Source organism: Lepidochelys kempii, chromosome 5 (genome assembly GCF_965140265.1).
Source record: "Lepidochelys kempii isolate rLepKem1 chromosome 5, rLepKem1.hap2, whole genome shotgun sequence".
NCBI classification, from domain to species: Eukaryota; Metazoa; Chordata; order Testudines; family Cheloniidae; genus Lepidochelys; species Lepidochelys kempii.
The window spans coordinates 16682762-16920384 of NC_133260.1; the positions used below are offsets into that span (position 1 = coordinate 16682762).

At 45.2% G+C, this 237623-nt stretch overlaps 1 protein-coding gene across 11 annotated transcripts; it reads left to right on the plus strand.

The window, feature by feature from the left end:
- Positions 1 to 62025: 62025 nt before the first annotated feature.
- MAPK4 (mitogen-activated protein kinase 4) lies at positions 62026 to 220652 on the plus strand. 11 transcript variants are annotated; one of them, XM_073343540.1, is made up of 9 exons: positions 62087 to 62176; positions 116180 to 116356; positions 123229 to 123266; positions 124708 to 124867; positions 146333 to 147848; positions 188118 to 188262; positions 209523 to 209684; positions 212630 to 212831; positions 216597 to 220652. In XM_073343540.1, the coding sequence occupies exons 5-9, from the start codon at positions 147303 to 147305 to the stop codon at positions 217282 to 217284; spliced, it is 1743 nt and encodes a 580-aa protein (XP_073199641.1). In that variant the 5' UTR covers positions 62087 to 62176; positions 116180 to 116356; positions 123229 to 123266; positions 124708 to 124867; positions 146333 to 147302; the 3' UTR covers positions 217285 to 220652. The 11 variants fall into 11 exon arrangements, with proteins under 11 accessions (XP_073199647.1, XP_073199641.1, XP_073199639.1 ...); XM_073343541.1 differs by lacking the exons at positions 116180 to 116356; positions 123229 to 123266; positions 124708 to 124867 and adding exons at positions 81129 to 81205; positions 90688 to 91048 and having other exon boundaries at positions 62092 to 62176; XM_073343539.1 differs by lacking the exons at positions 123229 to 123266; positions 124708 to 124867 and adding an exon at positions 81129 to 81205 and having other exon boundaries at positions 62092 to 62176.
- Positions 220653 to 237623: the final 16971 nt, after the last annotated feature.

Consider the following 237623-nt stretch of genomic DNA (forward strand, 5'->3'; position numbering starts at 1 on the left):
GATGCACTGGCTTCCCCAGGAGCCCCGCTTGTGTGGACTTGCTGTGGGAAGCGCACGGTGTGGACGGGGATGCTGAATGCTCCATAACCAGCCCCAGGAAGGTCGAAGTTGTGTACGCTTCTTGCCCTGGGGAGAGTCCTGACTGGCTTTGTATGGAGTAGTTCCAGAGCATCGAGAGCTGCCTGGTGACTCTGTGACAATGTGTCACACATCATTTCCATATTGGTGCACATAACAAAACTCATTCCACACATGAACATAAAAAGTTAGAGGGAACACTGGTCAGCAGACCAGTTCTTAAGCTCTGCAGCAGTTCAGTGGTTCCTCAAAGCGTTCACCCACAGTTGTGTTAGCTCCTGTGTCTGCTTGTTCCTAGCCCTGCTCCTGCCTTGCTTCATTCCAGGTAACCCAGTCCTGACCCTCAGCTCCATTTCCTGGCTACAGACTCTTGCTCCAACCACTGCGCCAGATTGCCCATGTCCTGGTCACTGACACTGAGGACTGAATAGCAGACTGGAACTTCTATTAATTGTAACAACCCAAAAAAAAAAGCCTTCCTGTTTTTCCTCTTCTGTTTTCCAGTGTGTCCCATCTTGCCAATGCCTACTTTTTCCACTGTAAGCTCTTTGGAGCTAGGGCTGCCTTTGCTTTATTTTTCTTGTGCAGAGCTGAGCCTGTTAGTGATGCGTAACAAATAGCCTTAATGGCTTCATCGAAAATCTTCCAGATTTAAACTGAGGTCATGATTTCTTCCACAGTCTGCTGACCGCATCAGTGATTCACAAGGATACTGAACACACATGGGAGTAAGTAATAACTAAAAGTTCAGTAACTACATAAAACCCAGATTCTACCCTGGATATTTATGCAAATCCCCCCTTGACATCAGTGGGAGTTGTACTATGGATTGAGGGGGATTTGAAGTCCTAAATTTGTACTGCAGCCCACAGAACGTCATTAAAATAGAATTTGGCCCTTTCCACTGTGTGTGTTAGGAGCCCCTGCTTTAGTCACTCCTGTGACTCACCCAGTGTGTAATTCTGAGACAATCGTCCTCTGGGTTGTGGAGAAGAGGGAAGACCTAAAACAATGACTTTCAAGTAAGCATTGGGAAACTGGCCTATTTTGTCTCTTAAAGCTGGAATGAGTTAGGTCAGTGAGACTATCCTGCTAATACCTGAAGAAACCTATTATGTGTTCAGTAGAACTCCTTGTGAGTTGATCAATGTTCGAGTTTAATTTTTTGTAACAAACAAAATTCTCTAGCAACCCAAAAATGAAGGCAACATCATGATTACTCTACATCTGTTTACAATGGCTGTCTCAGTCTGACTCATCATTGCTGGTGAAGTGTCTCTCACTGTGTTGAACAGCTGCATTACAATTACAGACTAATATTTTATATTTGATATCTGTGCAGCAACTGAGAGACCTAAATAATTACATTTCCCTGTGGTCTAAACAGAACAAGTAGGTGTCAGATGGGATGCTTTGTAAACATGAGCTGTTCCAGTTTCAAAGATTTGTTGGCATGGCGTTGCGAGCTGTGCATTTCCATAATAGAAACCACAGTGCTACTCATTAATAGTTCAGCTGAGGCTCAGCAAATCAGATTAACCTTTGGAAATGCACTGACTTTTTTATCCTACAAAGCCTTTAGTTTCAAAGGAGTGAAATGACACTAAGATGCTGGTACTAGTGAAACAGACCTCTGTATTTCATGTTAGGTGGCACTTTAAAGGGACACTGTCACGTTTAAGCATGATTTTAAAACCAATTTCCTTACCCATGTTACTAATAGTCTTAGCTCAGTAAAACAAAATTGAAAAGATCTGATTTACTTTTCAGTACCAATGCTCAGTGGAAAGCAGAGACTAAACATTCATTTCTGAACAATGAAAATAAGTGAGTTTCATTTTCTGGCTCTCCTGCACCAGCATAATGCTGCAATGTTTGGGTTCCAAATGCTTTAAGAGGGAGTATTCAAATCCAGACAGGATGTCTGCAACTCAGCCAAGGTACCTTGAGACCTGGAGAGATTACTGCTAGGTGTGAAAGGGGAGTTTTATTTCTGTGTCTGTGACCCAGAGACCTCTTGGTGCCCAATGGCAGAGGGCATAAGGAGTGCATAGGGATTTAGAGGGATCCCTTGGGTCTGATGTCTACATAAGAGTGCACCAAAGGGTGACGCGAGGTCTCTACCAACAGTCAGTAATGCACTGGTTGTCCTAATCAGTGCAAGATGTATGTACAGATGATATTTAAGGATGAATTTATACTAAAGCTATGTTCTTAAGGTATTTAAATTAAGACAGGTCACCAGAAGGTGATAAACAGATTTTGTTCAGACTGGGGTAAGAGATGCTTGCCTCCTTGGCTGACTATTGCATACTGTGTGTCTTACTATAAGTCTCTTTTGATACAGAGCTGCCAGATAGGGAAGATTGTGAAGTTAACAAGAGATCACAAAATTTACAGGAGGAAACACACAGTGTGGGACAGGGAAGATGCATGCACGTCCCTACAGGCCCTTCCCGCAGCCCCCATTGGCCAGGAACAGCAAACCGCAGCCACTGGGAGCTGCGGGGGGGCATGCCTGTGGATGGTCAACATAAACAAAATGTCTCGCGGCCCGCTAGCGGATTACCCTGATGGACCGCATGCCGAAGGTTGCCAGCTCCTGCTCTAGAAGGCGTATTATGATTTTGTTTCAGATGTAACCAACAATTTACAATACTTCTACCTACTTGCTATTATTTGAATCTCTGTTCTTTGTTAAATAACCGTATGGCTTTCACTATAAACAAATCTCACTGCTGTGAGCTGAGTGGAGAGGTCACCTGATGGGAAATGGGTAAGCTGAGATGTACTGTTCACAGATTTGCTATTCTTAAAGGAATGTCCAATTGATCAGGGACTGGACACTCCAGGGAGACATTCAGGTGTCTTGGAAGTTGGAGAGTGCCTACTGCTTACCTGCAGAGGGACAGCGGAGCCTGTGTAGGGGAGCGCTTGTGTTGCCTGTGCCTGGTGCAATCAGGAAGCTGGCCCCTGGCAGGCACAGATAAGGGCAGTGGTAGTGAGGTGCCTCCCAACCCTGGGTATGCCTAGGAACCGTCACAGCGTCCTACAGCACTTTGCAGCTATGCTGAGACTCCCAGTAAGGATGCCTGGTGGGGTGGTTTTGTGGTGTGTCCACTAGACAATGGATTTAGAACACCAGCTCATTTCATCCAGGCTCCTGAGCAGCCATCAAGCTGAAACGACTTTTGGTGAACGCCAACCAGGAGCCCTGTTCTCCATACACTCAGGATACAATTGGCTCCCTTTGACTACAAAAGCAGGGGGTTACTCTTATGTTGTGGTGGCAGCAGGAGAATTAGGCTCCCTCTGAAAGATTTGATTGATTTTATATCTGAAGTTGCATCCAAATTCCAGCCACATCGATCAGTGACTGTGTGTCTCCCTTACTCCCAGAATAGAGAAAGCATCTGATTTGTATTCCTGATCTGCTTTTGTTCTCAATTACAGCTGGGCGAAGTGTACTACGTAAACCTCCTCAGCGCTCAGACTGAGAATTTTTTTTGTTACAGTTAGAACCTAAGGTGCTCCTGATTTCCTCGACCTAGTCTCTAATCAGTACATCGTGCTTCCTTAACTCAGCTCAGTCTGGCATGCGGATGTCCAGTTTCTAGTGCTGTTATATTAACTTTCAAATGTCGTCCTCTTCACCTCAAGAGCACTCCCAAAATAACAGCAAAGAAGAGATCCCTTTAGCCTTTATCATCTGCCTCTCCTTCTCTGTAGGATCCTGTTGGTGAGTGTCTTGGCGGTGATAAATACTATTATCCAGAAGTTTATACAGCTATAAGATAAATATTGAAGTAAGAGCCTTTAGTTGGTAACTAATCTGCTTCCTGCAGGAAAGAATGTGATTGACTTTGTAGTACCAGAAACCTGGCGGAATATAGATCAAAGATTTGAGAACCATTTGAAAAAGTATAATACAAGAATGAAAGAAATATGATTTTCCATTTCCAAACTGTCCCACTAGCTCCTCCATTGAGTCAGCATCCAGTATAAAAGGCTATGTCTATACAGTATTATTTTTTCCCCTCCTAACTATTTGAATAGAGACGGGACTGAGACTTGGAATATAAGTCCTCAACTATGTCCTTTTCATTTCAGTCATTTTCCCCAGATGCCTATCAAATCCAGCCCAGTGCAGTCATGACAGTGCTGGCTGGCTGGTGGCCTATATATGTTGTCTAGTAGCCTCAGCTTGTGTGCTGGTGGGCAGCCTATGGCTGAGATTGTGAGCTCAGTTCAGTTTCTAATGAACAGGATTTTAAGATCACCACCTTTAATTGGAATATTTGCTGGCAGCCTCAGCAACCAGGACTGAATGGCAGGATAGCTTCAAAAATATCTTCTACCCCCTACTGGAGATCCCTCTGTGCTAGTGTTGAGGTAAGCTGGGGGCTAGCCTGGAGAAAGACTTGGTAAATGCAGTGCAAGCTATCTACAACACACTGTATCGGCACCTTCATCCTGGGTATTTATTGGGAGGAAAATTACTCCAGTTCTCCTCTGTCAGAATTTTATATCACAGGATAATAGCAAAAACAGACTTATTGTTCATGCATCTCATTCAAAATCCCTTTGAAATTCATCCCAAAGCGAAGAAGTGACTTGATCACAGTCTGAGTATCTAAATAGGGGATAAATATTTAATAATGGACTCTTCAACCTAGCAGAGAAAGCTATAACATGATCCAATGCCTGGAAGATGAAGCTAGATAAAATCAGACTGGAAATAAGGTGTACATTTTTAACAGTGAGAGTAATTAACCATTGGAACAATTTACCAAGGGCCACCATGGTGGATTCTCTGTCACTGACATGATTTAAATCAACACTGGATGTTTTTCTAAAAGATCTACTCGGAATTATTTTGGGGAAGTTCTATGGCTTGTGCTATACAGGAGGTCAGACTAGATGATCACAATGGCCCCTTCTGGACTTGGAATCTATGAATCTCAAAGCAAACTGAAGATGTGGGTCACTTCTAAGTACCACCTTTTGGCAATGATCAATAATAATTTGCACTCATGTGAAGCCTTCATCCATAGACCTCAAAGTGCAAGACAAAGTTGACATGCATTGTCTCCATTGTACAGAGGGAGGGAGTAAGGTATAGTGAGGCTAAACGGCTTTTCCGAGGTCACAGCAAATCACTGGCAGAGTTGTGAAAAGACAGGTCTACCGACTCCAAGATCAGTCCACTAGACCAGGGGTTCTCAAACTGGGGGTCAGGACCCCTCAGGGGGTTGTGAAGTTATTACCTGGGGGTTTACAAGCTGTCAGCCTCTACCCCAAACCCTGCTTTGCCTCCAGCATTTATAATGGTGTAAATATATAAAAAAGTGTTTTAAATTTATTAGGGGGGGTCGCACTCAGAGGCTTGCTATGTGAAAGGGGTCACCAGTACAAAAGTTTGAGAACCACTGCACTAGACTATCTGTTCCAATTATAGGTAAGCACATGTCTCTCCAGGCAGCATCAACCCAAGACAACCTCAGCCACAGATCTCTGTGCTAAGTAATAGATTTTTCTTTCCTTATAATGAAGTAAGAAATGCAGGTTATAAAACCAACAGAAGAGGAACGCAATGGAGTTTTTAATTCAAACTTGAGTAGTTACCTTATTTTCATAGCTTTTATAAACTCATTCCCTTGTGTCCCATGCATCTTTGAGAAATAGAATGAATAAGGATAGATATTAAATTTAACCACGTATATGAAATCACAATGCATATTTTCATTCTAGCATTACATAGCATCAGACATAATTAAAATCAAATTGTTTTTATAATTTGCTCACTCAATTTTCTAGATTTATGCAATACTTCATTTTCTCTCTCTCTCTCTTCCACCCCCTCCCCCGTAAATGTGTTGCTGGGGCTAGTTATTTAAACATTTCTGAGTAAATAGGCTATAGACCGTGAAATTCTTCAGCCTGTTCGGATAATTAAATGCCGTGAATGTGATCTAGATTGCTTGGTGACCCCGTAAGCTGGCTTCATGGGAGGAGTATCATAAAGAAATATTAATCCTATCATTACTCTCAATTGATCTCAGTGCCTGGGACAGAACTTGTTTGTTGGATTATAGTAGCTGCTGCAAAGTGTAAGCTGCTTAACCAATTTAAATATTCCCCCCCCTGGGAAATTGCAGTGATCTTAATAGGGTTTTTTTAATTAAATAATATGCTGAGTCTATTACAGGTTGGAAATATATTTATTGTCGAATGTTTAGTCTCTCGTTCTAGCATGGTTTTCTTCCACATGCTCCCTTATTCCCTTTGAGTAATTGTGGGGTAAGGGGTTTAAGGAGTAAAGTCCCCACCATTCCCATCGTTGAATAGCATAATTTTGGACACTGCGACTTGACTTTAAAGTTGTGTTATTAAATGTCAGGATAGTTGCTCTGTATCTGCTTTGTAGAATGCATTAACCCGTAAGAAACTCTGTACAGCTGGACTTACGTTAACGAAATAAAACAACTGGCTTTTCAGATGGAGGGATGCAAAAATAGTCCCAGTAAAAATATTTTCAAACTCTCTCTTAAATAATCCTAAAATAGAATCTCTGTACAATATATGGCATGTACTGACTATAACGTGGGGCAGCGTGGCATGGTTTTATCGGTGCTCTGGGTGGCAGTGGTGAATGATGTGGGCATCTCACCACCCTTGGGGAGCATTCAGGACTGATGTGACCATCAAATAAAATAACAATTATAGCACTTTTTACCAATAGGGCTCAAAGTGCTTTACAAAGGAGGTCAGCATCATTAGCTCCATTCAACACACTGGGAAACTGAGGCACATAATGGTGAAATGACTCGCCCAGTGCCCAAGCTGGAAATAGAAGCTAGATCTTCTGAGTCCCAGTTCAGTGTTCTATCCAGTAGGCTGCACTGCCTCAACCTTTTGCCTCAGTGCCACACCACCTCATCCACGTAAGCCCTACAGGCAGCACCAATGGGATTTTAAAGTTCCTATTAATTGGAAAATATTGCAGTAAAAATGTGTGTATGTTGCATGACGGCATCATTATTGCAATGACGCAAATCCTCTTGCACCTAATGAGAACACATGGCTTCAGGCAGGTTAGATTGCAGCATGCGTGCTAAGCCTCCAGAACAGGTGGGGGAAGTGCAAAATATCCAGTGCACATGGCATAAATGTTTGTAACAGTGTATATGTGTTCCCTACATCTGTCAACAATTCAGTGCGCCTCCATGTTTGCTTTCCCCTAGTCAGGTAAAATTTAGGAATCGCTAGACACATTCCAGGATTTCCTCTCCCAACTTGATAAATGGATAACAAATGAGAAGAATAGCAATGTCACTGAGTCATTAAAATCCTATGAATGAAAAAATATGCCCGTTTTTTCCCTTTCATGACTTTGGACTATTAACTGGCGGTGTTATGTGGAGTGTGAATAACATGCTCGTTAAATGCTCGCGCTTTGGGGCTGACATTTACGCAGACCCTGCTAGTGGCCGTGGAACTGCTGATAGAACAATTACCTTCCGAGCGAATCTTTCTTATTGCTGAAGAAAGACCACGGCAGCACGGCAGCTAGGAGCTTTGTGTGCGTAAATGTGTATGTATACACTCTAATTAAAATTTAAACAGGCTCCTGAGCTAAGAGAGCAGCAGCAGCGAGCTGGGGCATCCAGGCTGATGCTAGAGACTGCAGAGGGGCCTGCAGTAGATTAATCAAGTGTAAGAAAAACCTGTTCAGGGAGTGTGAGCTTGTACCCGGTACTGTGGGCCCTGCCTAAGGGCCCCAGACACCATTTGACCCTTCCTCTCGCCACTGTGTAATAACAGAGCTATTTAGCCTCAATTGAGTGTCTTGCTCCACGCTGTAGAGCTGAAATCACTGATACCTAGGTCTAAGTATTAGACCTGCTTTGGGACGGTGTCTCTGATGCAAGAGACTGCCCAGTGTGCACCAGCAGTGAGGCTCCCGCACTAACAACTGAAATCACTGAGAGCTGTGTTAAGTGGTGGGCACTGAAGGCGCAAGCGAGCGGCCAGCAGGGCGACTGGTGGAGAGGCGCGGTGAGCGGCCAGCCAGGCGGCTGGTGGAGAGAGGCAGAGTTGAGCCCCGCAGATGGGGGCGGTGAGTGAGTGCCCGAGCAGCGGAGCGAGTAAGGTGCCTCCTTACCTCTCCCACCCCACCCAGGGTGGGAGGTGAACTCTGCAGGTGCACCTCTGAACTCTGGGTCTGCACTGTCCAAGGACAGCAACTGGGAGTGGGGTGCAGAGAAGGGACAGGCACATTAAAGGGACTTTTAGGTCGCTGGACTTAAGAACCAGAGGGGAAAAGGACACTGCCCAACTTACTTAGGGGTGAGTCTTTTGCTCATGGTTTATGTTTATGAGCCCTGTTTGTGGTGTTTCCCCAAATTAATGCTGAGTTACTTCCCTCTTTTTATTAAAAGTTTTTTTGCTGCACTCAGACTGTGTGGCTGTAAGAGGGGCAGTATTGCCTCTTAGAGGTGCCCAGGGGGTGGTGTGTAATTGTCCCAGGTCACTGGGTTGGGGCTCAAGATGGTTTTGTGTTGCATTGTTGAAAGGGAGCCCCTAGATACCAAACCCATCCCTTGTTGCTGCCAATTCTGACTGGCAGTAAGGGTTACAGAAGCTTAAATAATTATATGGCAAAAGGAAGACGGCAGCCACCCAGAGTGGTGAAAGAATAGTCCATTGATTAGGGTACTAGCTTCCGTCTTGGGAGACCAGGGTTCAAGCCCTTCTCTGCCTTAGACTTCCTGTATGACCTTCAGTAAGTCACTTAGCCTCTCCAGGCCTCAATTCCTCGTCTGTAAATGGGGATAACAGCACTGCCCTATCTCACACGGGTGTGGTGAGGCTAAATACAATGAAAATCTGGAGGTGCTCAGATAGTGTGGTAATGGGGCCACATGCATATCTCCAACTGTAAGCTCCTTCGGGAAAGGGTGGTGCTATCCTTTGTACAGGCTGAGCACTCTGAGCATAGCCTAGAAATATCAAATATTGTCACAAGAGACCTTGGAATTATTAATAATACTTCACACTCCTGCAGCAGCCACCTAGTTTAGCGAGGGTCTTAGAAGGAGTCTGTCATTCTGCTATTTTTATGTGAAGATTTCAAACTGTTTTATAAAAGTGGATAATTGTTGTTGTTATCTCTGCTTTACAGATGGGAAACTGAATCACAGGGAGGTTAAATTACTTGCCTAATGCCACCCAGGGAGTTAGTGTTCAAGCTGGCAATAGAAACCATGGCTCCTGACTGCCAGGCATGTGCTCTAACCCTTAGACATCTTGCCTCCAAAAATGTGTTCATGCTGACAATACTGCATTTACTCCCATGAGCCTTTGCCTCCGAATGAATGTTTCTACCCAGGTTTCGAGGCTGCTTTGATATTTTGGCCCCGCATTTCCCATCACAGCTCTCCTTTTCCTCACTAAGCCACTCACCAGCAGGCATTCATGTTTCGAATCCACCCAGCTCTGCCCCTCGATGAAATCACTGGACAGTGATGAAAAACAGCAGCCCCAAGACCTCCTGACATCATGGATAGAATTTTCCTTCATATTGTCACATAACAGGAATAGTGGATGCTTCATAATGCTGACTTTCTCTGTATAGTTAAGAAACCTCATTTTCTTTTCCAAATGCAAGGAGCATGTCTTTGACCTACCGTTTCTAACACAAAGGAGTCATATACCGCAAAAAAAAAAAAAAAAAAAAAAAGCTCCCTCCCAAGTCCCTACCAAAACACTCCATTGGAGAGAGGATGAACCACATGTGACAGGAATCAGTCTCTTCCCTTAATGCTCTGCAGGAAGGCACTCAGATACCATGGTGATACAGTTGCGATAAAAACCTGTATAGAATAGAACTATTTCACTTGGGAACTTTCCTTCTCAAAAAAATTGTAACGTCTAGCTTTAGCCAGAAACAGGTCTAAAAATGACACTTTTCAACTCCTCAACTCCTACTTTTCCTGCAAAAGCTTTCTCCTCTGCAGTTCATCTCATCTTGAACAGCAACAAACACATTTTATCTTCCTTGCCCGCCCCTGCTCTATTTCTAATTTCTTCCCACTGCTCTATCATTTCTTAGTTCAGCATGTAACCACTTTATTTATTAGCTTTATAAAGCACATTCTGGAATACTGTTTGCATGAAAGTGCTCTGCAAAATGAAGCTATTTTTTACTGGGGGAACTATAAAAGAGTGTGACTGTTAGCACTGGAGAGCCAATACAGCTACAGAAGAGCGAACTGGGTTCAACTCTGCCTTGTGCATCAACAACAAAGGATTGCAAGATCTTTGCTACCAATGATGGGGTAAAGGGCAGAAAGAACTCTGCTAGATTTTTCGGGTCCTAGGTGGAGTTTGGAGCCCTGACAGTTAGAAAGAATATCACGTTTTGGCTTATAAACTGAGCGAATTTGATTTGGAGTCATTGAGAGAATGCAAATACGTCATGTACAGAGAGCCACTTTTCAGAATACTTCAAAGTAAAATGAATGTAGTACTTGCAGGTTGGACAGCCAGGGAAGTGAAAGGGCTTTGTTTGTTCCTAGCACAAGTACAGTAAAGGCAGCAGAAGCTGTATCTATTTCTATACCTTGCCCTCCCCTTGTCATCCGCTTCTAGTTGTGAGGGTTTTGTTTGTTTCCAAAGTGGAGAGCTCTGGCTTTCTGATGCAGAGAGGTACTGATTTCCTCTCAAGAGAAGATTGAGGTTGGTTTGGGTCAAAAAGAAGAGTTAAAATGGTTGGAGTGGACAATTGCCCCTTTATTTCTTTGATGGTCTGTGAAGACAATTTTTGGGGGGTATTTTGAAAATACCACTCAAAAGTAATGGGGAGGAGAGAGAGGTGACCAAGTGAGGGAGGGTAGCATAGCTGATCAGGCTTGTGTGCGCTTCGTCCTTTTCTTGCCAGTGGCTTTATCTTTGGGAGTTTCTTTACATCGGTGGCTCTCAACCAGGAGCACATGTATCCTTGGCAGTACACAGAGGTCTTCCAGGGGGTACATCAACTTTCCTAGATATTGGCCTAGTTTTGCAACAGGCTACTTAAAAAGCACTAGTGAAGTCAGTACAAACTAAAATTTCATATAGACAAAATGAGAAAGTAAACAATTTTCCAGTAATAGTGTGCTGTGACATTTTTGTATTTTTATGTCTGATTTTGTAAGCAAGCAGTTTTTAAATGAGGTGAAACTTGGGGGTCTGCAAGACAAATCAAACCCCTGAAAGGGGTACAGGAGTCTGAAAAGGTTGAGAACCACTGCTTTACACAATTCAAAAACATTTTAAAAAAATCTACCAACTGTTCATTTTAATCCTACCAGCAGGGAAAGAAGACAAGCAGATTGTTTGTTCCTTTTTTAACGCTTGGGAAGTTCTCAGATGGGACACTATGGTGGTAAATACCTCCGTAGATATTGTGGACAGATTGCTTATTTTGAACAATAGAGGTATTGACCACCCATCCCAATCAAGTGATGTTATGCTCACTGAACTGTCATTATTACAGGAGCTAGTGATGAAATTCCCTACCCCTTTAGCCCCCGCTCCAGCCCCTTTACACCAGGTAAAGGGGTCAGAGCAGCAGAAAGAGGCCCTACAAATCCCAGTGCTGGCTGAGGGAGGAACTGGCGTAGGCACTGTTTGAAGATACCCATAAGGCTGGCTTCCAAGGAGCCCCTTGCAAGTCCTGATGTAGGAGATGTGCAAGGGTGGGTGTGTCATGGGCAGGGCTGCAGCAGGCAGCACTGGAGATTGTGGACCACGCTGCAGCACACAGGGCAGCCCAGGCAGGCTGTTGTGATATATACAGGCCTCTCAGGTCTGGAAATCATGCCAGGGGCTTCTCCACCCCACACAGTAGCCCAGGATTGGGAGGGCACAAAGGTGGTGTACAGGCACCTGAGCCTTTCTTCCCTCTCCTTGGGCTGTGAGCTCTCAGAGGCACAGCACAGAATCTTACCCTAGTGCCATACTATTTTCAAAGGCGCGACACCAGTTTACACCATTTGAAGATCTGGCCCACAGGCTTTACATCAGCGAGAAAGCACATGAGATTAAGGGCTGCAGGATCAGGCTCTTTAAGTCTTTTATTCCATACATTTACAAGCTCTGAATTCATTTAGGTGTGAGGGGAAAAGGAAATGTCACTAACAAAAGCTGAACTAATTAGGAAGTCTCCTTTCTCCCACTCTATCTATTTTTAAGCATTAATATCATCAGACTAACCTTCGTGTTGACCTGAAATAAAAGCAATCTGTTTTTGAAAGAGAGGAGCTATTACATGTACCGACAAAGCACTCCTAGCCCTAAAGGGGAATTTGGATTGCTGGTTTGATGCTACCACTCCAGTGGCAATGCAGACTGTGACTGCATAGCACAAAGGGGCTTGTGACAAAAGAACTTAGCTGGTGAGTCGTAACTTATTCATGTTTTCTGAACTTGGATACAGCCATGTAAGGCCCAAAAGGCTAGAGCGCGGGTACTTAAAAGTCTATCCTTCAATTTGCAGGAAAGCATTTGTCATAAATATAAAGGGAAGGGTAAACCCCTTTGAAATCCCTCCTGGCCAGGGGAAAGCTCCTCTCACCTGTAAAGGGTTAAGAAGCTAAAGGTAACCTCACTGGCACCTGACCAAAATGACCAATGAGGAGACAAGATACTTTCAAAAGCTGGGAGGAGGGAGAGAAACAAAGGGTCTGTGTCTGTCTATATGCTGGTTTCTGCCAGGGATAGACCAGGAATGGAGCCTTAGAACTTTCAGTAAGTAATCTAGCTAGGTATGTGTTAGATTATTTCTTTAAATGGCTGAGAAAAGAATTATGCTGAATAGAATAACTATTTCTGTCTGTGTATCTTTTTTGTAACTTAAGGTTTTGCCTAGAGGGGTTCTCTATGTTTTTGAATCTAATTACCCTGTAAGATATCTACCATCCTGATTTTACAGGGGGGATTTCTTTATTTCTATTTACTTCTATTTTTATTAAAAGTCTTCTTGTAAGAAACTGAATGTTTTTTTCATTGTTCTCAGATCCAAGGGTTTGGGTCTGTGGTCACCTATGCAATTTGGTGAGGCTTTTTATCCAACATTTCCCAGGAAAGGGGGGGTGCAAGTGTTAGGAGGATTGTTTATTGTTCTTAAGATCCAAGGGTCTGGGTCTGTAGTCACCTAGGCAAATTGGTGAGGCTTTTTACCAAACCTTGTCCAGGAAGTGGGGTGCAAGGTTTTGGGAAGTATTTTGGGGGGAAGGACGCGTCCAAACAGCTCTTCCCCAGTAACCAGTATTAGTTTGGTGGTGGTAGCGGCCAGTCCAAGGACAACGGGTGGAATATTTTGTACCTTGGGGAAGTTTTGACCTAAGCTGGTAAAGATAAGCTTAGGAGGTTTTTCATGCAGGTCCCCACATCTGTACCCTAGAGTTCAGAGTCGGGGAGGAACCTTGACAGCATTCTTATTTGAAGCAGCCTGATTCTGAAAACCTCTGTCAGCAGGGAAGCTCTGGGATTTTGGCATTTCTTCAGCAACACATGGAAGTTCGTTTAGAAATTCATAGGTTGGGCTTGTTGGTAGCAAGTTGACTTAATGCAACAAACTGCCACCAACAGAGCACCGGTTTAAGTCACAAGTGAAAGTGCTTTTGTCTCAGGCTAACGTACAAATATCCATATCACAATACCGTCATGCAATGGTGGGGCCTGGCCTAATGGGGAAGAGCAATAGACTGGGACTTGGCTGCTCCGGGTTTTGTTCCTAGCTCAGCCACTGACCTGCTCTCTGAATGTGGGCAAGTCGCTTTGCCTCTGTTTCTCCTCCCACCCTTGTCTGTCTTCTCTATTTACATTGTCAGCTCCTTGGGACACAGACTGTATCAATATGTGGGTGTACAACACCCGGCACAACTGTGCTCTGTCTTGGATGAGGTTTATAATATATATAGCGACCACAATGCTCCTTCCCCCTAGAGCGTAAAGACAGGGCTGAATAGACCCAGCTGAGAGACTTTTCTCTCTCCCCAGTGATCACTGTAGTAGAAGTTACTAACAGCTAGTCTAGGGTAGAGCCCTAGACCTGGGGTGAAGATGGTGTTGTGGTGCTAGGCAAAGCAGAGGAGGTGGCAGCAGTGAATTAGAGTTGTAATCCCTAAGAGCAGGGCTAGATGCTCATGAAACTGCATGACTGGCCCAGACCGGCTGAGCAATGGCGTATTATCGCCTAGGCCGAGAAATCTGCAGGGGCGGCAAATTTATAATCGCAGCATTTTTGTAATCATGGGATTTTTGCACAAGCCCACGGTCTGTTGGAGGCCTGTGTTGTTGTTTGTTCATATTGTAACTGCGCACCAAACTGAAGCATCAGTGGCGCCGCGATTCGACCAATCATAGCGCGTTTTGAAACTACCAATGATGATGCAATGCCATTTAGTCAACATACTCGCGACAATCCTAATAATATGACCGGAAGGAAGAAATTAAGCAGCTCTCAGTTCAAAAAAAATGCAACACAAAAGAAAGAAAGGGAAAATGAAAAGGGTGAAAAACTATTTGAGGGCTAATCTCAGTGAAGAAAAATTAAACTCCCTTTCTCTCCTGACAATTGAAAAGGATCTAACAACTTTTCTGGATTATACAGAATTAATAAATTTGCCGCTCAAAAGTATAGGCGTAAACAAATGTAACTACTTACTACTCACATACTTTTATTTCTTTTATTGTATCTACATAAAATAAAACATAAATATTTGATATACTTGTAATTTTATTTATAATAAAACTTGTAAATGTTCAATTATTTTAATGATATTTAGGTTCATTTTAGTTCAAACGAATTTGTAAAAAAACTAAAACAAGTTCAGATGGGGGCGGCAATTATTTCAGGGCCTAGGGGCGGCAAAATCATTAATCCGCCACTGAGGCTGAGCTGTGAATGACACAGCAACCCGGTACCTCGTACCCAGCAGTCGTAGAAGTATGACTAGAGCTATGCTGCTCCAGGCAGTCATGGTTCTATGTGACCAGAGTGGTGAGACGAGAGATGCCAAAGCAGGATCAGAGGCATTGTGGCTAGCAGCAGCAAGAGGTAGCACCACATCTGCAGGTGAGACATAGTGAGAGCAGGGGCAATGCTAGAATAATTAGCTCGGGGAAACGAAGGGGTGATGAAGACCTTATTGAAGCTGGCTACGCCTGCTGTTGTGAGCAGCCGCAAATTATCTGTTGACAACTCTCTTTCAATCAAGAGACTTAAACAACTTTTTTTTCAATAGCCATGAGAGCCAAGTCCCTTAACCGGTCCCTTGTCATGCAGTTCCTCGGGTACTCTTTCGCCTGTCCAAGGCATAAGAATGTTCTTTTACATGCAGCACTTGACAGAGGAATACGCACACCAATCACACATAAGGTATGCAGTTTATAGAAGGCAAGTTTGTATTTATCCAAGAAAATTAGCAGCTGCAGCAAACTGTCAGTCTTGGATTTCTTCTGTTCTTCACAGTGTTCAATTACTTTTGGCAAGAGTTTTATCTCGGTCTCCATACTGTCTATATTGCAGCCATAGTGTTCTGTGAGTGGCTTTAATTTTAGAAAGTCAAGAAAGTTCTCATCCTTTGGGTTGAGGCAGTTGAGACCAATAAAAAGATTTATTTTCAGAAAATCTTTTGAAGTTCTCCAGTTATCTGATTAAGCACTAGCAAAAAGGCATGTTTCCTGAAGTCTCCTTTGTCTAAAAGGGGATGTTCTTCGCTTGACACTATTTCAGTCAAAATGCTTTCCTGAAGTTTTTTAGGCAACTTTTGTACACACCTGTGAACTCCCCAAACTTCAGGTGGCTTCAAATCATTTTCTGAAGCTATGGTAATGGCTTCACTTGATATTTCATCAAACACCTCTTCTGAATCTCTCCTGTTCAGAAATTTGCTGATTAGTGTCCACAGACAAGTCTGGCTGAGACAAGTCATATTCAACTGCTTGCAAGTAATCAGATACAACTTTAAGAAGTTGAATTTTTGTGAACATGCAAAGGAGGACAATAGAATCAAAGTCTAATACTGAACGAAGACATCATGCACCCACTGCTCTGTCACCGCTTGGTATATCTTGAGATAGTACAGTAGGTGTTACAAGAATGGATGAAATTGTCTTTTTCACAGCATTACAAGCAGAAACTTGGCATGCCCATCAAGAGTCACAGAGCTTTTTCAATTCCAAGACTTTATTTCTGGGTTGTACTTTTAGCATGTATAGCTGATTGAGAGAAAATTGTACAGTTTCTCTAGGATAGTGAAAAAATTCAGTGCATGTTTTTTTTCCTTTGCATATATCAATAATAACTAAATTGAGCCTGTGGATGAAACAGCAAACGTATCATGCTTGAGATACTTCTTCCCGTAAGAGAGCTAGAACACCATTAATATTTCCACTCGTAATGCTGGCACCATCATTGTCTGGGCAATACAGTTCTGTATATCCATACCACACTGTGACACTCTGTTCTTCATGTACTTAAAGAGAGATTTTGCATTAAGTGACTCGGCAGGATGGAAACCAAGAAATCTTTCATATACTAATTTCATGCTAATAATATCTCAATATAACTGACACTTGTTCTACTTTGCTAATGTCTTTAGTTTTATCAACCAGTATAGAGAAAATATTTGCCTCTTTCACTTCTTGGCTTATGCATTCAAGTACCATTTCTGACATCATGTGAATTATTTCATTTTGTATTGACAAATGGGTGTGTTTTGCATTGCGTGGTCCACTTTAAATTGTCTTTCGTACCTGATCGTTGTATTTTGCTATTAGAGTCAGAAGCTCTAATGGCAGTTTCCCTTGTTGCTGCTTTCACTGTTTTCTTTTTCTCTTTGAGCAATGACCCGGACTACAGTGAGTTGCAGGACATGGGCCACCACTTCGATATTCATGAAGTTCTCATGCACTAAAGCAAAATATGCATCAGTAACTTGACTGAACTGAAACACCATTGCCTTTTGACTGACAATCTTTGACTAAAGCCTGTAACACTGGACAGTTCTTGTGATTCTGACTATTTTCATGCTGTCAAACCACTCTCTTCTGAAACTTTTCCACTCACTCTTGTATTTTGTTTAAGGATAAGACCTTACCTGTGGTTGTTTTGGGCAATGCGATTCAATTTGGTCCTGGTGGACTCTTACTTCCTGGGCTTACTTTATTATCCGGTGGGTTCTCTTCCAGTTTCCATTCATGGTACCATATCAGCCAGTCATATCCTTCCATCTCTTCTTCATCTGATGAAGAATGTGATGCTGAATGTGTCACTTCTATATAGGCTACAATCTTCTTTGTCATTATCTAAGGTACAGAGTTTGGCAGGTAATCCTGGTAGAGCACTCTTACTGATTTTTCCCAAAGTAAGCCTATTTCTGAAGTGGAGGGTAAGTCTTGGCAATTTTCAGAGTACTTGTTTTACTTTGATGCACTTTGTTTGTTGAAAAGATCAGAAATTGTTATTGATCATTTGCTTGACTTTTTTTTTTAACAAAGAATTTAGCTACTTGTATTCAGAAACGGGGGCCTCACAGGTAGGGGCCCAGGCCCAACCCCCTTTTGCAGGCTACTGCATTGGACTAGTCTAGGCCAGACCTCCTAGGCCAGCTTCCTCTTCCTGGCCGAGTCCATGCAGCAGGAAGGAGTTGCAGGGGAGGTGGTGCCAGCCCACAGCCCAAGCCTGCAAGGGCAGATCACCTGGAAAAGAAAAGGATCCATGTATTGCACCTCCTGCCATGGGCGGTGGGTGGACCCCCCGCCCTCTTCGGTGAGGCTATTTCTGTCCCCTCTGCATGAGGCCCCACCACCTGAAACCAGAGCCCTGAACCCCCTCCACCCCATGACCAGAGAAGCCCTGGGCTGGCCCCAGCCAGCTGACCGACCTGAGCCCTGGCCTGAGCAGCCCTGGCTGCGCCTGCAGGTCCAGGGCCAGAGCAGCTCCAGCTCAGCATCCCGCAGCAGCAGCTGCAGTGGTCTATTATACCCACCGCCCATGCCCCCTGCTTATGGACTTGCTTAGGGTGACCAGATGTCACAATTTTAGAGGGACAGTCCCAATTTTTGGGTCTTTTTCTTATATAGGCTCCTATTACCTCCCACCTCCATCGTGATTTTTCACACTTGCTGTCTGGTCATCCTAATTTGCTGGCTATTGGCCCTGGCCAGGCAGCTAGGGGGTCTGGCCTGGCCAGAAGCAGCATCCCTCCCAGCTACCTTCTCTGGCTCCTGCTTGCTGGGGTGTGGAGAGGAAGACAGAGAGCGTGGGCGTGGGTGTGTCTGTCTTTGAAGTGCAGCCACATAGCCTTTGGGGATATTCCCCAAGCAAGCAGGGACACAGGATGGTCAGCAGTCTGCATCTCACTTCTGCTGGTGTGTGTCCTGTAGGCTGCACGTTTCAGCAGCAACCTCCCTGCTCTCTGAGGTATGGAACTACCCGCTTGTATTTCACTGATCACTCCCACTGTCACAGTATTGCCAGCTTCAGGAGACCAAAAATTATGAGATTGGCTCCCCCAAATCATGAGATTTTAATACAAGATTATATTGGGCTTTGTAGGTCAGTCTCTTGGTTGTTTAACTCCCCCACCCATCCACAGGGTGTGTGCATGTCACAGCATTGCCCACTCTCCCTTGTGAACTGGATAAGGTGACTGTTGGCCCCTGCTCACCCTCAACCATCTCTTTTCCAGCAATTAATCCTGTCCTGCAGCCCCCATCAGTTCTGTCCCCACTCAACCCCCCTCAACTCAGCCTCCCTTCAGTTCAGTTCCCACCATCCCATCAGTTCAGCCCCACTACCCCATTGGCCCCCACCACCCTCCCTTCACCCTCCCAGCGCTCACCCCACCTGCTCAGAACCCACCATCAATATAGCCCCCTCATTCTATCAGCCCTCACCCTACTCATTTTGGCCCCCCTGAAACTCCCAGGCCATAGTTCAGCCCTCCCAGCCTGACCTCTGCTCCTCTTAAGGTTCTTCACCCTCCCCAGGCTAGGGGGACTGCAGTGGGATCCCCTCTTCCACTTCCCAGGCTGGCAGGGAAGGCCTGGCAGCCCAGGACTAACAGCAGGAGCCCCGGGGCTGGGGCTGACAGTGAGGGTCCCGGCCACCCAGAGGAGAGGCTCCTGCTGTCAGCCCAGTGTGGCTGTGGCTCCTGCTGTCCGTCCCAGGGCAAGCTGCCAATGGGAGCCCCGGGGGTGATCTGGCAGCGGGAGCCCTGCATGCACAGCGATTTCTAAGTAAAATTCATCCTGACTCATGGTGTGGGGATAGAACTCTCAAATGTCTGAGAGTTCTATCACGAGTCAGGCTTCATTTTAGTTAGAAATTGTATCTCTTGTGAATAATTCACGAGAGTTGGCAAGTCTGCAGCCACAGCTCACATACTATAGTAAGGGAACAAACCACCAGTGCTGCTCTTTTACTTCTCCAGTTGGCTGGAATAGCTGGAGCAGCAGCAGGAAATATTGAGGGGGATGGGGGAAAAACGCGCTTCCCCTTGTTGTCATCCCTAAGTGAGAGGCAGCGAAGCGTCAGCAGTGAAACGAGGGACTAGGAACAAGTCATCTCTTCCGAGCAGCCAGGGCACACCGTGAACTGGGTGCAATGAAGTGAAGGGGGAAGTGGCATGTTGAAGGGATATTTGTCCATTAGACAAACTACAACACGGGAAAACTGAGGTAAGGGACTACTGCTCAAGGTGGTATGGGGCAGGAGCGACGGAAGCTCCCCAAAAGCGGGGGAACCACTAGTGCCCAAACTAAGGCCCTGCCCCCCGAGGCTCCTCCCCACACTGCCCCTTCGCTCCTCACCCCCGCTCTGGCACCACACCTTCTCCCAGAGCCTCCACCCTTGCACCGCCCATTCCCCCCAGGGCCCCACCCCCACACTGCCATTTCCCTGGAGGCCCTGTTCCTGTGCTGCCTCTTCCCCCAAGACCCCACTTGCTCCTCTCCACCCCCTTTCCCCCGCCGCTCACCCTTACAGCTGGTAAAAAGTGATGGGGCTGTGGCCCCCAGTCTCCCCGTTCCGGTGCCCCTGGCATGGGGTGGGTATTTTATTTATTATTTGCACATATTTGAGTCATTGCTGCATTTCCTCAAATTAGTGCTGCGTTCCCTCTTCCCTTAATGAAAGTTTTCTTTGTGTTTACACAAAGACTTGGTGCTTGCAAGTGAGGAAGTGTTGCTCATTGCCCAGGGGAGTATTTCGTTGTCCAGGTTTCTGGGTGGAGTCTCTAGCTGCTTTTGTCTTGTAATTTTAAGAGGAACCCCATGATATTGAACCTAGCCCTTCTTGCTACCCACAACAGCTGGCAGAAGGGCTGCATTTCCTAAATCTGCTCTAGTGCCTGGCTACCACTTAAGCAACACCATTTTTAAAGCTCAAGCACAGAATTTTAGTACAAAAAACTGCGGTGGATGCTGCTGTGTTTTGCTAGATGCGATGGGGGAACAGAAACTGGCTTATAAAACTGTCTCTTTTATGATAAGTAAGAATAAGATTATGTCATGGAGGTCATGGATTCCATGACTTTCAAAGACCTCTGTGACATTTTCCGCTACAGCCCTTGGGCGGTGGGGCTGGAGCTATCAGCCAGCAGGGGCCCTGAAGCTGCCGTGGGAGGCAGGTACTGGATCCCTTGCCCCAAACAATGGGGCTCTGGCTCTCATCCCTCATCCCACCCCATCTAGCTTCAGTTGTCCCCCCATCAGCACCCCCTCCCCATTATTTTTAGTAAAAATCACAGACATGTCAGGGGCTTCCGTGAACTTTTTGTTTATTGACTGCGACCTGTCTGTGACTTTTACTAAAAATAACCGTGACAAAATCTTAATCTTAGTGATAAGTAGTGTCCTTGGTTTTTAGCCCTGCCCTAATAGGGATGGATGTTGATTTTGCTCTACCAAGCAGTCTGTTCAGGAATTGATCTACAATGGAGCAAGCTGATTTAGATGAACAGATTTCCAGCAGCAGCAAGGACTGTAATTTGGTCAGCATATTCATCTTCCCTCAGAGGTGCCATTGTTGCTAGGCTAAAGTGGCTCACACCTCAAAATGCAGAGCAGGGTGTGGAATTAATATTTTGCCCATTAGCAAATCTAAATGCAGACTAAAGGGCATCTTTCTTTGAAAACCAATTACTGTAGTAAGATTTTATTTTGTCTTTATACCTGCCCAAATTAAGTTGACTAGCATGTAAATGAGTCATGAGTTGATGAAGTCTGGATTCTCCAGCACGATGGCTGTGCATGAAATAATTTTTTTTTATGTTATAGGTATTTTATGTCATCCTCTCCTCCCTTTCAAATGTTACTGATTTATCTGCAGTTCTCCTCTTAAAGATTTTCCTCAGGACCTAAGGCAACAAAGAAATAGTTTAATTACTCCTTGCCAGCTCTGCAGGCTGCTTATAAAACAAAGCATAGTACTGCAAACTTGTATATTGACGTTCTGGCAGTCAGAACTCATGTACAAATCAGCTTGCTTCCAGCTTAGTTTTGCAAACTCAAGAGGCTTGAATAGCTCAGATAAGAGGTGGATAAGCTCAGAACACTAGAGTGTTAGGCCATGTCTACACTGGCACTTATTTTTCAAAACTTTTGTCACTTGGGGGTGGAGGGGGGAACACCCCCTCAGCAACATATGTTTTGCCGGCATAAGTGGTAGCGTGCACAGCACTATGTTGGCGGTAGAGCTTCTCCCGACATAGCCACCACTGCTCACTGAGGTGGTTTTATTAGGTTGCTAGGAGAGCTGGCATAGAGCGACTACACGCGCGATCTTGCCCGGGCGCAGCTGCATTGGAACAGCCATGCAGCTGTAAGCTCACTAGTGTAGACAAGGTCTTCGTTGGAGATGGGTGAACCAGTTGAGATAAGAGACCCTGAGAGACACTGCTTGAGACTCCCTTGAACGGTGCAAGCTCATTAATTAGTTCACCACTTCTTCAAAGGAAAATGGACATGCACGAGCCTTCATAATCTGAGGTGAGATTCCGCAAGCACTTCAACCAAAACCACACTGTTTTAGGTAAAATATAAAACAGAAATATTAACTACAGAAAGATGGATTTTAAGTGATTATCAGTAGCTGGCATAGAGATCAAAATTGGTTACCTAAGAAATAAAAATAGAAACACAGTCTAAATTCTAACTTTAACAGACTAAGCAAGATTTAAATCAAGCGGTCTCTCAGCCCATAATGATTTACAGAAATATACTTATGAGTGTAAATATGACATAACTGGAATATGTTTTATGCTACATATGCCATGTAACATATCTCTGTAAAGGTTATGATCTACTGAATCTATTCATCCTATTTGTACGCATGTATCATGTTTGTATTTGAAGTTATGAATATTGGCTGTGTACTTGCTTGATTTTTAACTAGCCTTAATAAAGCATTTGGTCAGCTTCTTGAGAAAGGAATGGGCAAATTAAGTGCCCTGTCAAGAAACAGTTAGCGAACAGTGGATGTTGGAAGGCTCCATCCACATAAGAAGTCTTCCTGGAGACATTCAAGATACCATAAAAAAAAGAACAGGAGTACTTGTGGCACCTTAGAGACTAACAAATTTATTAGAGATACCATGATACCAAGATACCATGTGGGCAATGGCTGCTGCCTGTAAAAACTGAGTCATGCATGGACATGTGACTTACCAATGTGACTCCAAAACTCCAACTTGGAGCTGGACTTTGCATAGGAGAGAGGAGGGGGTCTCCACCCACAAGAGAAAGTCTATTTAAGCCCCTGGGAGACAGCCTCTCCACCCCAAAGGATACCTGAAAGAAACTGGAACAAAGGACAGTAACTACAGGGGGTGTGAGTGATTGCTGGACCCAGACTAGAAGGAGACTAGTCTGTAAAAGGAAGCTAACTGGAATTCCTCTGAGGGTGAGGTTTTTATCTGTATTCAGTTTTCTTACTGTATTAGACATAGACTTGCGTGTTTTATTTTATTTTGCTTGGTAATTCACTTTGTTCTGTCTGTTACTACTTGGAACCACTTAAATCCTACTTTCTGTATTTAATAAAATCACTTTTTATTTATTAATTAACCCATAGTTGTATTAATACCTGGGGGCCCAAACAGCTGTACATATCTCAGTGTTATAGAGGGCGAACAATTTGAGTTTACCCTGCAAAAGCTTTATACAGGGTAAAACATTAACATTATTTAAATAAACATGTATGTTATTTATATTATTTATATTTTAATAACATTTATTTGGGGTTATTTGGGGACGGGGTTCGGACCTGGGTCTGGGTTTGCAGTAGGCTAGTGGGTCTGGCTCAAACCAGGCAGGGCACTGAAGTCTCAAGCTGGGAGGGCAGGGAAAGCAGGGGCAGAAGTAGTCTTGGCACATCAGTTGGCAGCCCCAAGGGGGTTTCTGTGATCCAACCCATCACATCCACAATGCCCTGTTGCTTAATAGAATGCTAGTAAAAATGATTGGCTCTCCCTTTAGTGCCATTATCACTGTGGAGAGCAGGGTGGGTGAGACACATCCATCAAGATGGTACCTGTCACCTAAATCCTGCAAGGAATTAGGAAAGAGGTACCACGTACACTCATCTTTTGTGAGACAGAAGAGTGTATTGCAGCATCCTCTATTTCACAGTCACTCTGGGGTCAGGAGAAGCAGCATGTGGGACTGAGCTCATTTTTTCTCCCTCTCGTTTCTTACCAGAGCAATAAAACAAGGAGGCTGTATTCCACTTTCATGTCCTGCCACCAAATCCATTTGTTAAAGCTCTGGTTAGGTGAGCCCTGTGGTTTTCACAGTAACACGAGGCAACATGAGTGTATTCAACCCCTCCCTTGGTGGGAGACCCTCCAGGGCAATGTGCAGACATGTGCCAGCAGAACTGAGCATCTTCATCAATTATTGGCACCACAATGAGGGGAAGCTGAGATAAATTCAAGCCTTGCCTTGCCTGTCTTTCAGGCTCTTTGCTAAATGAAGATGGACTGGTGTGATGTTATTGACTTGAACTGGAACCATATAGATCATTGTGCAACCAATGTCCTGTAGTAGCACCAAATTTTATATAAAGGGGCTCAAATGAGGTGTCTAAGACAAGGTTATGGTTTGCTGGTTATGATTATTCTATCTGTATATGTGTATCATTTTTATAGTTGAAGTTATGAATATTGGCTCTATATTCTCTGTATTTCACACTTATGCTATGCTTCTGGGTGACACCCCAGACAAGTTGGTGTCAGCTCCGCCTGGCCTGCTTGATGGCCCATTAAGGACCATCAGCTATACAACTGACCCACTGAGAGAAGGCAGACATGCCTTGTGACTCAGCAAGGTATGCAGGGACATGCCTATGGACAGAACTCTGAGGTTTTTCCAGGCCATGTGATGGACAGCTTGTCTTTGGAACAAAGAAAGAAAGACCACACGGCAAGAGAATATAAAAAGCTGCTGCAGCTCCTCCATCTTGTCTTCAATCCTGCTTCTTACCTCTGGACGGACTTTGCTACACTGAAGCTTTGAATCAAGGACTGAAAGACCCACCCCAGCTGTGGATATACTCCAGAGACTTGATTTGAACCTGCAGTTTATTCTACCACTGCTGCAAACCTGAACCAAGAACTTTGCCATTACTGTATGTAATTGATTCCATTTAACCAATTCTAGCTCTCATCTATATCTTTTTCCTTCTATGAATAAACCTTTAGATTTTAGATTCTAAAGGATTGGCAACAGCGTGATTTGTGGGTAAGATCTAACTTGTATATTGACCTGCGTCTGGGGCTTTGTCCTCTGGGATCGAGAGAACCTTTTTTCTTTTACTGGGGTACTGGTTTTCATAACCATCTGTCCCTATAACGAGTGGCACTGGTGGTGATACTGGGAAACTGGAGTGCCTAAGGGAATTGCTTGTGTGACTTGTGGTTAACCAGTGGGGTAAAACCAAAGTCTTCTCTATTTGGCTGGTTTGGGTTGGCTTGGTGTGCATAGAAACCCCAGCCTTGGGCTGCAACTGCCCTGCTTTAAGCAATTTGTCCTGAATTGGCAATCTCAGTTGGGTCCCACCAGAACCAGCATTGTTACAACTGGCTTTCCTTTTATTCCTTAAATAAAAGGCTCTGTTCATGATTGAGGCATGCGTGAGTGTGGTATTGATCTCATGCGAAGGGTGAACAGCTGTAATTGCCACACGTTTTCCAGATACTTGCATGGCTTTTTATTTCTTTTCATCAGTTATTTTGTGCCCTGTGCTTGAAACTGAGATTTCTGTTACACAGCAGAAGCTGAAGGCAGTGAATTCCATGCAGGCATATTTGAGGCACTTGTGTAGGATGAGAAAAGGTGGTAGACAGCTGGTGAAAGACAAGAACATTATGAAAAATGCATGAAATGAACAGATTGCTAGAGTCTGAGCTATGCGGGACCCTCCTTCCCAAGAAGATTTTTTTGATCTTTCCATCCCAGAGCTGGACTAACAGAAATCATCTGCAATGTACAGCGCACGCAACCCCTCTTCTCTCAAGGGCTCCTTCCTCTTTCCCATTCCCAAGAAGTGTAAATATTAATGGCTGAATTTCTTTTTCTCTGATTTCTGTCATTTGCAGTCAGCTAGCAGAGACAGGATTCTGAGACTGAGGCAGATCAATGTACATTTGAATCTTTGTGGAGGAGGGGAAGAAATATCACAAGTGTCCTAGCCCACGTAATAGCACCGTGCATGGATTTCAAACCACAATACAGGGTTCCTGGGTACCCAAGAGTTTGCTTGGAGTTCCAGGTTTGCATGAACCCATAAACTCAAATGAATTCAAGTGAAACTCACTGGCTTCATGTGGCAGGGCTGACTTGTTCCTGTCTAGTTCCTAGCCCACAAATGGCTCAGAGGCCTTCTCGTAAAACACCTCACGTTCTTAGTGTTCTTTCCTGCCACCTACATAGACTATGCCACAGCATATTGCACCATGGAGTCCTCAGCTCCTGAGTCAAGGAGGGGAGAGATCACACATACTCTACCCATCCCCTGTGCCTTTTGTACCCTCTGGGCTACGGAGTTAGCTAGCTCTTTAACTTGCTCCATCCCATCCCAATCTAGCAATGGGGCACAGTTCCCATAATCAGGGGTGCTCTGGGGCAACTCATTGGAGGTACGGTGGTCAGAGTGCTGGCTCCGCTGCTGTTGCCCAGCCCTCTGTTACACTTCATGATGATATCGGAAAAGGCAGAAACTTGCCCATACTCCCAGCAGTCATGAATGTGTCCCTTTAGTTGTCTCTGGGACAGAGGAGGGGAAGTGACCTCCTACCCCTCCAGACATCTTCTGGGGATGGGCAGTAGCCTCTCTCCCCTTTGCCTTCCTGCTTCTGCTGGAGGCCTGCTCCCCCAGAAATCCCAATGTAGGGGGCCTGCCTGCTCCTACACCGATAGCTCTGCTGCTGATGCTGTTTCAGTAGTTCTTGCCTCTCTTGGGTTGTGAGGGAGGCCCCAGGATACACCATGGCATTAATTTCAGAGTGGCAGCCGTGTTAGTCTGTATCTGCAAAAAGAACGAGGAGGACTTGTGGCACCTTAGAGACTAACAAATGTATTTGGGCATAAGCTTTCATGGGCTAAATCCACTTCATCAGATGCATGCAGTGGAAAATACAGTAGGAAGATAGAGATATATATACAGAATTTTTTTAGCCACTTGCTAGCTGGATTGCTCCCTGCTTCTGTCTCTTCAGGGAGCAGCTGGTAGGTTGGCACCCCCAGGTATTATTGCACATGTCTTGAAGGAACCTGAGGAATTAAGGAGAGGGACAAGTAGGACACTCATTCCCTCAAGTACCCTTAACAGTAAGCTTTGGGGCTCCACAGGCCCACCCAATGATACCTTGAATAGCCATGCAGGGAGAGTAGATCAACTGGAGACTCCTACCTGCACTCGCCATTCCAGATTTCTGGAATGAAGAGTGCAGGTAGGAGGCCACCAGATTCTGGATTTAAGAGGGGTGCTGTTTGGGTGGGTCAGGGTCCTAAGCTATCCTGCCCTACCTTAAGTTCTGTTCCAGGTTTGGATTTTGGGGCAAAAGGCTCATGCACACACCTCTAGCGACAGTCCATGACACAAATTATGTGGCATTTGTACAGTGTCATATGGTAGTGGGCAGCCTATCTGGCGTGTCAGAGCAAACCCATGCTCCTTTTATTGTTATTGCTTTGTCAGCTGCAAAATGTTCTGTGCTGCCTGTGAACTGGACTGTATTCCCATGTGCGGAGTGCACTGCATTACAGGTGAGCTGAATGAAATGCTGTTCAGAAAGGGAAGGTACAAGTCAAAGCACATAGAATATCAGGGTTGGAAGGGACCTCAGGAGGTCATCTAGTCCAACCCCCTGCTCAAAGCAGGACTGTGACAGGTGTTGGTCGGTCCTCCGAGCCCCGAGGGGCGATGGAGAGCTATGGTCTCCGTGGCAGGCCTCAGCCACACCTTCTGGGCGTTGGGGAATTATCAGGGAAGGTATGCCGGCCGGAGTCAGTCGCGCGCCCCTCTGGCAGGGGAGCGCCGGCCCACCCAACTCCACTGCGTTCCAGCCCAGGGCCCTGACAGTGGCGGGAGGCGAAAGTCCCGCCGCTGGGTCAGCGGGGCCGTCTGCGCCCGCTGACCAAACACACCCACCCCGCGGTGTAGTTCGGCCCCTGGGCTACTTCCTACCTGGTCTCAGGCGGGCCGCTCCGGTCCCTCCATCTCCTCCGGGTATTCCGCTGCGGGCCGCTCCGGTCCCTCCATCTCGTCCGGGGATTCCGCTGCGGGCCGCTCCCGCTCCCCCTCGGTATCAGACTCCCGCTGGCCCGGGCTGCAGTCAGGCCCCTCCAGGTCCTCTGGGTATTCAGCAGCTGGCAGCCCGGGTTGCCACAGACCTTCCTCCCAGTCAGGTTCCTCCTTGCCCAGGGCTTCGCCTGGGTCAGCAGCAGGATCACGAGGGAGCAGCCTGTGTCTGTCTCCCTCCCTGGTGCTCTCTTCACTGCACTGCCCTTTGTACTTCCTGGCCCACCCTTCCCCTTCCGGGAATTGGTGGAAGCTTGGCCTGGCCCCGCCCACTCAGGCTGAAAGGGTGGCTCTGGTTCGGAGGGGAGCCACCTTGGCTTCCTACAGGGACCAATCCCCAATTTTTGCCCCAGATCCCTAAGTGGCCCCCTCAAGGATTGAACTCACAACCCTGGGTTTAGCAGGCCAATGCTCAAACCACTGAGCTACGCCCTGCCCCCCCAGAGACCGAGGAGCAGTTCAAGGACAGCCAACTGAGCAGAGGAGCCAGATGCCAGCCCTTAGAAGAATTTAGGATGGCTGAATGCAGAGCCAGCTACCCAGAATTAGCTGCAAATGGAGCGGAGCAGTGATTTCTATGACGTGAAAAACAACAAAATACGTTCAGACCCTTGTTCTGCCAGATCATACAAAACAAACATGTTAAATCAATAATTACATGGGCAATCTGCAAGGAACTTCTAGGTGCAGCAGGAAGTGGTGTTGATGACTCAGCAGAGGGCTTGTTTCCTCTGGCTCAGGACTGAATTACATACCTTACCATGGTGTTAGCAAGCTCTGTGCTACGGGAAGCACCTCTGGGGTGTGATATCTCTGGTAACTGCTTAGGGCTAAGTCTGTTCTTGGTCACACCAATGTAACAGTTCTACTCTAGAGAAACACCACTGCTTTCATTTACACAGGGAGCAGAATTTCCTAACTTAAGTCAAAAAGAAAAGGAGTACTTGTGACACCTTAGAGACTAACAAATTTATTTGAGCATAAGCTTTCGTGAGCTATGACTCACTTCATCGGATGCATTCAGTGGAAAATACAGATTTATATACACAGAGAACATGAAACAATGGGTGTTACCATACACACTGTAATGACAGTGATCAGGTAAGGTGAGCTATTACCAGCAGGAGAGTGGGGGGCGGGGGGAACCTTTTGTAGTGATAATCAAGGTGGGCCATTTCCAGCAGTTGACAAGAACGTCTGAGGAACAGTAGTGGGGAGGGGGTGGTGGAATAAACATGGGGAAATAGTTTTACTTGTGTAATGACACATCCACTCCCAGTCTTTATTCAAGCCTAAGTTAATTGTATCCAGTTTGCAAATTAATTCCAATTCAGCAGTCTCTCGTTGGAGTCTGTTTTTGAAGTTTTTTTTGTTGAAGAATTGCCACTTTTAGGTCTGTAATCGAGTGACCAAAGAGATTGAAGTGTTCTCCGACTGGTTTTTGAATGTTATAATTCTTGACGTCTGATTTGTCAACCTCAAATGATCAAAAACCACAAGGCAGGCCCCAAGAAATCATGAGATTTAAAATAATAATACAAGTTGGGTTCTTTTTATTTGCCTTCTGTTCTCTGAGCCATTCGGGAATACCATGTGAAATCCAAGTTTCCCTCCCTTCCTCTGCTGGATGGTTGCAATCCTGACCTTTAAGTCTTCTCCTAAACCAGAACCACCATCTAGCGAAAGGCAACTGACTCTACTACCAGTGGTGGCTGAGAAAGCAATTACGCTTCATTTCCTCTAGCTGCCCAATGCTGAAGACAGGAACGTTGTCGAGTTTGTATTAAAACTTGTTTGTCATGTGGTGTGGGTTCCAGGGAACCTTGCATCAGTGGCTACATTGTAAGGTCTGAGGCCTTCTTCTGCAGTAAAAACGGCAGTCTGAGTAAGAGACAGCAGCCATGAGCTAAGTTGCAGAGTCAGGTCCTCAGGTTCCATCTCAATTGCACAAAAACAATGTAATATTGGGCTGTTAAGAAGGCGCTCCTGTCCTAATAGTACCCACCATCACCAGATTAAGAGACAGATCTTAAGATGTTTAAGGAAAGCATTGTTTGATAGCATTCCGTCTGGCAAGAAACCCACTTATCAACATCTGTGGTTGTGAAATCCATACTTCTCTATTGTTTTGCTTTTATGGCCCTTACTTCCCTATTGTTTATCTATGTGGTCTCTGTCTGATTCTTTAATTGTTTCTGTCTGTGGCATAACTAATTTTGCAAGATTTAAATCAACTAAGGTGGTGGGGTCTGTTGGTTAAAGAATTGTTTCGTAATGGGCTAGGATTGGTGGAAAATACCATTTTGTAGCACGTTAGTGTAGAATGATTGGTTAAGGTAGAGCAAAGTAGGATCCAAGTTTTAACAATAGAAACTGGGGTCCAAAAGGAAGTTCTTTGGAACCTGATTCCAGAACACAGCCCAAGATCAGAGCTGCCAAAAGCATCACACCCTGCCAACCATACTGTGCAGAAGTTGGAGTCACAGACAACCTCATCCTGACCGGCCACCTGAAAAAGTTTGTCTGTCTTATTGGAAGTTGGGAACATTGTATGCTTACCGTGTTTATTCTGTTTTGGTGACTGTTAATAAATAGAGGTTAAGAATATTACTGTGTAAGGCTCTTTCACTGGGAAAAGGCCCTGCAGAGCCCTGAGTGCACCGGGAATAGGTGTTAGCCTTGAGCCCAGGGAGAGGTAAAACTGGGTCCCTTATTTCCTGAGTACTCAAAAGACAGGGTGGTGGCGGGGGGAAGAGTGTGCAGGTAACATCTGGAGTACTGTGTCCAGTTTTGGGCCCCACACTACAAGAAGGATGTGGAAAAATTGGAGAGAGTCCAGCGAAGGGCAACAAAAATGATTAGGGGTCTAGAACACATGACTTATGAGGAGAGGCTGAGGGAGCTGGGATTGTTTAGTCTGCAGAAGAGAAGAATGAGGGGGGATTTGATAGCTGCTTTCAACTACCTGAAAGGGGGTTCCAAAGAGGATGGCTCTAGACTGTTCTCAATGGTAGCAGATGACAGAACGAGGAGTAATGGTCTCAAGTTGCAGTGGGGGAGGTTTAGATTGGATATTAGGAAAAACTTTTTCACTATGAGGGTGGTGAAACACTGGAATGCGTTACCTAGGGAGGTGGTAGAATCTCCTTCCTTAGAGGTTTTTAAGATCAGGCTTGACAAAGCTCTGGCTGGGATGATTTAACTGGGAATTGGTCCTGCTTCGAGCAGGGGGTTGGACTAGATGACCTTCTGGGGTCCCTTCCAACCCTGATATTCTATGATTCTATGATTAACATCATGGGACCCCATGCTATTCTATTGCAGGATATTCTAAAAATGGCAATAGTACTGTTTTATGGAGCTGTGAGCACAGTAATATGGGCTCTCAAGAAAGCTGAGTTAGAGAGACCATCTTTTCACCACCTTCCCAGGTAGGTGGACCAGCACCCAACTGTTCACTTACCAATGTCTGTCTCAGGATATCAGTTTTGCCTTGCTGAGCTCCAAATTAAGATACATTAACATACCTCCAGAAGATGCATAGCACTACCAATTAAAAACTTTTGTAAGGGAAAAGACTATGTTGGATCAGGACTATTGCATGAGCTCTCAGAGCCCCAGATTAATTCCATCTGCCAATATGAACCCACTGCATACTCTGGGGTGCGTGGTTGACTTTAGACACTTCTGTTGCTTATCGCACTGCTTGAATTTTCTCATGAAAGCAAGTGGCTGCAAAGTATTATGTAAGAATTGCAAGTAAAATCTGTCTGTACTTAATTTGTCAAGCTCTGCAGAAATCATGTTCCAGCTATGGTAAGTTAGTCAGTTGCCCAGGCATTACTTTAGCAAAATGACCTACCTGTTTGGAACTCCTGCCGCAGGTTCGGTATGACTGATGTGCCTGAATATGGGGTGAGAGACATGAGCAGCAGGACAGGATTCTCAAGGTGACTGGTAATAGAAGGTGTAAACTTTCACCTCAAAGCAAGCCCAGGACTATGCGATTGGTCAGATCAGAACAGACAATTGGGAGCTGCTGGAGCCTTTCCCAGCTGCGCTGAGGAGGCAGCCGGATGTGACACTACTGAAAATAGCCATGTAGATATGGGAGGCACTGTTTGGTACGTAGAAAGCTGTGAAAGGTGTATAATTCAAACCTGGAACAGAACTTAAGGTAGGGCAGGATAGCTTAGGACCCTAACCCACTCAAACAGCACCCCTCTTAAATCCAGAATCTGGTGGCCTCCTACCTGCACTCTTCATTCCAGAAATCTGGAATGGGGAGTGCAGGTAGGAGTCTCCAGTTGATCTACTCTCCCTGCATGGCTATTCAAGGTATCATTGGGTGGGTCTGTAGAGCCCCAAAGCTTACTGTTAAGGGTACTTGAGGGAATGAGTGCCCTACTTGTCCCTCCCCTTAATTAAAGTCAGATAAAGCCAGTGCTTGGCATAAGCAGACTATGCAATTGCTTAGGGCCTCAAGCAGCTCAAGGGGGCCCCCTATTCACTTTTTATTATAAGAATTTGCCTGTTTTAGTACGGAGGGGGGGATTTTCCTGCTTAGGGTCCCCCAAGGGGCTAGCACCGGCTCTGGTTCAGATGTGTCTTTACTCTATTTGCCTAAGCAGTGCCTCACAGTCTGCATGCTATTTATACCTGTGCTAGGTGGGCATGCAGTCTCTGTACTAGTCTACACACAGCCGCAAACACAGACCTAGCCTTGGTTGCTTTCTCCCCACACGCCCACAGTGCACCTCTCTAGACCTAACAGGAACAAAATAGAGTCTACAGGACAGAGCAGTCCCGGCTTACAAACTCTCACAGCATTAGCCCTGCTTTTTCTCTCTCATCCCATAAGAGAAATAATTTCACTCCAGGGAAACAACCCTAGGAAGCAAAAGGCTTCCAATTACAGGGTTCCTTCTGTGTTTCTTATTAGCATGACAGTGGCCTAGTTTCCAGCTCCTATTGCGCCAATGGAATGAGATCCCCCCACGATTAGTTTCAGAGGGTTGAGTCGCTGAGGTCGGATATAATGTGCTGTGGGTTCCAGGAATTTAGCATCAGTAGCTTCATGTGACCTCATGCTGGTTAGGTTTCCATAAGATGCAATATTTAAACAATAACTTGTTTGAAAATAAAAGAGGTGTAATTGAAATTGGGGAGGAGAACTCACCAGAACTGCAGGATGTTGGGTCACTACATTTTGATAACTTCATCTGCCCTCCTCTGTCCCCCTCCTAAATGAAGTACAGGAGGAAAAAAACTCAAATTAAAGGTTGACTGACTTTCCATGCCATTCCACCTTGAAACAACCGGTCTCCTATCCTGTTGGTCTCAGGCATTATTTCTAATTCACCCCTCTTTGTAATACATAGACACTGTAAGTAACAAGAACAGGAGTATTTGTGACACTCCTGTTCTTTTTTGCTGATACAGACTAACACGGCTGCTACTCTGAAACCTGTCATTGTAAGTAACAGTGCACCAGACTGGGAGGTTTTGCTTCAGAGGGATTGGTGCAAATGTTTTCTTTCATTTGGATCCACTTGGGTTCACAGTTTCTGAGTTTTGGTTTGAATTATAGGTTCAAATGACACAACATTTCAAAGCCAAGCTTAGTCAGAGCTGCTGAGTTCTGCCTGGTTTTACTCCATCATGGAATGTAAAACAGGAATGTTTAGAGATGTAGGAATTGCCACCGTAGATCAGACCAGGGATCCAGCTAGTTCAGTATTCTGCCTCTGACAGTGGCCAGCACCAGCCAAAGGTGCAAAAACTCTGCAGTTTTGGGATAACCTATCCAAGCAAAGTTTCTTCCTAACCCCTATTAGTTAGAGGTCAGTTTATGCCCTGAAACAGAACGATTTGCAACCTTTCCACAACTCTCTCTTTAGTCTTGAAAAGAATATTAGAATTATAATGGTAATCCATGTAAATTTCCAGTCCTTTACAAGAAAATCCTGCTAAGCACTTGGCCTCAATGCTATCTTATGGCAAGGAGTTCGTGTGTATGCATGTATGAAAAGCAAGGGAGGGGACAGAACTTCTGTTTTACACCTCCTCTGAAAGTAACCAACTCCCATAGCTGACGCTACAGCACTCTGACACGACAGAGTTGAGGACCATGTAAGTATTTAAATAGCTTGGTAGCTCTATGACAGAAGTGGGAATTTTCTGTAATATTTTTATGAATGATATGCATGGGAGTGATCCATTTGGCTTAGTATTGCTCTCCAATAGGTACAGAAAGGGACTGCTTCTCCTTGGGCAGACCAGGAGGCATTTGTTTCCTGTAGCTCTCTGGGGTAATATGAATAACCCATCACAAGGCTAGATAGAATCAACACATATCAATGCAGGATCCGGGAAAGACCGTGGGAACCCCAATGACTGAACAATTGACTCTTAATAGCAGGAGGATCAGGCAGGCATAGTTTTGCAGCAGAAGAACAATGGACTGGAGGTGACAGGAAACTTTGATCAGAAGTGAGGTCATAGGGACACAGCAGATCTGGATTGGGACTAGCGGGGGAATGGTCTGACTATTCTGGGGAACTTTCCTGACTTATACACAACACCAGTGGAATTGGCGAGCGAAAGGATCTGAGTCCTCGCTCCCACTCCCTTTACTTGGAGGCCTGCCTGACCTTGAGGACTCCCCTTCCACTCTCCTGTGTGGCAGAATCCTTGTAACCCCAACAAAACTTGGCCCATGATTCCTGGGAGGATCGACCCCACAGTCTTGTTGTGGTCACTTAGGACAGGGGTTAGGGTTAGGGTCTTTTTGCATCGGATGTTTTCCTGACCCACTGATCATTACATATAGTTCAAAGCAAATACAATTTATTAAACAACTAATAAAAAAATAAGGAAAAAATGGGAATCCAAAATCATATGGTTAGAAGGAACCACAAGGGTCATCATTCTAATCTAGCCCCCTGCCAAGATGCAGGATTTGTTGTGTCTAAATCATCCAAGACAGATGGCTCTCCAGCCTCCTTTTGAAAACCTCCAGTGAAGGAGATTCCACAGTCCCTGGGCTCTTTGTTCCATTGTCCTACTGTTCTTGCAGTTAGGAAGTTTTTCCTGAGATTAAATCAAAATCTGCTATGCCGTAGTTGGAACCCATTGCCTCTTGTCCTGACCTCTGTGGCAAGAGAGAACAACTTTTCTCCATCTTTCTTATGGCAGCCTTTCAAGTATCTGAAGACTGCTATCATCTCCTCTTTTCCAAACTAAACATACCCAGTTCCTTCAGCCTTTGCTCATATAGCTTTCATTCCATCCCCTTGATCATCTCTGTCGCTCGCCTCTGGATCCTTGCCAGTTTCTCTACATCCCTTCTATACTTCGGTGACCAAAACTGGACACACTACTCCAGTTGAGGCCTAAACAGCATTGAGTAGAGCAATATAATCACCTCCCATGATTTGCATGCATCCGAAGAAGTGAGCTGTAGCTCGCAAAAGCTTATGCTCAAATAAATTGGTTAGTCTCTAAGGTGCCACAAGTACTCCTTTTCTTTTTGCAAATACAGACTAACACGGCTGTTACTCTGAATCCTCTGTTAATGCAACCTCAAATTGCATTTGCTTTTTTTTGCAACAGCATTGCATTATTGACTGCTGATGAGGCTGTGATCCACCACAACTCCCAAATACTTCTCAGCAGTGCTGCTGCCAAGCCAGTTTCCCCCCATTCTGTATTTTGTGCATTTGTTCTTTCTTCCCTAAGTGCAGCACCTTACATTGGTCTTTGTTGTATTTCATTTTGTTGTCTATAGCCTCTAAGATCCCTCTGAATTTTCGCTCTTTCCTCCAAAGTATTGGAAACTCCCTCCCCCCAGCTTTCTGTCATCTGCAGACTTGATCAGTATGCTCCGTATTTCTACATCCAGGTCATTCATAAAGATGTTAAATTACACTGGACCCAGAACAGAGCTCTGTGGAACCCCACTTGAGACCTTCCTCCAATCCAACATCATTCCATTAATAGTTATTCTTCGTTAGCAGTTGTTTAACCAATTATGTATCCACTTAATGGTAGTTCTGTCAAGCCTGCATTTCTCCAGATTACTTATCAGAATGTCATATGGGACTGTGTCAGAAGCCTTGCTGAAGTCCAGTTATATTATGTCTATCACATTTCTCCCTATCCACCAAATCAGTTACCCTGTCGAAGGAGGAAATCAAGCTGGTTTGGCATGATTTGTTCTTGGTAAATCCATGCTGGATGCTAGTGATCACCCCTTCATCCTCCAGGTATTCGCTTATTGAATGTTTTATACATTACTCTAATAGCTTTCCAGGTATTGAAGCCAGGCTGACTGGTCTATAGTTCCCCGGCTCCTCCTTTTCCACCTTTTTAAAGACGGGCACTACGCTAGCCCTTCTCCAGTCTTCTGGGACCTCTTCTGTCATCAATGAGTTTGTAAATATTATTGCCAGTGGCTCTGAGATTTCTTCAGCTAATTCCTTCAATACCCTCGGGTGAATAGCATCCGGCCCCACTGATCTGAATTAATTCACATTGGTCAGAAGATCTCTGACATGTTCTTTATTTATCCCTGATCTGCATATTTTCCCCTTTGTCTACGGTAACTTTGCTAGTCATCCGGTCACGTTATTTTTTGTGAGAAGACTGAAGCAAAGTAGGCATTCAGCAGCTCTGCATTCCTATCGTCTTCCATTACCAGCTCACCTTCTCCATTAAGTAGCGGACTCACACTGTCCTTGATTTTTCTTTTTTGTCTGATATATTTGAAGAACTCCTTCTTGTTGTCTCTAACATTTCTTGCCAGCTGTAACTCATTCTTTGCCTAGGGAAAGGTTAAAGTAACCCCACTCTATGGGCATGGGGAAACCACAAACAGCTGTCTCTGGAATGTAAGGAAAGTTCACAGTCTGTTCCTCACATTAGGGTTGCCAGGCATCTTGTTTTCAACTGGAACGCCCGGTCGAAAAGGGACCCTAGTGGCTCTAGTCAGCACCGCTGACCAGGCTGCTAAAAGTCTGATCAGCGGCGCAGCAGGGCTAAGGCAGGCTGGTTGGAGTTTGCAGTGAGAATCAGGAGTGCTGGAGCCTGAAGGCTGTCTCAGAGGCAATGAGGCTGCATGGCCTATGCTTGAGGAAAAGAGTGATCCCTTGGGGGTCTGGCACACTAAAGGGGTACGGCCAGGAGACTGTCTAAAGGCTGGGTGTCATAGGGTGGCTGGCCCCTGTAAATGAAGTAGGTCCAGCAACCATGTGCCAGAAGAAGTGCTTCCAGTTTGGCCAGTTAAGAGGTTGGGGCAGCAGCTGGGGCTATAAATGATCAGAGACCTGAGAGTCAGAAGACTGGAGGAAGTCCCTGGGGAAAGCTCCTCCAGGCCCTTTGGAATTGTCAGGAAGCCAGTGCAGGGACTAGCCTGCTGACCTTCAGAGAGCCATGGCTGGAAAAGGTGGTTCCTGGGGGAAGACTGAAGGCAAGAAAGCCTATTCTGGCTAGTCCAGATTTTGACAAGATATTTGAACTATGCAATGATGCATCTGACACAGGCCTAGGAGCGGTATGGATGCAAGCAGGGGAAAATAACAAAAAGCATCCCATTGCTTTCTGAAGTAAAAAACTAACACTCACTGAACACAATTATTCTGACATCGAAAGAGAATGTTATGCAATTAAGTGGGCAGTCAAGCAATTAAGGCCTTACCAGTTTAACAGGTCCTGTTCAGGGTCCTAACAGACCATTCTCCATTAGTATGACTACACAGAACAAAAGGTATGAGCTCCAGACTATGATGCTGGAGTATAGCATGCCAAGAGTATGATATGGAAACTGTACATATTCAGGGAAAATAAAATGTGGTAGCAGATGCCCTGTCCAGACAAGAAGGACCTGAGCTGATGTCTACAGATGAGCCAGTGGCTGACTCTAAGTTAGAGGAATGGTGTGATCGAGGGACCCCTTGGTGCCAACTAGCAGAGAGTGTAAGGGGTACATAGGGGTTTACAGAGAGCCTTTGGATCAGGTACACTCATTATAATTCATCAAAGGATGGCATGTAAGTTTTCTACCGCTAGCCAATAGCTTACATCATAGTCCTTGGGAAATGTATGTATGGGTAATATTTAAGAAGTTATGTATCTATATGGGATAGTATGTTCTTAAAGCCTTGATGTTAAAAGTAGGGCATGAGACAGTGACAGGCCTTGGACAGGTTCTGTTCAGGCAGCAGGTAGGAGACGCTTATCGCTGTCTGCCTGGTCAGGTGTGTATTATTATACCTTGTATATATCACAATGGAGGCATATTTGCCTTACTGAGCCTGATGCTAATGAAGAGATTGTGAATTCACATGAGAGAAGATCTGCAGGAAAAAACAAAAACAGCAGCGGGGGGCAGGACCTGCATATGAGTAAAGACAAGGGATTTTGGGGTAAAACTGGGGCTGCTAAAGTACACCTGGGATCCTTCACTGAGGAGACAAGCTGAGAGCATGGATTGTTCCATGAAAAAGGGACCACAGCCTATCTGGCTGAAAACCACTGGTGAGCAATAGTACAAGCCATGACAGGAACTAGTTAAGGAAGTCTAGGCTCTGGAATGCCCATTATTTCATTTATACATAACCATTTGTCTCCAGTAGTTCTAGTTGCTGTCATTTAAATCTCTCCTCTTTGTTAAATAGACTTTTACTTGTTTTCACTACAACCATATCTAAGTTCTGTGTGTTAAGTGGAGTAGTGATCTGAAGGGAAACCGGTAAGCTGGTGTGTATGGCTTCCTTGGAAGCAGCTGAGCTGTGAGTATCCAGTGAACCAGGGGCCGGACACTCCAGGGGGACACTTGGAGGGCTCAAGGGTTGGAGTGTACCTGTTGCAAACCTAGAGAGAGAGAGAGAGGCCTGCATAGGCCTGGAAGGGAGGGCTTGTGTTGCCCTTGGCCAGTGGAGTTGGGGAGGTGACCCCTGCTAGGTACAGATGAGGTTTCCTCATGCGAAGGACAGGTGGTAGTGAGGTGCCCCACAACCCTGGGAAACTCTGGGAAGCATCACACTGGCTGCTGCCTTGGTGAGGATGATCTCCCAGCAGAGAGGCCATGGGGGTTCCTGCTGGAAAAAGTGGGATTCCACTCCAGCTGGAAGGGCTGGGGTGGCTGTTCTGGCAGAGGGACAGAGGAAGGCAGAAGATGCTGGAATGTGGTATGTGTTAACACCAATGGCCCAGAGGATGTATGATTTTAAGGACTATTTGCACCAGAGTGATAAATGTACTGTGCTTTGGGACTTATGTTTTGGGCTATTTGAACTATGTTTGTATAATACACCAGCCAAGGAGGGGTGTTACTGCGGCAAGAGAGTCTGGTGTAGAGTTACTGGGGACTCAGAAAAGAGAAACTGAGGCAGATGTGCCTGTTGCATTGTGGCCTGCTGCAGGAGGGTGCTCAGTGTAGGGTTGCCCTATGAAAACTGGGGCACAGCACAGATCTTGTCCATCCATGACAGGCCCTTACCCCTCTTTTGGAGCACTGGTTAAACTATGATGGAGGAGTCACCTAGTGAACCACCAACAGCACGTTTTGTAAAACCTACAACTTCCCTGGTGGTCTCCTGCCCAAGTTCTGCTAGCCTCCACCCTGTTTTAGCTTGCAAAGGCTGAAAGCTCCTCAGCTCAAGGTGGCAAGGAAACACAACATAAAGCTGAGTGCCCAAACAACTGTCTCATATTACTGACAAATCCTCCTGCCCTCATCTATTCCTTCAAATGTACATTAAGGCTGGTACAAAGCCACCCAGCTTACTTGGGGTCTTAGGGAAACCGCACCCATTCTGAAGCAGCCTATGGTATGTTATGCTTTAATTAATGAATAAAATAATCTATTAAAAATGAGAGATTTTTGTATTTCTTCCCCCTGGATTTTCCATACATCTCCCATGTGAGCAACATATCTAAATGGCCAGGAAAACAACACACTCCCCTGCTTTCTGTGCGGGGCTTCGGGCTTCAGCTCTGTCTCCCTGATCTAGCAAAGCACTTACACACATGTGTAACTTTAAGCATGTGAGTATCCCCTTTTACTTCCCTGGAACTATATGCGTGCTTAAAGCTAAGCATGTGCTTAGTGCTTTGCTGAACCAGGGCCAGAATGTTCAGCACTTTGCAGGACTAAATCCATAATAATGAGCCCAGTTATTTTTTTAAACCAGACTGATGCAAGGCACAGTTGCAAAAGAATATATTATTTTTAATATATTTTATATATTTATATTTATATATTTAATATATATTTTTTCCAATATAACTTCAGCCTGGACTGTAAAATACCAGTTTTAAAAGAATCCTATTGATTGTCTTCCTGTGGCCTGATTTTTTATTATTGATGTGATTGCTTAGGGTAATCCATAATGTGTCTGACACAGGGGATTGACTTCTAAAATCCTCTTCTTCCAACTCTTCTCTCCCATATGCTTTCCCTTTCCTTCTTCCCTGTTCCTCCCTGTTCTTGTGTTGCTTACATATGATTAAATAAATAGGCCCTGTCAAGTGAGATTGTAGTGAAAACTGGTTTATGGAATAGAAGCAACGAATAGTTTAAAGTAGTAATATTGTCTGACACAGAGGTAGGTGGCGATATCAGATATTGGTGGTTAGCCTTGGTTCTATTTAACATCTTTTAATGGACAGGAAGCAGGGATAAGCAGCACATCTACAGTCACAACTGATGGTAAATTGGGAAGTGTTGTGGTTGACGGTGAGGGCAGTGAAATAATCTCAAAGGAACTAGAGAGGGTAGAAATGTCTTCAGGAAACCAAATGAGTTCTGACCTGAACAAATAGAGCCTAATACATCTGTGGGAAGCAGAAACCTGCAGTGCAGAGAAAAGCCTAGGGATGGAAATAGGCAGAAAATTGGATATAATTTTGCTGAGCAATATGACAGCATTAAAATAATGCTGTTTGGGGAACTACACTGAGGCATGAGCAAGTCTGTGATAAGCCCCTCTGAATAAGACTCTAGTGAGACCACACCTACAACACTGCAATCATTTCTGGGCACTTCAGTGCCAGAAAATGGGTGACAAATCAGAGAGAATTCAGCCAAAACTAAGAAAAATTATAAAAAGATTTGAGGGATTGATCCACGAGGAAAGGTCACTGGAGCTAACTCTGTATAATTTCCTAACAACTAAAGCGAGGATATGGCAACGATCCACAGGTATTTGAAGGTACCAATATTAGTCACAACAATCTTGTGTCTATTCATAGGATACTTTAACCAATAGAAGCATAACTCCTCATGTTAATTCCAGCTTGAGCCATGTGCCGTACACTATCAGAGAGCTAACCTTCTATTATTGGATTAATATACTTTACAAAGCACATATATAACACTTTCACATCTCAAACTCCGATGGAAAAAGTAGTACATGCAACATGGCTTTTCCTTTGCTTGGACTCTCTATTTTCTGGCTCCTGAAGCTGTTTATTTGTACTGCAAACAGCAAATTGAAACCAATGTGAGTCTTTCTGTTGACTTCAAAGTGGTCTGAAGAACGCCCTGAATGATTTGCCCAGGGTCACACAGGAAGTCTGTGGACACAGAGCTAAGTCCCAACATGCTTTCTCTCCACTAGCTCTTCTTACGTGACAGTTTATGTAGGCATCATGATAGATGTGAGTCTGGCAGAGGAATTTATGTGAGCCATGTCCTTCTTGTGTGTTTCTACTTGTTCGAAGCTGGAAGCATGAAAGGCTACCCAAAGCCTGCCTGTGCCTGGCAATTGCCGAATAACCCGATTTCTGTAATGGCAGTTGAGAAAACAGATGCACCACAGCAAAAATTCCTGCATAATGAGACACTCTCCTTTTTGTATCTCCCCAGCTTGCCTACAGAAGTGGTATGAAGCAGAGAACAGCTGCTCTGCTGGTGGTTTTCTCTTTCAGGCACATGCACACAAATTCACAGTAATTACCTGTAAGATTAATGATCTTAAAGGCCAGTTACAGAATATTTTTTAAAAATTAATATCAGCATCGGGAAAATGATTGTAATCTAATCATACAAAGTGATTGCTCCAGGCTGGCAAACTCCCTCTGGACAAATTGTAAAAAGAAAAGGAGGACTTGTGTCACCTTAGAGACTAACAAATTTATTTGAGCATAAGCTTTCGTGAGCTATAGCTCACTTCATCGGATGCTTCCTTTTCTTTTTACAGACTAACACGGCTGCTACTCTGAAACCTGGACAAATTGTGGCAATCTGATTCTCATGGACTTGCAAAGATGCCTGTGTGAAGTGCAAGGTTTTTTGATGTCTGTGAAAATGGAGTCTCCTGAACTGTGGTAGACAGAAAGCTTTTTGCTTTGGCAGTTTTAGATCAGGTTAATAAGGGAAAGAAGTCTCCTGAGGAAGTTGATGAAAAGGTGCTGATGGCTTTGGAAATCAAAGCCTTGCTAGAACCCTCTCCTTTCAAATTAATTTTTACTTTGAATTGGGAAAAAAATCTAAAAATCTCTAAATGCCGCTGAATCCTGTAAACGTCACAGTGCTTCTGCTCTCTGCATCCACTTGGCTGGCTGCTCATGATCGTTAGTTAGTTACTTCGGCATCAGCATTACATTGAAATGGGAGGCAAGAAGAAAAGAGAAAAATAAACAACCCCACCTAAACATGCAGTCTGGGGGTGAGGCTAGGCATATCATTATTTATTATTTTGCAGGAGTGTCTGGGGCAGTTCATGGACAAGGTCCACATTGTGCTTGGTGCTGTAAAAACAAAGAACAAAAAGACAGCCCCTGCCTCAAAGAGCTTAAAATCAGAGAGATGGGGGAGCAAAGGAAGTAATGAGCCAATAATGGTCAGCATGATAGACAGCAATCTCAGCACTCCAGCTTCTGAACCACTGCCAAGTTGGTAGCTATCATGGCAAAGGGATATTACCATTTCGGGCATACTTGCTGCTGCCTTTAAATGTTGTTTGGTGGATGGGAAGCAAAACTGAAATGTAGCGCTATTCTCTCTCTGGCATTCCTGGGTTTTGGTTGAAATTGTCCTTCAGGTCCTAGGATACATGCATCCTTGTCCCCGTGTGTTCCTTTGGGATCACAGCTTGAGCACAGTCTAGCTCGTACCCCTCATCTGCCATTCTCCTTTCTTTGTTACGGAATTTATACCTTCTGATCATTCTTATATAGAAATAGTGGGCTCCCGGGATTGAATTTCCTTCTCCCTGTTTTGTTTTCATGAGACAAAAAGAAGGGACGTAGGAGAATATTTATTAATTTCCAAGTTGTTCCATGGGTTGCACAGCTGCATGTCCCCACTGAAGGGTAGGGTCTGCACAAGGTTCAGAACTGGATGGTACTTCATAATGTTGGTCCTTTTCAATATTGTGGACTGAGTTGTTCACCTGGCTTCATTCTTGCTTTCTTGTGTGCTCATGTGGATTTTGAGGAGCTTTGTTAATTGTATGTAGTTGGGATAAATCCCGCCCTCTTCAGAGGTGAAAAGTCTGAAAAGGAGTGTGCAATCATCATGACTGCACTGCCGGGGCTGGGAATAGGAGACAGGTTGACGACAGGCTGTGCAGGGAGGGGCTTTGCTTTCTCCTTGGCAGAGGAGGTGCATGGCCAATCGGCTTGCAACCTATAGGTGAGAGCCTCACCTCCACTTTTATTCAGGATAAAAGGCACTAACTGTAAAGCCCCTCAGGTCCAAAAGCCAGGCCTGTAGAGCTGCTGTGCAGCTGACATCTCCATGCTGCCACTCGGCAGCAGCTATAACTAGCTTGTGCACCACTGCCTATAACCCACTGTGGACACTGACCATGGGAAGTCCCCAAGGGGTCTGACAGGCAGCAGCCTCATGACTCCTGATTGATTCCCAGCCCTATATAAACCTAAGGGGCGCTCCAGGAAGTGTCCAGGTAACAGTGCAGACTTCCTATAGCTGCAATGACTGTGCCTTGCCCTGACTTGATTTGGACTTTGCCTCCTGAAACCTGACTCAGACTCTGGCTCTTGGTATTGACTCTGGCCTGGAACTTGACTACGCACTCTTCTGCTACTCAGGTTTGCCCTGCTCTGACCCTTGGTCCTGACTGCCCTGGTTGGGATCCTAACACTAAAAGCCATCCAAGGGAGGATTCCTCCAGGTGGGCACTGCGGATGGTCGCCATAAGGCTGCCTTCTGAGGACCCTGTAAACCATGGCATGCGCTAAAGGCTGGGCTTAGGGTGGAAGGGGAGTGTCAGGCAAGGCTGTAGCTTGATGGAGATTCCACGCAGCTCTGTGGCCTGTATGGTAGCCCAGAGAGGCTACCATAATTTAGAGTGGACCCCCAGTGCTGTCTAAGGTACACCAGGGTCCTCTCTAGCTCTTAGAATGGCCCAGGACCAGGAGAGCACACAGGTGGCTTAAAGCCACCATAGCCCCTTCACACCCTGGTCTGCAAGTTCTGCCTTTCATGTACTTCATTCATGAGTAACATGAAAGGATGCTATACTTCTAAAACTAAACTGCCTCTTTGTTAAGAGAACTATTTACAGAGATGCTGCAACTGCAGCTAGCATTATAACCAGGTGCACACAGACTTCCTGGTGCTTCCTCCAAACTCTTCTATCCTGCCGCCTTTGCTGCTCCCTCCACATTCCATTCACGTTTCAATGGTGCACGTTGCTACACGAAACTGCACCTCTGGGAAGCACAGGACAGCATCTCAGTCTGTGGTGTGTGTCTACTTGCTCTGTGCATAGGGGGTCACTGACCAATAACCATGGTGGAGTGGCTGCACAGTTGTTCCGGGCCCCCTCCATGTAGGCTGGGGAAGAAAGATTATTAGGCCTTCTGTGCAAAGCCCACATGCTCAGGCTTTGTGCAGGGACTGAGTATGGGCCACTTTATTTGCAATGGTAGCATATATAAAACAAATAAATTGGCTGCTGACACCAATTTCATTGCATTTAGTCATCCCTGTGAACTTGATTTCCAGGTGCCACATCTATTTAGATCCTCAATTATTCTTTGAATCAATTGCACCTAGTTGTCCGCTATCACATTATCTAGTCCTGGATTCACTATAGCTCCTAGATATCTCAGACCCTTCTTTATCCATTTAATTTTCCATTCTTTAAAGAGCACTGAGGGATATAGCATAGATGGTGGTAATAGATTTTATATCTTGACACTTTTCACCTTGCATCATTTAAATTTAGAAGAGACATGGTATGCTTTGGATCTGTAGGTAAGAACAGGAAATGATTTCCATATACTTATATTTGTTCTTGCTCACCTATTCTTCTTCCGATGTCCTCCCTTACAGTCTTGTAGTGCTATAGACGGAAGTTATACTACAATTGGGATGGATAAGTGTGCTAAATGCACACTGGCAACTTTGTACAGATCTAATGACACTAATACCTGCGTGTGAATAAAGATAAAAAGGTTCTGAGAGTGGATCACATCATACAGGGGGACTAAATTCACTCAACACTGAAACACAGCTATGCTTGCTTTTTTTCCCCCAGCACACCAAACTACAAAAGAAAGAGACGTGGCCCCCGTGCCAATCAGCTTAATTGTAAATTTTAGACATGATACTATGAATGTAGTAGGAAGGGGCTAGGTTGGGAAGAACAAGGGTTAGAGCAATATGCTCGTGTGGTTGTTTAAACAATTGTGTTGTCTGGGTGAAACAATCATGACATGCATGTGCCTAAACTGAAGAATCAGAGCAATTTCTTCCATTCAAGCTCAAAACCTTTGAAAAGTAACTATTCACTTGGAGGCCCTGGTAAACTAACAGGGCTCACCAATGAGTAGAAAGCAGACTGTTCTCCAGGGCTATCTGATAAGATCACATCCTTTGAGAGACTTCTCTCTGGTAGATGCAGAGTCGCTGTTGGAAAGCCTTAATGCTATGCTAGATGTACAACTGCTTTATGTAACAACCTATACACACTATATCCAGCATTGATTATTTAGGGCCAAGAATGTGCTCACCTCCGTAAAAGACACAAAATAACAATCTCTGGCCAGATTAGCTTGCAATCTGAAAGAAAAATACACAGAACATAGGCTGTGCTGGGAATCCTCCTACCCCCGTGAGTCTTTTCTTGGTAACACCAGTGCAAACTGAAAGTAACTCCAATGACATCAGAGGTTTAATACCAGTGTAAATGCAATCAGATTGAGGCCTTGAGTGGTGAGTTACGTCATCATTTATGTCACTGCTGAATTTGATCCAGAGAATTGTCTGGGAGTTACACCCTCTTACGTTTCGCTGGAGTTTGGCCTATATTACCTACAATAAACCCTGATTAATCAAACAAGAATGAAATGGATACCATCTATTTTGTGCTACATACCATCACAAAGAACCTGGCAAGTTCCCATGTTTAGCTGAATCCCATTCAAATTCCATCTCTTAGTCTAAGGCACCCCAGTAACAGATACTAAACATTTAAAGTGTGTCTACAGTTGTCTTGCTGAACTTTCTCTCTTCGCAGAAAATATTGCATCTAATATTGCTTTGTCTCTCATTTCACTTCCCTTAGGTGAAAGTCTTTAATAAGTGAGTCTCCCAGGTAGTGCACTTTTCAATAATAAAAAAGTATATGCTTTATTAAACAGTATGTTTTTGTTCCCCACGCCAAACCAATGTGTGCTATGCTGTGTCTAGAAATATAAATGAACCTTTACAGTGGCAAATTTAGTTAGAATAGGAAGCATGGACTTGGGGAATAGTCCTGGATTAAGAGCAATCAGTTTTATTGGTTTAAAAAATATTTATTTTCCTTTAATAAAGTTTAGGAATTTGAGGCGATCTTTAAATATTTAATACTATTTCTTTTTTTCCAAGCCTTGATTTAGATAACCAGTTATTTGGCAAATTAAAAGCAAATGAGAGACTTTTTAAAAGTAGACTAGGTAAGGCTACCACAATACAGCGATCTCTGTGCAACTCTCTGTATAGGATGTCAGCAGGGTCTGAGCTTCCCGGTTGGTTAGAGTACATGCTCTCCAGTTCTATGTGCTTGATTGCACCATGCCCCTTTACTCAGGTTTTGTAGCAGTTCATGTGTGCAAACATCACCCTTGCAAAGCTGATAGAGAACTAAAAGCTAATGTACTCAATGCTTTCTTTGCCTCTGTCTTCACGAACAAGGTCAGCTCCCAGACTGCTGCGCTGGGCAACACAGCATGGGGAGTAGGTGGCCAGCCCTCTGTGGAGAAAGAGGTGGTTAGGGACTATTTAGAAAAGCTGGACGTGCACAAGTCCATGGGGCTGGACGAGTTGCATCCGAGAGTGCTAAAGGAATTGGCGGCTGTGATTGCAGAGCCATTGGCCATTATCTTTGAAAACTCGTGGCGAACGGGGGAAGTCGGGGATGACTGGAAAAAGGCTAATGTAGTGCCAATCTTTAAAAAAGGGAAGAAGGAGGATCCTGGGAACTACACGCCAGTCAGCCTCACCTCAGTCCCCGGAAAAATCATGGAGCAGGTCCTCAAGGAATCTATCCTGAAGCACTTACAGGAGAGGAAAGTGATCAGGAACAGTCAGCATGGATTCACCAAGGGAAGGTCATGCCTGACTAATCTAATCGCCTTCTATGATGAGATTACTGGTTCTGTGGATGAAGGGAAAGCAGTGGATGTATTGTTTCTTGACTTTAGCAAAGCTTTCGACACGGTCTCCCACAGTATTCTTGTCAGCAAATTAAAGAAATATGGGCTGGATGAATGCACTATAAGGTGGGTAGAAAGTTGTCTAGATTGTCGGGCTCAACGGGTAGTGATCAATGGTTCCATGTCTAGTTGGCAGCCGGTATCAAGTGGAGTGCCCCAGGGGTCGGTCCTGGGACCGATTTTGTTCAATATTTTCATAAATGATCTGGAGGATGGTGTGGATTGCACTCTCAGCAAATTTGCAGATGATACTAAACTAGGAGGAGTGGTAGATATGGTGACAGGTAGGGATAGGATACAGAGGGACCTAGACAAATTGGAGGATTGGGCCAAAAGAAATCTGATGAGGTTCAACAAGGATAAGTGCAGGGTCCTGCACTTAGGACGGAAGAATCCAATGCACCGCTACAGACTAGGGACCGAATGGCTAGGCAGGAGTTCTGCGGAAAAGGACCTAGGGGTGACAGTGGACGAGAAGCTGGATATGAGTCAAAAGTGTGCCCTTGTTGCCAAGAAGGCCAATGGCATTTTGGGCTGTATAAGTAGGGGCATAGCAAGCAGATCGAGGGACGTGATCGTTCCCCTCTATTCGACATTGGTGAGGCCTCATCTGGAGTACTGTGTCCAATTTTGGGCCCCACACTACAAGAAGGATGTGGATAAATTGGAGAGAGTCCAGCGAAGGGCAACAAAAATGATTAGGGGTCTAGAACACATGACTTATGAGGAGAGGCTGAGGGAGCTGGGATTGTTTAGTCTGCAGAAGAGAAGAATGAGGGGGGATTTGATAGCTGCTTTCAACTACCTGAGAGGTGGTTCCAAAGAGGATGGCTCTAGACTGTTCTCAATGGTAGCAGATGACAGAACGAGGAGTAATGGTCTCAAGTTGCAGTGGGGGAGGTTTAGATTGGATATTAGGAAAAACTTTTTCACGATGAGGGTGGTGAAACACTGGAATGCGTTACCTAGGGAGGTGGTAGAATCTCCTTTCTTACGGTATGTCTACACTACGAAATTAGGTCGAATTTATAGAAGTCGTTTTTTTTGAAATCGGTTTTATATATTCGAGTGTGTGTGTCCCCACAGAAAATGCTCTAAGTGCATTAAGTGCATTAACTCGGCGGAGCGCTTCCACAGTACCGAGGCAAGCGTCGACTTCCGGAGCGTTTCACTGTGGGTAGCTATCCCACAGTTCCCGCAGTCTCCGCTGCCCATTGGAATTCTGGGTTGATATCCCAATGCCTGATGGGGCTAAAACATTGTCGTGGGTGGTTCTGGGTACATATCGTCAGGACCCCGTTCCCACCCTCCCTCCCCCCGTGAAAGCAAGGGCAGACAATCATTTCGCGCCTTTTTTGTCTGCTGCCAGCCAAAGATGTAAAGGATAGATGGAGTGGGTCAGAACAAGAAATAGACCAGATTTGTTTTGTACTCATTTTCCTCCTCCCCTGTCTAGATCACACTGCAGTCAGTCACAGAGAAGGCGCAGCGAGGTTAATCTAGCCATGTATCAATCAGAGGCCAGGCTAACCTCCTTGTTCCAATAACAACGATAACTTTGGTGCACCATTTCTTATTGGAACCCTCCGTGCAGTCCTGCCTGAAATACTCCTTGATGTACAGGCACACCCTTTGTTGATTTTAGCTCCCTGAAGCCAACCCTGTAAGCCGTGTCGTCAGTCGCCCCTCCCTCCGTCAGAGCAACGGCAGACAATCGTTCCGCGCCTTTTTTCTGTGCGGACGCCATACCAAGGCAAGCATGGAGGCCGCTGAGCTCATTTTGGCAATTAGGAGCACATCAACCACCACACGCATTATCCAGCAGTATATGCAGCACCAGAACATGGCAACGCGATACCGGGCGAGGAGGCGACGTCAGCGCGGTCCCGTGAGTGATCAGGACATGGACACAGATTTCTCTGAAAGCATGGGCCCTGCCAATGCATGCATCATGGTGCTAATGGGGCAGGTTCATGCTGTGGAACGCCGATTCTGGGCTCGGGAAACAAGCACAGACTGGTGGGACCGCATAGTGTTGCAGGTCTGGGACGATTCCCAGTGGCTGCGAAACTTTCGCATGCGTAAGGGCACTTTCATGGAACTTTGTGACTTGCTTTCCCCTGCCCTGAAGCGCATGAATACCAGGATGAGAGCAGCCCTCACAGTTGAGAAGCGAGTGGCGATAGCCCTGTGGAAGCTTGCAACGCCAGACAGCTACCGGTCAGTTGGGAATCAATTTGGAGTGGGCAAATCTACTGTGGGGGCTGCTGTGATGCAAGTAGCTCATGCAATCAAAGATCTGCTGATATCAAGGGTAGTGACCCTGGGAAATGTGCAGGTCATAGTGGATGGCTTTGCTGCAATGGGATTCCCTAACTGTGGTGGGGCTATAGACGGAACCCATATCCCTATCTTGGCACCGGAGCACCAAGCCGGCGAGTACATAAACCACAAGGGGTACTTTTCGATAGTGCTGCAAGCTCTGGTGGATCACAAGGGACGTTTCACCAACATCAACGTGGGATGGCCGGGAAAGGGACATGATGCTTGCATCTTCAGGAACTCTGGTCTGTTTCAAAAGCTGCAGGAAGGGACTTTGTTCCCAGACCAGAAAATAACTGTTGGGGATGTTGAAATGCCTATATGTATCCTTGGGGACCCAGCCTACCCCTTAATGCCATGGCTCATGAAGCCGTACACAGGCAGCCTGGACAGTGGTCAGGAGCTGTTCAACTACAGGCTGAGCAAGTGCAGAATGGTGGTAGAATGTGCATTTGGACGTTTAAAGGCGCGCTGGCGCAGTTTACTGACTCGCTTAGACCTCAGCGAAACCAATATTCCCACTGTTATTACTGCTTGCTGTGTGCTCCACAATATCTGTGAGAGTAAGGGGGAGACGTTTATGGCGGGGTGGGAGGCTGAGGCAAATCGCCTAGCTGCTGGTTACGCGCAGCCAGACACCAGGGCGGTTAGAAGAGCTCAGGAGGGCGCGGTACGCATCAGAGAAGCTTTGAAAACCAGTTTCATGACTGGCCAGGCTACAGTGTGAAAGTTCTGTTTGTTTCTCCTTGATGAAACCCCCCGCCCCTTGGTTCACTCTACTTCCCTGTAAGCTAACCACCCTCCCCTCCTCCCTTTAATCACCGCTTGCAGAGGCAATAAAGTCATTGCTGCTTCACAGTCATGCATTCGTTATTCATTCATCACACAAATAGGGAGATGACTACCAAGGTATCCCAGGAGGGGTGGTGGAGGAGGGAAGGAAAATGCCACACAGCACTTTAAGCACAGCACTTTAAAAGTTTACAACTTTAAAATTTATTGAATGACAGCCTTCTTTTTTTGGGGCAATCCTCTGTTGTGGAGTGGCTGGTTGGCTGGAGGCCCCCCCACCGCGTTCTTGGGTGTCTGGGTGTGGAGGCTATGGAACTTGGGGAGGAGGGCGGTTGGTTACAGAGGGGCAGCAGTGGCAGTCTGTGCTCCAGCTGCCTTTGCTGCAGCTCAACCATACACTGGAGCATTCTGGTTTGGTCCTGCAGCAGCCTCAGCATTGAATCCTGCCTCCTCTCATCACGCTGCCGCCACATTTGAGCTTCAGCCCTGTCTTCAGCCCGCCACTTACTCTCTTCAGCCCGCCACTTACTCTCTTCAGCCCTCCACCTCTCCTCCCGGTCATTTTGTGCTTTCCTGCACTCTGACATTATTTGCCTCCACGCATTCGTCTGTGGTCTGTCAGTGTGGGAGGACAGCATGAGCTCGGAGAACATTTCATCGCGAGTGCGTTTTTTTTTCTTTCTAAGCTTCACTAGCCTCTGGGAAGGAGAAGATCCTGTGATCATTGAAACACATGCAGCTGGTGGAGAAAAAAAAAGGGACAGCGGTATTTAAAAAGACACATTTTATAAAACAGTCGCTACACTCTTTCAGGGTAAACCTTGCTGTTAACATTACATACATAGCACATGTGCTTTCGTTACAAGGTCGCATTTTGCCTCCTCCCACCGCGTGACTACCCCCTCAACCTTCCCCCCTCCCTGTGGCTAACAGCGGGGAACATTTCTGTTAAGCCACAGGCAAACAGCCCAGCAGGAATGGGCTATACTGAGTGTCCCTGAAGAAAAGCATCCTATTTCAACCAGGTGACCATGAATTATATCTCACTCTCCTGAGGATAACACAGAGAGAGAAAGAACGGATTTTGGTTGAATGCCAGCAAACATACACTGCAATGCTTTGTTCTACAGTGATTCCCGAGTATGTGTTACTGGCCTGGAGTGATAAAGTGTCCTACCATGAAGGACGAAATAAGGCTGCCCTCCCCAGAAACCTTTTGCAAAGGCTTTAGGACTACATCTAGGAGAACCGCAAATGCCAGGGCAAAGTAATCCTTTCACATGCTTGCTTTTAAACCATGTATAGCATTTTAAAAGGTACACTCACCAGAGGTCCCTTCTCCGCCTGTTGGGTCCAGGAGGCAGCCTTGGGTGGGTTCGGGGGGTACTGGCTCCAGGTCTAGGGTGAGAAACAGTTCCTGGCTGTCGGGAAAACCGGTTTCTCCGCTTGCTTGCTGTGAGCTATCTACAACCTCCTCCTCCTCCTCATCTTCTTCGTCCCCAAAACCTGCTTCCGTATTGCCTCCATCTCCATTGAAGGAGTCAAACAACACGGCTGGGGTAGTGGTGGCTGAACCCCCTAAAATGGCATGCAGCTCATCATAGAAGCGGCATGTTTGGGGCTCTGACCCAGAGCGGCTGTTCGCCTCTCTGGTTTTCTGGTAGGCTTGCCTCAGCTCCTTCAGTTTCACGCGGCACTGCTTCGGGTCCCTGTTATGGCCTCTGTCCTTCATGCCCTGGGAGATTTTCACAAAGGTTTTGGCATTTCGAAAACTGGAACGGAGTTCTGATAGCACGGATTCCTCTCCCCAAACAGCGATCAGATCCCGTACCTCCCGTTCGGTCCATGCTGGAGCTCTTTTGCGATTCTGGGACTCCATCATGGTCACCTGTGCTGATGAGCTCTGCATGGTCACCTGCAGCTTGCCACGCTGGCCAAACAGGAAATGAGATTCAAAAGTTCGCGGTTCTTTTCCTGTCTACCTGGCCAGTGCATCTGAGTTGAGAGTGCTGTCCAGAGCGGTCAGAATGGAGCACTCTGGGATAGCTCCCGGAGGCCAATACCATCGAATTGTGTCCACAGTACCCCAAATTCGAGCTGGGAACGTCGATTTAAGCGCTAATCCACTTGTCAGGGGTGGAGTAAGGAAATCGATTTTAAGAGCCCTTTAAGTCGAAATAAAGGGCTTCACTGTGTGGACGGGTGCAGGTTTAAATCGATTTGACGTTGCTAAATTCGACCTAAAGTCCTAGTGTAGACCAGGGCTTAGAGGTTTTTAAGGTCAGGCTTGACAAAGCTCTGGCTGGGATGATTTAACTGGGAATTGGTCCTGCTTCGAGCAGGGGGTTGGACTCGATGACCTCCTGAGGTCCCTTCCAACCCTGATATTCTATGATTTTATGAACTACTAAAATATCAAGAAGTTAGCCTATGGCCTCACTCTAGTTACCCTGTGGGGCTGGCACTGCTCCCCACTGAAGGCTATGGAAGTATTGCCACTCACACTTATGGAACAGAAGCAAGACCTTAGGTGGCAAAGCTTAATTCTCAAAATCCTGAGACTGGCCAGCAGCCTAACCCTGATCTCAAACATACATCCATGGAAGGCAGCATTTTCTCCTGGGACAGCTAGTCCCTTTGAATGTAAATTCCATTCAGTGTCAAGGAGGGGGAGGAATTGTGTAGGGTAGTGAAAGGGGTATATCTAGGAGTGACAGATGAAACTAACAAGGAAAACTGCAGGTATTATCAGGGCAATCATCCTGGTGGTTCCATCCACTGGGCACTAGAATAGTCTCCAAAGGGAAGCTCCATAGTTTGGAACATCCGAACCCAAACTTTATGACACACTCTGAAACATATGTTAGGGAACCAACCTTCACTGGCAGGAGAATGGAACCATAGATCAAGGGTTCTCAGACTTCTGTGGGGCACGGCTTAATGAATGGTTGTATGGGTCACTTTTCCTTCCACTTTTGATCACATGGACCAAATCCTTCCCACACCTATTTTGATCACATAATACCCCTGTGGCAGCTGCAGTGGTTATGGAAAAGCCATGTTAGGAAGGTAAGTAGGTATTGTTAGCTGTCTGCAATGGGACAAGAGTTGTATCCTTTCTGTAAAAAGTTAATTGAACTGCATCCATTTGCTTGTCTCTTTTAATCTCTCACCCTCCCAACTCGTTTCCCTCTCCCTTTTTCTGTCACATGGTTCTCTTCTCTCCCTCTGCACATATTCCCTTGTTGCTTGAACCCCTTCTGCCCATGTACATGTACTTTACCATTAGAGTCTCTTCTCCACTTATCTGCTGGCCATTCTACCTAGCCAACTACTCGTCTTCTCTATCTCCTGCTTAGGCAGGGTTCTGCCCACGCTGAGTTCACCCCAAGATCAAGGCCTAAGTTTTATCGGGCAAGGCTTTCACAAGTGACTAGTGAGTTTTGTGCCTACCTTGAGGCTCCTTAAGTTTTCTGGGTGGTTGGTGTTTTCAGGGGGTTTCACTTCCTGAAAATTGGACCTCTTCTTATGCGCAGAAAACTAAAGCACCCCTATCACTAGCCACTCCTATAAAAACGTGCATATGGGTCCGTCTCCTTGGACAGGAGAAGATTCAAGTTCATATCTGGCATGTGTTGTTCTTGATCAGCCGCCCCAAAACTCCAGGGTCAAAAGTTTGTGGATTGATCGTAATATTTTTTATGCTGATTCCTGGAATGTTTTTCTGAGCAAAATGTATTGTGCTGCTTTTTTATGAATACATTCTTATCAATTTCCGGAGTCTGTGATCTATGTCTGTGGCAAATCAATGTTTCAGGAGTCTGTGACTAAACTCGAAGGAACTGCCACTACTTCCAACTCAAAGTCTAACACAAAGCTAAAGTTGACCAGAGGGGCGGGATTAACCTCTCACATCTTGGTGATAGTCTTGGATATTCTCAGAGATTCTCTTTCTCATGAAGGTCCTGAGTCTCCAAAGCACTTAAGTACATGTTAAAATCCCATGTTTAAGTGCTTTACTGAATGGGGCCTAAAAATCATGCAGACAGCTGAAGGGGAAGCTAAATCAAATTACTGCAAGAAACCCAGGAGTTTTAGATTTGTTACAGCCTAGGTAGCAGAGGCTTTTTCCATCTCTGATTTATAGGATTCTGTGATCCATTGAGGAGTCTTAATGGAAAAGTGCACAATACAGTATATTTACAATGTGAAAGAATAATTAAAGGGAGATACTTTCCCCAACAGCCTAAGTGAAAGAAGCATCATCGTTCAATAGTTATTGATCCCTCTCCACCAATTGTATGGCTTTTTTAGAGGTTAAACAGAACCTGTTTAATCTTCTGTATGGAAAGCAGTGAGGGAAAAAAGGGAAATGGTCCAATAAACTGAAACCCATGGCAAATTACACAGCAGGAAATGAAGGAGTCTAAACTACTTTTTGAGGTACAGCAATGCATGAAGGACTACTCTTATGTTTCACTGGGCTAAGACTAAAAATATTGTCCCCAGCTTGTTCATCTAAGAGCAGGAAGTTATTAAAGTGGTGCTTAAGCCCCCGCACATAATCGCTAAGCAGGCAGGTGTAAAAATAATCAGAGGTAATATCATGCAATGGGAGTATTTAAAACGATGAATAAAAAAACCTAAGACAACTATTTTGTGTGCACTGAACCACCTGAACAAGCCACTTTGGCAATGGAGGGTGAGAAAGGAGGTTGGGTGGCTATTTGTACGAACTTATTAACTTCTGGGATCACAGTTTGGAGCCCACTTGAGGCATCATTTGATCGGTGAGTTGGTTATTGTGATTGGTCAATAGCTGCTTATTTACAAACTGCTGTAGGGAAATGAAGCAGTGAATCTATTCCTGCCGGATGTTGATTGCTCTCAGCTCCCCTGGAGCTGAAGAAGATGCTCAGAATCTCACAGGAACCAGGCTATTACCAGTTACCACTCAGAAGGTGCTGCATAAGGGCAGTATTCTGCAGATATTTATTGCCACGCAGAAGGCTTAGAGAGCAGTCCCATGGGTTCTCACAGTAGCAAGTGCTACACATGACAGTGTTTGCTGGACTGAATCCTGATGTTATCAAAATAAAGAGGCTTCCTTTTGAACAGCATGGTTAAATGGCAGTAACTTAGAACAACTGTAATTAGCTCACTAATCATTAAACAAGCAGGTGTAATTAATGAATGTACAGTATTTACAGTACAGTCTGCTGATGAATCTCAAACTGACAGCTGAGACTGCTGCATATCCAGGCTTTGGCACCTGCAGCAATTAGTGGTATCATTACGCATACTGCTTCTATATATTTCACATGGCAAGCTGAGAACCCCAAAGGGACCTACAGCCAATATTGCAGGGAAGAGGACTTCACTGGGGATCTGCAGCCTACAGAGTGTCACAGGCTGGAAGCAGAATACCAGTGGAGCATATTTCAGTCACAAGCTGGGGAGGAGAGGTGATGACACCATAAGTGACTTAATTAAATACTATCTAGCCTGAATTGATAATGGCTGGTCTGTGCTGCATATTAATGTCAGAGGAATGGTGCCTCTTTTAAACCAGAGAAAATCGAAGCTCTTGAAAGGTGCTTGACTGTTTACACAGGATTTGTGGTGATTGGTGAGAAAGGAGCCAGACTACTTGATCAAAGCACCTACATTAACATAATTTCCAGAAGCATATGCCAATAATGGAGGCTACAACAAGCCATTTTTCCCCCATCCTGCCACAAACGTGTCTCATCATCTACTCTCCCTCTTCATTTTGCCCAGGAACTGAAAACAGCAGAAAACAGGCAAGTCAAAGACAAAAGGGCTTGCCCTAGCCTGGCTTCAAACCCAACAAATGAACCCTTTTAAAGAAATAAGCACTGTAACTGAACAATTGTGGAAAAATTACAGAAAGAGAGGCTGTTTCTTCTGTGTGTCCTTTAGATTTGTTCCCACTTCTCTGCCAGTTTCAAGGTTTACTGGCTTTTATTTGGGTCCTAAATTTGTTTTGTTGTCTCTAACAGTTGTGCCTACAGTATTTTATTCAGAGGATGAAACTTCACCCTCGTGCCAAGGGTGAACACAAGTTTCAGTGGGACTTAAGTATACAGACCTGGTCTTTGGTGTGGGAACAAATTTCATCCTCATTGTATAATGTCATTGCTACTGCTACGCCTACTACAAATCATATGTATTGGACCATATTCTGCCTTCAGTTACACCCATATGACCCCACCGATGTGGCACAGATCATATGCATTTTCCATTGACTATGTCAGGCAGTGTTTGGCCCATTGTGTTTGTATGAGTAATTATAGTACGTTTTTTATTCAGAGGGATTCCCGAGTACTTTACCAGCTGTATTGAACTTGTAAGCTGCCATTTAAAATGCTCAGAGGTTTTTTCCTGTGCCTATTTGCAGGCTGGGGGCTCTGTATGTGAACTGGGCCTAGCAGCAGCCAACCTGCCTAAAGTAAAGTGGGTGAGTTGTGCCTTTCTGTTTCAGGGAGCAGTCTGCTTTGTTTCTCTCTGTTTTGAGGTTTGTGAGCATTATCATTCTGCATTACGAATGTACCCTTCTGCCAGGTGTTATTGGCAGCAGAAAGGGGTGGGTTCTATTTTCTAGGGGTTTCCTTAAAGACTATATTAACACCGGCTCAAGCCCCCCCCCCCACCCACCCAGAAACCTGGGAAACTGTATCTACCAGCCTAGGTGCCCCGATGGGCAATACATCCCTACTTGCAAGCATGCAGTCCACTGCTTAAAACAGAGAGAACTTGACTAAGGGGGAAAACTGGGTGGTGGTGGTGGGGGGGGGAAAGACAACAGAATAAATGTAAGAAAAACAGATATTAATAAATCAACAAATTCTGTACGGTAAGACTCCTGCTTCCTGGGTTCCTTAACCATCATCCCAACCTCAAGCCTCCTGGCAACTGTCTGCTGGTGCATTCTAGCCACTTCCTCATCACCAGCTCAGTGCTGCTTGGGGGACTCCACCCTCTGACCCAGCTGAGGTGAGTTCAGCTTTAACTGGTGGGTAGAGAGGCCCACACCACAGTCCCTGTGGCTTTCTCTGTGGTGTCTGCTCAAGCTGTCCCAGTTCTGCTCCAGTTATCGCTGCTCTGTGCTGTCACCATCACTCTGTGCTGTCCATTGCCTCAAATCTGCCACTTGTACTATCTATTTTCCCCAAACCACCCTTAGCTCTGCCCATCTACTCTTCTGCAGCAATCTGAGTGCTTTATAGTTGAATCAGGAATATACTTCAGGGGCCTCATCACCTGAAAGCCACTCCAACTGGACAATAAACCCCCTTTTCTCTGCTCTGTCCACGCTCCCTTGCCCAACTGTGCCTGATCACAGTCTCTGCCAAGTCCCAGGCACATATGATGTCAATGTCTTGTCCGTGTATTTTCCAACAAGGTCAAAAGCACTTTATTGCCCACAAACTCAAATGAACTGTATTGTAACCACACTGTCCCCAAACTGTCTCCTAAATGAAAATGCAAACGAGGCCTGGCTCATTCAGTCAATTCCCCTGACCCTCCAACAGACACCAGCAGAGAGCTTCCTCCCCACAGGAGCCCCTGCTCATCTGCATTTCTTAAGCAAGTCTGGGCTGTTCTTCTCCCATTTCACCAACAGATGAGAATAGAGAGCTCTTTACTCTCTAAGGCTTTGGGCCACAGGGCTTACATAAGGAATAACAGTGTCGGAGAAAAACAAAGCATTCTTTTGAACTTCTCTGTGTGTCTGCTGTGAACATAACAGTTACAAGTCACAATGTGTAAGAATTCCTGTCTTCTCCCTCTACTGAAATACAGCCAGGGTTGGGGGCGACTCATCAACTGGTTTACAGACCCCCACAAACACTACACGACCGGCAGGGAGCAAAGACTTCCCTTCCACGTTAAGGACACTTGGAAAAAAATCCAAACTAGATTGCTGGAAGTGAGGCACCTAAATGAAAGTGTCCTGATTTTCAGAGATCATAACTTTTCGCACTCAAGTTTGAAATTCTAAGCCACTATTTCAACTGTGAACTCCTGCTAGGTTCCAGAGACTTGTCTTCTATGTAAATGTAACATATTGTTAACCACTGGGACAAGACGTCCCCAAGCAGATCCCCATGGGCAAATCCCTCAGCTTGTGTGGAGTCACGGGAAGGTTTTGACTAGAGGGACCTAGCTGCAGGATGGGGGTTTAAGTGCTTGGTGGGTGGAGGGGGAAATAGATTCTTTCCTAGACTTCCCTATTCCACATATGTACCAACCACATGCTACGCATAAAATGTTAGCCCTCACACAGTATTTTTAGCTTGCGACCCAATGTTTAATTCGTCAAGTGTCCTATTTATCTGCAAATTAAAAATTACATGACTATATAATCCATACTTCTTAAAAACTAAAAATAAAACAAACTGAACCACATTAAGAGGATCTCAGGAAATATCTCCCCTACCTGAGGCGGATCCCCTGAGTTCTCCATGCATGGACTTCCCATTGAGGTGAATGGGGAGTTTCATGTGAAGTGTTTGCAGGATTTGAGCCGAGGTAACTACAAACTGGTAAACTGCAGCCAGTTTACACTCCATGGCTGAAACTGTGCTGTGGTTCTGAGATTTTTATCATGAGCCTTGCAATATTTTTTTGTAAAGGCCCAGCAGCTGGAATCAAGAGGTTGCATCAGAAAGTCAGCTTTCATTTAACCAAACAAATTTAGCCCTCAGAGAAAAGCTTGAATGTGACCCGAGAGCACCCTACAGGCACAAAACTCCAGGGCAAATAAAGATCTTCAAATTTATTTATTTATTTTTAAATCTCATGATTTTCTGAGGTTGAACTCATGGTGTTTCAACATTTGGGGTTGGCAATAGTGTGCATGTGAGAGAGACAGAAGATCACAGTCCCCTGACCACATGCAGAAGGGGTAGAGAAAAGCTGGTCTTAGTGCTGCTACCTGATCATCTAAAAGCAGCTGGATTTCTAATTAGATCTTCAATCTGTGCAAGCAAGGGCACATGCCCTCAGTCAAAGGGGCTGATCTAGACTTTGCCATGTCCATTGGTCATTTCCTCTGAACTTGAGTACTGTCACCACCTCACTCTTGAGCTTTAACCACCATAATTTTCTCCACGTCCTAATGATGGTTCAATAGTTAGGGCACAAGTCTAGAAAATGGGCCGTGTAGATTCAAGTCCTTGCTCTACTATAACCTTCCTGTATGACCTTGGGCAAGTCATTTAACCTCTCTGTGCTTCAGCTCTCAGCTATGAAAGGGGGTAATAGCACTTCCCTACCTCATAGGGGTGATATGAAGATAAATACATTAAATATTGTGAAATGCTTTGAGATTTACTGATGGAAAAAGTACATCATCAACTACAGTTCCTGGACTGGAAATGCAGGGATATAAAGGGGGGTATCATCAGCGGAGGTGTTTAACTGTTATCTCCTCACTGATCTTCCTCCCAGCTCATATCTTGTGCACAGCATTGCCAAGCCCAGCCATTCAAAACACCATGAGATTACCTTAAAAGTAATAAATGTGAGGTCCTTTTTTGTTTGTCTCCTGGTTTCTGAGCCTTTAGGGTTCGTAATTCAAGCTTTACTCCATAACCAAACGCCTAGAAACTTTTATTTTAGAGTAAGTTATTTTCTCATAATCATGATTCCAGGAGGTGCGACTTTAATGGAAGCACCAACCACTGTGAGACTAGTGATAAAGTCAGAAGAGGTGGAGATACTGGGGATGTGTTGAACAGAAGGGATATTGGAACTGGATTCTGCTGTGCCTACATCAGGGAGCTTGCTTGGGTTGCTTCTCCGAGAAAGAAGAACGAAGCTACCAGAGGGCAACTGCTTTGTCTTCCTCCACCCCCACATCATCTGCCAGTGAGTAAGCATCACCTCATGATCCCTGGACTGAAAGGTGGCTGATAGACCTCATAAATTAAGCCTGGGTCTTTATCCAGCACCAGGAGAGGATCCTGGACCAGTGCAGCAATGGCTGTCTCTGCGACATAACCAGGTTACAGAGTAGCAGCTGTGTTAGTCTGTATCCACAAAAAGAATCCGATCGTCAGGTGTGGGAGATGCGTGGCACTATGAGAACATGAGAGTTTTCTTGCCACAACCTTTACTATGATCTGAACCAGCATTAGGGCCCCCTTCTCACCTTGCCTCTCTGCTCCCCGTCCCTCCCCTTTGGGGAAGTTAATCCATGCCTGTGCTTCATTGCGATATTGTAGCTGGCTTCTGAGCAGAGCAGAGAAACATCCTTATACAGGGCTATTGCTCCACGCCCCCATGTGCCTGTTCAGAATGAAGGGTCTGACTCAATAAAAGGGGAAGGGAAAAGTACACTACCAGGGGCTGAGACAGCTACTGAACAGCTACAGCCAGAGAACAGAGAGTTTAGGGACTGGGATGTGGGAATTCCTGACTTCCCCAGTCCCACCCCAAAAGGGGAGGAGGATCTTGTAGTTAAAGGACAGGACTGGGAGTCAGGACAGCTGGGATCTTCCTAACTATGCCAGAGACTTCCTGTGAGACTCTGGCAAATTACCTACTCTCCCTCTGTTTCATTTTCCCCTAATCTAACATAAAACCTCTCCAGTTGGCTAGAGGGATCCATATACTAATAGCATCAGAACACCTTACACCTCCAACATGGGGCTAAGGCTACTTCCCTGTGTCCACTCATTGCCAAGTGTCTCAAGGCCCTTGACTGGAAGGCTCCGTGGAGAGCAAAACCAGCTCCTGTCACCAAGTCCCTTTGGCCAGTCACACCGGTGGAATCAACACCCACATCTGGCTGAGTCGTTTATTACTGGGGCTGTGAATTTTCGGGCTTTTATTCTTCCCTACAACCGCGGGATGCGTTATTTCTCCGGGGGCGGGCTAGCTGGTGGCCCTGCCCTTGGTGCGAGGGAAGTCCAAGGAGCTGGTGTAAATGAGAGCAGAATCCGGCCCAGCCGATCCGAATAGGGTGACCAGATGTCCCAATTTTACAGGGACAGTCCCGATTTTGGGGTCTTTTTCTTATATAGGCTCCTATTTACCCCCCCCCTCCTGATTTTTCATACTTGCTGTCTGGTCACCCTAGATCCGAAGGCGGGGGCGCTGAAAACCCACCTATGGTGGCTGCCCTGGAGCGGGGCTCAGGCTGGGGAAGACCGAGCCGGGCAGCGCGGACACCGCCTGCAGGGCGCTCGGCGCGGCTCCCGCGGGGGAGCTGCAGCGGCAGGTGGCCGCCGCGTGACGGACAGGCCTGCCCTGACGTCAGGCGGTGGGCGGGGCCCCGGGAGGCAGAGCTGCGGGGGCCGAGCGGGGCAGATGTGCCGGGTTGCTCGGGCTCGCTCTGCGGACGGAGGGGCAGGAGCGAGGCGAGCCCCGTCCGAGGAGGCGCGCTCCCGGCTGGGCTCGCGGCGGGTGCTTCTCTCTCCATGGGTAAGTGCCTGTGCCAGGGATGTGCTTCCCCAGGTAGCGGAAGGCACCGGGCGGGCTCGGGCTGAGGGGCTGCCCCTCCCGCAGTAATGAAAGAGGCGACCACAGGCAGCCCCTCCGGCCGCGGGAGGGGGGGAATCCGCAGGAGCTCGCGCTGTTCCCCAGCAGTTCGCGCTGTTCCCCAGCACCTGAGTCTAGCTCGCTTGCTCCTGGAGCCCTTTGATTCTAGCCCTCTTCGGGGTTCACTGCTAGGTGGGAAGCGGACCTTCTCTGGCTTTCATGCCTCTGGCCTGGCCCACCTATCCCTCCCCCCCCCCCCCCCAGGACAGGAGTGGAGATGGGGAGAGAGCTAAGCAAGGATGATGACATGAGTTTCCCTGGCGGGGTCTCTACAATGCAGCGCTGTAGTCCCTCCTCTGCCCCAGTGCGATGGTGGGGTGATGGGGCTGCTGTATTTATCACTTTGTGGGGGCAAATAGTCCAGTCGGTCCTCCCCCCCCCCCGTGCTACACTGGAGACGTGCTATCTGGCTGTGTGGACAGTGGTCTCTGTGGAGAGGTGGTATTTCCCATTCCCCAGGGAGAAAGGACTCAGAGCCCACTCCTTGGTCTGTGGGGTGCAGCACAGGAGAGGCTGGATGGAGGGAGTGTGTGCTGGGGGCATGGCCTGGCATGTTAGGGGAAAAGGGCCCCATCACTTTCACAAGCTCTGTTTGTTCCATGGAAATCCTAAATACATTTCTCGTGTTCCTGCTCTAGTTACAAATGCTGCTGCTAACAGAAGGCAAAAATAGCATCAGAGCACCTGTAGGATGTGCTGTAGTGGCTAAGGGAGGTGATAACTGGTGTCTTTAAGCATGCTATCTTGTGAGAGGCATTGACATGAGGATGGCTTTTAAAAGGCTTGTTGGGGAATGATGAGGATGAGTTCTACTGGCACCACATCCCTCTATTATAATATTTCTTATACTCTGCTTCCAATTCTTCTGTGGGCTGTCATCCCCTTCTGTGGGCTGTCATCCCCTTGATTCCTCTCTTCCATAACTCAGTTAACTCCACTGAATTCAGTGGAGTTACTCCTGACTTACACTGCTGTAAGTGTGTAGAGAATCAGGCCTTTTGTGGTTCCTCGCATACACTAAAGAGTATGAATACTTCTGTTTGCTTGACTGGCAAATGTCTAAATGGTGTGTGCATGAATGAACGGTGACTTTATGAGTGTAGCATTACCTCGGACATTTCATTTGCAGGCGCTTTAGTACTTCTCTGGCTGTGTAGGAAAGGCACATTTTTAGAGTAACGAATGCTGAACTATGATGTGGTGTAAGTGATCCACCAGTTCGTAGCTGTACACGGTTACTATTATGGCTCTTAATTGCCCCAGTGAAGGACTCAAACTGTCAGCCATCTGCACCTGAAAGCTGTTGGGTGTCAAGTATTCTCTGTACTTCTGGGAACAACCGTGCACTGATGGGATGGACGAGATGACCTACTATGATGGATCGATCTATCTAACTAATAAATTCCAGTGGTGGTTCTGGGCTCTGGAGCAAAACATGATTATAGCTAAGGCATACTTTTGGTCAATTTGGGTGCTTAAAATTAGATACTGAAATAAAGTGGGTGATTTGTTTTTTACAGGGAGTTACAGGTGCCTGACAGTCAGATAAGTGACCTAACCGTAGTGTTGTTTGATAATACTAGGCTTAGTCTTTTACACCTCCTCCTCTTTGCCGTGTCTCTGGATGTGTAAAACTAATGATTGGATCCTCTTAAATAAATCCTCATCAGTGACTTACAACATGGAGCTGATTTCTGCTGCTGCCCTTCATGAAAGATCCTGGCCGCTTATTAATTATGAGCAGCACTTCACACTTTCAAAGCATTGTATGAATATCAGTTAAATGACAAGACCCTGTGACAGGTCAGTATGACAAACCTCATTCATGCGGCGGGGAAGCTGTGGCTTTGGAGAGACGAAGAAGCTTGTTTGAGGCTACGTGGTAAGTCATTGGCAGGGTTGGGATTAGAGCTCCTAGAACATAGTTTTTCAAACTGGAGGGCACCTCCCCACTCCAGGAGTGGCAATGAGTTTATCAGGGGGGCGTGAGGACCTGATGTGAAGTAGCACATTCTCACAGTTTATCAGGGGGGAGATGGTGGAGACAGTGCCCCTGCCTGTGGGGAGGCAATGCCAGCAGCCAGCATGCACGTGGAGGTCCCAGGGGGAAGGGGTTGGAGAGCAAGCCCGCCCCCTGCAGTGCCTGTTACTGGTCTGGTGTGGAAGTAAGGCCCTGGAGGGGAGGGGTTGGAGAGTTAGGCCACTCCCTCCGAGAGCCTGTTACTGCCCAACCCCTCCCACTTCACACCCTGCTCTGCCTGAGCCCCGGGTACTGGGCTGGTGGTATCAGGCAGCAGGATCTGGGCCGCAGCAGCAGAGTGGAGTCAGCAGGCACACCCTGGTAGGCATCGTGGCCCACCACAGGGAGGGAGGGGGTGCAGCAGGCTGGGTGTATCCCCCGTAGCCCACATGTTGGTTATAAGGGGAAAGAAAAGAATAAGAATGCAGAAACGCAAGATACCTATAGGTCCAGGCCTATAAGACAGAGGTGGGCAAACTATGGCCCGCAGGCCACATCCAGTCTGTGGGACTGTCCTGCCTGGCTCCTGAACTCCCTGCTGCGGAGGCTACCCCTGGCCCTCCTGCCCCGCTGTCCCCCCTCCCCTGCAGTCACGCCGCTGCCATGCTGCCAGCGCTCTGGGTGGCGGGGCTGCACGCTCCTGCAGGGCAGAACAGCGGCATGTCTAGCTCTGGCTGGGCGGCACGGCTGCCAGACATGCTTTGAGCAGCATGGTAAGGGGGCTGGGAATTGGTTAAGGAGCAGTTGGGACAGGGAGCAGGGGGCGGTTGGATGGGACAGAGGTTCTGGGGGGGTAAGGGATGGGGAGCAGGGGGGGTTTAGATAGGGGGTGGTGTCCCGGGGTGTGGTGAGGGGGTGGGGGTCCCGGGAGGGGGCGGTCAGGGGACAAGGTGTGTGGGGGGGAGGGGGTTGGATGGGTGGGGAGTTCTGAGGGGGGCAGTCAGGGGCAGGAAGTGGGAGTGGTCAGATGGGGGGGCAGGCTGTTTGGGGACATGTGTACAGCCTTCCCTACCCAGTCCTCCATACAGTTTTGCACCCCGATGTGGTCCTCGGGCCAAAAAGTTTGCCCACCCTGCTATAAGAACTAGTTTAAGTGTTTAGCATAAGAGTAAGCCCCTGCAGCCTTAGAGGAAGTAAGTTGCTCTATAGTGTTAGCATAAGTAAGTAAACTAGTAGTGACCTTAAGTCACAAGATGACATAAGACTTTGTTTTGCTTGTTTTGCAATATTGGAAAAAGCTGAAACTAAGCATAAAACTACTGACAGGTAACCGCAAGATATTTTGTGGGTAAATATCAGCAGATGCCTAACAGCAGGTAGCTATGGTAACTAACTTTTATGTATATGCTAATGAGTTTAAACTAATTAATATACTAATCTGAAGGATAAGGGCACCCCAATGTTATGAGGGTGAAATATGGTGAAGAAGGGAGGAGTCACTCATGAATTTGGATGATGGTCTATAAAGGATCTGTCTCAACCCTTCTAGTCCTCCCTAAGGATAGAGTGAGCATACACATGTAATGGTGCTGGACATAACTACAGGATTGTATTACTTCGTCTTACTTGTTTGGATTGTTTATTTATAGGACTAATCATAGTAATAATACAAATTCTGCAACCTCAAATGTTTTTTTCCTGAGTGTGAGTGTTGTGGTCACTGCTGTGTACATTGGGGCTCCCACCTGAACAGTAATTCTGACAATACTCTGCCCAATCTTGGGACAAAAACCTGCCAAATATTGGAGTGTTAATTGGGAATTTTAAATGTTTTAAATGGCCCGTGTAATTGATACCTAATCAATAGATCAGGCAACATGGGAGAGTGGGAGCAAGGGAGTTTGGGGGGAGCAGAGCAGGGGGCTTGGGCAAGGGTCTGATGGGGAGAGGAGGAGAAAAAGAGTGGGTTGTGCACATGGGGCATGAATCTCTGAAGGGGGTGGTGGTGGTGCAACAAAGAAGTTTGAGAACCTCTGTCCTAGAACTTCTGGTATCTAGTCCCATGCTTGTTTGACTAGACTGGGCCTTTTCTGAGTGTATTTGAGTAGAGTTCTGAAGTCTCCACAGTACATGTATGATTTATATAGTGAGAGGGCATGTCTTTCTGGAGGCTGTGGGATGGATGTTATGAAGAGAGATATCTGAAGCAGGGTGATTTCAGATAACAGGAGGTTCAACAGTCCTTTCCTTCTTCCTGGTATTCACTCTGAGTTTCCTCATTTAACAAATCTGGAAACTCAAAGCAAAATTCAGCCTAAAGTGACAAATTTTCAGTGGATTTTGGGTGGAAACCACTGAGCTTTGTATGGCTCCTACCCTGAAACCATTCCTGAAACCCAGGCTTGTTTGTAATATGGCTGAGGATTGAACTGGTTGAAACTATAATAAAGAACAAAATTGTCAGTCACGTAGATGAACATAATTTGTTGGGGAATACTCAATATGTTTTTTGTAAAGGGAAATCATACTTCGCCAATCTACAAGAATTCTTTGAGGGGGTCAACAAGCATGTTGTCAAGGGGGATCCAGTGGATAAAATGTATTTAGATTTTCAAAAGCGTTTGACAAGGTCCCTCACCAAAGGCTCTTAAGGAAAGTAAGCAGTCATGGGATAAGAGGGAAGGTTCTCTCATGGATCGGTAACTGGTTAAAAGATAGGAAACGAAGGGTAGGAATAAATGGTCAGTTTTCAGAATGGAGAGAGGTAAATAGTGGTGTCCCCAAGGAGTACTGGGACCAGTCCTATTCAACATATTCATAAATGATCTGGAAAAAGGGATAAACAGTGAGGTGGCAAAATTTGCAGATGATACAAAACTACTCAAGATAGTTAGGTCCCAGGCAGACTGTGAAGAGCTACAAAAAGATCTCTCAAAACAGGGTGACTGGGCAACAAAGTGGCAGATGAAATTCAGTGTTGACAAATGCAGAGTAATACACACTGGAAAACATAATCCCAACTATACGTATAAAATGATGGGGTCTAAATTAGCTGTTACCATTCAAGAAAGAGATCTTGGAGTCATTGTGGATAGATCTCTGAAAACATCCACCCAATGTGCAGTGGCAGTCAAAAAAGCAAACAGAATGTTGGGAACCATTAGGAAAGGGATAGATAATAAGACAGAAAATATCATATTGCCTCTATATAAATCTATGGTGTGCCCACACCTTGAATACTGTGTGCAGATGTGCCCATCCCATCTCAAAAAAGATATACTGAACTTGGAAAAGGTTCAGAAAAGGGCAACAAAAATGATTAGGGGTATGGAACGGCTGCCTTATGAGGAGAGATTAGTAAGGCTGGGACTTTTCATCTTGGAAAAGAGCCGACTAATGGGGGATATGATAGAGGTCTATAAAATCATGATTGGTGTGGAGAAATAAATAAAGAAATGTTATTTACTCCTCCTAACACAAGGACTAGGGGCCACCAAATGAAATTAATAGGCAGCAGGTTTAAAACAAACAAAAGGAAATATTTTTTTCACACAACGCATAGTCAGTCTCGTGGAACTCCTTGTTGTGAAGGCCAAGACTATAACAGGGTTCAAAAAAGAACTAGCTAAATTCATGGGGGATAGGTCCATCAGTGGCTATTAGCCAGGATGGGCAGGGATGGTGTCCCTAGCCTCAGTTTGCCAGAAGTTGGGAATGAGCAACAGGTGATGGATCACTTGATGATTACCTGTTCTGTTCATTCCCTCTGGGGCACCTGGCATTGGCCACTTTTGGAAGATAAGATACTGGGCTAGGTGTACCTTTGGTCTGAACCAGTATGGCCGTTCTTTTGAGGATTGTTGACAAGTCAGAGAGAGCCTGGTGAGCATGGCCTGCCTGTTGGGTTTGTAATAAACCCAGGTAAATTTTGTCTGGTTTCACGTTTTGGACAGTTTTTGTTACGAACCTATGTCCTTCTGCACCTAAACACCTGCAGACACAATGCACTGCAATAATATAGAGTCCTAAGCCAGAAGGGCCCATTGTGAGCATGTCTGATCTCCTATATAACACAGGCCATAGAACGTCCCAAAAATATTTCCTAGCGCAGATCTTTTAGAAACACATCCAATCTTGATTAAACCATTGACAGTGATGGAGAATCCACCACAACCTTTGTTAAATTGTTCCAATAGTTAATTACTCTCACCATTAAAAATTTGCACCTTATTTCTAACCTGAATTTGTCTAGCTTCAATTTCTAATCATTGGATTGTGTTAAACCTTTCTCTGTTTGATTGAAGAGCTCATTATTAGATATTTGTTCCTCATGTACTTATAGACTGTAATCAAATCACCCCTTAACCTTTTCTTTCTCATTAGGCTTGGAAGGATGCTAAATTGTTAGTCGTTGGTAAGCGTCAATTTCACGTGATACGCAGCCATTGACAAAAAAAAAAAATCCTTGGATAGTAGTAGGTAAGCACAGCCTCCCCCTGACCTAGTGCCTGCAGGAATCTGGTATCCTGGCCCCTCAGCTGTGCAGGGAGCCCTCTGCAGCCCAGCTGCCATGTCCCCGTTCACTCATTCATCAGCCTGAAGTACTGGGGTCCATCTGCTGCTCCAGGGCCAGAGCTGTTCAGAAACGGAGTGGCCTCCCCCATAGCCAGGGACTCATCCTCCTTGTAGTGGTCCCAGCATGCACCTTCCTGGCTGGGATAGGAGCACTTAGCGGGACTGGAACAGTGGCAACCAAGTAACAAAGGGCAACAGTGGCTGCCAAACAGTATTGGAGCTGCAGATCCGATTGATGAACACAACAGTGCTCTGGGATCGAAGTTCAGAAAGAGTACGAATGCAATTACATTTGTCATGTGGCCTCAATTGGACTAGTATAGTAGGGGAGGCCAAATTTGTTGTTTTATATTAGTAACGAGTCACAAAAGGAAAACCCTAGAGCAGCGGTTCCCAGACTTGTTCCACCGCTTGTGCAGGGAAAGCCCCTGGTGGGCCGGGCCGGTTTGTTTATCTGCTGCGTCCGCAGGTTCGGCTGATCGCAGCTCCCAGTGGCTGCGGTTCGCTGCTCCAGGCCCATGGGAGCTGCTGGAAGCGGCGCAGGCCAAGGGACGTACTGGCTGCCACTTCCAGCAGCTCCCATTGGCCTGGAGCAGCGAACCGCGGCCACTGGGAGCCGTGATCGGCCGAACCTGCGGATGCGGCAGGTAAACAAACCGGCCTGGCCCGCCAGGGACTTTCCCTGTACAGGTGGCAGAACACGTTTGGGAACCACTGCCCTAGAGGAATATTTTAGTGAATAGCCTGACCTCCAATTTAAAACTGTGAATAAGTCTGGAAAGGGAGATAAGGACATTTTGTGCTGCAAAGTTGGTAAAACAGAAATCTCTGGAAAGATCAATAGTATTGCTGATCATCTAAACAGTAGATCTCATTTGACAATAAAAGAGGGTCAAGCAAAGGTAAGCCAGGCTTTGATAGAATCGTATTTAGGAAGAATGAGAGAAGGAAGAAGCTGCAGATTTTCCACACGATCTGGTACGTGTATTGTGCTTTGAGCCAATTCCAATGAATACTGCCCATGGGGTTGGAGCTTTTTATTAGCTCTGCTTCACAAGTATGCACTAGCAACGTGCACTTGCCCGGAACATCAATAGCTGGAAGAAAAATACCCACCTGAAGTTTTTTGCTCACCACCGAGCTACAATAAAGGATCTTTTGAATGGTCGGAAATTCTCTTTAGTAATTGATTAAACCCAGAGTTTTCCAGACCGCCAGCAATTAACATCCTTGCAGTGTTCTACAGTGACAAAAATAAATCCATGAATACGATTCTATTGAAATGTTCTGTTGTTGTTTAGTGCAATGCAGGGGTCATGTCAATTTGGATTCAATTTGTGTTGTGAGAATACAGCCAAGCGTGGGAATACTGTGTATCAGTCAACAGTGACTCCACAATATACATGCCATGCTTAGTAAAGGACTCGAAAGAAATATATCCACATCCACTGCACATTCCATGGATTGCTTATCTTCTGTGTATAGCCATTGATCATGCGATCAACCCTGATGCATTCTACAACATGAACAAATTTGCGGTACATTTTCTGGTGAAATTTAAACATGCCAACAGGCAAGGGGTCTTTTAAAGTTACCTTTCAACAACGTGAGCATGCGCCCTATCATGTTGTGCTGTTGTGTTAGTTTTCCTGGGTCAAGGCAACAAAATCATTCATGTGCATTGGGACAGTGTGATGGACTTTCTTATTGAAGAAGCGGTAGGATTCACCTCAAAGAAGGCAATGAAACTATATTAGGTGGTCGAGGATGATGGAAATCAGCAAGAACAGTACTGCAAGTTACCTTGTCTTTGTGTATTTTTGGGGGGGAGGGAATCTACAGTGTTCATTTGCAAATGAAAACAAATACACCTTTCATACATTGCCTTGATACGCTGCTTACCTATGACTTACAAGTTCCTGCTGATGTACCTTAATGCCTAAAAGAAGTGGAACTCAGGTCAGTGGGCTCCAAAAGGCAATTCCTTTCATCTGCAACACATACTTTCTCATCAGAATTTCAAAGCAAACTGAAGGCAGCCATAACCTGGAATGTATCAGACAGACTCTAAGGAGCTGGATCTCTTTTTGCGAACTGTCAAGTGTTTGATCCATTTGTCACACCTCAGATTTCTCATAACTTTAGCGACTATGAAAATAGTCTGCATATTTTCCCTTGCAAGGCAGAAGAGTTCAAGCACGATTTTGATTTGTGCATAGAGTATGAAGTGCCTTGTGATGACAGCCTAACTGGAGAGGTTGAAACCCTGTCATTGCCTGTCATATCCAGTGTGGCATTGCGTGCACTTGCAGTGCCCGTAACTTCAGTGCCTATGGCAAAATCATTTAGTGTGTTCAGAAAAGGTCAAGACAAATATCGCATGCACCTCTCAAAGGCTGACTTCGGCAGCTCAACATTTTGTACTACAAAAAGGATATAAGCTTAAATTTGGAGAGCTTCATGGGCAGCAGGTGGTATAGGCCAGGGGAGGCTCAACCTCCTCTGGCACTGCCGTGGCCTCTGCACCCCTGATTGGGGGGTTTTGGAGGGAAGTTTTTGATTTATTGTGCCCCATGCAGGTTCCGGGGTGGCTGAGGAGGCGGTATGTGCTACCACCTCTTCAGCCACCCTGGAACCTGCATGGGGCACAGCAAAAGCATCTTCCGGAGAAAAGAAACGCACACTTTTCTCTGGGCAGCTTGGAGTCTGGGGAGGGGAGGCGAGGCCTGGAACTCTGTGCAGGGGAGCTTGGGACTCTGGCCTGCTTGGGGCTCCTCTGGCCGAGGGGAAGGGTGGGCAGAAGGGGCAGCGCCGGGGCTAGTCTCCCCGCAAGGGGGCTCCACCTGCCGCCCCTGGAGAGCTTTTGAAATCTGAAAACATCTGCTGGTTCTAGCAAATAATTACTAATTCCAGTACCTGCAATAAAAGACCCGAGATATTTTATTTATTTATTAGCTCGAACCTCCTAGCGGTGGGAACTGAAGACGTTATGGACAAAGTTATGTGATTTAGGTGTGTTACAAATAACACTTAAACTTTCTGATTCTTAGTATCTACTGTCATTAAATAATTGTCTGCCACTCACCCCTTAATTTCCTGCAGTTGTGAAAGGTCTAATTGATAAAAATAAAAAGCTTAAAACTAGGGCTGTCGATTAGTTGCAGTTAACTCATGTGATTAACTAAAAAAAATTAATCACGATTAATCGCACTGTTAAACAATAGAATACCAATTGAAATTTATTTAATATTTTTGGATGTTTTTCTGAATTGAAAAATACTTCTATCATTTTACAGTGCAAATATTTGTAATAAAAAATAAATATAAAGGGAGCACTCTTTGTATTCTGTGTTGTAATTGAAATCAAGATATTTGAAAATGTAGAAAACATCCACAAATATTTAAATAAATGGTCTTCTATTATTGTTTAACAGCACAGTTAATTTTTTTAATCGCTTGACAGCCCTACTTAAAACCCATAATTTTGCATAATTGAGGAAATCAAAATAAATAAAAAATGCTTACAATAAAAATTGATCTGAAATTATGAAGAAAAAAAGACAAATCTAATTCTGCCAAGCAAAGTATCGTATTGGCACATCAGTCTCTAATGTGCAAGTATTGCCAAAGAGGAAAAAAATAGATGGGACCCAAGGATATCTGCTGGAAGTAGGCACAGCCAGCCTAACACAGAACTTAGTGTGCCTGCACTATGTAACCTCTGTCCATCGCTCATTAGAGAGACAAGGTGGATGAGGTAATACCTCTTACTGGACCAACTTCTGAGAGAAGGTAAAATATATTACCTCACCTACCTTGTCTCATGAATCCTGGGACCCACATTGTTACAACACTGCAGACAACCATGGAAGATATCCATTTGTCATTGTCTGTTCCTGTTTTGGTGGCAGATTAATCTGTACCATGATACTATCCCTGCCATCTTTCTCTTTTCTCCTGGGGCTATATACAGTTTTCCTCATTGCTTTTTGGTTCAATCTCCTTATCAGCTTTGAGCATTCTGAAGAAATGTCATTCCTGCACTCTCTGATTTTGAGTACAAACAGAAAATGTCTGAGGAGATGGGGAAACTTTTCTAGTGAGCCATGGAGTCATAAGCATCACGCACCTTTCACACGGAAATGTGGGCTGTTGATTTTTTTTGCCTTCTGCCCTCCCACAATACAGCAGCAGGCAACATATTATTTTAGGGCCAATCCATTGTCCCTGTATGCAGGTCTATCTAATCTGTGTATCTGAAAAAACGTTCCTCACTATTGGTAAAGAATTTATCCTCAAAACACCACTGCAAGACGTGGAGGTAGCATCTTCTTCATTTTGCAGGCAGGGAACTGAGCCACAGAATGAGATATCCATGGGAGTTTATAGACAAATTGGGAACTGAACTCGGGTCTCCAGAGTCCCATTTTAGTGCCTTAATCATAAGACAATCCTCCTCCTAGGATGCTAGCTAATGGGAGTTCCTATGGAATGTCATGTTTTAATCACGCCCTATTTATATTCTAATGACATGAATATGACCCCTCAAAGATGCAGAAGGAAATTAAGACATGAGCAACAATCCCACCCTGATTCTGCTAACCCCCAGGGCCGCAGTGATAGATACACCTGACTATTGGACTTTATAGGTAGAGGCTGAGGTCAGAGGACGTGCACAAAAGCCACAGCTGAAAATGAAATAAGCTTCTCAGTATATGGGACTGTGATGTTCAAGGCTGGGTATTGTTCGGGGCTTTTTTCATTAAGGCAGTCACTGCTTCGTTGCACTGCTATATGAAGTGGCAGCATATGAGACAATGTGACATCAATCAGCACTCTCCAGCTGTTCTTTAGATTCCTCACTCCTTCCACACCTAATCTTTTGCCAATTTCTCATTTATTTTAAAGATTTGCTTGGGGGAAATGGTACAGTTCCAAGGATGCTGTGAAGCTGCATGTTTACCAGACAAACGAGAAAACGTTTTCATCAGGCTGTTTTTGGAAGAGTTCCTCCAAATTGCTCCTCCTTCCCCATTCATTTCTAGTTAGGAGTTGGCACTCCCCATTTAAAAAAAAAATGTAAAAATTCAGTTTTCCAGGTGAAACTGACAAAATCCACTGTTCCGGGCATAGGCACCGACTCCGTGGGTGCTTCGGGGCTGAAGTACCTTTGGGGAAAAAAATATGGGGTGCTCAGCACCCACTAGCCACAGCTGGCCACCAGTCAGCTGTTTGGGGGCTGGTGGGATGCACGCAGAGGAGGATAGAGAGGAGCCAGCTGAAGGTGGGCTGGGGGGCCTTAGGGGAGGGAGCTGAGAGGAGTGAGCAAGGGGTGGGAAGAGGCAGAGCGAGGGCGGGGCCTCTGGGGAAGGGGCAGAGTGGAGATGTGGCCTCGGGGTGGAGCGCCCACCTGGAAAAATAAGTCAGTGCCTATAGTTCCAGGTGAAGGTCACTGATGTTATAGGGGATGAGCTGACCCAGTAACTTTCATCCCACAGATCTTTTCAATGCTATCTGTAGAGAAACCAGAGATAAGTCCTATTCAGTCATCTAGCAGAATTGTTCCCTACAGTCTGTATTCTACAGTGCTTTGTCCAGCGTAGCTTTAAAGGACTCAAATGATGGGATTTCCACTTCTTTCCTGGGAAGATGGCTGCACAGACTATTAAGAATTTTTTCTGATATTGACCCTTTGCCATATTCCTTCAAATTGCTCCCGGTTATGTCCGTTGGGACCAACTAAAATGATTCCTCTTCCCCTGCCTTCTCCTTGGTGCTTATTCGCTTCAGAGTGTCCTATGTCTATTGCTTAAATCCATGGTATTTTTATAGTTTGAATGGCTGTACTAGTCTCTGGGCAGAGTACTATGCCTTCTCTGGCACTGCTGAGCCAAGATGGGCTAGATCTAGCACTGGTTTATGCTGGTTGCTGGTGCTGTAAGACCATGTGTAGGGCCTTGAGGTGGAAAGCCCACCAGTGAGGGTTTGTGGAGGGGCCCACACAGCTGGGAAAGGAGGGATGGGCAGTGATTGGAAAGGGCATGGATCCAGTGTATTCCCTCAACTGGCAGAGCTCTTATGGTGTTCCAGATGCATACTAAAGCTTCCACTCTATCAAAAATCCTGAGTGAGATCAGAGGCATCAACTCCTCCTGCCCTCCCCTCGGGTAGCTCCCTAGCCACACACAATGGCATCATTGTCCTGGTCCTGTCCTAAAGGATTACAATCTAGGTTACATTTGGGTCCTGTAGGAGTACCTGAGTTTCAGGTTTGGACTCCATTATAACTGTCTATGGTGTTTTGTGTTGTTTATTTATTTAATTAATTTATTCTTGCTCTCTTTCAATTCTAGGGGTTTGTCCAGAGCAGTTTCTCTGTTTTATTTCATGTTGTCTTGCCCAGGTATTTTGCTGTCTTCACCCTTCCAGGATGCTGCTAAACTCATCTGGGTTTCTTTGTGGGAAAGAGGTGACTGCATTGGCAGTGGGTTTGTAGACCCTAGGAAGGCACAGCTGGAGTCTTGAGCTTTGATTATCTTGTGGGCAGTATAATAACTGCAGAATGGTGTAGGTGGGTACCTGAAAGTCTGAATTACTTTTACTGGAGACTATAATTTTTGTCATTGTGTGAGTATTTTTTAAAAGATACGAGTGGGCTAGGAAGGATTAGATTTTTTTTTTTGTTGATAAATGTCAGTTGACATCGATTTCACCATACACACACACAGACAGATGACAACATATTTCCATTGATAAGAATTGAAATTTACAGCTAGGCAAAGTAAGAAAAATGCTGTTTGATAACTTATTAGAATTTGATTTAAGGCTATTTACTTTGTATATTTTGGATGCGACGATAACAATTTGTATCTTAATGGTTTTAAGACTTCAACTTTTTGAATCTCAATGACCATTCATTAAATAAATTGTCTGATTTTCCCCCATCCCCATAAAATTGAATGAAAATGTAAATAAATTAAAAAATGCTTAAAACCCGTAATTTTGCTCAACTGTGAAAATTTAAATAGATAAAAATTAGAATATTTTAAAAATAACCATTGATATTATTCTTTGAAACTATTAAAAAAATTGAATTTTGCCAAGTCTAGATATGTGGTGCCTACATCTTGGGATTGGTGCCAGAGAAGCCATGATAAACAAACATTCTCTGTCATTGTATCTCTCTGGTTTTGTAAATAGCTTTGACATATACGGCCAAGCCCACGTAGAACCAAATTGAGTTCAGTTTGCCTTACTCCATGACCCCTCTTCTTGTTCCTGCTCTGTCTGTCAGTTTTTCTCTGACAGTATTCTCAATGCAGTGAAACGCTATTATCCAGCTCAGTGTGGTATAGAGGGTGATATTTAAAAAAAGTGGATACACCACCATATGTGGGTTGCTATTACCTTTTATTGTGATGTTTCCTATAACTAGAATGGGAAATATTGCAAATAGCTCTGTAAGCCAACTGCTATTACATGAGGCATATACAGCTATGTGACTGAATGGGAGGTGTTATGATTCTGTTTCTTATGCACTATACCATCACATATGATTCTTTCGGTCTGCTGAGGGAGTCGACAAGGTTGTTTTATAGAGGGAGCACACTCTCTCTCTCAGAAACAGTTCTGTTAGTTCTAGGTTTTATTTGTTTTGTTTTTAGTCATAAATCATTCTGACTTGAGAGTATGTGATTTGCTCTGTTTAATGCTGCATGTGGCAAATGCCCAGCTTTTACTGACCTCCACTGAAGTGAATATGATGTAAACACATGATATAGTTTAAGTCAGCACTTAGGCACCTACCAGTGTATTATCTATCTTAAATTTAAGTTAGACAGACGTAGCTTGAATAAATAGAAATGTTAAAAATAATCGTTTTCCTGTCTGTCTATCTAGATACTATAAGACCCTCCTCCCCAGAGTATCTGGGTGACAACCCTTTAGCTGGCTGGATCTTCCAATAGTGAATGCTTTGGCAATATATCATATTATGTCCTTCACTTACCTTTTGTGGGCCTCTATGTTTGCTCCTGCCTATCCACCGCTAACTACAGTCTTCAGGTGTGTCTCCCACTGCAGTTAAAAACCCATGGCTGGCCTGCTGGCTGACTCGGGCTTGTGGGGCTTGGGCCACGGGGCTGTTTAATTGCAATGTGGACGTTTGAGCTTAGAAGGAGCCCGGGCTCCAGGAATCTGCGAGGTGGGAGGGTCCCAGAGCTCAGGCTGCAGCCCGAACTGCAACATCTACACGGCAATTAAACAGCCCCTTAGCCCGAGCCTCATGAGCCTGAGCCAGCCGTGGGTGTCTAATTGCAGCGTCGTCACACCATGTATTATGCTCCCATTGCCACTGGCACTTGACAGCACTCGTAACAGTGGCTCAGATCCTGAAAGGTGTTTAGGTTCCTAATTCCCATTTTGAGTTAGGCACCTAAATATCTTTCAGGATCTGGGCCAAAGTCCTTGAAGTCAGTAGCCCTAGAGTTGGGTAAACCAGTTCTAACCCCTCCCATCCCCTTACCTCCCCCAGCGGTCTCCTGTTTGGAGCCACAGTCCATTTTTAGAACCAAACCTTTTTTTGAGGCTCTGAAATGCTTGGGTGTATCTCTCACATATCCATCTAGTTTATCATAGGTCTGTGCTATTCAGAGTTCCCACAGGATAAGTAGCCAGAAATACCAGGCGTCTCATGAGAAAGCCTTTTCTTATGAGGTCTCCAGCTTGTTTTTGGAGACCAGCGATATGGATACATCTGAGAAGGATCCAGACTCAAATTCTCCACTCTTTGTGGTTTACTCATCACGACTAACAATGACCTAGTCCTACATGGCGTTGAGAGCCTTCTAAGAGATGCTGAACACGCTCCCCTCCTGTTGTCCTCAGCGGGAACTCAACCTCTTGGAGATTGGGCCCAATGTTCTTGATAATGAAAAACAGCCTTTTGTGAAGTTTCATCCCTATATACCTTTCCCTTGTCCTGATATTCAGCCTGGCTGTGAGTCAGGCCTTAGATGGAGACTGAACTCCCAGTCAAATGCCCTTCACCACTGGTCAGACTACAGGAAACTGGCCTGGTCTACGCTGGGGGAAGGGATCAATCTAAGATCTAGAGTAGACGCGATAAATTCCCCCCTCCCCCCCGGCTTGATCGATCGCTGCCTGCTGATCCAGCAGGTAGTATAGACATACCCGTAATGAGTGTATCAACCAACCTCAAACTGTTCAGTTCCCTTGGGGCATTGAAGTGCCCCTCACTCTGAGGCAGAGATCTCCCCCAATGCATTCCTATTCAAAGATGTGTTTATGCAGAGGAACCTTAATGCTTAAGGAGAATATTTAAATCATTACACCATACAAGTCACTTTACCTTATTTAATGTATAAAAATAAATCACATATTGAGCCAGAGGTGCAGACTGTAGAATGGTAGGAATCCCTTGCAAATGGCCAGAGACTCTGTGTTTAAAAATACAACTGTGATCTCATTTTAACTTCCTTTTAAGAAATATTTAAAACAAACAAAGAAAAGGAATTGTGACCTTGTTAAAGCAGGGAGCTAGGATTTCAGAGTTAGGATTATGGTTCTATTCTTGTGCTGTGGGCAATTTACATAAGGCAAAACTTCCAAACTTGGGTGCCCCAGATGAGCAACTGAAATCCATATTTAGACACCTAAATAAAAGTGCCCTGACTTTCAGAGGGGCTGAAACACCTTCCATTAACATTTGTAATTCAGAGTACTTTTGTTTCGGCATCTACAGTGTGCCAACTTTGGCCTTAACCTGTGTTTCTCTTAATCCATCTTTGAAACGAACACGCTATTTTCCTACTGCACAGGGCTGTTGTGAGAATCAGTTAATGTTTGTAAAGTGTTTTTGAGATCTCTGGATGGAAGGTGTTATAGATATACAACTCACTGAATGTGTTTGCCTGATTAGGAATATGTTTATTTCTTCAGGTGAAACTCACCTTGTGCAAAGGGCCATGCTCCATTTAAGTCCTCCAAGTGTCGGGTTAAGTGGAATTTAAGTAGGGCATAGACCTGTATGAGGCTTGAGCAGAGAAATAAATCAGGGTTCTTGGCTGATGGCTTGGGAGCCAAAATTGGGTTGCTCGAATGTTTCAAAGGGTTGCATGGCAGCTCTTGTGGCTCCTGTCCCATAGGACTGGCTGGGCTCACCTCCCTGCTCCAGACACTGCAAACTCTGAGGTCCCAGCACCACTCAGGTTTAGCCCTGCCATCATGATGACAGGAGTCCAGGTAAGCTGAATTTGCTTTCTTGGGGCCAGATTTCATCCAGGATCTCCAAGGAACCTTCAAGCTACATACCATAGAGAACAATCCTCCACTGGTCCCCTGGGGGAATGGATTAGATGGTTTTAAATTATTTTTTCCACCTCTAACATCAATTAATTTTAAAATGCTGTTATCTTTGGAAAGGGGAGAGTGTATTCCTACCCCCCCAAACTGCTCGTGAGCCTCCAGCAGTTCTTGTGGTTTAGAATATCCACGTGCCTCATCTTTCATCTTGCATATAAAAAAGCCGGGGGGGGGGGACGGGGACAGGGAAGCCAAAGCACAGGTCAGATCATGCTTGCAAGCCATATGCAAATCCAGCTCATTGCTCTAGCTTAAGCTCTATTGATTCAAGGAGGAATCTATTAGTTCTACTCACTAGTGCTGTTTCGGGAAGATCATACGAGCCGCAGGAAAGGCGGGTTCATTGTGAGGTGAGACAACGGAAGCAGAGTTCCAGTAATAGCTTTCAACAATTAATCTCTGCTTCCGGAGTCTTTCTGGAATTGGCAGGTGCAAAGTGCCACGCTTAGCACAGTTTGCGTCACAGCAAGACTGCGGGTAGAGGGAAGTAGGAGTGCAAGATTCATACGCTGCTCGTCTATTTGGTCAGTTCTCCAGGTTTGCCGCGCCTAAGCTGCGGGAGAAGAATGTTCTGCGGGTCCCATAAAATTCACGACCAAGCTGCTTGTGGTGGAAATTCCTGCTGCTTGTTGTCTGAACACATCCGTTATGGGCTCCACCACTAAATCAACTCTTTCTGTGCCTGAAGGGCCTGTAGGGAAATACCATGCTCCAGGTTTTGGGACTCTAGCACTAGTCTGTGATAAAAGATCCTTCTTTCTCCTATGGTGTAAGTGAATTTAATGCTGGTGAGAGGTGCTAGCTCACCAAAAAGGCACAGCATATGCCATCTGTACCCTAGCCAGTAGCCTGACTTGCAGCAAATGCTTGTAGGTGTGATTTGGTAGTTCAGTCTCTCCATATCTGATCAGGCCCAGGCCTAATGTAACTGACAACTGGGGTGATGTTCTTGTGTGATGTATCCATGGGGAACTAGTCTGAGACAACCAAGCCCACCTTGCACGGGCCAGTCGACAGCCATCCCCGGGTAAAGACTTTCACTTATCGCTGAGCTGAATTGGAGCCAGTGGCCTGCAGATGAAAGGCCATGTAGTCCATTAACTCACCCCCTGGGTCATCCAGGCCAGTGGAAGATAGAAAGTTTGAAATGTTGAATAGTTATGTTTCGAGTAAAGGCTTCAATAAAACCCTTTCATGCTGTGAGAAGGCCAGAGCTAAAATGCAAATGTAAAACTTAGCCCAGTCTAAAATGAGAATGTATTCCTAGGGGGACGTTAAGGATGGCTGGCAGGATGGCTGTCAGAATCTCCACCTCCACCAAGGAACTGGGAGTGCTGCTTTCTCATTGTCCAAGCCAAGCTCTTCTGAACCTGCCTCAAGTGAGGCTGATCCCAATGTTCATGTGAGAGTGATGGGCAGGGAGGAAGTGCTCTGTTGCAGGCCTATCTGCCTTCCTGGAGGGAATTTTGTGTCTTCCTTGAGCGCTTGTGTTTGTGTATGTGTGTGTGTGTGCCCTATGGTCCTGTGTAGAATAAAGTGTATGACCCTGTCACAGATGTCTGTACAAGTGCTGAAACTGGCCCTACTGTCCTTTGGGGAGTTTGTGACAGATATTGCAGCCACATGCAGTATCTGTGAGAACCATGTTGTATTACATTTTATGTATTCTCTCTATTGTTGTGGATTTGGGATTGAATTCAGCTCCATCAAGGAGGGTTACAGTTCCTCCAGGAACTAAAAACTGTGTGTCTGTCTGTCTGTCCATCTCACTGGGACCATAAACAGCTCCAGAAAAGTACCACCTGTGGGGTAGTTTGTGTATACTGGTTCAAACAGGAACGTGACTTCTGGCATGAAAAGGCTGAGTTTAATCTGACATTTGTTTGATTCAATAAACAGACATGATCTTTTTCCCAGGAGGACCCCCACACTGCTGAACTATTGGAAAGACTGGAACCTGCCAGGTCCCCCATAGGTCTGATGGGTGGCTTCTGGTATGTTTATACTCTGTTATGGTTTTCTGTGTGTGCCTTTGTCCTTAAGGAAAGGTCCTTTGCTTTGGAAGAGCTGTTTGGGTCACTTGTAACCGTTGAGACACATTGGTCATAGCCCTTGGAGAAAAAAAAAAAGAGATGTTAGTCAGACATGCTCAAAAAGAATCACAGTGAGTGCAAGGGGACTGCCACCTAAATCCCAGGTCTGGAGGGAGAGGAACACTGATCTTTTCCCAGAGAAAGTTGGCAACTAACAGCCTGAGACCTTGAGCGGGCATTCCTGAAGCAGACCACAGGGGTGGTAGGTGGGGGGAGGGGGTTTAAAGGTGCAGTTACGCTGAAACTTTGACTGTTTCTTTAATGCTTATGACAGGTTTCAGAGTAGCAGCCGTGTTAGTCTGTATCCGCAAAAAGAAAAGGAGTACTTGTGGCACCTTAGAGACTAATGAAAGCTTATGCTCAAATAAATTTGTTAGTCTCTAAGGTGCCACAAGTACTCCTGTTCTTTTGAATGCTTATGACGCTGCTGCCACCTTTCCTGCTTCCTGCCATTCAGGGAAGCCCCTGTGGCTTTGATTTTATGATTCTAGAGTGTACCAGCCTTAGAAAACATTTCCTCTTTTGTATCATTTGCTAATATTGTAATGAACTGGTTTGTGCATTTGCACATCTGTCCCCTGCTACATGAGGTGAGAAGTACTCAACTGTACATTGTAGATCATATACTGCTAATAGCTTTGGAGATGTGCCAAGAGGTGGAGCCTATATTGATAGAGCAGGAGGATCTCAGTTCTCCTGATGATGGTTCTGTTCAGTTCTGAGTGGCCATGGTGTATAGCATAGTGAAAACCATGAAACCATGGGTGGCTACGGATTTGTTACAATCAGTAACGTCCCAACGGAGACGGGTGAAAGAAAAGTTGGATTTATTTGCACACAACAGCAATAACATCAAAAAACCAGGAATGTGATAAAATAAGCCAGGAACAATAGGTACAGGAAACATAAAGCCAGTATCAGATAGTATTAAGATATCGTCTGTTTTTTAGATTCACTGCAGGAGAGAACAAATTCTTTCCCCCAAAGCTTCCCCACTTACAGAGAACAATTTATGTCAAAGCAATTTGATCCTACTGGCTGTTACTTGATTCACAGACCTTCCGTACGAGTCTACTCTAAGGTGAAGGTCACCTCACTGTGATTCTGCAAGATTTATGGATTACAGAATTTCCACTTCCACCTGGGCACTGGGAGTGCTGCTTTCTCATTGTCCAAGCCAGTCCGGGAGATGGGGAGTGGGCCTAGGCTATGCTGGGCTGTTACAAGATCACTGGAATGTCAGCCCTGGGTTCTGAAGCTGTGCCCACTTGGTTGGAAGAGATTGCACAGCTACATGCTAAATATGCCTGCATTTGCAGGTGACAAAAGGCTCTGGGAACAGTGAATGAGCAAGGGCAGAGGGAAGAATGGAACAGATGGAAGTGGGAGAGGAATTACAGAGCAAAAGCCAAGAGTGTGATCAATCTTTTATCACATTAAAGATGGGTAAAAAATGGTAATCAGAATGACAGAACTTCAAAGCAGTGGTGTCACCTAATTAAACTGCTGATCCCAGTATTTATTGCTGGTGGATGTGAATTCCATAAAACTTCTCAGTAGTTTGAACACTTTTCCCTTGCTGCGAATCCCTCTCCCAACAGAGCCTCAGAGTCCAATCTAGTCATAGACTGCTGTTAACCCCAGAAGAAGCCTTTCCTGTTTTCATACTTATGTGGAGATACAACTGCCCAGTGAAGTTGAGTGAAGAAAATGTCAAGTGCAGGATGGAAAACAAAAGAACTCTGTTTTCTCCTCTGAACTAACTTTGCCCATGTAGCTCTTAGCAATCCTGGAAACCTGAACTGCCTGTGATAGCAGCAGCAGCCTGCTGAAGCAACCAAGGGACAAATATGAATTTTGTGTTGTTAATTAGTACATTTCAATAGTTTATCATGCAAGAATAACAAATTGGGGGATTGGAGGGCAGCGGGAGGGAGAAATCCTGTAATGACTTTAGAGACACTTACGCTTTGGAGTCCAGTGTTCCATGACTTGCCAGAGCAGTGAAACATTTTGTTCACAAAATATCTTACCGGTTCTAAGTATCAGAGAGGTAGCTGTGTTAGTCTGTATCCACAAAAACAATGAGGAGTTAATTTGGGCTTGAATAGGGACTGGCTCACTGCAAAAGCAATTTTCCCTCTCTTTGTATCTTCACCTCCTCTTCAATTATTGGGAGTGGACCACATCCACCCTGACTGAATTGGCCTTGTCAGCACTGGTTCTTCACTTGTAAGGTAACTCCCTTCTCTTCATGTGCCAGTATATTTATGCCTGTATCTGTAATTTTCTCTCCATGCATCTGAAGAAGTGGGTTTTTTACCCACGAAAGCTTATGCCCAAATGAATCTATTAGTCTTTAAGGTGCCATCAGACTCCTCATTGTTTTTACTGGTTCTGAAACTCTTCTAAACGCTGATTCTTCACAAACCATTCGAGAAGGGAGCTTTTGATATGTGAGTGCCAGTAACAACAAGCAAATTCATTGGCACTCAACCACCAGCACCACCCACACACCTGCTGCAGCCTCAACCTCCTTCAGTGCATTGGAGGACCACTCGCCAGCATCCAGGGACACCTCTCAATGCATGTGTTTGGCCTGCACTGGGGAGGAGTTCTGTGCACTAGACTGGTGCTTGCAGCATAGTGTAATATATTGGGTGAGGAATTTATATGGTCTTCCTCTTGTGGGTGGCCTGAGCAACGATAGCAGCCTACTACTTCCTCTACGCTAAAGGAGCTCTCTTGACTCGGCGTCTAGAGGCTGGTGGGTTTGGCAGTTAAGATCTGAGTACTATCACTGCTGATGGCCATGGTGTCTGTGCATGTCCACCTGTGCGTCGTCACAGTAGTGTTCTGCCCCAAACACATGCGATCCAGTGGATAGCCGAGATAGCAATTCGCTGTTCAAGCAGTCTGTTGTCTTTGCTCTCTACATAACGTTACTAATATGAGGAAACCACACGGAGCCAGTTGGATTCCAAATACCCACCTTTATTAACCATACGCAAGGCCTAGCTACATATGTAAACTGCTGCTCTAAGAGGGTTCTAGTGGCTACTGAAGCAGAAGACAGGGAGGCCCACTAGAAGGCTGCTAACTATTTAAAGAGCTATTACCCAATTCCTATCCACTACACACCTCTAATTTATACAACATCGTCGTACGAACCTGACAACAAAGAGATGGTGACAGGTTAAGTGACTTAGAATCTGCGTTTGCAGTGTTGTTGTAGCCATGCTGGTCCCAACATATGGGAGAGAGAAGGTGGGTGAGGTTATATCTTTTATTGGACCAACTTCTGGTGGTGAAAAAGACAAGCTTTCAAGCTACACAGAGCTCTTCTTCAGATCTGGAAGCAGTGTGTCTGAGCTAAATACAAGTGGGGACAATGTTAAGCAGAAGGGGTAATGCATGTTAGAGCGGTCACTTGAAATGAAGTGGGCAATTGGAGGTTCGATTGTTAAGCAGGGTTTGAAGTGGGTAATTAAGTGTAGCAGGCGGTGTGGTGTGTTACAAATTGTTGTAATGAACTATAGAGTCAGCATCCTGGTTAAGCCAATGGTTTTTGGTGTCTAGCAGAATTATGAATTTAAGTTCCCTAGTGCTCTCGCTTTCCACCCCACATTGGACCCCATCTGAGGTATCATCAAACAGTTATAACCCACATTTGGGAGGGACCACATCCTGAAAGAAATCTTTCCCAAATGCCCACTTCTGGCCTTCAAACACCCCCTCACCCCAACCTCACCAAACTCATCCTCAGAAGCAATACCAGGACATACCAACTCAAAACAGCACCAGGTCCTGTTGGAATAACAGAGATGCAAAACCTGCAGCTATATCTCCACTGCTACGATGGTCAAAATGCCCTACAACGCACCTTTCAAGATCCCTGGGTCTATACCTGCTTATCACAGCATATGGTGTACCTCATCCATTGCATCTAATATCCCAATAACTGTCTGGGTGAAACCAGACAATCATTACACTCTTGAATGAACTCTTACAGAAAAATGATAGACAAAAACATCATATCACCTGTGAGTGAAACGTCTCATAAAACGTTCACACCATTATCCATATCTAATCTTTCAGTACTTGTCCTCAAAGTCTTTCCAAAGGTGAGCCTGGGAACTTGAACCCTTTATGCGTAACAAATTAACCCCCAGTTGTCCACTTCATATCAACTGACTGCCTCCAGCATACATTACACCTTCTGCTTAACAATCTGTCCCAATTTGTATTGAGCTCAGACATTCTGCTTCCTTCACCATACCTGAAGAAGAGCTCAGTGTGGTTCGAAAGCCTTCCACCACCAGAAGTTTGTCCAATAAAAGATACTTCCTCATTTTCTTTGTCTCCACTATATGATAAATGCTAGCTCATTAGCAAAATGCAAATGCCATAATGACCACTCTGCTAAACTTTGTCATGATAGCAGAGATGAATGTGCATCAGCAGTGTTAATCAAATTGGTAGGAATGTTCACAGTGCTTGAAAGTCCTCATTATATATGTATCAATAAAGTGAAAAGATGATTCCACACTCAGGAAAGGCTTAAGGTCTTTGTCTCATTAAATCATTAGAAATGCCACGATGCTTATGTGAAAAAGAGGTTCTAATGATTTAGAAAAAACACAAACTTGAAAGTTAATCAACAGTCTGCTCTTCAAATGAAGTGGAGTGGGCTGAACCCAATTTAAAAAGAGAGAAGACTTTTAAAGTAAATGACACTTTGTAATGCTTGCAACATCTTTTCATTATCCAAAAATGTCATATGTTTTTTGCTAATTTCAAAGGCAGGGCAGAGATTCATGCAGGAAAAGAGCAGCCGGGGGAAAAAAATCTGAGTTTGAAGTTTGGAAAATTTGTCTTTTTTCCCCTTTTGAATAATATGGGCTATTTTAGCTTATTTTATCTAAACTAAGTGTTTAACAGACTGAAAGGGGGAAAGCAGCCCGTAAACTGAAATCAAGGACATTTGTCTATGTGTTATTTCATAGAGCACCAATCCCTATGTATTAAGGCTGTTTGCTCACTATAAAGGTTGGCAGGTGGTCTATTCGAGTGCTTAGGGTTTGAGCCTGGAAGTCTGGATTTCCCATCCCTGGGTTCTGCTTCTGGCTCTGTTGCTCCTTCACTGTGATGTTGAACAGTGCTCCTATGTACTGATCTATGAAAAGAGGATGCAGTCAAACTCCTCTTAGCTAAACCCCCCAGTATCTGAGTTTAGGGTTATGTTCTGTAATGTGCAGGGGTGCTGGAACAATTTGTTTAGTGGGGGTGGTGAGAGCTGTTGAACCACAATGTAAACCCTGTATATGATGGAAACCTCTTGAAGCCAGGGGGTGCAGCAGCATCCCCAATTCCCCGAGTTCCAGCACCTATAGTAATGTGCATTGATTACATGGCAAAATTTATCCTCTGTCTGAGCCTCTTAATAATAACAAATACATGGAATTTATTGTGATAAAGAAAAGCAGGTTTCCTTTGCCATAATACCGACTCTGTAGCCTTCCTTGATCCCTGTAATGTACTGTGAGATCTGCAGATGAAAGGTGGTGTGGAAATCCAAGGTATCCTCATAAAATAATAATAAAGACACAGACACAGAGAGAGAGAGTGAATCTTCAACTTGGATTTTATAAAGCAAACAACTAAGCTAGGTTTTCTTGGCAAGATTCCTCTGCCAGCAATGGATATGCCACCTCCCACTGGGGCCAGAGGTTGAGTGAGATTATGCGTGCCTTAATTGCTCCGTTCAGATCGCCATGTTATTACTGTACATTGAGGCAGCAGGGATACTATTAAGCTGTATTCAGCTAAATATAAAACATTTGCAGGTCAGATCCCTGCTGCTGTAAATGGGGAAAAACTCCACCGACTTCAGTGGAGCTGCTGCCCTTTACGCCAGCTGAGGACCTGGTCCGGTATCTACAGGGTCTAATAAAAAATTAAAAGCAATTAAAAAACAAACACAGAAACTTAGACCACACCAGAATTCTGACTTCAGGCTGCCGTGTCATTCCCCACCCCGCTCTGGCTGACAAAGGGACCAGGGTTGCTCGCTGTTCAGAGGATCCCCTTAGGGAGGATCATATCTGCTGCAATAACCAGGAGTCTCACGACACACCAATTCCTTACTTCTGTGAATTGCCGTCTGGCCCTTTGAGGTATATGCTCTTCCCCACTTGCGTCCTTTGCAGTGAGACCAAGCTTGTGCGGTGAACTATTGTGCTCTCTGTTATCAGAGAACTTTCCGCAGAAGATGTGCTGTGGTGCAACTTGCTGAGGGCCTTTGGAGAACAACAGCCCCTTTGTGGGATGAGTGGGTCTGCAGAGGTGGGAAGGAGCCATTGTGCTAGAAGCAGGTATAGTTACTCCCAGGGCTCCTGGGCAGCTATGGCTCACACTGCCATTGCTATCACCTCTCCCAGGGTGCAGCATATGCTTCTCTATCCCATTAGGGCCACATCTAAGAGCTGGTATGGAGGAGGGCTGGGCCGTGGGCTGTTGACACTAGCCCATAGCTATTCCCTGAGTGCAAGGGTTGGGATTGCATCTGGCCCCTCTGCAGGGTGCTAAAGGGATGTCTGCAGGGTGCTAAAGGGATGTCTCTGGGTCCCGAGCTTGTTGGCTCACTATTTCCAACCCTGCAGTGAGGATCCATGCAGCATGGCTAACCTGGGTTTACAGTTGCATGACCCTGGTCTCACAGCTATGCAAACGTGTCTGTACTGTGCTATGCAGATGTTCTGAGTCAGGTCTGCAGCTTGAGCTGTGTCCACCCTGCAAAATGACAGGACTTGGACCTGAGCCTCAGCTGGACTCAGGCTCTGATCCAGCCCACTAGCAGGGTCCTAGGACCTGGCTCCCAAGTGCTTTCTGAACCGAGTCAGACTGATTTTCTGTGTGGACAGAATGGGGGCTGTGGCTCAAAGCTGACTCAGAGCTCAGGTTTCGCATGCAGTGTAGACATACTCCAAGGGGAAGGGGGAATGCTCTTCTACACTCATTGCCCCCTTCACACCCAGGCACAGTCTAGCCATATGACAGTTAATGCTCCCTAAACATGGCTCTTGAGGCCCATTGTGATAAGGTCCCTTCAGGACAGGGCAGGCTGAGGTCCCTTTCCAGTGTATAAAATAAAGAGTTAGCTCAGGAAATCAGCCTGGGGCAGGATCTGATGAAGGTCATTCGAGCAGCCCCTTCAGTAGCGACCCTAGTAAAGGAACACAGATCAGAAGTATAATTGGGCCTGATTAGGCCTCAGCTGGAGTACTGTGTCTGGTTCTGGGTGCCATATTTCAGGAAGGATGTGAACAAATTATAGAAAGTCCAGAGAAGAGCAACAAAAATTATTAAGGGTCTAGAAAACATGACCTGTGAGGGAAGATTGAAAAAATTGGGTTTGGTTAGTCTGGAGAACAGAAGATTGAGGGGACATGATGGTTTTCAAGTACATAACAGGTTGTTAAAGGGAGGAGGGGGAAATTATTCTCCTTCACCTCTGAGGATAGAACAAGAAGCAATGGGCTTAAATTGCAGTAAGGGCCATTTACATTGGACATTATGAAAAACTTGTGAACTGTCAGGGTGGCTGAACACCGGAATAAATTGCCAAGTGAGGTTGTGGAATCTCCATATTGGAGATTTTTAAGAGTAGGTTAGACAAACACCTGTCAGGGATGGTCTAGTTAATACTCAGTCCTGCCAGGAGTGCAGGGGACTGGAGTAGATGGCCTCTTGAGGTCCCTTCCAGTCCTATGAGTCTATGATTGTGTCTGATTTTCTTGGTCCTTGTTTTTCTCGTGGCCAGTAACCTGAGAGTTGACCTTGTATCCTTTGAGTCTTTGCAATAGTTAAACTGTGGGATCCAGATGAACGTGAGTCTCTTCCACTCCTGTGTCCAAGGCTGAGCCCTGACCTGTCCTCTCTGACCCCGCAGCCCACTCTTAATGTCACAATTACCTCAAAGAAGCACAGTCCTTTCCCTCCCTCTCCCCGTGGCAGGCTTACCCCAGAATAATACCCAAGGGCATTTGCGTCATTCATTTCTCTAGGAATCTAGGGGCACTGAGGTGGTGCTCCCCATTTTAGGTGCAGAGGGGACTGGTGCCTCTGCTTAGCTATTATGAAGATTAATGGGACTTACAAACATGCATCAAGGACAGAATGAGTATACCTCTCAATATGTTAATGCATCTTTTTTTGCTATTAGATACCCTTGTGTTTTTAATGACCTTTTATTGGTACAACCATGTCAACCTTTTCTGTGGAACACAAGCTGTGTTTTCTCCACTATTCAGTATTCAGCAAATGCAGTAACCTCAGGGTCACACAAACTTGTACCCTGTGTTTCTCAAAGGCAAAATGTAGCCTCGTTCAGAGAGGTGGGCACAATCCCTCTGCATTACCAAAGCCTCACTTAAGTCTTTTATGCAAAAACTGAGCTGAATCTCAGCCCAAAGAAATCCTTTTGTCCCAGCTCAAAAGAAGGTCCTTTGATACAGTCTAGTCTCCTTTTTATTAATTATTCTGTTAACAGCTGAAATGAAGCAAGACAATTCATGAATTAAATCTTTAATATAAAGTTCTATAAGGCACCCCTTATTGAAAAGTCCTGTGACATTAGTAGAAAATAAGAACTTGATTATACTTTTTGGTCAACGTGTGGAAGTTAACAGAGAATTGTATCCCTGCTTTAAAATTAGCTAGAGTGATTAAAACACCTATAGAATGAGATCCTAGCTCTGTTTTAAAGTTATTTGTGTAGAATCCTAACACATTTCTGTAGAATCCTATTACATTCTAAAGGAATTTTTCCATAAGGGACCTGACTGACACACATTCTATGCCCTGGTCTACACTAGGAGTTGAGGTCGAATTTAGCAGCGTTAAATCGATTTAACCCTGCACCCGTTCACATGACAAAGCCCTTTTTTTCCTCGACTTAAAGGGCTCTTAAAATCGATTTCCTTACTCCACCCCTGACAAGGGGATTAGCGCTGAAATCGGCCTTGCCGGGTCGAATTTGGGATACTGTGGACGCAATTAGACGGTATTGACCTCCGAGAGCTATCCCAGAGCGCTCCATTGTGACTGCTCTGGACAGCACTCTCAACTCAGATGCACTGGGTAGGTAGACAGGAAAAGGCCCGCGAACTTTTGAATTTCAATTTCCTGTTTGGCAAGCTGCAGGTGACAATGCAGAGCTCATCAGCAGAGGTGACCATGATGGAGTCCCAGAATTGCAAAAGAGCTCCAGCATAGACGGAATGGGAGGTACGGGATCTGATCACTGTATGGGGAGAGGAATCCGTGCATCAGAACTATGTTCCAGTTTTTGAAATGCCAAAACCTTTGTCAAAATCTCCCAGGGCATGAAGGACAGAGGCCATAACAGGGACCCGAAGCAGTGCCGCATGAAACTTAAGGAGCTGAGGCAAGCCTACCAGAAAACCAGAGAGGCAAATGGCCGCTCCGGGTCAGAGCCCAAAACATGCCACTTCTATGATGAGCTGCATGCCATTTTAGGGGGTTCAGCCACCACTACCCCAGCAGTGTTGTTTGACTCCTTCAATGGAGATGGAGGCAACACGGAAGCAGGTTTTGGGGACGAGGAAGATAGCTCACAGCAAGCAAGCGGAGAAACCGGTTTTCCCGACAGCCAGGAACTGTTTCTCACCCTGAACCTGGAGCCAGTACCCCCCAACCCACCAGACAGAGAAGGGACCTCTGGTGAGTGTACCTTTTAAAATAGTATACATGGTTTAAAAGCAAGCATGTTTAATGATTAATTTGCCCTGGCATTCGCGGCTCTCCTAGATGTACTCCCAAAGCCTTTGCAAAAGGTTTCTGGGGAGGGCAGCCTTATTCCGTCCACCATGGTAGGACACTTTACCACTCCAGGCCAGTAGCATGTACTCGGGAATCATTGTAGAACAAAGCATTGCAGTGTATGTTTGCTGGCATTCAAACAACATCTGTTCTTTATCTCTCGGTGTTATCCCAGGAGAGTGATATCATTCATGGTCACCTGGTTGAAATAGGGTGCTTTTCTTAAGGGGACATTCAGAGGTGCCCATTCCTGCTGGGCTGTTTGCCTGTGGCTGAACGGAAATGTTCCCCACTGTTAGCCACGGGGAGGGGGGGAGGGTTGAGGGGGTAGCCACGTGGTGGGTGGAGGCAAAATGTGACCTTGGAACGAAAGCACATGTGCTATGTATGTAATGTTAACAGCAAGGATTACCGTGAAAGAGAACCTATTGTTCTATAAAATGTCTTTTTAAAGACCACTGTCCCTTTTTTTTCCTCCGCCATCTGCATGTGTTTCAAGGATCACAGGATCTTCTCCTTCTCAGAGGCTAGTGAAGATTAGAAGGTGAAAAAAAATGCACTCGTGATGAAATGTTCTCTGAGCTCATGCTGTCCTCCCACACTGACAGAGCACAGACGAATGAGTGGAGGCAGACAATGTCAGAGTGCAGGAAAGCACAAAATGACCAGGAGGAAAGGTGGTGGGCTGAAGAGAGGGCTGATGCTGAAAGGTGGTGGCAGCATGATGAGAGGAGGCAGGATTCAATGCTGAGGCTGCTGGAGGATCAAAGTAATATGCTCCAGCGTATGTCTGAGCTGCAGGAAAGACAGCTGGAGCACAGACCGCCGCTACAGCCCCGTGTAACCAACCGCCCTCCTCCCCACATTCCATAGCCTCCTCACCCAGATGCCCAAGAACGCGATGGGAGGGGCCTCCGGCCACCCAGCCACTCCACCCCAGAGGATTGCCCATGCAGCAGAAGGCTGGTATTCAATAAGTTTTAAAGTGCTGTGTGGCCTTGTCCTTCCCTCCACCACCACCACCCCTCCCAGTGCTTCTTTCCTCCACCAGCCCTCCTGGGCTACCTTGGTAGTTATCCCCCTATATGTGTGATGAATTAATAAAGAATGCATGAATGTGAAGCAACAATGACTTTATTGCCTCTGCAAGCAGTGATCGAAGGGAGGAGGGGAGGGTGGTTAGCTTACAGGGAAGTAGAGTGTACCAAGGGGCGGGGGGTTTCATCAAGGAGAAACAAAACAGAACTTTCACACTTTAGCCTGGCTAGTCATGAAACTGGTTTTCAAAGCTTCTCTGATGCACACTGCACCCTCCTGTGCTCTTCTAACTGCTGTGCGTAACCAGTGGCCAGGCGATTTGCCTCAACCTCCCACCCTGCCATAAACGTCTCCCCCTTACTCTCACAGATATTGTGAAGCACACAGCAAGCAGTAATAACAGTGGGAATATTGATTTTGCTGAGGTCTAACCGAGTCAGTAAACTGCGCCAGCGTGCTTTTAAACGTTCTACCACCATTCTGCACTTGCTCAGCCTGTAGTTGAACAGCTCCTGACTACTGTCCAGGCTGCCTGTGTACGGCTTCATGAGCCATGGCATTAAGGGGTAGGCTGGGTCCCCAAGGATACATATAGGCATTTCAACATCCCCAATGGTTATTTTCTGGGCTGGGAATAAAGTCCCTTCTTGCAGCTTTTGAAACAGACCAGAGTTCCTGAAGATGCGAGCATCATGTCCCTTTCCCGGCCATCCCACGTTGATGTTGGTGAAACATCCCTTGTGATCCACCAGAGCTTGCAGCACTATCGAAAAGTACCCCTTGCGGTTTATGTACTCGCCGGCTTGGTGCTCCGGTGCCAAGATAGGGATATGGGTTCCGTCTATGGCCCCACCACAGTTAGGGAATCCCATTGCAGCCAAGCCATCCACTATGACCTGCACATTTCCCAGGGTCACTATCCTTGATTTCAGCAGATCTTTGATTGCGTTGGCTACTTGCATCACAGCAGCCCCCACAGTAGATTTGCCACTCCAAATTGATTCCCGACTGACCGGTAGCTGTCTGGCGTTGCAAGCTTCCACAGGGCTATCGCCACTCGCTTCTCAACTGTGAGGGCTGCTCTCATCTTGGTATTCATGTGCTTCAGGACAGGTGAAGGCAAGTCACAAAGTTCCATGAAAGTGCCCTTATGCCTGCGAAAGTTTCGCAGCCACTGGGAATCGTCCCAGACCCGCAACACTATGCGGTCCCACCAGTCTGTGCTTGTTTCCCGGGCCCAGAATCGGCGTTCCACTGCATGAACCTGCCCCATTAGCAGCATGATGCCCGCATTGCCAGGGCCCATTCTTTGAGAGAAGTCTGTGTCCATGTCCTCATCACTCTTGTCACCACACTGACGTCACCTACTCACCCGGTTTCGCTTTGCCAGGTTCTGGTGCTGCATATACTGCTGGATAATGCGCGTGGTGTTTAATGTGCTCCTAATTGCCAAAGTGATCTGAGCGGGCTCCATGCTTGCCATGGTATGGCGTCTGCACAGAAAAAAGGCACGGAATGATTGTCTGCTGTTGCTCTGACAGAGGGAGGGGCGACTGATGACATGGCTTACAGGGTTGGCTTACAGGGAATTAAAATCAACAAAGGGGGTGGCTATACATGAAGAAGAAATAAGAACAACTGTCACACAGAATGGCCCCCTCAAGGATTGAACTCAAAACCCTGGGTTTAGCAGGCCAATGCTCAACCCACTAATCTATCCCTCCCTCTGGTATTTCAGGTAGGACTGAATCTCCATTAAAGTTTTCAAGGTGCCCCTGATAGACCTCACCAAAATGATTGTCGGCCGTTGATTTCACGGAGGGAGGGAAGGAAGGAGGGGGGAGCAAATGAATACAAAACAAATCTGGTCTATTTCTTGTTTTGATCCACTCCATCTATCTTTTACATCTTTGGCTAGCAGCAGATGGTGCAGTAGGACTGCAAGCCATCCCCATCTCCTGGCTGCTCAGCAGAAGATGGTACAAAAGGACTGCCTGCAGGACTAAAGAGAATGACCTGGTCGAGTCACTCCTAATTTAGTCCCTGCGCCCATGTCTACCCAGGTGCTCCTGACCGACCTTACCGAGGCGGCCAGGAGCATCTCAGACATGACCTCAGATGGTTTTCAGGCCTATTGCACCGTCTGCTGCCACAAGGCAATGGGTTGCTGCTGCTGTGTAGCAATGCAGTACCGTGTCTGCCAGCACTCAGGAGACATACGGTGACAGTGAGCTGAGCGGGCTCCATGCTTGCCGTGGTATGGCGTCTGCACAGGTAACTCAGGAAAAAAAGATGCAAAATGATTGTCTGCCGTTGCTTTCACAGAGGAAGGGAGGACCTGACGACATGTACCCAGTACCACCCGCGACAATGTTTTTTGCCCCATCAGGCATTGGGATCTGAACCCAGAATTCCAATGGGCGGCAGAGACTGCGGGAACTGTGGGATAGCTACCCACAGTGCAACACTCCGGAAGTAGACGCTAGCCTCGGTACTCCTCCAAGTTAATGCACTTAGAGCATTTTGTGTGGGGACGCACACAATTGACTATATAAAAATGATTTCTAAAAAAACCGACTTCTGTAAATTCAACCTAATTTTGTAGTGTAGACATAGCCTACATAACTCCACACAACAGGTTTACAATCTAAGTAACTGCTGCCTTCTGTAAACTGTTTGGGGCATGGAATGTCTTTTTGTTCTGTGTTTATCCTGCACCTAGCACATTGGGGTTCTGGTCCATGACAGGTGCTCCTAGACACTACAGTAATAAAAATGATAATAATAAATAGGCTTCCCACCTCGCTATCCCAGCACGTCTCAGTACTGACCTGGAGGGACAACCTATCAGTCTATTTCAATGTACATGTCCATTTATCAGCTGACACACATGGGTGCCAGTTTGTGCTGGTTTTTGTAATATTTTGTAAACAGCCATCAGCTAGTGGTAACCTGTCATCACTATTGGCTTGAGCTTGATTTGAACTGGTAACCTAGAGTTAAAAGGCTATCCGTTCCTTCAAGTTCAAAATTTCTTTTTGGCTTGACTCCTTATTGCTGGTTCTCTCTTATTTATTTGGCTTTTTAGCTTAGCTTTTGGATGCAGCTGCCCATCCTGGTTTCCTAAAAGACTACTTTGAGAAAATGCAGCCAGAAATATAGCGTAGTGCAATGAGAATATTAAATGCCAAATGACCACTGCCTATCCTGCTGATCAATAGTGTTTCTTTGTTTACTTGTAGTCCCCAGTCTGTATTTATCAGTTGTCTCTAGCCTTGTACTTAGATTATAAACTCTTTGGGGCAGGGACCATCTTTTTGTTCTGTGTTTGTACCATGCCTAGCACAGTGGGGTCCTCTAGGCGCTATACTAATACAAATAATAAATCATAATAATAGATGTAGTGGACCAGTTTACTGCTCATGTTGGTCCTGTTCTGCAGCTAAACAGAGAACCTTTTTCTAAGGCTATTTGTTGATCTAGCACTTTTCACAATCTCATTCTCTATGTGAAAGAGAGAGAGCTGGACAAACTCTTTCAGTGAACAGTAAATTAGCATTTTTTAGGGCACCCAAACTATTTGTGAATTTGAGTCAAATTAGGCAAATATTTTAGCTGAAAAAAGTTAATTTTCCACCTTCCAAAATGTTTTGACATTTTGGTGTGAAAAACTGAAAAATAAATAGTTTTGGTTCAGAATGAACCAATTTTTTTTTTCAGCCACCAAACTGAAAAAAATCAATAACTTGACATATAAAACAAACTAACTTTCTTAATTACATCCAGCTAACAACTTTTATGTTAAATCTCAGCACAGTCTGGATACTAGGGTGATGGGTATAACAAACAAAACAGAATGTGACTCTAAAGGAACCAATTATAGAGGCTGGAAAACTGGTTTTATTGTAACAATATAGGCAGATCCCATAGTTGTAGAGTCCCTGCCAGATCCCACTCAAAAACAAGGGGTCCCAGAATGTATCACTGTCTGCATTTAAATCCCAGTGTCATAAGTTGTTTGCTCTTTTTTTTAATGTTGCAAATGTGTCATAATTAATATGTGATGCAGTACCACTAAGTAGAACTCAGAAAAGGATTTTTTTTCTTGAAACTTCTTTCAGCAGCATTTCAAATGTAATTGTTTTTTGCAATTAAAATTTAAGACTAGAAGGGGGAGAAGCAGATGGGAACTCACTGCTTAAGGCTTTAATTCATTTTGACCTCCCAAGTGTCTTGTGCAAAGTACTGACTGGGCATCTGAACTCCTATTTGAATGAGTTATTTTAGTCATTGGACTTGTGGGATAGTTGTAGAACCTAGACTGTGAGCTTCTGGGGGCAGTGACTGTCTTTTTGCTGTATGTCTGCATGGGCCGTGTACAATAGGGCTCTGATGCCTGCTAGGGGCCCTAAGGTCCAGTACAACTGAACAACAACATGGAAATGTCCCCCCACAAAGATGAAGTTGAACTAAACACACAATACCAAAATATCTGAACGCTCAAAATCCAAATCAAAATTTCACAGATTGAGCCTCTCTTCAGTGAAATAGTCAAAGACAACTGACTGTGTGCAAAGCACTTAGGTTCTGGGAGGGTGCCTGATCCCACTTACAATGAAATCAGAGGGAGTTTTGCTTGATGGGGCTCCAGGGACCTAACAAACAGGCAATGAAAGAACAGTTGTTTTGGCAGTTCTTGTTAGACCCTGAAACCACCTGAGCTACAAAAAAACAAAACAAAACAAAAAAAACACTAAAAACCCACCACACCCATGAAATTGATTTCCTAAACCAAATGGCAGATGCCTAAATGTTGCTGCCCCTTTAAACTCTGAACAAACCCAACCTTCTGATCTTTCCCAGTACAGTTTGCAAGGACAGCACCTAAAATGACTCCATCTCTGCTTTGCAAATAGCTGCCCCATTTCAGAACTCAAAGTATGTTTCCATGTGGCAAGATCTAATTCCAGACCTATTGAGTTATCTAGTTGCCTCTTTAAACCCTCTAAGAGAATCTCTACCCAGTAAACAGAACAAGCAATAAGAAGATGGTTAAGGGGGCAAGGAAGGGAAGAGGCCTGAATTCTAGCTTTTGTGGGGAGCAGGTGTGATGGGTTGGGTCACAGAAACCCCTTTGGGACTGCCACCTGATGTGCCTTGACTACCTCTGAGCCTGTTTTCCTTGCCAGCTTGGGACTTCAATGCCTTGCCTTGTTTGAGCCAGACACGCTTGCCTGCTGCAAACACAGATCCAAGTCTGAACCACATCCCCCCAAGTTGCAGGCTTAACTGAAAACAGCTTAAGAAGTGCTCCTGTCTCCAGCACTCAGATACCCAGTTCCCAATGGGATTGTGACAGATCCTCTGCCCGGGAAGCTCCGTCCCCTCCTTCTGGGGCCCACCGACTTCCTCAATAAAGCTCAGAGAGGCTTCCAGTTATGCAGCACCTGTGGCTTTATTTACACACACAGTTTTCCCACCACCAGCATTGAGCTGCTTACAGGGTTAGGTCTCTCTTTAGCTAGCAGTCAGCCTGCAGCCAGGTGCCTCACCTTTCCCTCTAGCTGCCCCCTTTATCCTGGCTCCCAGCCCTTATAGCTGCTGGCTTGTCAGGCCCGCAGCTGGGGCCAATCCCCAGACCAGGCATCTATTTCTCTTGATTGGAGCTGGCTGAGCAGGGGCTAATTAGGTGCTTTTGCACCAGCACTCTGCTACAGGGATCTAAACCCCAAATAAATATGTTTTACCCTGTATAAAGCTTGTACAGGATAAACTCATAAAGTGTTCGCCCTCTATAACACTGATAGAGAGATATGCACAGCTATTTCCCCCCGCCCCCCCCCCGGTATTAATGCTTATTATGGGTTAATTAATAAGTAAAAAGTAATTTTATTAAATACAAAAAGTAAGATTTAAGTGGTTCCAAGTAATAACAGACAGAACAAAGTAAATTACTAAACAAAATAAAACACACAAGTCGATGCCTAATCCAGTAGGAAACTAAATGCAGGTAAATCTTACCCTCAGAGATGTTCCAATAAGCTCCTTTGACAGACTAGCCTCCTTCTAGTCTGGGTCCAGCAATCACTCACACCCCTGTAGTTACTATCCTTTGTTCCAGTTTCTTTCAGGTATCCTTTGGGGTGGAGAGGCTATCTCTTGAGCCAGCTGAAGACAAAATGGAGGAATTTCCCTAAGAGCTTATATAGTCTCTCTCTTGTGGGTGAAAACCCCCTCACCTCTCCTATGCGGAATCCAGCTCAAGATGGAGTTTTGGAGTCACATGAGCAAGTCACATGTCCATGCACGACTCAGTTCTTTACAGGCTGGTGCCACATTCCCAGGAAAGCTCAGATGTGGATTGGCATCTCTCAAAGTTCATTGTCAGCTTAAGTGTTTCTTGATTGGGCACTTACTGAGAATAGTCTTTTTTCAAGAAGCTGACCAAATGCTTCACTGAGGCTACTTAAATTCAAACAAGTACATAGCCAATATTCATAACTTCGAATACAAAAATGATACATGCATACAAATAGGATGAATATATCCAGTAGATCATAACCTTTGCAGAGATATGTTACATGGCATATCTAGCAGAAAACATATTCCAGTTATGTCATATTAACACTCATAAGCACATTTCTATAAAGTATTATGGGGTGCAACATCAGAGCAGGCTTCATTATTACTAGCTGGAGAGGAAGGGAAAGAGGCCCATGTCACCCCTGGTGTAACTCTATGGAAGCCAGTGTAACAAGACCAGAGGTGAATTTGGGCCAAGAATTTCGGCGACTCCTGCCTATCTTCTTGGTGTGTTCACAGTGTCTATATCATCAGGGAGAGATTCCAGGTAACGCTGGCCTGGATCAAATGAAAATACAGGGCCCCAAGCCCATTTGTGTGCTCTGGTGATTCGGAGGCAGGAGTGGAAATAACCTCCAGAGAATGCTGGCACCTTCTTAGTGGCTGGATTGGCTGATCTGTGTGGTCCTGCTTTGATCCACCTTGGAGGTACCTCAGACCACAGGACAAGCTCAGTCATTGGGAATGGATGATAAACCTAACACACTTCTATAGAGATCAGCACCAGTCTAATCTTTGGTCTGAGCTATTTGAATCTTTCCAGCTAGCTCTACTGAACAGCCTGGGCTTTCAGCATGTTCAGAATCTAAAATCAGATGGGCCTGTTGCAGACATTCCTTATTTTCATAATGGGCACCCTACCATGCAAAAAAAAAGCCCACTGTAAATTAGCATTATCCTATGGGTCTCTCAGTGCATTCTGGTGTGATCTTCCTACTTAGGCCTTTTTCCTGCAATGGGATTTGTGTGGGTGTGAACATGGCTGTGTGGCATCCCCTCGAACATTGAACTCGGTGGGATGTTGCTCAAGGGTAAAGGTCTGCCAGTGCAGGTCACATGGCAGGATTGGGCCTTGGACTGTAATCTCCCCAGAGCAGGGCTTATGTCTTCCTTTTGTGTCTTGCTGTTAAGGCATGCTCAGAGCTCTGCTTCCCAAATACCAATAATCAGATCCCCAAACACCCCTGAACTTCGGGGTGTTTAACATTTGAATCCGAATGTTGCAGCTTTATCTTTTATTAGAACATCCCCCCAGATTTTTAATTTCCCCCAAAGCAAACTTCGTTCATCTATTTAACATCAAAACAGTAAAGAACTGCAGGTTAGATGCATCCCTAGTGCAACTCCATTGACTTCAGACAAGGAACACCAGGGATGAATTTGGCCCAGTATTTCTGTGCAATGCTCTGGCTGCTGTGGCTCTTACAGGGCACTCCTCTATTTCTTTGCCATATCTCTGCATGGTAGGTTATTTACAGAAGTGGTTTCTAAAAATAGCCAGCTGGATTGAGCTGTGTCTTCTCTATCACCCCACATAGCTGCCAAACTCTGCACAGATGGGCTGCTCCGTTCAGAGATGCTCTTTTACAGAAGGTTATTCCACATAATCTCATTATTCCTGTAGGTGATTGTGCTGAGCTGCTGCTGAAGCTTGTTCCCAGCATAACTTTTTATTCTCCACATGTCAGGTCGATAGTTAAGTCGCTTGGTATGTGCTTTGTCCTGGTTCATGCTATTTTGGGATCTGGACTTGTAATACTTTTATTTTGAATTCTCTGAAGAAAATTCTCCCACATTATTCCTGACACGGACAAGCTGCTACCAGCATGTTATTTTCATTGCCCTTGGCATTCAGGACTGCCAGCCCCACACATTCAAGAGTCATGTGTCAGGCCCCAAAAAATCATGAGATTGGCTTAAAAGTCGTGAGAATTTAAAAAAAAATAATATGGTCATTGTTTTCTTGGTTTTGAACCTTTAATTTAGGGTTCATGTTTTCCAGTGCCTCTCTCTAACCACGAGGGATAGAAATGTAGGGGTTTTTTTTTTTAAAAAAAATGAAAGCTGAGACTCTCTCCTATTCATTTGACTCCAAGAGCTGAAGTTCCAGGAAAAGCACCAAATAGTGCCATTTAAATTGCAAAAGTCAGCAAAACTACTGATCTGTGTTTAATTCTCATATAGGACCAGACGGCCACCTTTATTCATAGTGAGTAGTACTGGACTCCTCCAATAAATCCCATTTAAAATGCATGGAACTATTTGTGGAGTAAGACCTTACTCGCGCTGAACAGCGGTACACAGTCTGGCCCGTAACGCCTTTGTAAGCTTCAATATGGATGGCAGCCTGGAGCTGCAATGCTCTGAGGAGCTGATGTGCTCAGCCAACAGGTAAAGCTTAAATCTCTTTCATTTGCAAGAAGACAAATGACTGGGAAGCTGGAGCAGGCTGGTGAAGTGCCCGTTTAGCCATGTCTCCTAAGTGACTTCAGGGTTGCCCAAAGCTGTTGGCTGGAAAGCCCTGGAAGCCTGTTTGTACAGCACAGGTGACATGTCAGTACAAACCTCCCTGTTCTACCCAGCTCGTGTTCCTCACTTGTGCCAAGGATGAGAAGCTTGTTCATGGAAGGAAGTCTCTAGGGTCATTCATTCCTTGACCTCTCTCCTGAGCCCACAGGCAATGGTATCAAATGAAGGTTATCTATAAATCCACCCCAGAGAAATATTTTATTTCTATAGCTCTTAAGTGGTACATGGTACTGGACAAACACATTAAAAAGGACAGGTCCTTGCCTCCAGAATGGGAGTCAGAAAAGGGATGGCGAGCAATGCCAAGCAAAGCTGGAGGAGTAGGGACTGATATGGGAGGTAAGAGCATACATATTGCATTGTTTCCTGTTCTTTCTTTTGTTTTTTATCATCGTGTTTGCTTGTTGAAATATATTATATTTGTATAGAGGGAGGAAAGTTGGACAAGTGGGTGACAGTTTGGGCTAGCAGATGGAGCACTTGGACTGAGAATCAGATAACCTGGGTTCTATTCCTGGTTCCTTCACTGACCTGCTATGTGACCTTGGGCATGTCACTTCACCTCTCTGGGATTCTGTTTCCCCTCCCATCTGTTGTCTCATCTATTTAGATGTAAATTCTTTGGGGCAGCAACTGTCTCTTGCTTGGTTTGTACAGTGTCTAGCACAAAGAGGCCCCATTATTTGTTGGGCCTCTAGGAAATACTGTGATACTGCTAAGTTTCAGAGTAACAGCCGTGTTAGTCTGTATTCGCAAAAAGAAAAGGAGTACTTGTGGCACCTTAGAGACTAACCAATTTATTTGAGCATAAGCTTTCGTGAGCTACAGCTCAATAAATTGGTTAGTCTCTAAGGTGCCACAAGTACTCCTTTTCTTTTTGTGATACTGCTAAGGAAAGCGAGGAGTTGAAGAGTTAAGGTATTGGCATTTTGTGAAATGGATTGTGCAGACAAATGAAATTTCCTCTTTTTTTTTTTAAGGCATATCTTTATTGTGATGTTTATAAGATGAGCATGCAGATCTGCGAGCCATAAAGCGCAGCGCCCCAAAATATAATGCAGTACAGCATGAGCTTTGTCAGTGAGTAACAGGATAAAGGGTGTGATTACAGACATTGCTTTCAGAGACACAAATGCAAGCACTTAGTGTTTCTAATGATATCAGGCGCTCATCTTGCAGAGATTGCTTGTAGTTTATAACACGTTTCTGTTTGTTGGAAGGTAGGAGTCAGTAGACAGAATTGCTGTATTCCATTTCTCTACCTGCTGGGGTAATAGGGAGAAAGCAGCAAATGCTGCTTTTATTTCCTTTGGCATTAGTTCTCTGTCACAGGCTGCATGGTCACTGTGAAAAGCCTCTGGGGCTGTTTCTACATTACACTTTACCCCCCTAAGTGAAAGACAGAGAGAGTTTCTAATTAAGGTCCTGGGGAGTGTTCAGTCTTTTAGGCTACTGCACCTGAGGTTAAGAAATTGTCCTTGTACGTTCCTTAGATGCTAAGGATGGATATTTGGATTGGTATTGTCACCATTTTAACAATAATCTTTCTATTCTGTATCTAGTGATGATGAGTCTGTTCTACTGGAGGAACATTGCCCCAGTTTAGTAACCTGGAAGGAGTGCATAGGAAAAGAGATCTAGATGGCACAGTAGTTTCACACAGTAGCCTTTCTTGTATGACGATGTATGTTGTGTTCCTTCAATGTGTTGTTATACGGGTTACAAGTAAAATGAACTGTGTAGTCTCAGTTCTAGTATGAATGGTTTTAGCCTATGTTAAAGGGCCAGATCCTGATACTGTTGCTCATATTGAGTAGTATCTTATTCTGGGAGTAGTCCCATTGAAATCAATGCTTGTGCAGTAAGGGACTACTTGTTGTGAGTAAGGCTATGAAATTCTGGCCCTAAGGGAGCCTGATGTGTTCGTCTCTGCATAGGAGCGCTCTAGGAGGGATGGTCTGGCAGTAGTGGGCTGGCAGAGCTGTTTCTTTGGAGAAGCTTATGTAACCCACATGCTTACATGGCAGCATTTAGTGGTGCAAAGAAGGGAAGAAACAGGGGGGAGAATACTTAGTCCCTTGTTTTGGGGGGCTCTGAGTGCTTGCAGACTTGCCAGAGCCATGCAGGATGACTCTGCTGGATGGACCTGAATTATCTAGAAATTGGGTGTGGTGGGCACTCAGTGTGTTCATTAGCTGTTTGAAGTATTTGGGTGACTTCCATTGTGGGCAAGCAACCTGGTAGTGTAACCCACACACCTCCTGGGTGGGGTGTTCTGTCCCATCTAGTGGCACCGAGACCACTTAGAGAGAGAAAAGGAGTCTGCTCTACAGCCTTAGCTAAGAGTCAGTTGGCTTTTAGCTCATGTGGTAGAAGCTCATGCACTAAGCTCCAGAGGCCCCAGGTCTGAGGACAACCGGGGTCTGTTGGTGTTACAATAGCACACCCAGAGTCACTCTCCGGGAAGGGAACAAACAGGAACTCAAGGGGACAGGGAGGAGTTTATAAACAGGAAGAGTGGGAGCCAGACTGAAGGGCTGAATGATGTAACAGTGCAAGGACTAGAAGGGTCTGCTGTAAGGATCGTGCTCCAGGGACTTTGCCAGGCTTGTTGGATTAGACTGCAGGCTCCCTCGCTCCATTGGAGAAGAGGACTAGAACTGCAACAGGCTGTGCAAATTGCAGATTTCTGTTGCAAAAAATCAATGGGGATTTGAAGGAGATTGTGGGACGAGCACTTGGTTCCCAACTTGAAGGAGCTGGTGTGCTCAACATTCCACAGAGACTGAGAAGGGTAAATCTTCCTAGGAAAGAGCCTTGTGAGTGGGGTTGGAGGGGAAGAGGAGGGGAGGGGAGGGGAGATATATGTATATATGTGTGTGCGCACACATAATTCTATTTTGCATGTGAAGATGTGATAATCACAAGTACCCAAACTGGGGGAAAATCCCCTCAAAGTGGTGTGATTAAGGGTTGTTACTGACAGTATTCACAGTTGCTGTAAAGGTTTAGAAGAACAGAATATATGAATGGCCATACTGGTCAGACCAATGGTCCATCTAGCCCAGTATCCTGTCTTCTGACCATGGTTCCTGATGCTTCAGAGGGAATGAACAGAACAGGGCAATTCCGAGTGATCTATCTGCTGTCGTCCAGTCTCAGGGCTTGTCTACAATTCAAATGCTACAGCGGCACAGCTACCTACCTCCCATCCCCAAGAGGCGGTAATGAGGTTGAAGGAAGAATTTTTCTGATGAACTGTCGCTGTCTACATGGGGATGTAGGTCAGCGTAACTACGCCTCTCATGGGTATGGATTTTTCACATCCCTGATCAACGTAGTTAAACAGACCTAATTTTCTAGCGTAGATCAGGCCCCAGCTTCTGACAGCTGGAGATTTAGGGACATCTGGAGCATGGGGTTGTGTCCCCTTACCATCTTGGCTCTAAGGAAGATGTGGACAAATTGGAGAGTCAACAAAAATGATAAAAGGTTTTAAGAACCTGACCTATGAGGAAAGGTAAAAAAAAAACAACAACAACTGGGCATATTTAGTCTTGAAAAAAAGAAGTCTGAGGGAGGGCCTGATAAGTCTTCAAATATGTCAAAGAGGTGGTGATCATTTGGTCTGCATGTCCACTGAAGGTACAAAAAAGAAGTAATCGGCTTAATCTGCAGCAAGGGAGGTTTAGGTTAGCTATTCGGATAAAATATCTAACTATAAGGGTAGCTGAGCACTGGAATAGGCTTCCAAGGGAGGTCATGGAATTCCCATCATTAGAGGTTTTTAAGAACAGGGTAGGCAAACACCTGTCAGGGATTGTCTAGGTATACTTGGTCCTGCCTCAGTGTAGCAGGCTGGACCAGATGAGCTCTCAAGGTCCCTTCAAGCCCTACATTCTGTGACTCAGTGATTAGCGTAGTGCTTTTCCCAAGCCTCTTACACTTACACCCAGCCTGCCTACTAAGTGCCTGGCTCTCAGTTTCCCATTATCACATGCTCCTAAAATTTTATCAGATTAATGTCTGAAAAAAAATAATTTGAAAGGACTTGCATCCCCCATTTCTGTATTTAGAAGAGAATGTTGCTCTGAAAGGAGGAGGAATGTCTCCTCTTGGTACATTTGAGCTTGGTGGTGTTTGGTGTTAATGCATATTTTGGACAGAATAAAGCTGTCTAGTGTTAACTTATTTAAATAAATTTTTCTATTATTTTCTATATTAAGCATGTTTAAACTAGTGATGGGTGAACGAGTTCCAGACATTATAAAAAACAACTAGAACCAGTGCCCCTAGAGGTGAGGCCTAAACTAAGATTCTAGATCTGACCACTTTCAACACTGGGAAAGTTCAGATCTAAACTGCATCATAAAAGCATCCAAATGGAATCCCTGAATTTTGCTCATCATTATTTACAACCTTTACATGCAGCATCTTTGATATTCCTGGAATTTGAATTTGTGCAAGTTCTTGATGGTATCTCAGAGGAGTAGCAGAAACAGTGCTTGATCCTCCTCTTGATGTACACCAGTGTTTCTCAGGAAGAACTTTACTGAAGTCAGCTGAGTTGCACTGGTGTGAGATCAGAAGTAAGCCCACAGTATCTTTTATGTTAGTCTGCTCCTTCTTGAGTGTGCACAGTATACAAATACACACACACTGTTGGTGGCACATTTCTTTTTTGTACTAAAAAGCTGTAGATACCAATCCAAGATAGCAAAGTGATTTGCCATGATTAGGCATCATGTTTTCACTCATACTAATTCATAAGGAGGAGATTCCCAAATAATCCATTAGTTAATAAAAGAATTCCACCACTTCAATAAATTTACTCTTTTTAGAAAAAAAATGAGTGTATCAAACCAAAAAAACTTATGGTTGGTAGAATTAAACCCAGCTGCAAATGGAGAATTATAACACGTGTAACAAAAGATTGTAGCTATAATACCAAACTGTTTAGGGATAGATCATGTCTAGTTTTCTGTGAAGTACTTGGGAATGCTATAAAATAATAAAAGTGAGGACTAGGACAATGAGTGTAAGAATTAGCTTGCTAAAATGACCAGGTAAGAGAAATGTATGGATCTCAATGGATGATTGTGAATACATCACTAGGTTGGGAACTGGGGTTTCCCAGTTTAACATCCCATGCAAATATTTTATTTGGGCTGATTGCAGAAGGCACATTGGATAGCAAGGTCATGTAATGAATAATTTTTTCAAGGCATTATCTGGTTTTCCTTTTGGAATCTATGATTTTAGACCAGCATTTCATCTTCTTACATTATCTCCCAGTGGAAAAGTGATCCTGTCCCATTTCTGCTTTGTATTCAGGTGATCTGACAAGTCACACCATGGTTGAATTGTTAAGATTGTCTGACTGTGGGTCTGCTGAGTGACTATCACTTCTACACTATTTCAGGTCTCTTTAAGTCTCCGTGTGCCTTGCATTGCTTTCCATTCATTCCATGATCAAATTAGTGTTGTCTAATTCCCTCAGTGTAATTTGGCCTGACCATAAGCACAATAATTTAAAAAGAAAAGTCCTTCCCCCATATAAGCAAGTGTTAGGAGAATATCCAGTTGGACCATACTGAATGGTATCGCTGTGCTTTTTGTTGGAGTGTTCATTTTCTGTATTTGTGCTTAAATTGAAATAAATTGTAAATATTCTACCAACATTCAGGCCATGATACTGGACTGCTATGCATGCATCCACTTTTAGGTGGAGGGTATCTTGTCTTGCAGACGTTAGTGGGTGGGGCATTTTGATGCTGGATACCTGGCGGAAAAACCCTCCTACATATTATTCCATGGCATCTTTTAAATTTCACACAGAGCAAATAGGACTGCTTATTTTTAAGATCTCATCTAAAGGAACTACAAACATTAAACTGCATAGAATTCAACTTCCCTGTCACAGAAGGGTAAAGGTCTGGATTGACCTTGTGGGCAACGATCTGTTACAAACCCGACTTCTAGGCTATTAGCCCTTATCCAAGATTATCTTTCCCTGAATGCCTTGTGATCTTTGGGGACTGCCAGTTACAAGGATTAAAAACGTAAGACCTCACACCTGGTGATGCTGACCAGAATAGCTGTTGCTTCTCCCAAGAATCCTAGTATGAGAGAATGAAGAAAACCTCCATGCTGGCAAAACTAATATGATCTGGTCCTGGATAGCTTGCATGTTACTGAAGATGCAGCTCTTGCTTACATAGCATCCTGCAAAGCAGAATTGTCAAGGCATGAAGGATCCCAGAGGAACAAACTGTTTTGCTGATTAATTAAAAAGCAGGTTACACTAGTGCACCTGTGACACCTAAGAACATAAGAATGGCCATGCTGGATCAGATCAAAGGTCCCTTTAGCCCAGTATCCTGTCTTCTCACAGTGGCCAAAGCCAGGTGCCCCAGAGGGAATGAACAGAATAGGTAACCATCAGTGATTCATCCCCTGTCATCCAGTCCCCGCTTCTGGCAAACAGAGTTTAATCATTGATGGACCTATCCTCCATGAACTTATCTTGTTCCTTTTTTGAACCCAAGTGTATTTTGAATCTGGTGTATTGTGCTTTGCTAGCACACCAATACCCAGGAAAAAACTGAAGCAGAATGGTTCCCTGTGCTGCTATTTCTCTGCCTGTTTAGGAAGATGAAAAGATGAAGGTTAAAAACAAGCCAAAACCCAAACCTGCAAAACCCTGTGGGAGCTCATTGATTTGAGCCAGTAATGAAAAATACTTCATCACTGCCTAGCTGTAGTTTAATAACAGAACCATTATTATACCAGTAATTTCTCTCAGGTCTCCTACCCCCTCCGTAAAGGCAATTCACATTAGAACATGTGGGGTAGAAGAAGCTGGAGCATTATGCCGGTGTTAGTATCTATACTGTGGCAAAGTGCCTTGTTCTCCTCAGCAGATTCAGTCCTTTTTAGCCTTGGAAACACCAGCTTGGGCAAGACAAATACTTACAGGTAGCACAGGGTCTGGTTATTCCTTTCCCTGATCGTGCATGGTTTGGCTTCCCTTTCGGGGAGGGAGTACAGCCTCCCTTCCTAGAAGGGTTCTATGTCTTGCTGCCCTTAGCCTACTAACAGCTTCCTTCCCTTCCACTGGGGGGGAGGGTTTAAAAAGGTCTCCAGCAGTTGGAGCCAGCTGAACCTAATTAGCTCCCTAGCAACCCCTTTTCCAGCTGAACCTTATTTCCCCCGGTTCTCCTCAGTGGACAGGGAGAGGCCTTTTAATCTCCTGGGACTAATTACTATCCCTCCCTTTTTTGTAGCTGTTTATCCTGGGTTTACCACAATAGCCTCTGATTGTTCTGCTTTAAACAATCCCTGCATAATAGGAGATGATTCTGAATGGGGGGTGGCTTTGCTTGTCACAATAAGAAAGAACTTAACTCAGTGAGGAGTTCAGCACAATAACCCTCTAATTATGCAACTTCCTTTTGTATGGATCCAAGTGCCATTCATTGCCAGTGCCTTAGTGCACAGTCTTGTGATTCTTTAAGGGGCCTCGGGACAGGACGTCTATGATGGGAAACAGTGGTGCAGAGGTAAATGAGGACAAGCTGCACAAGAACAAGACTTGTTCTTCAGCAACATTTGGAAAACTAAGTTGTCTGCATCACTGATTGCATTCATGGTATGATGTGGGGAGGCGCTACCTCTCCCCTGAAACTTGACCCAGTCCTGGGGAGTGGATTGTTGTCTGGGGCTAAGTTTTCCCCTTCCACTGAAACCCAGTCCTTCTGCTGGTCTCCCAGTGTGACCTCATCTGTAGCCCAGTTGTACAGCCCCAGAGTATTCTGCAGAGCAGCAGTAAGTGCTAGGCTGATGCAGCTCTTCCTCCTCACCTCGAGGTGGCATAATTTAGGTGGTGGAATTTCCTTCCTTAGAGGGTTTTAAGGCCTGTCTTGACAAAGCCCTGGCTGGGATGATTTAGTTGGTGTTGGTCCTGCTTTGAGTAGAAGTGGGACTAGATGACCTCCTGAAGTCTCTTCCAACCCTAATCTTCTATGATAACGTGCAGCTCGTCTACCATACTGCTGTGTGAGGAGATGGGAGACGCTAAGGAGCATGGCAGAGTAAATGCAGACAGGCTACTCTGGTGGGAAGGGCGGCAGAGGAGAGTAGTAGAGTTAGGAAAGAGGCAAGGTGGCTGCATTTAAGTAGGGCTAGATTCAGGCCAAGGCCCTGAGCTCCTTGATTCATACGAATGTCAGAATCTCAGATTTCATTTGAATAAGGGGAATGCTCTAGTCCTTGTGGTTGTGGGGAAAAGCTTTAAAATGTGAATCAAGTGCAAACCAATGCTCTGATGTCTGCATACAGCCTGATAGCTGTGAGATAGGGAAACTGCCCAGTTCTTCGCAATGGGGCATTATTGCCAAGACCTGGGGAAGCCAATTCAGGAGTTGGTAGGGGGCAGGGGTTGAGTGACTCCGGTAGTGGGAATTCCATAGGAAAACCTTCTGCTGGTTCCTACTAGTTCTTGTTGGTAAGTAGGTTTTGGAATAGAGAATCAGGCCCGTTAGGCGACAATTCCTGGAACTGCTGGATTTGCTGTTTGCTCCTATGGAGCCATCTTGTAGGGAACAGGAGAAAGGAAAAGCTGCAGGGAATTTGCCCACCTCTCATCTGCCACTAGCACCTGCATCATCGGAAACAGAAAACTGTTGAAATCTCTGAATCATGCACACAGCCAGTCTACTAGAACACCCATTTGTTATTATTTCATTCACCTTCCCTCACGCTGCTTGCCTCTCTCACCAGTCGTCATGAATATAGGGGGAAGGGTAGCAACCTTTATGTATCCTTAGCAGCTGTACTGGATTGCCTTACCTGTAAAGGGTTAAGCAGTTCAAATAACCTAGTTGGCACCTGACCAGAAGGACCACGGAGGGAAAAAAATACTTTCAAATCTGCGGGGGAAGGATTTGTTTGTGGTTCTGTGTGTTGTTCCTTCTCCGGATGGAGGGAGAAGCCAAGCAGGTACAATATCTCCTGAAAAATATACCTGGAATAATCCATTTAAAACCACAGAAACTGTGAGTAGGGCAAGGAAATGCATTAGGTTATCTTTTGTTTTGGCTTGTTAATTTTCCTATGCTACAGTGGTAGTCTCATTCCTGTTTTTGTAACTGAGCTGAGCCCAGAGGGGAATCCTCTGTGTTTTAAATCTTTCTATTATTCTATAAAGTTACCTTCCATCCTGATTTTGCAGGTGTGATTCTTTTACTTTTTTCTTTATAAATAAAATTCTTCTTTTAAAAACCTGATTAATTTCAGTGTCCTGAAGACAAAGGGTCTGGTCTGTGCTCACATTGCTAAGGCAACTGGTTGGTATTTTTATTCTCAAGCCTCCCCAGGAAAGGGGGTGAAGGGGCTTGGGGGATATTTTGGGGGGGGATAGGGATTCCAAGTGACCCGTCCCTGAATATTTTGTGTAAATCACTTGGTGGTGGCAGCAATATCAGTCTAAGGAATTTGTGCCTTAGAGAAGTTTTAACCTAAGCTAGTAAAATATAAGCTTAGGGGGGTCTTTCATGCGGGTCCCCCATCTGTACCCCAGAATTCAGAGTCTGTGTGGGGGAACCCTGACATATGTTCTGTCTTTTCTAGTCAGACTGCAAGCTCTTTGGGGCAGGGAAAGTCATCTATTGTGTTTGTACAGCCCCAGCTGGTGGAAGCTACCACAGTACAACTAAGCAGGCAAGGTGATGGGGCAGGAAGGAAGGCTGTTCTAAAGGCCTTTGGTTAGGAGAAGGAGAGGACAATTAAGTGCTGCTGGGGAAGTGGAGAAAAGGGGGAATTAAATCTTGTTACGCTCCTGCCAAGATCAACCCAGGCTGTTTTTTTAATATAGCAGTTTATAAAGAAGCTAATAAGCTGAGAGCATACAACAAGCATACCTCATAGTCTTTCCCAGAATACCCTCTTTGCTGCCCCAGCCCCATTTTGCAGCACATTAGTTAGTTTAGGGCCCAGTCTTCTTGTCTATTCAGGAGTAAGGGTTTGCAGGATCAGGACCTTTTAGAATACAAGGTCCCCAGGCAAGGGATAGGCCTTTTGTTCTTTAATTGGCTCCTGTGGTGCTGTGTTAATAATAACCATCATGTGGCAACACTCACAGTTTAATTATCCATCCAACTAGGGAGAACTCCAGACTTCCAACAATTCCAGCAAAAATAAAAGGCTTATTTGTTAAATAGTATTTATCTGAGAGTGCCTTTGGATCCTGTACCTTATATAGGAAGGAACCCTAGCAATTCACCAGGCATAAATAAACCACATGGAAATTTTTGTTGAAGGTTGTCTAATAGCATAAAAAAAACCCCCATATCAAAGAAGAAAAAAATAGAAAACATCACAGACTCCCTAAATACCGTAGACTGGCACAAGAGTCTAAGTAAGCCAAAGAGACAAACGTGTCACTAAAGAACACAGCAGGGTGAATTTAAAGTGATTCTGTAAAAGAGTCTGAACAGCAACATGGGAGCAAATCCTGAGTGCTTTGCTTGAACACTGTACTCAGTGGGATTGTGTGTGTCTATAAAGTGAGCAGGATCTGGCCAGCTTGCATGACTATATTCATGGATATTTTATTTTAAACAAAAATTGAAAGTCATTTCCATGCACTGTTGAAACCCAGATATAATTGCTCATGCATTAGACCCATAAAGTGAAACCAACCAACATCCAAACAGTGTGAAGGACACAAAGTAAATCAACAGAACAAGTAGCTGCTAGTATTCTTTATTTGTGGTAATATGGTAGGACCAAATGGCCCCAGTTGTAGGCTCTTGCCATGCTAAGTTCTGTGTAAACAGAAATTACACATAGTCCCTACCCTTAACAGCACTAAAATACAGAAAGTCAGTGAAAAGTATGTTAAAATGTTAATATCTTTTCGGTTTTGATAATGTGATTAAACCCATGCAAAGAAATTTCTTAGGTTATTTTTGTCCTCACAGTGCTCCTTTAAATATTCCTGGTAAATTTGACTGTATAGTTCCCATTGTCATTTTCTTCTTTTTATTGAAAAAGATGCAGTACCCTCTTCTAATGGTCTGAACACTGGATTGGGAGCCAGTGTGCCACAAAATTGATGTCTGTCCTTGGGCAGGTAGAAGACCAAGATTCTCCAAATCAGGTGTTTAAATCCACACGTGGGCACCCAAGTAAAAATGGCCTGATTTTCGAGGTACTGAGCACTCACCACTCCTACTGACTTCAGTGGGAGCTGTGGGTACACAGCAGCTCTGTCAGCAAGCCTTATGTTTAGATGCCTACACTGAAGCACCATGTTTTGAAAACTACTTATGGCCTTAAAAAGAACAGGAGGACTTGTGGCACCTTAGAGACTAACACATTTATTTGAGCATAAGCTTCCGTGAGCTACAGCTCATTTCATCGTAGCTCACAAAAGCTTATGCGCAAATAAATTTGTTAGTCTCTAAGGTGCCACAAGTCCTCCTGTTCTTTTTGCGGATACAGACCAACAGGGCTGCTACTCTGAAACCTGCTTATGGCCTTAACTCCTTTGCACATCCATTTCCCCATGTGCAAAGACGGTATAAGGATGCTGACTGTTGTGTTGCTGAATTAGTTTGTCTGTAGAGTACTTTGAAGGTGACGAGTGCTTTATCAATATTCCGTATCATTATTATCCAGTGTGTACTGTTTATGTTGTGGGGTATTTTTTTTTTTTTTAAGATTCTCAAAGGCTGTTGCAAGGCAACGAGACTGCTTGTGACAGCCAATGGTCAGACTCTGGATGTCTCACACAGCAATTTAAAATCAACCCATTCCCCAAACAATTAGGAAGAACCAACTGGGGGGAGTGCAAGTGGGCTGTGGTACAAACCTGCCCTCCTTTCAGCTCTGACAATTAGGACATTATGCAGCTAAATCCCGTGCTATTCCACAAATGCAAGAGATTGAAATATAACTATGTTCCTGGGTGACAAAATACCCTTAGAATCTATGACTCCTGCGCCGTTTTTACAGGTCCTGGAGAAAGTTACAGGGAACCATGCTGCGATAACACTGGCAATGAACTAATAGATCTAGTAGGTCTCTTCTGTCTCTAATTTCTGATTCTGTGATCATGCTGGGAGCCTGAAGCTGAGCTAGGAACTACAGTGATGTTCTGTAAGTCATGTGTATTTATAATTTATATAATAGCTAAGATTTATGGTCTGCAGATATCAAAGCTCTTTCTAAAGGAGGGTATCCTTATCCTTATTTTATAGATATGGAAACGGAGGCATAGGCAGATTAAGTGACTTGCCCAAGTTCCCCCATCGTGTCAGTGGCAGATTTAAGAATAGAACCCATCCGTCCTGCCTCTGAAGCCTTTGCCCTACCCTAGGCCCTGTTGTTTTCTGTATTTCTGCTCTCCCGTTCTTGCCTACTTTTTAAAGCATCACCAGTTTAAATGGGAGGTTGCCTCACTTTAGATAAGCTATTACCAGCAGGAGAGTGGGGTGGGAGGAGGTATTTTTTCATGCTTTTTGTGTATATAAAAAGATCTTTTACAATTTCCACAGTATGCATCCGATGAAGTGAGCTCTAGCTCACGAAAGCTTATGCTCAAATAAATTGGTTAGTCTCTAAGGTGCCACAAGTACTCCTTTTCTTTTTGCGAATACAGACTAACATGGCTGTTACTCTGAAACCTGTCATTAATCTGTCAGTAATCTTTCCGGGCATCCAGGTGCCATTTATCATAGGAGCCTTTCCTGTGCACACTGCGGAAGGAAACCAGCTCTCAGCACCTATCCCACTGATCTGGAAGATGACAAGACCTTTTCATGTAGACTTGTAACTGGTCACAATAATGACAGAATCACTTGTCCTGACATGGTGAGGTGGTTCTCCTCCTGCCAGGGTTGGTTATATCCCCTTCATCCTCGACGTGGTGCTTCTCCTGCATGTGATCTCTGTCATATCTGGAATTTCATAAAGTCTGAATGCAGCAAAATATGGATGGGTGACGTCTTCCCAGCGAAGGGCCATAGTGACAACTGGCCACGTGTCCTCCTGAATCTGAGGGGCCTTTCTACTGCACTCCCCCCTCACCAACCCACCAGCCACAAGCTTGCTTCCTCATCATGTCCACCTGCTGGATAGATTGACTGTTCAAAACAGATAGCCCTACTGTGGAACTGCATTTTCCCTAACGCTCCCCCAGAGTGCTTTAAAATGGGTGGCAGTTGTATGGCCCAGTCACTCTTTAATATCTGATCATAATCTCACATCAGTTGGACTCCAATTCCTAGTTCAATTTAAATGGACTAAGTATTCCATCATCCACAGCTAAATGGCATCTCTGCTGCTTTGATGATCATTGTAGGTTTGCTACAGCGACTTTCATAAGGCCACTGAAATGATGCTTTTTCCTTACAATGGGCTTTGGGAATCAAGAAGAGGGAAAGTAGATGTGCCATTACTGTTATGCTCATGGACCCTGACAGAGCTGGCCTCCTGAAACTCCCATTGTATTAGGCGAGGCACCTCCTAGGATCAGGCCCTGCATTAGTTATTGGACTGGGTAGGCAGAATGAGATGGTTGTTGCCTACTGTGGTAGCTGTGCCTTAACCTTCTGGGTGGAATTGTCACATCTTTTACTGCCTGGTCCTGGACTTCCTCACCTCTGGGGTTTCCTCCTGTATTAAAGGGCAGCCATATGAAAATCACAGATGGCCACATCCCTCAGGCCGCTGGTGCTGCTAAGATAGAGAACCTGTTGTGTGTTTGCCTTCCTGCTGTAGTGCATTATTCTGTCCGCTGTTGGCACTCTGCCCTAAGGGCCAAATCCTGATCTCCATAGGCCAGGGAAAGGGGACATGCTGTGGCAGTGAGGAGGGGAGCATTGCATGCCACCCCGTCTCCCCCCCACAACCCACAAGGCTGCTGTGCGGGTGTCACTGCTTCCTCCAGGCTGTAATAGCCTCTGCCCCTGCTGCAGCCCCACCACCATCCATAGGATTGAAAAATGGAATCAAATAAGCAGGGGTCCATCAAGCGTGTCCTGGCCGGCCATAGTGCCATGTTGTCCTCTGTCATGGCAGAAGGTGCTTCCATGCACCCTCTGTCTGGGCTGTCCTATTCCAATCCCACTGTGCAGTCGAACCACAGTATTTCCACTACCTGTCAGGCATTCTTTTATTGTGGTGGGCAGGGTAGGATTTTCCCCTAGGTCCATGGTGTTCACCTCATAGTAGATTCTCCTTGCTCAATCTATAGATAAAAAGTGCTACATAAGAGCTAGCTGGTAGTATTATTATTACTCTTTACCATTTTCCTTACCAAGCCGGCTTCCTGAAGGAGTAGAGTTGTATTTATACAGCCCTTTCTGATCCAAAACCCAGCCAGCTGCTGAACAGATCTGTTCACGTCAAACCCAACAGGTTTACGGTACCCAATAGTACCTGACAGTTCCAATATACTCTCTAAACTTTCAGAACACATGTTCACACTGAATCTTTGTGCATTGTTCTCACAGGCGTTGATGCATCTGGGGCAGATGTACAACTACTGCAGTATATCCATGGACTGAAATTAAACGGTTTCTTTTTTTCATAATGCACACTGCATTTGACTGTGCCAATTATTAACAATTACGCTGACAAGGAAAATGTTGATCTCCTTCCATTTTACATAAAATATTCCGATGGGCTCAGGATGGTGACTCTTTCTTCTGATTACGCTTTTGACTCTCTCCCCTCTTGATTTATTTGGTGGTGGTTCTCTTAGCACAGTGTCTCATCCACTCACACCTGGCCACAGCTTCCTTGCTTTAGTTAGCACCGTTCACCATGGGTTCAAAGCTCAAAAGTGGCCTCAAACATGAGTGGCGTAAACCCTACCCATGGAGTGGGAGGGAAATACAGAGAAGAGAATCTAAACTCTAACTTGTCTTATTGGCTAGTTACTGCAAATTATGGGTCCAAATTCTGGCTTTAGATTTGTACACAATTCCCCCTGAAATCTGGAGTTGTCCTAGCTCACATTCAGTTCCCATGCCTCTTTGCTGAAACTGCCAGCAAAGGTACATGCGAGTTTGGATGACTGTTTTTGTTATGCAGGCACGCATGCATAGGACACTAGACTAAGGCCTTGTCTACACTTACCGGGGGTTCGACGTGCGGCAATCGATGCAGCGGAGGTCTCCTGCCGACTCCTGTACTCTACCTGAATGAGAAGCACAAGGGGAGTCGAAGGGAGAGTGTCTCCAGTCGACATCGCGTAGCGTGGACCCCGCGGTAAGTAGATCTAAGTATGTTGACTTCAGCTACGTTATTTAGATCAATCTCCCCCATAGTGTAGACAAGGCCTTAGACTAGGAATTCACTGTTTTTCGTAGGTCACTGACCCTTCTGTGGCACTAGGTCAACTGGCCTGGATTTGAACCAGAAGCCTAGGCTTCATCTCTCTTTGCCAATCCTGTGAACCACCAAATCTTTCCCCTCAGGTTTTAAGCTACTGAAGCCTCCTTTTTGCAACCTTCACAGCTAAAACTCTGATACATGTGTAATTTCTTTGCCACATGGGCTTGTGAATTGTCCTCTTCCTTGTTCACCTTCAGCATCAAGGTGCCATCTTTTCAGGACCTTGGGACTTGATTTTTTTCCCTCTCCCTTTTCCTTCTTGTTCAGGTTTTCCCCATGTGACTTTACCATGCAAGTTTGCAGTGTTGTTATATATAGTGTTGAGATATTACATCACCCACCTTGTTTTTCTCTTTACCGTGCAAAGCATCCTATTTGCTTTGGATTATCCATTTAGTTGCAATATTTGATTTCCATGCTGAGGGCTTGACATTAAAACATCCACATTTAGTAGTAGCCACACCGTGGCATCTGAGATGCTGCATTTTGTACTCTAAATAAAGGGGAAAGAAGTGGAAGCCAAATTACCAGTCTGGTGACTGTTGGAAAATGTTTTTTAGTGGCTACCAGGATCCTGCTTGCACCTGTTTGCACCTTGCATCCTAACTTTGGTTTGTTTTAGTGCTGTGTATCTTTCTTTATCCATTCACTAAATCTCTATTTAAATACTGACTCCACAGTGTCCTGGCTTGGTACAATTCTCTTCTTCCAGGAGGTCTGTGTTGACTATTCATTGTAGTAATTTAAAACAGAGCTTAATGTTTTGTATTTGTCTTATTATTACTTTTTAATTTCTGCTAAAGGACAGAAAAGAAAAACAGTATCATGTACCATGCCCTGGTGTTTGCAGAAAACCCACTGTTAAACCCACAATGAAGTAAAAGGACCATCCTGCTGTTAAATTAATGGGACAATTCTTGTGATTAAGGGCTGCGAGACTAGACCTAAAGCTTGCATACAGAGTGCAACAGGAGCATATCCCATGATGCTAAAGCCTCTTCTAAACTTCACCCAGTTTAATTTTTCTCTCTCCTTTTTGGGTCATTATAAACACTGAATGAAATCTAGTCAGTCACAGCTTATGATCCCAACTTTCTCACTGTGATTTCACGCCTGCATGTACTGCTTCACTTCAAAGAGCCTGTGAAACCCCAAAACATTAGGATGTAACTTGTCAGTTAATAAAGGGACTACTACTGGTACATACAGCGCTAACCAGCTGAAGGTAGAGTCAGTGCAGGGTTGGTTAGACAGACCTGAATGTTGCTTTCAGGACATGTGTTGCTGCTGTGTTGTAAACAGAGCATGGTGGGAAACTGGTTTTTCTGACCCATGAGAATTTTCTGAGATTTTGAAAAAATTTCCCATCACAAATGGGTTGAACGGCCAAAAATCTCAATTTTTTCCGCAAACCGGTTATCCAAATAAAAAAAATTCTGATCTAGTCATTTTATTTTGATGATTTTGCAACTTCTTTTTAAAAATGTTAACCTTTTTAATTTTTACCTTTAAAAATAACTAAAATTTCAAAACAAAAAGTTTCAAACCAAAAAACCCAAAACATTCTGGGTAAAAAAAAAAGACAAGTGGAAATGGGAGGTTGTCAATTTTTTCCAGTTTTTTTTTCTAATTGGGAGATCCCTTTCCCATGAACAGTTTCTGTTTTGACAAATTGGCATTTTCCAATCAAAAAGAGGTTTGTGGAAAATTCCCAGACTGCTCTAATTGTCACTGGACACTTATATGGCACTCGCCAACTGTTCATCTCAAAGTGCTTTACAGATGCTGAATAAATCCATGACGAAAGCAGCTGGTGATTATTACATAGAAGAAAATAATCCTAGTTAATGACTGACTCAGCAAAAGAGCCATGTGATGAGTTAGCAAGTGCTCATCCGCAATCCCCTAATAACCCAACATATTGTTGTTGGGGGAAGGGAGGGGTTATATGGTTTCAGCACTGTTGGCCTATAGTTGGCCACATGTAGATGGTACCTAACCCTATTTTAAGCAAACTAAAATCTTGGATGGAGCAAGGCTGCAAAACTGTTTGAGAAGTTGGGTATTTGGTATAGAGGACTGGTGGCCTAGTGGGTGAGGCATGAAAGTAGGAAGCAGGGGTGCTGGATTCAATTTCCCAGCTCTTCCCATGTGATCTTGAGGGCCTCACTTCTGCACCTCAGCTTCCCCACCTGCAAAATATGGATGATAATACCCACCATTGTAAAGCATGCTACAATATATATAGTACGTGATGAAGCTGTGGGGCTCCCTACACAGACTCTACTCTGAATAAGACATTGTTTTGCTTGGGCTGTATTATTTGTTTATAGGACTGGTGCCACTTTCTTCCTGTTGCATAGATCTGTACTGGGATCTGTGCTGTTCAACATACTCAGAAATTATCTGGAAAAGGGGTGAACAACGAAGTGGCAAAATTTGCAGACAATACAAAATTACTCAAGATAGTTAAGGCTAAAGCAGACTGCGAAGAGTTACAAAGGGATCTCACAAAACTGGGTGACCAGGCGACAAAATGGCAGATGAAATTCAACGTTGATAAATGCAAAGTAATGCACATTGGAAAAAAATATTCCCAACTATGCATACAAAATGATGGGGTCTAAATTAGCTTTTATCACTCAAGAAAGATCTTGAAGTCATTATGGATAGTTCTCTGAAAACATTGACTCAGTGTGTAGCAGCAGTCAAAAAAGCTAGCAGGGGTTGATAATCCTACAGTGTAATGGGGCTGCCACTTACTGAGTGCCCCTCATTTCCAGAGGTCCCTCTGCAGCATCCACCTGTTCTCCCTCTTTAGGGCCCCTTCTGAGCTCTACTCAGTCTCTTGTATGAGTAGACCCATTCTCCACGTGGAGCTGGTTTATCGACCACCAACTGTCCTGCATAGTTCTTAATATCTCAAAAATCAAGTGCAGCAAGGTAATCCAAGAGTTCGTACTTATCTCTGGCTCTTCTGGCACCCACATGGAGCTCTTTTTCGGCCAGCATCTGTTCTTCACAGGGTCACCACTCCTAGCCATTTCTAACTGGTGCTCAGCCTTCCAGCTCCAGCTTCCTTCTCCTCCCAGCATCTCCCCTATTCTGAGGAAGAAAGCAGTTTATATATTGCCCTCCACCAGAGAGCTCTCTTGACTGGCTGGAAGTGAAGGGAGCATTGCCTTCACCCTACACTACAGGGCTTTTGGTTTCAGGCCCTTAAAGGGACAGTGTCCTGGGTTTTTTCCCCCTCCATCCAACTACTAATTCCTGAATACCATTTCTTCGGCTTTTGTTCGTTCTAGCTTCCTGGAATGGGATCTTCTGGCCACATCTACTCTTAAAGGGCCAGTGTACTCCATTACATGCAGTGTAGAACAGTGCTGATCAATCTGATTATACCTGTGTATTCACTGGCTCAGCACAGGTAGGGAGTGTTACCTTCCCCCTCCCGTTCCCCCCCCCCCCACTTCACCTTCTGCTTGAGAATATTAGTTTGAAAGCCCTGGAGGTAGTTTGTGCAGTTAGATGAAATCCTAGCCTTGTCTAAAAGACTGCTACACTCATTTGGTGTTCCAGTCCTTGTGATATTGACTCCTTTCAGTGGATTTCAAGACTTATTGTGCCTCCAGGTAAATCTGCATCTCCGCCTCCAATAGAAGCCAATATTTATTCACACTTATTATATTTACAGGGGCAGGAATTGGAGTCCCATAGTACCCAAAAAGTGACCTACCTATGTTCACACAGCAGCCCAGGTGGTGGTTTATAATAAGAAGACTGAAGGAACCATACTCCCTGCTCCTTGCTCTAACCACTAGTTTATCCTGCTTCTCTGGAGTATAATTTCTAGAAGGAACTACTGCACTAACATGTAATTCTTAAGGTAGAACTGTTCCGCTTGAGACCTACCAGCTGAACATGGCCAACAAGTTGCTTATCATTTCAGCAGATGTTTCTCTGTTTTTCCTTTTAAAAGCCAGTGGAAGTTATTAAGAGATTCTCCCCACCTCTCCTGGGAGTGTATGTTAGCACAGCTGAAACCCAGAAGCTCAAGTAGGCTTCCGAAATACAATTTTATGCTTTTGAGACCCCACATTAGGCTGTCTTTGCTCACCTTATTTGCATTGGATTCTGGCAATGAGGTGGGAGCTCTCTACTAAGTGAGACAAAGGAACAACTGGGTATTCTGCGCCTGTCAGGAATAAATAAACAGAACTGGAGGGCCACCAGGTGACCTTTTGTCATGCATTAAGAGGGCTTGAATCCTAGGCTCATGCTCATATCAGTTTGTTTTAGCTTGTTAATGTCAAGGGAGTTTGAACATCCTCCGCAGGGTAATGCTGCATCTGTGTAACAAGGATTCTAAATGCTACATCAAAGAGATTCTCTGATTGTCATCTGCAGCCCCCAGAGGGGACCATGCAGACATCTGAGAGGATTCTAAATAGCACCTGAACTGTTCTGTAGTGTGTGCATTGATTGGGGTGGGTGGTCTCTTGGCTTTTAATAAAACCAGCAGCCACAGGTCAGAAAATAACAAGAAGTCTTATCATGAGGATAGGCAGTACCACGGATCCAGTGAACTATTTTAATAGTAGACACCCCTTCAAAAGATATAGGGCTGACCTGCTTTAGAGTCATTCTGTGGTGTCACGTCAAACAATAAGATTTTATTTCACATACTGGCTCTCTAGCTAGTACTATTATAAAAATATCCTTTGGTATGGGGGGAGGGGAGGTGGGGATGTTATATTCTTTCATCTAGTACACAAGTTTGCAGAGAGAGCAAACCCAATTTATTATGAGAAAAATAAATGAGCCAGACACTGACAATACAAGAAACTAATTGGCCTCTCTGCAAGAAAATGGAACGAGAGAAAGCAATTCCAGCAGCACTGCAGAAATGACACCTGTTTTGTCAGTTCTGTTTGCCTGTATGTCAGAGGCTTTGCATGCTTTTCTGTTTGCATTGAAGCAGAATGAGTTTGAGTTCTCATTAAATATACAAGGAAATGCCACAAACATAGAAAGTCTCTTGTCCGTATACAGAAACCTGCACTGGTTGGTTTTGAAAGGCATCGGGTGACTAGGGGTGGGGGGTGGGATCTATTTTCCTGGAATAGAGCAAAAACTAGATTCTGTTGTTACATCTGTTGTGCTAGATGGTCTGTTTTTAACGTGGGTCATAGGAAACAAGGCTGCCTGACAGCTACTGGCTACAGACAGCTTATTTTATCTAATGCTGTAATTGATAATGCTGTATCTGATGCAATCACTCTCATTAGTTGGTAATATTATTGCTGGTAGCACAGGGGAAGGGTAGATGCATTGGTTTGGTATTCCTACCCCCAAAAAAGTGTGGGGTTTCCCATTGCCCCTTGTTTTGAAGTTTGCAATTCTCTGGTAGTCGCCTCTTGATGTTTTCCTTAGATGCCAAATCTCACTGGTTACAGATGCATCATTCTGGGTTGTATTTCTCAGTCTGTATTATGTTAAGGAATGTGGAAGGATGTATCCCATCACTGCTGCTGTAGAAACATGGGAGAATTTTGATGCCAGGGTCTAGAATTCAGACCTGACCTTGGACATCATGTCAAGAAGGGCAGTTTGAAAGTGTTTGCATGCTGGAAATTCCCATAAATGAGTTATTGATTAGCTCTCCCTTTCTTAAGGTCATTACATAACTAAGTGATCTTATCCTATCAGTGCAAAACTCGGACAGTTACCTTATGGAATCTATATTCCTACTACTTTTAAGGTTTTTTTAATTGTCATTTATGACATTAATAATAGTACATTGCATTTACATCATACTTTTCATTCTAAAATGCTTTCTAGTCGACCTAACTCTTACCCACCTCAATAACATTACTCACATGAGTAAGTCTGCAGTATCAGTCTCTTATTTAGGACCTTTTCTCATGTTGAATAGTACCTTAGGCCATGATTGATTGTACTGAACTCAGTGACACTACTTGTGAAGTAAGGTACTGATCAATATAAGTAAAAGTTTCAGAATCTGGCCAATAGTATATATCATCTTTGTCAGTTTAGGGAATATTTAACCTTCCACTAAAATACATCCATTCTGGGGTGAAACATGGCAGCTGTTTAAGGGCAGACAGCAAGACTGCACTATCTGTCTAGGTATTGTTATGAGCTGCGTTGCTGTAATATCTGAACACTTACACAAGAGTCTGTTATCCATCTGAAACTGAAAGGGAGGATTTTAGGTTTGGGTTTCCTGATTTGAATGGGCTAGGACACCTAGATTAAGACTCTTGATTTATAAAAATGGTGCCCGGGGATCCGAAAAGACCTGATGTTTGGTTTCAATAAAAATTAGTAATAAAGATTTATCAAATATGCAAGACCATTCGTGTTTTTCCTCAGGGTTCGGCCTAATCACTGAGGAACTTCTGAGGAGACAGAAATTCTGCAGTACACTTGCTAAACTAAACTTTCTCAAACAGAATATTAGAAAGGAAAATGCTAATTATTCTGTAGGTATTGCAAAAGAAATGTACAGCTACACGACAAGTGCTTTTGTACTTAGTCTAATGGTGGAAAGTACTTTAGAAGAATCAAAGCAGTTTTTGGAAGGTCTATTTTGGGAAATCTAATCATCTGAAATTAAATCTGTGATGCTACTATTTCAAAGATCAGCTAAACATGCCTCTAGAATTTACATCAGTACAATGAATTTAAACCTAACCACTTATTCTTTTCCCCCCTTTTAACAGAGGAAATTCTAGAGCTTCTTGAGCCATCATTTCTCCAGGTAAATTGTGTGGGGTAAATGGTATGGTGACTGACTCTTCAAACAATGTTATATAGACAGAAGGGGGAAGTGCATATAGGACAGAAGGGCGCTTGAAGATTCTTATTAGAGATGGGCTCCAAGCAAAGCCCCAGATCCATATAACGTCTAAAAAAGGAGGAAGTTCCTATCTGGATCCAGATCTAAACACTTGGGCCTATCTCTAATTATTAAAGTTCAGGATGAACCATAGACTGTCCCGTAGGACACAGACTAATTAGCTGGTCAGTTTAGGGATGTTGTGGACCTTGTGGGAGTGCTGAGAAGGGGACATTTCAGACTTGGAGGAAGAACAGGTAAGGAATCATTGGAAGAACCAGTCCTGCCCTGTTGGGAATAACACCATCTATGGCCTGTTGAACCTGAGCCACTGCTTCTTGCAGTTGGTTTCCAGTCTCCGCCTTGTGCCAGGAACCTGCAATGGGAAGATGGGTCACATTGGGAGATCGGGTGAGTAAGAATTGGCAAGGAGGCAGTAGGGAGGCAGAGGCAGAGGGAGGCATGGGTACATGGGTTCCTAGGAGACAGAAGAGATGGGAAGGAGGGAAGCAGGGATCCTTCTGTCTAGGAATGAGAAGATAAGTTTATTGGGACAGAACAGAACACTGTCAGTGCCTTAAGGGATAAAATACTACAGAGCTAAGCAGCAGTAGTATCCCCATTTTACAGAAGCACATTGTCCAAGGTTACATGCCCAAGTGAGTCCATGGGAGGCCTGGGAAGAGAATTCAAGACTTCCTGGCTCTGTCTGTGTTGAGACAAGCAGATCATGCCTCTCCCGTTAACTTCTGCCTTCCATGCTTGCATGAATGTTCTGAGTATTTTGTTCCATGTTGCAGTATGAGATTCCAGTTGAGAAAAAGATTTGCATAAACTCCCTGTGCAGTGCTGTGGCCAAAAGAATTAATGCAATCCCTGGATGCATAACCGGGAGTCTAGAGTGGGAGTAGAGAGGTTATTTTATTTGGCACTGGTGTGACCGCTGCTGGAATACTGTGTCCAGTTCTGGTGTCCACAATTCAAGAAGGATGTTGATAAAATGGAGTGAGCTCAGAGAAGGGCCATGAGAATGAGTTAGGGATTAGAAAACATGCCACAGAGCAATAAACTAAGGACCTTAATCTATTTATCTTAACAGAGAGAAGGTTAAGGGGTGACTTGATTACAGTCTACAAGTACCCACATGAGGAACAAATATTTAACAATTGGCTTTTCAGTCTAGTAGAGAAAGGTATAACATGATCCAAAGGCTGGAAGTTGAAGCTAGATGAATTCAGACTAGAAATAAGGCATGAATTTTTAACAGTGAGAGAAATTAACCATTGGAACAACTTATGGAGGGTGGAGGTGGATTCTCCATCACTGACAATTTTTAAATCCAGACTGGATGTTTTTCTAAAAGATCTGCTTTAGGAATTACCTGGGGAAGGTCTGTGGCCTGTGTTATCCAGGAGCTCAGACTAGATGATCACAATGGTCCCTTCTGGCCTTGGAATCTATGAGTATTGAAAGGATGACCACTGACACTTCGTTTCCAAGGAGACTAAAGGACTTCATTCAGGGTATGTCATCCAAACAACATCTATTAAATCAAAAGGCTCATTTAACATATAAATAAGCATACACATATGAATAGTCAGATTTCTGTCTCAATGTATTTTCAGTATAGATCCCTGTCTGAGTGTCGTAGGATTTCAGGGGTGGGGGTGGTGGGGTGTGTTGGTTTTTTTTTTGTGCTTTTATTATATTTTCTTATTTGAGGATTTTTTAAAGGGCTAGATGATCTCCATGCAACACAGTGGCAGGGAAAACTTCTTGGCTCTGTCAGAGTAGCCTCATAAGGCTTCATTAATAGAGGCCTTGTGAGCAGCAATGTGATGATTAGCAGAATGTTAGGCCCCATCGACTTAAATCCCATCACTGACCTTGATCCTGATGCGGCGGGAGAGGGGTGAGTCTGTTGGTCAGGTTCTCTAACAGTCCAGTTATTTTATTATTGGTTGTTTTCTCTGAACTTTTTTCCAATCTTTGTTATACCAAAGTATGAAATAGGAAGATAAAACAGAGGTGTATAGGAAAAAGAAAATATCAGAACAGCTTAAGTAAGTATTCAACACATTCTAGCCATTCACTAACATTGGGGTAAGCCATGTGAAGTCAGGGAAGGCCTTCTGACAAATCTGCATGAGATAAGCAACCGTTCAGGTGGTGTGCAGGACTTCCAGCTGCACTGTGACTACACAGAGGTCCTGAGTGCCCAGGTGTGGTCATTCACTCCACACCTGGCCACCCCACATCTGAAATGGTTGAGCTTGCTCCAGCGAGAACATGGCAGCTTGAAGCCAGGCAGTCTCTCATCAGGCTGAGTGATGAGGAAGGAGTTTTTTACAGAGGATGCAGCTTGTTCCCCACAACGTGGCAGCATCCCAAATAGAGCTGGTCAGTAACATAGCCCAGGTTGGTCTTTTGCTGATGAGTCAGTGGCAAGGTGCCTCTCATATATCTTTGAAAAGTGGGAATTGTGGTATCTTTTGATTTTGTCAAGGAGGTTCTTTGCTGCGATTTAACACCTGATGTTAGGAGGCAGGATATTGGAGAGAGCTGGTAGCCGTTTGTTGGTTTCATAGTCCTTGTTATTATTCTCCTAATATGATTCAATTATACATCAACGAGTTTTGTGTGGGAAGAATTGAACACAGTGTTCTCCAGCAGAGTAGCAGAGAGCTCGTGCCAGGCTGTGCAGTGTTTGTGCATTAGCTCCCCAAATTGAGCCCACAAGCTTATTTAGGCGTCTGTTTCTGCTCTTAATCATCTGAGCTAACTTCCTGAGGTAGGTGAATGTGTGAGTTAGAGTTACTCCTAGATCATAGAATCATAGAATCTCAGGGTTGGAAGGGACCTCAGGAGGTCATCTAGTCCAACCCCCTGCTCAAAGCAGAACCAGTCCCCAACTAAATCATCCCAGCCAGGGCTTTGTCAAGCCTGACCTTGAAAACTTCTAAGGAAGGAGATTCCACCACCTCCCTAGGTAACATTCCAGTGTTTCACCACCCTCCTAGTGAAAAAGTTCCTAATATCCAACCTAAACCTCCCCCACTGCAACTTGATATACCAGCTTTGGATCATGTACTAGTCATTCTCTATTCAAGAAGATGTTGAGCTCTTGTGAAGCTTTGGTGGGGTTGAGATGGAAGCATTACGACACTGTCTTTGGCACATTGAGCTTAAGTCTATACTTCTTGCGATAGCCACTGATGGCTGCCATGTCTTGGTTCAGGTTGTCCTCAGTCTTTTTTAGAGTCTCTCTCTCTTGAAACAAGGTAGATGTCATCTTCATACTTGAATGGCCTTGAAATTTTTGAGGGCAGATTCAACAGCTGAAAGATCATGTGGGAGAGCCCATTAGCAGGGTACCCTACCACCGCTGACATTATGCCTGAGTCGGGCATCCGTCAGGTCGCCCACAGGGATGATGGGGCAACCAAGAGCCCTGACTCCTGTTATCCCAACTCAGTCCCAGTTCTGGATTTTCCTCCCTCCTGCCTTTTCTCCCTCCCTGGGCAGAGTCCTGTTCTCCCACCCACCCCTTGCCCTATTTTAAATACGTAAGTGTCAATGGAAGGCAGGGACCAGATGTCATGTGAGTGCTTGATGGTAAGCACTGTCTCTCGTTTTGTGTCTAGCTAACAAAGACCAAGACGGGGAATGGGGTTGGGGGAAGGTGTTCCTCTCAAAAAACTATGAGAAATAAGTTAAAAAGAAAAGCACTTTTTAAAAAACGGACAAACATTATGAGGCCTTTAGAAGTCAAAAGTGTCCATCAATTAAGGGTATGGCTACACTACGCAGTTTTTAGTGACACAGCTGCACCGCTACAGCCGTGCCGTTAAAAGCCACTCAGTGTAGCAGCTGTTTGTCGGCAGGAGAGAACTCTCCGGCCAACAAGAAACTTTCACCCACCATGAGCGGCTGTGGCTTTGTTGGCAAGAGAGAGCTCCTGTCAAAAAAGTTTGCTGTTCGCACTGGCGCTTTTCATCGGTAAAACTTTTGTCGTTCAGGGTGTGTGTGTATGTTTTTTTAACACCCCTGAATGACAAAAGTTTTGCTGACAAAGTGCCAGTGTAGACAAACTCTAAGGGTATGTCTACACTACGAAATTAGGTCGAATTTATAGAAGTCGGTTTTTTTGAAATCGGTTTTATATATTCGAGTGTGTGTGTCCCCACAGAAAATGCTCTAAGTGCATTAAGTGCATTAACTCGGCGGAGCGCTTCCACAGTACCGAGGCAAGCGTCGACTTCCGGAGCGTTGCACTGTGGGTAGCTATCCCACAGTTCCCGCAGTCTCCGCTGCCCATTGGAATTCTGTGTTGATATCCCAATGCCTGATGGGGCTAAAACATTGTCGCGGGTGGTTCTGGGTACATATCGTCAGGACCCCGTTCCCACCCTCCCTCCCCCCGTGAAAGCAAGGGCAGACAATCATTTCACGCCTTTTTTGTCTGCTGCCAGCCAAAGATGTAAAGGATAGATGGAGTGGGTCAGAACAAGAAATAGACCAGATTTGTTTTGTACTCATTTTCCTCCTCCCCTGTCTAGATCACACTGCAGTCAGTCACAGAGAAGGCGCAGCGAGGTTAATCTAGCCATGTATCAATCAGAGGCCAGGCTAACCTCCTTGTTCCAATAACAACGATAACTTTGGTGCACCATTTCTTATTGGAACCCTCCGTGCAGTCCTGCCTGAAATACTCCTTGATGTACAGGCACACCCTTTGTTGATTTTAGCTCCCTGAAGCCAACCCTGTAAGCCGTGTCGTCAGTCGCCCCTCCCTCCGTCAGAGCAATGGCAGACAATCGTTCCGCGCCTTTTTTCTGTGCGGACGCCATACCAAGGCAAGCATGGAGGCCGCTGAGCTCATTTTGGCAATTAGGAGCACATCAACCACCACACGCATTATCCAGCAGTATATGCAGCACCAGAACATGGCAACGCGATACCGGGCGAGGAGGCGACGTCAGCGCGGTCCCGTGAGTGATCAGGACATGGACACAGATTTCTCTGAAAGCATGGGCCCTGCCAATGCATGCATCATGGTGCTAATGGGGCAGGTTCATGCTGTGGAACGCCGATTCTGGGCTCGGGAAACAAGCACAGACTGGTGGGACCGCATAGTGTTGCAGGTCTGGGACGATTCCCAGTGGCTGCGAAACTTTCGCATGCGTAAGGGCACTTTCATGGAACTTTGTGACTTGCTTTCCCCTGCCCTGAAGCGCATGAATACCAGGATGAGAGCAGCCCTCACAGTTGAGAAGCGAGTGGTGATAGCCCTGTGGAAGCTTGCAACGCCAGACAGCTACCGGTCAGTTGGGAATCAATTTGGAGTGGGCAAATCTACTGTGGGGGCTGCTGTGATGCAAGTAGCTCACGCAATCAAAGATCTGCTGATATCAAGGGTAGTGACCCTGGGAAATGTGCAGGTCATAGTGGATGGCTTTGCTGCAATGGGATTCCCTAACTGTGGTGGGGCTATAGACGGAACCCATATCCCTATCTTGGCACCAGAGCACCAAGCCGGCGAGTACATAAACCGCAAGGGGTACTTTTCGATAGTGCTGCAAGCTCTGGTGGATCACAAGGGACGTTTCACCAACATCAACGTGGGATGGCCGGGAAAGGTGCATGATGCTCGCATCTTCAGGAACTCTGGTCTGTTTCAAAAGCTGCAGGAAGGGACTTTCTTCCCAGACCAGAAAATAACTGTTGGGGATGTTGAAATGCCTATATGTATCCTTGGGGACCCAGCCTACCCCTTAATGCCATGGCTCATGAAGCCGTACACAGGCAGCCTGGACAGTGGTCAGGAGCTGTTCAACTACAGGCTGAGCAAGTGCAGAATGGTGGTAGAATGTGCATTTGGACGTTTAAAGGCGCGCTGGCGCAGTTTACTGACTCGCTTAGACCTCAGCGAAACCAATATTCCCGCTGTTATTACTGCTTGCTGTGTGCTCCACAATATCTGTGACAGTAAGGGGGAGACGTTTATGGCGGGGTGGGAGGCTGAGGCAAATCGCCTAGCTGCTGGTTATGCGCAGCCAGACACCAGGGCGGTTAGAAGAGCTCAGGAGGGCGCGGTACGCATCAGAGAAGCTTTGAAAACCAGTTTCATGACTGGCCAGGCTACAGTGTGAAAGTTCTGTTTGTTTCTCCTTGATGAAACCCCCCGCCCCTTGGTTCACTCTACTTCCCTGTAAGCTAACCACCCTCCCCTCCTCCCTTTAATCACCGCTTGCAGAGGCAATAAAGTCATTGCTGCTTCACAGTCATGCATTCGTTATTCATTCATCACACAAATAGGGAGATGACTACCAAGGTATCCCAGGAGGGGTGGTGGAGGAGGGAAGGAAAATGCCACACAGCACTTTAAGCACAGCACTTTAAAAGTTTACAACTTTAAAATTTATTGAATGACAGCCTTCTTTTTTTTGGGCAATCCTCTGTTGTGGAGTGGCTGGTTGGCCGGAGGCCCCCCCACCGCGTTCTTGGGCGTCTGGGTGTGGAGGCTATGGAACTTGGGGAGGAGGGCGGTTGGTTACAGAGGGGCTACAGTGGCAGTCTGTGCTCCAGCTGCCTTTGCTGCAGCTCAACCATACACTGGAGCATTCTGGTTTGGTCCTGCAGCAGCCTCAGCATTGAATCCTGCCTCCTCTCATCACGCTGCCGCCACATTTGAGCTTCAGCCCTGTCTTCAGCCCGCCACTTACTCTCTTTAGCCCGCCACTTACTCTCTTCAGCCCTCCACCTCTCCTCCCGGTCATTTTGTGCTTTCCTGCACTCTGACATTATTTGCCTCCACGCATTCGTCTGTGCTCTGTCAGTGTGGGAGGACAGCATGAGCTCGGAGAACATTTCATCGCGAGTGCGTTTTTTTTTCTTTCTAAGCTTCACTAGCCTCTGGGAAGGAGAAGATCCTGTGATCATTGAAACACATGCAGCTGGTGGAGAAAAAAAAAGGGACAGCGGTATTTAAAAAGACACATTTTATAAAACAGTCGCTACACTCTTTCAGGGTAAACCGTGCTGTTAACATTACATACATAGCACATGTGCTTTCGTTACAAGGTCGCATTTTGCCTCCTCCCACCGCGTGACTACCCCCTCAACCTTCCCCCCTCCCTGTGGCTAACAGCGGGGAACATTTCTGTTAAGCCACAGGCAAACAGCCCAGCAGGAATGGGCTATACTGAGTGTCCCTGAAGAAAAGCACCCTATTTCAACCAGGTGACCATGAATTATATCTCACTCTCCTGAGGATAACACAGAGAGAGAAAGAACGGATTTTGGTTGAATGCCAGCAAACATACACTGCAATGCTTTGTTCTACAGTGATTCCCGAGTATGTGTTACTGGCCTGGAGTGATAAAGTGTCCTACCATGAAGGACGAAATAAGGCTGCCCTCCCCAGAAACCTTTTGCAAAGGCTTTAGGACTACATCTAGGAGAACCGCAAATGCCAGGGCAAAGTAATCCTTTCACATGCTTGCTTTTAAACCATGTATAGCATTTTAAAAGGTACACTCACCAGAGGTCCCTTCTCCGCCTGCTGGGTCCAGGAGGCAGCCTTGGGTGGGTTCGGGGGGTACTGGCTCCAGGTCTAGGGTGAGAAACAGTTCCTGGCTGTCGGGAAAACCGGTTTCTCCGCTTGCTTGCTGTGAGCTATCTACAACCTCCTCCTCATCATCATCTTCTTCGTCCCCAAAACCTGCTTCCGTATTGCCTCCATCTCCATTGAAGGAGTCAAACAACACGGCTGGGGTAGTGGTGGCTGAACCCCCTAAAATGGCATGCAGCTCATCATAGAAGCGGCATGTTTGGGGCTCTGACCCAGAGCGGCTGTTCGCCTCTCTGGTTTTCTGGTAGGCTTGCCTCAGCTCCTTCAGTTTCACGCGGCACTGCTTCGGGTCCCTGTTATGGCCTCTGTCCTTCATGCCCTGGGAGATTTTCACAAAGGTTTTGGCATTTCGAAAACTGGAACGGAGTTCTGATAGCACGGATTCCTCTCCCCAAACAGCGATCAGATCCCGTACCTCCCGTTCGGTCCATGCTGGAGCTCTTTTGCGATTCTGGGACTCCATCATGGTCACCTGTGCTGATGAGCTCTGCATGGTCACCTGCAGCTTGCCACGCTGGCCAAACAGGAAATGAGATTCAAAAGTTCGCGGTTCTTTTCCTGTCTACCTGGCCAGTGCATCTGAGTTGAGAGTGCTGTCCAGAGCGGTCAGAATGGAGCACTCTGGGATAGCTCCCGGAGGCCAATACCATCGAATTGTGTCCACAGTACCCCAAATTCGAGCTGGGAACGTCGATTTAAGTGCTAATCCACTTGTAAGGGGTGGAGTAAGGAAATCGATTTTAAGAGCCCTTTAAGTCGAAATAAAGGGCTTCACTGTGTGGACGGGTGCAGGTTTAAATCGATTTAACGTTGCTAAATTCGACCTAAAGTCCTAGTGTAGACCAGGGCTAAGAGTCTGGTAACCCCTATTTCACATTGCTTGTGATGTAGTGTATGAAAGGGTTAATTATAAAGCCAGCTGTTCTTAGAAGTTACTTCTTAAGTGTCCTGCCCTCAGAGTAAGTTCAGCCAATAGGACTTGCACTGATCATGTGATGGGACGTAAGCTTTTTTCAGGCCGGTGGAGTTACTCCCAATTTCATAGAATCATAGAATATCAGGGTTGGAAGGGAGCCCAGAAGGTCATCTAGTCCAACCCCCTGCTCGAAGCAGGACCAATTCCCAGTTAAATCATCCCAGCCAGGGCTTTGTCAAGCCTGACCTTAAAAACCTCTAAGGAAGGAGATTCTACCACCTCCCTAGGTAACGCATTCCAGTGTTTCACCACCCTCATAGTGAAAAAGTTTTTCCTAATATCCAATCTAAACCTCCCCCACTGCAACTTGAGACCATTACTCCTCGTTCTGTCATCTGCTACCATTGAGAACAGTCTAGAGCCATCCTCTTTGGAACCCCCTTTCAGGTAGCTGAAAGCAGCTATCAAATCCCCCCTCATTCTTCTCTTCTGCAGACTAAACAATCCCAGCTTCCTCAGCCTCTCCTCATAAGTCATGTGTTCTAGACCCCTAATCATTTTTGTTGCCCTTCGCTGGACTCTCTCCAGTTTATCCACATCCTTCTTGTAGTGTGGGGCCCAAAACTGGACACAGTACTCCAGATGAGGCCTCACCAATGTCGAATAGAGGGGAACGATCACGTCCCTCAATCTGCTCGCTATGCCCCTACTTATACATCCCAAAATGCCATTGGCCTTCTTGGCCACAAGGGCACACTGCTGACTCATATCCAGCTTCTCATCCACTGTCACCCCTAGGTCCTTTTCCGCAGAACTGCTGTCTAGCCATTCGTCCCCTAGTCTGTAGCGGTGCATTGGATTCTTCCGTCCTAAGTGCAGGACCCTGCACTTATCCTTATTGAACCTCATCAGATTTCTTTTGGCCCAATCCTCCAATTTGTCTAGGTCCTTCTGTATCCTATCCCTGCCCTCCAGCGTATCTACCACTCCTCCCAGTTTAGTATCATCCGCAAATTTGCTAAGAGTGCAATCCACACCATCCTCCAGATCATTTATGAAGATATTGAACAAAACCGGCCCCAGGACCGACCCCTGGGGCACTCCACGTGACACCGGCTGCCAACTAGACATGGAGCCATTGATCACTACCCGTTGAGCCCGACAATCTAGCCAGCTTTCTACCCACCTTATAGTGCATTCATCCAGCCTATACTTCCTTAACTTGCTGACAAGAATACTGTGGGAGACCGTGTCAAAAGCTTTGCTAAAGTCAAGAAACAAAAAGTCAAGAAACATCCACTGCTTTCCCTTCATCCACAGAACCAGTAATCTCATCATAAAAGGCGATTAGATTAGTCAGGCATGACCTTCCCTTGGTGAATCCATGCTGGCTGTTCCTGATCACTTTCCTCTCATGCAAGTGCTTCAGGATTGATTCTTTGAGGACCTGCTCCATGATTTTTCCAGGGACTGAGGTGAGGCTGACTGGCCTGTAGTTCCCAGGATCCTCCTTCTTCCCTTTTTTAAAGATTGGCACTACATTAGCCTTTTTCCAGTCATCCGGGACTTCCCCCGTTCGCCACGAGTTTTCAAAGATAATGGCCAATGGCTCTGCAATCACAGCCGCCAATTCCTTCAGCGCTCTTGGATGCAACTCGTCCGGCCCCATGGACTTGTGCACGTCCAGCTTTTCTAAATAGTCCCTAACCACCTCTATCTCCACAGAGGGCTGGCCATCTCTTCCCCATTTTGTGATGCCCAGAGCATCAGTCTGGGAGCTGTCCTTGTTAGTGAAGACAGAGGCAAAAAAAGCATTGAGTACATTAGCTTTTTCCACATCCTCTGTCACTAGGTTGCCTCCCTCATTCAGTAAGGGGCCCACACTTTCCTTGGCTTTCTTCTTGTTGCCAACATACCTGAAGAAATCCTTCTTGTTACTCTTGACATCTCTTGCTAGCTGCAGCTCCAGGTGCGATTTGGCCCTCCTGATATCATTCCTACATGCCCGAGCAATATTTTTATACTCTTCCCTGGTCATATGTCCAACCTTCCACTTCTTGTAAGCTTCTTTTTTATGTTTAAGATCCGCTAGGATTTCACCATTAAGCCAAGCTGGTCGCCTGCCATATTTACTATTCTTTCGACTCATCGGGATGGTTTGTCCCTGTAACCTCAACAGGGATTCCTTGAAATACAGCCAGCTCTCCTGGACTCCTTTCCCCTTCATGTTAGTCCCCCAGGGGATCCTGGCCATCCGTTCCCTGAGGGAGTCGAAGTCTGCTTTTCTGAAGTCCAGGGTCCGTATCCTGCTGCTTACCTTTCTTCCCTGCATCAGGATCCTGAACTCAACCAACTCATGGTCACTGCCTCCCAGATTCCCATCCACTTTTGCTTCCCCCACTAATTCTACCCGGTTTGTGAGCAGCAGGTCAAGAAAAGCGCCCCCCCTAGTTGGCTCCTCTAGCACTTGCGCCAGGAAATTGTCCCCTACGCTTTCCAAAAACTTCCTGGATTGTCTATGCACCACTGTATTGCTCTCCCAGCAGATATCAGGAAAATTAAAGTCACCCATGAGAATCAGGGCATGCGATCTAGGGATTTATACTGGGGTAAGGAGAATCAGGCCAGTGTCTCTGTGCGTTTTACTTGCTGTATGTTAACACTATGTATCATGCAGTCGGAGTGGTGTGGGAGCAGCCCTGGGATAATTCTCTGTTCCATTTTACTTTTGGAGGCAGTGTGGTTTAGTGGACTGATCACTGACCTGGAAACCAAGAACTCTTCTGAATTTTAATGACATGTCTGCCATAGACGCACTGTGCAGCCTTGAACAAACCCCTTGAGACACACAGAGCCTGGCTTTCAAAGGTGCTGAGCGCTTACAGCTCCCGTTGCCTTCAGTTACCTTTGAAATTCACGCTGCAGGTGTGCCACATTGGGCACCTAAAAGCTGAAGCTCTTTTGAAAAATGACCTCTAATCTCTCTGTGCTTTGAGTTCCCCATGTGTAGAATGTGGGATACATCCTAACCTACAAACACAGGGCACTATATATTATACAGAATTGGCAACGAGACCTTTTACCTTTAAGTTTTCCTATGATGGTTTGAACAACCCCAGTACTTAGTTGCCATAGAAACACGTCCCTGAGCAGTGATAGGGAATAGCTTGGGGGAGGTGGGGAAGGGAAGAGGGAGAAGAAATGGAATAAGCAAAGAGGCACATTGGCAGCTGGGAACCGTGGAGGATTTGAATGCGTGGAGAGATCACCGGATTGGAACCACACAGGGACAAGAAGAGTTTGGAAAGGAGGAACCTCCTGCCCTACTTGGGATTGGCAGGAGTGATGCCCCCAACTTTTGTATGGGGCAGTGGCTGCTCAGGCTGTGATTTGTAACAAAGGAGCAGATCTCGAAGTTGAGCTACCGAGGAAGGATGGAGGGGGAGTTACTCTGAGGCAGCTGAAGCTGTGATGTGCCTGGAATTCCTGCTGAACCACCAAGAATGCAGGAGCTGAAGTGATGAAAACTTTCAGAGTGTCACACGCACTGCTTCAGGAAATTTCTGTGGGTTTCAGCAGTTGGCGCTAACAATCTTCTGCATCAGAGCAGAGAGGGACTGGTATGTAGGAATCCAAGAGGGATTCGACTGTTGAGAGTATTTTGTGCTTATCTGCAGGGTATTTGGCTAGACAGTTGCAGGAGAGATATAGTTCATGTGTGGATCTGAATTCATACTATTAGCGAAAAGAAAAGGAGGACTTGTGGCACCTTAGAGACTAACCAATTTATTTGAGCATAAGCTTTCGTGAGCTTCATCAACTGGTTAAAATCGTCCTTGAGATGTGGAAAATATTGTTAGTCTTTATGTACTTGGTAGTATATTTAGAGATGCATGTGATGAAGTGAGCTGTAGCTCACGAAAGCTTATGCTCAAATAAATTGGTTAGTCTCTAAGGTGCCACAAGTCCTCCTTTTCTTTTTGCGAATACAGACTAACACGGCTGTTACTCTGAAACCTACTATTAGCTAAGCCATTCTAGAAGAGCTGGGGCGAGATGCTGATGTGTATTATTGACTTGCCAAATAAATGACTCCATACATAGTGCATTGCACTTAAAGTTTACTGCGTTGAAAGGTTCTGCTGTCTTCAGAGACACCTTACAGAGTACCACATTGTCACAGACTCGCAGGTCTTGCCCACTCTTGGCCCCATGCAGTCCGTGGGGGGAACCCCCTTCAGTGAGACAGCCCTTCTTGGGGGTCCACTCTCTCTCGGGGGTTAAGCCCCTCCACCTCCTGGAGCCACACCTCTCTGAGCCTTAGCACCCTGTTTCTCACCATGGGCCCCCTCACGGAGTCCACTCGCTCTGGACCCCGAGGGCCTCCACTCCCAAAGGGAATAATGCCTGTTCTCTAGATCAGAGTGACTCTCAGCCAGCATAAAACAGGAAGGTTTATTGAGCATTTGAACACAGCATAGGAAACTCTCAGGGACCTCAGGCCTGGCCTTCCTCAGCTCAGCATATCCAAGTCTCCCCTGCATCCAGGTGGGCTCTGCCTGAGAGGGATAGTGGGTAGAGTTTTTCCGAAGTACTCTGCACTCGCCTAACTCTGCTCCCATCGAAGTCAGTGGTGGCAAAACTCCCACTGAGGTCAGTGTGAGGGGGGTTCGCCCACTTACAAGTGCTTTTGAAAAAATCCCATCCTTAGCTACTGTGGTGACAAGGACCATACCAATCCATGAGTAGAGACAGAGAGCTCTATAATGGGGAATTCTTCTAGAAATGACAGAGTCAGTTTTTAAGGGCACCCAGTGTATGGCAGACAGTCTATGGTATAGCTGGAGAAGGTGACCAGTTCATGAAACTGTCTGCTTTTGCAGTATTGATGGTGAGTTGGTGATGCTGCTGCTCAGAAGTTATATGTGCAAAGTGCTTTTCACCCATAGATTTCAAAATGCTTAGATGTTGGTAATAGTTTGGGAGTCCAACAGGTCTGTATCTTGTCATCCACTATGCTTAGCACTGGAACTGACCAGCTCATGCACAAAGAAGAAAGCTTGTTTTCCAGACCTAGGTTTGGCATCTGATGTCCCAATGATTCGTGAGCTGGGCATCATGGGAGGGAAGATGAGAGCCAGACTTATACTAAAGCAAAGGTGTTTCTCTTTCAGCCCTATATAAAATGAACTAATAATTTATCCATGTCAAATCCTGCTTGCCTTTAACTCTTGTGAGTGACCTTATTGACTCTACTGCACAGAAGGGCCACGCCTAATTTGTATATGCATTTACTTATTCTAAATCAGAAATAACTGCACATGATCATAAAAACTATAACTTCCTTGGCAGAAGAACTGAAATGGCTCCTGATCAGCGTTCACCAGAGATAATAGCCTGTTAGTTCTCCTTCCCTTGCTCTCTCACCCTGTGGTTTTGAATGGAGCAGCACTCCCACTAAATTAACAGAGATATCAGGAGCTTTGCTCAATGAAGGGCTGCAAAATTTGACTCTGTGAAGGGGCAGTCACCTCTTCAGCATTTCTGAGTGGCCCGGTGCAGTGCCACAGTCCTCACCCTAGTGTCCCCTGCAGGCTGCCAGCTGACCTTGGCAGGTCTTCAGTGGCTTGGACCTCTGGTTGAATCATGGAGTCCTAATGAACCCCTTCTGGAATATTAAAGACTCCCACAAATAAGACAGTCTATTTGCCCTCACTAGGGTCTCCAGCCCTGGCTCTGGGCTCTTTAAATTCAGCCTGTTGTTCGGTGTCTCATATAAGCCCTTCCCCCTTCCTGTGGTGGTAGGGGAACCAGGGCTACCCACTACTCCGGTTCCAACCCAGGGACTTTACACACAGCAGCCATGTACTGCTTGATTCAGTCTGCCACTGCTGTTTCTCTGGGCCTCTTCCTACTGGATGCTTTTATCTCCAGCCCTATATCAGAGTCAACGTCCCCAGGTCCTTTTCCCTCTGAAATCACAGCTGTGTAAGTTCAGCCAGCCATAAACTCTCTGTGACTGTTGAACTCCTTTGGCCAGAGAGGAGTACCTATCTTCACTCCTCTGGTTCCAGCCAGGGACTGACCTGCTAATGCCAAGCAGCTCCTTTTATCTGGGCCAGCAGGGCCCTGATTGGCTGTGGCTAGCTCCTCTAGCCCTTGGAGGACCAGGTCTCTATGGTTTCCAAAATGGCTGCTTTGGAGAGTCCTACCTAGGCAAGCTTGGAGGACCCACCTTCCCTGCTCCTTCTTTTCCCAGCTCACTGCTTCTTGGGGTGGGGTGCAGTAGGACCAAAGGGCCCCAGCAGGGAGCTGCAATGGCTGAATATACCCCATCACAGGCTTCTTTTAATTTACACACAAAAATGGTACTGTCCACACTTCTTGTCAGAGGTTTAATATCAGATGCTGTAGCCTGTCTCATGTAACTGAGGCTTCATTATTTTTTTTAGTGAAGAACATTTGTAAATAGAGCTAAACTGCAATTGCAAAGTAAATCGAGAGAGAACACTGTAATGCATTAGCTTTGCTTTGTTAGTATTTGGGCACTCATATAGCCCACAGTGGGTTACTCAGGTGTCTGTGTGATTAGCAAGGTTCTGCTTCATCCCCTCTGTACAGATGGGGAAACTGAGATCCAGTTGTTGACTTTCCCAAGCAAAGCTGTGACAAAACCAGGATTTGGGAAAAATAGTGGAGAAGCTGTGTGTTAAAGCAGTGGCTCTCAATCTTTCCAGACTACTGTACCCCTTTCTGGACTCTGATTTGTCTTGCATAACCCCCAAGTTTCACCTCTGTTAAAAACTACTTGATTACAAAATCATACATAAAAGTACAAATGTGTCATAGCACACTATTACTGAAAATTAGCTTGCTTTCTCATTTTTACTATATAATAAAATCAATTGGAATATAAATATTGTACTTCCATTTCAGTGTATAGTCTAGAGAGCAGTATAAATAAGTCATTGTCTGTATGAAATTTTAGTTTGTACTGATTTTGTTAGTGCTTTTCATGTAGCCTGTTGTAAAACTAGGCAAGTATCTAGGTGAGTTGACATACTGCCTGGAAGACCTCCGCGTACCTTCAGGGGTACACGTACCCCTGGTTGAGAACCACTGCGTCAAAGTGTGTGAGATGGGAGAGCAGATGGAGCAGTTAAACATGCTCTTCTTTTACACTTTGGTCTCTTTGGCATGTAAACTGCACCAATTTAGACTCACTTATGCATCTGTTGAGTGGGAGTCAGGAGGTCTAAGAGAATGTGAGCGGACAGGGAATTTAAATCGGTGTGAGATAGTCTAAGTTGCATCTTCTATAAATTTGGTCTGATATCTATGGGCCTGTTGAGACAAACAGTTAGTGTGCGGCAAGCTGGGGTATAAGTCTATAGTGCACTAGTCTGTTGCTCAATATATGTCAATGTGGATCCTGATACCATGCAGTAACAGTTTCTGGTGCACATTGAACTACTCCTGTTTCAAAGTGGGGTAGATCGAAGTCCAGTAAGGGACCTTTAGTGTGTGGCAGCAGGTTTCACATGGAGACTGTATGCACGTCTACACTGCACACTAAGACTGGACTCTAACTCAAGTTTGAGCCAAAGTCCCCCTTCCATCTATATATAATTCAGTCAGACTCAGGTCAGCAAGTGCACAGGACTTGCTATAGGAGCAGGTCAGAGCCCGAGTCCCACTGTGAGTCTGCTCCCAGCCCTGTCATTGTGCAGTGTGGACATAGACCAAGCTGCAGACCCAAGTCAGAAGGTCTTCATTATGCAGCATGGACAAGTTAACAGGGCTGTGAGTACCAGGTCAAGCAATTGTAAATCCAGATTTACAGTGCAGTGTGGACACTCAAGCACAGGCTTGGAAACCTCAAGCCCACAAGCCAGGCTACTGCAGTGTAGGTTTACACCCCAGCTTGCTGCACACGAACTGTTTGTCTAGACGAGCCCTCAGACTCTCTCTTATTCTACGACGACATGGAAATCCCCCTGATCGTTACAGTCGGAAAGAGCCCATGGCACATTTGTTTTGCACGACTGACCTGAATTCTGAAGAGCTATTCTAACCAAAAATGTACCTTTACAAAATCGCGTTGCATTTACAGCTCTATTCTCTGTCAGATATTTAATGTTTTTTTTCATAAGCTGAAAACCACACAGACCGTAGCTAGCTGCCACCCCAGCTTGGGAACCAAATCTGCGTTTTCAAGGCCATACGGAAGAGAATGACATCTGCTGTCACTGTGTATGCTGTACCTCAAAGATCTTCTGGGGTCTTGGATGCTTGTAGAATTATACTTTATTAGACTGACAAATGTGTTGGTTTTGCCAGCTGCGGCTGTTGCCACCAGATACTGCACTTCCTCAAACTGCACACTCTCTCTGGTGGGTGTGTGTTATATACACACACCCCACTAGCTGTGCGAAACCTCAACCAAAATTGTTAAATAGAAACAAACAGGTTTGTTCACTGTTCAAGGAAAACTTGGCTTCTCTCTCTTGAGACCTGATCCAGAAAAGATACAGCCCATTTCTGTGAAATTCCCCTGCAGATGACATGAGAGAGAAAATAACAAAATGTCCTTTATTTATTCATTCTCTTTGCTACATGTGAAAGGGGAGTAGATTCACTTTGGCCCGCATCTGTGTGGTGCCTGAAAAGGGAGCCTTCTCCTCTAAGGATGTGCAACTACCCACAGCAAATAGAACAAAATAAATTTTCCATGTAGGTGCTTATGTTATGGAGCCAAACAGCTGTGGTAGCAAACACACAACAAGAATCCCATATGTTTTGCTTGCCTTTAACGCTGTGTATTTAATTACAACAAATAATATACACATGAAATAGAGACAAGGTTCTGGCCGAAGACAGCACAGTGCATTTCAGAAGTGGGCAGGGAATTCTGTTCTAATTTATGCTGTCTTCCTGTGGCCCAGTGCAGGGAGAAACCTGGCCATGTCCCTTCTGCCATAGCCCATACACTAGCTGCAAGGAAAAAAAGTGGAGTAGGAGCCAGTGTGCTGTTGCTATGCCATCTGAACTTTCATAATTGCCATGAAGTATAATGCTATTTTAAATGCCATTCAGGTTGAACATCATATGTGTTTCATATACTGACGGCTTGGTAATAATATGAAAGCACTCCAAACTAAATTTGTTTCTAACATGAAATTGGCTTTCTATCAAGAGAACGGTCTACAAAGATGCTGTAACTATAGCTAGCATTCAAGCCATGTGCACACAAACTAACTTTCTGGTGCCATCTCCAAATTCTTCCCTCCTGCAATCTATACTACTCCCTCCAAGTTCTATGCAGGTTGTCACAGTATGAAGAGTAAACCATTTGAGGTGGATATTTTTTTTAATAGAAGGAAAACAATCTGATGTATATGACACATTTTGATTGCAACCCTTCAGTTCAGATTCTTTAGGGCAGTCTTATTTAAACATGGATTTCAAAAGATGTTAGTGTCTCATTCACTGCTGACTGGTGCTGGGGTTAACAATGTGTATGTAAACTGCTTGTATAAGTAAACTAGCAATAGGTGTTACGTGCAGCCACACAAAATGAGAGTCTGGATAGGGGAAACACTAATTCAAGAGAAGCAGTGGGGTATAATTGTTAGAACAAGGCACTAGGAGTCATGGCTTCTGGGATCTATTCCCAATTCTGCCAATTACTCCTTCTATGGCTTGTGCAAGTCATGTAATGTCTCTGTCTCTCTTTACCAACGTATAAAGTGGAAATAAAACATACCTACCACATGGGAGAGTTGTGTTTATGAATGATTTGATTTGATACTCTGGGATAAAGAGCCCCAGAGAGAGCAAAGTATTACTTTTTGAGGCAGAGAAAGAAGCAAGTATTCCCCATTACCCTCCGCAAAATAGATTTATAAGGGTTGCTACACGAGCTCTGTAAAGATGGACAGACTCAGGAGCAGTGGACGCAAGGAACCAGAGAATGGGCAAGTCCAGGCTTAATTTCAGTTCTGGAATCGGAAATTGGCCTTTTTCAGTTCCCAAAGCCCAAATATAGATCCAGACTTCTAGATTTGAAGCCCTTCCAATCTGGGTGTGTGTGGTAGCAGAATGTTACTATTAAGCGTATCTTCATGAGAGAAACAGTGAAAAGTAAAGCCAACTTTTATCTTCATTTTCCACTCACATATTTGTCACTCACAAAGTTGACAAAGGAATGAAGGAATTCCTTCCATGCTTACCCTTACAGATCAGTACCTAAATACAACTGAACACGTTATTCTTCCATCTCAGACTCTGCCAATCAATGACACATCCCCCCATTTGGAATGACACAAAGCATGAGTCTTACTAAAGATGTTCTCCTCCTCCCTCTGGAACACACCGGCGTATTAGCATTTCTGGAGGAGAAATGAGCTGCAGTGTTAGCTGACTACCCTACTCTTGATGATACTCTTGTTCTCCTTGGTAAAGGTCCCAGCTCCTGTCTGTCTTTATAAATGTTCTAAACCTAATGGTTTGTCTACATGATGGAAGATTTTGGCATCCACCAAAGTGCACAGGCATCTGGCCAACAACCTACCAAGTCTAATATTTAGAATATTTACCACTGGACCTTGAATTCAAAGGGAGTTGCACCTGCTTATGCCAGATTTGAATTTAGCCTCATGTCTTTAAGGTCTGGAGGAAAGCAGCTCAGCCTATAGAAACCATGCTCTCAAACCCTGAAGGAGCAATTTGTTTGGGTAACAGAGGTTCCAGGCTGCGTGGGACTGGTCTTTCACAACAATAGCATGTGGCAGGGCTGGAGTTGTGTGTGCACATCTCGCTGAGCAATTCAGATGTTGAATGTAGCCCTCTTTTTGTTTGCTAAGACTAAGGGTAGGACTACACTGCAATTACAAACCCATGGCTGGCCTGTGACAGCTGACTTGGGCTCATGGGGCTCGGGCTGCAGGGCAGTAGAACTGCAGTGTAGATGTCCAGGCTGCGGGCTTGGGCTGGATCCCAGGCTCTGGAACCTTCCCCCATTGCGGGGTCCCAAAGCCCAGGTTGCAGCTCAAGCCTGGATGTTTACACTGTAGCTTTATAGCCACGCAGCCTTAGCACCGCGAGCCTGAGTCAGCTGACACAGGCCGGCTGCCCATGTTTTATTGCAGTGTAGAACATAACTTCAGAGGTCTCTGGGAAACCCTTAGGTGCTGATAACTCAGTAGCTGTCACTCTCTTCTCCAGCACAAAGTTAAGCTGTCCTGTATGGTTACCTTAGGCGCATCTGTGACCCCACTACCATAGCATCTGAGCATCTCACAGTCATTAATGTATTTATCCTCACTGCACCCCTGTGCCTTACGGAAATCCTGTTATCCTTTCCCATATGGGGAACAGAGGCACAGAAAAATGAAGGGCTAGATTCACAACAGAACTTAGGCACCTACCTGCTACTTTAGGCACCAAAATCAGGCCCCTCTGGGATCCACAAAGCCCCTGCTCAATTGCCTCTGAGTCTATAGGTGCCCAAACTCACTTGGCATCTAAATTTTTGCAGTAAAAATTTCCTGTGTTTCTGTCTCTGAGCGTGTGCACTGCAGCCCCATGCCAAGGGTCCAGACTTCTAAATCTCAGAGGGATGCACAAACCAGGGGAATATAGGTGTTCCTCTGCCTCACTCACCTGTGGGGCCTGAGCCTGCAAGCGTGCTCAGACCTCACCATGTGGATTGGGCCCCATTGGTGAGCTTGAGTGCGATGGGGGGGAAGAGGGGGAAGAGGAGGCGTTCCCTCATACCTGTTAGCCCAGTGGTTAGGGTGCTCACTTGGGACACCCCCAATTCAAGTCCCCCTTCAGGTAAAGGGATTTGAACTGGGATCTGCTACCTCTCAGGTGAGTGCCCTAATCCCTGGGCTGTGGGAAACGCTGCTGTGGGTGCTCTCAGTCCCTCCTGCTGAAGCAGTTCCACTGTGGATAAATAATTGTGAAAAGATCCCTGGAGGAGGGGAGCGGATCCTGGGTCTCCTATGTCTGGGTTCTAACCACCAGGCTACAGAGTCATTCTCGTGCTTGTTTTCTCTCTCGCTCTCTCTCTCTCTGGCCCAGTGGTTCTTTCATTATTAAGCCCACAGTGGAACAGCTTCAGCAACCGATGCTGAGGGAGCCCCCATGAGACTGTCCCATAGCCCAGCAGTTAGTGCGCTCACCTGAGAGGTGGCAGGTCCCTGTACAAATCCCTTAACCCCCTCAGGGGTTTCCCTATCCCAAGTGAGTACCTCAACCCCTTGGGCTAAAAAGTTACAAGGGAGCTGCTGCTGCTCCTCTGCTCCTTGGGCTTCTTGACAAAACGGCCTAGGTGCCTAACCTCAAGGGAGGGTTTACAACTGAGAGTCCCAGGCAGAGGCAAGCGCCTCCCTGCAGCCTGGACTCTAGGCACTTATCTCTGGCAGAGGGGTGGGTCTTATAGGGTTGCCAACTTTCTACTCAGACAAAACCGAACACCCTTGCCCTGCCTCTCCTCTGAGGCCCTGCCCCTGCTCACTTCACCCCTTCCCCCCCTGTTGCTCACTCTCCCCACCCTCACTCGCTCATTTTCACCGGGCTGGCTCAGGAGTGGGGTGCGGGAGGGGGTGAGGGCTCCGACTGGGGGTGTGGGCTCTGGGGTGGGGCCACAGATAAGGGGTTTGGGGTGCTCCAGGCTGGGATCAAGGGGTTTGGAGGCGGGAGGGGGATCAGGGCTGGGGTTGGGGTGTCGGGGGTGGGGTCAGGGGTGCAGGCTCCCGGTGGCGCTTAGCTCAGGCAGCTCCTGGAAACAATGGCATGTCCCCTCTCCAGCTCCTATGCGGAGGCGTGGCCAGGCAGCTTTGCACTCTGCCCTGTCTGCAGGCACTGCCCCCTCAGCTCCCATTGTTGCGGGCCAATGGGAGCTGCAGAGCTGGCATTTGGGGCAGAGGCAGCATGCGGAGCCCCCTGGTTGCCCCTATGCCTAGGAACCAGAGTGGGGACATGCCATTGCTTCTGGGAGCCGCACGGAACCACGGCAGGTAGAGAGACTTTTAATGGCCCAGTCAGTGGCGCTGATCAGAGCCACCAAGGTCTCTTTTTGACCAGGCATTCCGGTTGAAAACCGGACACTTGGCAACCCTAGGGTCTGAGCACACAGCCCTGGGCTTGGCATCACCCACTGGCTCGCTTAGGCGAGGAGCCGCCTGGTGTGCTGCTGGCTTTGTGAATCCCATGCTGAGGTGCCTACCTCTCCCCATGCTCAGGCCCCAAATTCAGGCTTTGTGAATCCCAGTGTTTTTTCTAGGTGCCTAAAAGTTAAGGATGGGGATGCTCAGTGTCACATACCTATGTTTTTTTTGTGAACCTAGTTCTAAGTGACTGGCCCAAGGTCACACAGAGCAGGGACTTTAAGCCAGGTCTCCAAAGCCTTAGGGTAGTGGGTTAAGGGCTGAACCATCCTTTCTGTCTACTGCTGTTAGAGGTACCACCTTTATTTCACATGGATAATGCAGCAGTACCCTGTAAGGCCCGGTCAGGAATCCTGATCCTATTGGGCTGAGCCCTGTTCAAACACGTATAAAGTCAGTCCTCACCTTGAAGAATTTAGTCTAAGAATGGCATAAGGCATGCCTGTTATTTAAGGCTGCTTTATAAAGTTAAACGGTAGTTCGGTTCCATCCTAGAGGAGGCTCCGCTTCAGTGGTGGGTGATGGTATTCCTGTGTATAGTTTGCATGTCAGTTGGTAAAGTTTATAAAGCATGTTAAGGTCCTTCTGAATGAAAGGCGCTACTGAAATGTAAGATCATTATCATAGCTTGTGCTGAGGCAGCTTTTCAATTACCTTGGCTTGTGCAGAGCACGAATGCAAGCCAGGTATTTGTTTCTGTACTGGTGGGAGTACCTCCTCTCCCTCCTCCTCTCCCCCCCCAGTGCAGCATGTACGTACAAAAGAGGGAAAAAACCCCAAAAGACCAGCTTTTAAACAAAAAGAACGTAAATTACAAACTGAAGAAAAACGTGACAAATTCTTTACTCTGGGTTGCTTAGCACCTAATGCCTTGTGCGTGTCATGCACTGTTAATACAGGTTTCTTGCAATTCAGTTAAGCCTGTCTGTGCTGTCTAACTGGAAAGTTGGAGACATAAGTGTTATTAAATCTTAGACGTTTGCATAAAATATTCAAACATTAAAAAAGAAAACCCAGCAAAACACAAAGTATGTATTATTGGCCCTTTATGTTTTCAGTTTAAAAAGAAAGAATTAAGCATTTGAAAAAAGCTGCTAATGATTTGTGCATTTGGAGAGCATAACTAATTAATTTCCTAACGGTCATAACTGATATTTCCCACCTACTGCTTTGCTCATGTTTAACCTTCAAGGAGAAAGAATTTACATAAGAGGCGCATATTTGATGTTCTTATCAAATCAATCAATCTCTTCTTTTTTTCCAGGAGGAGGGCTGAGAACCACTGAGGGATAGCCAGGCAGTATGATGCAGGAAACTCCACTAGCAATAAACGTTACAACCGGCTATAAAGATCAAATGACACTTGGGTTGGTTAACAAAAGATATACAAGGGGAAAGTGTTGGAATATTGAGCATGGAAATTTACTGCGCTGAGCTCAGCTGATGAAAAGCAAGTTTCAGTCAGAAAAGCGGTTTACTTCTGTCAACCCTTCTGCCTATCAAATGGAAAATGGGGCCTGTATATAGAGAGAGAGTGGCAGAAAGAATAACAAAGTCTCGCTGAACTACTGGCTTCAGAGAAAGAAAACTGGCATTCGAATTCACCTCTGGAAAGTGTAGCTCTCCAGTTTGAAGGTTATTTGAGGAATTTGGGGGCTGAAGGTCACGGTTGGAAACTAGCAGGATCCGAAGCAATTCTAGGTTCCCACATTAAATGCTGAAATCTGCTAGTTTCTCTCCGCTGTGAAGCAACACCTGAAGTAAGTGAGAATACAGAGACCTAGGAGAAAGGCTAATTACAACACCAGTTAGCCTATTATTTCAGCAATATATTGTACACTTCAGAGAGAAAAAAGCGAGAGAGGCTGAAGAACTTAACAGAGTGGATGGATCTTGGATCTTTTAATAGCCTCAAGAAAAATAAACTAACTGTGTTTTGATAGGAAGAACTATTTTTTCATTGTTTTTTCTGCATTCCAAATTTCAAAGCTCTTTAGAAAGTATCCTCCCCTCCCCCCATCTGTTTTGAAATATATCATTTTGCTCAGACATCTATTTTCACTGTTTCTACGTATCTGGAAGTCTCTTGTTTTGAAACTATGGGCTCAGAACAAGCAACCCAGAAGGTATCTGTGGGTAATAATGACTTGCTTGATTTCAAGATACATTTGTGAGCTGGAAGTTCTTTGCCTTGCTCAGTTTTTCAAGTGGTAAAGAAAGAACGGAGCCCAACGATGGCAGAGAAGTGCGATTGTATCGCCAGCATGTATGGCTACGATCTGGGTTGCCGCTTTGTTGATTTCAGGCCCCTGGGCGTTGGCGCAAATGGACTGGTTCTGTCTGCAGTTGACAGCAAAAGCTGCCGCAAAGTGGCTGTGAAGAAGATCACCATCAGTGATGCGCGGAGCATGAAGCATGCCTTCCGAGAGATTAAGATCATCCGCCGGCTGGACCACGATAACGTTGTGAAAGTGTATGAGGTGTTGGGACCTAAGGGAGCCGATCTGCAAGGGGAACTTTTCAAGTTTAACACGGTGTACATAGTCCAGGAGTACATGGAGACTGACCTGGCTCGACTGCTGGAGCAAGGAACACTGACTGAGGAACATGCCAAACTCTTCATGTACCAGCTGCTGAGAGGGCTGAAGTACATCCACTCAGCTAATATACTGCACAGAGACCTCAAGCCTGCCAACATTTTCATCAGCACAGAGGACCTGGTGTTGAAGATTGGCGACTTTGGGCTGGCAAGGATTGTAGATCAACATTACTCTCATAAGGTATGTGAAACGAAACCAGTACTCCTTCTGTGTCAATCAGATTGCTGTCCGAGGGAGAGATGGGCTCAAACCAAATCCCCAGAATTGATCAGCCCTTGCAAATTTTGGAAGAGCTCAGCTCTGGAGTCGTGTTCAGTTCTGGGCAGCGGACCTGATTCTGACTTTGCTTTCACTAGTTTTGCATCCACAGAATTCTATAGACTTCATTTGAGTTACTCCTAACTTAACACTGGTCTTAGAGGAGAACCTGCATCTTAGGCCCACTCTCATCCAATCTTCCATTGCTGCTTCTTTAGCCTCTTGGCATCTACATATTTGTGATGGCAAGCAATAGGACCACAGCTCTTCTCCTAAGGGGAAAGCACTTATTGTTCCTATTCTGGGCACCTGTTGCAGCTGCGCAGGATGCCTTCTGTTAGTATTAGGTTCTATTTCTGGGAAGTATTTCTAGGTGTCAGTGCATATAACTTCCTCAACCTCTGGCTCACTGCAGAATCATAGCAATCCGTCTCTAGTGTATCGTTTCTCAAATGCAGTCACCATGGTCGTATGCAGCCATCAGGGGCTTGTTTTTTGCAGCCACAGCCTCCTGGGCAGTGATTTGGGGAGGGGGGTGGGGAAGGGACTGCCTGCTGAATTTTGCTGTTGTAATTAGAGCACCTCAAACTTTTTGAGGTTTCTCCTATGTCAGGTTCTAATTCTGTCTTCCTGTTCCAGGGTGAATGGCTGCTGTAGCTATGCCATGGAACCTTATCTCTCGTGCACTATTTTTAGTGGCTGTTCAACAGAAATTTGAACAGTGATTAGCATGAGCCCAAACTAATTCCCCAGACCTAACTACTCTTGGAGTACTTGAAATCTGGGGATGGATCTGCGTGCTTCAGGCTGCATACCAAGGAGCTGATTCTCCACTCTCTTGTGTTCCGTACCAGCTCATCAGTCAGACTTGAACTTGAGCACTGCAGCACCAAAGCTCACATGAGCTGGAGGAGGTAGCAGCTAGCAGCAGCAGGCTGTTAAATTCTACGTGGCCCAGCTACTTGGGGAATGGCAACTGTAACACACATTTCACAGTCATGTGGAGCTTTCACCTTACGTAGCCCTTCACACCTATGCAAAAGTGTGGCCACATATGACTTTTCAATTCATGCTCACACCCACTTTGCCTAGTGTAAGTGGCAGTGGAGAACCAGGCCTCGGCCTTCTCGTCAGCAGGGTGCATTTACATCACTTTTCATTCTTCAAGGTCAAATCCTGCAGGCCTGACTCAAACTGCGCTCCCCTCGGTTTCCTCTGTGTTACTCCTGTCACAGCCCTGTGTTTCCTCTGTGTTACTCCCTGTGGCCTGTCACAGCCCTGCTCTTCTGGTCTGGGCCATCTTGCCGGAACAGACTGTGTATGAGCATCCACTAGGACTTAGCTGAAGCTACCAAACACGTTACTCTAGTGCACTCAACCTAGTCTTTAGAGGCGAAATGGTGATAAGAACTTATGAACGGCCACACTGGGCCAGACCAATGGTCCCTCTAGCCCAGTATCCTGTCTTCTGACAGTGGCTGATGCCAGGTTCTTCAGAGGGAATGAACAGAGCAGGGAATCATCAAGTGATCCATCCTCTGTCGCTCATTTCCAGCTTCTGGCAAACAGAGGCTAACATGTTTTTGCATCCCTGCCCATCCTGGTTAACAGCCATTGATGGACCTATCCTCCATGAACGTATCCAGTTCTTTTTTTAACCCTAGAAAACATACTGCACTTGGTCACTATGCAATGCTCTAGCTCAGTGGTTCTCAACCACGGGCATAAATACCCCTTGGGGCACGCAGAGGTCTTCCAGGGGGTACATCAGCTCAGCCAGGTATTTTCCTAGGTTTACAACAGGCTACATAAAAAGCACTAGCAAAGTCCGTACAAACTAAAAGTTTCATATAGACAATTACTTGTTTATATTATACCCTGAAATGTAAGTAAATATTTATATTCCAATTGATTTATTTTATAATCATATGGTAAAAATGAGAAAATAAGCAATTTTTCAGTAATAGCGTGCTGTGACACTTGTATTTTTATGTCTGCTTTTGTAAGCAAGTGGTTTTTAAGTGAGGTGAAAGTTGGGGATACCCAAGATAAATCAGACTCCTGAAAGGGGTACAGTAGTCTGGGAAGGTTGAGAGCCACTGCTCTAGCTGACCTCATCTGGGATTTTTGTATGTGGAACATGTGTAGAATATATCATAAACTGATGTATCTCACCACTCTGCAATGCAGCCCCTTTTCTGAATCACTGACCAATGCACAGTGCATGTTCTGGTGCTGTTGGTAAACTAGGTCTATTCTCCCTTGATTATCACTACAAAAGGTTCCCCCCCTCCCCAGCTCTCGTTAATAGCTCACTCTTGTTACAGTGTGTGTGGTAACACCCATTGTTTCATGTTCTCTATGTATATAAATCTCCCCACTGTATTTTCCACTGAATGCATCCGATGAAGTGAGCTGTAGCCCACGAAAGCTTATGCTCAGATAAATTTGTTAGTCTCTAAGGTGCCACAAGTCCTCCATTTCTTTATTCTCCCTTAGTTTTTCTTATGTCAAAAACATCCCATCCTTCATTCATCATTATATATTTATATTCAACTAAAGATACATATTTGCCAATCTGTTTGCCCCTTATCACAAAATCAGTCAGATCTTGATTCTTGTTGTATGTATGTTCTGCTCTGGTTAGCCTGCAAGTCCCACCAATTAGTTCCTCTTGCTTGTTTCTGAGACGAGGCATCTAAATAATAAGACTGTGTTCTCTTTAGACTCCAGCCTATTAGGAAACAGAAAATCTGTCATTTAAGGCTTCTATTTAAAGCACTATGTAAACTCCAGAAAACATCACAAATCCAACTGAGTAGATTGTAGTGCATGACTTGCATTTTAAGTGCCCGATTAATGGCATATAACAGTTTAAGATTCTTACATAACTCCCTAAACAGGAGAAGCTGCAGCTATATAAAACACAACACCACCAAGTGTGTGGTCCAGCCGGCATGCTCCTATCTTTTGACTTTGTGCAGCGTGATCCATGTGCACCACTCATTCTGTAATGGTATGATTAGTATGTGTATGTGCACCGCTGCTCTCTACTGGAAGGACTTAGGATGGCTCAGCTGTGTGTCATAGGCCTTATACAACTTATAGCTAATGGAGATTCTTCTTTAGTTCAGTTGGAGCAAAAGGCTCAAAGATCTGTTTGTCACTGTGAAGTTCAGCTGTACTGTGGTATTCAGCACATTAACAAGTATGAAGTCCTAGGTGGCCACAGATTTACAATAGCTAATGCTTACTAGAAAAGTATTTTGCATGGAGTTTAGGGAGAAATACCTTCGTATAGTTAAACCAGGATTAGATTGGAAGCTGTGCTGCTGCAGTATTTTCACAGTCCCTTCATGTTTGCTACTGAAGGGGGTTTTGTTGGGGGGGGGGAGGGTTGGGGGTTTTTTTGTACTGGACTGGACCAGTTCAAACAGCTCACTGTTGAGAGCAGGATAAATGATCAACTTGTCTTAACATAGGAAATTGCAGTGCAATGCTTATGCAAAGGGAATATCCTGTTACTGAGAACTATGCCCATGGTACCTTGTTAAATGGCACTTTGTGCCCTTGCTGTACACTTTTACTGCTCAGCAGGAGCTGATCGTAACTGCCTGATTAATCCAGATGAAAGAGAGAGATGCATAGAATGAGGAATGTGAAATATGTTCTGTGCGGGAGGGGGGAATGCAGGTGATGATTTCCATGGGGTTTTATCTAACCTCCCTTGCCTTCAGCAATGAATAATAAAAGCAAATCCCTCCTGACATTGCATGATGCAAACCTCTGCTTGGGTAAGACAATGAGGAAACAATATGCAGCCTAGGACTTGAAAAAGCCTAAAGTTTAAGGCAGAGCTAGGATTTAATGCATCAAAGAACTGTCACTAGGGAGATTATTTCTTGTACTGTGGAGGATTGTGATTTGCCATAGAATGAAGCCAGTAGTAATGACATGGTTGCTCTTACAGAGTAGATTTTATCTCTAGATTGCACAGTGCTTTACGAAGGAGATCAGTATCATTATCCGCATTTTACAGGTGGGGAAATGGAGACTCAGAGATGGAACTTGACCATAGTCAACCAGCAAACCAGTGGCAGAGCCAGGGACATATTTTCTGAGTCGTTGTCTAATCTCCCTTCACTTGTCCACACTGCCTCCCCCCACATGAAGACAATGTGTCCTGTCTAGTCTGTTCAGCTTATACAGTAATGGCTTCTTATGTCTCTCCCGCCCGGGATAGGTTCTGCCATTTTCATTCCCATTGGGCTGGATTGGCATCTTGCAATTCAGGAAGTAAGTAATGCAAATAAGGGGCATTGTATAGCTGTACTGACCCATGAGCAGGCCTGGGATGGGTTATGACTTCTGATTGAACCCATTGAGTGACACTTCACTCTGTGAGTCATACCATTGAAATCAATGGGGCTACTCATGAAGTCTGCTGTCACTGAACCCAAGGGTAGCAGAATCAGCCTGTCTAAGGTAGCAGAGCGTGAATCATAGAATATCAGGATTGGAAGGGACCTCAGGAGGTCATCTAGTCCAACCCCCTGCTCAAAACAGGACCAAACCCAACTAAATCATCCCAGCCAGGGCTTTGTCAAGCCTGACCTTAAAACCCTCTAAGGAAGGAGATTCCACCACCTCCCTAGGTAACTTATTCCCAGGGGTGAAAGTAAGTCTAGGGATTTACAGGTACGAGGCTGGACTGGGGCCGGTTCTGGCCCCCGGAAGGGGCGGGGCCTCGGTGGAAGGGGCGGGCTGGGGGGGTCAGAGCCAGGGGTAACAGCAGCAGCCAGGGGCTCTGGCAGTGGTTTAAATGGCCCAGGGCGGTAGCGGCGGCTGGAACCCTGGGCCCTTTAAATTGTCCCCAGAGCCCCACCGCCGCTTCTCCAGGGCTCCAGCAGCAGGGCTCCGGGGACGAGGCTCCGGCCGCCACTACCGCCTGGGGCCCTTTAAATCATCCCCGGAGCCTGCCGGAGCCCTGGGAAAGCGGCGGCGGGGCTCCGGGGACGATTTAAAGGGCCCAGGGCTCGGCCGCCGCTACAGCCCCGAGCACTTTAAATCACCGCCCAAGCCCCGCCACTGCTACCCCAGGGCTCTGGCAGCAATTTAAAGGGCAAGGCGCTCCAGCTGTGGCTGGGAGCCGCAGGCCCTTTATATTGCACCTGGGGAAGCCGATCCACCCCGGTACGGCGCACTGGCTCTTGCTGGTATGCCGTACTGGGGCGTACAGGCTTACTTTCACCTCTGCCTATTCCAGTGCTTCACCACCCTCCCAGTGAAAAAGTTTTTCCTAATATCCAACCTAAACCTCCCTCACTGCAACTTGAGACCATTGCTCCTTGTTCTGTCATCTGCTACCATTGAGAACAGTCTAGATCAGGGGTGGGCAAACTTTTTGGCCTGAGGGCCGCATCGGGTTTTGGAAATTGTATGGAGGGCCAGTTAGGGGAGAGGGTCGTGGCCTGGCCCCCACCCCCTATTGCCCCCCCAGGACCTCTGTCCCATCCAACCCCCCATCTCCTTCCTGATGCCCCCCTCAGGACCTCTGCCCCATCCAACCACCCCTTCTCCCTGTCCCCTGACTGCCCCCTGCCGCCCCATCCAACCCCCGCTTCCTTCCTGACTGCCCCCCCCGGGACCCCTGCCCCCATTGAACCCTCTGTTCCCGCCCCGCCCCCTATTCACACCCCCACCCTCTGACCACCACCCCGAATTCCCCTGCCCTCTACCCAACCTCCCCTGCTCCCTGCCCCCTTACCACGCTGTCTGGAGCCAGGCCACACTGCTGCCGCCATCACCACGCAGCCCAGAGCACCGGGTCAGGCCGGGCTCTACAGCTGTGCTGCCCCAGGAGCTCACAGCCCCACCGCCCAGAGCGTGGCACCGGTGGTGAGGTGAGGCTGCGGGGGAAGGGGGATAGTGTGGGAGGGTCTGGGGGCTAGCCTCCCCAGTCAGGAGCTTAGGGGCCAGACAGGAGGGTCCTGTGGGCCGTAGTTTGCCCACCTCTGGTCTAGATCCATCCTCTTTGGAACCCCCTTTCAGGTAGCTGAAAGCAGCTATCAAATCCCCCCTCATTCTTCTCTTCTGGAGACTAAACAATCCCAGTTCCCACAGCCTCTCCTCATAAATCATGTGCTCCAGCCCCCTAATCATTTTTGTTGCCTCCACTGGACTCTTTCCACATCCTTCTTGTAGTGTGGGGCCCAAAACTGGACACAGTACTCCAGATGAGGCCTCACCAATGCCGGATAGAGGAGAATGATCACGTCCCTCGATCTGCTGGCAATGCTCCTGCTTATACAGCCCAAAATGTCGTTAGCCCTCTTGGCGACAAGGGCACACTGTTGACTCATATCCAGCTTCTCGTCCACTGTAACCCCTAAGTCCTTTTCTGCAGAATTGCTGCCTAACCACTCGGTCCCTAGACTTTAGCAGTGCATGGGATTCTTCCATCCTAAGTGCAGGACCCTGCACTCGTCCTTGTTGAACCTCATCAGATTTCTTTTGGCCCAATCCTCATGGCCTCCGGCTTTGTAGACCTTTATCAAAACTCCATCCTTCTGTCATTGAGAAATTAAAAAATATTGCAAAAAATGCAAAGGCTGCTGTTTATACAGGGCCTGTCCGCGCACAATGGGTGAAATCCTGACGTCAGTGGGAGTTTTGCCATTGATTTAAATGGGGCTAGGATTTCACCCCATCTCGCACTCCTGTTGGTTCTGCGGTGGGGGTTTGTCAAGTAATATTTTACACAGAGCTGAGCTAAAAGGGTGGTATCATAGAAACGTAGCTTTGAAAGCCCCCCTCCTCACTCCCCCATGTTAAGGCATGATTAACTATGCCTGTATGATGAATGCTGCTGGCACAAAAGGAAACAGATGAAAAAGGATTCAAGGCAGTAAATGTGGCTGTGGATCAGGATTTGAATTTTAAATACCTTTGGGGTGTTGGGGGAGGTGGGTGTTCAGATCTTGTATTTCAGTTTGGATCCCTCTTTCGAAAGGCCATGGTAATTTCAATCTCTATTAGAAACATATGGTAGAGAAAACACTGCCTTCTCTATGGAGGGTAAAACTGAGAGGGAAAGAAATGTTATTGTCTAACTTCAGAATGTGCCAAAAGGGGGGAGTGATGCCAGACGCTGTACCTTATAAGGGAGAAAGCAGCAAAGATTAGAATGGAGCTCACTGAACATGAGCAACCTGTTTAAAAACCATTATTTTTAATGTACCACCTCTATCTGGATTATACTTATTCCTTCTTACGTAACCAGGAGCAAACCTTTGAGATGCAATTATCTTCTTTCATTGAGGTCAAGGACTGAATAACGTATAAAGCCTCCCACTCCTTAGCACCTTGCATAGTACATTATAATGCAAAACTGTACATTGCATATGGGGAGACTCAGATAACAGCACAAAGGTGAATTGCACAAATCTAGCATTAAAAAGATTTCATGAGAAATCCTGTACTGTAGTGTCTATAGGTTAGTGAGGTAGGAGACTGTCTGTATGAATGGAACCTATCCTCATTGCACTGATTTCTGTTGTACTGTGCTGTACGTACCCAAACTGTCTGTTCTCTTATAACTAGATTAAAGTTGAATGAAACCAGGAGAAGAATCATGGAATAACAGGGTTGGAAGGGACCTCAGGAGGTCATCTAGTCCAACCACCTAGTTCAAATCGGCATGGTCTGTGTGTGATCAACTCTGAAAGGTGGAAGGTCAAATGCCCTTTTTGTTCCAGCAGTAGAGTAGAGTTAGCCACTCATAGTAATAGAATAGAACTGTACGTCCATTAAATATTACTTAGGAGGACAAAGGGCAAGTACTATGCCATGGCCAGCAGGGGCCACACCCAGAAGTCCTTACTCAGAGCAACCTCTTATTTATGTCATTGGGGGTATTGCCTAAGTCAGGACAGTTTAAATGGGAGGCCAGCCAGAGTCTGTCACCTTTACTCCCATTGAGGAAGCGCCTTACTCCACCAGATCGAAAACACTGCCCGGGGCATGAGACTCTAATACATTGTTACAAGGAAGGCAGGTTTGGGGACGAGGAAAGAGTTCAGGAGATGGACTGGGATATTTTAGGCCCTGCTTACCTGGGAAGCTTTACCGGTTATACAGATATATTTATACCCGTTTAACCCCGTGTAGGGACACTCTTCTACCAGAATGTCCACACAGTGGTTAAACTAGTGTAACTATATCTGTTTAAATTCACAGCTTAGCTTAGACCAAGAAAATGTCCCTGTACAGAAAAGGCCTTCGAAGCAGAAATCAAGGGAGGATGCAGCATGGGAGGGGTTTCAAAGCCAAATCTTCCCCTTAGAATCTATACATGGTTCTCGCCATACACTGGCAGAAGGGTTTCAGAGTGGTAGTCGTGTTAGTCTGTATCAGCAAAAAAACAAAACAAAAAAAGCCAAACAAGTAGTACAAGTACAGTACTCCTTGGGGTTTTTTTTACTGGCAGAAAATGTGGTTCACAACTGCCTCTGTAGCACCATCCCCTATCCCTGGAGAGCTCGCTGTGATGTGTTAGATCTGTATACAGGAAGGGGGTGGTCTGGTGGCAGGACTGAAGAGCTGGTAGGAGGAATATACCACACAGACCTTCCTTCCCAGAGGTGAGCCCAATGGCAAGAACCTGAACCTGTATTAACTTTTCTGGGAAAACCTTCTTTGGTTTGAATCTTCCCTGACCTTATAGGATGGAAGGTCCCAAAATGGTGGCAGATGGATAGTCTTTGGGAGCAGGGCTGGTGGTAGGGTACCATTATTGTGGGGGCAAGTGGGTATTTTGTGGTCCCTGGATGTTGCTATTTTAAAAAACAAACAACCTTCCAGGCATTTGGGAGCTAGTCAGAACCCTGGACAATCTTCAAAAAAAGGAGGACTTGTGGCACCTTAGAGTCTAACAAATTTATTTGATCATAAGCTTTCGTGAGCTACAGCTCACTTCATCAGCTGATGAAAGCTTATGCTCAAATAAATTTGTTAGTCTCTAAGGTGCCACAAGTCCTCCTTTTCTTTTTGCGGATACAGACTAACATGGCTGCTACTCTGAAATCTGGACAATCTTGGAGTTTAAGAGTTTAAAAAAGTAAAATTTGGCTATTTTGTCAGTATTTTGCTGTGGTTTATAATTTTGGTCTTTCTGACCAGAATTTGGGTCCCCTTGAAGATTGTTTGGTGGGGCAAATGTCCCGCCGGTGGCACCAGGCCTGCTTGGGAGCAGTGTGAATGTGCAGGAAGGGGAGCCCCAGGGTCCATGCAGGGTGAGCAGTGTCTGACGTGCAGAATGCTGTGTCCTTCAGCTGATCCGAGAGATCTGAGCTCTGATGCCTGTTTGTTTCATCGGGGTGGGGGAACAAAGCTACCCCCCCCCAATGGAATAATCTGGAAAGCTCAATAATGGTTACTTTACAGTTTCCCTTTCCCACTCTGGCAGACCCTGGGTTTGCATGGGAGGAGTGACCCATGTCCAAAAGTGGAACTTTCTCCAAAGCAATTACTGAGTTATATACTGTAGCCTCCTCTGTGCAGCAATAAATTGACAGGCAGCGACAGCATCCCATGAAGTAATCTTTTTAAGGGGCTGAAGTCAATTCCACCCTCAGTTATTAAAACAGCACGTGCTGTATTTTTGCTACAAACATACTTTGATCAGCATGGCAGTGTCTTGGCAGTTAAGCCATCCCACTGGGTAGTAATCCTATATGCTGCTCTCCACTGATGATATCATGTTTTATCTGCTACTGATCACCCATCTTTCAAGGCCCTGCTGTTTTCTGGCAGCCCCTCTCGCTGAGTTTTCTATGGGAAGCTGTAGGAGAGAAGGAGCTGTGTCGTATTCATCTGTGGTGACCGCTTGCTAGATTTCCTCTGGCTCTTGCAGCATCGTCTGCATTAGAGCTGACTGGGAATTTTTCATTGGAACCCCCTCCCCCTTTTTTTTTAAAATACCAATTTGCTGAAACTGAATATTTTCGTGGGTGCTGTTGAACATTTCATTGTGGGAGGATCTCGCAACAGGATGGAATTTTTGGTCAAAACTAGAGTGAGAGAGACAAGCTGGGGGCTTAGAAGAGTTCACATCTTTGCTTCTGCCTGATTTAGAGCACGGGCTCACACCCATGTGTCCCACGTCCCAGGTGAGTTCTCTAATCATCACGCTGTTCTTAGATCTTTCTGGTTTTTCATGGAAAATATTTCTGTTTCTGTCCTGATGCAGGAAAAAAAAATTAAATCTCAAAACTTTTCCAAGGATGGGAAAATAGCTTCCCACCCAGCTGTTGTCAGCTATCCCTTGCAAGACTTCTGAATCCAGGCCAGGCCAGTGGTCACAGCAGCAGCACAGGCTGGGTTTAGTTAGATTGGCAGCGATTGAGCCAGAGAGAACTACAGGGTCCTGTCTGTGTCCATCAGCCTCAGTAAAGAATCCCTTTTCTGTACATTACAATGGAGTCCTCTCTCTTCTCTATCACTACATTGGCAACAAGGATGGTGTGCTAGACAGGTGGCTGCTCTGGAATAAGTTAGGGGTACTATAGGTTGACCTGCTTATGGGGCTGTTTACTGTATGAATATGTTGGTTTAGTTTAATAATAATCATAGAATCTCAGGGTTGGAAGGGACCTCTGAAGGTCATCAAGTCCAACCCCCTGCTCAAAGCAGGACCAATCCCCAATTTTTGCCCCAGATTCCTCAAGGATTGAACTCACAACCCTGGGTTTAGCAGGCCAATGCTCAAAACACTGAGCTGTCCCTCCCCACAAGTTGTTGGGCAAAACAGCAACAAGTGAAACAATAGCTTGAGATAAGCTACCTTCCTGGTAACACTTCAAGGTGGTTAAGAGACCATGTCTGAGCTATTAACAGTAAAGATCCTATATCTTGGCTCCAGCCGTGTTAGAGCTTGCTTTGCCAATGCTGGGAACCAACAGATCAAAGAAACTATAGACAGTTAAAGACACACACTGTCCAGAAGTCAGGGGCAGTTGTGGTGGAGAAGCTATTCAGACTGACACACACAGACTGGGGATGTCACATGAAGCTCGGCCTGCATAAGCCATGATCATGAAGTGGTACATCTTAAGATAAGGTAGACTTGTATATAGACTTTGTCTGTTGTTTTAAAATCCTTTTTCTTTTATGTTATGCTTTATTTCTACTGTCAAGACTAAACACTGTTTTGGTTTAAGAAGGCTGTCTGGGCACTCTGTTCCCCACTGGTCTCAGACTCCTGAAGGGAAGAACCATGGGTGCTGAACCTAGTTGGATTGCAAGGTAAGCACGGCTGGTCCACAGGTTACTGTAGCCCAGGGACAGGTCTGAGAGCAGGAGAAGTGGGTGATTCCGCTCCGCGAGAGGTGAAGGCACAAGGGCAGACACCTTAGGAAGGTGTTCTCAGAGAGCGGGCGGGCAGGGGGTCGGGACACAGATGAGTGCACCCCACCCTCTGGAAGTGGGTAGTCACACTCTGGAGGGAGTGGTGGCTCTATACTGACCCACCAAAGAGTGACCATAGAGATTTGAGGTGTCTTATGTGTTAGGGAACAGGGCACATGTGGGCAAACTGTCAGGGATCATGGTGCATGGGGCTGCAATGTGCCCCAGCAGGTGAACATACTAGCTCAGGTGCAATCACATGGCGGCCAGACTCGGTAGCCAGAAAGGCAAGTCCACATCTTTGCTGCCTCCTCCTTATTGTTGAAACTGGTGTATTGCCATAGGGGATCCCAGTTCCTGACCCACAAGGAGCTGGAGGCAAAGAGAGGAATTTGGCTCTGTGGATAGATCAAGAAATTGTCCCCAAGGAGGGAAATGGTTTCCTCCTATACATGCAACTTGAGATGGGGACAGACACCTTGGGAAAGCCATGCCTGAGCTGGAGGGTAGGGGACCAGAATCCCTTCTATATGTCCCACTGGGTAACCAAGAGTTACTGCTTGAGTCCAACCAGCTTTGAGAGATTCTACATCGGCAATGAGGATGGCATTGAAACACACTTGTGAAAGTTATGACATTAAGGTTCTCAAGGTTCCAAGCCCTGGTAATATTGTCCAATTGCTGCAGGGCTTAGAGCTTCCAGTGACCAATCAAATTCCTCCTTTCCTACCGCCAGTCTTACTTTGTGCGAAGAGTTAAGGCTTCCCCCAGAGTAATGGAAATACAAGAGACTTAAGAACTTGCTGAATTAAAGGTCTGATACTCACTGATTTCAATGGGAGCTAGGGACGCTTAATGCCTCGTGGCCTCAGTCTGTAGCTTTGCAGCATTAGTGAAGCCTGGTTGAAGTTTAATGAACATTCTCCATTAGGAATAGATGCTACCATGCTGCAAAACTTTGTTATCTGTGCTGCTGGGATATTGCAAACCCTACAGCACATGCTCCTCGCTCTAGCTGTCCTGCTGCTAGATCCTGCTGTTTCCTTCCGTATTTATCCTTCCATTATCTGACCTGCCAAGACATGCAGTTCTTCTCCATATGATCACAGATTTCTGTGATCAAACTGAGAGCAAAATATCACATGTCTGCTGATGCTGACAAGAAAATAACCCCAACTAGTTTCTGGTACAATGACTAGTTAATTGTGCAGTAGGTCAATAAAGTAGGATGTTGTTTGTTGGTCTGTAACTGGTCTCTTTCTTTGCAGCTGCTGATTTCATCCCTGTGGCAAGGTGTAAATGCGCTCCAGCCTGCATGGAATTACTCCATTCCAGCCTATCACAGAGCTGATCTGGGTGGGGTTATAAAAGAAAAAGGGGAAATGATGTAAGGTGGCTATTGCAGAGGAAGGCTGTGCCTTCTCCTTTCCTGCTGGCTGTACCTGGAAAGACCTTGGGTGGTTATTTACCCAGTGGTTGGAGTTGATTTGTTCTGGTTTTGAGTCTTGGTTTTGGAAATAAAGCAAGCCCAGAAATAAGGGATGTGCAGTGACCTGTAGCTGGGACTCTTCTTTTTCCTTCCCCAACTGGCCAGTCTGTATGCTGCCGTAAAGACCCTTCCTCAGATAGCACATTATTGGCAGAAGAAGGAATAGAAGCCAAGAATGCAGACTACAAATCCCTTGGTTCAATCATTGCACACTACCACCTCCCAGCCCAACAAGAGGCTCCTACCTTTAGAAATAGGTGTCTTGGCCAGACGTGTACAAAGCAAATGCCTTTCCTAAGGAAGGGTAATTTCTAAAGAAATGTATTCCAAATAACACTGTGCTGCGTGAATATGTAAAGTAACTGACTTAAAGAGTATCATCTTCCTGTCAGAGTACAAGATAATGATGGTTGACTAACAACTTTTGGAGCAGAATTACCGTTATTCCCAAGCAGTTGTCCGTTGGATTAATAACAACCAGTGCTGGCGGAAAGAGAGATGCCAGGAGTAAATGCTTCTTCCTGGGATACACCTTTGGAAAATGACATCACATTAACACCTTCTGATTCCCGCCTGGTGTCAAGAGATTGTGGTGTTGAATAAAAACACCCTGCTCTGCAACAGGAAAACAAAGCACATAAAATTCAAAGAGTTAGGATTCCCATGGAAGGGCAAAAACTGTATTGAACATGTGAAGGTTAAAAAGAAAGGAGCCAGAGGTATTACCAGCAATTTGGGGTTTACAGCAGCAATATAGCAAGGGGATTCTCCATCACTGGCCATTTTAAAATCAAGATTGGCTGTTTTTCTAAAAGAGATGCTCTTTTGCAAACAGGAATTAATTCAGGGAAATCCTATGGCCTGTGTTATACAGGAGGGCAAACTAGATCATCACAGTAGTCCCTTTTGGCTTTATAATCTATGAATCTATGACAGGGTCAGGCATAGGAACAGAGGCCTGTGTGCTATAGATTAACTGTTGTGTTATGAGCTTCCAATACAGACGCATTCTGGAATATGTTAGTTATTTGTACAGTCAGGTGAGGGCTGTATTTGCCAGTCAGAGGAGAGGATCGTAAACTTAAAGCTGGTCATAGCAATATGACTCTGCTACTTACGCTGTATAATGTTTTCCATATGCCGAGGGAATTCCCATCTGGACCTTACCTCACCTCCATACCTTCTACAGGCAGATGCGTAGCACTGGTGGATGTGTTTCTGTCAAGGTTCCTCCCCCACTCTGAACGATAGGGTACAGATGTGGGGACCTGCATGAAAAACCTCCTAAGCTTATCTTTACCAGCTTAGGTCAAAACTTCCCCAAAGTACAAAATATTCCACCCTTTGTCCTTGGATTGGCCGCTACCACCACCAAACTAATACTGGTTACTGGGGAAGAGCTGTTTGGACACGTCTTTTCCCCCAAAATACTTCCCAAAACCTTGCACCCCACTTCCTGGACAAGGTTTGGTAAAAAGCCTCACCAATTTGCCTAGGTGACTACAGACCCAGACCCTTGGATCTTAAGAACAATGAACAATCCTCCCAACACTTGCACCCCCCCTTTCCTGGGAAATGTTGGATAAAAAGCCTCACCAATTTGCATAGGTGACCACAGACCCAAACCCTTGGATCTGAGAACAATGAAAAAGCATTCAGTTTTCTTACAAGAAGACTTTTAATAAAAATAGAAGTAAATAGAAATAAAGAAATCCCCCCTGTAAAATCAGGATGGTAGATACCTTACAGGGTAATTAGATTCAAAACACAGAGAACCCCTCTAGGCAAAACCTTAAGTTACAAAAAAGATACACAGACAGAAATAGTTATTCTATTCAGCACAGTTCTTTCTCAGCCATTTAAAGAAATCATAATCTAACACGTACCTAGCTAGATTACTTACTAAAAGTTCTAAGACTCCATTCCTGGTCTATCCCCGGCAAAGACAGAATATAGACAGACACACAGACCCTTTGTTTCTCTCCCTCCTCCCAGCTTTTGAAAGTATCTTGTCTCCTCATTGGTCATTTTGGTCAGGTGCCAGTGAGGTTACCTTTAGCTTCTTAACCCTTTACAGGTGAGAGGAGCTTTCCCCTGGCCAGGAGGGATTTCAAAGGGGTTTACCCTTCCCTTTATATTTATGACAGTTTCATGGTAGCTATGTCTAATCTGAAGCTGAGTAGTGTTGATTCATCAACAACAACATTCACAGCCTCCGTTCTTTTAGCACTCTGCCCATTTCTAAGGGTCACTCCCTGTGAAAATACTGAATGAAGCAGCAACATTCCCTGGACATTCCTGGTTAGTCTGAATTGCTACAAGGACCAGGATGCAAGTGGTAGGCACAGCACCATCTGACATGAAGAGGGTCTGTGGTCCAGTGGATAGGCCCCCTAGAGTAGGCTGGAGAAAACCTTTTGTTCTAGTCCCAGTTTTGCCTCGGACCTTCTGGGTGGCCCATAGACAAGTGACTTCAAGGCTCTGTGCCCCAGTTTCACTTCCCATCCTTTGTTGGTCCTGTCCATTTAGACGGTAAGCTCTTTGGGGCAAAGACTGTCTCATACTGTGTTCCCATGTTGATTGGGTCCATTAGGCTCTACTATAATATATAATAATAATAATTAATAAATGCAACCCATCTCCCAGCTGCTATATCTGTAGGCAGTGAATTGCTATAAAAGATGTCAGGTCCAACCCCGTAGAGGCTAGTGCAGAACTGGTTCCCTTAAAGAACATTTCACTTGCAAGACTCCATGACAAGAAAATTTCGCCCTTTTAGTGCTTATTTTTTGGTGATTTGTCATTGCTGGAATGTGCTTAGATTGATGTCTAGGATCTGAGAACTTGCAGGTTGTATATCAGTCACGTACTCTAAAAGACTGCAGCTGTTCCCGACCAAATGTGTCTCCGGTCTAGCCCCTCCCTCCCTTGTGACCCTCCAGCTGAGTAACAAAATGGCGGATGATAGCTACTGCATATTGTGACTGATGCTGTAAATACAGTTTTTAAAAAATCAGGCTTAATAATAGTGTATTCCTGGCAGTGTATCTTGTTTATGTGAATTACAGCAAGCAGGCATTAATTAGGATAATTATACATGGAAAGGGAGTGCGCTCCACTACTGGAAGATGCTGGTGGAAAAAGCTGGCCACGTTCATCACTGAGATTGATCAATGACAAAGAAACTCATCTCTCTAAGCATTTGTACAGTGGTTATCACTGAAGTATCCTTCTGAACCTTTTCAAAGGTACTCACTGCATCAGATAATTAGATGTTTCAGTTAACCACAGAGATGAGCTCAGGCTGCAGAATTCAGACTCATATCCGGGTCTCCAAATTCTGAGGCTGTTCAGATCTGGAGTCTTAAATCTCACGCCCATCTCTGATCAAGTTACTAAATTTCCCCCTTGGATGTTGAGACATTTGCAAATGCTTCTGCAGGACAGAGAATATCAAATCTAGTAATGGTGAATAATTAACTCTTGAGTTCATCATCTTAATCCCAGCCCCTCTCCCTTCCTGCTGCTCTCACTGATACTACCTCTTCAGTCTGGTCATCCTAGCTCCTTCTGTCTCATATCCCAGCAGTCACTAAATCCTCCTGCTGCTCCTTCCACTAAAAACATCAAATTCATCCTCCCCACTGACGCCTACACCAAGCCTTTTGCATCTATCCAAAACACAGCCAAGACCACTTTTTCCCTTTCTTAAATCACCAGCTCCCCTTCTGTATTCCCATTCAGTTCAAGCTTTCATCTTCAGAGAACTCCACAGTACCACTCCTACATCTCTGATCTCATTGCTTCCTACATCCCTCCTGCACTCAGCACTCTGCTCAAGTCTCCTTAACGTTTCTCTTGGTTTCCTTTATTCATTCCTGATTCTGTGCTGTCTTGCAAGCTGCCTTTGTATTTGGAGCTGCCACGCAATTGGCATTTATCAAGCAGCCTCCTTCACCTTCAGATCACCCCGAAATGCTACAGATCGGTCACAATCAAAATCCAGGATCCAAACACCCCCCAGACTCAGGGGTTGGGGGGAGTCTGAAATCTGAACCTAGATTGGGATTTCAGAGTCAGGGCACTTTTTCTATAATGAATAGAAACAAACCTCAGCTCTCAACCCCACTGTCCCATTGTCCACCTGTTCAAAATCCAGATTTGAATTTTACAGTTTAGGCCAATTTCTACTAAAAATCACAGTAAAAATCACAGAGTTGGGAAAGGACCCAAGGGTCTTGACTCCTATCTGCATCCATATCACACTCCCTTCCATGTCATGCTACATCAGTTGCTTAACCTTAAAGATTGATTTACTTTAACACAAGAACATCTAAGGCTCAAATTTTCAAGAGAGTTTAGCATCCACAATCAGGGCCAGATTTTAACCAGAGCTCAGCTCCCATTAGGGTACTTAAATAAATGGCTAGGTCTTCCAAAAGAGCTCATCCTGTTGGGGCCTCAGTTCTTTCCAAAGTCAGGTCATAAGTGTCCCCGTGGGGGCTGCTGGGTACCAAGCACTGTGGGAAATCTGGCCCCAATTATAATAGCTGAGCACTTGATCATCTGGCCCTGAGCTCATTTGAACATCTGGCCCTACAATTCCAGATTAAATTGGTATGGGCTGGAGTTGCTCAGAACCTCTCCAAGTCAAGCCCAATGGCTTGAAGTCAGTGGAAAGTGCACATGCATCCAGAGGTGAATTTCAGGCAAAGATCCAAAAAGAGTAATCTAATGAGAAGAAACTAAAATTTCTGCAACAGCTCAGAAGCTGGCAGAAGGTTCAGGACGGAAGAACCCAATGCACAGCTACAGACTAGGGACCGAATGGCTAGGCAGCAGTTCTGCAGAAAAGGACCTAGGGGTGACAGTGGACGAGAAGCTGGATATGAGACAGCAGTGTGCCCTTGTTGCCAAGAAGGCCAATGGCATTTTGGGATGTATAAGTAGGGGCATAGCGAGCAGATCGAGGGACGTGATCGTTCCCCTCTATTCGACATTGGTGAGGCCTCATCTGGAGTACTGTGTGCAGTTTTGGGCCCCACACTTCAAGAAGGATGTGGATAAATTGGAGAGAGTCCAGCGAAGGGCAACAAAAATGATTAGGGGTCTGGAACACATGAGTTATGAGGAGAGGCTGAGGGAGCTGGGATTGTTTAGCCTGCAGAAGAGAAGAATGAGGGGGGATTTGATAGCTGCTTTCAACTACCTGAAAGGGGGTTCCAAAGAGGATGGCTCTAGACTGTTCTCAATGGTAGCAGATGACAGAACGAGGAGTAATGGTCTCAAGTTGCAGTGGGGGAGGTTTAGATTGGATATTAGGAAAAACTTTTTCACTAAGAGGGTGGTGAAACACTGGAATGCGTTACCTAGGGAGGTGGTAGAATCTCCTTCCTTAGAGGTTTTTAAGGTCAGGCTTGACAAAGCCCTGGCTGGGATGATTTAACTGGGAATTGGTCCTGCTTCGAGCAGGGGGTTGGACTAGATGACCTTCTGGGGTCCCTTCCAACCCTGATATTCTATGATTCTATGATTCTATGAAGTTGCTGCAAAAACATTAGCTTCTTCCTTTCGCTACTCTTTTCTTTATTTTATTTCTTTTAATATTTTATGACGAGTTGAATTAAAACTTTAAACTTTTAAGCCCATGAGTTGGTGTGTGAAGGCTCTTTCCCTGCCATTTGCTACAGCTGAAATTGTCTTTGTTTTGACAGCTCCACTGATGCTTGTAGAATGTCCTGGTATGGCGCTTCCTTTAGAAATACCAATTTTCAGGATTTAAAGGGGCAATGTCAAGTTTTTTAGGCCTCAAAATTAACACACTTGGTCAAGTAGCAAGTTAGTAGTAGTTAAATAGAATTATTTTAAGAAAAGCAAAATATATTTTTTTTAAAAATGAGATACCAAATAATTAGCAAAAATTGTGTGCACTTTACATAAAAAATAAATATGTCTTAATGAAGAAGACCATACTTGGAATCTGTATGCAGTTTTGGGGACCAGAAAGATATAGACAAGCTGTATTCAGAGAAAAGCAATTCAGATTTAGGAGTTCATTTCAGAGAAGAGCAACAAAAATGATTGGGAACTGATGCAATTGACCGATGAGGAAAGTTTTAAAAGAAGAAACTCCGTATGGCTTGGTTAACTGCCAGTGCAGTAGAGGACACAATAGCCGATGAATATTTGAAGTATGTAATCGCTGAAGTTGCAGAGGTAATATTTGAGGTAGTACAATGGGGTTTAATGAAAGGTGACTGGGTGAAATTAATAAGGAGGAAAAAAACCCTGACAGTGAGAGATCTGTTGGGCTGCATTGATGTCTGGCAAGGGGAGCCCCATCAGCTGGGACATAAAACTGTAGACTGGATATGTAGCACTATAGGAGGAGATTTGCAAAGGCAATCTGGATGCCCAAATCCCACTGACTTTCGGTGAGGAATGCCAATGAGAGCTGGGTAATAACTGCCCTTTGTGCTTTTGAAAATCTCCCCTGTAGTGAACAATTCTGTGTTGGCAGGGGATGGGCGAATTGGTCCCGTTGTTCATTTCCTTCAGCAACATCTATGATTTGGTACCTGCCAGAACTTGTGGTTAGTCCCTCACGTTTATGATTCTCCTGCACAGTTGATGAGCTCAGTGATATCTCAGGGCCTGATCTTGCTCTCCTTCCTCAGGCCCGTTGACTTTTTTCTTTGTAAGGAATGCAGGACAGGCGACTAAAGCAACTGTGGGGACCTCCTCTGAGTCGAATTTCTGTTTCACCAAGTTCCAATTAACTGAAGCAAGAAGTGTAGTTTCAGGGAAAGCGCTACTTAAAAGCATACCAGTACTGTAGCTATTTCTCACCAGGGCCTGGTAAGTAAATGGAAAGTGTGTCTTCTCTCCCTTGGTCTAAAGACTCCATTCCCTTGCATGTTGGGTAGTCATTTATACCTGTGCAGGTTCAGACCAGTAGTAGTGTCTTATATGCACTTTGCCTAGGTGTAAATGAGTTCCCAAGTTTCCAGGCTCCGTTCTGACTTGTCTCACTTCCTTTTCTTGTCAGGGAGAGCATGGGTTATGTTGAACGCTGCTTATCATCATCAGTACTGCCCTTTTGTCACGGGGCGGGGACTCACCCAGTGGCATCTCCTGCTGGCTGTCTGGGAATTAGCTCTTTTTACCAGCTCCAGAGTGCCCTCTGCCGGTGTCTCACCGTTGCTGGGCCCCCATGTCCCTCCCGGACCCCAGTGCCTTTTTACGTGGGGTGCTGCCCCTCCAGGCAATACCCCACAGATCTGGGTCTCCCCTCCTTGGGAACCCCCCCCACCCTCTATCCCCAGCCTAAGGGCTTCTGCCTCAGCCTATGGGCTACTGCCAGTCACCATCTAGCCCCCTTTCACTGGGGGCTACTGCAGTCTGTATAAGCCAGTCATCATAGGCAAGGGGGGTTTGGACCTGCTGCCTCCTCCTACCCTTGGGCAGCCCTGTTGCAACCCCAGTACCCTGTCTTAGGCCATCTGCCAAGCCTGCAGCCTGGGGCTTTTCCAGTCTGGAGCCTCCCAGCTCCTCTGGCCTTCCCCAGCCCTGCTTCATCTCAGATACCCTGGTACGCTCCCCAGCAGCCAGGACCATCTCCCCCCACAGCTAGAAGAGACTCTGTCTGTTTCTGGCCCACTGCCGTCTTATAAGGGCCAGCTGGGCCCTGATTGCACTGGCTATAGCTGTGGCTGCTTTCCCCATAAGCCCAGCTTTTCTCTGGCACAGCCCTCTCCTGGGCTGCTTTAAGCCCTTCCAGGCATGTGCGGGGTGACCACCCCACTATACCTTTAAAGAGGAAAGGTTCATTGAACAATGCAGGAATGATCATCGTCTCACACTGAATAACCCAAGGTATCTCCAGATGCCGGCAGAATCCTTAGACATAAGCTATGAAGACATTGTAAGGAGTTTTTACCATTAGCTAGATGTGGGTCGGAACCAAAACCTATCTCATTGTAATAGGCCATTGCAAAAGTTCTGCATCTGTTGAACTCCAGACCCAGATTGGGTGGCTCAGTCCCACCTCGCCCTTGCCCACTCTACTCTCTTCGAACCTATTGGCACTTTATTCAGCAACCCAAGAATGCTGCCAAATTTCTAGAAATCTGCCAATCAGTCCTAATGACTTGGGCATGGTGGTGGGAACAGGACTTATAATGCTTGTTCTGTGTCCGTTTAAAACTATGAAAGGGAGGGAAAATATTTCTGGTGTATTTATTTATTGACCCAGTCATCTCACAAGCTGGAGTTGGCTTTGTGGTCGTCGTCTTCTTAGCGTATGCACAACATGCCTCTGGTGGCATGGGACTAGGATTCATCACTGAATTTGGTCCGCTGGTTGGATCATTTTTGCCCAGCCTGGGCTGGGTACAGACTGGGAGTGCGACATGAACGCTGATCCATCCCCCCTGGCTTTGCGCTTAGTGCTGCGCTTGGAGTAATAGGCCTTCAAGAGAAATCCTGCCTCTTCTCTACTCCAGGTGTGCAAGGCCTTGACTATAGGTAGGCTTGGAAGGATAACATTTTTTATCCATAAATGTCAGTAAACATTGGTTTCACCATATACATAAACTGACAAAAAATATTTCCATCGATAAAAATTGAAGTGTACAGATAGGCAAAGTAAGGAAAATGCTGTTTGAGAACTTAGCAGAGTTTGATATAAGTATATTTAAATGGTTATAAAGCTTCTCCTTTGTGAATCTCAGTGTCTACTGTCATTAAATAATTATTATCTGAACCACCCCCAATTGCTCACAACTGTGAAAATTTAAATCAATACAAATTTTAAAAATGCTTAAAAATAAACTTTTATATTATCAGTCAACATTACCGAAAGAAAAAAAAATATCGAATTCTGCCACAACAGTGTAACTGCCAGGGTTTCCCTGTGAGTTCCAGAGATGCTATACAAAGAGACTGCAGCCAGAGCACTGCTTAAGGGTAGCACAATCTGCAGTAGCATGGAGCGGTGTGGCCATTGGCCAACTGGGCCGTGACCTACGCAGCTCCTTTGCCCAAAAACCTCATGTAAGACAAATGTATCCTTGACCATTAACGGAGTAGCAGTTGTCAGGTGACAGCAGAGGTGCTCTGCAGGCAAAGAGGAGAATTTCATTCCCACCTCCTTTTTGTATGTCACTGCCACAAAGCCTGTGTACCGAAGTTTCATGTTGGGTAGTAAGGATTCCATCCGAGGAGCTCAAAGTTGAGGGAGGGAAAAAATAACATCAAGTTCATTAAGAGTGAATGACTAATTCAACTGAGTTTCATTGGCATTGCGCAAGGAACCTGAGGAGGGGAAAATCTAGTTCTGCTTGATTCTGTAGAACCTTCACATGTCTCTCTCCTGACAGCAGCGTATCAGGTTAAAAATACTACACACTGTGCTAGAATGATCACACCTTCAGGGTCTCACTTGGCTGTTAGATGTTGTGTGGAATCAGCAGATTTATACAAATAAATGTTTTTAAAATGTCAAAGATACCACTTGTTAGAGGCTCCATGGACCTGAGTTTAAACATGTGAATCTGGATGTTGGCTCAGTTTTGCGGCTGTTTTAATCTGGGGGTCTTGGTTGTATGGACCAGCTGTGAAATCTGGACTTTTCCATAGTTTGGGGGGGTGGGGAAGAGGGCCCTTTCAGACATGGTTTTAGTTCAGGCCCATTTTTGCTAATTAGCTGACCAGTTGCAGCAGTCTCTATAGCCTAACTGGAAAATTGCTGTTTTGGAAGTTGTGAACATTTGGTTTAATTTCAGACCCTTGGGCAGTCTCATCCCATTAACCTCTCTGGGTCATTTAGTTCCAATAAGATCCCTGCACCAAGGTCCTTGTTGCTTTTATCATTTGAAAAGGATAAATAACAGGTTGCATGGAGTTGTTTTTTATGGGTGATATGATTTCAGTTGTTTTGTCCTAACCATCTCTACCACATTCTGTATGGTAAGGAAACCAATTAGAATGGCTAAGCTAAAATAAGGTCATTTGGAATGCATGTGCACGTTTGCTTTTGTGTGCATGTGGAAGACATCATTCAGAAGGATTCTATCTCTGCTGATCACTGATGTCTGTGTGTATTCAGTCATGGAGCTGTTACAAAATGACACCCCAAGTGGGTTTTGAACTACAGTGGACCTCGAGCACTTGGGACTGGTTTACCTAATAGGAAGAGTATGTAATACACTGGCTGTCCAATCACTCAGTAGGGTGACAAAACTCAGAAGGCCTGATTCTGATCTCACTTCCAACCATGTAACTCTATTGACTTCAGTAGAGTTTCTTCTGATTTTAACACAGGTGTAGTCAAGATCAGAACTGGAACCCATAACTCTCCTCCAAGTTTTGGTTGCATTAATAGAGTTAATCTGTTCACTATTCTAGCCCAAGTCCCTACAATGATATGACAGGGTACTACAGTCTTTTTTGCAAGTTCCTTATTCCTAATACTTGCAAATTTAATTATGACTTTTATTAGCATGAATTTGCATTTAGCAGGGATGTAATTACCCTTGTTAAGAGAGACTTTTTGGTAACTTGTTTCCAAAATGTCTTTAAATCTTGCAGGTTAAAGCCTCTCATTTGTTGTGCAGTTGCTAATGGGTCCAATATAACCACTCTCGCTCAATCAAAACAAAATCTCAGTTGGTTAATCATGAGGAAATATTTAAAATAGGAAAAAATGGGACCTCTCCCAGTTACAGTGGTGGAACCCAGTGCCATCACAGTTAAATAAATGTGAGCAGATGGCTTTATTAAAAAGGGGGAAATAATTGGAAAGAACATGCATTTTTTCCATCGCTTTCATGTTTACTTCTGATTATTTTATATGCCTGTGTTGTCTTCTGAGGTAACTTAGTCTTGGCATGGCCAGCACGGCTGAACAATCGCTGTAGAACAAATATCTACTAAATAGCTAACATTTGGTATTCTGGTGGTCCCATTGCTGCTGTCTTCAAGTACTGCCTATGCCCTACATTCAGACAATGCCAAGCCTTGATTGCATGTTTGCACTTGATGGATGAGCCAGCCCTTGGCTGCTCTTGCTCCTCTGGAACACGATGCTTTCAAGAGCACAGACTTTGGTTATTTTTTATTTTTTCCCCTTGTCCTTGTTGTTCCTTCCTTTGACGAAGCTTATAATAGGCTGGGATAATTAAATAAACTGATTCTGTAATCCAAAGAGAACGGGAATACATGTCACGTTTTTTAAGAGTCATGCAAAATGACATTTTTATTGTGCTTTGCTCTGAGCCAGGAACAGTGTTCGGCCTGTAAACCAGACAAATTCAATTTGTTACCCACTCTTTTTTTAAAAATGCATTAGAAAAAAAGCTGCAGTGGAATCAATCTGCTGTTGTATCAGCATTATTCCAAAAGCTTTTATTTGTTTTTATTTCAGATTCCCTCCCCCTCTCTTTGCAGTTCTTAGAACCAGGAACCATTCCAGCTCCTATTGAAGTCAATGGCAGAAATCCCATGGATTGCAGGAGCTACAAGCTGTCATATGAGATTGGTACATTTCCATTTTATAGGCACCTTGTACCATCCTTTGCTCTTTACATACTACTCAGAAGGCTAGGGTCCAATGTCAGATACACTATAACTCTGGAGTAAGTCCAATGAAGCAGAGTTGGCTTTGGGTCATGTGCTCGCAGGGCTGCCTGATTCGTGAGAGCTAGAAAAGTACAGGAGAATGTCAAATTTAAAAAGATTAAATTTCTATCCTCTTTCCCTTGAAAAAAATCTCCTGAAAACATAAAGCAGTGTAAACCAATTACTATGATTGCAGGCTGCGATTTTCAAATGAACCTAAGGGAGTTAGGCACCCAACTGCTGATAAAATTCAATAGGATTTGAGTGCTTATGTCCTTTGGCTTCTTAGAAAATCCCATCTGAAAGGAAAAGAATCTGGGCATCTGCAGCAGGAGGATGGGGGAACCTAAAGGTCCCTTCCCCCACAACACACTCTTCTCAGGTGTAATTCGCACTCCACTAATGCACAAATCTGATGTTCGTTCCCACCAAAACTTCTCCCCACTTCTCAGCAAAGTGTTTAGTGAGGTGTCACGCTGCTAAGATTTTTCCAAGATATTAACTAGTAAACTATGACGAACTACACCCTGGGGCAGGACAGGGCAGGGCAGGGGGAGAGAGAACAAAGTACATTTGTAATTCAGTAACCTTGATTGCGTGTGTGTATCTGTTCACTTACTACATCACAAAATTTCATTATGTGCAATGTGCCTCCCAGTCAATGTGTGAATTAAAGGGATATAAGCCAACCCCCCCACACTTTTCTCTCTCTAATATGTTTTACCTTCTGTTGTTGCTACAAGCAACACCTAAAATTACTGTAGCTGAAAGGTTAGAAAGAACAACTGATACTTCCCCATGTTTCAGCTTTTCTTCTCCTGTTTGACCCTACTTTGTGTGTAGTCATGTCAGAGGGTAACTCACCCTCTGAGTTAATCGGGGGCTCAGCCTACCTCCGCCAGGCTCCACAAGGAGGAATGAGGCAGCTCAGATTCACCTGGGACTAAATAATTCGCTGAGTAATTGGGAAAAAGTTAATTAGGCAGAGAAGCATCTGGGCCTGATGAAAGGAAGGTTCCACCCCCGCTTCCTCCTCCCCCCGCCCCCCAAACACACTTAGCCTATGTCTACACTGGTAACTGAATGACAACACTTTTGTCTTTCAGCGGTGTTAAAAAAAACACCCTGCCAAAAGACAAAAGTTTTGCTGACGACAAGCGCCAGTGTACACAGAACTTTGTTGGCACGAGTGCTCTCCTGCTGACAAAGCTACCGCTCGTTAGGGGTGGAAGTTTTTTTGTTGGCAGGAGAGCCGGCAAACAGTGGCTACACAGCGCGCCTTTTAGTGACACAGCCATGTCGCTAAAAGCTGCGTAGTGTAGACATAGCCTTAGTGGGGGCTAGAGAACAGGGGCTCCTGGGCAGAGGAACAGTCTCTAGAACACAGAAAGAGAAAGGTCCCAAGGAAAGGGCTGGTGGTGAGGGAGACTTACCAGGAAAGAGAACCCAGGAAGAATGTTCCTTGGGTGGGATAGGCTCTGCAAGGGAGGAGCTATGAATGCCGACTTCAGCAAAACCTAGCCATTGCTGTTCTGAGAAAGGGTTGTTGTGGTTTGACCACTGGGGGTTAACTCAGCCCTCTTCCCTATTGAGTTAGAGATGCTGAGGTGGAGGCCTATTTGTATAATGTTCTACCTTTGGGTTAAATAAACTAGACAGACCTGTGACGGGGTACCGTTCAATATACATAAGCTTTATGGGACTTATTGAAAGCTCACTAGAGGGAACTAAGTCAGATATTATGGTGATGCTGCACTGGGTTGCCAGGGGAGTGCTGCAGGGGTGAGGGCCCCCACCACAAGTCAGTTTCACTAATTCCCTGTAGCTAATTAGTCAGTTTTCTATGTTGTTTGTGTGGATCTTGACCCAGATCCTCAGTTATTTAAGAGCTTAACTCCCATTGAAATCAATAGGAGTCTTGTGTCTAAATGCCTTTGAGGATCTGGGCCCTTAGGCATAATAGTGGCCCAGAGGGGAAAAAATAGGAAAATGACACTGTAAAAATCCAAAAAAAAAAAAAAGATATGGGGGCACCTGAAACTACTTTTAAATAATTTATTTTTAAATTATCTAGATTTCAAGTTGACAGTGTCTCTTAATGATACTCCAGGGTATATTTCAGCTCCAAAATGTGAAAGTTTGAGAAAGTTATGATGTACTCAAAGGGTGGGTTTATTGTGGAAAGACATATGCAATCTTAATATCGAATTTGCTGTTGCTCTGCCATGGCTGTGTATGCATATTTATATTTCATGTGGTGGGGCTGGTACTAAACTCCATTTGCATCTTTGCCAGTCTCACCTGAACTCCCCCCACTAATTTACTCTCCTGAACCTACTTCTAATGCAGTATTCCAAGCCTTTGAGTAAATGTAGGCCGCTGTCGTTTTTAACAAAAACAATGGTTGCTCACAGACTCGGCCCCCTGGGCATGGGCTCGGGGGACAGAGAGATTAATAATTGCCTTTTGGCTGGACCTTGGAGCTCTGGCTGACTGTGAACTCCAGAGATCCTTAAAATCAGGATTTGCCCCATGAAAGCCAAATGGTAGAGGCAGCTACACTGTGAGATGGAAGTGCAAGTAACTGAAAATGACCGAATGGCTGAACCTTTAAATGCAGTATCTGCTTTCCAGAAACATAGAGACTAGTCACTCTCTAAAGATGTATTTATTGCATAATACACTTTAACAGCTCCACACTAGTTTTATAGTCCATCATGAGAGATTAGCCAGTGTGGTGCATGATAAGTTGCTCTCTTCTCTCTGAGCAAAGTCTGCCACTTTGTAGCCTCTAGGCAGTGGCATTTCAGTGATGGGTGAGTGATTTCATGTACATCCGGGGTGAAATCTTGGCCATGCTGAAGCCAAAGGGAGTTTTACCACTGACATCGGTGAGGCTAGGATCATGGATCCTAAAGTGTTTTAGGTATTGTTACATTCATGGCTCCCTCTTGTGTATCCCACCTAAAAATGTATCTTCTGAGCCTTTTCACTCTGTGCCTTCTGCTGTCCACACATCCGTCCTCCCAGGCTGGCGAGGAGAGTCTAAGGGTATGTCTATACTATGAAATTAGGTCGATTTTATAGAAGTCGATTTTTAGAAATCGATTTTATACAGTCGATTGTGTATGTCCCCACTAAGTGCATTAAGTTGGCGGAGTGCGTCCTCAATACCATGGCTAGAGTTGATTTATGGAGCGTTGCACTGTGGGTAGCTATCCCACAGTTCCCACAGTCTCCGCTGCCCATTGGAATTCTGGGTTAAGCTCCCAATGCTCTGGAGTGCAGTGGCTGGGTGCCTGGAGTTCTCCCTCCCCCCGCCCACGTTCTTGGGTGTCTGGGTGAGAAGGATATGGAACTTGGGGAGGAGGGCAGTGGTTATACAATGGATGCAGTGGGGGTCTGTGCTCTTGTTGGCTTTCCTGCCACTCCAACAGATGCTTCATCATGTCTGTTTGCTCCCCCATTCGCCTCAGCATCGCTTCCTGCCTCTGCTCTTTGCACTCACTTAGTGCTTTCCTGGCCTCTGCCACTGAATGCCTACATGTATTAAACTGTGCCCTACCAGTGCGGGAGGACTGCATGAGCTCGGAAAACACGTCATTGCGAGTGCGTTTTTTTGGCCTTCTAATCTGCGATAATCTCAGGGATGGAGATGAAAAAGGGAGCATAGAAACATTTGCACCTGGGGGGAGATAAAAAGGGAGAGTAAAATTTAAGATGATACATTTCTGAGAACAAAAGGGAGACTCTTTCACAGGGAATCAACTAATTCACAGCAGATAGCACGTGAGCTTTAGGTACAAGGTCGCATTTTGTCTTTTATATTGAGCGCCTGCCGGTATGGTGACACATCACACAAGGCTGGGCAACAGAATTTGGTTTCCAGGCAGCCATGGTAAGCCTTTTGGTACGTGGGATTGGCTTCTTCCGCGTTCATAACATGTGAGAATGGTTTCAAACTGCAGCGCCATCCTTTCCCATAGCAAGCAATGCCGGTTGGGTTTCACATTTAAAAGGAGCAGCTGCAGTTTTCGGGTGGATGTGCAGCACACACCTTCCCCCACCCCACCGCGTGGCTATTCTCTGGGATGACCCCTTCACCCCTCCCCCCCGCAGTGTGGCTATTCTCTGGGGTGATCCCTTTTAGCCAAGTGCAAACAACCCAGCATGAACGGGGTCCTTTTACTGTTTCCTTACAAAAATTCCCCTATTTCAACCAGGTGACCATGAATGATATCACTCTCCTGAGGCTAACAAAGAAAGATAAAGACCGAATGTTGCTTGAATGCGACCAAAACCCAGGACCATTCACTGCCATGCTTTGTGCTGCAATGATTCCAGACTACTTGCTACTGGCTTGGCATGGTGGTAAAGTGTCCTACCGTGGAGGACGAAATAAGGCAGCCCTCCCCAGAAACCTGCAAAGGCTTTCAGAGTACCTCCAGGAGAGCTTCATGGAGATGTCCCTGGAGGATTCCCGCTCCATCCCCAGACACGTTAACAGATTTTTCCAGTAGCTGTATTGACCGCGAATGCATCCCAATTCTTCAGGGCAAATCAAACAGTAAACACTGTTGCTTTTAAACCTGTACTATAGTTACAAATGTGCACTTGCCAGAGCTGCCTTCTCTGGCTTCAGGTCGGGGATCCCGTCTTGGGAGGGTATTGGCTCCAGGATGATGAAAAGGTCCTGGCTGCCGGGGAGAACGGATTCACCGCTTGCCTGCTGCGCATTCTCCTCCTCTTCCTCCTCCTCCTCGTCCTCATCCACAAAATCCTCCTCCCTGTTGCCTGTGACTCCTCCCCTTGCAGGTGTTCACAAACAGTGGTGGGGTAGTGGTGGGGGCCTCCCCCCGGAATGCCATGCAGCTGATCATAGAAGCGGCATGTATGGGGCTCTGACCCAGAGAGACCATTTGCCTCCTTTGTCTTTTGGTAGGCTTGCCTGAGCTCCTTAACTTTCACACGGCACTGCTGTGTGTCCCTGTTGTAGCCTCCCTCTACCATGCTCTGTGCGATTTTGGCATATATATTAGCGTTTCTTCTTTTTGTTTGGAGTTCGGCCTGCACAGATTCTTCTCCCCATACAGCAATCAGATCCAGTGTCTCCCTTTCAGTCCATGCTGGAGCTCGTTTGCGATTCTGGGGGGACTGCACAGTCACCTGTACTGTTGAGCTCGCCACACTGACCAAACAGGAAATGAAATTCAAAATTTCCCGGGGCTTTTCCTGTGTACCTGGCTAGTGCATTGGACTTCAAAATGCTGTCCAGAGTGGTCACATTGGAGCACTCTGGGATAGCTCCCGGAGGCCAATACCGTCAAATTGCGTCTGCACTACCCCAAATTCGACTCAGCAAGGTCGATTTTCGTGACACTTCCCTCACTGGGGAGGAGTACAGAAGTCGATTTTAAGAGCCCTTTAGGTCGACGGAATGGGGTTGGTTGTGTAGACGCATTCATTTTAAAATAGACCTAACGCGGCTAAATTCGACCTAACCCCGTAGTGTAGACCAGGGCTAAGTGACGTCTGTTATTAGGGAGAGGAGGTTAGGTGGTGATACCAGAAAAAAGGCAGACTTACAAGGAAGAGGCAAGCATTAGCAGCAAGTAACATGGTCCAATTTTGCAACCCCCTATTAAGCAAGTAGTCCATGCTCATACATGGCATTAAAATAAATGAGACTCAGGGTGTGTAGGATCCAGGCACTTTGGCTGTGTGCCCATGCGAAAACAGAGAAAACTTAAACACACCAAAAACTACAGAGGATTAAAAACCTTTCTACCTTGTCAATTTTGCTATAACTATCTAAACTCTGACCCAGTACATCTAAAAGCTGGCGTAATTATCTAAAGCCAGATTATTTAAACCCTTATATAATCTTCCTACAACTGAGCAAATGTATTGCCTTGGGAGCAGAGGTTAAGCCACGATAACATTTTTCCATCTGCAGAGCTGCATGTAGTTCTGGAAAAATACAGGGGAGTGGGGAGTTCATCACATTTTTCAAGGGTATGGACTGTGTCATATAGCAACTGTCACATTGAATCACCATGGGAATGTTGTGGCTACACGTGCCAACCCAGTTTCAGCCCTATCTGTGAACACAGGGGAGTCCATGCATACTTCTTTGGTTGGTGATATTCTGTATGGGAATGGATGCTTGTGCCTTTTTTGGACAGGAGGCTTTTAGTGCAGTTCAAGAATCTAGCCAGTGGACTTAACCATCAGATCCCTATAGGTGGGTTGTTCACAGATTGGAAGGCCAGGAAGAACTGTTCTGTGTCTAGTGCCCTCAATCACAGATTGGGTCTCACTTGTGTTAGCCACTCTATCTACATTTCAACACATTCAAATTAGGCATAAAACACAAAATATTTTAACAGTGAGGGTAATTAATCATTGAAACAAGCTACCAAGGGAAGCGGTGGGTTAAAAACTGTGGCCTATGACAGATCATTGAGATGGCCTAATGGTCCCTTCTGGCATTAAACTCTCTGAAAACAGATATCAGGACTCCATTGTGCTAGGCTCTATACCAGGGGTTCTCAAACTTCATTGTACCACGACCCCCTTCTGACAACAAAAATTATTACACGACCCAAGGAAGGGGGACCGAAGCCTGAGCCCAGCTACCCCAGGTGGCAGGGCCAAAGCCCGAGCCCCACCATCCTGGGCAGGAGGGCCAAAGTCGAAGCCCTTGGGCTTTGGCTTCAATCCTGAGCAGTGGGCCTCTGGCTTTGGCCCCAGTTCCAGGCCCCAACAAGTCTGACCCTAGCCCTGGCGACCCACTTTGGGGTCCCGACACCCAGTTTGAGAACTGCTGGTCTGTACAAACACCTAGTAAGAGACAGTCCTTGCCCCAAATGGTTACAGGCATATGATGACAGGCAACGGGTGGGTAAAGCAGCGAAACATAAGTGAGGTGAGGTGATTATAATTAGCATAATAAGCAGCACTTAGAGCAGGGGTTGTGACCCCTCAGGGGATCGCGAGCTGTCAGCCTCCACCCCAACCTCACTTTGCCTTCAGCATTTATAATGGTGTTATAAATTAAAAACACTTTTTTATATATTTAAGGGGTGTCACAGTCAGAAGCTTGCTGTGTGAAAGGGGTCACCAGTACGAAAGTTTGAGAACCACTGACTTACAGCATTCCAGTTGCCTCATCACTGAGTATGTTGTAGATCCCAAGGCAGAGGTGAGTGTTAAGGAAGGATTTGATGGAGGTCAATATAACTGCTTGGTGAATTTTTACAGGGAGCTCTTCTAATTAATAAATAGCACATGGGAGACAGAGAAAAGGAGCAGGCTCTAAATTAGATACAGGTAGTGCACTGAGTGTGGTGTCATTTCACATGCAGCACAAGATGCTAGAACCTTTCTGTTGCCAGAGGGAAACAGCCTGACATAGGGTAGGTTTAAGTGTCCTAGAGAGTCTGATGTTCCTAGGATGTTACTGACTGGGATAAAGAAAAAGTAGTTAATTCGGCAAGATTGGATAACAATGCCAAGGGGCAGCAAGCAAAACATCTGCTTCTCATTCTGGGTCAAGCAGTTACAGGCAGCTTCCTGACTACTAAGAAGACCTCTATGGAGTAACATAAGGCTCTCCTCAGCAGCCCATAGAGGGGTGAGCCTGTGGGTAGTGTAACAGAGTACACTGAGGCAGTTACAGCTAGAGTGGCACCTTTGCGACTTCCTGTTTCCGAGAGGCCGGCATTTGTAGGAGATCAAGCGGGGTGGTTTCTCAGTCAGGCAAGGTCTCACCTGTATCATTACCACTCATAGGAATTATAGGTGGGTGGGACTCATCCAGTCCCTCTGCCTGCCAATGCAAGCTTGTTCCGCAGTGTGCCTCACCCAGTCCTTTGTCCAATCTAGTTTGAAGTGCTCCAAGAGACTGGTCTTCCAGCACGTCCTTTGGGAGACTGCACCATAAATTAGTAGCTGTTGCTGTCACAAAGTTTCCACTGATATTTAGCCCAAGTTATCCCTTTACTCCTAGCTCTCCCCTCTGGTACTGCCCTCAATACTTCCTCTCCATTCTTTGTGTTAGCAACCTACAAATATTTTTAAACTGTCATGTCCAGCCTAGACATTGCTTAGCTGAGCTCGTTGAGCTCTGATTTAGATCTTTTAATCTTTGCTCATCACTTCAGCCCCCTATTATTATTTTTTTGTCTCATCTCTGACTTTCCTCCAGTTTGTCATTCTCAGTCTAGTAATATGGTGCCCAGGACTGAATACAATATTCCAGGTATGACTGCACTGAAGCCATTATTGGGTATGTCTACACTGCATATGGAGGTGTGATTGTAGCACAGATAGACATCTCTAATCTAGGTCATTGATAACCAGTATCCTGCTGGGGAGCCTGGGTACATACCCTGATTGCTAACCTGTGCCACCATGTCTACACTACTATTGTTACCTGTACTAGCTAGACTAAAGCTAGCAAAGTTTGCTTCCCTATGCTACAATCAGACCTTCACTTGCAGTGTAGACATACCCATAGATGGGACCACAGTCACTTCCCTGCTTTTGATGTCTCTACATCTGTAGCCCCAATCTGCATTGGCCATTTTGCTGCTCTCTTTCTTCTGAATAGATAATACCCATCTATGATGGTCTAGTGTCCATCATTCTCACCAGATGATTAGCTCTATCAGTTATAGAGTCACTTCTTCAGGGTTGTGGATCAGGCCCATCTCTAGTTAATAACTTTAGTAGCACAGACTCAAGGGTGAAATTCATCCATGCAGAGGGCCAGCACAGTGAATGAGATCAATTTCATGCTTATAGTCTGGTTTACTGTGAGTATAAGATAGTTGTATACTTACTAGTTTCTAATAGTGTACAGAGCTGTGGTTCACGGCACTTGCTCATAGGAATGTTCATTCTACTTTGACTTCTTGTAATGAAGTGTTGGGGGTCTTTTTGTTCTTGTTGCTTGTATTACAGTAGCACCTAAGGGACGTTATTAGAGACCAGGGCGCCCCATTGTGCTAGTCTATGTACAAAGACCTAACAAAAGGATAGTCTTGCCTGGAAGAATGCACAGTCTAACTAGAAGGCAAGAGACAATGGGTGTATATACAAGAGAAGCGCAGATGGTTGTATGTGCTTCTGTTTTCTTATTTTCCCATTTGTGTTTTTCCAGAATTGTTATACATATAAGGATCGATATCAGCCTAATCAATATTGGATTCGTTATTCTGTTTGCTTGGTTTGTTTATAATATTTATTACTTCTGAGCGTCTGGAGAATAGAAAAACAAATTGCCCCAAATTGTTTATTTCCATATGTTACTCAACAAGCGTTTGCTGATTTTCTTATATAGCTTCCAATAAAGGAGAGTGTCTGCGTTGGAGTGAATAATAGCAGTGTCTGAAAATCAATAGTCTGATCTGATAACACTTCAGGGCTTGTGTGCTATATCTGATTTAACAACAAATGCTCAGCTAATCAGTCTCAATTAATTTGTACCTTAGGGAGAGAGAAATTACAGCATTCTTTTAATAGCAAATGCTGTTGATTAAAGTAGTGATTCATGCATTTAGAAATCAGAACAAAACCTGCATTTATGGAAAGACAGGAAAAATATAAACTCTCCCTTTTCATTTGTTGCATTTAGCTGTCCCTGCTTTTATGCAATAAAAATGGATCATAATGTACCATTGATCACAAGCCATATAATCCAGGGTTGCCCTAATGAGTGACAATACTGTGTTGGGCTTTTTAGTAGTTGAATCCATTTCATGATCATTTTTAAAGGCGGTGCTAGTATTTCTCTTGATAAACAAGCATAACTCTGATTGACAGTAATGGGGACTGGACACACACATCAAGGAGGAGCTAGTGAGGTTGGTTGAAAATTTTCCAGATAAAATTTTTTTGATGGAAAAGTGCGGTTTTGACTAAATAAAATTTTGCTACAAGGGTCTGCATGCTGCGGAAAATGTAAACATTCTGCTGACACACAAAATACCCACAAATAGAAGTTTTCAGCAAAATATCAAAAACTGAAATAGTGGGGCCATGGTGCCTCATGGGCATTGTTCAGGTGCCTTATTTCGCAGATGGACACACAGAGATATATAGAAGTGAAATGAAGTGACTTCCCCAAGGTCACACTGTTGGTTAGTGACTAGGACAGGAATAGAACCTAGGTTTCCTGATTCCCATTCTAGTGCCATCCTGATACAGTGTACTGCCCTCAGAGTTGACAGTTCCTGCTCATTTCTTTCTCAGCTATCCTAAGACTCTGGGTTGATATCTCGATTTCATGGGAAGCTTAACAAGGGGTAGCACTGATTGGCTCTTCCTCCCTCACGCTCTGCGCCAGATAATGCCTATCTAAGGTACTTACATGGCTATAGTATCTGAACACCTCACAGTCTTTAATGTATTTATCCTCGGAGCACCCTGGTGATGGAGGGAAACACTATTATCCGCATTTTACAGTTGAGGAACTGAGGCACAGAGAGACTAGGTGACTTACCCAGTGTTGCAGAAGAAGCCTGTAACAGAACAAGAAATTGAATCCAGGTCTCCCCAGTTCTGAGCTAGCATCTAACCACTGAGCCATTATTCCCCTTCTACCTGCCTCTTGGGGTAAGTGTGTGAGAAGAGCTCTCAGCACCTTTTCCCCATTAATGCCCTCATACAGGAACAGACATAAATACCACCCTTAACAAGTACAAGAATAGTGTAGCCAAGGCTAATCCCAAATGTAAGTGAGCCAGCTGAACAACACCCAATTGGAGGTGACTGGTTCTTTGCCTAGACAGGGAGAAGAACAAAGCCGTGGTTATGCTTTGCTCAGCCATTTAAATGGCTAAATTGTTCTTATCTTGGCCTTTTAGGAGGTATCATGTATTTATACAGCTGACCTTTTCTTTACTTGGCTGATCAAATAATAAACATTTTAAATCATTTCTTATAAACAAGTGTGTTCTCAATTGCTGACCCTGACGTACCCAACTGGTGACCTTTGCCCAGCTAGAGAATGTTTATCTTCTCTCATTTTAGAGATCCCTTTGTTGAAGGAGTAAACACATATTGAACAAATATATTTTCTAAGGTTTTAGATTGCTTTGCACATTCTGAATACAACTCTGTGTTTCCTGGCATGTTACAAGAACATGTCACCTCGCACCTTTTCTTTCTAGATTTGGGGTAGTTTAATAGTGCGATTAATCTGCTGATCTCAAAGCGCTTTACAAATGAAGCCTCCCCACACTCCTGTGAGGCAGGGAAGTATCACACCCATTTTACAGAAGGGGTTATTGATGCACAGAAAGTTTGAGTGATTTGCTCAGAGTCCCACAAGGAATCAATGACTGAGTGTAACACGTGTCAAAATGCAGATTCTCTCTTCTGAGAACATAGGATTCTTTGTTATTTCAGTCAGTACAAACACACAGCACACCTGTAACACAGAGCAGAGACTCAGGGGTCTGTGCAAAAACTGGGCTCCAAAACGAAATGTCATCCTCAGCAACCAACCAGCAAGCACAGGGAGTGTCTACAAATGACCACCTCAGGGGAATGCAGTGGGGAGGTTGTTGAAAAAGTTCAACCACCACGCATTCTCTTTTGTGTCGCTGTGCTCTTCCTTTTGTGCATACCTTACAGGAGCTGGGAAAAGAACCCAAGAGATCCAGTTCCCAATCTCCTCCTCTCACCATTGGACACCATGCTCACCTTTCCTGTAAATAAATGGGTTCCCACCCTACACCGGCTTAACACAATGGTGCATACAGCCCACAAGCACAAGTGGTAAATTGTCTCTTTCTTTTGCTTCTCAAAGACAATCTCCTGTGCACGTTTAATCACACTTTGCTTCCATGCTGCCCACAGCAACCCAAGATCATGCCACACAAACTTGCTGTCGCACCTGATGCAGGGATTCACACTGGTTCTAATGTGCCTCGGAGTAGCTTTGTGTCAGTTCACAAGCACATGCATAAAAGTATTATCTACTCTATGCCCCCCTCTAGTAACTGGTACCCTTAAGAGGTTATTGAGGCTGCTACAACTGCCAGGGAGAGGACTTAGTTCAAGTGGCAGAGACCCATGTGGTTAGTAATGTAGGTCTGCTGTTCAGACCCTGGTGCGCAGCAGGTTGCCTGCGGGTGCAGGGCTCCTGTTAGAAGGGGCTCCACACAGGCACCGCATGGTTAAATGCTAGGCATCGTCCTCTGCGCTAGGAAGGGATGTCCAGGCCACAGCTCGCCAGCTCCTTTATTCACAGGATCACAGGGTGAAAAATGGACAGTGTGGAGAACAAATGGAGGTGTCTGAAGAGAGAGTGACAAACACTGTTCCTATCATGGGGCACTGAGTTACAGTGTTCCCTTTTGGGCATGACTAGGCAGGGGTAACTCGGTGACTACACGGCAGTGCTCTCACTTGGCCAGGGTCAGGCCTCCCAAGTTCTGTCCTGCACACCGCTTTTACCTGGCACTTATCTGTGTCACAGTCTGTGTCTGAATTGGGCCCTAAGAGAATTTGACCTGTTTCTGCAGAGCAGATGGCTGGACCAAGCAGCAAAGTGACAGCGACAGTTTGTGACAGTTCAGATCCAGAGTTCAGTGTGTTCACATCTAGAGCTTTCACTTGACCCATTATAGAGATGGGGACTAGCTGTGAAGTTGGAATCCAAATCTGATTTTCCCAAGAGTTTGGGGTGGGGAGAGGGTCAGCACCCATCTCCACAAGAAGTCTGTCTTAAATCCCCTTATGTACTTATGTTCCTCAGGAGAGGAGAGGGTGCTGTTGTTCTTCTTACATGGTTGGTATTCTCCCACCATATCTTCATTTGATGCTTGTCCTCTGTGCTGGCCCACTTCCATCTTCTCCTGGATTAATGGAGTTATTTGTTTTGCTGCAGGCCTTTCACTTTTTGCTCAACTCCATTCCCATAATTAGCTGCTGCTTCTTGTGGCTTCTGCTTTCGCTCTTCTCAGCTTCCCTCCGAACAGTCACTAGAAATGCTTAATTGCCTGGTAATGAGGGACTCTCCTACATCCCAGGGACCTCAGAGGATGAAGCTCCCTGTAGCCCAGTCTCCTCTTTCATCAATTAATAGCTTCCGCACTGCTTTCCTTTCAGAGTCTCCTTGAGACAACAGAGATGTTGTTTTGAAGGAATTAGATAAGAGACAGGCGAAATGTGGCCTGTGGGAAAATTGCAACCTCAGAGTCACATAGGGTAACCTGTGGCTGCCATAATTTAATATGGAGATACAGCCTGAGGCCTGCAAGCAATGCTCAACCTTAATGATGCTTAGAGGAAGATGGAGCACTGCATTCTGGGACATGCTAAACTTCCATACTAAAGATAAGGGCAGCAGGTGAACCTAACACAGAATCTAGGGTGCTGCCATGAGAGATGCAGGTCCAATCTGATCACTGGGAATGATGGGTAGTTTAATGACTACAAATCACTGTCTGTCACTGCCAGTCTGGTGATGTATACCCACAAGGGTGGCCAGGTGTCTGGTTTTTGACTGGAACGCCCAGTCAAAAAGGAACCCTGGCAGCTCCGGTCAGCACAGCTGACAGGGCCACTAAAAGTCCGGTTGGCCGCAGCGGCCAGCTCCACGCAGGTCCTGGAAGCAGCCAGCATGTCCCTCTGGCTCCTCGGCTCAGGGGTCGCCAGGAGTTCTGCGCGCTGTCCCTACCCACAGTGCAGGTGCCACCCTGAGCCAGCTCCGCAGCTCCCATTGGCTGGGAAACACGGCCAATGGAAGTTGTGGGGGCGGCACCTGAGGATGGGGGCAACATGCAGAGCTCCCGTTGCTGCCCTGCACCTAGGGGTCAGAGGGACATGGCGCCACTTTCCTGGAGCCACCTGAGGTCAGCGCCACCCAGCGCATGCACCCCTCACCCCCTGCTCCAGCCCCTCACCCCCTCCTGCACTCCAAACCCCTCAACCCCGCCCAGAGCCCACCCGAGGCCCCAAACCCCTGCCCTAACCTGGAGCCTCCTCCTACACTCCAAAGCCCTCAGCCCCAGCCCAAAGCCTCATCCTGCACCCCAAACCCTTGGTGAAACTCTGAGCAAAATTTGGCCCATTGATCCTAAAGTAGAGAAGAGCAGAATCAGGACCCCCTTTCCATGCAAGACTTTATTCTGATATTAACAACACTGAGGAGTGATTAGCAGATTGTCATGTGCTGGTATTATGAAAGCTGATGAATCATTCATGTAAACTTAAGAATAAAATGTAAGCCCATTGCCCCTGCAGAAAACTGATTAATGCATGCAAAATTTCAACAGTGAATTGTATTTTAAAAAACCCTGCAAGTTCATCAGAGTTAATGTTCTCTGAGGTACCAGTTAAGGTGAGATACAGGATCACACATGCAGCTTTCAGGATTTCTTCCTCTACAGCTAGTTATTATGCAGTGTCAGCTATTTAACAGCTTCAGCATTATGATTCAGGCTGCAGTTTCATCTACGCTTTGAAGGTGTTGATGTCTGTGTGTATACAAACACAGTCACTAACAAATGAGCTTAGTAAATATGCGGTGTGTCTTTCTGTGCATTACTGATGATTTTTAACTTGGGAATATTTCTAAATGCTTGGACAATAAAATAACAAAACAAAAACCAGAACAGTTAAGTTTTGTTTAACCCTGCTGCCCCCCACCCAAAAACAGATCAATAGTAAAATGTTGAACTGACAGATCAAATTTATCAGTCCGTCCACTCTCATGTTGTGGTGCTTTGCATAGAAACAATAGGTCCACAGTACAGATTTCAGAGACACAAAAAAATTATAACTAGCCCCAGTTCAGTAAAGCATTTGTTTAACTTTAAGCATGTGCTTAAGTGCTTTGCTGAATTGGATTTAATATGGTACATTTCTGAATCCTTTAACAAGTAGCTAAAATAGCGTTTGTATGCAAAATAATATTGCGATTTTAAGTTCACTTATCTTTCATTACTGATTTTGTGTGGAAGGTGCTTATACACTACGGAGATGGGCAGCAGTATAAAACCCCAAACGCTGACCCGTAGTAAACGACAGTCCCTATCCTGAAGAGCTTGCAGTCTAAAAGAGAAGATGAAATGAGCACACAGTCTGAGGCAGGCGGGCAGAATCGGGTAACGAAAATAATAGGATGCTGTCATTTAAATTAGCCATGGCTACAATCAGTAGGCAGTCAGTAGCAGTAAATGCAGCTCTCCAGCCATCACTAAAACAAGCTATCAGTAACTTGCAAAGGCAGTGGTCGTTTCTGTGGGGAGGGATTTATGGTCAGAGTGCAGGGGAAGTGGTAAAAGGGGCAATCGTGTGGCTCTGCAGTTTGGTACCTGGAGATCACCACTGTGCAGCTGTGTGTGTTTATATACACACTCGCACAGTTTGACTAAATTTACCGCTCACCGTCAGGCACAGTGAGGATGTCAGCCTTGCTGTTTCCTACAGTACCGATAGTTTGTCTCAGCATTCCTCTTTTTCAAGACATTTTGAAAGGGGAAAAAATGCGGCCTGCCTCTTCATGATGTAACTGGGACGAATTAAAGCAAAATCTTTCCAAGCTGGGATTACGAGCTCTAAACTCATCCCTTCACCGGCGATTAGACAGCAAAAGGCAGGGATGGATGACGTGTTTTCCAAAGTTATTTATATAGACCTGTATATTTTTAATCTTTCAGGGTTATCTTTCTGAAGGCTTAGTAACTAAATGGTATCGATCTCCACGCCTGCTCCTCTCACCTAACGCCTACACCAAAGCCATTGACATGTGGGCGGCAGGGTGCATCCTGGCGGAAATGCTCACAGGAAAGATGCTGTTTGCTGGTAGGTTTCTAATTCCTGTTTGCTACTCCCCTCCCTGCTTCTACGTCTCAAGTGAATGTTTAAAGCGGTTTCAAATGTTTAGCTGAATCCCTGTCTACTTGCAGTCAGGAACAGCACAAGCTGCAGCAGTGCGAGTGTCCTATAATACCTAGTGCTAGAGCTAATGCCTCTGACCAGCATAAGCTGCACCTGCCCAAGCCCCATTTCACACTGGTGCAGCATTAGAGTTGTCCCTCGTGCAACTGCATTTGTGCAAATTCCCCTACTGTAGATAGGCTCGAAGAGTGAGAAGATAGTTCACTGTCTTCATTTCCATTCTGTCACTAGTAACTCTGCCTGCTTGTGATGGTGGCTTTTGTTACGTCTGTATCCCCTGGGAACTGAACTGATCACGGAATGCCCCAGAACATGTTATCATTAAACATTTTTATTACTGCAGTGCATAGAGCCTGCACTTAGGATCAGGCCTCACTGTTCAAGGACCAGCACAAACTAGAGCTGCTCAGGAAATGGATTTTATTTTCCACGAAAACAATTACATGAAAATGAAAAGTTTTCAGTTTTGTAATCTGTCTGTATCTATCTATAGATTTAGGTCTATCAGAATTTTTCAGATTTTTGATCAAACAGTAAAGGCTGAAAACTTTTTAGGTTTGGGTTTTCCACAAAAATGGAGCTTTCTTGCAAAAATTTCTCGTTTGTTTGGAAAAAAAAATTGATGAAAAGTTTTGATCAACTCTAGTAAGATGACATGGCCCTATCCAAGAGGTTTATGTTCTGTGGTGGATTTGAATTGTGGTCGGTATCTTAAAGATCTTTTCCTCTGCTGTGAGAAGGAACATCCTAACGTTTGCTACAAAATTTCCACCAATAACATTTCACTTTGGAAAGGACATGAAGTTCGCTTTATGCCGATTGGTGCCTGCTGCTCTTCTGCCAGAATCCTGTCACCCTGCAATGACGGTTTCTACAATATTCTTGAAAGCCAGCTGTAAAAACCCCTAAATTTAAAAACTGTCTCCTATAAAATATCTCAGATCCAGTCCTGCAGAGACTTATACACCTGCGTCACCTTCTGCACTGTGAGTAGTTCCATTTAAGTCAAAGGGTAATACTACCCTGGTGTAAACACACGCATGCACCTTTGCAAAATTGTGTCCTACTGCTCACAAGGAAAACCCACTTTAGTGTTCAGCAGATATGAAGTGTGATTCTGCATTCATATTGCTGTACCCAGTGATGAGCTGCCAAAATCTTAACAACGGGTTCCCTCATCACCCCATGAGGGGGTTGTTGCCCACCCCCGCCCCCCGGGACTTCTGCCCCATCCAACCCCCTGCATTGCTTGATGCACCCCCCTCCCCTGTCCCCTGACTGCCCCCAGAACCGGGCAGGAGGGTCTCATGGGCTACCATAGTGGGTGCCCACCCCAGCCCTAAGAGCCAGAGGCACCTGCCTGGGGGCGAGGTGGGGAGTCCCGGCGGTGCTTACGTGGGGCAGCTCCCAGGAAGCATCTGGCAGGTCCCTCTGGCTCCTAGGGGCGGGGCAGCATAGCTGGGGGGGAGCAGGGGGAGCGGCTGCTCCCCCCACTGACCACATCAAAAGTGGCACCTTAGATGCTGACTCCCTGGGTGTTCTGGGGCTGGAGCACCCACGGGGAAAATTTGGTGGGTGCAGAGCACCCACTGGCAGCTCCCCACCCTGCGCCCAGCCCCAGCTCACCTCCGCTCTCCTCCGCCTCCTCCCCTGAACGCGCTGCCCCACTCTGCTTCTCCGCCCTGCCCCCCGGCAAATCATCTGTTCAGCGGGAAGCCGAGGAGGTGAGAAGCAGGCGGCGGCTTCCTGCTCAGGCTGAGGGTGGCGGAGGTGAGCTGGGGCGGGGAGCGGTTCCCCTGTGGGTTACCTGCTGTGGCGTGGGTGGCCCTCCTCGCAAATCCCCTCCAGCTCACCTCCACCTCCCTGGGCCTGAGCGGGAAGCCACTGCTTGCTTCTCAGCCTGCCCCAGCTTCCCACGCGAACAGCTGATTCGCGGGAAGCCGAGGTGGGGGGTGGAGAAGCAGAGCGGGGCGGCGCATTCAGGGGAGGAGGCAGAGCAGAGGTGAGGTGAGCTGGGGCCGGCCGCGGGGCGGGGAGCTGCCGGTGGGTGCTCTGCACCCACCAAATTTTCCCCTTGGGTGCTCCAGGGCTGGAGCACCCATGGAGTTGGTGCCTAAGGCGCCACTTTTGGCCAGTTAAATTTAGAAGCCCTTTTAGAACTGGTTGTCCCTCACGGAACAACCGGTTCTAAAAGGGCTTCTAAATATAAGAACCGGTTCTAGCGAACTGGTGCGAACTGGCTCCAGCTCACCACTGGCTGTATCTCCATTAGCTCCAGTGGAAACCTTCTGATTAACAGCCGTAAAAGAGAGCTCAGAAACAGGCCTGCTGTGTTGACTATAGTAGAAGGCAAGATGAAAAATTGACATCATTTTGGTTTTTTGCTACACATTGTGGAGGTGACCACTACTCCTCAGGGTCACACTTCTGGAAATGCACTGAAAGAGCACCTGTATGGCGTGTATCAATGGAGGCTTTTGCCCAGGTAAACAAACATGCCCCCAAATCTTGCAGACACGATTTTGGTTGTCTTTCACAGCTTTGCCCCTAGCTGGTTGGGAGTTTGACAAGTTATATCTGCAAGTAATAAAGAAAGAAGCATGAAATTAAAAACGAAACAATAAAAACATAGCAAAAGAGTGTAGTTACAGAGAACCTGTGCAAAAAATAAAAATGTGATCCGAAAACAAGTCTGAAATTGTTCTAAGCTGCATAGAAGAGAATACAGGCTACTAGTGAGCACATCAGAAGTTTGGGATAGAGTTTTGCTTCCTTTCAGACTCTGGCATTTGCTGTCTTTATGCTAGCAAGAGTTCTGTTTCCGTACACTAACTCAAAACATGCATGTCCACTCTAAAATGAGTTCTTGTTGATTAAGGAAAACAAAAAGAATGAATAAGGCATGAGGCTAGTCTCTGTGGAAGTGGATCAGGTTTAGAAAAGGTTAGAAATGGCCAAGATTTTTACAAGCGACGAAAGATTTTGGGTGCCTACCTTGACACACATTAAGGAGCCCTGATTTTTAGAAAGTGCTAAGCCTAAGTGTAAGGGGACTGTTGCCCCCTTACTAACATGCAGTGGGGGTGTTTTAGTTGCTAGCTCCCAGTACTAAAATGGGGAAGGGTCGATGGGGAATCAGGACCCTGAGACTGCCAGTCCCTAGGAGCAATGGGGAGAGGCTAATGCTCCAGGTCAGCCTGAATGACAGGGTGGGCAGGTTAATCAGGGAGTCAGGAGGGTCCCGTCCTACGTGTGAGCTGGAATTGCCTGGATCAGACAGAGTGGGGCCAAGCTAAGGAGAAAGCAGCGGCCCAAGCTGAGCTGGGGAGCAGAGCTGCAGCCCCAAAGCCAGAGGCACAGCCCAAAGAGAGCAGACTTGCCCTGGAAGGGGAGCTGCAGCAACCAGAGCCAGAGGGGCCAGATAAGCAGCCCACGAAGCAGGTCAGTGCTGAGGCAGAGTGGAGCTAGAGCCGGAGCTGGGGCTGGAGCAGTCCGGAGCCGGGTGTCATGAGCAGCTGGGGAGAGCGAGGGGGGACCCTGGGCAGTGGGCCCAGCACAGGGAGATGCCTCAGCCAGGAGGCTCTGCAGGCCAGACTCGGAGGGGGATATGTAACCCTGACAGGGCGGGGGCAACGCTGGGAAGAAGGGCCCTGCCACCTAGAGCCTGAGAGCATGTAGCCACCACCAGAGCGAGTGTCCAACCCACAGCATCCCTGTAGCACAGCCAGGGCCTAGGAAGAAGGCCTGGGACTTACAAGGAGCAGACTGTGAACTGCCCTGACATTCCAGAGACACTGTTTGTGATGTTCCCTGCCACAGAGCGGGTTGATGTGTTTCCTTTTATTTTTACTTATTCTTTTTTAAATTGTTGATTAAATAACTTGCATTTGCTTTAACTTGTATGTAATGGTCAGTGGGTCAGAGAAGTGCCCAGTGCAGAGAGAGTACTCTGGAGTGGGGACACCCTAGCCCCTGTCCTAGGTGACCACAGCAGGGTTGGGGGTCGAGCCCCCCAGGAATCCTGGGCCCAGCCTTGTTGGGGTTATGAGGACTCTGCCAGACAGGAGAGTGGAAGGGGAGTCCTCAAGGGCAGGGAGGCCACTGGGTAAAGGAAATGGGAGCGAGGACTCCGATCCTTTCGCTAGCCCACTTCACCAGGGTAGTGCAGAAGCCAGGAAAGTTCCCCACAATAGAGGGACTATTCCCCTGCTTACATAAGCAAGTTCCTTTAAGGTAATTTAAGTTGGGCACTCACACATAGAGATACCGAAAACCACTAGTCACTATGGAAAGTCTTGGTCAATGCCCTTGCCACAGAGCAGGGCTTGGTATCAACTGACTTCAGCAGCTACTGTGCAATATGCATGTTTCTCTGCTAGTACAAGCTAGAGCCAGCTCTGAGAACAAAATGGCTGCTAAACTCTGCATGGAACGGGTAGTTACTAGAAATCTAAAGGTGCATTTGATTTGATCATATGACATGACTGGATTTGTTGACCCTGGAAGTCCCTTCTACTCCTATGTTCCTATAACAAAACAGGATCATTGTTTTGTAGCCCCACATAGAAACATACAACATTTTAGCAGTAAAATCCTGGAAGATATCCTGACGTTCTCAAGAAAATCTTTATCCAATGTATTTGCTAAACTGTTACTGGAGGAAGCAGGGGCCATATCACCTGCTAAATACTGGTTAAGCACTATATGAAGCTTAAAACTTCAGCACTATATGAAGCTGGGACATTCAGTAATTTTTTCAAGAATGAAATGGATAATCTTCCTTCCTGGGGTATTTAATAGTCTCCCTTCTCTATTGTCATTATCACTGCCTATTATTATTTTGAAAGACAGGAGCAGTTTAATGCATTCATAAGCAGCCCAGCATAGGTTTTTCTAAATAAATCATCAGATCCATTAATAATGTAGAACAGCCCTTTCTTCAAAAATATTTCAGTGCACTGCATTATGCTGCAGCCATGTGACTTTTGGTCTGCAGCCACTCTGGATCTCTTCATCCCTTTTATTTTATTTCAACCAAGGACCAAAGCTTTCAACTTCCATATTTCTCCTGTAAAAGCTACAATTAAGCATTCAGTGTTGCTTAGAAGAGATAGTTTAAATTGCCCTTGTCTTTGTGTATGTGTCGCTCTCTGTTTCTTTCTCTCTCCCCCCCCTGTAAATTCTCCAGTTAACGGTGTGGCCATGGTGGCATAGGCGACAGCTAAGGGTAGTTGCCTGAGTAACCCTCCTGACCATCTGGGTACGTCCTTGGGTGGCTATCCCGAGTCACTGCCTCTGTCGCCATTTAGGCACTAGTTCAAGTAGAGCTAGCACATCTCTGACTACCTGTGCTGGAAAGTACCCTCCCAGCTGCTGTGTAGACGTACCCTCAGAAATACAGCTCTACAAAACCTGAAACCTACTTTGTTTTTTTTAGAACCCAAACCAGATTATAGTCCAAGACAGCAGGATTTGGCATAAACCATATTAGACAAAACTTTAAAATAGTGCTTGGCTCCTTGTTTTTCTGGTTTCCACCATTTTATGACTCCTTAGTAGACCCCATAATGCTAATATACTTAGTTTACAGGTGAAGATCAAAATTAAAACTGCAAAAAACGCCTGTCCCTTTGTTTTTTCCTAGGAGTAGTACTTAGTATTTCTATTCACCTTTTATCAGGGGATCGCAAAGTATTTTAAAAACATGAATGAATTAATCTCCATAACACCCTGTAAGGTAAGTATTACTCTTTCCATTTTACAGGAGGGGAAGCTGAAGCATAGAGAGGTGTGTAGTGACCTGTACAACATCGGTGGTAGACATAGACACAACCTATCAGATTTGTATGTTAACCACTAATCTATGCTCCATCTCCTGTAAGGGTTTTCTATTAGCTAGAGGTAATAGGATGACATCTACAAAAGTTAAAATTTAGGCTACGTACAAAGAAAACTTTCCCGACTGGCTGTGTCTACACACAAAAGTTGTACCATGTTAACTGTACAAGGTTAGTTAATATAGCCCCAAAGACCAAAGCAGACTGTGAAGAACTTCAAAAAGATCTCACAAAACTAAGTGATTGGGCAACAAAATGGCAAATGAAATTTAATGAGGATAAATGTAAAGTAATGCATATTGGAAAAAATAACCCCAACTATACATACAATATGGGGCTTATTTAGCTACAACTAATCAGGAGAAAGATCTTGGAGTCATCGTGGATAGTTCTCTGAAGACGTCCACGCAGTGTGCAGCGGCAGTCAAAAAAGCAAACGGGATGTTAGGAATCATTAAAAAAGGGATAGAGAATAAGATGGAGAATATCCTATTGCCCTTATATAAATCCATGGTACGCCCACATCTTGAATACTGCGTACAGATGTGGTCCCCTCATCTCAAAAGAGATATACTGGCATTAGAAAAGGTTCAGAAAAGGGCAACTAAAATTATTAGGGGTTTGGAACGGGTCCCATATGAGGAGAGATTAAAGAGGCTAGGACTTGTCAGCTTGGAAAAGAAGAGGCTAAGGGGGGATATGATAGGTCTATAAAATCATGAGTGGTGTGGAGAAAGTGAATAAGGAAGAGTTATTTACTTGTTCCCATAATATAAGAACTAGGGGCCACCAAATTAAATTAATGGGCAGCAGGTTTAAAACAAATAAAAGGAAGTTCTTCTTTACACAGTGCACAGTCAACCTGTGGAACTCCTTGCTTGAGGAGGTTATGAAGGCTAGGACTATAACAGAGTTTAAAAGAGAACTGGGGATAAATTCATGGAGGCTAAGTCCGTAATGGCTATTAGCCAGGATGGGTAAGGAATGGTGTCCCTAGCCTCTGTTTGTCAGAGGGTGGAGCAGAATGGCAGGAGAGAGATCACTGATCATTACCTGTTAGGTTCACTCCCTCTGGGGCACCTGGCATTGGCCACAGTCAGTAGACGGGATACTGGGCTGGAAGGACCTTTGCTCTGACCCAGCATGCCCAGTCTTATGTTCTTAACCCCTATAGTATGGATACAGTTATATCAGTAAAAGTGTGCTTACTAGTGTACCTATTCTTGTGTGGGAAGAGGCATAAACTATACCAGCGTCAGGCACTTTTTTACTGGGAATTGTACCAGCATAACTATATCGAGTTAAAAAAAAATCATCGCACGCCTACTCAACATAGTTGTGCTGGTACAAAGCTATGTGTAGGCCAGGTCTGAGGCACATTATACTGTGCAACAACATCCCGGTGGGAGGACTGATGAAAACCCAATTGTCTGAATCACTCAAACCTGACCAAGCACCATAGTGTGTGTACATATATATGTAATACTCCTGCTCTGACAGCAGCGTGGACCAGGCAACCTAACACCACTAGCTCTTACTGATTTTCTGTTTCTGCCACTCTAAAAATGTTTCTGTGGCTGTGGACATGGCATCTCTCCCTGCTCCCCTGATTACAGAGCCAAGGTATGGCACAGAGATCCCACCTACCCAGGCCTTCGTGCTCAGCCCTTAAGGCCCACTTCAGGAGAGGGATCCTCTCTACATGGACACACAACTCTCAGTGTAAGGAGAAGGGCAGGCGTCTGTCTACAATAGAGGATCTGCCCTGGCGCTCTCTTTACAAGTCTGTTTTTAAATCAGGGCTGTGACCGGCAGTCTGGTTTACAGCTGTTTGCAGGTCAGGCTGTTTGTGTACGCAGGCAGCATAGCCGCTCAGGTTAGCTTCTCCATCCCTGCTGCACAAACACATATGGTGCCCATATGGTCCCTGACTGTGTCACTCTGAGCGTACACAGCATGTTTGATGGTCTTGGGCCCCAAGTAAATAGACCATAAGAGACAATTGCATGATTTTGCTCACAGAGACCATTGTAAACCTCTTTATAATTACATCTGGATTAATTGATTTTCGTACATGCTTCAATGATATAGTTTAATTTGGGTGCTTAGCACGAATCAATATCATTAGCTCAGTAGCCTGTCTGAGATGCTTAAACAATTTAAATGAATAACGATAATCAATTATAGGAAACAACAGCTCTTAAGCTAGTGTCTCTTGTTAGACCTTTGTCCTCTGTGCCTATCTGTACAGTAGATGGGGGGCGGGGCGTGAGAGACAGAGGATGTAAATAAATGAGAAGGCTACAGATAAATCAAAGGGCACTGAGGATACCAAAATAGCTCACAAAATTGAAGTTTTAGTAATCTGTAATACCACCAGAATCAGATTTATTGTTTTTACCTTGAGAACAGAATTCACAGCCAAGCAACTAACATGAATCCTCTTCTCTCCAGTCCTCCGAAGAGAAAATGCTTGAAATGCAAAAGCATATCATGTATTATTCTGTGCTGTAATACAAATACAGGGCTTTTCGTCAGTAGAACTCAAAGTGCTTTGCAAAGGAAGTCAGTGTCATCGCTCCCATTTTACAGGTTTGGAAACTGAGACCCAGAGTGGGGAAATGACTTGCCCAGAGTCACCCCGCAGGCCAGTGGCAGAACCAGGAATAGAACCAAGGTCGCCTGATTGGTCTAGCCACTAGGTCACACTGCCTCCCTGAATGTGGTGGTACAATTTATTGAATAAAAATAAAAATGCCGCCTGGCCACTTGCAACTGCATGCAGTAGCCTTATTTGCAACTGTTCTCTGTCTTTGTGTAACGCTCGAACAATGGGCCCCTCCTTTTGGAACGTCTTTTCCATGCTTTGCCTACCTTGGCCCCTGATCGTAAAAGACTCTTGCATGTTTATTTGCTTCTCCTACCCTCAAGATTTGCCAAACCCATGATTTTCAGTTAAACCATATTACGGGTCTGATCCAGGGCTCACTGAAGTCAGTGGGGATCTTTCCATAGATTCTCAAGCCCTTAGTCAATAAACAGATTGTGAAAGGTGCCAGACTAATAGCCCTGATGAGCTGGATCCTCTGTTTACACACAAAGCGGGTATAGCACAAGTAGCAGTTCTGCAGGCTTCCCCCTCTGCCGCATGCTGCCGATGTGCCCCCATCGGTATTCTGCCTCTTGGGGCACTGCCAACAAGCGTGCCCTTTGTGAGGGAAGGTATTGTGTGTCCACTCAGAATAGGACTGAGACCGACCAGTCGTGCTTCACAGAAGCCACTGAACACCTATTCCTACTGACCTTTTCTGGATTTGAACTGGTAGCCTTCTGACAAAGGCTCTAAAGGCCATCACTAACTCCCAAGCCATCCACTCCCTGAGGTTAGCTGTTTACAGCAATAGCTTAGTCCATTTTTGGTGAGAAGGATGGTTTGGATTTAGAGGTACAAACAAGTTGACACATTCTCAGCTTGTTCTCTGCCAACCCAGCGCAGCAAACTTACAGTAAATTTGATATTTAAAAAAACAGAGCAGTGTGTTAGGTCAAGATGAGGCGGTGCTGCTCCACCCAGCAAAGCTCCAGCAGGGATGCAGAATGTGTTTTATCACTTTGCTGATACAAACATTTTTTTGGTTATGAGATTGGTTCCCTCCTGTGAACAAGAGAAGGAATCTGCAAAGTGCAAGGTCATGTACTTATGAACTAATAAGAATTTTTGCTATATGCTGGTGACGTATCAGTTAGAAGTGACAGAGGAGGAGAAAGACCTGGGTGTATTGATTGATCACAGGATGACTATGACCATCAATGTGATGTGGCTCAGAAAAAGGCCAATGCCGTCCTAGAATGTATCGGGTGAGGTATTTCCATAGAGATAGGAAAGTGTTAGTCCATTATACAAGGCACTGATGAGACCTCATATGGAATACTGTCTGCAATTCTGGTCCCCCCATGTTTAAGAAAGATGAATTCAAATGGGAACAGATGCAGAGAAGGACTATTTGTATGATCAGAGGAATGGAGAACCTATTTCATGAGAGGAGACTCAAAGAACTTGGCTTGTTTAGCCTGACCAAAAGAAAGCTGAGGGGAGATATGATTGCTCACTATAAAAAACATCAGAGGGATAAATACCTGGGAGGGAGAGGAGTTATTTAAGTTAAGCACCAAAGTGGACACAAGAACAAATAGATATAAACTGGCCATCGACAAGTTTAGGCTTGAAATTAGGCAAAGGTTTCTAACCATCAGAGGAGTGAAGTTTTGAACAGCCTTCCAAGGGGAGCAGTGGAGGCAAAAACCTATCTGGCTGCAAGACTGAGCTTGGTAAGTTTATGGAGGGGATGGTATGATGAGACTGCCTACATGGGCATGTGGCCCATCTGCGACTGCGAGTAGCAAATATCTCTATTGGCCGGTGACAGGACATTAAGTGGGGAGGGCTCTGAGTTACTACAGAAAATTCTTTCCCAGATGTCTGGCTGATGGGTCTTGCCCACATGCTCAGGGTTATCCTTGCCCTCTGATAATTGGTTATTCATTCACAGTTCACCCACTCTTGACTTCAGGCTCAGTTCATATGCCCTCTGTGCTCCCTTTCTTCTTATAACACCCCGTGTAATGGCCCTCTGCATTCCTGGTCTCTTTTCAGCTAATACCCTCCAATTATTTTTTTTTAAAAGAAACAAAGTAACAACAATAAGAAAAATCAAGGACCTAGCATGCTGTTTGCAAATCATCCCAATGTTCATTCTGCTTGTATGTTCTATTTCTCCCTCCCCATCCCCCCCACAACACTTTGTCTCTTTTGTCTGTTGATATTGCAAGCTGTTCAGGGCAGGGGCTAGCTTTTATACTCTGTCTGTATAGGACTTAGCACAGAGGGGTCCTGATCTTAGTTGGGGTCCCTAGATGGGGGTCGGCAACCTTCAGCACACGGCCCATCAAGGTAATCCACATTTTGTTGACTGTCTGCAGGCACAGCCCCCCGCAGCTCCCAGTGGCAGTGGTTCTCCGTTCCCAGACACTGTGAGCTGTGGAGGGCCGTGCCTATGGATGGTCAACGTAAACAAAATGTCTCACGGCCCGCCAGCGGATTACCCTGATGGGCCACATGCCAAAGGTTGCCAACCCCTGCCTTAAACATTGATGTAATACAAATAATAATTCTGACTTAAAGTATATTATTGTATTGTTGTCTTTTCTGACACCAGTGTCCCCATTCTCACACCAGCATTGCTCCTTCCCTGAGTTGTAGCAGACTTTCCCAAGCTTTGCAAGTTGGCTTCCTAGTGGTGGAGAAATCAGTGAAGAAGATTCTGGGTATATGCTGAGTAGGACTTGTTTTATTTACGCAGGTACATCAGCTCTGAAATGAGATGGGCAAAGAGCATTCGGGGCAATCCCATCTCCTAGGAACCTCAGCCCAACACCAAAGCCCTTTTTCAAGCAGAACCCAGTGCAGACAGTAAATTCTCCTGCTGCTCGCACAGTTCCCTCCACATATCAGCTTGCATGCCCCCAAACTAACAACACAGCACATCTTCTTCCATGAATAAAAACTTGCTTTGCACATTAAGAAAAAGAATTTGGAAAGATTATATATAACAGCGCCACCTCGTGACGCCTACCGTAATGTATCATGACATGCATCCTTGGCTAAATGGTTTATTTAATGAAGTAATTGTTTAAGCTTGTGTTCTGTACATTTTGCCTGCCTCACTGGTGTCAATGGGAGCAGGACCAGATCCCTGTGTGCACAGAAAAACAAAGCGAGCTGCATAACGTTTGGCTTCTAACCTTAATCGTGCTGTTCTCCTCTCTTCTCTTTCCCTGCACTCCTTCTAGCGTTCACAAAGATACATTGCATTTATCGGTTTCTGCTTTATGATGTTTGAAATACATACAACAGAAAGAGCTAGAGCCTGCTAAACCACTTAGAATTTTGATTAGTCCCAGGGTCTCTAGTGAAGGAGAAATGCCCCATTGTAGAAGAGACCAGCTGCACGGTGTATGGACAGGGAGGCCTGTACTTTTCATGGGCCCCTTGAAGACCAAAGTTCTTAGATTTTGACATATTTATTAAAATTGAAGCTAGGAGTCAGTTCACCTTTAGTCAGTGTCATAGACATTTGCAACAAACCAACAATTTAAGTTTGGTAGCTCAGTTATTGGGGAGTATAAAATAGCTCTGTGATGGCTTTTAATGCTGGTTTGGACAGTTTTAGAATGCTTAGCCTAAAACAATTCACAGGTGTCTGTAACAGCAGGAAGACTCAGAGGAGCAGCGCCTCCTGCTGGTTGTTTGGGAATTAGCTCTTCCAGCACTCAGAGCACCTCCTGGTGGCTGGTGTCTCGCCTGCCTCAGGCCCCCTATGTCCCTTCTGGACCCCAGTGCCCTTTTCCTCAGGGTTCTGCCCCAGCAGTACCCCCACACGCTGGGTCTCCCCCAACCCTCTACACCCACCTTGCCTCAGTGGCTACTGCCAGTCATCATCTAGCCCCCTCTCACTGGGGCAGACTGCAGTCTGTAATGGCCACTCATCATTGGCAAGGGGGTCAGACCAACTGCCTCTGCCTATTCCCGGGCTGCACCTCCCAGCCCAGTATCTGCTTTGGCCTTTAGCAAGGCCTCAGACTGGGGAGTTGCCAGGCTTGAGCTCCCCAGCTCCTCTTGCCTTTCCCCAGCACTGCTCTGCTTCAGGTACCCTATTCCCAGGCAGCTAGGTCCTTCTCCTTCTAAGGCTGGAGAGAGACTGTGACCTAGCTCCACCCTTAGCCCTTCTTATCAGGGCCTGCTGTGACCTGATTAGATGTGGCCCCAGCTGTGGCCACTTCTCCAATCAGCCTACCTTTTCTCCCAGGAGCAGGGTAACTGCCCTGCTACAGTGTCATGTCGACTGATTTTGATATCACGTTGTTGTATGCAGTGTTGTTGTAGCCGTGTTGGTCCCAGGATATTAGAGAGACAAGGTGGGTGAGGTAATATCTTTTATTGGATCAACTTCCATTGGTGAGAGAGACAAGCTTTTGAGCTTACACACACCTGCAGACGCGCTCTTGTCTCTCTCACCAGCAGAAGTTGGTTCAATAAAAGATATTACCTCACCCACCTTGTCTCTCTAATATCCTGGGACCAACACGACTACAACAACACTGCCAAAGGGGGATTTCTCTGACACATTTCTCTCTTTTTTAACATAGTGCAGCGATACGTTTGAAAAGTTTAATTATCCTGAGACTGAAGTCCTGACTCCAAATCCTAGACCTGTCTGCAAGTCTAAGGGGAAGTCACCTTTCCAAAGAGATAGGGCACGATGTCTCAACTCCTAATACTCTAGATAACAACATTAACATAGTATCTTTAGTTCCTGTCTTGCCTTTCATAAATTAATGCACTCACAACCGTCATACCAGTTGTATAAATACAGGATAAACAGATAGAGAGACCTGTCTTCCTAAGAGCACTAGCTATTTCAGGTTTCAGTTAGCAGCTTTTGTGTTGGACACATTCAGCAATCAGTGGCCAGAAATAAGAATTACCATTAAGACCTTTTGATTTTTAACAACTTGTAATTTGCATCCCACTTAGGGATTTAGCCTAACAACAAACCGTTCGTTTCCTGTTTTTCTCCTTTAGTTTCACGTGGAGTCACTGTGCAAAGCTCTGAATATCCAGAACGTAGCTTTTCTGTAGGAGAACGTATTCATTTGCAGCTGGTTGGAGATTAGGGAGCATCACTGTAGCAGAACACTGCAGGAAGCCCTAAGAATAGGTCTCTCTGTCATTTAAATTCGGATGTTTCTTTCTCTTCTTACCCCCCAAATCTGAAATATCTTTATATGAGCCCCTACTGATGGTGTGTATTGTGGGGGGTGATGACTATCAGCACTAATTTAATCATTGCCTTTTGGAATGCCCATTTAAACCCATTGTCACATGCTGGGTAAGGGCTATATCAGGCCAGTAGGCAGAACTCTGAGGAAGGGGAGGGGAAGGGTGGGGGGCATGATGATGCATTGCTCCAGGGAGACCCCTGGGAGGTATTATACACTGGGAAGAAAAAAGACCTCCTTGAACTCCCCAGCACACAGAGGGAGCACATCTACTGCCATACCCATTTCTAGGGCACAGCGTATCCTCCCACCTGCATGCCATTCCCATTGCACCTGCTGGTTTCCGGGGGTGGAGGCATGGTGCCATGTACCAACTGGTCCTCCTCCCTGCCCCTTCAAACTCTGTGTGCCCCCCTGCCCCCAAAGAAGGTCCAGAAGAGTCACTGCTCTCCCCTAAGCTCAGGGTTTGTAATGCAGCCAGGCCCTGTCCCCTCCTTCCCCAAGCACCCTCAGAAGGGGCAGCCACCATGTGCACTGAGTGTATATTGCCCTCTTCCAGATGGATTGTCCAGCATGTTTAAGTGTCTGTGACAGTGGGCCAGAATCTGATCTGATTTACACTGCTGTAAATCTGCACTGATTCCATTGACTGGGAGTGGGAGTTACTCTGGATTTACACAGGGTAACTGACAGCGGAATCTGACCCTGTGTTTTCCTCTAGTGATTGATGCTCACAGGGTAAGCACTGATGCTACTGATTTCAGTGGTAGCCGTGTTAGTCTGTATCAGCAAAAAAATCGAGGAGTCCTTGTGGCACCTTAGAGACTAACAAATTTATTTGGCATAATCCTTTCAAGTATTTATACCTGCTCCTGTATCTTTTACTTCATACATCTGATGAAGTGGGTTTTAGCTCATGAAAGCTTATGCCCAAATAAATTTGTTAGTCTCTAAGGTGCCACAAGGACTCCTCATTTTTTTTACTGATGCTACTGTAACCGATAGACTGTCTCCTGTGACTGAAATGGAAGATGCCAGTTTGTTTTGGAGCTGCAAGACCTAGTTTCTATCACTGAGGCTGCAGTTTGGTAGTTCAGCTGGCGATTATGGTGTCTGCTGTTCGTTGTCATGGGTTCCTTACATTATGTCTCAGAGAGGTGATCGCCCCCTCTATATGATGTCTCTGTCTAGCATCTCTGGTTAATAAAGGCACATAATTTCAGCTTCTAAAATAATAATGAAAGTAGATGTGAGTTTGACTTTGATAGCAGTGTTAATAATTTAGAACAACACTGATGAGATTCCATCAAACTCTCCTGCAGTAGCCACATTCTTGGCTGGATTGCTCTATCTCACTTGGCCATCGCTAGCAGCATGGTCAGAACTGCTGGCCTGTAAATATTTCACAGATAAATGCTCATTACTCTCGCTGTAGCTCTACAGCCCATGGTTTACTGGCAAAGCAGGTTGGGAAAAAATCATTCAACCTTCAAGGAACTTCATGGTACAAAAATCCCCTCTTGTTGATCAGCTATAGATATCCAGCTGATCTTAGCCGATCGGCTGAGCACTGGTGACGGGATGTTTATAAGCAGAGATTCAGGCAGACAGAAAGCTGATAGTACAGCTCGGTATTTATGCAGTGCCGCTTCTTGGTACACATGAGAAAGTGAAAGCCATCATGGGAACTCTTGGTCCAAATTCAGTCTTCGATAAAGAATAGAATTAACAGTTAAAATATTGACTTCACCCCAGATTTGCTCTGTTAAGAGCTGATGTCTCAGTGAACTCTGGGTCCATTCTAACTCCTCCACCATTTATTTCTTTCCACTGATTGATAATCACCCTTGAATGGAAATTTAGTAATATCTGGACAACTACGTCGTTTGCTAAATCTCAGGATTTTTAGCAGTGGAGAAATGTACCAGTATTAAAAGAGGTATCTTTGACAGTTCCATTGATGCATGGCAACCATTTAATTTAGGTCCCAGTCCTGCAAAATTTTGCACATGTCCTTAACTTTATGCACGGTGAGTAGTCTAAGGGCAGGTCTACATTACAAAATTAAGTCGACCTAAGTTACGTCAACTTACAGCCACTGCAGTAATTAAATCGCTTTGCATGTCCGCACTATGCTCCTTGTATCAGTGAGGTGGATCCTCCCAAGGAGCACTTGCATCAATTTAACTGTCAGTGTGGGACATTGTGGGACAGCTTTTGAAGGCAGCAACAGTCGATGTCAATAACGTAGTGTCAGTCAGCCTCACCTCAGTCCAGCCAGTCAGCCTCACCTCAGTCCCCGGAAAAATCATGGAGCAGGTCCTCAAAGAATCAATCCTGAAGCACTTGCATGAGAGGAAAGTGATCAGGAACAGCCAGCATGGATTCACCAAGGGAAGGTCATGCCTGGCTAATCTAATCGCCTTTTATGATGAGATTACTGGTTCTGTGGATGAAGGGAAAGCAGTGGATGTATTGTTTCTTGACTTTAGCAAAGCTTTTGACACGGTCTCCCACAGTATTCTTATCAGCAAGTTAAGGAAGTATGGGCTGGATGAATGCACTATAAGGTGGGTAGAAAGCTGGCTAGATTGTCGGGCTCAACGGGTAGTGATCAATGGCTCCATGTCTAGTTGGCAGCCGGTATCAAGTGGAGTGCCCCAAGGGTCGGTCCTGGGGCCGGTTTTGTTCAATATCTTCATAAATGATCTGGAGGATGGTGTGGATTGCACTCAAAGCAATTTTGCGGATGATACTAAACTGGGAGGAGTGGTAGATACGCTGGAGGGGAGGGATAGGATACAGAAGGACCTAGACAAATTGGAGGATTGGGCCAAAAGAAATCTGATGAGGTTCAATAAGGATAAGTGCAGGGTCCTGCACTTAGGACGGAAGAACCCAATGCACAGCTACAGACTAGGGACCGAATGGCTAGGCAGCAGTTCTGCGGAAAAGGACCTAGGGGTGACAGTGGACGAGAAGCTGGATATGAGTCAGCAGTGTGCCCTTGTTGCCAAGAAGGCCAATGGCATTTTGGGCTGTATAAGTAGGGGCATAGCGAGCAGATTGAGGGACGTGATCGTTCCCCTCTATTCGACATTGGTGAGGCCTCATCTGGAGTACTGTGTCCAGTTTTGGGCCCCACACTTCAAGAAGGATGTGGATAAATTGGAGAGAGTCCAGCGAAGGGCAACAAAAATGATTAGGGGACTGGAACACATGAGTTATGAGGAGAAGCTGAGGGAGCTGGGATTGTTTAGCCTGCAGAAGAGAAGAATGAGGGGGGATTTGATAGCTGCTTTCAACTACCTGAAAGGGGGTTCCAAAGAGGATGGCTCTAGACTGTTCTCAATGGTAGCAGATGACAGAACGAGGAGTAATGGTCTCAAGTTGCAGTGGGGGAGGTTTAGATTGGATATTAGGAAAAACTTTTTCACTAAGAGGGTGGTGAAACACTGGAATGCGTTACCTAGGGAGGTGGTAGAATCTCCTTCCTTAGAGGTTTTTAAGGTCAGGCTTGACAAAGCCCTGGCTGGGATGATTTAACTGGGAATTGGTCCTGCTTCGAGCAGGGGGTTGGACTAGATGACCTTCTGGGGTCCCTTCCAACCCTGATATTCTATGATTCTATGTTTTCAGTGAAGCTGCATCGACCTAACTACATCGGCCTAAGCGCTACGCCTCTCGCGGCGGTGGAGTTATTAAGTAGGTGTAGTGGGCAAGTGACATCAGTGGGAGCTGCATTTTAGGGTAGATGCTTACAGAGTTAGGTTGATGTAAGCTGCCTTTTGTCGTACATTTTACCCATGGAGAACATCTGAAAACTGCTTGTACTGATAAACTTCTCTTGGCAGTACTAATCCTTGCATGTGCTGTCTATGAAGCTTTAATACATCTGTTTGTTTTCTTTATAGAAATTCTCACTGTGTCAATCTTTTCTTATGTCTGCCTGTGCATGCTTCAAGAAAAAGAATATTTTAGTCCCATCTCCAAGCACCAAAACTGGCCTTTATCTGCTTCTAAGCAACTAGATAGATTGCTGTTAGAAAACTGAAAGTGTTGAGCTCAGCTGAGAAGGAATGGTGAAACCACAGCTGAATGTTAGTCTCTAGAGCCAGGTAATTTATAATGAGGACTTATTTGAAAAATTCAATCTCTTTTTCTGGTCACAGACTATCATGAGCTGATCTTGGTTCCTTTGAATTTATTATGTGATGGCATTTTTTAAACATTGCTGATTGTTTGAAAACAGTTCACTTCTCTCTGGATGGTGGTTATTTGTTGTTCCAGCTGTGTTGCTTTACTGCAAATTGTCAGATAAGTCACATGATGGCGTTTCTGGTCCCTGCTCGGATGAGTGCTCAAGTATTTCTAGAGCAAATACTTATGCACGCAAAATTCCCTTTCATATGTCTGAGTATTCTTGGCCTCTGAAATTCACTTTCACAAACATTTATGCCAGGAAAACTCTACTGCGCTGCAGGTTTGCGAGAAATGAACATGAAGGGAATGTGAACATGGGCAAAGCAAAAATGTGATTTTACAGTGACTGAAATTTTTTCCACTATTATCCTATGAAATATTATTTTTATTGTGTTAGCATCTAGGGGACACCAATCCTAGACCATTGTGCTAGGCACTGTACAAACACAAACAGAACAAAAAGACAGTCCCTGCTCAGAGGAGCTTACACTCTAAGCATAACACAAGAGACAACAAATGGATATAACAGATGGGGGAACACTGAGACAAATATCCTAGCTGTCATAGAGGCCAGGTGTGGACTGGGCTAGTCATTTCAGATAATGCACCAGCAGTGGGATAGTGTAAAGACAACAGCCACCTGGAGGTAAACCAGACATTCTTCAGATTATAATACTGGAGAGGTCATCCATATATTTTAGAGGATCATTAAAGATTTCACAGCACTTTTTGTAAGAGTAGGAGCGTTGGCCCTCGGCCTTACCGAAATCTCACTGGTGGCTAGTATAGTAACAACCTCCTCCACCGCCTTCAGTTTCAGTTGTGTGCAGTTGATTCTTTATCATCCACTCTAAACTATCATATAGTCTAGCTGTGCCTTGCTAAACAGAACAGGTTTTTCTCTGGTGGGAGGCGCGATTTGTCCAGTATATCTGTTTAAATAAGAGGCCTGTCCTTCGGAGCACCCAGAAAACCCACTGAGGACCTTTGGAATCTGGACCACTTTTATTTAAGTTCCTAAATACAGATTTGGAGCCTAACCTTAGGCAGTGTCTGGAGTCATGCAGCCCTTAAGTGCTACTGCTATAGAAATAAATAATCATAGGATGTCACCTTTAACTATACTCAGGAAAGAGAAAAGGAGTACTTGTGGCACCTTAGAGACTAACCAATTTATTTGAGCATAAGCTTTCGTGAGCTACAGCTCACTTCATTGGATGCAGGAAAACACCGGCGCAAAAAGCCCATGTGAGGCCAAAATGTTGGCTAAAAGCCTGGGTCTGCAAATGCTAAGAGGATTTTTTAATACCTGGCTGTTTGAGTGATTTCTGGAAAAGACAGGCGGGGAGTTCAGGCAGAGCTATAGGTTTACTGGGCGTGCTCATTGCTGGTTTCTGAGCAGCTACCAGCCTGCAGCTGACAGGTAGCCACACCGTGATGGAGTGCATCAGGAGTACGTTTGTTCCTTTGCGTGAGAATTTAAAAGGAGGCAAGGGGAGCATTTAATTAGCAAAGATTCTGCAAGGCTGCCGAATCAGAGACATAACATGGCAACTGGGTACAGTCCAAGGGGCAGGGCCGGCTCTAGGTTTTTTGCCACCCCAAGCAAAAAAATTTGCCACCCCAAGCTCCGAGAGTGCAACTGCCCAAAGAAGAAAAGGGTGGCTGGAACGTGCTGCCCCTGGAATTGTGCCGCCCCCAAGCACGTGCTGGCTTTCCTGGTGCATAAAGCCAGTCCTGCCAATGGGACTGCAAAGGCCACTTGTCCTTTTGGTACTGTGGACCAGTCTCCCCCACCAGCCCCTGCCCTGGTTCCTATGGGGCATTGTGGGGCTCTGCACTAGATACCATTTGCCAATGATAGAGGCTGCATCAGGGTATAAAATCAGCCCTGCCTCATTTCCTTTCTGTCCTGATGTCATAGCTGAGTCACTGCAAGAGCTCGGGGACCGCCCCCCTCAGCCTGGGCATGCACCATACTCTTTGGGGTGACCTGGAGGGAGCAGCCCTTACACTTGGGGAAGCACAGGGACTGCAGCAGGTACAATGTGGGAGCACAAGAGCTGGAGCTTCTTGCCTCTTGTCCTGCCTGTGCAGTGAGTAATCTGGCCCCGTGTTTGTAAATCACTGGGTAAAGCCACACTGCCCGTAAACGTATTTCTTAGCAAGAATCAGTTTCCTATCCACCAACCTCCAGAACTGAAGCTTTAAATCAGGATTTTTTCCCAAACAACTCAGCCCCGCTCCCCAGTTCTAGACCTGGGCAAGCCTGAAGGAACAGAGGAAGCACGGCACCCCACAGTGGGCACCCTAGGCATCCAGTGTGAAACCCCACAGGTCATTATGCTGCCTTCTCAGGGGATTTGCCTGGCATAGCAATGTGATATGGGGTGTGATTTTTGTGTGTGTGATGTTTCTATGTCATCCAGAAGCTCTAGTGTAGACACATATCTGCACTACTGTGCTTTTAATGGTATAGTTTATTTCTGATATAAGTTATACTGGCAAAAGGACTTTTTTGCCCATATAAACTGCATCTCCACGAGGAAGGTTTGCTGGCATAGCTATGCTGACAGCCTTTTCCAGAGTAGACCTGGCCTGCATCATTGGCCCATCCTCTTCAAGGACAAAAGTGAGGTGCCAAAGCCAAGTTTGACCACTCTTGTTTTGTTTAGTGGATGGAGAGCTTATGGAAGGTGCCAAGTCAATGGGTCAGGGGAGTGAAGTCCTCCTCTATTTAACTATTCAACGGGCACAGCACAGACAGTAGCAGTGTAAGCTTCTCTTGCAATGCCCACTAGTTGCCAGAACATTGACCTGGAGAGCTCCCATCTCGAAGGGGGAAATTCCACCTCTATGTCCATTCAGTCTGGGCCATCGGACTGAAACTCCCAATTAAGTCACCAGTAGCAACATTACAAGTATCAAGGAAGTGAAACCTCAGCAACTGAATGGGGAAGGGATATTTATTCCAGCTGATTAGAACTGGTGGTAATAAAAACAAGCCATAGGGAAGAAAGCTTTAGTTGAAGGTTCAACATCTTGATCCCTTTAACTAAGGTCCGAGAACGCTCTCCTCCCACATTTCTGCTCCTACAAGGATACTTTTAGGGGGAAAATACCCAATTCAAGACTTTATATTCTTGATTTTCCTAAGATTAAAAAAAGAAGTGGAAAAAATCCTCTGTCTTCAAAAACTCCAAACCAAAACCACAACAACATAAAGGCACCCAACAATGAAAAAAAATCTCACCAGCACTGAAAGCCTGTTGTTTTCTCATATAGGGAATCATGAGCTGGAACAGATGCAGCTCATTCTGGAGACGATCCCCGTTGTCCATGAAGAGGACAAAGAGGAGCTGCTCAAAGTGATGCCAACTTTCATCAACAGCACCTGGGAAGTGAAGAAACCTTTACGCAAGCTGCTTCCGGAATTGAATGGCGAAGGTACCATAGCTTTAAGTCACATTTTGATCAGGTTTCTCTCATCCTCCTGATTTTAAGACGAGATCTCCCCCCAATGGGCTATACAAGAGGAACCATCCCCAAGTTCAAACACAACACCACAGGAGAGCTGCTGGAGACCTGCTCTCTCCAGGAAGAATTCCTTTCACGATTCATCTTGCCCCAGCCACCCCCTCAGCAGCTAGGCCCTGTGGCATCCCCCAGGCCACTAGGCTCCCAGCCCCATCCTAAGGAAGGAATCACATCAGGGCATGGGGAAATGTCATAAGTTAATGCTACCTGGATCAGTGTTATGCTAGGGAATTGCTCCAGGTTTGTGGGCAATGATATTGAGAAGGGCGGCTGGCGTGCATCATGCCACACTTCCCCCATCTCCCCGTGGATCACACACAGAGACTTTCCAGAGTCCAGGGGAGATGGGGATCATCTCACAGAGCTGGTACTCTCTCACCTTTCCCTTGTGCCTCAGCCCAAATCACTTCGTTCCTCCCCACTCCTGCTCAGGGGAAGGGAGAAGTGTGTAAGGTCCTAAAGGAGACGTTTTACTATAATAGTCTGGCTACAAGGCAGCAGTGCAGTACTTTAAGAGTGGGCACCTTGCCTTTCAGAGGTGTAACACTATCAAAGTATGACATGTTGCCCTCTATAGCCTGGTGAATGCTGTTTTGGCTGCATTCATATGAGTCTGTTCTGGAGTCGTTATTGATGTACTGACCCAGAATTTATCCCCAAGTTGGGATAATTTTCTTGTTTCCCTACTTCTTGGACAAATACACATGTGCACAGTGAGAGAATAATTCCTTTCATCCATGTAGATCTGAGATCCCTGACACGCCCCTACAGTATCCCAAGGCAGGACTTTTTCCAAACTCCTGGCTGTTTTTTGTTTGTTTGTGGGATTGGGGCGGAAGGTGTATTTACCTTCAAGACTTTCTGCCTGGAATGACTGGTAGCACTTCAATTGCTTCCAGCACAATTGTTCCCTTCTGTGGTCCAGGGGCCAACTAAAACTGACTTCTGTCTCTGTGCCTGAGTGCTGCAAGCAATGAGCCTTTGGACCAGGGCTTGAGCATTTCATTGGTACTCTCCAGCAGCTTTTTAATTAGTCAGGGGTGGCAGGACAATTTCAAGAGCATTGGCAGGGAGCAGATGCCAAGGCTGCCTCTCTGCTTCCGAATACCAAGTCATGGGCTCTGCATTCATCTTTGTGCTGTTCCCAGACATGGTGAAAAAGCAGGGAACTCCCTAGGCTCTTATTTGAAATCCATGGTTGACCAAGCCTGCTCAGGTGCTGCCATGTGGCAGTGTATTTTCTCTGTTCTCTTTGCTCTGAATCCTGGGCTGTCAGTGTGGTTGACATTCCATATGCAAGGTCTACAAGGAAAAATTGCTTTCATGTGAGTAAAGAGTCAAACCAGAGACCTACGCATGTAGATCAGTGTGACTCTTAATTAGAGTAGCCCATTATTTGTCCTTATCAACGGTGATACCCATCAGCTCTCATTAGCTGAAGTTTGGGTCAGGTTCCAGACATTAAGTACTGAAGGAATTTATTTCCTCTCATGATTTGTGGAAAGGAATGTCATTTGCCATCCTTAAATAATTTACTGAAATTTTCTTGCCCAAATGACTTGAACTCTGAGTGAATTGTTTCACCATGATCCTTGTTGCAAACCAATGACCTTGATTCCTTCATAATTAATTAATGCAAACAGTAAAATCATCCAGTGAGAGACAACCAGGTATTGGTTAATATTTACACACAGGTATAACAGGTATCACCCTTCCTTCCTCTGAACTGTTAACTCTTCCTGTGAGCACACAAAGAAGATCCCAGATCAGTTTCTTTCCAGATGAATTGGGATATTTACCAGTATTGTTACAGGTACAGTAAGTTAATATTTTCCAGGATTTAGGGTTAAAAACATGATCTGACAGAAAAAATAACATACACCTCTATTTTTGTTATCTGAATTTAAGGCCATGGCCTGAGATGCATCCCAGTAAACCAAATGTCCTTAACAACAGGAGCTGACGTTTTCACATACCCTATGCAAAGGAAGCATAAACAGATAGAAAAATCATTGGTGTTTAAATGGTATTTCGTATGCACTTTAATTGCACTATAGCTGCTCTTACATCACATGTGTTTGTGTTCATTGAAAGCATCACATTGTACTGTATTTTCTGAAACAAATTTTATGCACATAGAATTATTTAAACGTTAATGGGCAGAATTATTTCATAGCCTTGATTACACCAGGCACTTTAAAAATAGCACTTTAAATTTAATTCCACCTCAAATGCACATTCAAACATTTAACAATCAGTTTACAGCTGTCCCTGTTTCTGGCTATCAGGTGAGTCCATAAAATGGATTTGAAAGCATGAAAGTGCTGGTCACACATCCAAATTAAGCAGCTATCCCTATTAGCCATGTCCCTACTCTGAGACACTGAACGATTTATAGAATCACCTATAAGAGTCCCACTGATTTCTGTGGGAGCTGGAGTGGGAAGTTAGTATTCCACAATAACATTTTAGCCCCTTATCCTTAAATTGGATCAGTGCTCATGTACAAGGACCTGCCTGCTGGATCAAAGCCTTGACTCTACAATCTCTCTTGGAGATGTCGATCTATCTCTGCCATACCCTCTGTTTTGTTAAAAGAACTAAAAACTGTAAGCTAAAAACTGTTCCAATGCATGCCCATAACTCCCAATGAGGATAAGATCGGTACATATGCATCCAGAACAAATATGCCTCTGTGTTAGATGTACATAGGACTTAACCTTTAATTCTGTTCTTATTTTAATGATGATTAATCAAACAGATGGGTCTCTATGGATTCAGGAGCCTGTTTCTCTGTTAATAAAATCAGTTTTGCTTTTGAGGAATTAATGAACCTGTTTCTCTGTGGTACACAGCTATTGATTTTCTGGAGAAGATCCTGACATTTAACCCCAGGGATCGATTAACTGCAGAGATGGGTTTGAAGCATCCTTACATGAGCCCATACTCCTGCCCTGAAGATGAACCAATTTCTCAGCATCCGTTCCGGATTGAGGATGAGATTGATGATATTTTACTGATGGAAGCCAACCAGAGCCAGATGTCCAACTGGGACAGGTGCAGTATCCATGGCTTAATAGGCTAGGCAGTCATGAACTCCTTACTCAGGCAAAACCCATTGACTTCATTTGGAATTTCTCTGATCCATTGTTATATGAATCAGTAATACATGCTCTAAAACCAGGAAGGACACCGATTTTTTATTATCCAGCTGATCATTCTAACACAAATCTGGTCCCACTAAAGTCAGTGAGAATTTTGTCATTGATTTCCAGTGGGACCAAGTTTTCACTGTGCATGTAAATTATTGGGCTCTATTTTAATCTGTTACATGAGTGGAATTACACTGATTTCAGCTGAGTTGCATCTGTTTAAATGAGAAGAATTTGGCTCTTTTTCTCTATTTTCTATTTCTTGATCCAAATGCTATAATACTAATTCTGGTACCCTTTGAGACCATTAAAGGTCTGATTAAGAACACTATATCTGCCACCTTTCAAGCTGCATAAGACCACAGATACTGGGTCTGTTGTAGCCTGACCTCGCCAATGGAGAAGCTGAAAGGCTGATTTGCTGCAGAACTCCTAAAATGGCAACAAGCCCCCAGTTCTGCAGGTATGAAATGTGGCACTCTCCCCATCTATGCTTTGCATCTCACAGTGATTGGGACACTCCACCCTGCCTCCTAGGGCTGGGCTGTGCAGTCTAACTGAGTTACTGTAGCTCTATGGCTAGCATAAACCTCCCTTGTTGCCACAAATGGGTGGAAGGAAGGGATGGATAAGTTTGGGCCTGGCAAAGGGACCATGTTTTTAAGAAACTAAAAATTTTCCTGGGAATAAGGTTCCTCCCAATTCATTTACCAAAGCACAGAGGACCATGTATATTAAGGGCACATGAGCCCCAGAAGTCCCCAGTTCAATCCTGCCCATCGACATCTGGGGTCTGTCGGTGTTACAAGTGGGGGGTCATCCGGGATTTCAACTGGGAAGTCTCTGAAGCTCAGGATGTGTGTCCTCAGCTAGGGGAAGTATGTAACCCACACACCTCCTGGGTGGGGTGTTCTGTCCCATCTAGTGGCACTGAGACCACTTAGAGAGAGAGATAAAATGAGTCTGCTTAACAGTCAGTTGGCTTTTAGCTCATGTGGTAGAGGCTCAGTCACTAAGCTCCACAGGCCCCAGGTTCGATCCTGCCAACCGGGGTCTGTCGGCGTTACAGTAGCAGTTCCTGATACGGTGACTGCAGGTTTGCAAAGTAGTGCTGTTAAGCTGCTGAGTGTCTCAAAGATTAATGATCTCTTCATGGCGTTTCATAGACACACTTTCTCCAGGAGTAAAAGTTTGTCAAGGTGAATGATGTCTCACTCCTTTGGCTATTATTAACCCTTTTATATTTTGAAAAAAGAAAAGGAGTACTTGTGGCACCTTAGAGACTAACCAATTTATTTGAGCATGAGCTTTCGTGAGCTACAGCTCACTTCATCGGATGCATACTGTGGAAAGTATAGAAGATCTTTTTATACACACAAAGCATGAAAAAATGGGTGCTTACCACTACAAAAGGTTTTCTCTCCCCCCACCCCACTCTCCTGCTGGTAATAGCTTATCTAAAGTGATCACTCTCCTTACAATGTGTATCATACAATGTGTATCATAAATAATTTACTGAAGTTTTCTTGTATCATACACATTGTAAGGAGAGTGATCACTTTAGATAAGCTATTACCAGCAGGAGAGTGGGGTGGGGGGAGAGAAAACCTTTTGTAGTGGTAAACACCCATTTTTTCATGCTTTGTGTGTATAAAAAGATCTTCTATACTTTCCACAGTATGCATCCGATGAAGTGAGCTGTAGCTCACGAAAGCTCATGCTCAAATAAATTGGTTAGTCTCTAAGGTGCCACAAGTACTCCTTTTCTTTTTGCGAATACAGACTAACACTGCTGTTACTCTGAAACCTTTATATTTTGAGGATATGAAAGTTATCCAAGTGGGGCTCCGACTTGTAAGCCACCACCGATGTGATTTCCTCCTGAATCATAATTTTCCTTCTATTCCTGTCATGGGGGAAATAGAAGAAGATGAGATGAACAAGACAATTGAGTGACTGACAAGTTTCTTTTGAAATGTCATCTTGTCTCAAAAAGGCATTTGCTTATGAGACAGCAGCTGGTTCAATACCCTCTTTCATTGTTTCTGCTGTTTAAATCCTGCTACTAGTTTCGACTTACGATGCTTTGGACTGAAAACAAATAAGAAGTATTTGTTTTTAAAATATGGACAAGCGACACACCAGGAGGATAGCTTTATTGTGCCCAGGAAGCTGGTCTTTTATTACATCAGTGATTTTTAGTTGGTAACTGTGTAATTTGAAAGCTGGCATTAAAAAGCCAACCCTTGCCTAGAGTTTCCACGCAGTGCTATCTGCCATACTGCAGGTTCTCAATATACATTGAATAGGAAATCACTGCGGTGTATCAGCGACTACTTTGTACCAATTCTTGGCAAATGATGACTTTTAATGACAGAGGCTATGAATTGTGAGGAGGTGGAGGGAATGAGAAGGTAAATTTATGTTTCAGTTTTAACTCCTTCCTTCCCGGGGAGCCTGGTTGGCTCAGAGGATTTTTACTGTGCTCTGGAACCTTTGAAATCCAGGCTACAGGTTCAAATCCACAGCAGGTGGATAGTGACTAAGAACTGTTACCACCTGATACAGTTCAGCAGCCTACGTGAAATGAATGTGGTTGTCTTGGTTCCATTCCCAGTGAACAGATGTCCTTTATCACAAAAAACATTTGCTAATTGGCAGCTCTGTTGGCAGTCTAAGCAGAGAGGTCAAGGACAGAATAGACCAGAGAGACCTAACTCTACTCACATCCCGACAACTGCTCCTTCCAGGTGTCATATCAGGTTGGGAGTCAAGTATCCAGAACTGTCAATTCACCACATTTCACCATCACTAAAAAATAATTTTAAAAATCCGTCCTGTTCAACACTAGTTATATCCCTGTCTGAGTGAACAAGCATCTGGGGGCAAACAAGCCAAATTAAGTAAAGAGTAATTTTAAGAGCCTCATGATTCTGCTTTCAGTGTAAACCTGCATACCCTAGATCCTTGTCAGTTATGGTCAGTGAAGCAGTAAATCAATATCTCAAGGTCAGTTTGTCACACTTTTATCCCTTTGCTTTTATAGTTCCTGGTATGACACATTAAAGCAGTGGCTTTGACTGTTCTCCCAGCTGCCTGGAGATCTTTGGTAGAGGGCAGTATATTTTAGAGCACAAGGCAAGATTTTCAAAAGTCATTAGTGATATTTGAGCCCAACAGGGGACACCTTAAAGGAATCTGATTTTCAGAAAAACAAGTCTTTTTAAGGTGTTTCTAGGTAGATCCGCAAAGTTCATTTAATGTTGGCCCAAGAGTCTAATGTTCTAGGGAGAGAGAATATGTCTAGTGGTTAGATGAAGGGACTGGAAATTTGGTCGTCTAGTATCTATTCCCATCTTTGCCCCTGCTTGCATGTATAACCTTGGGCAAATCACTTAAACTCTCAGCCTTTAACACATAGGTAACATGTATTTATTTCACAATAGCTTTTGAAGGTATAATTAATTACTCTTTGTAAAACACATTGCAATCAATGGGAGTTAGGTGCCTAATTACCTTTGAAGATCTGGGCCCTTGAAATTTTTGGATAAAAGGTACTTTAGCATAGGAAAGGTAAAAGCAGCAGCAGCGGGAACATCTATTTAAACACTCCTCCTACTTACAAACAAAGCCAACAATTTTCCATCTAATCACAGAATGTCTTTCCCAGGTATCAAGTAAGTCTCTCTTCTGATTTGGAGTGGCGACATGATAAATACCATGACATAGAGGAGGTACAACGGGACCCACGAGCAGGATCCGACTCCATTGCTGAAGAAGCACAAGTTGATCCACGCAAATATTCTCAAAGCAGCTCAGAGAGATTCTTGGAGCAATCACATTCCTCAATGGACCGAATGTTTGATGCTGATTACGGGAAATCATGTGATTACAAAGTGGGGTCACCTTCCTACTTGGACAAACTGCTATGGAGAGACAATAAGCCCCATCACTACTCAGAGCCCAAACTTATCTTAGACTTGTCGCACTGGAAAACAGCAACTATAGCACCCACTGCAGAGTTATCACTGGAAGAAGAACCATCCAACCTCTTTCTAGAGATAGCTCAATGGGTTAAGAGCACACAGTCAGGGCTTGAATGCCCTAGTCCTCTTCCAGAGCTTCAAGAACAGAGTCTGCCATCATCTCCTCACCATCCTCATAAAGAATCTAAGGATGTAAACAGTGAAACAGACCCTCAGTTTGACTTGGATGTCTTCATCTCTCGGGCGCTGAAACTTTGCACGAAACCCGAGGATCTCCCAGACAATAAGCTCAATGATATAAATGGGGCTTGTATTTCAGAACACCCTAATGAGATTGTACAAACAGAGGTGTTTCAGAAAGAGAGGTGGTAAAGAAACAATGTCTGATATTCACTGCTAATCTCTTTGTAAGTCTTTGATAATGCATCAGTTACCCTAGAGTGAACAGTAATTAAGGTTTGATCTGTCATTGAACATGTCAGTTTCTTACAGTATAATGAATGCCTTTTTATTAAAAGGTGAGCACAAACTAGGAACCCCTTTTGATGCCTCAGAAATACACTTAAAGGAGTCAAGAGGTGTGAATGAAATATTGAGTTTCTTATGCTGCCTTAACAATCTTGCCTTGTAACTTCTGGGACCTATTTGGTACTTCAATGTACAATGGAGAGATGACTGTACAAGTTTATAAACAGAAGTTGAATCAACTTCCTTTTATATATATAGCATCTTAAAGGAATAAGGATGAAGGGGAGTCCCTTCATTATGGTCAGACACTCCCCCCCTGGTTTGACAAGTTCTTAATAAGTTGAACCAAAGGACTTCTTTGATGAACTCATCTGAGTATTGTCTGTACAAAAAGGAGTAATGTAAGAGTATCTCTTTCCATAATTAGTCCTATGTCCACCTTTGACCAAATTCTGCCTTTAATCAGGAAATAGAGGTTGGAAGAATGTAACTAAGGACAGAATTTGGCCATCAGGACAGAAAATGAGGCTGCAAGAATATTAATGGGGAAAGAATCTGACCCACGGTATATGGGTCATTTTGGTTTTCTCATTGGGAGAGAGAATTTTCACTAATAAGCACATTCTTCTAATCTGGTTCTTCACATAAACAAGTTTTTCCTTCTGCAGTCTAGATGTGGATCTGAAGTCTGCCATTTTTAGAAGACCCAGCACCATAACTATGGGTGCATGAAATAAAAAAACATAATGCAGCAAAACTTATCTTAAGCAACTGCTCAAAGGACCAGCAAATCCTGGCAGTGTGGTCTGCAAGGGAGGAGAGAATTGGAAATTAGGGAGTACTGAGTTATGATCCTGGGTCTTCCACTTACTTGCTATGTAGCCTTAGGCAAGTCACTTAATGTCTCCATTACAAATTTTCCACCTGCAAAATAGGTATAATAATACCTTGCTCACATAGATGTTGGATGGGTAAATTCGCTGCAGTTTGTACCGTGCTTTGAGCAGCCACAGTACTATATAAGTGCTAAGTATTGTTACATCATTTTTCTAACAGAAATTGGTGGTCTTTGGCTAAAATCTGAACAAATTTGTACTGGAAACATTCAAGATACGTTCAAGTGGTCACTTAAACCAGTGGTTTGGCTGTTGGAGATGGTCCTCTGTGCAGGCTGTACAACAGGGACCAGCAAGGAAAGGTGATCCCCTTACTGGTGGCATTAGATTCTTACACTGTGTGTGTGTGTATATATATATAGTTCTTATACTCTGTGTGTGTATGTATATAATATATAATGTGTATATATGAAATATATACACGTCAGTTATGAAGAAATATTCAGATCTTTCCAAGGCCCTTTGCTTTCAGCTTCCTTGGAAGGTAACTAAGTCAGTAGAAAAACAATACTGCTTTGTAAATAACTATAACCACAACTGATCTATTGTAGGTTCTGTTTTCATCCACACTTCTGAGCACCTTAATAACTAATCAGCTAACTAGAATTTGTAAATTGAATAAATGTTATATACTTATATTTAATCAGCCGGATCAAATTTTAAAAAATGGAAAACATGTAAATAGTAAGTGTTTAAAAAATATATGTATTATTCCTGTCATCCTGCCATTTTGTTTTCCAGCATGACGACATTACTTTTATTTGTAAAAGATAAACTACTGAAGGTTCATATGTTACATTACCTATTATTTTTACCCTTTTGAAAAATGATCTGTTAAATATTGTGAGATGTGAAGGGAAATCTTATGAGGATTGGCTGAAAGACTAACTAATGCAGCATTTAATACTACTAACCAACATTTCTAGTATTGGTGGAATTAGGATTTAGGGACAGGTTCGGTTTTATGACAACTTGTGCTAGGTGTTCAAGAGCTGAATCACTTGCTTGTTTCTTACTGTTAAGAATTTACTGTACTTAAGCTGCTTTAAATATTGTTACTCCAGTTGCTTAGTAGCCCAGTTCAGGCTGCCAACTGAACAGATTGCCATGCAGGGGAAAACCCAGTTCAGTAGAGGTAAAAGGCACCTAGTATGCAATGAAAGTGACTACCTAAACATACAGCAGAGAGAAGGGCTATGCCCTGGTTCCTAGAGTTGAATGTTTGGGTGCCCTACTTTTAGATGTCAACACATTGTCCTGGAAGGAGAAATGAGGGAGGGACAGGAAGAGATCATTTAAAGTGTGTTAAAAATTATTAATATTCCGCAACAGAAGCTCAGCACATTTATTCATGATGAGCCAAATTCAGACTGAGAAAGTGGATGTGTCTCCAGTCGAGCTGCTCCTGTTTATGCCAGGTGAATTTGGCCCAGTGAGCTTCTGACTTGTCACCCTTGTTCACAGTTTATCAGTACACCCTTCAGCAAGCCATTAGGTCCTGAAACATTATTTATAGCACCACAATATTTGTGGTATCCATATCCCACCTCACTAGCCGCCAGGAAAGAGTATATAATATGTGTGAATATAAACCCTGCATGGGTTTATATGATAAGAGTGACTATAAATGTATAAGAGTGAATATAAACCCTGCATGGGCTCAGTCCTGCAGTGGGCTGAGTATCCTCAGTTGAAGTCAGGAGTTGAGCGTGCCCAATATCTAGCAGGAGATGCACAAACCTTGCAGCTGGAGGCCAAATGAGAGGAAAGCTTTTGGGACACAACAGAGTGAGTAAGATTTTAGGATCAAACAAGTAGTGCGGGAAGTGACTTTTAACACTGTATATTGATAAAATAAGCAAACATTTACTTCTGTTCTGTTAAACATCAATATTTACTGGCCTGAGAAGTCAATATTGATCAAACAATGTCAATATTTTCCCTGAGGGACAATAAATCTTCAAGTTCGCTGAAACAAGAAGCCATTTTATATTTGTTGCTACATATAATCTGAATGTCTTCATCAGAAATATCTGGGACTCTCTTCATTGTGGTGATGAATGTCAAAAGCGGATCAGTTTTTCCTTTGGAACTAGCATTCTAATGGGGAGATGAAGTATGAGGGTGAGAAATAGAAACCTCAAAGAACTAAATAACAGATTTTCATGGAACTCAGTGCAGCTACTCAGGATTTTCCATTTTGATTTGTGATCTGATCAGTTAACCTTGTTCCAAATGTCAGTATTATCAACCTGTAAGGAGGTAAACAATGGAAATGTTGCTAACTTGTCACATGATTGTTTTCAGCCAATGACACACCAGGTTTTTTTCTCCTGTATGTAACAATAATAAAATTTAAGGTCTGATTCTTCCCTGCTTGGCAGTGTTCCATCATTTTTCTTTTTGTGATATGGAGTGAGATATAACTGAAAACAGAACGTGGGTCTAAATTCATTCAGTAAATTATCATGAATACTTCCTGAAGTTTTAAAAGGAGGCAACTTGGGTATTTTCTTCTAGATGTAATCTAACCAAACTTCTCATTTTACTTAAGGTTGCATTTCATCCATAGTTTAATGATGGATAATCACTGAACTGTTTCAGAGGGGTAGCCATGTTAGTCTGTATTAATAAAAACAAGGAGGAGTCTTTGTGGCACCTGAGAGACTAACACATTTATTTGGGCATAAGCTTTTGTGGGCTAAAACCCACTTCATCAGATGCATGGAGTGAAAAATACAGCAAGCAGAATATATTTTATAGCACATGAAAAAATGAGAGTTGCCTTACCAAGTGGGGGGTCAGTGCTAACGAGCCAATTCAATTAAGATGGACCCCCCCACTTGGTAAGGCAACTCCCATCTTTTCATGTGCTATAATATATATCAGAGTTGGGACAAACTATGGCCTGCAGGCCACATCCAGCCCACAGGACCCTTCTCTCTGGCCCCCGAGCTCCTGCCAGGGAGCGGGGTGAGGCTTGCGGAGGAGCCAGCCCAACTCCCTGGCAGCGTGGTGGGTGGGGCAGAGGCTAGTCCCTGGCCCCTCCCTCCCTGCCTTCCTCACAGTCACATTTCCCCAGTACCTGGGCAGCGTGGCTGCAGCTTCGGCTATAGCGCAGCCAGACCTGGTGCTGCAGGGCGCTGTCAGGGGGCAGGGAGGTTGCAGGGGGCAGTCAAGGGACCTGGGCCCTGCTGCGGGGACAGGGGCAGAGCAAGCCAGGGCCCCCCCTCCACCCCCGGCATGCTTGGCCCCTGTCCCCAGCAGCCAAGCCCAGACAGGGAGCAAGCCCTGCCCCACTGCCAGGGAGAGCAGCCAAATGAGCAGGGGAAATGCACAGGGAAAGGACTGAGCCCCCCTTTCCCCCACCCCACAGGTAACATGGGGTGGGGAGAGCAGGGGGGATTGGATAAGGGGTGGGGGAGGTCCGGGGGGCAGTCAGGGTGGGGAGCAGGGTAGGGGTCTCAGGGGGTAATCAGGGGGCAGAGAGCTCGGGTGTTTGGATAGGATGCGGGAGTCCTGGGCAGCAGTCAGGGTGGGGAGCAGGAGGGGTTGGATGGGGGTGAGGTTCCGGGGGGCTGGATAGGGGTCTGGGGCCAGGCCACACCTCACTGTTTGGGGAGGCACAGCCTCCCGCAGCCTTCCCTACCTGGCCCACCATACAATTTCTGTACCCGATGTGGCCCTGGGGCCAAAAAGTTTGCCCACCCCTGATATATATTCTGCTTACTGTATTTTTTCATTCCATGCATCTGATGAAGTGGGTTTTAGCCCATGAAAGTTTATGCCCAAATAAATTTGTTAGTCTCTAAGGTGCCACAAAGACTCCTTGTTGTTTTCACTGAGCTGCGACATTCATGCCGCTCTTGATACTACCAGTGGTGCTTCTGACTTTTTAGTTGTTGGGGTTTTTTTGGTCATTCATGCTACTCAGTCTAATGAAAGAGTTGTTCTGATTCACAGACGTGCACTTAGGTTATTTTGTGTTCTATAGAGCAGTTGTTGCAAAAGAATACAATGTATCAGCTTAATGGTCAGGCCCACAGCGAAGTGACCTATTTGGAGGAATAGTTTATCTGACTATTTTAGACCTTTTCTCTGTTCACAAATAGGTACTGTAGTGATTTGTACAAATATGCTCTTTTCAGCATTGTTTGAATCATTTGTGTGAAAGCATTTTACACTATAGGTTATTGGCACAATAGGCATTACCGTTATTAATTATTCATAATGGGTGATTGGCCACCTGTCAAGGTTCCTCCCCCACTCTGAACGCTAGGGTACAGATGTGGGGACCTGCATGAAAAACCTCCTAAGCTTATCTTTACCAGCTTAGGTCAAAACTTCCCCAAGGTACAAAATATTCCACCCGTTGTCCTTGGATTGGCCACTACCACCAAACAAATACTGGTTACTGGGGAAGAGCTCTTTGGCAACGCCTTTCCCCCCCAAATACTTCCCAAAACCTTGCACCCCACTTCCTGGACAAGGTTTGGTAAAAAGCCTCACCAATTTGCCTAGGTGACTACAGACCCAGACCCTTGGATCTGAGAACAATGAAAAAGCATTCAGTTTTCTTACAAGAAGACTTTTAATAAAAATAGAAGTAAATAGAAATAAAGAAATCCCCCCTGTAAAATCAGGATGGTAGATACCTTACAGGGTAATTAGATTCAAAACATAGAGAATCCCTCTAGGCAAAAACTTAAGTTACAAAAAAGATACACAGACAGAAATAGTTATTCTATTCAGCACAATTCTTTTCTCAGCCATTTAAAGCAATCATAATCTAACACGTACCTAGCTAGATTACTTACTAAAAGTTCTAAGACTCTATTCCTGGTCTATCCCAGACAAAGGCAGAATAAAGACAGACCCTTTGTTTCTCTCCCTCCTCCCAGCTTTTGAAAGTATCTTGTCTCCTCATTGGTCATTTTGGTCAGGTGCCAGCGAGGTTACCTTTAGCTTCTTAACCCTTTACAGGTGAGAGGAGTTTTCCTTTGGCCAGGAGGGATTTTAAAGGGGTTTACCCTTCCCTTTATATTTATGACACCACCTAAATCACATCATATTGGTTCAGTCTTCTGATTGGGTGACATAGACTTTACAATTTATAAATTACTTCTACTTCTATCTGAAATGATATTTATGGTGAAAATAATTTTGTGAACATTTAGTTTTTCATTTAAAAGAATAAGCAGCATTGCTACTCCCTGGATGTCCAAGAGCCAAAACCTGAGGCCTAACTCAGTTCTGATCTCCTGTGCATTACAGCCTTGTGTATCCAAAAGTTGCAGGGAATATCTGAAATCTTTAGAAAAATTGACTTTTCACTGTAGGAGGGTAACTCACTACCCAGCTAGAGAATGGCTGTTCAATCAGGTCCTTACCTCCAGAATGGATGCTAACAATCTCAGATCTCTGTAAATACTGTACCAGAATCCTGCAGTCTTCCCCAGTACTATTCATGATCTACTTTCAAATATTTAACCTGTAGGAATTCCCTTTTTGTTGCAGTTCTGTTTAAAGAGTCTTGGCCCCATCGCAGAACTGCATTAAATGGTTTATTCTAGAGCTAACATTGAAGTTATGCAAAAGATTTACCTCAACCCTACTTTTTAATATGATTATGTGGGCCCCCTAATAGCTGTTTCGTATACAAGCCACTATGGAGCCCTTGAACAGAGCTATGGCTAGCGGTATTATAAAGAGGGTTGTTGGAGAACAGACTATTGGTGATGATTTATAATGTCTATTTTCATCTAAGACAAATCTATATTTGAGCAACTTCAAAGCAACAGAACCTTTTGGAATCCATAATAGGAATACTGTACAATGCTGCATACAAGCAGTGACACAGGGTGCTTGGGCCCTTGGAGAAGGAATGTGGGGATGTCCAGTGCAGCTGGGACTGATTACCTGCTGCCCAGTTGAGTTCAACGGAAGGCACCTGGGCCTTATAAAAGAGGGAAAGGTGGCAAAGCAAAGTGACTGAGAATTAGAAGACTCTAGGAGTGAGTATGAGATATGAAGAAGAAAAGATTTCAGCTAGGTAGGGTTGAGAGTGGCCTGCCAAAATCAGGGAAAAATCAAAAAGGAAAGAACCCCCAGGAGTGAGTTTGTTTTCGAATTCTATAAATAAATTTGATCTAGAAGGGGAATGTTTTAAGGACTCTGCGCTGGGGGAGTTTATTTAAGGAGTCCTAAAGAGGGTAAACTGAGGCAGGATGCCTACAGAGCAAGCTTTGGCTATGAGGGAGTGCTCAGGAAGTGGCTGCCCTGTAACTACAATTAATGACTTGATCTAGGTTTTTCTGTTGATTGTAATAGGAGCTTGAGAGGGCACCAATATACCATGTGGTGTTTATTCATATAAAATTCTCTCTCATTTTCAAAGGGACAGTTTGATTTTTTTTTTGAGACAATACAAAATTCTGGTGAATCTAGTAATCTCAAACTGCAGGCATCTTAAATTGTGTGAAGATGGTATCCACAAAATTACATTAATTACATTCTGGAAACTAAAAGGAGGACTTGTGGCACCTTAGAGACTAACAAATTTAGTGCTCAGGGGTCGCATGCTCAAATAAATTTGTTAGTCTCTAAGGTGCCACAAGTCCTCCTTTTCTTTTTGCAGATACAGACTAACACAGCTGCTACTCTGAACTCTGGAAACTGTGGTTGGTGGAATCACTGTTTATAATATTCACTTTGTTAAACTGAAAGACTAGAATTTTATTATTCAAATAAGCAAAAATTGTCTGAAAAGACCCTTTCTTGCTCGAGCTTATCCATTATGGCAGGACAGGCTGGTCTAAAGGGATCCTCGAATGGTTGTGTGTGACTCTGGTTAAGCCTGCATTGAAAATAAGGATGACTTTTTAGTAAACCTGCATAAATTGTTATGCTTTGGACAGATTCCCTGTAAGAACAACTTTGAGAGATGTCACTTTAATACCTCATTGTTGCTCCAGTGAAGAGCTGCACCCAGAAAATTTCACTGTGAGCACCATGGTTCAAAGTATGCTTTGAAGAATCTTCCTTCTATTTTCTAAACTGCCTCAGAAGTTACTAAACGACCCTATTGCGTAGTGCCTGAGTGTTCTGACTTTAGCCAGAAAAGGGCAGGATTACCAACACATTTGATAATATAAAGATTGGTAGAGCACTAACAAGGGGCTTAGTGCTTTATAAACTAAAAGGTCCATGTTCCAAGAAGCTCATGCTCTAAATGGCAATAGTTTCCTATTATATTTATACTATGCTATTATAGAAGTGTGTGGATGGGGACTCTGTAAGGCTCAGGCTTTTTGATTGCTTTGGTTTAAGCATCCAAAGGTTACCCAGGAGACAGATTTCTTGACAAAAGGCACTGTACTGTGGAAGTGACTTCTGGAAGAGGTCAGAACGAACAAGGATTTCAGTGCCTTCACAATGAAATGTAAAGCCTGCTATTTTAACTCAACTGACTGTTCTCTTAAGTACTGCTCACAGTTCACATTTATGATACAGGCAAAAAAAAAAAAAAAAAAAACTCCGCAAAGAAGAATGGGGAAATGAAAAAATAACACATTTTGTGTGTGTGTATACACTTGAATACCATTGTGATGGATGTGGTACAAGAACCTAGCCAGAAGATCTGGATTGCATCTGAACTGCTCCAGCCTTCAGAATTAGGCTTGTGAGACCAAACTTTCATGTAAGATTTCTTTTGGTACTTTCTGGTCCTGGAGGTGGAACAGGGTGGCCTGGCCCTTTAAGGGCTGGGGGCTGTCAGCCCTGTATATTCATCTCTACCAGCTGGGAAGGGGTCTGATGTCCTCTATAAAAGGTGGAGGAAGCGCAGTAGGAGGGAGGTGGGCTCCTGCAGTATCCACTGAATCATGGGACTGATGGGAAGAGTCTGCCCTCCTTTTCGGCACTCAGTGAGCCTCTGGGAGCTGTAGCAAGGGCGGGCAGAGCAGCTGTTTTTGTCTAGTGTTTTCCCTAAACTTTGAGTTTGAAGGATAAAACTGGGCCTAGAAAGAGACATGGGCGTGGTAGTGAGTCCTTCCTAGGAAGGTGGAGAGAGCCAGCCTGAGTGAGGGGAAACTGAGGCAGTAGCCGGTCTGAAACCAGACTAGGTAAGGTGGCCCTGCCACAGGAGGGAAATAGTATTTTTTAATCATGCAGCTGATCATGAGATCTCTGATTAAAATAATCTGAAATGGGAGGCTTTTGCTCTCCGAAACAGGCTTTTAACAGCCTGTGCCAAGTGCTGTGGCTCCCCCACCCACGGCAGTGGGAATCAGGTGGACTCAGGCTTCGGTCCCCCCTCCTGGGGCGCTGTAGTAACTTTTGTTGTCAGAAGGGGGTCGCGGTGCAATGAAGTTTGAGAACCGCTGAGGTAGAGAATGGGAAAGTGCGAGGCTGCAGCGCCATCTAGTGGCTAACAGGAGCGATCTCCCGCTTCTGCATCTGTGTTCAGTTAATAGGGAGAGCCAGATAATGGAGGGTCGGATAAATGGGGTTTGACTATAGCTACGCACGGCATAATGCTTCCTGCCTGGGGGCCGTGGAGTGCCATTTAAAGTGTCTGTAGGCCGAGGAGGGAGAGATTCACCTACCCACCCCCCCCAGCCAAGGAGCCCCTACACCTGCTCCTTTCCAGAAGCCTCAGCCCCTGTCTTACCCCACCCCGCTCCTTACCTTACCCCTCCCTGCTGATGAGCCTCACCCTTGGGTTTCAGGTCTTGGTTCCTGGCGCTGGGAGCTGTTGTGGTTTTGGCAGCCTCCAGCTGAGGGCCTGGCTCCCTGAGCATGCAGAGGGGGAGCGGGGCGCCGCCTGCGATGTGCGTGGCCGCTAGTTACAAGATGGGCGTATGTGAAGTTGTACGTGCATCACAAAAAAGAAAGAAAATAGGACTGCCACCTGCCTGGTTTTTGACCGGCCAGGCAGGTTTTGCTACTCTCTTGCCCGTCAAGAGATGTAATTTGCCTAACTGCATAAAAATGGTCAGGACATGGCCTGGGTGCCCCCCGCTCCAAGCTGTGCTGACTACTGCTCTTCACAGCTTACACGCTGTCCTGTGGTGTTTGCAGCATGGAGCCTAACCACGCAAGGGGAAACTGATTGTTAGCAAACATAATCTCTCCCTTAGCAGCTGACATGCAAGAGGGAGTTTGGTTCTTCAGGATGGTGCTGCATGACCCTTGCTCAGCTCTGGCCAGCTCGACTGGCTGGTGGAGAGGGGACTGGAGCCAGGGCACCACCTCCCTTCTTACTTGGGGGTGACTTGTGCCTTCAGGAGCACCAGAAGGGAACCGTCCCTATGCATCCCTAAATGCAGGGATGCAATTGTGTGTAGCAGGGGGAGAGGAAGACTCCTTGTGCCCTTATCCCTTCACCCCATGCAATGAGCAGACATAATTGGTAGCTGCGACTGGGGTAGTCTGCCCTGGCAGGGTAGAGATGCCTAGGGGTCAGCCACCTTTCAAATGGCATGACCATTTCAGAGTTTGAATGGCCTGATATGTATGTGTGTATGTATAGAAGGACTTAGAAGATATTAATAGAGAGGATGTGGCCGTGGGAATAAGTGGTGTTTGGGGAAGAAATGCTGTAACTGTGTCTTGAAGGGCCCAGGGCCAGGAACCTTGCAGCAAGGGTGGTGCAAGGCTCCCCTCACCCAACCAGTTGGGGTGAGTTTTAAGGCAGTCTATATGCTGCCGCCACTCCTCCCTCACAGCTGGGCAGCCACAAGCAGGAAAAGGCCAGCCTGCGGAAACTCTCTGTGCTTGAGGATTGCCTGTGGAACAGGGGCCTGCTGAGGGTGATGCTGGCTAAGACCCTACCACTCGCTAACTTACAGCCCAGCTCCAGGGAGGAGAGTGTGACCCTTTGAAGGGCAACCCCAGCTCAAGGAAAGGGGCTGGGGGTCTCCTCAACAGGGGTGAGGGCTCATCAGACCTCTTCCATGATCCCAGAGCTGTATGACCTGAGGCCACTAACAAAGTGACACTTTGTAGATGTCCTAATCACACATTGAAAGCACATAGTGAAAAGGGGTTTGAAATACTATATATCCCCTTGCTAGTACTACTGTAGATCCAGCTATTAAAAATTGTTTTCTAGCTCTTAAAACTGATTTTTAGCTCAGCAATACAATCCCAATAATTAGCAGTGTGTTACTGAGTGAGGCTGTTAGGTATAACACCACATTTTGTGGCTACAATCTGATCCCAACCCAATGTTCTTTCAGGCCAGTGAGGGCTAAATCAATGGCCTTCAGTTCTCGGAACTTTAAACTTCAATTTTTCTGCAGCTCCCATTGGCTGGGAACGGCCAACTGTGGCCACTGGGAGCTGTGGACGGTCAATGTAAACAAACTGTCTCACGGCCCGACAGCGGATTACCCTGACGGGCTGCAGGTTGCCCACCTCTGGTCTAGTGGGTCTCTTATTTAAAACGTTTGCTTTGAGATTGCACGGCTACAGTCTGACCCTGCATTCCTCACTCCCACTGGAGTGAAAGGAGGTTACGCCTGAGGATGGAGTGCAGGATCAGGGTTCAATGCAGAGCACTGGCAATGACAGGTTGTTTGCATTACATCATGGCCAGGCCACAGCAAGGTGGAGGCCACTGTGAAAAAGCGAACTTGTCTCGGACTGAAGCAAAATGTGGAGATGTTGTCCTATGAGCAACTAAGCTGTTTAATCACAGAGGGACATCCACTGAAGGGGACAGCAGAGACCATATATTTAAATTACTCCTAGCCTGTGGTTTTTCAGAGTTCAGATATAGTGCAAATCTTAATCACTGCTATGCGGAATAGCTCATATAAAGTAGAGCTGGGAAAGACCAGTTAGCTCCAGTAGTCTTCCTCCCTGCCAATGCAGGAGCGTTCCCTACAACATGCACTTTGTTGCTTTTACGTGAGGTTTCCATTGGGAGCACATTCCGCTGCCCAATCCCTCTCACAGCATAGTGGTTTCCAGTGACGGTCAGTCAAAATTTTCCCAGTCCTTAATTTCATCCCACAACTGGGAGTTGTTTTTCCCCAAGGATGACACTAAATAATTCTTTTTTCCTTGGTGTTTGCGTCTTTCAGATACTGTTAACGTGTCCCTCCCTTCCTGCTCATGTACATACTGTAGACATACCTTGTGTCCTTAATCTTCCCTTCTGACTCACATTTTCTAGCCCTCTGGATCACCTTTGTTGTCTTTTTCTGACCCCCCCCCCCCCCCAGTTTCAGTATCTTTACGATAAGGAGGTGCCTGGACTCTCCTTTTACCTATAATTTTGCTCTTTCAGCCCCCAACCATACTATAAATTGCCAGATAGGAAAGTTAGTTGTCAATAACTACTTTTCTATTTCAAAATATTCCAGAAGAGGTCACACTAAAGTCCTAGTGAAGAACTCCTGGACAACGTGTCTGGGCAAAGAGCTGGTTTTGGTGCAAGAGAGAAAATGACAACTCTGCCAATATCATCATGCTGGACCAGGACAGTACAGTGGATAAAGGGATTTAATGGGCATATTTTAGCAAAACAATTATTTTGAAAGCCTGATCCTGCACCGTTTGCACCTGAGTAACGCCCATGGCTCTCAGTAGGACGTTTGTACGTAGAAAGACTGTAGCCAAGATTTTCAGAAGTATGGAGCCCATATCCAGCAGCACACATTGTAAATCAGCCCACTTATTTAGTGTCTAAATGTGGAATTAGGAGCCTAGTCTAAAAATCTTGGCTGGTCATATTGCAGCTCTGGGAATGCTTTATTACCAGCCTGAAACTCTTGCAAGGTTCAGCATGACAGGTTTTTGGGGAGCCCAGGTGGGCCCGCGAGGAGTCTGCAATGCTCTATGGCAAAGTATTGACACTCCTCCCCCCGCCCCAGAAACCAGGTGGAATGTGACAGGTTCTATTCCCTTTTTGCTCTGAATTTTGCAGTTTGCACATGATATTCTGGGAAATGAGCCCAACACAAACTGAAACTACTCATGGGCTCAGGCAGCAAAATGCAGGCCCAGTTTTGAACCCCTCACATTTCAGCAGTGTCTGGATTTGGATTTCGAACACCCTCCAAGTTTAGGGGCACTCAGATCTGAAGGCTTGGTTGGAGTCAGTCTGTTAGTAGCTGTAGTACTTATTTGCAGTCTGGTAGTGCTGACAGCATGCTAGAGGCTTTCCACATTCCCATGGAGACCTAGTCCCTGTCCCAGAGAGATTCCATTCTAAGCAAGACCTTCCAGACTAAGAGAGACCCAAAGCAGCAAATTTCATCCAGCTCTTTTGTGCATGCATCTCAAAAACCATCTTGATACAGTACAGGCTCTAATCATATTTCAGTCTTTAATGTAGTTATCCTCACAACACCCCAGGGATGTGGGAAGTACTGTTATCGCCACTCTTATAGATGGGGCAGAGAGAGGCTAAGTGACTTGCCCACGGTCACATAAGTCTGTAGCAGAGCAGGGGCTTGCCCCCAGGTCTCCTAATTCCTAGAGTAGGGCCCTAGCCACTGGACAATCATTCCAGCTTCAACAGGAGTTTTCATATTTGGGCTTACTCCGAGCATTGCAAGACAAGTTAGTATTTGACAGGTGACACTGCGTTTACTGGTTTCAGAGTGGTAGCCATGTTAGTCTGTAACAGCAAAAAACCAAGGAGTATTTGTGGTACCTTAGAGACTAACAAATTTATTTGGGCATAAGCTTTCGTGGGCTAAAACCCACTTCATTGGATGCATTTACTGTGCATATTCTTCTTCTAGCACAGAGCAGCCAGGTAATGATATGCTGCAACAGTCATGCTAAGTGTCAATTGAAAATTTGCTGAGATGGGAAAATGCTGTATCTGTGGTCTGTTACTGTAAGCGGCTCAAAATGCCACCCTTACTTATGAAGCAACAGGATTGTCCCTGGGCCGGACACACATGTAGGCAATTAGGATGCACGTGCTGCAGTATCAACTTGAAGCAAGAATGTCTGAAGTTGTGGGCAGACGGTCTCCGAGGTAGGCCTGAGTGCTGGAGGCCAGTTGAATCAGAAAGGTGTCTGGGAGGCTGGATGTGCAGGAACACATCATTCTACAGCATGCTCGTCTTAGTGATCTACAAGAAATATTACTGTCAGCACTGGAGGGCAAATTTCTTCCACTCACTGAACAGTGGGAAGAGGAACCATGCTTCTCAGTCGAGATTACTGGTGGTGAACCTTAGGCTGCTTAACTTTTCCAGCATGCAGCTGCTGATATGAGGTGGGCAATGATTGCCCTCTGCTGGTGATCTGATGTAAGTTATGACTTTTACTCCACTGCCTTGACTAAAAACCACAGGCGAAACCTTCTTAAACTGATGCTTAGGGACACTCACTGTCAAGGGCAAAGACCTGCACATGCACTTATTTTTCTTCCTTTTATTTGTTTATCACTTGTGATGTGCAGAAGAACTGAAGGGTGAGAATCATAGAATATCAGGGTTGGAAGGGACCTCAGGAGGTCATCTAATCCAACCCCCTGCTCAAAGCAGGACCAATCCCCAACTAAATCATCCCAGCCAGGGCTTTGTCAAGCCTGACCTTAAAAATATCTAAGGAAGGAGATTCCACCACCTCCCTAGGTAATGCATTCCAGTGTTTCACCACCCTCCTAGTGAAAAAGTTTTTCCTAATATCCAACCTAAACCTCCCCCACTGCAACTTGAGTTACTCCATTACTCCTTGTCCTGTCCTCTTCTACCACTGAGAATAGTCTAGAACCATCCTCTCTGGAACCACCTCTCAGGTAGTTGAAAGCAGCTATCAAATCCCCCTTCATTCTTCTCTTCTGCAGACTAAACAATCCCAGTTCCCTCAGCCTCTCCTCATAAGTCATGTGTTCCAGTCCCCTAATCATTTTTGTTGCCCTCCACTGGACGTTTTCCAATTTTTCCACATCCTTCTTGTAGTGTGGGGCCCAAAACTGGACACAGTACTCCAGATGAGGCCTCACCAAGTTGAATAGAGGGGAACGATCACGTCCCTCAATCTGCTGGCAATGCCCCTACTTATACAGCCCAAAATGCCATTGGCATTCCTGGCAACAAGGGCACACTGACTCATATCCAGCTTCTTATCCATGGTAACCCCTAGGTCCTTTTCTGCAGAACTGCTGCCAAGCCATTTGGTCCCTAGTCTGTAGTGGTGGTTGGTGCTGAGACATTGGGGCTCACCTGGGGAGGTGAGAAATACAACTGAGGCAGATCTGTGTATGGTGAGCAGAAACCACAGCTCTGACCCTGTGAGGTGCTAAATGTGCTCCACTACTGCTGAATGAAGTAAGAGGGCATTCAGTGTCTTGCAGATTTGGACCCCATGGGTCCAATCCAACAATGCGCTTAAGCACATGCATATTACTCTAAGCATGTCAGCAGACCTTCTGAAGCACAGGGGTAATTCCACTGATTTTTAAGATGTGCATGTGAGTGTTTTGATGCATTGGGGGACACTGGATCAGTATCTGAGTACTCTGAAGTTGGAACAGGAAGGGAAATGTAGCTTCTAATAGCTTGATCTTGCATAGTACAGGAACAGAAGCCTGCATATATTAACACTAGAGTTTATAACTGCTGTATTTAACAAAACCTAAATGCCTGATCCCAGCCCTGTGAGAGTGTCTCAAAGCTTTCTGATAATAAAAGGCAGTGAAAAAACTTTTCCTGTGTGAAACTCAGCTGTTAGACTATGCTGGCTGAATTCACTGGCTCCTGTCCTGTTTAAAATCTAGGAAAGCTGTGTGATCCCTTCCACAGTAACTGTCTGAAACATCCCGTGCTGTTAAATGAGATTTATGGAGAGAAGCATGTGCTCTATTGGTCTGAGCCTAGAGCAAGAAGTGAAGACCCTCTGAATTTTAACCCAGCTCTGTCACTGATTCCCTCTGTAGCTCTTGACAAACCCCTTACCTCTCTGTTGCAGTTTCCCCATAGGGTAAGAACACCTAACTAGCTCACAGGGACATTGTGAGCATTCATCAATGGTAGAAAAGTGCTAAGTATCATTATAAGTGTTCTTTGGGCCTTTTGTATGCAGTAGTTAACAGAAGGGGAATGTCCGTGTGGAGTGCTGACAGCTGCTCTGTTAGAAGGCTCAGTGGGGTTCAAAAAGAACTAGATAAGTTCATGGAGGTTAGGTCCATCAATGGCTATTAGCCAAGATGGGTAGGGATGGCGTCCCTAGCCTCTGTTTGCCAGAAACTGGGAATGGGCGACAGGAGATGGATCACTTGATGATTACCTGTTCCGTTCATTCCCTCTGGGTCACTTGGTATTGGCCACTGTCAGAAGAAAGGATACTGGGCTAGATGGACCTTTGGTCTGACCCACTATGGCCGTTCTTATATAGAGAGCTGCAGCATGTAGTCTAGAGAAGCTGCACAGAATGACGGAAGTGACTCTAATGAACTGAGTTGGCATTTCCCTCCCAATGTGTTCAATGGAGTGGATAATCCCTGCTTCCGAGGGGCTGCTCCAGTTTGCACAATTCTAAACACCTGCTTCAGGGCACGAGCCCATCTCTAGCTCATGGGGGTCAGGAAGAAGCTGTCTGTGGGAGCTGGTTATCCCATAACGGCTTTTTGCACCTCCCTCAGAAGCAGCTGGTGTTGACCACTGTCCCTATGGGAAAGTTTCTTTTCAGTATGGATCTGTCCCTACACTTTTACCATAACTTCTTGTCCAGAGCTCAGCCTGGGCTCTCGGTAGGAAAAGCCAGAACCTTGAAAGCTTTTTTTGTTCAACATCTGTGTTTAAATGTGGCCCTAGAACACAGACAGCTGGCTCATGATGCCTGGGCTGTAAGTAATAACTGGAATCTAAGTCCTGCCCCCTATGCTGTTATAAAGGTCACTCTCTCCGCAGCCAGCACACCCCACTGGAACACATCTCTCTCTTCAGCAAAGAGCAGCAGTGGCAGACACTACTAAAACTTGTGCAAAGTGCACCCGGCTGTACATGGGCAGGGCTACGCTCATCCCTCTCCAGAAGAAGGCGGCTTTAGTTCCCCTGAGAGGCTCCGTAGTAGCCCTGCAGATGGAGGCTGTAGCAGGGATGGACTCACTCGCTGCATCCCCTGACTACCACGGCCAACCCCTCCCACCAAGTTATTGTCGCACACTCTTCAGGCCACACTAGGCTGTGGATCACCCAGAGATGAGATGAGATAGTAGCTTCTGCTGTTCCAGCAATCCCCCACTCCCTGCCCCCAGCCTTGCCGACTTTCTCATCTTAGGTGCCTTTCAGAAGGCAGAAACCAGCATAGACCTTAGCTTTATTCAACCCCAGTGTATGTGAGCTCAGGGCCTTTCAACCCATAGATAGATGGAAATTAATTTTAAATAGAAAACGTCTGCTAGTTGAACATGTCTCTGAATTTCCAGGAAAACCAAAGGGCCTTGCTTCCAGAAAATGACAGGAGCTGCTCAGAAACTGGTTCTTCTTTCACTTGCAGCTCCCAAGTAAGGGACCTCCACAATTTGGAGCACAGATTGGCCTCAGTGGATAAACCCCAAAGCTGCCTTTGTTTTGGAGGGTTTCTTACTGACCCTTCAGCTTTGTTTCCTCACTCTCTAGTCTGATACTCAGAGTTCACAAGCATCAAGCTTTTCCAGATGCAGATGATTATACTGAGACAAGCAAGCCACACTAATCAGCCAGCTACCTGAAGGACTTGTGGTTGCCTTTGCCTGGGATTTGGAAGTGAGGTCATTTAGGTATTTCTTTTTCATCTCACTTTGTAATCTCAACTCTCCAGGTGCTGCTAAAAGCACCTAGCCCCATTGTCCAGCTAGTGGCATCTCAGTTTACACATGACATCTGACCAAGCCAGAGCACGTGCCCAGCAAAGAGTGAGAGCAGGAGGTGGCTATAGTACTGGTAAACAAAGCTGGCCAGGAGTTTTTATATTCATTGCAAAATGCTCCTTTGTCAGAAATGAAACTGTTCGCAGGGATGGGCTGGTTCTGACAAATTTCCCAACTCAGAATATTTCAGAAAAAAAATTCTGATTTGTTTAATTAGACCTCTGTGGAGTTGGTTTGAAACAACTTTCCATCTAGAAATTTGTTACTTTATAGTCTGAAATTGAAGCAAAACATTTTGATCCAATCTCAATTTTATTTTAGATTTTGGGGTTCTGAACATTTTCAGGATTTTGAGTTTGTCCCAAATCAGGATGGGAAAAATTTGAAAATCTCAAATTCTCCTAGGAAGGGAAAACCAGTTCCGGGCCAGCTCTCCTCTTCTCCTCCCCTGTTCCTTTTATCAGTCTGTTTTTTTTCACTCTGTCCAGTGTCTTTCATTTTCATGCACCCTTTTTCTTTCTTCTTTGCTAATCCCTGTGCACACCATTTCTTGAAAGTGGAGCTTTTAAATATCAATATCTCAAGGAAGGACAATATCATTATACCCACTCTACAGATGGAGAAACTGAGGCAAGGGAGCCAAAATGATTTCTCCCACCCACCCAGTAAACCCATGATAGAGTTGGGATTAGAACTCAGGTCTTGTGAATCCCACTCCAGTGAGCAATCCACTAGGCTACACTACTTTCCCTTTTCCTTCATACAAAATGAAGATGCTCAGCACTGTACAGGATTGGGTTCCTTGCCTTTCAAGAGTTGATAAGCACACAATGAGACTTTCTATTGGACCAACAAATAAAATGAGTCCTTTTGCCTTGACAGTCCTGGCATGTTACACCTTGATGGGCTTTGAGCTTTCACAGGATTGGTTACTTTCAAGGGTCAATAGAACTAAGAAAAATAAACCACTTAGGGGGGCCTTTCCCATCCCAGGTCATCTCCCCAGTCCTTGGTCTCAGCTGTGAATAGTGAGTATTCTCCCAGGTGCTTTTTCTTAGTGAGCCTGTCACTCCTGTCCTGAGATGGAGCTCTGATGTAGATACCTAGGACTACAGTTCATATGCACAGGCCCTTTTATCTGGAGAAGGAGAGAGGGCTATATATTAGTTCCTGGGCCTTAAATCTTGATGCTACTTTATTAAACAACTTTGAAAGTGTCATGCTTTGCTCTGAGTTACACACTAACAGTATGATGATACAGAGGTGATTAAGCATTGGAATGGACAACAACCAAGGGAAGAGGTGGATTCTCCATCTCTGGATGTCTTCATATCAAGACCAGGATGCCTTTTTAGAATATATGCTTTAGTCAAACATTAGTTACTGGGCTCAACGCAGGGGTACTTGAATGAAATTTTACAGTTTCTAATATAGAGGAGGTCACTAGATAATCTAATGCAGTGGTTCTCAACAAGGGGTATGTGTACTAGGGGTACACAGAGGTCTTCCAGGGGTACATCAACTTATCTAGATATTTGCCTAGTTTTACAACAGGCTACATAAAAAGCACTAATGAAGTCAGTGCAAACTAAAATTTCATACAGACAATGACTTGTTTATACTGCTCTAAATACTATACACTGAAATGTAGGTACAATATTTATATTCCAATTGATTTATTTGATAATTACATGGTAAAAATGAGAAATTCAGCAATTTTTCAGTATTTCTGTGCTGTGACACTTTCGTCTTTTTATGTCTGATTTTGTAAGCAAGCAGTTTTTAAGTGAGGTGAAACTTTGGGGGTAGGCAAGACAACTCAGACTCCTGAAAAGGGTACAGGAGTCTGGAAAGGTTAAAAGCCACTGATCCTAATGGTCCCTTCTGGCTTTAAATTGTCAGCATGGATCTATGAGCTGTGAAATTGAGAGGGGCTAGTCCTCTGAAAACCAAATGGGTTTGAGAAGGCCGGGATGAAAGAGGCCAGAATTTATTGATGCCTAAGGGGCCAGTAATCCTTCTGGCAATCATAAAGCTAATGCCACCACCATCATAGGAGCCAAAATAAGCTGCTATGGGTTGAGCACCAAACATGGGCTCAAAAGGGATGGAGGGGACTATTTCTTTCATTATATACAATTTATAAAATCACATAAACATAGCAATGATTTAATGACTTATGTGAGGCATCATCAAAGCAGCCTGCCTTCATTATATGAATGAAATAACACCCCTTACTCCTCTCTTCAAAGAAGAGCTTTTGCTGTGAGTTTTAGACCCCCCAGACCTGCCACATCTCACTAACTGGAGATGAATGCCTGGCTGCGAGGATGGTACTGCCAGGAAGGCTTTGGCTTCCTTGACCACGGGATGCTGTTGCATCTTGCTGGGATGCAAGAAGAAGGGCTGCTGAGCAGAGATAGGACCCACCCATGGAGGAAGGGGAAGAGCATATCTGGAGACAGACTGGCTAACCTAGTGAGGAGGGCTTTTGACTAGATTCAACGGGAACAGGTGATAAAAGG

Excerpts from the sequence above, each read along its gene's own strand:
- MAPK4 (XM_073343540.1), top strand. The coding sequence starts at position 147,303 with ATGGCAGAGAAGTGCGATTGTATCGCCAGCATGTATGGCTACGATCTG. Across the intron at positions 188,263-209,522 it reads AGGAAAGATGCTGTTTGCTG|GGAATCATGAGCTGGAACAG; the intron begins GTAGGTTTCTAA and ends TTTCTCATATAG. Across the intron at positions 212,832-216,596 it reads CAGATGTCCAACTGGGACAG|GTATCAAGTAAGTCTCTCTT; the intron begins GTGCAGTATCCA and ends TGTCTTTCCCAG.